Source organism: Ananas comosus, linkage group 7 (assembly GCF_001540865.1).
Source record: "Ananas comosus cultivar F153 linkage group 7, ASM154086v1, whole genome shotgun sequence".
Classification (NCBI taxonomy): domain Eukaryota; kingdom Viridiplantae; phylum Streptophyta; class Magnoliopsida; order Poales; family Bromeliaceae; genus Ananas; species Ananas comosus.
This window is the reverse complement of record NC_033627.1, coordinates 2,572,418-2,800,379: the sequence shown is the minus strand read 5'-3', so window position 1 is coordinate 2,800,379 and position 227,962 is coordinate 2,572,418. Positions and strand designations below refer to the sequence as shown.

At 36.5% G+C, this 227,962-nt stretch overlaps 32 protein-coding genes and 1 non-coding gene across 47 annotated transcripts; 14 read left to right on the top strand and 19 right to left on the bottom strand.

Moving 5' to 3' along the window:
* Positions 1,096 to 9,108, top strand: LOC109713093 (E3 ubiquitin ligase PQT3-like). The gene is made up of 14 exons (XM_020237053.1): positions 1,096 to 1,794; positions 2,001 to 2,100; positions 2,355 to 2,436; positions 2,559 to 2,725; positions 2,904 to 2,983; positions 3,862 to 3,927; positions 4,031 to 4,187; positions 4,281 to 4,429; positions 5,303 to 5,479; positions 5,557 to 5,844; positions 6,026 to 6,064; positions 6,222 to 6,483; positions 6,938 to 6,989; positions 8,529 to 9,108. The coding sequence occupies exons 1-14, from the start codon at positions 1,629 to 1,631 to the stop codon at positions 8,865 to 8,867; spliced, it is 2,124 nt and encodes a 707-aa protein (XP_020092642.1). The 5' UTR covers positions 1,096 to 1,628; the 3' UTR covers positions 8,868 to 9,108.
* Positions 10,171 to 11,531, top strand: LOC109713094 (lactoylglutathione lyase). Of its 2 annotated transcripts, none has more exons than XM_020237054.1 (3): positions 10,171 to 10,649; positions 10,744 to 10,926; positions 10,961 to 11,016. In XM_020237054.1, exons 1-2 carry the CDS (start codon positions 10,302 to 10,304, stop codon positions 10,888 to 10,890), a joined length of 495 nt encoding a protein of 164 aa, XP_020092643.1. In that variant the 5' UTR covers positions 10,171 to 10,301; the 3' UTR covers positions 10,891 to 10,926; positions 10,961 to 11,016. The 2 variants fall into 2 exon arrangements, with proteins under 2 accessions (XP_020092643.1, XP_020092644.1); XM_020237055.1 differs by lacking the exon at positions 10,961 to 11,016 and adding an exon at positions 11,255 to 11,531 and having other exon boundaries at positions 10,178 to 10,649; positions 10,744 to 10,819.
* On the bottom strand, positions 11,684 to 22,895 carry LOC109713092 (5'-3' exoribonuclease 4). Its single transcript, XM_020237052.1, has 22 exons — positions 22,582 to 22,895; positions 21,088 to 21,190; positions 20,942 to 21,018; positions 20,662 to 20,853; positions 20,393 to 20,512; positions 20,248 to 20,310; positions 19,971 to 20,123; positions 19,655 to 19,819; positions 19,457 to 19,534; positions 18,296 to 18,382; positions 17,240 to 17,314; positions 16,900 to 16,995; positions 16,197 to 16,267; positions 15,080 to 15,208; positions 14,897 to 14,973; positions 14,768 to 14,808; positions 14,598 to 14,672; positions 14,317 to 14,471; positions 14,112 to 14,216; positions 13,941 to 14,016; positions 13,453 to 13,535; positions 11,684 to 12,658 (listed from the first exon to the last, which is right to left on the bottom strand). Exons 1-22 carry the CDS (start codon positions 22,786 to 22,788, stop codon positions 11,938 to 11,940), a joined length of 2,949 nt encoding a protein of 982 aa, XP_020092641.1. The 5' UTR covers positions 22,789 to 22,895; the 3' UTR covers positions 11,684 to 11,937.
* On the top strand, positions 27,038 to 29,966 carry LOC109713454 (40S ribosomal protein S18-like). The gene is made up of 4 exons (XM_020237545.1): positions 27,038 to 27,187; positions 27,306 to 27,466; positions 27,956 to 28,144; positions 29,594 to 29,966. Exons 1-4 carry the CDS (start codon positions 27,185 to 27,187, stop codon positions 29,697 to 29,699), a joined length of 459 nt encoding a protein of 152 aa, XP_020093134.1. The 5' UTR covers positions 27,038 to 27,184; the 3' UTR covers positions 29,700 to 29,966.
* LOC109712692 lies at positions 33,310 to 35,193 on the top strand. Of its 2 annotated transcripts, none has more exons than XM_020236424.1 (2): positions 33,310 to 34,257; positions 34,784 to 35,193. In XM_020236424.1, exons 1-2 carry the CDS (start codon positions 33,923 to 33,925, stop codon positions 34,803 to 34,805), a joined length of 357 nt encoding a protein of 118 aa, XP_020092013.1. In that variant the 5' UTR covers positions 33,310 to 33,922; the 3' UTR covers positions 34,806 to 35,193. The 2 variants fall into 2 exon arrangements, with proteins under 2 accessions (XP_020092013.1, XP_020092012.1); XM_020236423.1 differs by having other exon boundaries at positions 33,315 to 34,257; positions 34,776 to 35,193.
* On the bottom strand, positions 35,542 to 40,572 carry LOC109712745 (LRR receptor-like serine/threonine-protein kinase GSO1). Its single transcript, XM_020236489.1, has 5 exons — positions 38,341 to 40,572; positions 37,814 to 37,824; positions 36,736 to 37,115; positions 36,407 to 36,580; positions 35,542 to 36,200 (listed from the first exon to the last, which is right to left on the bottom strand). The coding sequence occupies exons 1-5, from the start codon at positions 40,570 to 40,572 to the stop codon at positions 35,542 to 35,544; spliced, it is 3,456 nt and encodes a 1,151-aa protein (XP_020092078.1).
* Positions 46,809 to 48,251, top strand: LOC109713226 (WRKY transcription factor 44-like). The gene is made up of 3 exons (XM_020237224.1): positions 46,809 to 46,959; positions 47,456 to 47,587; positions 47,801 to 48,251. Exons 1-3 carry the CDS (start codon positions 46,931 to 46,933, stop codon positions 48,006 to 48,008), a joined length of 369 nt encoding a protein of 122 aa, XP_020092813.1. The 5' UTR covers positions 46,809 to 46,930; the 3' UTR covers positions 48,009 to 48,251.
* Positions 52,644 to 58,319, top strand: LOC109712411 (YTH domain-containing family protein 2-like). Its single transcript, XM_020235966.1, is given in 8 exon segments — positions 52,644 to 52,819; positions 53,366 to 53,439; positions 53,575 to 53,713; positions 53,886 to 54,915; positions 55,577 to 56,140; positions 56,262 to 56,474; positions 57,333 to 57,416; positions 58,049 to 58,319. Coding segments are annotated over 4 exon segments (693 nt in total). The 5' UTR covers positions 52,644 to 52,819; positions 53,366 to 53,439; positions 53,575 to 53,713; positions 53,886 to 54,915; positions 55,577 to 55,750; the 3' UTR covers positions 58,055 to 58,319.
* Positions 61,705 to 63,664, bottom strand: LOC109713408 (GATA transcription factor 12-like). The gene is made up of 2 exons (XM_020237471.1): positions 63,375 to 63,664; positions 61,705 to 62,869 (listed from the first exon to the last, which is right to left on the bottom strand). Exons 1-2 carry the CDS (start codon positions 63,657 to 63,659, stop codon positions 61,994 to 61,996), a joined length of 1,161 nt encoding a protein of 386 aa, XP_020093060.1. The 5' UTR covers positions 63,660 to 63,664; the 3' UTR covers positions 61,705 to 61,993.
* LOC109713070 (TATA-box-binding protein-like) lies at positions 66,042 to 69,895 on the bottom strand. Of its 2 annotated transcripts, none has more exons than XM_020237026.1 (9): positions 69,539 to 69,895; positions 68,833 to 68,920; positions 68,650 to 68,721; positions 68,344 to 68,394; positions 68,177 to 68,221; positions 67,980 to 68,072; positions 67,601 to 67,702; positions 67,445 to 67,518; positions 66,042 to 66,515 (listed from the first exon to the last, which is right to left on the bottom strand). In XM_020237026.1, exons 1-9 carry the CDS (start codon positions 69,679 to 69,681, stop codon positions 66,512 to 66,514), a joined length of 672 nt encoding a protein of 223 aa, XP_020092615.1. In that variant the 5' UTR covers positions 69,682 to 69,895; the 3' UTR covers positions 66,042 to 66,511. The 2 variants fall into 2 exon arrangements, with proteins under 2 accessions (XP_020092615.1, XP_020092614.1); XM_020237025.1 differs by lacking the exon at positions 66,042 to 66,515 and adding an exon at positions 66,596 to 66,716.
* Positions 71,648 to 77,481, bottom strand: LOC109713424 (pentatricopeptide repeat-containing protein At4g13650). Of its 3 annotated transcripts, none has more exons than XM_020237492.1 (6): positions 77,415 to 77,481; positions 73,655 to 76,967; positions 72,577 to 72,774; positions 72,311 to 72,443; positions 72,032 to 72,136; positions 71,648 to 71,947 (listed from the first exon to the last, which is right to left on the bottom strand). In XM_020237492.1, the coding sequence occupies exon 2, from the start codon at positions 76,905 to 76,907 to the stop codon at positions 73,677 to 73,679; it is 3,231 nt and encodes a 1,076-aa protein (XP_020093081.1). In that variant the 5' UTR covers positions 76,908 to 76,967; positions 77,415 to 77,481; the 3' UTR covers positions 71,648 to 71,947; positions 72,032 to 72,136; positions 72,311 to 72,443; positions 72,577 to 72,774; positions 73,655 to 73,676. The 3 variants fall into 3 exon arrangements, with proteins under 3 accessions (XP_020093081.1, XP_020093083.1, XP_020093082.1); XM_020237494.1 differs by having other exon boundaries at positions 72,032 to 72,108; XM_020237493.1 differs by lacking the exon at positions 72,032 to 72,136.
* LOC109713491 lies at positions 77,778 to 81,250 on the bottom strand. Its single transcript, XM_020237601.1, has 7 exons — positions 80,870 to 81,250; positions 80,698 to 80,774; positions 79,996 to 80,130; positions 79,134 to 79,188; positions 78,876 to 78,963; positions 78,260 to 78,358; positions 77,778 to 78,179 (listed from the first exon to the last, which is right to left on the bottom strand). Exons 1-7 carry the CDS (start codon positions 81,223 to 81,225, stop codon positions 78,054 to 78,056), a joined length of 936 nt encoding a protein of 311 aa, XP_020093190.1. The 5' UTR covers positions 81,226 to 81,250; the 3' UTR covers positions 77,778 to 78,053.
* On the bottom strand, positions 82,069 to 84,888 carry LOC109713220 (glucan endo-1,3-beta-glucosidase 8-like). Its single transcript, XM_020237218.1, has 2 exons — positions 84,183 to 84,888; positions 82,069 to 83,344 (listed from the first exon to the last, which is right to left on the bottom strand). The coding sequence occupies exons 1-2, from the start codon at positions 84,509 to 84,511 to the stop codon at positions 82,237 to 82,239; spliced, it is 1,437 nt and encodes a 478-aa protein (XP_020092807.1). The 5' UTR covers positions 84,512 to 84,888; the 3' UTR covers positions 82,069 to 82,236.
* Positions 94,416 to 94,486, bottom strand: TRNAG-GCC. Its single transcript has one exon. It is a non-coding gene; the product is annotated as a tRNA-Gly (tRNA).
* Positions 94,778 to 97,084, bottom strand: LOC109713520 (cation/calcium exchanger 1-like). The gene has a single exon (XM_020237647.1). The coding sequence runs from the start codon at positions 96,626 to 96,628 to the stop codon at positions 94,913 to 94,915; it is 1,716 nt and encodes a 571-aa protein (XP_020093236.1). The 5' UTR covers positions 96,629 to 97,084; the 3' UTR covers positions 94,778 to 94,912.
* On the bottom strand, positions 112,379 to 114,127 carry LOC109712743 (cation/calcium exchanger 1-like). The gene is made up of 2 exons (XM_020236488.1): positions 113,205 to 114,127; positions 112,379 to 113,168 (listed from the first exon to the last, which is right to left on the bottom strand). Exons 1-2 carry the CDS (start codon positions 114,125 to 114,127, stop codon positions 112,379 to 112,381), a joined length of 1,713 nt encoding a protein of 570 aa, XP_020092077.1.
* On the top strand, positions 116,929 to 119,899 carry LOC109713346. Its single transcript, XM_020237384.1, has 3 exons — positions 116,929 to 117,187; positions 118,790 to 119,051; positions 119,650 to 119,899. Exons 1-3 carry the CDS (start codon positions 117,026 to 117,028, stop codon positions 119,715 to 119,717), a joined length of 492 nt encoding a protein of 163 aa, XP_020092973.1. The 5' UTR covers positions 116,929 to 117,025; the 3' UTR covers positions 119,718 to 119,899.
* Positions 119,927 to 122,907, bottom strand: LOC109712742. The gene is made up of 4 exons (XM_020236487.1): positions 122,630 to 122,907; positions 121,157 to 121,804; positions 120,627 to 121,070; positions 119,927 to 120,441 (listed from the first exon to the last, which is right to left on the bottom strand). The coding sequence occupies exons 1-4, from the start codon at positions 122,795 to 122,797 to the stop codon at positions 120,307 to 120,309; spliced, it is 1,395 nt and encodes a 464-aa protein (XP_020092076.1). The 5' UTR covers positions 122,798 to 122,907; the 3' UTR covers positions 119,927 to 120,306.
* Positions 126,520 to 129,890, bottom strand: LOC109712501 (protein QUIRKY). Its single transcript, XM_020236090.1, has one exon. The coding sequence runs from the start codon at positions 129,722 to 129,724 to the stop codon at positions 126,629 to 126,631; it is 3,096 nt and encodes a 1,031-aa protein (XP_020091679.1). The 5' UTR covers positions 129,725 to 129,890; the 3' UTR covers positions 126,520 to 126,628.
* LOC109712832 (general negative regulator of transcription subunit 3-like) lies at positions 132,130 to 140,700 on the top strand. 3 transcript variants are annotated; one of them, XM_020236601.1, is made up of 16 exons: positions 132,130 to 132,385; positions 132,487 to 132,618; positions 133,272 to 133,388; positions 133,961 to 134,011; positions 134,216 to 134,305; positions 134,421 to 134,567; positions 134,721 to 134,831; positions 135,190 to 135,261; positions 135,482 to 136,198; positions 136,707 to 136,877; positions 137,955 to 138,117; positions 138,188 to 138,309; positions 139,101 to 139,379; positions 139,632 to 139,766; positions 139,869 to 140,044; positions 140,325 to 140,700. In XM_020236601.1, the coding sequence occupies exons 1-16, from the start codon at positions 132,293 to 132,295 to the stop codon at positions 140,389 to 140,391; spliced, it is 2,643 nt and encodes an 880-aa protein (XP_020092190.1). In that variant the 5' UTR covers positions 132,130 to 132,292; the 3' UTR covers positions 140,392 to 140,700. The 3 variants fall into 3 exon arrangements, with proteins under 3 accessions (XP_020092190.1, XP_020092189.1, XP_020092191.1); XM_020236600.1 differs by having other exon boundaries at positions 138,185 to 138,309; XM_020236602.1 differs by lacking the exon at positions 135,190 to 135,261 and having other exon boundaries at positions 138,185 to 138,309.
* Positions 142,222 to 147,031, bottom strand: LOC109712936 (BTB/POZ and MATH domain-containing protein 4-like). 3 transcript variants are annotated; one of them, XM_020236757.1, is made up of 4 exons: positions 146,353 to 147,030; positions 144,471 to 144,816; positions 143,819 to 144,092; positions 142,222 to 142,820 (listed from the first exon to the last, which is right to left on the bottom strand). In XM_020236757.1, the coding sequence occupies exons 1-4, from the start codon at positions 146,790 to 146,792 to the stop codon at positions 142,789 to 142,791; spliced, it is 1,092 nt and encodes a 363-aa protein (XP_020092346.1). In that variant the 5' UTR covers positions 146,793 to 147,030; the 3' UTR covers positions 142,222 to 142,788. The 3 variants fall into 3 exon arrangements, with proteins under 3 accessions (XP_020092346.1, XP_020092343.1, XP_020092345.1); XM_020236754.1 differs by having other exon boundaries at positions 142,467 to 142,876; XM_020236756.1 differs by lacking the exon at positions 142,222 to 142,820 and adding an exon at positions 142,979 to 143,217 and having other exon boundaries at positions 146,353 to 147,031.
* On the bottom strand, positions 147,468 to 152,626 carry LOC109713041 (probable zinc metalloprotease EGY1, chloroplastic). Its single transcript, XM_020236965.1, has 10 exons — positions 152,124 to 152,626; positions 151,179 to 151,643; positions 150,955 to 151,095; positions 150,530 to 150,631; positions 149,787 to 149,998; positions 149,400 to 149,450; positions 149,252 to 149,321; positions 148,842 to 148,910; positions 147,902 to 147,952; positions 147,468 to 147,804 (listed from the first exon to the last, which is right to left on the bottom strand). The coding sequence occupies exons 1-10, from the start codon at positions 152,442 to 152,444 to the stop codon at positions 147,646 to 147,648; spliced, it is 1,641 nt and encodes a 546-aa protein (XP_020092554.1). The 5' UTR covers positions 152,445 to 152,626; the 3' UTR covers positions 147,468 to 147,645.
* Positions 153,352 to 157,674, top strand: LOC109713486 (coenzyme Q-binding protein COQ10 homolog, mitochondrial). Its single transcript, XM_020237595.1, has 4 exons — positions 153,352 to 154,266; positions 154,709 to 154,904; positions 156,475 to 156,606; positions 157,137 to 157,674. Exons 1-4 carry the CDS (start codon positions 153,938 to 153,940, stop codon positions 157,257 to 157,259), a joined length of 780 nt encoding a protein of 259 aa, XP_020093184.1. The 5' UTR covers positions 153,352 to 153,937; the 3' UTR covers positions 157,260 to 157,674.
* On the top strand, positions 160,302 to 162,599 carry LOC109713407 (myb family transcription factor PHL11-like). Of its 2 annotated transcripts, XM_020237469.1 has the most exons (7): positions 160,302 to 160,331; positions 160,502 to 160,685; positions 161,104 to 161,189; positions 161,393 to 161,450; positions 161,563 to 161,617; positions 161,875 to 161,947; positions 162,093 to 162,599. In XM_020237469.1, the coding sequence occupies exons 2-7, from the start codon at positions 160,505 to 160,507 to the stop codon at positions 162,198 to 162,200; spliced, it is 561 nt and encodes a 186-aa protein (XP_020093058.1). In that variant the 5' UTR covers positions 160,302 to 160,331; positions 160,502 to 160,504; the 3' UTR covers positions 162,201 to 162,599. The 2 variants fall into 2 exon arrangements, with proteins under 2 accessions (XP_020093058.1, XP_020093057.1); XM_020237468.1 differs by lacking the exon at positions 160,302 to 160,331 and having other exon boundaries at positions 160,344 to 160,685.
* On the top strand, positions 164,751 to 168,175 carry LOC109713072 (ubiquitin-conjugating enzyme E2 2). The gene is made up of 5 exons (XM_020237029.1): positions 164,751 to 165,082; positions 165,201 to 165,226; positions 166,693 to 166,782; positions 166,941 to 167,029; positions 167,854 to 168,175. Exons 1-5 carry the CDS (start codon positions 164,958 to 164,960, stop codon positions 167,980 to 167,982), a joined length of 459 nt encoding a protein of 152 aa, XP_020092618.1. The 5' UTR covers positions 164,751 to 164,957; the 3' UTR covers positions 167,983 to 168,175.
* LOC109713071 (probable inactive leucine-rich repeat receptor-like protein kinase At3g03770) lies at positions 168,781 to 173,588 on the bottom strand. Of its 2 annotated transcripts, none has more exons than XM_020237028.1 (10): positions 173,370 to 173,581; positions 172,930 to 172,990; positions 172,747 to 172,804; positions 171,227 to 172,648; positions 170,728 to 170,861; positions 170,378 to 170,618; positions 169,854 to 170,062; positions 169,695 to 169,741; positions 169,455 to 169,566; positions 168,781 to 169,308 (listed from the first exon to the last, which is right to left on the bottom strand). In XM_020237028.1, the coding sequence occupies exons 4-10, from the start codon at positions 172,566 to 172,568 to the stop codon at positions 169,039 to 169,041; spliced, it is 2,355 nt and encodes a 784-aa protein (XP_020092617.1). In that variant the 5' UTR covers positions 172,569 to 172,648; positions 172,747 to 172,804; positions 172,930 to 172,990; positions 173,370 to 173,581; the 3' UTR covers positions 168,781 to 169,038. The 2 variants fall into 2 exon arrangements, 1 of the variants encoding a protein (XP_020092617.1); XR_002217038.1 differs by having other exon boundaries at positions 169,167 to 169,308; positions 169,695 to 169,737; positions 173,370 to 173,588.
* LOC109713309 (chlorophyll(ide) b reductase NOL, chloroplastic) lies at positions 181,723 to 185,715 on the bottom strand. 3 transcript variants are annotated; one of them, XM_020237311.1, is made up of 13 exons: positions 185,360 to 185,715; positions 185,124 to 185,192; positions 184,917 to 184,978; positions 184,534 to 184,620; positions 184,249 to 184,316; positions 184,102 to 184,150; positions 183,921 to 184,006; positions 183,590 to 183,647; positions 183,436 to 183,486; positions 183,201 to 183,251; positions 183,076 to 183,117; positions 182,272 to 182,382; positions 181,723 to 182,162 (listed from the first exon to the last, which is right to left on the bottom strand). In XM_020237311.1, the coding sequence occupies exons 1-13, from the start codon at positions 185,619 to 185,621 to the stop codon at positions 182,115 to 182,117; spliced, it is 1,044 nt and encodes a 347-aa protein (XP_020092900.1). In that variant the 5' UTR covers positions 185,622 to 185,715; the 3' UTR covers positions 181,723 to 182,114. The 3 variants fall into 3 exon arrangements, with proteins under 3 accessions (XP_020092900.1, XP_020092902.1, XP_020092901.1); XM_020237313.1 differs by lacking the exon at positions 184,534 to 184,620 and having other exon boundaries at positions 184,102 to 184,145; positions 184,921 to 184,978; XM_020237312.1 differs by lacking the exon at positions 184,534 to 184,620 and having other exon boundaries at positions 185,360 to 185,714.
* Positions 186,284 to 189,914, top strand: LOC109713525 (small nuclear ribonucleoprotein-associated protein B'-like). 2 transcript variants are annotated; one of them, XM_020237655.1, is made up of 2 exons: positions 186,284 to 187,273; positions 189,515 to 189,914. In XM_020237655.1, exon 1 carries the CDS (start codon positions 186,442 to 186,444, stop codon positions 187,231 to 187,233), a length of 792 nt encoding a protein of 263 aa, XP_020093244.1. In that variant the 5' UTR covers positions 186,284 to 186,441; the 3' UTR covers positions 187,234 to 187,273; positions 189,515 to 189,914. The 2 variants fall into 2 exon arrangements, with proteins under 2 accessions (XP_020093244.1, XP_020093243.1); XM_020237654.1 differs by having other exon boundaries at positions 186,288 to 187,240.
* On the top strand, positions 192,981 to 194,042 carry LOC109713212 (protein SRC1). Its single transcript, XM_020237210.1, has 2 exons — positions 192,981 to 193,382; positions 193,844 to 194,042. The coding sequence occupies exon 1, from the start codon at positions 193,081 to 193,083 to the stop codon at positions 193,354 to 193,356; it is 276 nt and encodes a 91-aa protein (XP_020092799.1). The 5' UTR covers positions 192,981 to 193,080; the 3' UTR covers positions 193,357 to 193,382; positions 193,844 to 194,042.
* Positions 201,289 to 207,993, top strand: LOC109712695 (5-methyltetrahydropteroyltriglutamate--homocysteine methyltransferase 2-like). Its single transcript, XM_020236429.1, has 13 exons — positions 201,289 to 201,367; positions 202,500 to 202,853; positions 202,954 to 203,041; positions 204,073 to 204,200; positions 204,286 to 204,477; positions 204,876 to 205,078; positions 205,156 to 205,319; positions 205,522 to 205,602; positions 205,708 to 205,874; positions 205,961 to 206,066; positions 206,247 to 206,497; positions 206,594 to 206,666; positions 207,232 to 207,993. The coding sequence occupies exons 2-13, from the start codon at positions 202,504 to 202,506 to the stop codon at positions 207,727 to 207,729; spliced, it is 2,301 nt and encodes a 766-aa protein (XP_020092018.1). The 5' UTR covers positions 201,289 to 201,367; positions 202,500 to 202,503; the 3' UTR covers positions 207,730 to 207,993.
* Positions 207,845 to 209,314, bottom strand: LOC109712696 (inactive protein RESTRICTED TEV MOVEMENT 2). The gene is made up of 2 exons (XM_020236430.1): positions 209,040 to 209,314; positions 207,845 to 208,756 (listed from the first exon to the last, which is right to left on the bottom strand). Exons 1-2 carry the CDS (start codon positions 209,140 to 209,142, stop codon positions 208,038 to 208,040), a joined length of 822 nt encoding a protein of 273 aa, XP_020092019.1. The 5' UTR covers positions 209,143 to 209,314; the 3' UTR covers positions 207,845 to 208,037.
* On the bottom strand, positions 210,925 to 213,388 carry LOC109712741 (formin-like protein 3). The gene is made up of 2 exons (XM_020236486.1): positions 213,295 to 213,388; positions 210,925 to 211,664 (listed from the first exon to the last, which is right to left on the bottom strand). The coding sequence occupies exons 1-2, from the start codon at positions 213,386 to 213,388 to the stop codon at positions 211,078 to 211,080; spliced, it is 681 nt and encodes a 226-aa protein (XP_020092075.1). The 3' UTR covers positions 210,925 to 211,077.
* On the bottom strand, positions 217,011 to 219,010 carry LOC109712503 (protein RESTRICTED TEV MOVEMENT 2-like). The gene is made up of 2 exons (XM_020236092.1): positions 218,798 to 219,010; positions 217,011 to 218,056 (listed from the first exon to the last, which is right to left on the bottom strand). The coding sequence occupies exons 1-2, from the start codon at positions 218,889 to 218,891 to the stop codon at positions 217,125 to 217,127; spliced, it is 1,026 nt and encodes a 341-aa protein (XP_020091681.1). The 5' UTR covers positions 218,892 to 219,010; the 3' UTR covers positions 217,011 to 217,124.

Genomic DNA, 227,962 nt, shown 5'->3' with positions numbered 1-227,962 from the left:
AAATTTATATTTGAATTTTTAAATTTCAATTTTTAAAATTTAAAATTTAAATTTGGAATTTTAAATTTTAAATTTTAAAATTCAAAATTTCAAATTCCAAATTTAAAATTTAAGATAAATTTAAATTTTCATATTTTATATTTTAAAATTTAAATTTAAAAATTTAAAATTTAAAATTACAAGTTTTAATCTTTTAATTACAAAATTTACACTTTTAAAATTCAAAATTCAAATTTTAATTTTAATTTTAATTTTAATTTTAAAATTTAAATTTTAGATTTTAAATTTATATTTTAAATTTGATAGTTCAAATTTTAAATTTAGATTTAAAAATTCAAATTTTTAATTTTAAAATTTTAAATTTCAAACTTATTTTTTAAATTAAAATATCAAATTATAAATATTGTACAAATTTGAAATTTAAAAATTTTAATTTTAATTCAAACTTAAAATTTAAATTTAAATTTAAATGTAAAATTATTTACCTAAATGAATTTTAGTAAAAATTATTCTATATATACAAACATTAAATTTTTTTGTCTTAATAGCTTTACAAAATTACTTCAAAAAAATTGCTTTCATCTAAACTCAACTAAACGCTCTACAGCTCTTAACCAACATCAATTCTCCAAACTAAAATTAATTTTGTAGAAATTACTTTTTCAGAATCTAGACTAAACTGGCCCACAATCTAATATGACAAATATAATTTATATAATATAAAGTTTTGAAGAAAACTTTTTATCTAAGAAATATCAAGTCACACAATTAAAACAAAAAAATATTATTCAAATAAATAAAAAAAAAATTAAATATCCAAAGTTTAATACTTTTTATATTGTCAATAGATCTATTAAATATCATATAATACATAGTACAAAATATATATATATAAAAATTTAATTCAGATTTTGAGATCCTGATGCGGTCCATGATGCACCAGGAGGATTAGGACTCAGAAAACCGAATCCGAGGAGAAGAGACAGACCCAATCAGACCGCGCCACGTGGCACCACGAATCCGTAACTCCCTCGGAGTCGGTTACTTGGAGCGGAAGGATTCATAGCTCCCTCCCTATAAATACCCCCCCAATCCCGACTCCCTTTCCCTTTCGTTAACGCGTCTCGCTCTTTTCCTTCAGAGCCTCTTTCGGAAACCTCTTCCCCGATTCGATCGCCGAGAGGGAGAGCAAAGCTTCTTCGTCTCGTCTAGGGTAAGGAGTTTTAGGGCATCGCTCCGAGGTTTGAAACCCTAGATCTCCCCCTCGTCTTCGTTCTCCGAGATCTCGACTTTTCCCCCATCTTCTTCGTTCGTCGGAGGCCTCGAGCGAAGCGGAGTGGTCCAAGAAGCCTGCGTAGGGTGCATTTTCTCGCCGGATTCGTCCAGTCGTGGAGGCTTCGATCGGTGAAGCTTCTCCTCGTCGATCGGTGGAACTTCCGTTCTTCTTCGTCAAGAAACCCTAGAAGGATCAGTAGCGGTGCATCGATTGTATATATTTGTCTATTGTCGTGTGCTGTATTAGCAAGATCTGTGTCTTGTTGTGTTTTGATCTTTGATTTGGTTGCTGCTCGATTTTTGGAGCAGTTCTGTTTGTGCGTCCCTGAAATCTTTGCAAGACTCGGAAAACTATGGCTGTGTATTATAAATTCAAAAGTGCAAAAGATTATGAATCTATTCCTGTTGTTGGGCCTTTTATCTCTCTCGCTCATTTGAAAGAGGCGATTTTTAGAAGCAAACGGCTTGGGTGTGGTACCGATTTTGATCTTGTGGTGGCCAATGCCCAGACTAATGAAGGTTGGTTATTTGTTCGGATGTGAATTGCTTAATCAATGCAAGTAACGTGAAATCCTTGTTTTTGTGTTGTGAATGTTAAAAGTTGAGGTTTGGCTACATGTGTTGCTGAGGAAAATTGAGTTTCTTTAATTCTATTTGGTTGTCCCATTTGTTGGTGCGAAATCTATTACTAATTCTGTAATCTTTTTATATTTTGTTAAATCCAGAATATGTAGATGAAGAGACTATGATACCCAAAAATACGTCAGTATTGATTCGCCGGGTTCCCGGACCCCCTCGGAAGCCTATTTCAACCAAAAGCAACGAGTATTATTTCCCACTTTAATGTCAATTAATTAATAATTAATTGTTGAACCTCTTTTCCCTCTCTACCTGTTATTTGCTTGCCACTGCTGCAGTGCCGCCTCACACCCTTCCCCATCGCACATTATGATCATTCAAATTTTGCATTATAATTGATTTAGGGCTGAGCATTTTGTCATTGAGGCATTGGGCAGTGGCTAATGTCACGGTATAGTATGCAACACGGAAATACTGAGAATTTTTCACTCTATTTGCAGGTTACAAGTTGTAGAAAATAGCTTTCAAGATCTTTCACCGACCAGTAGTACATTAATACCTGACACTTCTGATGTGAATCTTGTAAGCATCTTTTAGTTTCCAATCTTGTTTAATGATAATCGGTATCAGTTTCTTTGGTTGATTTTATGTCTTTCCATTGTAATTGGATGAATGACATGTCGCATTTTCAATACATCTTGCAGTATGAGCAGCCTGATTTTGGTGACTTTGGGGATGATATATATACTACAATTGAGGCGGCATCTGAGATGCCTAAGGATCCACTGCCAAATATAGTGACAACAGATAAGACTGAAGAGGAGCGAAAGATTAAGGCATTAGTTGATACACCCGCTATCGATTGGAGCAGGTTCGACATTTTATCTTTGTTTTAATATTTAACCATTCTGGTGATTGTGTTTGGTTAGTTTGTTTGATGAGACACAGAAAGAAAGAAATATCAAAGTGTATTTTCTTACAGTTATCTTTTGCATATCAATTGCCATATGGACGTACATGTTTTTAATTTGGGTACGTTACTCGTGCAGTCAAAAACTGGATTCGTATGGGTCTCGAAGGGGCTCTCAGCACACTATGGTGAAAAGAATGACAACTGGACTTAATTCCGGTAACTTCTAAACACTTTCCCTTGTATTGACAATTGTGTATGAGTATGTTTGTCTTGTCACTTACATAAATTGCAATATTTTACTATGTCAATGTATTACTAATTTACTATGTTTCTTATTCCCTGAAAGCAGCGTGAGTATGCATGCCATGGAGAATTCTTGAATGTTTTGTTTCTATTATTCAGTTTTGTCTTGTTTTGAAGTCTGAAATATGTTAATTTGTTTCTAGTGAGTTAGTTGACAAACTTTCATTGCTTAGTTACTCCCGATAAGTTGTGAAGCATTGATTGTATGAATCTATGAGACAATTTGGCATGAGTTAGCTTCGCATATAATTTTCTCAATTACATGAGTCCCACTAGTATGGAATAAACTGTTATATTTGAAATATACACTTTATTAGAATTAGAAGGCTTTTTACAAGTTCGCTTATTAAAGGTCTAGAAGTGTGCAATTTGTACCTATATTTTCTTTTGAAGTATAAATATATGGAAAGTCTTATAGCATACTGGCTTGTTCCTTGTACTTTTCGCTTAAAATACTTTAATTCCTTTGTCTTTGAACTTTCACATATGTTGGACTATACTTCCTGAGTGTTTTAAAAAAAAGAAAAAAAAAAAACTAGCTGGCATCACCCTCTTGAGAAGTAAAAGTTGAAATGAGTGAGTATTTTATAGAAGAGGTTTATGGCCATTTTATCAAAAAAAAATTGATTTTTTTTTTTTTTTTGCTGGGAGTATAGTGCAATACATGAGAAAGTTTAGGGACTAAAGTTTAAGTTAAAAGTTCAAGGATCAAATCACGATATCAGTATAGGTATAGGGTCTGTACATACATTTTGCTAGGCGTTGTAACTCACAATCTGTTAAAATTGAAGGTCGAGTTGGACTGGAGCGCAAGACACCACCTTCAGGCTATGTCTGTCATAGATGTAATGTGCCTGGTATGCTGATTCCATCTTGAGCCTTCCTGTTATTTGCTGCTCTTTTGTGTTGGTTTATCAATCGTATGTTGACTCCATGATATTAATTATGTTTATTCTTTAGGCCATTTCATTCAGCATTGCCCAACTAATGGCGACCCTGCTTATGATATTAAAAGATTGAAACCTCCGACTGGCATTCCACAGTCAATGTTGGTGTCAAATTCAGATGGCTCTTATGCATTGCCGGGAGGTGCTGTTGCTGTTCTGAAGCCGAATGAGTAAGAAGATAAATACAGCATTCTATTTTAATTAAGTATATTGTACCTTATGATCTACATGATAACTGAGTGGACTGTTTGGAATTTATGCAGAGCTGCTTTTGAGAAGGAAATTGAGGGATTGCCAACCACATGTTTTGCTGCTGACCTGCCAGTGGAACTGCACTGTCCATTGTGTAAAAGAGTGATGACAGATGCGGTGTTAACCACCAAGTGCTGTTTTGGTAGTTTCTGCGACAAATGTAAGTGGGCCTTAATAGAGTGGATTTTCTACCCAGATATTATACATGGTCAAAAAGTCTATGTCTTAATGCTACACCACCAAATTGATGACCTATTTCCTTGGTTTTGATCTTGATAGCTGATACTGTAAAAAATAATAATAATAACAACAAAATAAAATAAAATAGATGAAATAGACGAATTTTCCAAAAGAGAAAACACTCACAGAGACAGATCTCAGCGGACGTCCGTACTTCTTGGGACCTCTCGGATAAATATGTGCAATGTACCCTCTGGTCCTCTGGTTCTTTGGTTTAAGACTAGTCTTTTTACTCTCTCTCATACGTGATGTTTTGTAGGTCTCTTCCTTCCCTTTTCTTCCTTTTGTTAGAGGCTTGGTTGCCTCACTATGTAGTCGAGTTCACTTTCTAAATGAATGAAGCAGTAGAATACTATCAAGTTCTCAACAAAAATAAAATAAAATAAAATAAAATAAGAAACATTGCATGATTGGAGGCCCTTCACCCATACTCTAATTCTCATAAAACAGATGGTGGATGAAGCGCTAATACTTTAAAATCCTGTTACCTCACATGCTTTTATGCAAAGTCACAACAACATTCATAAATCACAAAATTGTGATGTAGCTAAACAGCAGTTAGTAGTAGTGCAGTTTCTGCAATTAGAAATTGGTGATATTCATCTAATAGGAAAATAGTAGTTAATGATATAGCATTTCGTCATCATTTACCTGCATAATTTGCCTATATCGGCATACAGATCTAGATCATTCGATTTGAGTGAAACAAATTTGCACCGGATCCTAAATTGTTACTCTCCAGTTTTCATATTTGATATGTGCGGGCAAAACTAATGTTAGTTTATTTGAGCAGGCATCAGAGAATACATCCTTTTGAGATCAATGTGCATTTGCGGAGCTACAAATATCCTAGCAGATGATCTTGTTCCTAATAAAACACTTAGGGATACGATAATTAACATGGTAGCGTCAAAGAGCAGTAGCAAGTCCACAACCACAGAGAATTCCCAAAGCCAATTGCAAATTCAAGGTATGCAACATTCTTTGGTAAGTCTAGCTATTTTCCTTTTTTCGGTGGCATTGTGTAATTCATCCATTTCTTTCCAGATGTGGAATCAGCTTGTTGTGTTAAGCACAAAGCTCCTCCTTCCACTCTCGCTGCAGCTTCGGAATCTGAACTGAAGCAAAACTCTGTTGAGGATTCTCCGAGTACAAAGGAAGGCAATATGATTGCGCCAGATAGTAATTGTGCAAGAAAGTCTCGGGAGAAAGCTGCGGAAACTATTGATTTGCTTGAATCGACGTCACAACTGATGAGTGGAACTAAATCTAAGCCACAACAGAGTGCAGCAACTTCCGGAGTAGTAAAGGAAAAGGTGCTCAACAATGAGCAAGGTGGGTAGATGTACCAGTATTTGATTTCTTTTTAAGCTCTAATGAATGACATTTATCAGATTATTATTAGAAATGCAAAAAATGTTGGTGTGGGTTTTGTTCAATTGTTTTATACAATGACTACTATGTTACCGGTGATTCTGACACACATTTACGACTGTATTTTGTTCTGATTTGGCAGGAAAGAAGAAGAAGAAGAAAACAAACTCGACAGAGAGCGGTAAGTTCGTTGCTTCTGAGATTTTTCTATTTGTTGTGTATAGTAATAGCAGTACCAGATGACAATTTGATGGAATGTAGTTCTTGAGTTATGATGTTTTTCCCGGCCCCCCACAAAGTTGATGCCAATATGATTTTGCTTTTTTGATTCTCTGTAGACTTTGCGGCTGTCAACATGCAATGGTCTGGCTTTCCTGATATTGGTGCTGGAAATTGGGTTAATTTCCCAGTTCATCAGGCATCTTATAATCCCTATTGGGCTTCTGGTGGGTTTCCTGGGGGATTTGATGCTTACATGACTCCACATATGGCTAGCGTGCCTTATACGGGTTATTCGTCTGCCCCCCTCGATGTTCTTGTTGGCAATATCCTACCTCAAGGATCCTATGGAATGCAAGGTTATTCATCTGTCGGTCAAAGGTACGTGGGGCCGGTGAAAGTTTCTTACTGCTATTGATCTGAACCGTGCTCAATTTATGTTCTTGTCAGCAATATAAGCCATTTCACTTAACAAGGAGGAAATAACAATGAATTCGTTTATCGTAACATACATTTTAGAGATTGGATACTTAATCTGCTGTGATCTGAGTCTGGCTTAACAGTTCAATTTGTTTCGAACCAAGTTGTTTGAACTGATAGATGTAGCTCGGGATGAGCTTTTAACTGATGCATGTCAAGTAATCCCCTGTTTTTGAGCTGTTCTCAAAGTAGTGATCTTAGTTAGTTGATTGAAAGCAATCTATTCGTACACTGTGGGTCCCCTTTTTTGTGCAGCGATAACTAGCCTCTTTGGCCGTTCCTTTTGATCGTATATTTCCCTTTGCATTTGTGTTCATGGTTGATTGACTCTTGTTGCTTGTTTTTTTGTCCGCAGGGAGAGTTTCAGAAACGGGGAGATAAATGCTAATGCGACGCGGTTAAAACATGTATGTCCTACTTCTCACTGTATACTAATTTCTCTGTTATGTACTGTATGGTCTTTAACTGTAGACGAGCCTACGAAGATAGGTAGAAGACTTATCTTTATTGTTGCTGCTGGATATTTTATTTGTCTTTCTCCATGGCGGGCAGCTTGTCTCTGTGTGTGTGTGTGTGTGGTCGCGCGCAGTGTTTTTTTCCCCTCTTCTTTTTTGTTGTTTTTATTATTCTACTGTACCGCTGTGGGGTATATTCTCTCTCTCTTTCTCTCTCTCTCCTGTTTTACTTGGTCTACTTTTGCCGTGGTTGTGCGAGTTACATGATGTTTAATCAGGCACCGAAGCACCTAGAGAGGAGTATTCACACTTAACACCACTCACTATGTTAAAAAGCTTGATAGTTGGTACTCAGATTTTAAATTCGAATTTTAGTTGACTTATATTTTCAACTAAATTTATCTTTAAATAAAATAAATGAAGCGGGTTATATGCTACGCCCTTGGTTGTTGCCAGGGAGGTTATCCCAGAGGTTGATTAAAACTTTCACTTCTGCTTTTTAAACACCGAGGATTTCAGCTCGCATCCCGCGGGGTCTTCGGGCAATTTCATAACAACATGAACGAATGTTAAAAAAGTAAAATAGCCTCGCTTCTTTTTGATATAAATCATTGTTACCTTAACTTTTACGCATCATCAATATTAGAGTTTGTACATTTTTGGATTTGCGGGTATAATACTTATTATTATTTTATTTCTTGTATAGTTAGTATTTTGTTTTCAACCTGCCTGTTTAGGCAGTGTATTTGGAGTTTTTGGCCGAAGGGTACCTCTACTTCTATTTTGCATGCCTTTTATTATTATTGTTTGTTACTTTCTAATTTGCAAAGGCAATTTTATTTAAGTGCGCGAAATTGTTAAGGTTCTTCAATTAAGGGGCACTCCTCCAAACAGCTCTCTTTTTTTTAAGAAAAAACAAGAAAACAATTTTAAATATCTCTATTTAACAGCTCTGCTGGAGAAAGGTGAGTTGAATAAAGCAAAGTCCTAAAAGCCAAACAATTAAAATTGCGTCTAGATCCTTGGTTGTTCATTAACCAAATGATGTACCCGAGACCAGATCTCCTTTCTGGGGATCAGAGCAGATTCAATCAAAGAGGCGCTCGAGATCATGGGTTCAGTCTCCTCTAAATATGTTTATGCAATAGAGGCGCTTGTACTCTTGGCTTTTATACGTAATAAAATATTTGTGAGTATTTGGTATCAAGGATTTAGGAGGGGAGTCCGCCGTCTTGTTTCCAAATAAAATAAAATAAAATAAAATAAAAACCGACAACAAATAGGCCGCTCTTTGATTAAATCCGTTTGCGAATCGGCCCATCCTCGGCCCATGCTGTACATTACTCGTCTGATGCTGCATGAGCAAGTGACTGTTTTTTTTTTTTTTTTTTTTTTTTTTTTTTTTTTTTTTTTTTTTTTTTTTTTTTTCTCGTAACCTCCTCCCATAGGCATTTTACTAAACTCCCTACAATAATTGTTTTTCAATTGCAGGGTTTACCACCACCTGGAGCTGCACCTGCTGAACGGCCCAGGCAGCCCGAGAGGTCGGCTCCAAACTCCACCAATATGCGGACCAATGGCCGGAGAAGTTCGCCCCGCAGAGATCTCGAAGTGCCCACAAGCTCAGGGAGTGAACGTTACCTCCAGAAAAAGAGGGGGAGAGAGCCATCTGAGGAGTCGAAGCAGCTGAACAGATTCAAAGAATACGAGCGCACGCCAAAGTATACAAGTGATGGTCGGAGACGCAGTAAGGCCACGCACGACGACCTGCATTTCAAGAGGCGGCGGCGGCAAGGCGGGGAGGCGGTCGGCATTGCGACAAGGGCTTGATGAACCACAATCTTTTCCAACATATACGTTAGCCATTTCCGCAAATAAGTGTTTAAAGCCTTCAGCCTCGTACGTAGGATGGAAATGTAATTGTGTAAATTGTTCAGTCTGTAGTCGAGAGAGGAGAATAAAAGAAAAGAGAGTGATTTTTTTTCGTACTTTCTGCATTGGCAACTGCAATGTAAATGAAGAAATTATGATCAATGATAAGATGCCACCACAGCTTTCTACAAAGCTGCATTGCAATTTTTATTATCCTTTGATATGATTACGTTTCCTTTTTTTTCCATTGTCATTATGATATAAAATTATTTCAAATTGTTTAATAAAAATACATGTCCGCAATTTTATGAGGATTATAATATGGTTTAATAAAATTATCGGCTTTAAAATAAGGACGATAATAATACTAACGGTTCTGAAATTACGACAGACAGATTTATTAAAGTTAGTTATTATTTATCAGCCAATTTAACCAAATTCACCAAATTAATTTAGTAAATCGGGTCTGCGACATATCACTTCTAATGTAAATAACTAGTTTTGTCTCGTTGTAGATTGTCTGCATGATTTTTTATACGCAGTCAATTTTTTTTACTGTTCAAACTAATACCTCAAATAAATATTACTAAACAAAAAGTAGGTGACAACGTAGAAATCGTTAAACCAAAGAATCTAAGTTTTTATCAGCATAAAACATATCCATCGTATTAGAATTGTGCTAATAAGACAAATGGCTCGATGGTTGGTACTCGAGACCCAAATTCGAATTCTAATTGATTCACATTTCTAGCTAAATTTATTTCTAAATAAAATAAACGAAGCGGATAGCGTGCTATCTATTTTTTTAAAAAAATAAAAAAAAATAGTATAACTTTCTTATCATTGACACATCTAAAGCTAAAATAATAAATATTTACTAAAAATATAGAGAATTTATCTTTCTTATTTGATTTACGTCTAACAATGGTACTTTAATTTTGAAAATTTTAATACCTCTTTTATCTTTTTAGCTTAATTAGTATATTTTATTTAATTCTTATAATAATATTTAAAATTTAAAATTAAAATATTGTTGGCTTATTCAATATGATTCAAATTGAAATGACGCGTAGTTTAGGTATGCATGCATCGCCGTAACATTTTATGCTAAAAAAATATATAGCACAACCTCCTTGGCTTAAATAAATCTTTAACACAGGTTAATCACACGTGTGGTGACCGAGGCCACTCCAAGTGTCCCTCTATCGAGCGCCTTCGCTATACACTAATAATAATAATAATAATAATAATAATAATAATAATAATCCCCTCTCTAATCTCTTCCTTTTATTACCCTCGCCGCTCCAGTTCTCCACTCCAACAGCACGCTACGAATCCATCGCCCAATCTCCATCATCCTCCTCCCTCCTCCACCCTCCTCCTCCTCCATCGATGGCGGGGTCGGCGATCGCCGAAGGGGTGCGGCTCCACCACATCGCGCGGGAGACGAGCGACGTGGAGCGCCTCGCCGCGTTCTACGCGGAGGTGCTAGGGTTCGAGCGCGTCGGAGCCCCCAAATTCGGGGACTTCGCGGTGGCGTGGCTCCGCATCCCGCGATCCCCCCTCTCCCTCCACATCATCGAGCGGAACCCCGAATCCAAGCTCCCCGTGAGCCCCTACTCCGCCGCCGCCGCCGCCGCCGCCGCCCACGCCGTAGTAGCGGATCCCAAGGAGCTCCCCAGGGGCCACCACGTGTCCTTCGCCGTCTCCAACTACGACGCCTTCGTGCGAACCCTAAAGGTGCCTCCTTTCCCCCTCCTTAGGCTCCGCTATTGGGGTCTGGCGCTCAAAAAGTTGCAATTTTTTGTTTTACTTATCCATTTGTTTTGGTTAGGAGAGGGGGATTGAGACGTTCGAGAAGACGCAGCCCGATGGGAGGACGAAGCAAGTGTTCTTCTTCGATCCCGACGGTGAGTTTAGGGTTTCTTTCTTGTCATTATTTTATGCCTATTTATTTATTTTTTTAAAAAATTATTTTTAGGGGTTTTCCATAGAGGTACTAATGAACCCACCCAAATTTTTTTAAAAAAAAAAAAAAAAAACAACAACACTTGTAATAAGTAACAAGGGGTTAATTGGGATAGAGTTCAAACCATTTAAAGTCCAATTTTAGGGCGCACTTTGATCGTCGTCTCTGGAGCTCTTTTTCTAGCCATTTCACTATCTATCTAGCAAGATTTTTTTTTTTTTTTTTTGCATTTATTTATTTTTTTGCAAGGACTTTTGTTTTTTTGCAAGGAATGAATGCTTCATGTAATTCGTCACAAATAAGCTTTGGCGAGGATAATTTGCCTCTGTCATCTCATTTATATACCTCCTATTAATTCTACCGTATTTGTTTTCAGGTAATGGCATAGAGGTAGGAAACTGGGGAGATTCCTAAATCTTAATTGATGCAGGAAACGTTTGGGACGGGGAAACTAGCAGTAGGCCTGCCTCTATTGTATCTAAATAACACACGGATGGAACTTATTTTGGTCTTCAGTTTCCAAACGTTTGATAATGCTCAAAAGACGCGCTTGTTAGTTCGAATCCTTGTATCGTATAAAGCTGAGATTGGTATTAAAAAACAAAAAAACTTGCTTGCTAGTAATGATATAGATTGGCAATTCAAATGCTTTATATGATTGAAAACAAAGTGACATATAGTTCAGTTTGAATTCCAACATGCAGTCATGAAACGGTCAAATTTTACATAGGCGATGGATGAGACCCTCTCGCTCTTTGAGCATTGGTGAAGATGCGTGCCTTTCTCGAGTAAATGGATGGAAATATTTCAGATTTGCTTGCACAACAATGATCTTGTTAATTCATCTCATTCGATTGGTGCTGATATACAATCTAACAAGAAACAACCCCCCCAACAGCAGAACGCTTTCCCACAGCAGTTTTTGCTTCTATAAATAAGTAAATGATCTCTCATCCCCGTCACCAAATATGTCACATATGCATAAAAAGCAGGGGCTTCTATCCATTTTGTTTTGTTTTTTAACATTAAGGGAGAAACCATAGTGGAAGGCGCTATGACTTACTTGTGAGCACCGGAGTCCGATAGGTCCTGTGGAGCACGCGACTTGATTCTGTATACCTTGGAGGCGGCCTGCTGCGTCCTTTCAAAGCCTCTCGCCGGCTCTTGCCTGCCATGTCCACTCGAATGACCCCTCGCACCTTGTCCATCGTTGAGGTCCGTAAGCTCTTGTTTTGCGAATCCACCCCCGAAACTCCCGCTGTTTTGCCTATCGATCCAGTTCAAAGGAGGCAACGGTGGTGGAAGCCCGGCGATCTGGATCAGCTGCTGTGGTTGAAGCCGGGAGTTCTGAAACGGCGGTTGCTGATTTGGCGAGTAGCTATAGTTTGGTATCCTTTGATGCGGTTGGGATCGGCCCCCTTCTTCCATTGTCAGCTTCGACATTCCCAATTTAATGCAAACATCTCGATCTTGAGGGTTTGGTCGTTCATGTAGCTTGATATTCTGTTTACTGACGTGGGCATCATAAAAGAACGGAGGTGGACGATGATTTGAGAAGCCTCTCGAGTAATATCTAGGGTTTGCGTCCTCCACAAAACCGCTTTCATAGCCCCATGGTCCCGCAGGCCGCCGTTTGCCGTTGTTAGCATGCGGGAGATTCCTGAATGGCATGTCAAGAAGTCCGGCGGTATTGGAGGATTTAATCTGCAGAGAGTTTTTAACAAGCCGATGTGCTGCCTCTCCTAGGAGGGAACCTGAGAGAGCTCCAGAAACCTGAGGCCTGAGAGAGAAAAGAAGTATATGTTGTAAGACGATAAGGCATTCTAACAAAGGTTCCGAATGATTTGTGTGTTTTCCGTCAATGATGTGAATTGAGGCTTCCAAAGTTTTTACAGGGCTGCTAATAGGCCCAGGCAAGCTTGGAAACCATCGTCCGGCTTGTTGCAACTGGGGGGCCGCTTATAAAATGGGCTTGATATCAAATTATGATGACTAGAAGTCTAACTTGTAAGACCACTATAGACCCGCTAACTTATCTTCCACAAAACCGTCCATTGGCTAGGCTTTTATCAGACAAATGAATGTATAGTGTCGGTCAGGAATTTAAGTGCCGTGGCACGGAGTCGTACCGGAAACTTGCCGGCACGGTACGGCACAGTGCGTGCCGAGCCATGCCGAAGCGTGCCGATCAAAAAAATTCTTGTGTGCCGACACATAATAGCATGAAATATTTATTTTCTTTAGCAACAAAATATTCTAACTATTTATTATATCTCTTTATCACATCTTTTGAACTTCATTGAGGAAATTACTTACTAATTTAAAGAATAGAGAGTTTTGAACTGTGCCATCGACACGGGATCTGTATCGTGCCGGTATCTTGTTGGTACGGTACGGCACAGTGGATATGGCCCGTGCCGACGGACACTTAAAACCTTGGTGTCAGTACACGTACGGCATCATGCGATAAATGATTACTAAATGTTTATACAAGCCTAGACTGTGTGGCGAACTTATAAACGCAAATACAAAAAGTTTACCCAACAATCCAGAGCCAGTAGTATAAAGCAGTACCTTTCTCTCGCTTGTTGTCGCCGATTACCAGTGTCTTCGTGCCATAACGCAGGGAAAGGTTTGAAGTCATGAGGTTTCAATACCTGAAACATAGATACTTTTGTTGTTATTGCAATTATATCTCATAGCAGAAAATATGCTAGTGTATAAACAAATCATATGGTCCACAAAAACATAAATAATTCGATGAATAAAACATCATATGGTCCACAAAAACATAAATAATTCGATGAATAAAACGGAGCGAGCAAAACTATATTGTGTTTAAGTAGGGTCATCTTCTCTGAAAGTTTATTTAGCTGCATACCTACGTTAAGCAAATAGGAGGTTGATTACATGCTAACTTTTTAATCTCATGTAATTAGTGTAAGATTTAACACAGAAAATAATGTAAGCAAGAGGCATCTCAACTATTAGCCTACTATTGATTCATCCATACTGAAGTTATGCCAAAATTTTGAAATACTAGGGTAGCACTCGAAAAATACCTTTGGAGGAATGATGACCCCTTCAGGAGGTTCTGGGATGTGTTTGTGGTACTGAGGGTTAAGATATGTAGCATTCCTAAAAATAGCAATATTCAGAATATACCTATACCAACTGGAAGCTTAGATGAACACAAAAAGGAGCAAGTGCAAGAATAAACAGCTGTATCTTACCAAACTTTGTTATTTGCAACACCACTGAACCCTTTAATGGGAGAATTTACTAGCAAATTGTACTGATTCCTCTGAGATAAACAAAGGAATCCATTCATACCACCACTGCAGATTGAAAAGATAACGATGAGAATAAATGAAAACAATATCCACTTAACAAGTAGAAGTCATTGAAGCACTACATGCATAAAGCTTATGAACTTACCTAGCATGGGGGTCAATTGGGATATAATAAGATGGCTCCGCATTAGGTAACTGCGAACACATTTGATATAGGAAAACCACTTGTGGAGCCAATGGATGAGTTTCACGCACATACAGTATGTCAAACATTATTCTGTTCCGAGACTTCTCTTCTTCCTGCAGAAACTCTATGATTGTATTAGCAACTTAACATTTTAAACATTGACAAACAAGCATTTTAAACAATGATAAACGTTTTGGTACAAAGGTTAAAAGTAAAGAAGCATTCTGCAATCCCCATACTGTTAAAGTGTCTTCAAGCTTCTTCGTTTCAGCAAGCAGGCGTCTCTCATCGATAAATGGCAGTTTCGCAACACCCTAAGTTCCATAACAGTTCAGAGGGCACACAATCCTTCAAATAATCGAATTTATGGGTCAAAGGTAAGGTAACTATATTCACATGCATGACTTACCTGCCATGCAAAGCGTTTTCCATTCATGTCTATCTCAAAATCTGAATGCAGAACGAGGAAAGAAGTACTTTAGATTTATATAGGAATAAAGTATGATATAAATGATAATGAGAAAGTTTGCTATAACACCTTTAGGATAGAAAGAATTTAATGGGGATTCTGGATCAATCATTAAGGCCCTGTAATGCTTTGGAAGTGCATCTGAGCTACAAAAATAAGGGAAATCATGTGATTTTATTTATTACATAACATGTAGTAATTACTGCACTGGTGGCAAACTTGGATAAAAAAGTAGTGACAGCTTAATCCAACCTTGCAGCTGGTAGAGTTCCCATCAGTTGATCGAAGGGCTTAAATGGCTGACCCAAGAAAAACGTGATCTCCAAATCTACCAGACCTTTCAGGTCAGATGCAAAAGGGGCATAATGATATGGGTAGAACCTGAGGAAAATCAGTTCAGATGTTAAACTGATTGTACATATCAAATATTGAAACTCAGAAATAATGCATCTTGACAGTCTGCTATAATATTAGGTAAGAACAGTGTCAATGCACTTAGGGCCTGTTAGCATGTCAGGACAAGTTATCCAGTGATAACTCGCGGATCTTTTGTGATTGCAAACTAGGAGTTTCATTTCAGCCCCTTGTAAGGTTTTGGCACCCATGATTTGTTAGGATAGTGTATTTCACATGCAAGGTGATTTTTCTCATTCCAAGAAAGTGACTAAGACCAAATATGGTTTGCCTTTCTAGGCATTGACCATACTTCTCATATACCAAATAATACAAACTACTTCTTGAGTAAACAAAAAGATGTGCTGAAGATCTGAATACAACTATCACAAAGCTTAATACCATAATTTCACTAAAACTACCAGATTGCCAAGACTCAAACTATCGGATTGACAAGTATGAAGTGCTTCTGATTCCATAGCTCCACTTGATTTCAAATGGTTTAGGACATTATTATGCTTTACAAAATTAGCTCTAAACTTGTTTGTGTTGCATTATTCAAGTCATAGGCATTTGAAAATGAAGAAATTAACAGCATAACATGATGAATAGCACAAGAAAATTTTGGCGATACATTAATGCGCAAAAGCATGAGGAAAAAAGATTTATGTGCTGATTTGATCTGAAAATTCTGATTTACAGCATATAAGATGACATGAGCATGTTTAGCAAAGAGCCGAAGACTTGAGAAGCCCATAAGTTATCGTGTCAAAAGCAAAGTGAAAGCACAAGTTTGCATGTATTTGCTTTGTAATATTTGAAAAAATTGAAGAAACAATTTAAGAAGGGCAAGACCTTGCTAGAAAAAACTAGAGGCCTAAGTCAAAAATCCTATGAAAAATAGTTAGCCGCCAATTTGTACCTGCTTTCAGGCATTTCATAAATATTAAAATACACATGGAATCAGATTACATACCACTGCCATGAACAAACACCTTGATAGTAATACCGCATGACCCAGCAAAGGCCTTCCACATATTTCTGAACCTGAAAAGTAGACCACTACAATTAACATGAAAAGGTATCTACAATATTCCATGTTTCCAGAAATTGCTCATCGACCTACATCGCAAAGAAAATATCTCTTACACCACAATATGTGATACGGAAACTCTCTTTGCTGTGTAAGAAGAGCATGTATTTTCTCTTTCTCAGTTTTTGAGACAGGAGAAAAAGAAATAATCAACCTAAAGAGAATTCTTATAGAACTTCTGCTCAACTGCTTTAGAAAAATGTTAATAAGCTCCAAAGGACCTATGAAGCACTTCCTATCATCCATGTGAAATTAGATAGTGCTACACAGTACATACACTTTCATGGTTTTGCATTATCTATAAACCGAGCAAGATTATCTATAAACCGAGCAAGCTAAGCATAAAAATACAATGAGTTGAAATTTAAAGAATGTAGGAAGTATATAATTCTAAATATGGATAGACAATCTGTGGCAATATGGGAACCAATTTAAAAACAAATTAATTGTAAAGTTTAGACAGCATGGGCTGCCCTGAAGCATACCGATGAAATTCAGTAATAAAATGATTGTATTATACTTCAGTTAGTGTCTTCAATATGCAAAATTGTAATAAAGATCGTCTTGGTTATAACAGACAACTTACGACATCTCTCCGAATATCATCAATCAATTTTGACTCTTCTTCACCAAACTTCTCAGCATAGTACCTTTCCTTGTACCCGGGCTCCCCCAATTTTACCTGAAAAGAATAAGCACCATCAAAACCAATTTGAGTTGAGAAATTGCCAATTGCCAAGTATTGATACGGTGCATGTGAACATCTATGCAGATAAATTGCACAAGAAATAACTGAATATTGGAACTGACAAATGCTCACATGAAGTTGTCCTTTTCATTCCTATCGGTTTCTCTTTTTCAGTGTATCTATTTCTCTATCAATTTCTGATTTACCATATATAATTAATTTGAAAGAAACAACAAACCTTATCTATACATGGTGTATTCTCAGAATTCTCTCTCTGCGTTTTAAGCTTCAGTTCTTCATTATTTTCCATTGCCTGCCCAAAAGTAATAAATGTTACCAAGTGTATCAACATAGCTAACTGAAAACTAGTTACAAATTTCCATAGCAGAAAAAAGAAATAATAAAGGAATTAAAATTTTGACTTGCTATATTCTAGTAATTAAAATTAAAAAATAATCAAGGTGCAAATCAATGACGCAGTAAAATTAAAAATAAAGCAAATTAATTCTCTCAAGAAAAGAAAACAAAGCAATTCACACAACCTATATAATTATTATATACATATGTTGGCTTCTACCCTGTTCTTTATAATGATCAACCAAACTAAAGAGCGGGAAAAGCATGACAAAAAGATTAACAGGTAACGAGAGAGAATAAATTCAGAGAAGTCAAATTAAATGCTTAATGCAAAAAAGATGTATGAAAAGTAGATGGCAACAAAATGAAAGAAAAAGTTGCAAATGCTACGACATTAGTGTATTATCAATTTCTTATGCACTTTCCAATAAACTTACATTCAGTCCCCTGTTAAATTTGCCAATACCTATGGTTTTGGTGCCATTTCCAACTATGGTTTTAAGGGAAATTTTCATTTAGTTCAGGTTGTATTCAAACATATTTTCGTCTTCAGTAGCTATAGGTATATATTATGCCTTCTTTCATGATTCTCTCCCCCGCAGAATTTATGTTACAACAACCATATACTGAAAATTTACTGTGACATCTAAAAAGAAAAAAGTCCTAGAAAACAAGAAACATGGAGTAACCAAAAACTCAGACCTTCGTTTATATACTAATAATTAAAACAACAGCTAAAGAAAAAAAGAAAAAGAAGAAACATAGACTAACAACAAATTCACTAGTGGTCATGCATTATAAACCCTCCTCAAACATATGACATAACGATAAGAAATAGGAATATGACTACAACAGAATTATAGATCATGAAAGTTATTTAGCATCTGTAAACTGATTAAGCAAAACCAGACAGCAGACAACGTAAGAGAGCAAGTACCTGTTGAATACGTGCACGCTTCTGAAAAATTTGGTCTTCATAGACTGCAACTGACTGAATGAAATGCTCTACTCTATCTAATGAAACCTAAAATAGACAATAACTCCTAAAGTTAGACAGAAAATGCTATACACACCTCATATATTGATATAATTAACTCATCAACTACATAGACAGATTGCACCAAAGTTTCCAGAGTAGTAATAAAACCTTTTGAGTAAAATAGTGCCAAAGATGATATATTAAAGAGAGTTAAGATTCATTTTCCTCAACTGCAAACATACACTTTCAGCACAACATTTCACCATCTCCTCTTTTCAGTCAATAGGAACAAAAGCATATCCCTTCTCTTTTGGCAATCATATGGCTAATGCATCTCCATACTACACCTAACTAGGCCCCACTTGGTGCGTAGGGTACTATTGAGTTTTGTTTACTCCAGCCAAGCCTAAATCATGTTATATATATTTGATGACACAAACAACATATTTTAGGAAAAAATGATGCCCGTCCTTTGACAAGATCAACAACTGTAAGTTGGTCAATCCAGAGTGAAATTAAGAACTTACTGTACCGTTTTGCTTCTACCGACTAATTATTTCCAAATTAAGAGTGTTTTTTCTTTGCTAGTTTATGAGGCAAAGAGGAGATTAACGAAGAGAAAATAGTGCCAAGTCAACAGACAATATGTTCAATCAGTGAGTTAAGCAGAACACACTCGATTTAGAAGAGACAAACGAATAGTGGCACAACAAAGAACATGAGAGAGCAAAAAGAAACAAGACATTTTTACCAGGAATTTGCTTCTTCACTAACAAGCTAGCCCAAACCACAGAATTCTGCTCTTTTATTTTGTATTTAATGCCAAACTGTAGCTGGAAGATGGAATCCACTAAGATTTGTAGAACTCTAAGCTGAACCAGATATAAACCAGATCTAAGGACATAAGCTAGGTAAGATAGACAAAGAAGTAATTTCAGAGGCGACTAACAAATACCATAAAGTCATGGTTGCAATGAATATAGAAAAATGAAAAATAAAGGCCCAAACATATCTTTACAATTTAAATCTTATGACATTTAAAATGATAAACAATTTCCAAACAGAACTGACTTCTGTTGTATGCCATAGAAGGATAATGATAAGTTGGAGAAATATTACCTCACCCGCATCAGTGAGGTATCCACCCATTGATGCAAATTCCCTTCTATATACAAACATAAGCAGCTGTATTGCACCCTACAACATCAGACATCTTTCAGAGTAAGAACCTCAGTAGAGCCTCAGACTGCTAATCAATGCATGCCAAGGAAAGATTTTGGGCTTTTTATATGCAGGAATAAACTGTAAACAACCAACCTCGCGAATCTCTAAAGTTGGCATGTGTGGGAGAAAGTCATTTCCAACAAAGAAGCACAAAAATACAAAATCATCCACAAGCCGTTCAAATTTTATCTTGAATGGAGGATCGATGATTTGCAAATCGTTCTCCAAGTACTCTCGCAACACCCAGATATTTATGAACTGCTAACAGATTTAGCAGTTAAATATACATGAATAAATAAAAAACTATGCTACATTCGAAAATACTGCAAAATATTTCTTCAAGAATGTAATGTTGATAAAACTAAAATTATGACAAATAACATAAAAAGATTATTTGCTTGCCCAGCACCTGATATTTCTTTTTGTAAATTGGAGTGTCATCCAGAGCCTTCTCACCCTCCCCAGTGGTGTGACTGCCAGACTTTTCTCTACACTCAGCAGCAAAATGCCCAATTTTACCACAAAGAAAGCACTTCTCTTGTTGCCCTGGCATGGAGATCACCTGGGAAATCAGTGCAAAGCTTTCTAGTCAAAGTCAATATAGAAGGAGTTAACAAATAGATGTGCAATTATTTCTTTTTTGCGCGCAGGTGTTGCTGTTGTAATTCAGGCTATAGTTTGCAAACCTCTCGTAAAATGGAGAAGTGAACCTCATGGGTAGCCAAAGAGAGCATAATAAGATCTGCATCCTATAGAAATGGAAAACAATTTTTGTATGTTAAAAACTTGAAATTGGAATAGTGTACTGCATGAAAAAGCAATACTACTCACCAAACCGTACAGACAATGACGTGTGTTTGGATCGAAACCAGGAAGATTACGTTGTAATCGTATGTATGCCATGATTTTGTGCTCACCTTCCCCAGGAACATTTGCGTCAGACAGTATTACCTTAAGATAATCAAAAGAAATACGACAACAATAAAAGTTATCCTACAAAATCAATGTGAAAGATGAAATAGAACCAACAACAATATCATTGTTTGTTAAGAAACGATGGGTCTAGCACAGGTGATGTTGTTGAGTAACAATATTAACACCTTAAGAGATTGCCATCCGGGAGTATGATTCAGTCTCAAATGTATGTAGTATTGGAGTGCGACTGAGAGAGCAGACATAAATTGAGTCCCGGGGGTTATGACATTTGAATCGGATGTTTCCAGTCTCTCCTTTGGAGACAAATTCCTTCCTTCAACTTCAAACTCCTTTCTCAATCTCTCCTCTTCAGCAGCCTGAGATATGCTACACCGTCAGCCATTAACTCTAAAATGTTCATAAGTGCTGCTAGGATTGTCAGCAATGAAGCAAACACATGCTTACTGCCTCAGCTGCATCTTTAGCAGCTCTAAAACGTCGAGAGCGTTGTTGATTCATCTTAGCCCTAGGAGCAACACCATCTGTAGAAGTGTAAAGACATGTGATGGGCCACTATTGATCTTTTAAACACCAAAAATCGTGCAGCTCACCTATTGCCATAAACAACAACTTTCTTGGCCGAACCAGCCCAAAGAGATGATCAATGTAACCAAAGATAGACTTAAAAACATCCTCATAAGTGGCAGGTGCAGGCTGCAAACGAAAAAAAGGGATAATCAATTACACAATTTTATACCAGTGAAATTCTCTAAATTGCTTCAAAGATGACCCAAAAAAAAAACTCAAGTGTAGTAACTTAAAAGTAACTTTAATTCAGAGAGCATCATAGCATTTCAGACCTACATCTTTAATAGTTCTATGTAAGGCAGCAACTTGGATTGGGTTCAACTCATTATACCTGCCAAAACAACCAGATCACTGGGTCTAGTTGGAATGCCCCATTCAAAACTTGGGTCGGTAATGGTTGGGAGATTCCAACTGGGTCCCAGTTCATGCTGGTTTAACATAATCAAATCCAATCAAGATCTAATTCAAAATGGCATACGAAAATTTTCTTATTGTAACAACTAACAAAGCTTCCAAGTCATATGGACAGATGGATGAACATAACACTTCATAATGGTGTTACTTGGTAAGTGAATCATCAATATTTTCTGTCCTTCCAAGTCTGAGAAATGTACTATGTGTTAGTTAAGTTCAACTTCCATATGCATCGCTGAAAAAGGGCATTTAGTTCATAACTTTGTTTGGCTCTTTCACTTATGCCTCAGAAAAGAAGACAAACAACTCCCAAAACAGGAAGTCAATCTACAGAAAAAGTGGGTTTCTCAAGGTAACCTAATGCAAAGTGTGTGCCATGCTTAGAGGGCTAAAAACTCTGGTCATCCTTGGTCAGTAATATTTGATGTTCTTAACCAAGCTATCCCATGCATCTCAACTTCTCTTTGGTAATGAGCAGAAACTAGGTCGAATATTGAGAGGCTGGATTCTAATTAACAGCAAGTAAGAAAATGACATATCACTTAGAGGAACTTTTTCAACTTTTTGTTGTACTTTAGTCAATCCCACATTGTTAAGTAAGACTCGTGTCATATGCTAATAATGTGTATACGCTAAACAGTAACCAAAGCTTTAAATTTTACTTATATGCTACTTACCAAAAATTCTAAGCGTATAACTGGTCACTATTTCAAAGTCCCATGTCCATCATCACCTAAAGGTTTATGTCAAATCTACTTAGCCAAAATTAATTCTAACTTGATATAGTTCCGAGGACGAAATTCTAGTAACAGAACAAACGCGTCATCCTCTAAAGAAGATGTTATTACACTGTTTTCCAGCTACCGTTGCAATTCTCATCAACCTGCTCCGTATATAAGCTCAAGAACACAAATGAAACCAAAGTTCGCTGTTAGCGCCTAAACATCACCAATCCAAAACCCTAGTCTTACACAGTTGCGTCAAAACGGGAACTTCTCCAAAGGAAAATCCTACACATTAACTCCCAAATAAATTCACCCTTCCATTTCCAAATTACTCCACCGTATATATAGCATGATCATAAAAAAAGATGAGGAGCTCACCCTGCCCTCGGGGTGGAAACATGGGTGGATGATCCCGTTCATGTCGAGGTAGAGGTTGTCGAATTCGAGCCCGTTAGGGTTCGGCCTCCTCAGATCGACGGGGACGAAGACCCCAGTGTCGATCTCCACGGGCTCCTCCTCGACCACGTCCGAGATCGAGAGCGGGTACCGATCCGCGAGCCATCGGTAGAACGCTGGAACTCCCATGGCGGATCCTTCGTCTTCTTCTTCCTCTCTCTCTCTTTTACTCTCCCTCTCTCTCTCTCTCGATCTCTCTCTACTTCTTCTTCTTCGATGCCGATTTCGCCCCGATGGGGGAGAGGAGGAAGAGCGTCGAAAGGTATAGAAGGGGCGGCGAGGCGAACGAGTCACGAATCGCCGAGTCACGAGTTATTGCTTGACTCGGCTACTGAGTTTTGGGTCGCCTCGGTTCGTTTGAACCAGTTAAGATGTACGACTCTAGCGGTATGAAGTACTTACGTACGTTTTGTAAAAAGGTCAAAAAAAAAGAAAAAAAAAAAGGAGATCTGTTTACACTTTACACGGGTGAATGGGAAGTGATACTACCCAAGTCAAATTTAATTTATAATAAAAATAAAAATAGTAGATTATTTAATTTATTTTATTCTGAATTTTATTTGCTATTTGTTTATGTTTTAGTCCTTTTTATTTTACACCGTTGGACCACATATATATATATTATATATATATATATAGAACTAGCGTACTATATATTAATAGGCACCAAGCCATTGATGCTATCAAGTTTGTTGACCATTAGATTAAGAAATGTGCGGATAGGATTATATCTCTCCCCTAGGGTTGATGGGTGGTTGGGTTGAATAGTATGATCTAACGGGTGAAAATGATCAAAAGGTAGATCTAATGCGGAAAATTGTAGCACAATGCTTCGTGTGTTAATAGCATAGTAGCCAGATTATATATATTATATATATTATATATATATAGTATAGAGAGAGATGAGGAGAGAGAGATGAGAGAGAGAGAGAAGAGGGAGGTGGCGAATCTCTAGAGAGATGGAGAGAGAGAAGAGTTAGTTGAGCTAGAATGCTATCGGTAGCAAACTGGCTCCGTTTGACCATTTGTTTCGACGATGAATCTTTAAATTGACGATCGCCACGGCACCATTGAACAGGATCTATACACTTGAAGTATCTAGAAACCAAATTTCAAATCATTTCATACATCATCTAACCTAATGATCAAAAGGGTTTCAAAAATTTGTAATTTTATGGCAGATATGAGGCGTTTTCTAGTTTAACGGTGTAAAGCTATCCAAATCAATTGTTTTGGTTAGAAATTCTTTAAATTATTTAGAACAAGATCTATTACTCTCGATCTTGATACAAAAATTCCTATCATCTATTTTTTTAGAGATATTCCATTTCAGCCGTTTATTTTTACGCCCAATTGAATGAACAAGGAGAACAATATCGGAAAATATGAAATTTGATTTCTAGAATATTAAGTGGTGTAGATCATGTTCAACGGTGCCGATCGTCATTTTCGAGGCTATCATCGAAAACAAATAGGTGGCAACGGAGCCGTTTGCTCGATAGTATTCCGCTCAACTCTATATTATATATGTGAGTCCGCTATGGGCTTGTAAAAGCACCAAGCATGGTGCTTGTAAATTTTTTACTGTTAGATCTACTCCTTAATCATTTTTAACCGTTAGATTATACTATTCAACAACCACCCACTCAAACCCTAGGGGGCTATATCATCATACGCACATCCTGAAATCCAAACGGCTAAAAATTACAAGCACCAATAACTTAGTACTTTAAAAGCATAGGAGCTCATTTATAATATATATATTATATATATATATATATATATATATATATATATATATATAAAGAGAGAGTAGGGCTCTTATACTTTTATCAGTAAAATCACATAAGTAAATTTTTATGATGGAACAATACTTAAAGTATTTAGGAATTAAATTTTATAATTTTTTTAAATTTATAATAAAGTCGATCCAGTATTTATAAAATGAATTGAAACACTCTCCTAAAAATAAAGTAGAAACCGAACCAAGGCTCACAGTTAGGGGTGTAAACGAGCCGAACACGAGCGAGCTGGAGCCAGCTCGTGTTTGGCTAGTTTAATAAACGAGCCGAACACGAGCGAGCTGGAGCCAGCTCGTGTTTGGCTAGTTTAATAAACGAGCCGAACACGAGCTAGCTCGTTAAAGTATCGAGCCGAAAAATTTAGCTTGTGTTCGGCTCATTAATAAACGAGTCGAACACGGGTTGGCTCACGAGCTGGCCAACGAACAATAAGTTAAAAAAATTAGATTGAATATATATAAAAAATAAATTTATAAAATTTTATCTATTAGACTTTGATCTAATAGTTGAAACTTTACGTATAAATAAGTTTTTTTATAATTGAGCTCGCCTTTATATTTTTATTTTGCTAAAAATTAAATAATAAAAATATATATTATATATAATTATTTATTTATATATAAATATAAATTATATGTATTCGAGCTATTATCGAGCCGAACAAGAGCGAACTGACCCCAGCTCGTGTTCGGCTCGTTTATTAAACGAAACGAAATATTCAGCTTGTATTCGACTCGTTCACTAAACGAGCTGGCTCGCGAACAGCGAGCTGGATTGCCACCCCTACTCACAGTGGCCATACTCCCTCTCAAGTTTTAAAAATTGCATAGAAATTCTTTATAGTAAAAATTAAAAAAAAGGGCCAAAATATTTTTTTAATAAAACTTGCGCCCTAATCTTTTTTTGAACCTTTCGATCATTTTCCTTCAGCTCTTATAGTCTTACTTCTTCTTGAGCACATTGGCCGTTGTTGTCACCGGCAATAAATGGCTAATTACTATGACAAACTCTTTTTTTTACTATTTGAGGTCGATTTTTTTTTTTCTGCCTAACCTAAATTTTGCCCGCCCCCCTCCTTCCGAATCTTAATTTCTGACTTCATCCCTGATAAAGAATAGGATTTTTAAATTCAATATTAGAATTATTAATCTTGATCTATATAATCAATATTTTTTTTAATAAAAAATTCAATAGATTCAAATTTTTTCACACTATTAATTTGAAAATTGCTTTTATACCGACCGTTAAAACATCAAGTTTGAGACTCTTTGATCGTAAAGCATATGACGTGAAAAAATTATAAAATTCAATTTCTAAAATATATTTAAATATTTTAAATTATATTTAACGGTATAAATCGTCAATCGGAAAAGCTTCAACATCAGAAACAATTAATAAGTACGAAGACAATCAAACTCATAATATAGTAACAAGACTATATATATACACATTTTGTGAATAAAAATGCATGTGGCAAAAGGCTTGGTGGTTGGTATCCGAGACTCAAGTTCGATTCCTAGTTGATTCACATTTGCAGCTAAGTTTCTTTCTAAATGAAATAAACAAAACAGGTAACTCAAAAAAAAAAAAAAAATGCATGTACTATGTTAATAGTTTCTGTCTCTCATATTATTCTTTTTTTCTCCGTCCCGCTTTCTCCTTTTCTTTTATTTTCCTTTCTTTTTTCCCCCCTCTTCTTCATCATGTTTCTCGTAAGGGCCATTTGGTTTCTAGAAAAAGTCTGAAAAAAAATTTTTAAAAAAATTTATAAAAAAAAATCCTTTTTAAGTTTATAACCAGTTACAAACTAGGAGGGAACAATCTTAGTACAGCTTCCTTTCTGAAGATTCTGGCTCTTGCAGTCAGACAAAGTGTTAAATTCCTTTCTTTCCTTCCGTTAGTTAAGGAGGGAGAGAATGTGCAACAGGAGGGCACAAGTAGTCCATTTCCTTCTCTATCTCTATCTCTTTATCTTTTTCTTTTTCTTTTTTTTTTTATTCAACAAGAAGCGACAACAACATGTGAGTAATGCCTATTAAGGAAGAATCCATGAATGCATGACCCTCTTTTGGCTTTTGCTTCTTTCCTTCTCCAATTAAAGATAAGAACAAACGCAACAAAAATACAGTAATGGGCGGTTCTTATCTCTTCCTCTTCTTCTTCTTTTTGTGATAATTGAATAACGGCGAAAGTGTGAGATACGACCACCATGAGTTTTAAAATAAATCCATTAATAAATACGAATTTATAAAAGTCTAAATTAGAAGCTCTGATAGAAAGAGAGGTTATTAACGAAATTTCATTACAATATATCTCTTTTAAAAATTCGCTATTTAAATAATATTTCACTACATGCCTTTAATTAGCTTTTGTTTCAAATGCCAATTTCACGGACAAAAAAGGGTTGGGGTTTTGGTGATTGTGGGCTCATACCTAAATATTGGGCCACATGGATTAGGCCAAATAAGTGGGCCAAAAGTTATTGGGCTTTTTGGTACACACGGCCACTAGGGCCACGATCTATTTCACTGATGTGTTCTCAGCCGTTGGATCAGTAACCCTAGGGTTTTTCTCCTCCTCCCCCATTCCCTTATAATCCCCCCTACCCTCCTCTGCTCGTACACCTCGGCTGCGACATTGAGAGTGTGAGAGAGAGAGAGAGAGAGAGAGAAGGGGAGCAGCGAAAGGGCGAGAACCCTAACCCTAGCTTCGTCCCTTCCACCATGGTGAGTGATCTTCTTCTCCTGCTCTGGTCTCTCGACCTCTTCGATCGATTCGTTTTCGTTTCGTTCCTCGGATCGTTTGTGGTTCGTGATTTGATTTGGTAACCGTTTGTGTTGCTAGTCTCTGATCGCGAACGAGGATTTCCAACACATCCTTCGTGTTCTTAACACGAACGTCGATGGGAAGCAGAAGATCATGTTCGCACTCACCTCCATCAAGGGTGTCGGCCGGCGCTTCGCCAACATCGTCTGCAAGAAGGCCGACGTCGACATGAACAAGAGGTTAGATTCCGCTTCTTCGATTTATGCGAGATTTTGCGATCTTAGTTAGGGTTTTGATGTTCCGGATAGAGATATTTGCATTAGCCTGATGTCTAAGTTAGGGTTTTCTTTTTATGGTTGAGCTATTTAGTTTTAAATTCTGCTGATGTGAAATTAAGGTATCCTTTGGCAATGCTACATTTTTCCCCCAAGAAACCTCAACTTTTTCTTATTGAATTTGCTAGTAGATCAACTTCTCTGTTTTGTTATCGTCAGTTTGCGTGCGAACTCAAAAAATAAAAAAGAAGCAAAAAAGGTAACTTTCTTTTTTGCCACACAGAAAAAAAATGCTAGTGTAACCAAATGAGGACTAAATCTTCTATTTACATAGTTGTTCCTGTTTTCATTTAAAAAAAAAAAACTCACTCATTCGTTATTTAGGCTATAGCTTTATTGCTTAGATTATATAATGTACTTATGCTGTTTCTGGACGGCGATGTATGATTGTAGAGCCGGTGAGATTTCAGCTATGGAGCTTGAGAACCTTATGACTATTGTTGCGAATCCCCGCCAGTTCAAGATTCCGGATTGGTTCCTTAATAGGAAGAAGGATTATAAGGATGGCCGGTATTCTCAAGTTGTTTCCAATGCTTTGGACATGAAGCTGAGGGATGATCTGGAGAGGCTGAAGAAAATTAGGTTAGCATCTTTTAACTCTTGAAGTATCTAGGATTTATATTTTTCTTACATATGCTTAAACTCTTTATATCTGCTATCTATTTTCCATGCATTTTGAAGTATGAAAGCAATTTCTCTGTGGAAAAGCATGTATTTCTTAAATCATTGACTTTTAAAATAGAAGTCACGATCATCCTTCATTACAGGGTTGGTTGAATATAAATTTCTATTTCTTTGTTTTAAGTGTGTGTCATGAACGCGAGAAGTATACAGTTGGGGATGGCATCAAAGTGGTTTTGCGGGAAGGTCATTTGAGAATTCTGCCCTGCAATGGAAATTGAGTCCTGTATTGGTCGCATGGCCCATTGGGTTTAAACCTCACTGCTGTACCATCATTGTTTAAAAATCCTGCCCAGCCTATGCCTTGCATACCTGCCTAATGGCTGATTTGTTCCCCTTGAATTGTTAGATTTATCCGATGGTTATAAGGTACAAATTTAACTTGATTACAACACATATCTATTCTTAACTCCAAAATATCTGAAGTGATTTGGGTTCACAGCCGGTCATCAAATTCAGGTGGGTTTTAGCAAGTAACCTGATAACCCTTCTCCATTGCCATTAGAATATACAGTTTATTTATATACCTCTATACATTGGAAGTGCCAGGCCTCCTGTGATGGAATGAAGATATTGAACTGTGAGATGATTGAAATAAAACATGGACAGAATTTGCAGGGCTTCGGGACTCTTCAATCCGTACAGACCGATTAAATTGTTCCATTAAATGTGTAAATTACTTAGTTAAACATTGCTTATTCGCCTTGATGTCCTCTAAATATGCTATTTTCGATTCACCGTCGCGACCTTTTCTAGTTCATGCTGATGAGACCTCTTGTGAGGTGTGCATTATGAAGTGGCAACGTGAATTAACTTTGGTGTCAATGCGATTCGTCTTAGGAGTTCTTTTGGTGTGAAATTAGTAGCTTATTTTAGATACTTGTCAATATCATTATGTCTTGCAAAGAACATTTTGGGAAGTGGTTCAGTATCTTTGTTGATGGCTTTATATTGGTATTGTAAGTTTTTTTAGACAAACCTTATGTGGAAGTGATTAGTCTTATTGCATTTTTTGTGGCCCTTTTGCTTTGTTGAACTCATCTGGGTGCATTAGTGTTTTCGGGTTGAACTATGTGCTTGAGAGTTTTGTGAGCTCTAACAAGGACTACCTTATTCAACTAGACGTTAATAAGTTACCTTATATTTATGGCTTTGAAAGTTTATACTTGTTATCTCGATGTTACTGTTAATATGACATGTATTACATATTAGCAAATAATAATTTGCAGCTTGGCACAACTCCCCATTTGTTTTTGGACCTTAGGTAGACGGTGTTTTTTTTTTGGTGGGGGACTAAATTTTATTGGGTTTTCAAATTCAACTTGTTAATTCAATTTCATTTGGCTGCAGAAATCACCGTGGCTTGCGTCATTACTGGGGTCTCCGTGTCCGTGGACAGCACACAAAGACTACCGGTAGGAGGGGAAAGACTGTTGGTGTCTCCAAGAAGCGATGAGCCTATCCTCCTTTCTCTACATTACGCTGTGTTCTGATCATATTGCTTTCGAACTTTGAGGTTTCATTGAGATCCTGTGTTTGGTTATTTTATGAATTTTGTGATGGATTAGCTTTTTGATTTGAGGCAACGGTTTAAATAGTTCATGGAACCAACAATGTTCTTATTCTGTGTTTCCAGCGTCTTTGATCAGAAAGAGTTTCATTACTTCCTAGGTTTTTGAATGATATTATTTATGGTCGAGAAAGGATGCTGTTTTGAGTTTAATGTTTTCAATAATCTTGTGTGTATCTGGGGGTAGCATTTTGATATTAGAATGCTACAGTTGGAGTTCCTGTGAGAGTTAAACTGGTTTCCTTGGTTGCGGCGGTTTCGTTGTTTAGTGTGGCTGCAAGGTTTGGTTGAGCCCCTTCAAGTTGGGGCATTGTGGAACCAGTGCTTTTTCAGATTTGGAGGGGNTTGTTCGCACACATACCATAGGCAGGAACATATTTGTGTCATTTTGGTTTGTTTGTACATAGATCGGATTTCGTCCTCCTCGCTGGAGAATTGTGTTGCAGGAATTGTTACAGCCGCCGCGTCTCTGCAGTGGAATGTTTGTTGTTTGATAAGCGTCGGTATTTTCTGTGCTGTCCCATTAGCTTGGAAAATCTTTGTGCGTGGGGTAAATCCTGCTATTTACTTATGCTCTCTGCTATTTACTTATGCTCTCCATTTTTATGCTAAAGTTTATGACGTGTTGAATTTAAAATTTGGGTAAAGATGTGGAGACCCCAGCTATGGTACATTGTAAAATCGCTCTGAACTTATATTTTTTTGCTTTTTGTGGATTGATATATATATTTAACTTTTGATGTGGCGGAAGCGGTTTAGGCAAATATTTTTAAAAAATGTATTAAATTTATTCTCAAATTTGATAGTTTTAATTATTTTACAGTAATAAAAATGCTGTTAATAGCTAGTAAAGTTATAAATTAAATTTAAATTGCTGAGGAGCCAATATCAGAAAAAAAAAAAAAGAAGCCTATAGTTTGGTTCCTTCACAGATGTTTATTGTTTTTCGTGCAGTAAATTTGCTTTGTGTGATGAATGCTATCTAAGAAGTGTAATTAGGAGAAGCATTATACTATATTTGCAAAATTAGAAGCTCGGAAGATGAGGACTTATTTATCTATTTTCTTATGCTCTTTTCTGATGATTGGTGTTTAGTTTCATTCTTTGGAAGATGCATTGGTCAAACAGTAACTACTGGCGTGATCAACCCGTAGCCATCTTCACATATCTGCATGGCGAGGAATTCTACACTATCACACTGGCACCACGTCATCAATAATAAGTCAATTATTTTTTTTTTCAATAAAAATACAATAAAAATACTTTTTTATAATCATAATGTGACATATATTTTGGAAAAAAAAATTTTAATTAATTTATTACGCTACGTCACCAAATATACCCGTTACGTTTTAAAATTTTTCCCGCATGGCACACATTCCTCATCATGGGTTTCGGCTGCAGGTCCTGCTGGCACCTAACACGTGCTACATGTAGATGTGTCATAGCTTATGCGGGCCCCACCCATAAGTACTTGTCCCTGTATTATGCCAGCAACTGATCAACAGCAACTTCTTTTTTTTCACTCTTTTCCAGCGGAAGTTTCTTCTTGTCCAATCCTTGTTCTCCATATTTTGACGGTGAAGGATGGTGGAGTGGTGGAAGTGCTGGATTCTGTTGGAGAGTAGGCATGCCTGTGTTGTTTCTGTATCTGGTTGAAAAAGCGACTGTTTTTATTTTTATTTTTAATTGACTAAAAATTTGATGATTGATAGCTGAAATTTTAATTTCAAATAAATAAGTGTCTCAAAAAAAAAAATTTATAAAATTTATTTTTACAAAATAAAATTTCTCAATTAAAAATTCTCAGCATATGCCCTTGTGGCATGTACAGCACAAAAAAATAAAAAAAAAAAGAAAAAAACACACATCCTCCAAGCGGATGACGTGGGCCCCAACAGGATTCGAGAATGGGCGTTTCATTGTTCTCCTTTAAAAAAAAGCGTGGGTGTGTGTTTGTTTTGTTGTATTATTTATTTATTAATTTTTTTCACAGTCACTTGTTGTGTCATGTGTGGTGTGGTTATAAAAGCGGGAGAATCTTCAGGATCGCGGGCGTATGCGGACGCATAATATCCACCGTCCAACGTATTCCGTACGACCCGATCTCCGCCGTTCCGAAGCGCGCGCACACGTGGCCGCTCCGTGCCGGTGGATAAAGTGCCTGTTACATCAGGTTATTCTTAGCTGCACCGAGTGCACCACGTCATCCCCTGCACTAGCCACAAATTCCCTCTCTTTGCAGGAGAATGTTTTGTGTGTAATACTTATTTATTTATTATAAAATTTATATTTTATTTGAAGTAATGACAAATAATACTTTTATTTTTATACATAAAATATTTTCTAGAGAGTAAACTTTACTTATTGTTTTACTGCTGTATATAATATTGTTCGGTAAAGTATAATTCGAAGACGTTAAATACAACAGTATATTAGTATACTCTATAAAATTTTTACTATAGCAAAAAAAAAACCTTAAAATTTTAGTTTTTTTTATTATTGCTCCACTCTAAAATTATCATATTGAATTGTTAATACGAGTACGACTTGTGTTCTTTCGAGAGTATGGAGATCTTTATATTTTCAAATTATTTTCAATGGTAAAATTTTTTATTACACGTTCGTTTTATTAGATATGATATAGATTATTTGGAGTATTAAAAAATAAATTTTTTAATTTTTCGATATTATTTATCTAGTGATCGAAAAGGATTAAAAATCAACGGTGAAATTTTTTTTTTATAAAAAAAGATCCTATAATATTAAAATTTTGGATCAAAAATATTGATCTTGTTTTATATAGTATTAAAAAAAATTATTAATTTTTATGTGATTTGAATAATTTTATACCATTAAACTTGCAAACGGCTAATACTGACCGTTAAAATTATTGATTTTTGAACCCCTCTGATCACTGAGTAAACAATATCAAAAAATTACGAAATCTATGTTTCGAGAAGTTCAAATGCTCTAAATCAAATTTAATGGAGATAATAATCGTCAATTCGATATTTAAGAACGGAAAGAACTTCCACATTATACGATTTCAGTACAAGCAAGTTCTAAGACCTTGTTTTTTTTTTTTTTTTTTTTAGAGAGATAGGTAGCACGCTACCCGCTTCGTTTATTTTATTTAGAAATAAACTTAGCTGGAAATGTGAATCAACTAGGATTCGAACTTGGGTCTCGGATTTCAACTACTAAATCCTTTACCTCTTGCTTTAGGAACAGTCGGTGTTCTAAGACCTTGTTAGTTGCATGAGATAGATTATAAAATATGCTCCTAGATACTGCACCCGGATTAAAAAACATATATATTAGCCAACTAAAAGGTAGGTGCACGTGATGAGGTGGTGCACTAAGTCCAACAATAATTTCCTTTTTTTAACATAAACTTGACACAATAATAAGAATAAATATAGGATAATATTCCAACAGTAGAAACTCCACACATGCTTTTATCCTTACCCTCTCTCTCTCTCTCTCTCTCTCTCTCTCTCCATATCCGAGGAGAGAATGGGTTAGAGAGAGAGAGATAAAAATATCAGTGGCCATTGCATATCAACCAAAGTTTCCTCACTGCATATTCTCTCTCTCTCTCTCTCTCTCTCTCCTTCATCTTTTTAGCCCAAAGATATAATCTTTGTCGGTGGATTCCTTTTTGAATCAGTTATTATTATTCACCCCTTTCTATATTGTCTTGGTCCCTCCCTCCCCTGCTAACCTTTTTCTTTTCCTCTTCTCCTTGTATTTTCCTTTTCCTTGGTGACACAAAGCTCAATCATTGAGCCCCCACCCCAAATTTTTTTTTTTTTCTTTCAAAAAGTGATCTTTTTCTACAAAAATTTGATGCCCAGGGAACAACTATTCCCTACAATCTTTTTCTCCTCTTGGGTTCATTTGGGTGTCTTCTTGAGGATCTTGATGTGGGTTTTCACCCAGGGTTGGAAAGGTTTCAACTTGCCACTTGGGTTTTGTAGTTCTTTCTCTTTTCTTTCCTCTTAGGAAGAANAAAAAAAAAAAAAAAAAAAAAAAAAAAAAAAATCCTCCCTTTTGTTTTAAAAAATTTATTAAATGAGGTTTTGGTTGTGATTTTTGTTTTTTTGATGAGGGTTTCATTGTACAAGTGCCATTGCCCGATCATTTGCTGCTCCAAGTGTTACTCACCTTGTTGGGAGAGTTCCAGAGATGCTCATCCTGTTTCTTCGAGTCCGAATCCAGTTACTGTTGCTGTGAATGAGGGAGCTTCTGATGATCAGAGGATTGGTGATGAGGGTGATGAGGAAAGGGGAGTTGTTGATGAGGGGAAAGAAGAAGTGCTTCTCAAAAGCAGTCTAAAGAAGCAATCCGGTCCCGATTCGATCGAGATCGAAAAAGGGGGTGTGAAGTGGAGGGACTTCCTGGGGAAAGATCTTGCCGAGGTTCGGGAGTTCGAACCAATGTAGGCCTTTCTTTTTTTCTTTTTTCCCCCTCTTGCATTACTACTTGCAATTAGCCATTTGCCCATTTCAGATTATGACAAGCTTTATTTACTGAGCTTTATTTATTTTTTCCTTATTTGGTGAATCTACTTCAGTGTTGCAATTTATATGTTAAGGACAAACTTGTGAACATATGCAATATAGCTAGGGGTGAAAACGGATCGAGCACGGTCACGTCTTTGCAAAACCATATTCGTATCCATAATCGGCCTATGGATTCATATCTGGTTACGTATATTATACGGGCGATAAATTTCGCAACTATATTTGATAATAATGTATAAACTAGTCAGAGCAAAGTATATAGATCGCTGGCGATTCTCGGTGGATTCTGGCACGATTCTAAACTTCATCGAAAATTGATTGTCTCGACATGTTGTAATGTTTGATAGCATGCTTCTGTTTTCAACTGCCGAGTTAATTAAATTTATACAACGATATCATCTTTTGTCGATCGTAATGTACTCATACTAAACAGTGAATCAGGAGAATCAGAGGATGGTTCTGATGACAATTCGAGCTGTGTGTGCGTCATTCAATAAGCCAAAGGCGCCTTTACATTGCTATGGAGTGGGAGCAAGTGGCAAATTTATCATTAGCGCGTGAGAATAAGAGGCTCGAGTATTCTGGTGATAGTTTTCTTTGTAAATAACTCCCCTTTTGAGTTGTATCAATTGATTGTGCATCTTACATAATATGTTCTTTGAATTATCTGCCGACTTTTAGTGGATGCTGTAGTTATGGCCAGAAAAGTGAGTCAGAACTTCGAAATGATGCAGAAACACATCAGATTTAGCTGGAAACATTTTTGTCGGTCTCCTGCAGAATCATGTTGTTTTCGACTTCCCATTTTGAATGACTGAGTTTTGAATTTTCATTTTGAGTAGTTGTGTTTTTGAGTAGTTGTGTTTTCAGATTTTGAGTAGTTGCGTTTTTGAATTTTCATTTTGGGTTGGCCAAAAATTGTCGGGTGACTAATTTTTGCCAGCATGTAACTACAAATGAACTTCAAGTTAGCAATGCAAGGATCTAGATTACTTTCTGTATAAATTGGATTATTAGGGCACTTTTCTTGTTCGTCGTTCTGAATATTCCGTAAAATGTTATAATGTTCGAATTAATTGATCATGTTATGACATATAGGACTTCCAGGCTAAAGATAGATGCTATGGAAGTGATTTCACTATCGAAATAATCAAGCGCCGCATATTATTTTCTTGCCTATAGAATTAGCCACACGACACTCATGCACCTCTTCGAAGGTTGCGTTGGTTGTGCTGACGATGTCGTGCTGGAGCTCGATGGAAAAATCCACCAATGTATGATAGAATGACGGCTAGAAGGAGACCAAATGGATACCCACTCTGCATCCCTCCCCATATCAACTGTCGCATATCTTTCTCTTCCTTACTGGGCTCAGAAACCTGTCCTGTCGCTGGTGAGAAGCCGCACGGAACCCCGATCTCGAAGCCGCACAAGCCACTGTTATTAGCATAAGAGCTTGAGTTTGCCATCGTGGACATCTGGCGGCCTATGGGAATCTGACCCGTGAGCTCGTTGTTACTCACATCAAGTGTAGCCAATTCGTTGAGATTGACAAATGCTTCAGGTATGCTACCATTGAGCCTGTTATGTGACAAATCCAAACTCTCCTGCTTTATTAACCTTCCAAAGCTTGCAGGGATCTCTCCTTCGAGCTTATTATACGAAAGATTGAACAATTTCAGATATTGGAGATCATCTAAAGCTGCGGGTATTTTTCCGGACAATTGGTTGTTGGATGAATCTAAGTAGGCATAGATATCGAGGTTCTTTTGTTCTAATCTTCGAAGGGAGCCCTTCCACTTCACAATAGTATCAGTTAGATCCATCCAACGCGCAATCATATTACGCAGATTGAGACCTTCCCACATCAAAGAATAGTTATTAACAGGTAGATAGAATGTGTGAAGAGGCAGGTGTTAGGATAATTCCGTTAAGCCTTCCTAGCTCTACAGGAATGTTACGGGCGAAGTAATTTCCAGAGAGATCAAGTATGTAGAGCATACTAAGGTTGCATAGAGCACGAGGGATCGACCCTTCAAGCTGATCGTTTCTCAAATTTAAAACTTGGAGGTGGGAAATTGTTGCGAGGGACTCTATCAAGGTTTTCAAGGGAAGACTGCATGGAAGTCAAATTCTCAGGCAGTCGGCCCGTGAACTTGTTTCCCTTAAGAGATAGGGTTCTGATCTGCGGACCGAAGTTTACCGGGATCTGACAACTGAAATTTTTATCAGAGAAATCTACATAAGTTAGATAAGTACATAGGTTGAATTCTGGAAACAAATTACTGGAAAAATCTGTTCTTTGATAAATCCATTGCATCTAGTTCAGTCATGTTGGCTATTGATTGAGGCAATGGACCAGAAAGATTGTTATCGCAGAGCAGAAGGATTACAACTCCATCTGCATTGCCTATGTTGAGCAGAAAGATTGTTGGATAAGTTGCCGATCTCATTTGAGATGGTTGAAGAAAGGTTGTTGCTATCCAAGATCGGGACCTGAAGCTCCTTGAGTCGGAAGATGGATTCTGGGATCTTCCTGCTGAATTGGTTGTGTCTTGGTGACAGGTACTGCAATTTAGATAGGTTACCAATCTCTATTGGGATGATTCTGGTGAAAGAGTTTTCCTCCAAGTTGAGCTTCTGCAAATTAACAAGATCAGTGATCTTGCAATTGAGATTCCCCGCGAAGAAGTTGCTGTTCAAGTTGAGGACCTGAAGGTTTCTCAGGCTGAAAATCTGGGAAGGTACGCAGCCAGTGAGATGATCATTCATGCTGAGATCAAGAAAAGTTAAATTGGCTAGATTAGCAAAGCAGCTTTTAGGTATCTCCCCTCGGAAAGAATTCGAGGAGAGATCAAGAGAACTAAGGGTATTTATAGTGAAAAGCGGAGGAAGATCCAGCGGAGGCGGCAGGACTTGGCGATGTGAAGAGGCTGGGGAGTCTGAGCGCTGTTACGGGCTGCAAAGGTTTGCGTTCCGCAGGCGGAAACCGAAAAAATACATTTCTAATGAGGAATTTTTCGAAGGCTTTTCCATGACTAAGGATTTGAACTGGAGGAGTGCATCTCTGTGATCCGCGGGACAAGACAAAGGAGAGGTGGATAGAGAGAAGGATCATGCAGATCATGAAGCAGTACCTCGGTGCTGTTGCACCTGCACTCTCCGTTTGTTCTCGCACCTCCTCTCTTCTAGTGCTGAAGAGAGCTGAAACACTGTTTTTTATTTTATTTTATTTTATTTTTTTAAATGTAATCTAAAAGGATCAAAATCATAGACATTGTAGAGAAACTGTTCCTGGGTTGCATATTCGAAAGATGCACAACTTTGAAACCTTCTAAGATGACTAGTCATGTGTTGGTGAGAGTGAAATTTTCTGCAGTTTTTTCAGTGGTTGATGGCTGCATACTTAAATGCCTTGTCCTACTTAACGAAAATTGTGTGGTGCGGTTGGTGGGTCGGATCTGCCCGTACCTGATTCGACACTGACACATTGTTTGTATCGTAAATTTCAGTGTTTTAAAGTTTGAATGATTAGTTACAGCTCTAGCAAAGTTCAAATGATTCTGGACTCTTTTTCCCGCTTCATTTTATGAACTAAATTGCTATTCTCCAAAGTGTACATATATGTTCTTTAGCATGTGAAACTATGCACATAAACTTCAACTGTAAAAGGTAATAATAACTAGAAAACTAAAGCAATTTCTTGTTCATGACACCAATCAAAATCATTTAGTTGAGAAATTGCTAATCACAGGACAAATAAGCTTTACTTTTCTGGTGCTCCTGCAGCAATTTTATTTCTATCAAAGTAATCAACTGAGTAAAATATTTATGCTCAGTTTTATTTTTTTTTTGAAATTATGAAACACTCAAGCTCTTCTCTGAAGTATGTGATGTTCTCTCGTTGAAAATAGGCATCTACCAATGTATGATATAAGAACAGCTGCAAGGAAACCAAATAAGTACCCACACAACACCCCTTCAAGTATAAACTTTACCTCATTTTCCTCTTCACTGCCGAGCTCGGAGACTTGCTCTTTTGGTGGTGAGAAGCCACATTGAATCCCAATTTGAAACCCACACAATCCACTGTTATTAGCGTACGAGTTCGGATCGATCATCGTCGACATTTGCCCACCAACGGGTATCCGACCGGTGAGCTTGTTGTTGCTCACATCGAATGTGCTCAGCTCGCTAAGATTAGCCAATGACTGCGGTATGCTACCGTCGAGCTTGTTATGTGACAAATCCAAGCTCTCTATTTTTGCCAACATTCCAAAACTTGTCGGTATCTCGCCTTCGAGTTTGTTGTAAGAAAGGTTGAGCAATTTTAGGCCTTGGAGATCACCTAAAGTTGTTGGTATTTCACCGACCAATTGATTGTTCGATAGATCTAAGTAGGCGTTGGTATGGAGGTGGTTTCTTGCGAAGCTTCGCAAAGAGCCCTTCCATGTCAAAATGATATCGTTTGGATCAATCGAGAAGGTGAACAAATCGGTGATCGCAAAATATGTCGTTGGCACGTGAATCATGCCATTGAGCATTCCTAGCTCAATTGGAATATTGCTAAGGAGGTTATTTCCGGAGAGATCGAGTATATGGAGCATGCTTAGATTGGATAAGTCGCGAGGGATTGGCCCCTCGAGCCTATTATTCCTCAAATTCAACACTTGGAGTGACGAAACTCTCGCTAGGGAGTCCGGAAGCTCACCAGTTATGTAATTGTCGTGGAGATCAAGTTGTTCGAGGAAAGTCATGGAGGTCAAGTTCTCCGGAATTCGGCCCATGAACTTGTTTCCCCCTAGGGCTAGTGTTCTAATCTGCGGGCCGAAGCACACCGGGATCTCGCCACTGAAATTGTTATCGGAGAGATCGACATAAGCTAAGTAAGTGTATGAGCTGAATTCCGGGAACTTGTTACCGGAGAAATTGTTGTTCGACAAGTCCATCATTAGTAATCGTCTTATATTTGCGATTGAATCGGGCAACGGTCCGGAAAAGTAGTTACCACTAAGGAGGAGGATCATAATGGCGGATGCATCACCGATGTTCTCGGGCAATTCTCCACTTAAATAGTTTCTCGAGAGATCGACAACCGAAAGGTTTTGTGAATCGAACAAGCTCGGAGGGATCGGACCCGTAAGCTTGTTATCCGAGACAATTACGCTTCCAATCACGGAATTCGCGAGCCATTGTGGGATGCCTCCGGTGAGTTGGTTCTCGCTTAAATCCAAGAAATCGAGCTCCTTTTGGCTCGAAAGCCATCGGGGTATCTCTCCAGTAATGCCACAAGCTCTTAGCGAAAGCCGCGAGAGCGAGCATTCGGGAGTTACCTCAACACTGTTGTTCCAGAAGAGCATGTTTCCTCCGAGGAACAGCTTCTTTAGCCCTTTGAGATGAAACAGTGTTGCAGGGATGGTTCCAACTAGGGAATTACCATCTAGTAGAAGGGTTTTGAGGTTTTTTATCTTGTTAATCAATGTCGGTATCTCTCCGGAGAGCTCATTTTGCCTCAGAGATAGTATGGACAGGTTGAACAAGTTTCCGATTTCGTATGGGATGATCGAAGAGAGAGAATTGTTACCCAAATCAAGTGTTTGAAGCTTCGACAGCGTACCGATCTCCGTCGGGATGATTCCAGTGAAATAATTGCCCGCAAGATTGAGCACCTCTATGTTTACGAGATTGGCGATCGCGCCGCTGAAATTGCCAGTCAGTGAGTTGCTGCTCAAATCAAGATGCTGAAGTTTTCTGAGACTGAACATTGGAGCAGGAATGGTGCCATTGAGCTCATTGAAGCTCATATCCAGATAAGTTAAGTTGTCCCAATTTGCGAGGCCGTCTGACGGGACCTCCCCCTGCAGAGAATTCTCCGAGATGTCGAGAAAAGTTAGAGTCTTTATTGCGATAAGCGGGGAAAGAGCTGCAGCCGGTGCAGAATATTGCAGCGGAACTATCGCAGAGAGTCTGAGCTCGGTTACGGGCCGCGAAGGTGATTCAGAATCACATACGACCCCCTCCCAGCTGCAGCAGTCGCTCGCATTCCACGAATCGAAACAGAAGTAGGGCGTTTCGGAGGAACTTCTCTTCGCGGGTTTTCCGATGACTAAGGACTTGAATTGTAGGAGTGCATTTTTGTGATCTACAGGACAACATGAAGAGAGGTGGTGTGATTGAAGAGTGATGAGGATTATGAAGGAATACATAAATTTTGCGCTTGAGATGTTCATTTGCTCTCTTTGTTTTAGCATGCGAGGGAAGTTAGTAAGAACATATTATAAGAAAGAATCAGGGAAACATGAAGCTTTTCTTTGGTCAACAATTCAATTCAATTGGCACCAATTTGCCACTTAAGTTGACTGTTATGATGATTTTGTTTGACTTGGGGAGTGATAAGTGGAACCTATTTACAAGCAGAAGCTCGGTAATGGGTAAAGTCGTCGCACTGCTATCACTACTGAGAGCAGTTGATTGATATTTCAAATCTCTCTTTATGCGGAACTGATATTTCAAATCTCTCTTTATGTGGGACGAATGTGCATGTTGTGACCTACAAGCATCTAGAAAAAAGCAAAGAAGAAGAAAGAAATTGTCGTGGTCGTCATAAAGAATATATTAAATTTAGGTAACCTTGGACTTTTTGGCTTAGCTTTTGGACTTACTTCGGTTATTTTATTCAAAGTTAAACTAACTACAAATAACACTAACCTAGTTGTTAAGCTAAGAAGTGGTAGTGGAGCACTACATTACGTTGACTTTATATGGTGATGTTAATGTTCTCACGCGTACCAAAACTAAAGTCTAAGAACGATGTTTCCGTGATTTCCGCTTAAAATAATGATAAACTAGTGTAGTAACCTGCGTATTACAGCCGGTAGATACTGTTAAAGTAAAAATTTATAAAAATAAAATATCAGATTAGTATAAAAAATAATAAATATAGTATATATTATAGACAAACATTTTTTTTAACAAAAAAACTATAATGAAAAAGAATCAATCGTTCCAACAAAATTATTCAATCTTGTTCAAAAGAGATCACATATCATACAAATGGATGATTAAAACTATTTTTATAACACAATAAAAAAAAATCATATTGCAGTTAATATGACTAAAAAAATATTCACAATAATACGTAAAATAATTTATAAGTATTATATATATATATATATATCACTTTTAATTAATTAATTGACTCCGAATATGAAACACAACAAAAAAAAAAAAAGCCCGACTTCTTCTCAAATTAAGGGGGTGGGTACATGTAGGATTTAGTCATGGAGATTAATGTATAGATATAGAGGTATAGATAACCTGACAAGAAAAAAAACATGTGTAGTGTTTATCGGAATTATAACTTATTTTAATCTAACTAAGTAAATATTTTTTAAAATTTTAATTTTGGTATCTAATTTTCAGTTTATTATATTTTAGCCCGTTGATAACTCTTTAACTAAAAATTTGGATGCAACATTTATCTGTTTTATATAATAGACTTTCTAAGTACGGGCCAAACAATTGGAGGCCCAATTACGGCCCAAGTTTTGAACTCCATAGTGTACTTGGACCGTTTCAAGATTCGTGCAGCACTATTAACAGTGTGCCATGTTAAGCCTTCTTCTTTACTAGTATTGTACGGATCTTGAGGCGGTCCAACGATCAAAAAATCAAAGCAAAGATGCTCTTGTAATTTTAAAAGCACAAGAGCTCAACACACACACACACACACTCTCTCTCTATATATAGAATTAGGCTACTATATTATTAATAGCACCTAGTCATTGGTACTATTAGGTTTTTCAGTTCTTGGATGAAAAATGTACATTTAGGATGATAGTGGTCCCCTAGGGTTGAGTGCAAGGATTCAAGTGCCAGCCGTGCCGCACGGTGCCGGTGCAGCACGTACCGTGCCACCGAGAAAGGGGCACGGTACAGGGGAGGTCTCGGACCCCCCCTCCGTGCCGCGGCACGCATGGCCGTGTCGCACGAGACAGAATGACATGACGATGTGCGCTACTGCACAATGCCGTGCCGGCACTGTGCAAATTTTTTTTTTGTTTTTTTTTCTTTTTGTTTTATTTTTTTTGGTACCCGAAGCATTTTGGGTACTCTACAACTCCCAAAAAATATTGCAAATCGAAAATCTATTTATTAGGCAAGTCAAAAAAATTATAATTTAATTTTTTTTATTTATCAATATAGGGTAAATTTTTAATTTATATATCCAATTCCTCCGCTTCCACCGTAGACATCGATTTTTTCTTTAAAAAGTATTTTAACAAAATTTGTCGTACCGCGAAACTTTTGCCAAATTAGGAAAACAAAATCGAACTCAATAAACAAATTTTAAGCCACATCAAATATAAAATTTTATTTTTGCGTTAGAAGATTAAAAATACTGATAAAATTAAAAGTTAAATTAAATTAATTGATACTTAAATTTATTTAATTTATTAGTCATATAATTTATCGCTTAATTTTTTGATAGATCTACTAATTTTTTTAAAAAATTAATTAAAAAATAATTTTTTAAAATAATTTTAAAAATTATTTTTTTGTATTTTATAAAAGAAAGATTGTAATATGGTCAAAAGTAAAAAGAAAAAAATATATTTTTGTATTTTAAAAATTCTAATATGTAAAAATTTTTATTCTGCATTAGATATAGTTATACTTTATATAGAAAAAAGCAACAAGTATATTAATTGATGAGTATAGTAAGCTACACATAGCAAATATTCATAATTATTTTATTAAATCTTTTAAAATAATATTATAAGAGTTTATTGAAATCAAAAAAATTAAAATAAGTCCGTACCAACGCATGCCAATAGAAAGTCATGCGTATCCATCGGCACGCAAGCGTACCATATGTCGGCACGAAAGCGTGCCGGTGCAGTACCGTACCGAGCAGATAGCGGCACGCCCCTGTACCACGGCACTTTAAACCTTGGTTGAGTAGGTGGTTGGTTGAATTGTATGATTGGTCAAATGGGTAGATCAACAGTGGATATATATATAGAACTAGGCTGGAATACTATCAATATATAGCACCAAACTATTGGTGCTATTGATTTTTTAGCCCTTAGATTGAGAATTTGGTGGTTAGGATGATATGGGCCCCACAGGGTTGAGTGAGTGGTTGATTGAATAGTATAATCTAACGGGTAAAAACAATCAGAGGGTTAAATCTAACAGTGAAAAACTCAATAGCACCAAATCCTTGGTGCTATCGATAGTACCCCAGCCGGACTATATATATATATATATAGGTTAGGGCTACTATACTCATATAAGTATAGAGTCTTTTGTACTCATAAGTTTTCGGCCGTTCGAATGAAAAAATGTGCGGTTGGGATAAGAGTGGTTACGGTTAGGTTGATAGTGGGCCCCCTAGGGTTGAGTGGATGGTTGGTTGAATAGTATAATCTAACGGGTGAAAATGATTAAAAGGTATATCAAATGGCCAAAAACTTATGAGTACAAGAGGCTCTATACTCATAAGAGTATAGTAACCGGACTATGGGATGAGAGTGGTTACGGTTAGGTTAATCTAGCTACTATACTCTTATAAGTATAGAGCCTCTTGTACTCATAAGTTTTTGGCCGTTTGATCTACCCTTTAATCATTTTCATCCGTTAGATGTAGTACTATTCAACCAACCACCACTCAACCCTAGTTTGGCCTACTATCAACCTAACCGTAACCACTCTCATCCAACGCACATTTTTTCATCCGAAACGGCCGAAATGTTATGAGTACAAAGGACTCTATGCTCATATGATATAGTAGCCCCAACCATATATATATATTAATATATATAATATATATATATATATATATATATATATATATATATATATATATATATATATATTGCTGAATATATTAATAGCACTAATGATTTGGTGCTATTAAGTTTTCTGCCCTTAGATTAAAAGATGTGCGTGTAGGATGATGTGGGCCCCTAGGGTTGAGTGGGTGTGTTGGTTGGATAGTATAATCTAACGGGTAAAATAATCAAAAGGTTAATCTAACGGCAGAAAACTTGATAGCACAAATGTTTGGTGCTATCGATATCATAGCGCGGACTCTCTCTCTCTCTCTTCTCTCTCTCTCTTATATATATATATATATATATATATATATATATATATATAAATTTTTTTTGAGAGAAAAATAGCATGCACACTTTGTTCATTTTTAAAAAAATAAATTTAACTAAAAATATGAAATAACTAGATTTCGAACTTGAAATGTCGAGCATCAATCACTATTTTTTTTTCGTCATATGCACTAAGGACGGCCAGTTATATATAAAATAGGGATAATTGCCTATATACCCCTCATACGTTTGAAAATATCCGATTTATTCCTTTTTTTTCTTTCTAAAATACCCCTCATATGTTCCACCGTTATTGCAAAATACTCCCGCAGTTATCTCATGTTAAGTTAACTTGGGTTAAACGTGAGTTAAATATCTACCACAGTTAAAAAAAATTAAAATGCCAATTTTGCCCTTAACTTAAGGGCAAATAAGAAATGTTGGTGACGGTAGAGGGGTATATTGAAAAAAATCAAAAGTCAAAATGCTTTTTGTGCCCCTGACTTTAAGGGCAAATAAGAAAGTCAGTGATAGTGGAAGGGTATATTCGAAAGGGCAAAATAGTAATTTTACAGAAATAACAGAATTAATTAACAGATTTTAACTCTAGAGGTATATTAAAAATAAGTTGAAATTAACGTAAAAAAAGTATTTTCAATATTAATCTTCTAAAAGGGATAAATTAAAAAATCAAAAACTTTTCAGGAATATGTAACAATTGCTTCTATAAAATATCTTTGAACTTTGAAAAGAATACCCTGTAACATAACAATTGTCGTGACCTGTCGTCAGCGTCAGGGAAAGGATGGGGATGAGGATGAGGATGACGTTTGACGGGTGACATCAGCAGAGTACGCGTGTCGTCACGACGGCCACAAGGCCCCGGCCGACCGCCGTCCGTACAGTCAAGCGAATTCACTGCCACGTCGGCAGAGATTCCCCGCTCCACCCGCGAACCATTACCATCCCGACCGCCTCCATCTCCAGTCGCACCAAATTCCTGCGGTTTGGATTCTTTTTCTTTTTTTTTTTTCTTTTTTTTTTTTTTTTTTCCAATTTTGAGAACTCAGTTATCGCTTTCTATTTAGTTATGTCACACACAAGTTTATCCAACTTAGAACTTGACAGCACGGCTCTCCGTACCCACTACAGATGCTTTCGCATTACGATTCTGCGACACTTTTGGTGTTTATGACAGTCCAATATATAATATAATTAAATCTTTTAATCCAATTATAATATTTTGGACAATAATTAAGCTCAAAAAGTTAAGAATATTGAGCGAGTTTAGAGCTAGAATAATTCTAACATGAGTGATTTTTTGGAAAGAGAGGCGTTACATGTATTAATAATTTGACTATTCTTGCCTGCACTTGCCGTCGGATATATACGCACATCTAATGTAGCGTACTTAATATTTGATGATTAATGTATTATTAATATATTAATATTAAAATTTAATTACATAATTCTATATTTTTTATTTTTAAAAAAATTGAAAGTTTTGTTTCCTAAAATCCTATATTGGTATTCAAACTCCTAAGCTTCTCATATCTCACGCAGATGTCTTCGCTTCTTAATAATAAAATGCTAATAGCTTAACAATTTTAATAATAAATGATCGCCTGAACCCAGTTAATGATTTATATTTTAAAAGCAAAATCTACTCCGATATATAGTGTATATATAAGTTGATGATTATTAAAACTATTATACTTTTTGGAATTATTAATGAATGTAATAATATTTTCAAATTGATTGACTAGAAACATTCAATTCAAATAAATTATCAATAGAAATTATATATGAAATTAGTGAAGCTATTTCAACATGGCGGCTCGTTGAGGGGACCTCCAGAGTCCATTCATTTTTTATCTTCTTCTCAGAAGCAAATTCACTATAATTTTATGCTGATACATCTGTTCTGCGAAACTCATTTTCATCGTAAACGCTAATCCCACAAAAGAACAAAGTAAGTTAAATTTCTTTCGACTTTTGGGGGTAGGATTGGATCACTTTGTCCGTGCTTTGTGCGGAAGAAAATTCTATAAACCTACCAATTACACCCAATCACAGCTAACCGTGTGGTCCGGGTCGTAGCAAAATGCTACAACCTATGGTGTAAACAATCCATTCCTAAAATTTTTCCAACTTGTGGAGGAACCAATCAATCACCGTTTGGATTTTTTTTTTTTTAATCATCAAAATACTCCTCTTCGTTAAAATTAGGACAAGTACCACCCAACATTAATTTATTGTTTCCTCGTTAAAAATATAATAGTAATAATAATAATAATAATAAAAGATTAACCTTATACATAGTTTAGTCATAAATGTTTGTGTTGGGAAACATCCTACTCATCAATTAATTTGTTTCCTGGAAACTTCGATGTATTCCTCTCCTCTTCGCATATATAATGAACTTCTTAAACTCACCTCTCTCCTATCTCAAGCAACAAATTAAAGGATTAATCCATCAATGGCTACACCCTCAAATCCCTCCTCTGTGTATGTTTCCTCTCTCTCCCCCTCTCTCTCAAAAAAGAAAAAAAAAAAAGAGTTCTTTGTCGAGACGCATCTTTCCTTTATTATTGAAATTTATGCTGAGTGTAATATATCATGGTAGGAAAAGATGCATCAAAAAACATCCATCTGATAGCAAAATTGTTCATATATATATATATGGATGCATACATGTAGTGGTATATTGATGAAGAAGAGGCCAAGTTTTCTTTATCCTTTTTTCTTTTGATTTGATTTGATTTGATTTTTTTTTCTTCTTTTTTTTTTTTTGCATTTCTAGAGAACTGAAGAGAGTAAGTTGGGTAACTTTAGTAAGTATAATGAATCGTAATTAGTGGGCAAAGAATGTTTTAAGTTTTAAATATGAGCTTGATCAATTCATATATATATTGCATGGATCTTATGTATCATTTATGCACGTGAAATCAAACTTAGTAGTACTCTTACATGTTACAAGTAATTGTGTTATTAATGTATGTAGAGATCAAGGAGCGGAGGGACGACGCGAAGAACAGCCACCGGAAGTGGGGGGCGGCCGCTTAGTTATGCCCGAGGATGGGTACGAGTGGAAAAAATACGGCCAGAAATTTATACGAAACATCCAAATGATAAGGTAATTAATTCTGATATTCTCTAAGAACCAAAGTGCATATTTAGCCTAACAACAAAGATATATTTTCTAATCTAAACTTTTGGTTTTGCTGCAATGATTTGTTGAACTGTTTTACTCAAATAGTACTTCTCATACGTGCCAGTGAGATCGATGCACCTAACTTTTAGCTTCTTAGATGAGTTTAATGTATAGTCGTCTTAAATTCCAATATAGGAGCTACTTCAAGTGCCGGAATAATCGATGCAACGCGAAGAAGCGGGTCGAATGGATCCCATCAAATCCAACCAACAATATAAGGATTGTGTATGACGGACAACATAGTCACGGTGCGCCATCTGGTTCCGATCAGGCAAGTTCCTCGGCGAACCAGTATGATCTGGGTAACCAAGTTTTCGGGCGATCTAATAATGAGCCTTCTTAAGTGATTATGATATGTATTAATGGTCTAGAGAAGGAGTCACTGAAGCGCCAGCAATTAATACACTTCATTTTGGTGTCCTTGAGTCTCTCTTATATGCTTTAGCATAGCCTGTATTTGAATTCATTTATATTCTAATTTTTAGGGATGTAGCACATGTAAACTAATGCCCTTCACTTTGGCCTTACATGTAACTTTTCTTCTTTCTTTTTTTTTTTTTCCCTTCTTGGTGTGTTTTTTTTTGATTAATTCAGGAACTTTTATGCCCGTTAATTTTGTCTCACTTGTTCATTAATTCTGCCGATAAGAAAAGAAAAAAAATCATTTAAATTTGTTTGAAACCATTTATTGGCCACCTTGAAGTTTGTGGAATTTCTTAAGAACAAATTAAAATTTGAAAGACATTAATAATTGGCTTGTTCTAAGTATATATAGGTGTATTCATTTTCAAACTAATAACTTTATAATTAGTTAATGGTGATGCTAACAAGTGTTCTAGTACATAAGTTTTAATTAGCTTAATTATTATTAGTATGAAACCACGTGTAAAAGTTGTTGAATTGATTCATCTCGAACACGGAGGTAACAAATATGAACTCATTTCTCACACTGTCCAATATGAATTAATTATTTAATTTATAATAGATTTTGACTAGAATGTGTTTGGAAAATGTGACCTAAAAGGAAACTACGAGAAACTGATTGATAGAACATTAATATATATATATATATATAGCAATGTCTTCTATTCAACCTTTGTTTCAGAGAATGATATTTTTAATTCATAATTCGAACTCAGAATCTTTGACTCTAATATCATATCATATTAAATAATATGAAATTAGTAATTATTATTTTTCAGAAGTTAAAGTTTAGAGAGAGTGATATTTAAACTTATAATTGTTGATAAGTAACCCAATATTTTTGATAAATTTAAATTTATCTTTGCCAGGTTTATCTCTTAATATTTTGTTAGTTAGATATAAGAAATAAGTTTAAATATCACTCTCTCTAAACTTTAACTTCTGAAAAATAATAATTACTATTTTTCAGAAGTTAAAGTTTAGAGAGAGTGATATTTAAACTTATTAAACTAAAAATTTTATTAAATATTTTTGATAAATTTAAATTTATCTTTGCCAGGTTTATCTCTTAATATTTTGTTAGTTAGATATAAGAAATAAGTTTAAATCTTATTCAATTATTACTATTAGAATTTTGATTTATACCTACATATAGACTGCTGTAAATGTGTAGAAAATAATCCACCATCAAAATTTAGTCAAAGAATATTTAATAAAATTTTTAGTTTAATTAGCTGCAATAATTCTCTCCTTTCAACAAGTGATCAATGACATCAGAGCAAATCACAATAATAAGTAAGCTTCCGATATTAGAGCAAATTGCGCTTCGAGCTAGCAATAATCAAAAACTACAAACACTAACAAAATCTTAATTAAGGTTCTAATTAATTCATCTCTCTTTCAAAAGGTATGCACGTAACATCAAAGTGATGAAACAAGTGACGCAGTCGATATGCATGCACAAGTCCAAGATTGGTCAAATTTTGGATTGTAGTAACCTTTTCAATTATCAAAAGTGTCCTTCAGAAATTAATTAGAAGCGACTTTGACGTGACTATAGGATCAAGCACACCTGCATTTTTCTCTACGATATATTATATATAATAAGTTATGACTTGTTTAATGGAAAAACTGCTTTTTTTTTTTTTACTTTCTAATTTAAAAAAATTATCTCAACTATTATATAATTTTTATTTCATCTAGTTATATATTAATTATTGAAATTTGCACCGAGTTGGATAAGATAGCAAAATTCTATGTTTTAAGAATTACATAACAATACAGTATTGTATTTTATTATTTTATAATCTGTATGTTTTCACTTTGTGGTTTTTAAACAAGAAGCTCTTATTGTAAAATAGAAACAAAACTATCTGAAATATAGTTGAATGTAATTTTTGGAATCTAGTATAACAAAAAAAANTTTTTTTGAGAGAAAGCAAATTAAAGTTCACAGTAGTTTTGTTTGACCACATCAAACATGAAACTGTACATCATGAAAATTCAAATCAAACCATGCGCAGTCAAAACAAGCAAATTAAGAAGTTCTAATATTTGACTTCTACTTGTATCTAATATTTGTACAATTAATTATATGCGAATCACAATCATATATATGGTTAGAGCACTCTAATTAACATTCTATAATTTACTATTAACCCGGTTGTCCATTCGTCGTGCCCACAAGTTTGGCAATGAACGTGATCAGATTAGCGCAAATAATAATGATTTGAATCGTGATTTAGGTCTATAAGCTTTGAAGAATAATAATAATAAAATAATCTTTTTTCTTGAAAAAAAAAAACACTAAGGTCAAATATATGGTAGGTGAGAAAAAGGACTAGTGAATCAAAATTTAACAACGAACTTAATTAGATCGACAAGTGTTACATTCCAAATCATTATTTTATTCCTTTTCAAATGTACTAATTAACTTGCTATAAGACTAGCGCGAAAGGTTGTCATATCCAACATGTGATAGTCAAAATACAGTTTTTACTATGAATTGTCGTATCGAAACAAAAGTCTTAGGCCTTGTTTAGTGCCGTTACTGTTTTGTTTTCATTTTTTTAAAATAAATTTTTTATTTTAAAATTTTAAAATTTTATGAATAAATAATTGGTTCTTTATAATTGTTATTCGATACTTGTGATCTAGAACTGCTGGGACCACGCGTGCAAGTGTTTGATCTTGTGTTGCAATTAAAGCGCGGTTAGGTATGAAAACAATCGAATATGGTTAGATTTTTGACAAAATTATATACACATCCATACTTTTCCTCATATGCGAATTGTGATACGGATATGTGTCGCATGTTAAATTTTTATTACTATTTCTATTTAAAACGTATTTGTATTTAAATATTATTCGAATAATAATATATATTAATATGTATATATAATTAAAGGTTCATATTTGTGTCCAAATTTTTTATACCTATATTTCATTCAATAAATTTTAATATTTTTAATAAATATAAATACAATTTTAATATTAAACTTCTAGTAAAATAAACAAAAAATATAATAAAAAATTATTTATTATTTTACAATATATATTAACATCCTTCTTATCTTTTATGAATGAAAACAGTTGAATATGGTCGGATTCTGTAAGAAATCATATTCGTATCCATTCTTTTATTTATTTTAATGCGAATTCGGAGACGAATTTATGTCAAATTAATGTTAAATTTTGACATTCATATTTGTATAAAATTGAATCTAGTATAGAATTTTATCAGAATTTATACGGTGTAATGTGTTAATTGGGCCACCGCACCGCTAGACGTACCAAACAAGTCCTATATATAAATAATTTCTCATACTAAACACTGCATTCAAACACCGGAAAAAGAAAAAAAGAAAAAAAGAAGAAAGAGACACAAGATTTTCCATCACAAATGTGAGGCTTCAACCCAAAAGTTCTTCTTAATTAGAGAAAATAAAACATATTAAATCTGATCATATTTAGTAACTAAACTATGAGCAAATTTAATTAATTTTTCCATCAATTTTAAAACCAACTCTGTCCATAGAAGATGTTTTGTTTCTACCAGTTGTTTTATGTATGAATAGTAACACTTAATGGGAAAAGTTTACTTCGTATAAAGTTCTTAGAAAATGCTATCTATATATCTATATATTAGTGTATGAAACCCTTTCAATTTTAAAGTTTATTAAAATTTATATGAGTTTTAGTTTAAAAAATTTTTGATAAGACTATAGAGAGGGGAAGGGTATTTTGATAGATGAGGTGTACATCTTATATTTAATTTAGGAATGTACAAATAGTACTTTTTTTTTTTTCTTTAGCACTCTTGGCTAGATCTTGTTAAGTTATAATAGCTTTTCATTGAAATTTAAATTGATATACAATATGAAAAATATATCCACTTAACTATATTTTTAGAGCTTGGTTCGTATTCCTTAGTTGTGGCTATCCCAGCAATCGTATGCTAGTCGCATCTAACATGTAAAGCTATTTGTTCGGTATAATAGTCGAGCCTAATACGGGATATAATAAAATCTTAGTGGGAGATAAATATATCTAAATTGAGTGTGCATCTCATATTTTAAATAAAAAAATAAAGTACAGGAAAAGCTTCCTATAAATACCTAGATATTTTTTATTTTTTTGGCTTTCAAAAATTTAATCTTTGACCTCTTAAATTTTTAAAAATCACGGCATTAATGGAGATAGTGAAATAATCAAATTATCCTTACTTGTTCTATAAAAATTTTTTTTTTTTAAATATATATCTGTCATTTTTAAGAATACTTTGGGTATAAATTATAAGAAATAAAAGAAACAGTGATGAAACTTGAGAAAGGGGGTTAAATATATTAATTTGAAATTTGGAGAGAGTAAAATATAGATTTAAAAAAAAATAAAAATGAATATGTATAAAAAATTTTTCAGTATTTTGGCCATAGAAAATAGTAATATTTTAAATGTCTAGGCTCGGAATGACGTGGTAGACACTGTTCAGACACTAATTCCCACATTTTGAATCACCGCTTTTTTCCGTGAGCCCTCCTCTTTTACCCACGCTGCTCTTCGCTTTCCCCGCTTTCTCTTTCCCCTGTGGCGCCTCCCCTACCGTCCTTTCTCTCTCCTAGGGTTTTCTCTCTCCTCCACCTCCACCTCCACCTCCACCTCTATATTGCTGAGAGTTCGTGCCCCAATCACCTGGAGATCCGACAATGGCGGCCGAAGCTCCACCTGATCGTATCCTTCTCTATTCGTGCTAAGTTTTAACTATTCGGGGTTTCCTTAGATTCGCTTTTGCTTAGCTCGATTTAGGTCGCATTCTGCGTTAATTTGATTGATTTTCCTTTTATTTTGGGAATTTAGTTCGGTTGTTTTAGCAATGGTGTGCTGAGTGTGGGAGATTTCAGTGTAATTATCAAGTTTTTTGGTGCCTCTCCTCCGTTTGTAGGGCTATTGGACTAGGATGATCGTAAATTGAGCTGATCTTAATCGTTGTTAAAGATATTATTTCTATATTGTGTTTGTTTATCACTTCTATTTACTTTGAATTGGATATGCTCAGCAAAATCACATTTTTCTCTTTTTGTTTATTATATTCCTTAATATAGTGCCTTCGCTGCAGTCTCATGTTTTTATCTGATTTTGGTTAGCTATACCAAGAAATCAGAATCCAAGCTTGATTATTTCATACTCGAGGGTTTTGTTTGATATTCTTTTGCATGAGTTTGAGGGCTCTACTAAGCTTGTTCTTCGGTTTTTTCTTTAATCTTTCTACCGACGAAGCTACCGATTTACTGCAAGACCTGTCATTGGATTCCAAGGTTAAAGCTCAGGATGCTCCTCAGTTTACTAAGAAGGTGACTATTCCTAATATCTGACTAGTAAATTCTGTACCGTGAGTAGGAGGAATCTTATATGCTGCTAAGGCCGTGTTTCATGAATCAAGTAGTAATATATAAGTAACTAGTGCTGATACTATGAAATTTGAACAGCATTCTAAGGGTGGTGCGCTGCCAGGAGCACCGATCTGACCATATGAGCAGTCTGTAACTCTGGTACTCTAGGAATATATGGACCCAAACATGTGTTATCTATCAAGTTGATACCCATCTTCTACTTACTACTTTGGAGGTAAGCTTTTCCCTTTTTGTGTTTAAAGGTTCAAACTTCTGTTCCATGATCTCTTCTACCGAGTCCATAGTATTTGCGTCTTGGATTATGTTTGCTACTATGTTTATCTCTCTAGGCTAGTATTGCTATTATCTTTTTGCAAATATATTTTATTCTTTAGTATGTTTTTCAGGTTACGATGGTCTGTTAAATGATGGAGCAGAGACGCTTCTCCTGCAAGTTGTCTTTTGGATACTTGGATGTATTTTCAAGTTTTTGATTGGGCATTGAATCAAAGAATAAGAACTTCAACCATTGCATAAATTGAACCGGCTCTTGAGTCTTCGGAAGAATCAAAGATACACCATGAACATGCGATTGAAATATCAAGCCCAGCAACTTTTATCTGTGAATTGTCGAGTGCCTGTTGAGCATGGTTTATGTTTCTTGGTTTTTTTGTTTTTCCTGAAAATTCTAACCTAGGGATGAACTTCTCGAATTTTGCTATTGTGGATCATATGCAAAATATATCCTGAAAAGAAAACGAAATTACAGACAAACCAACTATGACAAGAATGAAGAAGTCCATCCCTAAGTTCCTTCAATCACATAGACATTGAGGAAAATCTAGTATAGAGAACATAAACAAATACCAAATACACCCTAAATAAAATGTTCATTTACTTTTAAGTGCTTCCCTAAGGGCACTACCTTGATCCTTATCTGATCTTGCAGGGGATATACGAATATGGTTATGCACATTGTGGTCCATATTTCCCCGCTATATATTATCAGCCACCAACATTCACTAGCGCATCATATATTCCAAACCAAACTGCTGCTTTGCATGGAGAACTTTCTACTTCTGCTGCTTCTGATCAGCCACTGGTCCCTATAGGGACAAACATCTCAAACGGAGTTGATAGTGGAAATACAAGTGGGAAGAACGAATCGACACTTAAGAATAACCGACAGAATTTATCACCATCAAGTGGCTTTTATCCTAAGAGTGTCTTAGCTGGTGGGCCACCACCTTCTTCTTGTAGGACCCTAAATTTGGTTTTGGTGGTAACGAATCACCTGTTCCATGGTCCAATGGCCCTGTGTTTGCTGACAGGCAGCAGAGACTAACTACAACTAAGTCTGTTTCTTCAACGATTTCACATTCTAAAAATGATACGCTTTTGAGAAATCAGAATCTTCGACCTCTACCTAATTTTGAGGTATGTTAATACATCTCCCTGCATTGTTTCTTGTTGGTCACTATGATTTCCTTCCTCAACTGCATGCTATTATAGGTTGTGAAAGTGCCTTGCTAATAGTAGTGCTTATCTACTGATTTTTGTTGTCTTCGTTACTTGTATTATGGATTTGCATATGCATTTGGAAACTAATTTTGAGTTTCAAGGGCCTATCACCCAGCATGGAGATTCCATAGCAATGTTGTTTGAGTAGAGCTGTTTGAAGAAGAACAATACCACTCTCATTAAATCTTCCTTATAGCTTCTAGCTATTGCAAATGAAGAGGCTTTAAATTGGAATTTTTTGCTTATCTACACCAAAAGCTTATTTCAGCTTCTTGCCACAACAAAAGCTCCAAAATTTTATGCCTAAGTTTTGTAAGCTTTTGCTTCTAGAGTTGAGAAAGTTGTTTCAATAGCTAGATCAATTAGGCATGATTCAACATTGTTTGCCATGATTCTTTTCTTATTGAGTGATTACATTGTGTTATCTTCATTATGTATCTGGTCAATATGCATTTCAGAATTCAGTCTGAGTCAAAGCAAGGATAGTTTATACTAATTCTGTTTCTGTGATTTCTTTTCCATTCTTGATGAGTATAAAATTTGCTCGGTGTGGATAATGTGTTCCTTTTATCTTCAGAATTTTCACACACCAAGGCCGGCATCTTGGGATGGACCAAAAGTACAAGGACATCTTGACAGACTGTACCCAAACAATCGAACATATGGCCAAGGTGGAAATTGTCTCAGGTCTGGTCTGGCGTTGAGATCATATATTTATGATTCTAGACTAAATTGTCAATGGGTTAAACTTATGGACGGCAACTGTAAATCTAGGGGCCGAAATAATGGTTTTTATGATTGTGGCAATAAGAACCTCAATGGTCGGAATGAACTAAACAGAGGGCCAAGATCTACTCACTCCAGAAGGAAAATGAGTTTCAGGTCTGATGCTACTATTGGTGTAAAGGGTCAGGACCTTTCATTAAATGGCAGCAATGTTGAGGATTCGAGTTTATTGACGGACAAGGATAAGTACAACCGAGCAGACTTTGTGGAGAACTGTACAGATGCTAAGTTTTTCATCATCAAATCATACTGTGAGGATAACGTTTGGTCTAGCACCTCCAGTGGAAATAAAAAGCTTAATGCTGCTTATCAGGAAGCTCAAGAGTAGTATTGCCCAGTATTTCTGTTTTTCTCTGTAAGTACTGGGCTCATGTATTTTGCTGAACAATTTCTTTTCTTTGTTATTTTCCCTCCTTTCTTTTGTTGAATCAGCTTAGTCCCTAATTATTCCGAGTTCTCCCCTTCTACTTTTGCAGGCAAACATGAGTGGACAGTTTGTGGGTTTAGCCAAAATGGTGGGGCCAGTTGATTTTAACAAGAACCTGGAATACTGGCAACAGGAAAAGTGGAATGGTTGCTTCCCTGTGAAGTGGCATATGGTGAAAGATGTTCCTAACAGCGTGCTAAAGCATATCATTCTTGAGAACAATGATAACAAACCTGTCACAAATAGTCGAGACACACAGGAGGTGAGGAAATACAGTCATCTCGGCAACAATCTGGAGAACAGTATGCCTTATATCATGCTTAGCTTCGTATTTTATAAAAAAACGCCTCAATTGTCGTATTATGAGAAAACAAACAAAAGAAGCACCTCAATTGCCTGCCCGACATAGCCCATATTTTAGATATAATTAATTTTCTCATCTAAAATATTGTAGCTCACATACGAGTCCGACTGGACCCATATTTTGGTTATGATTACTTTTGGATAAGTTTTTTTATATTCACTGATAATATTTTTATAACAATTCATAGCTGTTGATGTGTATTTATAGGAGATGATGTTTAAGGAAAATTTCCTGTTGTACAAAGAGCAAGCTTGATCTTATGATTTTTTTTTTTTTTTTTTTTTTTGAGAGATAGGTAGCATGCTACCCGCTTCGTTTATTTCATTTAGAAATAAACTTAGCTAGAGATCTTATGAATAATTCTTTGGCTTTCTATGTTACTTTGGTCTTCTTGACCCAGCCGGAACTTATTGAGAAGTGTTGTTTGCTTTTGAGCTGCTCTAAACAACACTAATGATGTTTTAAAAGTCTTTTAAACTTTCTCCCTGTGGCAGAGGCAAAAATTTCAAATTTGAGCTTCCATTACTGAGGCCCTAGGTTTTTTGTTAGTCAAACACCTGGTTTCAAGAAGCTTCTTCTTTGGGAGCAAAGAAATTGTTCTAGAGCTTGGATAAACTCTCACTAAATCCTTCGAGTCGACACAAAAATAGAAAAATAAACTAGCATTTAGTTACTAAATCAAAAGATGTAACTGAAATTAATGTTATATTCACTGTTTTTTTTTTTTTTTTAACTCTCTTTTTGTGAATGCTATAGGTGAAGCTCAAGCAAGGTCTGCAAATGCTTAAACTTTTCAACGATCATATAGGTGTAGCTCAAGCAAGGCAGCTACAGAAAAAGGCATGTCTCTGATTTTCTTTTTTTCAATTACAGCACAATCATGCATCTTGTTCTGATAACCGTAATGAGTTGTTTTTTTTTCTCTTGTTTAATTACAACAGTATTGTTCATTAGTAAATCCATTAGAATTAGTTTACACTCATGAACAAAGAGCGTTCTCGGGGTGGATTTGGAGAAACAAAATCCACTAGAGGAAAATGATATAGCTGCAGAAGTCGGTGCTAACTGCTAAGGGCTGTGAGTTTCAGTTGTACCCATTGTTTCTACCCAATAATGGGTTTCCGTCAAAGCTCACTGCTTTTATTTTCAGCTCATCAGCTGTTAGCAGTGCATGCACAGCCCAATCATCTGCAGAAGCGAAAGCTGCAATACGATCTTATATATATATATATATTCGAGAGAAAGGTAGAATGCTATCCATTTTGTTTATTTTTTTAGAAATAAACTTAGCTAAAAATGTAAATCAACTAGGATTCGAACTTGGGATCTCAGATACCAACCACCAAGCCTTTTGCCGCTTGCGCTAGGGACAGTCAATAAGATCATATTATATTAAGAACTTTTTTTTTGCTCCTTTCTTGATGGTATAGGCTATTTAACTGTTGTAACATGTAGGCTAACCTAACATTCAGGTCTGAGCGATGTTCTTGAGCAATTCAATTGTCCTCGGTAGTGGCTTGTGAGAGCGATTTCAGTTCCTTTTCTGCTGCGCCGGGCACTCCATTTTATCAGTACTTTTTCGAGCCCTTTTTTTTTCATTCTTTTTGTGTTATCTTATTGATATCCAGGAGAAGCTTTGAATCTGCAAGAACCTAAACTTAACTAAAAGATCATGCAAGATGTAGTGCTCAGGTATCTGTGAGCTCTGAGATGGCAAATATTCGACTGATTTTGGTTTTTTTACGTTAACATGAAATATACATAAATAGTATGCTACTAACAGAGTTTACTAGAAGAATCTCTCTCTCTTTAAAATTTCATCTCAAATTAACTTCCATTTTTAGAGTTTTTGTTCATTGGAATCAAAAGTTGCTTGAAAAGGACAGATACCAAGCTCAAAATTTAAGTGGATTGAAACCTACTCCCATTCATTGGAAGGATGTGCAGGTATATCCTTTAACAACAATGGTGGGGTTTTTTTTTTTTTTTTTTTTTTTTTTTTTTTTTTTAAAAAGCAAGTTGAGTCAGCATTGTAGTTATAAGAACTGAACTAAGGTCTTGTTCAGCTAAATTGGAGCTTACGAAAAAGTGCTGTTTAAGCGAAGTTATCTGAAAAAATTTTAACAATTTTTTTATTGAAATTTTCTTTGAGCCGAATTAGAAGTAGAAGTTTTAAATTAGTATTTTTGCTCGGGATTTTTGAGTTTCATTTTGTTTCCTATTTCTACTACAACTTTGAAAATTTTTTTTTCTTGTTTTAAAGTTTGATTAAAAGGCCATCTAAAGTTAATTTTGTTAAATGAAAGTAAATAGTACCATTTTCTATGTTTTTGGAAGTGTTCTGGAAAAGAACAATAGCTGATCCAAAGTATTTTGGAAAAGAAGATGACAAATAAATAAGGAGGTTAAAAAACAAAATAAAACTGATTTCTACTTAACATCTCTTCATTTTTAAGAATCATAACAAATTTAAATGAAACAAAAAAAAAGAGTAAAAAACCGAAATTCTCCCTAGATCTCAATGTGTTTTGTTAACAGGACTTGGAAAGCAATCATTTTATTGGAACTGGCAACTTTCGACAGGAAAAGTGATCATTAATTTGACCCTATTTAGCTTTTAAATAGGGACACAAGCTTGTGGGTGGTGACTAAAGCTAATTGAAGCTTGGGAAAAGATGTTAATGACTCTTTTTTCCTTTCAAAGCCGCAAATATAGTGCCTTTATAGAAATCGACTTTTGTCTGGCACTTCAAATCCTATTTTCGCTTATTGGTAGACTGTAGTGCTATTTCTTGATACTCTATGTAATAAAACTATAGTAAATGTTTCAACATATTTTTGTTCTGCAGCAGAATCAGAAGCACTAGATTAAAACTTTTGCGTTTTGAGGTTGTTTCAAATATTACTTTTATTTTTTGATATCGCAGAAGCTAGGCCCGACAATCATGTTGCAAAGTGGTAGCAAGACTATCATGTAGCCCCCATATCTCAAACTTGGTTTGAAAATTTGAGATTACTGTTAAATTCAAACAAAACCTGAAGAAATGGACTGGACAAATGAGATAGCTTTTGCACAAGAGAAGCAGATGACATTCTTTAGAACATGATGCTCTTGTTACTTGTTAGTTTCTCTCTACATTAACTAACAGTGTAGTACTAGTAGAAGTATGTAATATTTAAAAAATGGATAAAGCGGAGGGGTTTTTGCTGTGTAGTAATTACAAATACAAGGACATGACTGAGATGGACAAAGTGCAGTGGGAGTCATTATAGTTAACAAAGAACAAAATCAAGAAGCACTGGTAATCAGAGTTGGTTTTTATGAGTATGATTTGAAGTAACTTTAAGTTTACTGTGGGAAATGTATTTGGCTGGTCCCAATAGCAACAAAGTTGCACAAAAAGGTTGGCATCTTTTTGTATTTTTACTCATGAATGAGTCTGAGAAATGCCAGCTAAATTTTGTGGAGGTACTCTTTGGGGCCTCACCTCACTTAGAGCTGTAAAGATGATGAGATTTATCATATTTCTCAAAAAAAAAAAAAGAAGAAGAAGAAAAGAATAAGAGATTGATCATGTTGAGGTTATGTTGAGATTGCATGCATAATAAGTAGGGATGCAAATGGATCCGGGGTGGTGGAGCTCCCGCCCCGATCCGCCCCGAATGGGACAGTAAACGAAAGGAAATAAACGGATTCGGGGCAGGAAACGGGGCAATTTTTATGATCCGTGGCGGATTCGGGGCAGGAAACGGAAATATTTTTGATCCACCTCGATTCCGCCCCGAATCTATCCCGCCATGATCCGTCCCGAATCCATCCCGAATTCGCCCCGAATGTATGTGTTTAAAATTTTTCCATATGTATGTATTTAAAATTTTTGAATTTTGTTGCGAGTTGTGATTAATATTTTTTATTTTTATAGTTGAATTATTATATATAACTTGATAATATTATCAATTAAAATTAAAAATTTTGTTGATTTAGATTTATAAAATATTAATAATATTATAATTTATAAAACAAATACTATTTGGCGGGGCGAATTCGGAACGCCGGGAGGAGGCGGGTTATAAGGCGGGGCGGATTATGGGATAACTATTTTCAACCCGTCACGGATTCGGGGCGGGAGGCGGGATAGACTTTTTGTAGTCGGGGCGGGAGGCGGGGCGGGGCTCCCACCCCGTGATCCGCCCCGTTTGCATCCCTAATAATAAGATTATATGAGGCTAGGTTGGGTTCTACGGCAAGGAGGCTGGACCAGAATTCGACCTGTTTAAGTTAATCGATTAATTCAATCCAACTTTCTAGCCAAATTGGCCATGATACTGTTAGGTATTCAGAGATGAACAATCCTATATCTGATAATTAATAAGTCAATAAATAATTGATACATGCTAATGAGCTCAGAAGATAATAATTCTTTGGACCTGCTGTTATATTTGAATTATTAGAATCAAAATCATCATGAGAATACCGCAAGGAGAAGCAAAGAATCACAAAATCATGAACAAAAGGGTGAAATTGAAAAAAAGAAAAAAAAAAAAAAGTAACCAAAGAAGGTCCAAACTACAAAGCAAAAGAAAATTGCTTTCAACTAATAACGCCAAAAGCTCTAACTCACCACAATATTATAATAATAACATAAAAATTCACCTTTCATGTGGCCTCTCTACTCTTTTTTTGACTTTTAACGTATGATGAGAACTACAGACTGTTCCTAAAGCAAGTGGCAAAAGACTTGGTGATTGATATCCGAGACCCAAGTTCAAATCCTAGTTGATTCACATTTCTGGCTAAGTTTATTTTTAAATGAAATAAACGAAGCGGGTAGCGTGCTACCAATCTCTCAAAAAAAAGAAAAAAAAAAAAACATATGATGAAAACCTAAAACCTACTCTCATTAATTGGATTGGGAAGAGGGTACTATAGCATCATCCTCATCTCCATGTGAACTGGAATGTTTGTAGCCCACAAAGATGGGGCTCTTCACATGTCAATCACATTAACCAAAAGATTCGAAAGAGACAATGGAATAATAAATAAAAGTATATTAAAGGAGGAGGTGCAGAACAACGAAAGATCGATCTAATAGGAAACGATCCAGAACTAGTTTTAACACAGCAATCATGATCGAAAGCCACAATAAATCGCAGTTGCTCGAACGCTTGCTACTAATTGTTAATAGCAAATTGCAATATAGCTAATTACCATATGAACAACATTTTTAACTGATAATGCTCATCAGTCTAACTCACTACAAATGTAACAACTCTGGCATTTACTCTCTTCATGCAAACCTCTCTACTTGTTTACTTACACATTGAACCACCCTAATGGAAACTAAACAAGGCTAAACAAACCCAACTCTTTGTGATCCCTCCCCTTCTCTTTCTCTCTCTCTCTATCTCTCATTGATTCAATTGGATTGGGAGGAGAGGATGGCCATCATCCTCATCTCCATGACCTTCTTGTGAGAATTGGAGTGCTTGTAGCTCACAAAAGTGGGGCTCTTTGCAGGCCTATACTCAGGGAGCAACCTACCTGACTTGAACCTCACCCCACATGCATTGCAGAGTGTTTTGGGGCCCAGGGGCCCTGCTCTCCACTGGGGTGTCTTGTGTGAGAGGCAGTGGGTGCACCTCCTCAGTTGCTGCCCTTGGCCTTGGCCTTGGCCCCCCAGTTGCTGCTGCCCCCCCTCCTCCTCCTCCTCCTCCTTACCCTTCTTCTCCTCCTCATTGTCATCGTCATCGTCATCATCACCCTCAGCTCCTTTCGGTGTCGGGTTCTTGCTTTCGCTGCCGCTGCGATCTTCTTCTTTCAGGGGGTTGGTTTTGGGGAAGGAGAGGAGCTCGCTGTCGGCGAGCCATTGGGTCTGGTGGAGGAGGGGAGGGTCAGGGGGGGCCAAGAGGAGGGGGCCGTAGTCGTAGTCGTAGTCATAGTCATATTCATAGCGCGCTTCGCCGAGGGGGCCCAAGAGGCTTCTTGGCGTGGTGGTGATTCTTCTTCTCTTGGTCCTGGACTTCGCAGGGACCGGGATTGGATTCTGGGGAAGCTGAGGGGTTTCTTGGCAAAATTGTGGGGTTTGAGAATTTGGGTTCTTGTTGTTCTTATTGTTGTTGTTGTTCTTGATGTTGTTGTTGTTGTTGTTGTTCTTGATGTTGTTGTTGTTGTTATTGGTGGTGGAGGAGGGGGGAGTGGTGAGGGAATGGGGATTGGAGAAAGTGGTGGAGCTGGAGAGGCACTGCTCTACATATATGGAGAGCCATTCAAGGCTCACATCTTCTCCTGTCTCCTGCATGCATAGATTAAAGAAAGGAAAAAAGAAATAGCTGTTGCAATCCAAAAATTGCACCAACCTAAATTGGTAATTAAGAGATATGTTTTTGTAAATGTACAAAAATTTAAAATATCTGAGCTGCCAATTTAAGTTGGTGCAATTTTTGGTTTGCCGAACAAAAACTAAAATTGATGATATCGGAGAATAATTTCTCTATTATAGCCTCAAATGTTAATGAGAGCAATTTTACAGAGAAATAGTTTCTCCCGGAAAAACTATTAATAATAATAAATTCTCTATGAACCCGCAAATGTTGCTACGAACAAATTAATCTGCAACAGTTCTAAACCTGAGCTTTACAAAACTAAAATTCTAGCAGGGAATTTAACAATTAACACGAACAATTAACCAAAAAAAATTCCTTAATTATTTAGTCAAATAAAAAAAAAAAACGAGACTCTTTAGTACGCAGAAGAAAAAAATGAATTAAAATTAAACAGATAACAACAGCAACACCGACCACTGTAGGCCCTGGCATGAAATCCCCCAAAACAGAGCTCGCCGGAGACGGCGCCGGCGACTCCGACTCCGGCGGAGACCTCGCCGGAGCCTCGCCGGATAATGGCGCATTGCGCTCGCCCTTCATTTCCATGTGAACGAGCGAGAGAAAGAGAGAGAGAGAGAGAGAGAGAGAGAGAGAGAGATGTGTTTGGGGGTTTTTGTTTTCGTGCGGGTTTAAAGGGAAGAGAGAAAGAGAGAGAGAGAGAGAGAGAGAGGAGTGAGAGAAGGGAAGCAACAGCTGCATCCCTCTAACCACGCCTTTTATGGCCGCGTTGTTTTGTGTCGGTAAGAGAGAGAAAGAGAGATGGAGATAGAGAGAGAGAGAGACGAGAAATTATTGGCCGCATCGGGTGTATCGGAAACGTCTCATGCACCACAACTGTTTGTTTCATCGAAGGTAAAGTTCAGATTTAAATAGATTTTTACTTTACAGTTATTGAATATAAAATTTTTCCAACGCTGATTGCTTAATACTTGGTTATATTTTTTTCTCACTTTTTTTTTTCCGTAATTGACTCCGATGAGTTGATCTGGAATGAGATAAAATAAGTTATAGTATTTTGAAAAAAATTAAATTTCAACATAAAATAAAATTAAGATGAACAAAATAATAAAAATAAGCATTTATGATGGAAGATTATTTCATCCTTGCTCATTTTCGAGAAAACAAATATTCGTATTGTCCATAAGCAGCAGTTTTTATACGTGTGACTGTCTAAATACTTTGAAAGCGCTTTTAAATTTTTAAATTTTTAAAAATATAAAAATCGATGCTAACATGCGTTATAATTCCAAACTGAGACTTAAAAGCTGTGATAGAGATATTAAAATTACAATCTAACTCAAAAAAACAATTTTTTTTTTCAACATTCCAAAGTCTTAAATGCAGAAGGATTGAAAATTTTAATTCTACTAATTTCTTATAACTCAAATAATTGAATACAGCATATGCATGTGAGGTGCACTCTTACTAATGCACCTGGTTTACGTAATTAATTTTTAGAACCCGGAGAGAGCGCAACCCCTTTCACACTCATGCCACGCATCTCTCCCTCCAAATTTATTTTTTGTATAATAATAACAAACATACAAAGCTCTCTCTCTCTCTCTCTCTCTCTCTCTCTCTCTCTCTCTCTCTCTTGCTTTTTCAAAATTTGAAACTACGGGGAGGGGTGGGGGGGTCCAAAACATGAAATATCCACCCTCCATTGGGCCCATATAGAAAATGGGAGGTGGATACAACAACCATGATTTTAATCATGTCCATTGTGCTACTATGTGCCCCATGAAAATTTACCTAAGTTTTAGTTTCCACCACCACCACCCTTTACTCTTTTATTTTTTGTGACTACTTTTGGAAAGAACTATGGTTATAATTATAAGGCCCACTGCATGAAAAATTACGTCCAGTTTAATGTCCGCATCATTAGTTGTGGACCGCCCAGTAATCTGCCCTATGTATCATTGATAATTCAATATTTACCATTCAGTAAATTTATAAATAGTAACCTTATTTATATTTAGTTTTTTTTTTCGGTTTTTCACATATAGTTGGATTAAAAAGTATAGGATGATAATTTCCCACATAATACAAAACAAAAGTTAGGAATAACTATAGCGAAGAGTAAGTATTCTTATCAACTGTGCTAGTAATTATAAGAGATAACTGCAGCGAAGAAGAACAGGAAAGATCGTAGAGTGAGCAGAGGGAAAATTGTAGACCCCACACAAGACTAATGCAATTACTGTAGTTTCAAAAGTTCTTTTCATTCAGATTGGGCCCTCATCACATACCCAAGAGCCCATACCATCACCATCATCCACAGCTGTATGTGCTCCCACACAATTCAAACCCCCCCCCTAACCATTGTCTAGCAATTTACTAGTGGAGCAAGAACCAACTTATCCCATCCCTTCAAGCCCTGCTATTATTGACTATAGAAACAATCTCCACAAAAAAAGGCTATTAAGTTCACAGCTATGTTGTTGATGATAAGTCTCAGGCACAGAGAGTCAAAGAGGATGAGAAGATACATGGAAAGGATTATTAACACAAGGAGAAGAGTAGTAACATACTGCATGGGGAAAGGGAGAGTTTTTAACTCTTCATTGTATCCTACAAATGTTGGAGATTCCCTCAAAAATGGAGATCATTGATTGCTTGGTGGAAGAGTCACTATAGTTAAAACTCGCAGAAAATATTGCAATAATTTTCTGGGACCACTGAATGAGTACATGAAACCACTAGCATTCATATTTTTTATGGCACATTAGAAAAATTGGACAAGATGAAGGTACAACAACAGAGAAGAAAAGAAAAATTGTTTAGCAGTGCACGTAATCCGCTTATCCAGCATTCATTTAGCAATGTTAAATAAAATTTGGGCAGTGGCTTTTTTTTTCGTTCCTGTTGTCTTTGACTATAAAATTCGAATAGCACACCCCCTTTATTATTTCTAACATCCAAACATACACAATTAGTAAAAGGAGAAATGCTGCTTATATTAAAAGTAAAGTGTAAATTTTACACCTTCTATTCACGAATTTAAACACTCCTTTTAGATTTTTAATATTTAAAAAAAGGGTAAAACTAGAGTGAAAATATTAGTCTTAAATGAATAGGACATATTACAATTTGGAATATATATATATGTGTGAACCCATGATGACGAATGAAGTTACAAGATCAACAATGCAATGATGCGTAACACATGAGCAACACGATAGGGCTTGTTCACTAGTACAGTAATTCACATATTTACTAGGAATCACAGAAGATTAGTCCGAGTGCTTCTCCTCCTATATTATCTGACCAACTAAAGGAAAAAAGTTTCGTAGTTCCATTGGTTTCTAAACAAACGTTCGGATTAAAACCCCATCGAGGCTATTCAAATAAAAACTCGAAAGAGAAACAAAACCTGATTTTCTAGGGCTAAGACATTAAGCCATTGAGACAACATACATAATTAGGAACATAAGGATAACTCCTGTGGCATCAAGAAGGGATTTCCTCGCATATGTACAGTTGAAATCAATAACGGTTAGCAGCGACCAGTGCATGTGCACAAACTCTTCATCTGCGACCTCCTCCAGCCATTATCTGCAAGGGAGAACAAATAAAGTAAATCGGTTTCATGGCGTCTGTAGTGAGGAAGGAAAGATAGAAAGAAGTCAAAGGGAGAGGGGGGGATAGAAAGAAGTCGAAGGGGGAATGATGACGACAGTGAGATAAGTCCTGAGATGACTAAGTTGTCCAATGCTTCATCATCGAAGTCCAAATCCATCCTAGCAATGTTTCCACCTTAATTTATTCACAATTTTGAATTGTTCAATTGTCTTTGTTTTAATAAATCAATTCCGATTACAAATGTTACTTCTAGTTTCAGTGGGTTCAGGGAGTGCACGTTTCAGCTTTTACAATTGTTTGGAAAAGCTTAAACTAAAAACAAGATCAATAGTTGGTCAAATAAGCAAAACAATTACATGTAATTCTAAAACAATTTATATACTGACGTGATGCTTCGAACTATGTTTATGAATGGGTTGGCCATTTTTTCAGATCACTATTGTCAGACACTAGTTCATTATAAATGAAGGCCATACTGAGGTTTTTCCCTTTCCCTTTCGAAAGCTGTTTCAATTTTCAACTCCAGTTCAAAATCAACATTCACCGAAGATTTAAGCATCATGGTTTTGTTTGGTACTGCTACCCTTTTTTGTATTTTTCTTAAAACTCAAATCCTATTTAATTGAACGGCCCGACAGCCGGTAAAATGTCTGCAATCTATACACTTGGGAGTTTTATTAGGGAACAAAAACCAAAAACTAAGTAGCAATTTTTCGGTGCTTTGTTTTTGTAAAAAAACACGGCCATTCTGCATCTGTCCATACTATGTGGCAAGCTAACCAACGATATACCAGAATGGAGATTACAACAGCTATTAGTTTCCTAAAGCATTTTGTAATTTGTTCCATCAGTTTCTTTTCAAGAATATGGATAAGCAAATATCTATTCGAGAGACTGCATACCCTTGCTGAGTTTTCCTGAATTCTGTGAGGACAGGGTATATATTTTCAAACGCGGCGTATGTTTCATCTCTCACCTGAATATGTAACAAAGATAGAAATTAGTAAGATGAGAATTAGCACAATGAATAGAGCAAGTATCTCGTCCAGAAAACTCACCTTAGCACCAGTCAGAACAATCTTGCCAGAAACAAAGATGAGTAACACAATCTTTGGCTGCTTCATTCGGTATATCAAACCAGGAAATAATTCTGGTTCGTACTATAGAAATCAACCAACAAGCAACTGCATTCAGAACAGGAATCCACTCGGAAAGCGCAGAAAGAAAGAAAACACTTACAGACTTTAAAAAAACTCAAAAGGATCGGAAATAAATATATACCGACCCATGTCTTACTACTATTCAGAGTATATTTATAGCACACAAGATTTGAAATTGAAGTTCTGTACTGCTAAATAATAGATTAATCATAGCAAAAAAAAAAATGAAAAGCCACAATGACACAGCAAATACCGGAGAAGAAAAGGCATAGCTTACACTGGAGAAAGCACCATGAGAATATGCAAGGCCTTCAAGTCTTATCGGAAATTTGACATCACAAGAACCGACAATGTTCTGAATCTTGAAATCCTGCAATCCATAAAAAAAGGCAAACGATCATCGTAGGATAAAATAGTTATATCTGACCACAAGAAGAAGAAGGAAAAAAAGAAAACCTCAAGATAAATAGATACCTTGAATTTAGCTGGAAAACCAAGCTTCTGAATAATGCGAGCATACTGGCAACCAAAAAAAACTTGTCAGTTTCTTCATAAATAGCCTCAAGATAGCCTCAAGACTGATGTTCTAAGCTTCAGTTAGTCAACATTCTCAAAATTAATAATAAACTGACATAAGGTACCTTTCGCGCAGCAAGTTTTGACTGCTGTTCACTCTTTGCTCCAGTACAAACCTGAACAGACAGATTTACAGTAACAACATCACAACTGTCGAGTATCCCATCTGTGCATTCAGTATCAGAATACAGAAACTGCTAAGAAATGTTTCAGATTCTTCAGCTGACAGACATAGATTGTGGGCTTCTAGCTGCCAATTTGTTCAATTAACGCTCCAATGAATTAACTTTTTTGGTTTGCGTCTACAAGGACTTGATGAGCAAAAATGTAAAACTTCAGGTAGTAGACTGGCCATATAGAGGTCTACTTACCATTTTTCCTGATGCAAATATCAATGCTGTAGTTTTCGGCTCCCTTATCCTCATGATAACTGCAGCAAAACGCTTTAGAAATAAAAAGTCAGTAAGCAGAAAACAATTTTCAAGAACCACATATTTTTCTAGTAATATTATGAGATTTTGACTAAAGAAGCATCCTAGAGGATCTTGACATACCTTGGGATTGTACTCTGCATTACGAGCTTGCAAAGCTATAGCTTTAAGATCCAACTTGCAGTCCAAGTTGACAGTTGAAACAATATTTCTGGAGATCAAACCAGAAATTTGACAAAACATTGAGTTCTCATATATCACGATATTAGGCAATTAAAGTTGAAAAACTACTATGAATTGAACAAAAAAAAAAAAACATAAAAAATGCATCTAGAACTACATCAGTTATAAAATATCAACTATTAACGTCAATCCAACTTCTAAATATGTGGAGCCCAGAACCACAATATGCATCAACCGAAATAGTAGGTGCCATTTTCAATTTGCAGTTTTGCACGTAGATAAAATTGCGAAATCAGCATGCATTTCTATGGCCATGACAATAGTTACCATTAGGCTCCTATGCCATTTGCCATTGAAAAGGTCAATGAATTACTATACCGAATTATATGCACGGAGGGCCATTTCACGACTATCCCTTTGTTAGGCTGTACTTTACTAGTTTGCCATTGCAAGTGAAAAAGTAAAACAATACACAAAGGTAATTCAACGGCTAAAACTGCTTATTACTCGATCAAAACACCTCCAAGATTGAACTCAGAATGGTAAATTACCTCTTTAAGATACCAACAGCATAAAAAATTGATCTAGCAAGTGGGACAAAATTGAGCATCAGAAATGACAAAATTCAACAAAGTATTTAGCTCACCCAGGTACAACATAATGAAGCCAATCTGCAGGAAAATAATACATATAAAACATGCACAGCCGACATTGGAAGATGAATCTCTCTTTGATGATCATTTGGCAAAAAAGATTAAATGTCAATAATTCACAAAGCAAAATTTCCATCGAAGAGTGTATTTCAGAATACTGTTCCCAAACTATTGGAGCTAATGAGAAGGGGGAGGGAGACGAAGAACTACTGTAGCGTGGGAACAATTCCTGAAGGATGCTTAGATAGATCCACTGGTTGGCTCCCCTCCAAACCCTGATTCGCCATCTGTTTACCCTCCCAGATCCCTCCGCAAGCAATTTCTCCAAATTCCTCAAATATAAAGATCAAATCTTTCTTTTCCTCTCTTCTAACCTGATCCGATCAAAAATTTCTCACAAGTTTAGATAATTTCTTAGATCCAAAACACAGAACAATCAATTAACTAATCAAAGGTCTCTGTAATTTCCGAGATTAGGGGTGATGGATCTACCGATCTCACGCACCTCGGCGCCAAATTCGACGAATCTTTGGAGCGATCTAAGGTTCGCGATCCGATCCGCAGCTCGAAAGCGAGAGATCCGGGCGGGAAACAGTCCAAAGGATCGATTAAAAGGGGAAGGGTTTCAAAAAAGTGCTCTTTTATAGGGAAGAAGACGAGATCCGGGGAAAAATGGGGAGAGGGGATGGGCTTTTTAGGGTTTCAACGGGTGGATCGTCACGGGTAAATATTGGAGAAGAGAGAGAGAGAGATGGACACGCGAAAAGGGTCGACTTTTGTACCCCGAGGTGGGTATTTATACGCGGTGACCGGTTGGGCGCGGCTATAGCCGGTTGGAGCTGCGATCCACCGGGTATGGCCGGTTTGAACCGGTGCTGCTATTTATTACTGGGTGTAGGTTCTAGAACATTTTAGAAGCGGAGACCTTTTTTGTTTTTTTTTTTTTTATTTAACGGGAGGATTAAAATTAGATGGATCAGACTTGGTATTAAAAGAGATTTAAATTTACATCAGAAGAAAGAAAATTTGAAAAGTATTTGATATATCGAAAAAAAAAAAATACTAGGAATGGAATATAAATATTGTTACTTGGTGTGCTGCTCATGTAGTACTGGTGATTTTTTTTTTTTAACTTTTGTATTTTTTTTCAAACTATACATGATTACAAGTGCCTAAGATTAGACTTATTTTGCAATTAACTAATTGTGTTCTCAAGATGCAAAATAATAATAATAATGGAGATACTGCTTTGGTTTTTTTTTTTTATACAGCTCATATCATTCAACACTTGATGTCCAGGGCTTGATCCAAGCTCTACATGGCCTTAAGAAGAGCCGCATCATCGTTCCATCCCAGAAATAATCAGATTTTCTCATTATTCATCAGAGTATTGTGAAACAATATCCTCGAACTAAATCATGCATATAAATTTTATAAAATACGAGGGCAACAAATGAAATGGAAAACTACATGCTGAGGTAGGAGCAGTTAATGAGTTGTAGTTGGTGCTAATTAGTCAAACATAATGTGATACCCCAAAACTTAGAATAGTACTTTATATGAAATATAATTAAATCAAATCTCTATTCATCTTATTACTAAGAATGTGGCATTCCTGTGTTTGGTTCACACGGTCATATTATTTGGTCATATTATTTAAAATTACAAACAATATACAATCAATTTATTTATTTTTTTAATTAATTTTAGATAATGGTACCAAAAATTTCAATAATTTTTTTTAAAAAAAGGGAAAGAAAACATAAATTAGAGAGAGATAGCATAATTAAATAAATAAAAAGAGAAATAGAGTCAAGATTAGAGGAAGTGAGAGAGTTGAGATTTTAGAAAAAAAGGGGGAGTGAGAGCTTGGTTTAGAGAGAGAGATAAAAGTTTAGAGAGAGATATGAGGTTAGAGTATAAAGAAAGATAATACCAATTAGCCGGCAGGTAGGGAGAAAGAAAAAGATTAGACATATTATGATTATCCCAATCCATTAATATGAGGATACCTACCCTTCTTTAAAAAAAAGGGATTAATACTTTGAGATGAATCTCATTCCCAAATAAATCAAATATTACCAACTAAACTACTTAGTACGTTTAGCCAAATACCGTCATATTTTTTTATTCTTATTGAATTATTAGGAATCTTAAAAAGATAGCGTGAACCAAACGCATTAGAGTAGTCCTAAGATGACTGACCCTATGGGAAACGGGGCGTCACACTTGATCGTCATTCAAGCTCTATTTAGAAGGTCATGAGGGATTACTAATTAGCCGGTGAGAATATTGAACAATAGATTCCTGTGTGCAGGATTTTCCTCAGCGTATAGATTGATACGGATGCTTCATCATGTAGTGGAGATGCTGATTCAATCATCTGCTTAGTTTGATGAAACCTGCATTGATGAGGGGAAAGAATGATTAAAACAACAAAATGCAGTGGTTCAGAAAAGCATTAGTGGCTTCACAATTTCAATAACCTGGAGTCAGGAGAATGGCGTAGGACAATGACCAACTAAGCAAGCACTGAAACCCTCTTTCAAATTTTCTTTTTTTTCTGTTAAGCAAATGAAGGCACATGACATCTGATGACAATATCAGCGACGCACATTTGGCATAAAACGACAGGTATGCGGAATAAAAGGTATGCGTAGGTATAATGTGTAGGTATAATGTGTGTATGCAAATAAAAACATAATAGTATTTTACATTAAACGGTGAAAATGCGGAAAAAGTTATTACTACTAGTATATGCCAACCTGCTCATGTCGTAAGATTGTGTGTATCAGAGGGCATGCAATAGTATGCGACCGTGCCTTTAGGTTTATTCTGTCCGTGAGGTTGATATGTCATCGCTGTTCAGCGGAGCACTGATGGCACGGCTCTCTTGACCTTGATGCAGGAGATAGAAGAGATATTCAGAACAAGAAATAATGCCTGGACTATCTTGACTGAAGTACATATATACTCGTAAATAAAGATCTCAACGGAAACATTTATCTTGAATAGATCCTCTACACCTAACCTGCAGAGTTAGCAACGATTATCGCCGTTCCAACAACCAATTTTGATTTAATTAGGCCAGCAAAGTCCTCAGGTTCTGCACTATCTTTTCATCCGGACCCAACAGTTAATAGCCTTACGATGCGTAATCACCTCGTGTGATCACCATGGTCCACCAAATTCATGAACTCCCTGTAGGATCTGTTGACATCAAATATGCCTGAAAGAGCAAGAAGCAGAAAAGATACAAAGTTTAAAAGCTTCTGTAAACAAAGGAAACACAAAAAAAAAAAAAAAGAAAAAAGAAAAAAGAAGAAGAAATCTTTTTCAATAGTGAACGAATATCCTAGCCATCCACCCCCTTCAGCTCAATGAAAATATGATGATAAGTTTAACCGACGACGAGCATTCGCCTACCACTGCTCAAATGAACTTAAAAGGACACTTGAGGCCGACACTACAAAGTATTTCTCGATATGCTATGGTTAATCTTTACATGTTGTAATGTTTGTGGTTATTGATTAATGCAATCCTCTCAAGAGGTTTCTGCTTTGAGAAAACTCTATGCCCGATGAAGCACATTTTAATACCTAATGACCTGAGCTTGATCCTTCAATTCATGCTAAGAATTAACTTCAAGCCAGGTCATGAAAATTTTCAGCTTGATCAACCACAGCTTAGAAATATCAAAATGAATACAATCTAATTTTTAGGAACTAGATACATTTTTCAAGCAAATTTGACTTGTACTATTTCATAACCTACTGGCTTAAGCAAATTTGACTTGTACTATCTCACACGAGGTCTTCTGTCTTTTTTAAACTTAAATCAAGCTTGATACCAGAAAATGTTAGTTCAAGTTGACTTATTCAATATTTTCAAGCTGATTGATGCAGGATCAAGCACGGTTAGCTCAAAACTAGGCTTGACACAAGCTCAGATTTGTAGAAGAGATGTCCTTGAATTTAGATCTAGATTCATCTCATATTAAGCCGAACCTGATCACCGAAAGGCTTGATTAAGATTAGCACTACTAAAATGTAGTATATGTTCACATACGATTCACATAAGCTTAAAATTGATACGGTTATGTGCATTACCTGTTCAATCAAATTTCCTGCTTCACCAATAATCTCCACACGAACACCTGCCTAATTCAAAATGGTGAAAACGGTATGCATCTCGCAGAACAATCACTCGTCCAGCAACTCTAGAGACAAATTTCATCCAAGTATGGCAATCATGGCAGACACGAATGTTTTTCATCACTCGAAGAGGCACTTGAGGAGACAAGCTCATCAACCCAAAAGCAACAGCAAGCTTCTCACTGTGAATGCAAGCTGTGGGATCCTTCTGCTCTTGCTCAGCATCGTTCAAAAGGTAATATTTATCTCGCTTATATCCAATTTCAACTACTCTGTTGTTCAGATTCTCCAGATGATCATAAATTTTATCCGCTAAAGGGTGTAAGCGGTCACCGACAAAGAACGCGTGAACCTCATTCTTCACCTCTATCCAGCTTCGCCCTGGCTCTTTTTTAACTCCTCTATCTTTCATCATCTTCCTCACCTGATCCCTACTGTCCCATTTCTTTGTCACTGCATACACATTTGAAAGAAGAACATACGAGGCTGAATCATGTGGCTCCAATTCAAGAAGATACTTAGCCGCAAGCTCTCCAATTTCCGTGTTTTTGTGTACTGTACAAGCACTAAGAAGTGTTCGCCAGACCATAGCATCAGGGTCAATAGGCATTTCCTCTATAAATTTTCTCGCACAATCCAATTGCCCAGCACGGCCAAGAATGTCCACAACGCAAGCATAATGCTCGGGTCTTTGAAGAACTCCATAAACTTCTCTCATGGAGTTGTAGTAGTTTAGACCGTCATCAACTAAACCCACATGGCTACAAGCAGCTAAAACGCCTATGAATGTAACATGATTTGGATTCAACCCCTCATTTGTCATCTGATCAAATAGCTTGAGAGCTTCTAGACCAAACCCATGTTGTGAATAAGCTGTGATCATAGCATTAAATGACACCTCATTCCTCTCAAACATTCCCGAAAACACCACACTAGCATCTTCAATGCTACCACACTTAGCATATAGCGAAACTAAAGCATTTCCGGCTTCGATTTCGGAGCCGTAGCCAGTTTTTATTATTCTGGCGTGTATCTGCTTACCCTGCTTTATGTCCGCGATGTTAGCTGAAGCACTAACAGCGGACCCAAACGTGAATAAATTAGATTTAACGCCTGCTCGATCCATTTTAACAAACACTCTTAAAGCTTCCTCACATAACCCGCTTTGTGCAAACCCTGATATCAACCCGTTCCATGAAATCTCATCTTTAAGAGTGAGAATTTCAAATGCTGAAAGAGCCTCTTCGATCATTCCACATTTGGCATAGAGGTTGATTAGTGAATTGCCAATTGAGATATCAGCTGAGTAACCAGATACACAAGCTTGAGCATGAACTTGAAGTCCCTGTTTGATTGCCTTAATTCCAGCACAAGCACTAATAGCGCTTGCCAATCCAATGTTATCCGGCCTTATACCATGAGCTTGCATATCTCCAAAAGTACGAAGGGCTTCTACGCAAAGCTCCTTTTGTGCATACCCAGCAATCATGGCAGTCCACGAGACCACGTCTTTTTCAGTTTGCCTTTCAAGAATCTCCCTTGCTTTCTCCAATTTTCCACATTTGGAGTACATGTCGATTAATACACTACTAACATAGACATTAAGCTCAAATCCCGTCTTTATTGTCAAGCCATGAACCTGTTCACCGAGAGCAAGCTCTCCAAAATACGTGCACGTTCTTAATACACTTGGGTATGTGTATTGGTTTGCCCGCATACCTTCTACTTGCATTTGGTGGAACAAACCAAAAGATTTTATTAAATCACCCATTTGCCCATAAGCCACTAGCATCACATTCCACAATACGACATTCTCCCTATTGCTCATACCAAACAACTCATCAGCAGCGTCCATGTCAGCACATTTCACGTAAAGATCGAGCAGAGAACCTTCGATTATGTAATCCGAGGAGAGCCCTGTTTTAAACACAAAAGAATGGAGCTGCTTACCCTTTTGCACACCTCCAATAGAGGCGCAAGCTGTGAGAAGGCTTGCTATAGTTACAGAATCAGGTTTCAAGCCCGATAGTCGCATCTCTTCGAAGATCTTAAGGGCACATCCGTTATCTCCATATTGAACATGTCCTGAGATAAGTGAGTTAAAGGTTACTTTATCATGGCATGGCATATCTTTAAATATTTGCTCCGCTAGTCTCAAACTTCCGCACCTTGAATACAAAGTGACGAGAGCATTGCCCACAAAGGTTTCGGCGGAGAACCCCCTCTTGAAAACTTGGGCATGTATCAGCTTTCCTTGATCAAAAAGCTCGGCTTTTGTACAACCACTTAACACACTAGATAGAACATAAGGCGTCGGAACAATACCTGTTCGATGCATCTCACTATAAAGACCAAGAGCTTCTTCTCCGAGCCCATTTTGCGAATAAGCTGATATCATGGCAACCCATGTAACATTATCTTTCAAATATAACTGTCGAAATACCCACCTAGCCGAATCTATGAACCCTTTCTTAGCGTATAAATCGATTAACGGATTACCAACAAGATAGTAACCTCCCAAATTACATCTAATTAGTTTTGCATGAATCTCCAGAACAAGATTCCAATACCTATTGTTTCCGCCGCATGCACGAAGGGCGTTGGCGAAGGCAATGGGCCCGGGGTTTGCATAATCCTTTATCATTCTTGAAAAAAGAGATATAACTTGGCAATACTCCTTCCTCTCGAGAAAACTTGTGATCAAACAATTCCACGACACTACACTCCTACGAGGCATTTCATCGAACACCCTATGTGCGTAACAAGTTTGCCCCAAAACCATACATACACCGACAAGCCGATCGTGAAAGATCGTTTCTTTGCCAAAGCCAAGCTTCAAGATTCTCTCATGGATTCGCTTAGCGTCTATTACCGAACCAGAATCAAAGCAAGCGTCGAGAAACGAAGCGTAGGCGCTGCGCCGATCGAGAAGTGCAGTTCCTCCTTGCTTCGTTCCAAGATTAAAAAAGGCAACTTTTCGGGGCAGTTCCTCGAACGGGTCATCTTCGAATTCTCCATTGGAAGGCTCGGCGAGCGCGCGAGAAGCTGCGGCGTGGCTGCACCGAGCCGCAGGAAACTGGAGTTTGGAGGAGGAAAAGAGAAGCGCGAAGTGAGTTCCGAGAAGTGGGAAACGGGCGGAGAGGCGACGAAGGTGTGCGAGAGCGGTGCCGGAGACGCGAGGCCCGAAAAGAGGAGCTCGCATGGGCATCGATCGATGGGGGTTTAACTCGACCCCCCCAACGGTGATGGGGATGGGAATTTGTATTGTGGGCTTTTTTTTTTTTGCAAATAGCCCCCTTATAATTTTTTTTTTTAAATTGGCCCTGTCAAAAATTTATTTACAAAAATGCCCCTGCACCCGCCACGCAAGCGCCACGTCAGCGCCACGCGGGCCGGGCTGGGCCAGATGGTTAAGTTGAACACGGTGAACCATGACACGGTGAATCATTCACCGTGTCCAATTATTTGTATTGGACACGGTGAATGATACAAATACCTCCAACTTACTCATTGTTAGGGTATTTGTATTGGACACGGTGAACCATTCACCGTGTCCAATACAAAAATTTTGTATTGAACACGGTGAATGATTCACCGTGTTCAACTTAAACACCTGGGCCCGCCCTGCCCGCGTGGCGCTGGCGTGGCAAGGACAGGGCCATTTTTGCAAATAAAATTTGTCAGGGGCTATTTGCAAAAAAAGCCCTTGTATTGTTGATGCATGACTAGAATGGAAAATCCCGCCGCTACTCTGTTTTGCCACATTTATTATTATTATTATTATTATTTCAAAGTAAAAAATTAATGACCTTTTAGATGATTGAGTGGATATAAGATATACCAATAGTATTGCTCATAAAAATAAAGTAAAAGTTTGATTCAAAATAAATAAGTTGGGTTGACCACTCAATGTCCTATAGGTGGGGGACCCCCTAACATTTTTACCATTTCCTTTCCCTTTCTGAAAAAAATTTACTAGGGGGGTTGCTTCACTAGTCACTCTTGAATGAATTGTGGGGATGGCGAGTCGAGCACTACAAGTACATCAAAAGATTCGAATCGAATAGCATTTTTCATATGAAAGAACCTGCAATTACATAAAATTGCATATAAATACCAAAATTGTTTTCTGATATTAAGCTATTAAGATATACAACACTGAAGAATAAGCTGACTAAGCACGTCTTACATGTTACATTCTAATAAAGAATGTAATTTCCATCTCAGGGTCATCATCACAGTTAAATACAAGTAATAAACTGTTGGCGATTGCCGAAGGGGATGAGATTCTTAATAATTCTCTTTGTTGTCTTCATATTCTTTGTTTTCGGCCGTATAAAGCTATTCCGAAGCCTTAAGGTGTTGGTTCTGAAGGCCGAAAAGTAGGTGTGTTGCTGTAATCTTTCACAAATGTTCGAAGGCACCCGTTGATAATCCGAGGGGCTCCGCCATCGCAGAAACGCTTTGCAAGATCAACTGCCTGTAATGAAGTAATGAATATGCACGAATGAGATGACGACGAGAAACTAAAATGGAAGCGCAGTAATTAGGATAATCTACCTCATTAATGACAATTTGGTGCCGCGTTCCTTTGGCTGTTATCTCTGCCATAGCAAGATGAAGAATGCAGAATTCCAATATCCTTGCCGCAGGCTCATCCTGCCAGTGGAATTCACCATGATGTTAAAAAAAGATAAAAAAAAAAGATTAAAAAAAAACCTTAAATTGATATAACTAATAGTACTGTACGCCAACAACAAACTAGGAAGCATAAATCTCAGAAAACAAAAAAGAACTAATAGTGATGCTAGAATAATATCTCTAAAACTAACCGTGGCTAAGCGCGTGATACAGACAAAACAACTGAGAGATGTTAAAAAAAATAACAAAATAAATTAAAATAAATGACACTAATCTTAAGATGTAGAACCTCACAGGGCAGTAAAGGAACACAGGACAAAACAACTGCTTGCATTTTACCGCACTTTAATCATAAGAGGCCGACATGGTGACCATAGACGTGACCACTGAAGTTCACATATCACAACCTTAGCATCAAAAACAACACACAAGTGATAGAATTCTAGGTGGGGGTGGGGGTGGGGGTGGTGGGACTGGGGGAGGAGCAAANGTGGGACTGTGGGAGGGGCAAAGAAAAGGAAAAGAAAAACCAAACCTTCCAATTTTGGGGAGTTATTTTGTTGATAACAAGAACATGCTGATCCCACCCATTAGCAACAGCTTCCAAAATTTCCCTCGCGAAACTGCGAATGGTAAATTATCAAACTTGAATGAGGTCTTATGTTTGACAACAAAGCATGTAGAATACCATATTTACCATAATAATTTTCCTTTTCCTAAAGCAAAATAGATGATGAAAGATTCTTGTTAACCAATTCAAACACAAAATAGGACTACAAGCTAAGAGAAATACCGTAGAACAAATCGATTGTACACCAGCTTTGGCGGAGCTGAAAGAACTTCTGCTTCTGGAAAGCACAAGCAAAAGATAGGTGAATTCCTAATAGTAAATCCGGATAAAATAGCTACAAGCATATATATACTTTATATGTGTGCCCACTACCAACAGAGTAATTCAAGCAGTAAGGCCCTTCACTATAATGTAAAAACGAGTGCTTTACTTGATGCTACTTGCATACAAATGCAGATCAAGATGCCTTTTATTTGTCCTGACATATATAGGTACCAATGCTTTCTTTTGCGATCTGGACTGATTTAAAACAAGTCAACACCATTAGCTCGCCTCTTCAGCATCATTACTTAAAGCTAGAAATGGAAGAAATGCCAACAGAGACAACATACAGAATTTATTGCAACGAGTTTTTCTATTTGGCTAGCTTTTCCCTATCTTCTAGAGAGTAACATGTCTTCTTGTATCGATTCTGTACTTTGTTCAAGTTAGTCTTGACAAAGTGCTTTACGACATGATCCACCAATCAGCTCTAGTAAACACAATTGTGAGAAGACAAAGAGACAAGCTTGCGAACCTTTCTTTTTAACTGAAGAATCCTCAATAATGAGTGCACAAGTCTAACAGAAGGGGAAAACAAGGTTTTAAAAAAAAGGCCGAGGAATTCTCAAAAGATAGAAGGAATGGTTGAAAACAAAGAAAAGAGATCCTGAAATTGTGAATAAGATGCATGCTTTCAAAACTGGCATAACCTATAATCTACAAATGCCACCTAATTGAAAAAGGGAAAGCAGAGGCTTCCAAAAAAGACAGTTAACTTAGTTGTTCCCAAAAAGAACTGCAAAGTCTTAACTAGCTGATATACCATTAGCTGAATCCCTTTCGTTCTGGAGCATCAACTCCTCTGCCTCTTCTTCTGTTCCCACCTCAACTGGTGCCCCTCCAAAACTCATGTGATCGTACTTTAAGAGTGAGGCCTTATCAAAAACAAATCCAGGCTCTGATGACAAAGTACCATGGTATTAATTATACAAACAAACAAATAAAAGACAATGATAAGCAACAAGCCCTTGATCAAATTAAATAGGGAAACCTTCGGACACTCCCTAGTATTATAACCCAATTTACTTTCATACCGATGGTTCAAATTGTAACAGACGCTCCAAGGTCACTCTTCATGCCATCAGCTAAGACTCGCTATTAAAATGCCATAAAATTAAGCATGTAATAACCGCATAAGACCCTAAATCATTGCAAATAAGAAAGATAATTTCAATCATTCATTTACAGCGCTTTTACAGAGACACTTGATCACCCCATGCTCAATTTAGCGGCATTTAATGGCAAGCCCAAAAGGCAACTTGATCAGAAACCTCACGACATTAAAGAATTTCACTTCCGAACCACGCGATGGCAAAAGTAGAATTCAGCTATAAAACATGGGGTTTCTCAATTTTCTTTCAAAGAAAAGCAAATCCTTGATCCAAGATTATCCAAATTAGATAAGAACATATCCATGTAACTAGTCAAAAGCACTAATCAGATAGATAGCTAGAAGTAAACAAACCTCTTCTAGCATTCACTCTCTTGTCGAAAAGCCGAACAGGATCAGTCCCTTCCAAGCACGCCGCATAAGCAATCAACCTACAGTCACAATTATCACAATTATCGCAATCAAAAACCCTAAGAAACCACCCCAACCACAAAACCCCTAGCCCTCTCAAGAGCACACAACTCACAGAGCAAGCTCCCGCGCGGCTCTGGGGCTAGAAAACCTCCCGCTCTTATCGATCCTCTGCTGAACCCCACGCGGCGGCGGCGGCTGCTGCGAGGGTGAAGCTTCCGCCGCGGCTTGTTCTAGGGTTTCCGCGACGGCGAGGGGCGAGGAGAGGCGGAGCGAGCTCCGTGCGGAGGCGACGAGGGTCGTCAATGGCCGAGGTGGGAATCTGAGGCGGAGAGAGGAGGTGGAGGAGGGAGAAGAGGAGGAGGAGGAGGAGGAGGAGGAGGAGGAAGGGGAGGAGAGAATGAAGGGGAAATGGGGTTTCGGGGAGGCGAAGGAGATGGGGGAGGTCACTTCCATAGTTCCCAGAAGCATCGGGGGTTACGATAAGGTTCTACGCCATTGTTGGAGTAGAAATGGGTATTTATAGCTTTACTTCGCGATCTCTTAAGTAGTTGAAGTGGCACAAATAGCCCGGCCCGGTCTGGTCCGGTCCATCCCGGCCCGGCTCGGCCTGCCCAAAATTAATGGGCTTAATAGGCTTAATGGGCTTACTAAGAAAATCTCGGGCTTGCTTCTAGTTTACCGTGAGTAACGAAAAATCCAACGCCGGAAAAATTATGAGCTACGTGACATTTTGATTTTCAAAATTCTTATTTATAATTTTATATTTATTTTTCAAAATTATTGTCAGTCACGTAACATAATTTAATTGACAAAATGTTGCTGTGTTAATAATGCGAAAATGATATAACAACATTATGATTGATAATATAACAATAATTAAGAAAGCACATCATTTTCACATCAGCGATACATTAATATATAGTTAACTAAATAAGATTGTGGTATTTTATTACAATAGTTTACTAAATTCGAGCTAGAAATTATAATAATTTAAAGTTTGAATACCAAAATGGATCACTAATTATAATTTAGCCTAAAATTAATTGTCCAACAATAAATGCTTCATATATAGTTAAAGAGGCCAACTTGTTCCAAATATATTTTAAAAAAAAATCTTAGCAACTGAGTACCCTGCTTCTCACTAATTACTACTAGAACTACTTGTAATTACAAAACATGCGATTCAATTACATCACAATTTTATCTTAAAAATAAATTAACAAGAAAGGAAGAAATGATCGATGGATTAAATTCGGAGTATGATGTAATGACTTAGTCAGCACTGAGAACACAGAGATCTTTTACTCTTACTTCGTCATAAAATGTATCCATCTGAAACTTTATTCACTATAATTCTAAACAATAACAATACAACACAATCTCTCATACAAGTATCTGCCCAAAAAACAAAAACAAAAACAAAAACAAAATCAAATCACCAACCACTAATGCTTGATTTCTACAACTGCTCTAAACTAACTACTGCAACAACAACGCAATCACTAATGATACAAATACTGCGAATAATGGCGCGAGAAATTGAGATGAAGCAGGTGAAACTATCTGTATGGTAAAATTGCAATTGGCCGTCGAGGGGTTCTGCGTCGTCTCCATCGCGAGCCCTTGAAAATAACAGCTCTGATCCTTTTGGTTCTGAACTTGGAAATACATGTTGAAGGCATAAGATGCATTCCCATTTGTATCCAATCCATTACAGGTAGATCCGTAGCCGAGCGAAGTGCAATCCGAAAATGTGCAAGCATAGTTTATGTTATCCCCTAACTTACTTACGTCCTGCGCATTCGCGTTGAATACGCACCAAGTTCGAGGCAAGTATTGCACACCCTTCGCGGGCACGAGCATTTTGTTTTGCCCTTGACCGGAAAGATCCATCGTAAACTTGGGCTGTCCGTCGTACCTTAGAATCCCCCAGTGGCGCTCGAAGTTTCCCGGTTGAATGCTCTTCGCGTCTTCGTCGATTAGGCTAAATAGATAGACTTCTATGTACTGGTTGGGGCGAAGAGGCGTCCCCGTGTTCGAAGCTAGACGCTTTAAAAGACCGTTGTAGAACCTTTGTGCATAGGACGCCTTCGCATTTATGTCACCGTCGGTTGGCCAACCAACCTCACCGACAATTATCGGTAAATTGCCGAGCCCCACCGCTTTTAGAGCGGAGACCAAAGTGTCAAAGTTGGCGTCGAACACGTTGGTGTACGCTATCCCATTATCCATTACGGGGTTGCTCGTCCCGTCGAAGAAGGCGTAGTCGAAAGGAAAGTTCGGGTTGTCGTAAAGGCTTAGGAAAGGGTATATGTTGACGGTGAAGGGCGCGTTGCTTTGGTTGAGAAACACGACGATTTGGGTCATGAGATCATTGATGTTGGAACGGAACCGGCCAGCTGACGGAACGGGGTTGCTAGAAGGGGAGTTGTACACGTCGGCGTTGAGCGGGACGGTGGCCTTTATGGTGTCGCCAACGCCAGCCTCGTTAAGCGCATTCTGGATGTTCTGCAGGGCGGGGAAGGTCACATTCAAGAACGAACCATTGTATGAGGTGAGGAACGGCTCATTTCCAACGGCGACATATCTGCGAAAACAAAGCAAAAAGAACTAATCATTTCATTCACATCTTGGAGAGAATAATTGTAAGCATTTGGCACATTATTCCTAATATCCAGTAAAATCATAGGAACTGATTCACAGTTCTTAGACGTAGTCGATTGCTATTTTGATCTTTTCTTAGGCAGTAACTGCAAATATTTATCTTAGACAACGAATACACAACAAAGAACAAACATGAACCTCTCGACTGCATATTTCCAACTAAATCACCGAAAATGAATTCCGACGTTTGTTCCGAGTAACTTTGCAACAGTACCTTCCACAAGATGAAAACAATATTTGTCGAAAAATGCAAAAGAGTTTCTTACCTTAATGATCTTCGTTTTTTTTTCTCTACTACTTCCCACATTAACAGTGCAACCGACCTATTCAAAAGTTCCTACTTTTTCCCCTTATTCGATTTTACACGAAAAGCACAATCAGATGAAGCTTAGTTACTCAGTAGGATATAATTCTTAATGAGCACTCTGAATTGCAATTTCGCGTAATGTTTACGACCCCCCTCCGACGCTGGAAAAGCTCAAATCTCGTGATTGTCCCTTAAACCCTGTATCATGAGTTGCACATACCACATACAAATCTATTTTCAGAACTGCTAATTGTGTAATTCTTAGTAGAATTCTTTGTACTGATAATTGTAAATGGAATAACCTGCACATAACAAGAAATATTCACAAAGCAACATTCGCAAGCGAATTCTATGAAAGCAAGCATACTTGTTAACATTGACGAAACTTAGAGAGTGTTAAAACTAGAATCGAACCAAATCGAACCGAATTGAATCCTCATGGGTCGGAACTCACTTGATGGTTACTCCCCCATCGAAATTGTACCGAGTGACATTCCGGTCGACCCACTGCCTCGCGGTATCGTAATCGGTCATCATGCCGAGCATATTGTTCGGAATCGCAACCATCACCTCGATACCACTCCCAGCCAGGGCACTCATAGTGGAGGCATCAGCATCAAACAGCTTAACATTCTTAATCCCATTGTCCTTCAACAGCTGAACCACAATCTTCGGCGGCAGCGGGTGCGTCGCCATCGTCCCCCAGTTCATTCCGAGGCCTTCGGCCGTCGGCCGCGAAAGCCCGATTGCGAAGAGACATACCAACAATCGGAAAACAGACATTTTTGGCCAAATGAAAGGCTTGTTGGGCTAAAAATGGGAACTTTACAAGGATTGAGGGGAGAATATGTAGGAGAAGAAGCTAATAAGTGTATCAAGAGCCAAGTTTCAAAGAAGCAGCAAAGTATGAAATGAATAGAATATATAGATTGGAGAATAATACTCCTTTGAATTCAACTGGGAAGGAGCAAATTGGATTGAGATTGGCAATTAAAGTGGGCACAATAAAATAAAGGGATTAGTCTAGTGGGGATATATCTTTATCAAGAAGATAAGGACAGAGACAAAGGATAACCCAGATGAGAAAACAATGAGAAAAACCAAGAACCACAAAAAGAACCAACTTTTCCTATAAGAATATAGCCTCAGGATTCACAAACTACTTAGGGTGCGTTTGGTTCGCATTATGAAAGATTACTAGGAATAAAAGATATCCGAGAATCTTATTCCTATTCATCCTATTACTAAGAACGTGGAATTCCTGTGTTTGGTTCGCACGGTAATATTAATTAGCCATGTTATTTAATATTACAAAAAATATACAATTAATTAATTTATTTATTTAATTAATTTTAGATAATATTACCAAAAGTTTCAACATCTTTTTAGAAAAAAGGGAGAGAGAGTATAAGTTAGAGAGAGAGAGCATAATTAAAAAAATAGAAAGAAAAATATAGTCGAAATTAGAGGGAGTGAGAGAGTTGAAATTTTAGAGAGAGAGAGAGAGAGAAAGCTTAGTTTAGAGAGAGAAAAAAAAGTTGAATTTTAGAGAGAAAAATAAGTTTAGAGAGAGATATAAGGTTAGACTGTAAAGAAAAATAATATCAATTAGTCGGCGGGTAGGACGAAAGAAAGAGATTAGACATATTATGATTACCCCAATCCATTAATATGAAGATACCCACCCTCTCTCAAGGGAATGAGATTAGTACTTTGGGGTGAATCTTATTCCCAAGTTAATCCAATATTACCAACTAGATTACTTAGTGCGTTTAGCCAAACACCGTCATATTTTTTTATTCCCATTGGATTACTAGGAATCTTTAAAAGATAGCGTGAATCAAACGCACCCTTAAAGTAATCTTAATATGAGGTGATTCTCAAATTGTGACTGAAAATAATGAGGAATATACCAAATTCAACAGAAGAGCTCAAATATCTTTGTACCATTGCTTTATAAACAAAACACAGTTCAAAAAATCGGATTTTTTTGCCTCTTTTTCGCAGGGGAATGGTACAAAGAAGAAGCAAAGAAGTAAACTCCCCAAAAGCCAACTATGTTGCTGTAAAGGGTATAATCTGAGGTTTTAGCGAACTCATAGCTGAATAAAAAGGAGGAGCTTTTGAGTTTACTTAACCCTTTTCCTCTACAGAGAGAAAATAAAAGAGATCAAAAGGAAAATAAAAAAAAAAAAAAGGAGGTGGAGAGAAAAAGTTTCCACTGGGAGAGGAACAGCACTGGTGGAGCACTCTCCTTAAATAGGTGTACGATAGAAATTTTGGAATTTGCCAGGGTGTTGTTGTAATTTGCAAATGACCTGAGTGGGGCGACGTGGCACGCGTTGCGGGGATCTCAAACCACCTCCATGCCCATGTGCGAGGTGATCGGGTCAAATTACGCTCACTTGTTTTCCCTGGACCTCGTCCATCATATCACCGAAAAACTACCTCATTGGCTCCACGGGGGTGTTTGCAACTCTACTGCAGCAGCTGTAAATACATATCATTTCAAATTCCGCATTTGGTTTGATACGTTGAAATTTAACTGCCGCAATTAAAACTGTATAAGGAGATTCAACTATAATAGTTGAAAAGAATAATTTTAAACAAAAACTAAGCTTACATGATTAAAAAATTTTTAAATAAATAAATAAATAAATAAATATATATATATATATATATATATATATATATATATATATATATATATATATATTAGAGATAATCTTACGAATTGAGCTGGAATACAATCGGTAGCAAACGAACTCCATTGCCATCCATTTGTTTTCAACAATCAGCACCGTTAAAAATGATCTACACCACTTGAAGCATCTAGAAATCAAATTTCATAATTTTTTGATATTGTTCTCTTATCCATCAAGTGAGCGTAAAAATAAACGGATGAAAATGAATATCCTTTAAAAAATAATGATAGAATTTTTATAATCAAGATCGAGAGTATAGATATATAAATAGTTTTAAAAAATTTTTAACAAAAATTTAATTAATTTGAATAGTTTTACACTATTAAATAAGAAAATATCTCATATCTACCGTCGAAATTAAATTTTAAGGACTAATCTATTAAGTAGCGCATAGTTTGAGGACCAAAAATTTAATTTACCCTTTCAAGATCTTCTTAAGAGGATCACGTCCACCCAATAATTTCTCCCAGAGGACGGAGCTGGGCAGATGGAGGGCATTTCCGTAATTTCAAGTAAACCGGATGGCATTGTCGTAAATAATGTAGAGGTTTGGGGGCATTTTGGTAACTTTACCCGTAAAGGCGTGTTTGTCCGCGACTCCGCCATCTGAGATGGTCGGCGCCTCGGCCGCGACAAATCCCCGTCATCCGATGCCCTCGAGCTCGAAAATGATGGGCAAGCCGTTGGGCCGCGAATTTACGAAAATGCCCCTGAGTGGATTCCGATTCGATTTGGGAAAAGAGCTGTAACGACGATTCGCGTGGGGCCCAGCTGAGCCCGCGCCACGTGTTAGGTGTATTTATACGGATAATGCCAAGAATATATATATATATATAAAAGAAATGGTCTCAATCAATATAACGTGGTGATTTTGAAAAATACAAAATTGAACAATTTTAGAATTCGTATTGATTCGTTTGAACTCACGATTTAACCGATAAATTAGTGGACCAGCCTGCTTATCACTAATCATAAATTATTGATCAAATAGTTCAATCGGTCTGTTTTAGACTTTTAATTTTCTTAAAAAAATACAATTATTTATCCTCTTTATTTTTATACTTAAAAATTATAAATTTATTATTTATACTCTCATTTTGACGTCATTGATTCCACTGGTCAAATCATCGGTAGTTGAATTGTGACCCAAAAGTTTTCCGGGTTCGTATTCAGTTCTGAATTTTAGAACATTGAGTTTTGCGCTTTAACAGTTTTGAAATTCGTACATCAATCAATTTTTTTTTTTATAATGTATAACGATAACATTTTGAGAGACCTGTAGCAGTACTTTGTTAATTATAACTATTTAAATACGAATTCCTACTATGTATAATAAATAAGTCCTTTCATAAATAGATTGTTGCAAAAATAATCAAACTTTACTTAGTTCAAATAACGTAAAACTCTGATCATGAATTCATACTACATCAAATTTAGAGATTTGTTTAAAAAAAAAAGAAAATGAAGCACATTACCCGCTTCTTTATTTTTTTAAAAAATAAACTCAACTAAAAAAGTATAAAAAAATAGCCTTCAAATTTGAAATCTCAAATATCAACCACTAAATTCATATCCAAGTGTGCTAGGTACATTAATTCAGTCAAAATTTAGAAATTTAATTGCTACAACTGAAAGTTTATGAATAATTTTAAAATTACAATCAAACCTGGGCAAATAAATTCTCCCAAATTTTGCCCGAGTATTTTCACAATAATCAGAACTCTCAGTTTCTTACAAATTACATAAACAAAAACTTAATTTTGTAGATGTGGGACATTTTAGACTATATCATCAATAGTCAAAACTTTGTTATTTTATGTATTAGTTGGCAAAATTATTTGAACTTAAAAAAAACTATGTTTTAGGTGTAAATCAAAAAACATTGTGGTCTATGTTGATATGGACAGCAAACTATTTATAGATTTTGAAATCAAGCATTATTCATACCTTTCTTTATATGTGTTTGTTCAACAGTCACTTTAATATACACAGTACAAAATTTTATATTTGTAGTCAAATGTGTCTTGTTCTCTTTTGAAATATGTTGCAGAGTTTGAAATGATGAGACCTATATTAAAATAGAGTTTAGGTTGCTCTCACAAAGAACACATAATAATGTTTCAATTATTAATTTTTTTTAAAAAAAGAAAGAAATTGGACACATGTTGAAGCAGTGTTTAAATGCTATCCACGCAATGCCTCCCCCTTTAATTAGTTGTTTAGAAGGGTTTATTTGATTTGTGTTTCTCATTTCATGTCATGCGTAGTAATCCGCATGATACAATGGATAAATAATTTAAAAAAAATAAAAAATGTCGATAAAAAAAAAAAAGAAAACGACGATGAAATGATAAAAAATGAGATTCATCTTGCTGATGAACGAAGATAACAGCCGACGAAATGAGAAAAGGAAAGACTTGAGCTGGTTCGGAATGGAATCCACACTCAACCATGGAGAAAAAATTATCACGTGGCAACTTTAGAAGAAATAATGTATATGTATAGATATTGGGGTGATGTTTAAAAATCATTTCGAAATTGTATTCCTATCAAATTAAGCTCATGCCTCTTAAAAAAAACAAAAAACATCTCATCTATCCAATAAGTTGAATTGAAATAATTCAAAATTAATTCTACTATAATTATATATACTGATACTGCTAAAAAAAATAACTAACGAGATCATAACAAGTTTAGTACTGCACAATTATAACAGCATTTTGGTCGAATGATTTGCTATGATATTGGATGTGACAAATAACGGATCAGAATATCGTTAAACTTTGCTTTAAAAAAAAAAAAAGAAAAAAGAACATGTTATAAACTCATGCAACAGTGCAATTGGATTCTTGTTCACACTAAAATCAATTTGTACATTTGCAAATTGAGAAATTTCTTAATAAATGTGAAAGGGAGAGCCGTGTTGAGTTCACAAATCAACAGATTTTGGCCACACTAACGTTATTAATTAGGTTAGGTGGGGATAGAAAAGAAGAAGAGTCGCTTTCCAAGCGTGTCCTGCGACTTAAAATTAATCGCATTCATGTACGCGTCAATGTCATCTTCCGCTCCTTTCCATTTTTTGGTTTGCTAAAATGTTTGGTTTCTAGAAAATTATTACAAGTTTATTCTTTTTTTCAAAAATAAATTTTTTTTTATATTTTTTAATTTTAAAATTTAAAATTTTTTATTCTTTAAATTAAAAAAATCTATAAGATGATAATCAAATCTCAGTGGAAACTATATTTCTAGCTAGAAAATTATTTTCTGAAATATTTTTCGATTTCGAGAAACCGAATCTATATCTTGCTTATTGGACAACTCAGGTCTATAATCGCCTGTTCAAACATATTTTAAGACTTCGAACATGGGGTAGATCGGAAAGCTTATCAAATTGTTTATTTATCAGAAAACCGCTCCTAAACGAAGCCTCACTTTTATAATTAACTCTTCCCTTGTTATTAGAGAATGGTTTTGAGTTTGCTGAACAAGGTTCGTCCATTTTGCCAATTTTGCACTATAATGATAATGGCTCTTTTTAAGTTCTTAGTTCATTGCCCCAGTTTTAAGCTCTACCATGTCAAAACATGTTTCCATAAGTAATAACACATCTTTTAGAACCGACCGTCCATAGAGCAAGTGGCAAAAGTTTTGATGGTTGGTATCCAAGACCCAAGTTCGAATCCTAATTTATTCACATTTCCAGCTAAGTTAAACGAATCGGGTAGCGTGCTACCTATCTCTCTCAAAAAAAAGAAACAAAAAAAAAAACATCTTTTAGATCACAATAATTCCACTCAAATATAATTTGTTTGCAAACTTAGTAAAACTCGGAGAAACATATATCCATTGTTTTGGGCTCTTCATAATGAGCCAAATCCGTGTTGCGGATATTGTTGCTGTTGTTGCTGCTGCTGCTTTTTTTTTGGTTTTTTGTTTTTTTTTTTTAAAAAAAAAAAACAACATTGCATATAACAGCTCGACGGCGGACCCAAGGCCCAAAAATTTGGGCCGGGCCAAGGCCCAAGCTAAAATTTTTGCATCCATCTAAGAGGATTCTTTTTTTTTTTTTTCTTTTTATTTATCAATGCGAACCCCCTATGTTTTTTTTGCTCCCTCCGAATCGATCTCTAGAACAAGAGGTACCCTCCAAAGTCTAGCGTAATAGGTCGAGGTTTAGTAAAACCTTCAGCGGAGAGCTCCACAACGACGCCTCGCTAAGGAGCCTCTGATCCGCTGTCATATACCAGCTTTGTCTCTATTTTCAAAGATTTGATTTTTTTTTTTTTTGGATTTTAATATTAAAAGTAGCAATGAAGTTTCGGCTGAAGTAGATAATTTTGATAAGATAATAAGTAAAAACAAAATCAAGATCGCTCAAAGATTTAAGAGGCTCTTTGGTAGGTTACCTTACAATTTGACACGCATTAAAAGTCTCGAAATTTTATACTTTTTTTAACCCAAAAAAAAGTCTTTAAAGTTGAATTTTTTAAAGGTTCTTTAAAATTAGAAATGCCATGTATCGAAGAATTTGGAACTCACATCAATTGTGGCTATATTTAGTTACTTAAATAATATGGAATAGCATCCTAATAACACAAACTTTAATTTTTTTAATCTGATAAACTTACCAACAAATTTAATAAAATTTATAATTTTAATCAACTAATATCATCCAATTCTCAATAAAAAAAAAGGTAACATCATTCCCTTTCGATCAGATCGTGACATATTAGCTGCTAGCTTTTAAGGCCAGTTGATAGCTTGTCACATCTTTGCAAATTATCATGCATCAAATAAAACCTTAATGATCTATATTTCTATTGTGACATCACGTTTTTTTTTTTTTTTCTTTGTTACCTCCAATTATTTTGTACTTTTGGTTTACCTAATGATTTGTGTACGAATCAATAATTAAGCTAAGAAATTAAATCAATCGAACCCACATTCCAAGTTGGTTAATTTATGAATTAATTTCTAATCTGAATCACCAAACTGGGTCCCTTTCTCACAAGTTAGGTTATAGGTGGTAATCGATCAAAAAACTGAATTTTCCGGTGAAGGAAATAAAATGAATAAAATGAGAACTGGTTTTCGGTCTTTTTAAATTTATAAGTAACTGATGTTTAAGTAGTACTACTTTAAATCATGAAGATGTTAAAAGCATTTTTTTTTTTCCAAACCTCTTGCCGAATAATAAAACTATTTTCAAAGCTAGGTCAAGCGGAGGGAAAAAAAAAAAAAAAAAGATTTGCTCCCACGTGTTTGTGTTGGATTTTAATAACAATATATATATATAGAAAAAGAGAGAGAGCTAGGCTGGTATACTATCGGTAGCACGAAGGCCTTCGTGCTATCAAGTTTTTTCAATGGTCTAGCTTTCAAATCGACGATCGGTTTCGTTAAACTTGCTCTACACTATTGAAAGTATTTGAAAACTAAATTTCATAATCTTTCAGTATCATTTACCTATCAAACGAATAGTCTAAAAATGAACGACTGAAAATAAAAATCTCATAAAAAATAATGATAAAAGACTTGAATTTAAGATCAGATGTACTGATCTTACTCTAAATAGTAAATAGAATTTTCTATAAAAATTTCATCAGATTTGGATTATTTTATACCGTTAAATTCACAAATGTATCACATCTACCATTAAAATTGTCAATTTTGAAACCTTTTGATCACTAGGCAAATAATATCAAAAAATCATGAAATTTAGCTTTCAAATACTTTCAATAATGTAAATCAAGTCTAATGGAGCCGATCGTCGATTAGGAAGCCGCAATATTAAAAACAACTTGATAGCACGGTGGTCTCCATACTACCGATAGTATACCAGCCTAGCTATATNAAATTTTTAACTCGATCAGAACATTTTAACCGATGGTTAGGCCCAACAAATTAAGAGAGTTAAACATGTTAGAGTTAAAATAGTTCTAGAATGAATGACCTTCTGGAATCATTATAAATTTTATGCATGTATGTAATCCGGTGACTTACGAGCGCACAACAAACACGCGACTTGGGGCCACACAACTGCATCATACAAACAAACGAGCGTTTGATGGTCGACGGCATTCTAAGATCGTTGAAAACCGTCATCTAACCAACAGAAACGAACAAGTCGTGAATGTGGCAGATGTGAGGGCGTAAGGCCACAAGAACAACGTCTAGTCCAACTCTTGCTGAGACATAAATAGCAAGGAGCCAAACAAAGGGGCGGTCCCTTTTGTTGTTGTTTTGTATATTGGTAGGGTTTATCTACTGGGGGATAGGAGAATTAATGGACAATCTTTTTGCTCTATCAACAGATGCTGATGATGTTCTGGGAAATGCCTTCCCTAGGTGGTTCCTTCTTTCGATGGTGATGGTTGTTATCACAGCCACTACCCAAATTAATGGATGTTGTATTGTATTCTTCCATCAACAGAATTTATCTAAATAATTTTAAAAAATTGGAATATAATTGTACGCCCTTAATGTTAAAAAATTCACATTTTTGCAAACGCTGATGTCCTGAAAGGGTGATTCTTTTAGTAGTGGCTGTCTGTTTTTCTCGCAACTACTACCCAAATTAATGATTGTTATAATTCTTCAATTAGAAGATTTAAAAAAAGAAAAAGAAAAAAAGATAGTATGCTACCCGCTTCATTCGCTAAAATTATGAATTTAGCAACATCAGTGAGACAGTACAAACCTCAACAGAACTGAAGGGAGAGGAAAAAAAAATGTTAAGGAAAATGATTTTTAGACGAGAACGTCTTCCTGGGGTCTATGAAAACGTTTCTAAAAATAGCACTATTTCTTAAATCCCAGATGACCCATGGGAAGGCTGTCAGACTAGTCATTCTAGTTCGAATAGGTTGTGATCTGTTCCTAATTACTCCGACATACATCTCACATCGTCTCCCAAAATTTTAAGTTGAACCCTCTCTAGTGTCATCACAGTTAGAAATTTACTAACAACACTTTGTATGAATAAATGATCCACCGTTTCCTTTTCGACGATACAAAGCACACGATTTGTACTTCCTGTCCATCCTCTCTTCAAAAGGTTGTCCATTGTTGGTGTTCTCTTCAATTAGAAGAATTAATCTAAGCAGTATGGCTATTATACTTTTATAAGTACGATTGGTTTCATACTCATGTGTCATTTTTGTTGATAGAACTTCTGAATCAACGTTTCGTACGTTAATATTATCTAGAGCATTTGAAACTTTTAGAAATCAAATTTTATAATTTTTCGGCATAATTTATCTTACGGTAAAAGATTTCAAAATTAATAAGTTTTAACGACCGGTGTGGAATAGTTGCTAGTTTAACGGTATAAAAGAATCGAAATCGGTTGAATTTTTTATAGAATTTTCTATTCACTATCGACATAAAAATCAATAAGTCCGATCTTAGTTGGTGGTTGATAACCGAGGTCCAAATTCGAATCCTAGTTGATTCATATTTCTAACTAAGTTTATTCTAAATGAAATAAACGAAGCAGATAGTATGCTACCTATCTCTCAAAAATAATAAAAAAAAAAATTCTGATCTTAAATTGAAGTATACGATCCCCTATTTTCAGGAAGTTGTCCGATTTTGACTGTTCATTTTATGACGGCTTGATGGTCATTTTTATAATTTCAAAAAATTACTAAATTTACTTTTTAAAAGTTACTAATGTTATTGATTATATTCAATGGTATGAATTGTTAATTCGAAAGCTCCATCATCGAAAAAATTTATAAATATAAAAAGCTCTATATTCATAAGAATATAGTAGACGGACTCTAATCTAAGGTTTTTTTTTAAAAAAAACACATAATTGTATACTTGTAAAGTTCAAAAAATTTCTCCTTCCAGTAGAAGAATTAATCTAATAAAATTTTAAATAATATAATTGCACACTGATTTAAAAGATGCTTAAAAGAAATTTTTGAAAAATATAATTGAACACTGAGTTTAAAAACTCCAAAAGATTTGCATGCACCAGCCGGGAATCGAACCCGGGTCTGTACCGTGGCAGGGTACTATTCTACCACTAGACCACTGGTGCTGTTCTTTCTGTTTTCTTTCACCGAAAATATAAATATTATTTGTATATTTATTTGCCTAAAAATATGAACATTACATATAGTATGTAGGTCAACATTACATGAGAAAACACTAGGAGGACCTGTTTAGCACCAAAGACTATTTAATGCCATTAGACCGAAAGGAGTCACGACAAAAATATATCAATTTATGAAACGTAACATTTCTGTCGGTATAAAAAAAAAAAATTTTTTTATCGCATTTTTGTACCATACCTTTAGCTCTCTTTTTGCATTTTTAAGCAAAACTTAAATGATAACTATCATGACATGAATCGAATACCTTTGAATAAAAGATTCACAATAATACAATAAACAAAAGAGAAATAGCATTTACCCCTATGTGCACAATTTTAACAACAGTAGCTCCTAATAAGCAACACAATTAGCTACAAACTAAAATGGGTCCCCATATCCACCCCTAAACCCATACTCTCGCATATCCTAAAACCAAGAAAACACAAGTAGATCCCCAAAAGCCCAATCCCCAACACCCTATTCAGCTTCATTCCCGTGCAATAGAGCACCAAAGAAGCCCACAATAACGCACCAAAAAGAAACCCCAGCGTCACACACAAGGAGGTGTCGCTAGGGACCGCGAACGGGTCAGGATATGCGTACCAAGAAGCTACCACAAACGACAGGCCCAAGCCTATCAATGTGTTAAATATGGGCCCCGCGTAGCATCCGGAGATCGCTATTTGCACACCGTCGCGTCCCCCGTTAATCGCCATTGCCACGTCAGCGATGAGATCTCCGAGAGAGTTCCCCCAAGCCAACACAGTTATTCCGAGTATGGAAGCGCTTATCCCAATTATGTGTCCTATGGAAACCAAAAGTGCCACTAATTCCCTCGCTAACATGTAAGTCCATATGACGCTCATCGAGAATCCACCCAAAAGCCACGGGAATAAGCACTTTTTAGGGGGAGCGGCGCTTTCGGTGGTCTCCGTCGCTATGATCGCCAAAAGTGTCCCCATTAGGGCACCAAACATGTACGCCGTGAGCTTCTCTTGGAAGCCCATGTCGTTGCTTTGCGAGTTCCATAGCGCGGTGAGAAGAAGCGGGGCGAGAGCAGCAGAGGCCACCGCAAATGGCTTCGACCATCGCTCCTCGGAGACGTCGGGTATGGTCAATCTCCTTGGTAAATATAGCGGCACTTGTAGTAAGTAGAGGAGCCAATTTGAGTAGCTACGTATATAGTGGTGGTGGTCGTCGTCGTTGTCGTAGTGTTTTTCGACGGGTTCTTCTTTTTGTACGCACGCGAGGTGTTCGACCTCGGTCCCATTCAGTAGCGGCGCTTCGACGTCGCCGCCGCCGCGTTTCCTCTCGCAGCAACAATGCGAGGCCCAAACGATGAGCACGTAAGCAATGTAGAGGGAGAGGAAGGCGACCGAGCCCCGAATTCCGATTCTCCCGGAGAGCAAGACGGCAAGGAGGGAGCCGAGGACGAGGGCGAGGAACGCGGCGTCGCGCGCGAAGCCGCGGCGGTCGACGGCGATCCCGCGGGGGCCGACGGCGAGGGAGATGGCACCGACGACGACGGTGGCGACGAAGAGCGCTCCCCCGAGCACGCTGCTGAGGCCGAGGTCCCCCCCCGCGCCGCCCCCCGCGAAGGACACCACGCTGGAGAACACGTCCGGGGCGCCGTTGCCGAGCGAGAGCAGCGTCACCCCGGCCACGGTCGGCGGAAGCTTCAGAAGCTTGGAGAGGCTCTCCAAAGAGGAGCAAAAGTACCGCGACGCCGTGTTAGCTAACAAATAGAAAAGAATCAATAGCCAAAGGCCGTAAATTGCGTAGCCCAGCACGGGGTACTTAGCCAAATCGCAGTAGAAGATCTCCAGGTAGTTGATGTAGCCTTGTGGACCGCATGATGAGTTGTGCGTTTTGATGTAGGAGCACTTCGAGTTGGGATCTTTTAGACCCTCTAATATTCCACAATCATCGTCCTGCTTCGTAGATTCATAATTCGAGAGATGGGTAGTGTTGGTGGGGGAAGAAGAGGAATCGAGATTGGTGATCAGGAAAAATGAGAGGAGAATTACCAAGAATATTGAGATGGCTATGACGATAACATTGCGTTTGTTAAACACAAAAAGAGCCATTCACAGGAAACGAAGGATCAGAGAGTTAGGAGGGGGAGAGAGATTGGGAGGCTATTAATTAACATGCTTTTGAGGCATGGGTTGTGATCAAATCAAACTGGGAGGGGAAAGAGATACCTTGATGCGAGAGAGAGACAGAGAGAGAGAGAGAGAGAGAGAGAGAGAAAGAGATTTGTGGGAGGCATATAGCCTAATTTTCGGGTAGGATAGGATATATATCTTTTTCTTACATGTGTGTGAGAGAGAGGGAATGAGAAGAGACAGAATCAGAGAGAGAGAGAGAGAGAAACCGAAAGGAGTGACAGAAAGGGAGTCCTGCACTATTTAATAATTCAAAAGCTGGGTGGAAGGATTAAGTAAAAATTCGATGAACCCGGCGTACCGTGCGCCGCACATTTAGGCCTTAAGATATTGTAGTTTGAACCGACCACGCAGCTAGTACAGTTGGCCAGTGTCAAATGCCGTAAATTCGAAATCTAACTGCTTCATATTTCTAACTAGGTGTTATAGATCATATTCACATATCGGATTCAGACACAGTAATATAATGCCACAGCTACATAGACGACCACCTCGTAGCGATGCAGAGAGTACATGCACTAATTTCACGCGAAAAAAAGTGGTGTGAAACCGCCGAGGAGTCAAGAGCCATTTGGCATTTTGTTGGGGGTTTCACGAAGAAATAACAATACCTGGCAGTTCGTAAGGGAGTATGGGTGTGCGAAAATGAGGTGAACTCGCTCGGTCGGAATTTCGATATTTTTTACGTAAGTGAACCGACGCGGTGATGTGTTGAATTTCAGGTGAAAATTTGCACAAGAATCTCTCAACTATCGCACGTATTAAAGTAAATCCCTTTTTTGTTCTCTTCTTGACCGATTCAAATTAGATCATGCCCAGTGTATGAAATGGGTGCGTGTCACTGGTGCTTAGGTTCCTAGTTCGTGTTTTGCTTAGTGTTCATAATGGGTGTATGTGGACAATTGAGCACCTTCCAAAAAAAGAAACTCTTTTTAACTAACATTTTTAGAAAACTATAAGTCATACTATTTTCTTTAAATTTAACTAGTCTAAACACTTTTCTCCGAATGAAAAATCGACTTCTTTTAACAGCGATTGCTAGTGGATAAGGAAATCGTTAATTGCAACAAATTTCTGACTTAATGTGAGAAAGTTATATAAATCAAAGCACTAACTAAAGAGTATGTTATAATTAGATTTTAGTTATTATTAGGTTTTTTATTCGGATTATACTTTGTTTTAAAGACTTATAAATAACAAGCCAAGTTATCATTGTCGGATCGTTGGCGATAACTATTAATCCCAAAAGCTCGAGCTGTTAGAAATACGAAATCAATTCACTTAAAGCGTACAGATGCAGCGTCCACGGGTCTCAATTGTGATTCGATCTAACCAGCCTCACGTCATTTCGAATATGATTCGGTCCAATCCAGTCTCACGCAATTTCGAATATAACTTGACCCACATGGCATTCCGTCATAGGGTAGGATGCTGGCCCATTTAAGTCAATAATTATTGCAATTATTATTTTAGTCAATTAACGAGCAAGTTTTACTGGGGTAGGATTTTCGAATTTTAGAATCCTACGGTCAAAGATTTAAGCCAAAAAATCAGGAAAAAATCTTTAATAATAAATGAGGAAAAGGAGATTTTTTTTTCTTTTTCCCTTTCCTGTTTATGCAATCGAAAGAATGAGTACATATCCGAAGGTTAGGAAGGAAACACCAATCAAGTCGTTTATTTACATTTTTTTATGTGTAAGAGAATCACAAGAGATACACGGAACCTAATAATTTGTTGAGCTGCTTTGGAAATCGTGTTAGGTTGTGATATTCCAGCTAAGGTTTGCCCACATTGTTGTGTAGTTAATTAACATGCCACGTTACGAGCGTACGGTATTTGCTGAAATACTGATAACAATTGAACGAGGAATCTCAATCATGGGTTTAAAATAATATTTCGAGATCATACGGAAAAGGCTACTAATTAATGAGTGTTGCTGCGGAACCTCGATCCGTCCATAATATTATAAAGTTGAAGTGTTAAACATTGTAACGTGAAAATTTTGATTAGTTCGTCTATGCAGGTCATGTTTGAATATATCTTTTTTTTATTCAGTACTTTTTTTTATTATTTATTCAAAATATTTATAGTATTTGGAAATGGAAACTGTACTCTAATTTTTTTTTTAAAATAAGAATAAAATAAATCATCTCTAGCTTGGATAAAATATATTATTCTATAAAATTGTTAATCGTAAGACTTTTTTACACACAAAATTTATACTTTCAATTGGGATGTTACAAATATCATAAATAAATTAAAAAGATATATTGAATAAAATATTTATACCTTCGAATCGAATCATAATATAAATAAAATGTTATATAAATTTCTCACCCGATCAACATCACACAATAAACCTTTTGTTAATCGAGAATCGCTTCTACTAGAATAATAACATTCCACAGTTCATTTTCTTTGGGTAAAAAAACATACCAAACAGTAATTTTATACATATTTTTAATTCAAATTTTTTAAATTTTTCTTAATAAGATTTCCACTATCACATATATAATTGGCTAGAATTCACTAGATGCAAGCATTATCATTTTCCCCCCAAATTGAAGAGTATAAGCACGCAATTTTTCTTTTTTTTTTTAACCCTGATCTTCGCTAGTTTATATGGCCCTGAATTCGGAAAAACTCATCCTACTAAAGGCCAAGCCTCTAAAAGAGATATCTCTTTGTCTTTTTTTTGGGAAATGCCGAGCGAACACTCCAGAAGAGAATGTAGAATTTATATTTATCATTCCAGGATTCATACGATTCTTTATATTTTTATCATTGATAAGATACAAATTAATTTTTGATCTCTGAATAAAAGGGTGTGATATTTGCACCATGTCTTATAGTATACGGATAGCATTATTTTTTTATTTTTATGGCATTATTGTTTTGAGCGAAAAGTTCCATTCATTTTGATTTGGTGTGATATTCAACAAGCCAGCTAACTTTGTGCATTTTGTACCCTGTTTGGGGCCACACGAGACCCCTTCGTAGTACACACCTATTATTTTTGAGATTATTTATGCACGTGCAAAGAGAGGAATAATAGCTCAAGCTTGGGACGGGGCTATTGGGAAAAGTACAAGTAAAATCCTTTTGATAGCTCTTTGGTGCCGTGCAGTAAGAATAAGAATAAAGTCTCCGAAATGATCATTTATTATTTATATATTATGATTAAATTCCATCGTCAGAAAATTTATTAAGTTTAACAAAAATTGTCATGTTAGCATCAAATAGTGTTTGTAACATCAGTGATAAATTAATTAATTTTGTCGTGGTTGAATTTTCGTCAAATTTAACAAGCAGGGATGTGGATGTGGATTTAAGTCGGACACAGAACCCAGATTTGAAGGAAAAATCAAATGAATGTTATCTGGTGTGCTTTCACCCCTGCGACATGTAGTTTATATTATGTGATATTACCCTCTTTTCTGCTTTTATCATGTACAAAATGTAGATATGATTGCAAGGTTGTAAGTGCTCGTCGGCACGGGCCATATCCACCATGCCATACCGTGCCAACAAAATACCGGTACGATACAGACCCCATACCGATGGCATAACTCAAAGCCCTCTATTCTTTAAATTAGTAAATAATTTTATTAATAAAATTCAAAAAATGTGATAAAAAAATATAATAAATAGTTAAATATTTTGATGCTAAAAAAAATAAATATTTCATGCTATTATGTGTCGGCACATAAGAATTTTTTTGACCGACACGTATCGGCACAGCTTGTCACACACCGTGCCGGCAAGTTTCCGACACGATTCCGTGCCACGGTACTTAAATTCTTGTACGATTGTATACAAAAACGCCCATTGAGATTTTCAATGGTAATGCTTAAGTTAGAAAAGGAATGAGATCATAAGTTTGAGTCTTCTACTGTAGAAATTCAGAGTTAGGATGTAGAGAGCCAAGCGTGAGGTTAAGGGTTCCACAGGTGCGGAAACAAATTTGGAAAAGAAGAAGAAGAAGAAGAAGAAAACATTAATGCCAAATTGTTTCTTCATAAATTAGCCTTGGGTTGGGCCAAACAGACCCACCAATGGCCTATGGTGCATGTTTGGACCGTAGACTTCTTATATTTCTCGTTTACGCATTGCATTACATTAAGATTTCAGTATACTATTTTATACTTCAAACAATGTTTTTTTTTGAGAGATAGGTAGCGTGCTAATTATTTTGTTTATTTTATTTAGAAATAAACTTAGCTGAAAATATGAATCAACTAGAATTCGAACTTGGGACCACGGATACCAACCACCAACTCCTTTGCCACTTACGCTAGGAACAGTCGGTTACTTCAAACAATATTAGTTGACTTCTATTTGCATTCATTCAGGCTCTTTCCTTCAAAAAGAAGCCCTATCTAAAATACTGAGATATCAAGTTTCCGAAGATAGAGTTACGACTCGATCCTATGCTTAATTGACAGGAAATCGACTAACTTACATATGAAAATAGAGATTGCTTGGAATTTATATATAATAATATATTTATATTTATATAAAATAACATGAACGTAGGATGGGTACGTATATGCTAATGATACTGGGCTATTGGGCTCAATTCTAGATGCATGAATATCATCCTATGTGTTCTCGGGCTTCAATGGAGTTGGGCTTTCCCTACAAATTTTTTGTGAATTTAATGACCAAACTTTGAAATCCTATGCTTGATATTGCATGGCTTTGAAAGCTTATATCCTTTCCAAGTTTACTAACTTTTATCATCAACTAAAGTTTAATAAGCAATGTTTTACTTATACTCCTAAGTAAGCAACCATTGAGGTGAATGGTTCTCAAATGATTCAAGCCTTTCACAAGCAACTCATGTTTAATGAGTTTTAGGAACATGTTGGGGTCGATAAAAAAAAGAAAAAAAAAGAAAAAAAAAAAAGAAGTGATTCATACTTATCGAGCTAAGCCTCTTTTGAGAAAAACTTGTTATTGCAGGTACGTTTTTACCTAAATCTTGTTTATTCGCACATCTATAAAAACAATAATGTAATTTGCACTATTCCATTTCATACTCCGTAATAAAAGATCGAAATTTTACATGATAAAAGTTCGTTATAATAAGGTTAGGGTTAAATATATATTGAAGTAAGAGTTGAAATAGAAGGTATTGTGGAGTGTACGTCGCGTGTGGACATAAGGATGCACTAAGAGGAGACAATAATTTTTGGAGCTTTTGGTGATTGGTTAAGATAGTAAAATAAAGTTTTCAAAAGTATGAAGTACTAGAATGTAGGGTTAGACTAGAATATTATCGGTAGCAAACGACCTCCGTTGCTATCGACTTGTTTTCGATGATAAAGCTTCTGAATCGACAATCGATATCGTTAAATATGACCTTGACCACTTAAAATATCTAGAAATTAAGTTTTATATTCTCTCGATATTTTTCTCTTGTACATCGAGTGGACATAAAAATGAACAGGTGAAAATAAATATCCTTCAAAAAGTGATAATAAAATTTTTGCAATCAAGATTAAGATTGTAAATCTTGTTTTAAATAGTTTTTAAAAATTTCTAACAAAAATTCAACTGATTTGAATTTTTTATAAGGTTAAACAAGAAAATGTCTTGCATTGACTATTAAAATAATAAATTTGTGATACTTTGATCATTAGGTCATTAATATTGAAAAAATTTAAAATTTAATTTAAGATACTTCAATTAGTTTAGATCATGTTCAACAGTGTCGATTGTTGATTCGGAAAGCTCCATCATTGAAAACAAAATCGGTAGTGATGGACTCATTTGCTACCGATATTATTCTAACTCTACTCCTTGAATATGTATATATATACTTTTTAGGAAAAACTTCAAATAGCACTCATGTGGATCGGCACTTTCTCACTTTGGTACCTTATGGTTTAAAGTGTATTCATTTAGTACGCCGTAATTTTATTTTTCTCTTTTTATTATTCCTCACTCTAATTTTTTTCGTTAAATCAATGATAAAGTTAAAAGTAAAATATACTAAGTAAATATTCAATAAATCTAAGTGAGGTATCTGAAGTTTTTTTGTATATAATTTAACGAAATGTTAAGGGGACAGCTGACAAAAAGAGAAAAATGAAACCACAAGCTACTAAATTGATACATTTTAAACCACAGAATATTAAAATAAAAAAGTACGAAAATATAGAGGTGATTTTTGAAATTTGCCCTACTTTTTGATATAAAACCTATGAAAGAAATGCTACCTCTGCCACCAAAAGATTACAACCCCTAATCCAGTGGTTGTTAGGGTTTAAATAATAATTTTAGGTATTTACTTTAAAAAAGAGAAAATAAGTTAAATGATTAGATTTCCTTTGATACATCAACAGAAGTAAGCTCCTCTTTTATACATATATATATGTTTTTTTTTTTTTTTACGCCCATGAGTACTCTATTTAATAATAACCCTATTGAAAGAACTGGTTTCCGCGGAACTGTATTTATTGCACTGAAGCTATATATTTTAGGAAAAACTTCAAAAACCCTGATGTATTTTTGCACTTTTTTATTTTAGTATCTTGTGGTTTAAAGTGTATTAAGTTAGTACCCTATGTTTTATCACTTTATCATTTTAGTACCCTGTGGTTTAAAGTATATCAAGTTAGTACTCTGTGGTTTTATTTTTGTATCAAGTCAGTATCTTGTGGATTTATTTTTGTATCAAGTTAGAACCCTGCGGTTTTTAAACCACGGGGTACTAAAGTGATAAAGTGTGAAACAACAGGGTACTCACTGATACACTTTAAATTACAGGGTACTAAAGTGAAAAAGTGCAAAACCACAGAATACTAATTTGATACATTTTAAACCACAGATTACTAAAGTGAAAAAAATGTGAAATCATAAGAGTGGTATCTGAAGTTCCCTCTATATTTTATGAACTACAAACAAAAGTTGGAAGATCCCTAGTAGGTGTGTATGTATCTACTTGAAATTCAGTCTTCAGAGATGCTGCTGCTGCTGCTGCTAGCTGTAGCAATTAATGCTGGATGCATCCAAATGAATGAAGCTTCTGCGTTAGTTCCCAGCACAGGAAACAGTTTCATAAAAGCATATATCGGACATTTACGAAGAGAAACCAAACATGTGCACCGCCCTTTTGTTTCCTGTCTTTCCCTTTACCGCTCCCATGGCACTTCCAGGAATGTGTGCAGCCCATTTTCCTGTTTCCTTTTACTCCTCAAATTTTATTATTTTGTTAAAAGGTTAATTTTATATGGATCCCTACAAATATAGTAAATTATAAATATATCACTATAAAGTTTAATCATCATATCTTGTTCTTACAAAAATTCTGATGTTCGTAAGCATGTCACACTGATTTGTTATCGTTAAAGTATCGTTTATATTATGAGTGAAATTATTTTTTTGTCATTATAAATATATCCCTCCAAAAGTCCCAACATTAATTGAAGAGAGGTAAAAAAGTCAATTCATCTCATTAATTAATTAGGATTAAGTATTTTACCTATGGTAAACTAATTTTTTTTTAATGGATCCTAACGCCAGGGATATATATGAAAATATTAGAACTTTTGGAGAGACGACAACATATAAAAATTGAACTTTATAGGATATACTTATAATTTACTATGTTTGTAGGAACCTATATAAAATTAACCCTATTTTAAAAAGTTAATTTCATACATGTCCCTATTACCATAGTAAATTACAAAAATATTTCTACAAAGTTCAACTTTTATATGTTGTGCTTCAAAATTCCTGATGTTCTTAAATATATCCATGCAGTTAGAATCTGTTAGAAAAAATTAGTTAACCACAGATAAAATACTTAATCCCAGTTAGGTAATGAGATGAATTGATATTTTTATTTCTTTTTAATTAATAGCCGAGACTTTTGAAGAAACATATATATTTGTGATGACAAAAATATCATTTTACGTATAAAATAAAAAATATTTTAACGGTAACAAACTAGAAAAATATATTTGAAAATATTAAAATTTTTATAGAAATAATATATAAAAGTTGAACTTTATAAGGATATATTTATAATTACTATATTTATATAGACGTGTATGAAATTAATCTTATTTTTAAATTTGTGGACCTTGTGGAGTGAAAACATGCAAGGGGGTACCTTTTCTGAGTGTTGCATAGAATTGCAGAAATATCAAAGTTATTTTTGGATTATTATTTTCTACCACATGAGAACAAAACAACTATCCCTTCTAACGGAGAAAGAATGCACGATAAATCATTAATATTAAGAGTATATCAAAGTCTTAATCATTGTTACATAATGAATCGATTTTTGATAAGTTCTATGAGACTGATTCTATATATGACTATTGAGCTACGTTACTGTACTATCAATAGTATGAAAGCCTCGGTACTATTAAGTTATTTTTAATAATGTGATTTTTAAATAGACGATCGGTTCTGTCAGATATGATTTACACTATTAAAAGCATTTAAAAACTAAATTTTATAATTTTCGACATTATTTTGCTAGTAATCAAAATGTGTCAAAATTGATAATTTTAATAATCGATATGATGCATTTTTTTATTTAACGGTGTAAAACAATTCAAATCTGTTGAAATTTTTATAGAAATTCTTTTTCACTATTAAGAGTAAAATCGATATTTCTGATCTTGAATTCAAGTCTTTTATCATCATATTTTATGAAATTTTTATTTTCAGTTGTTCATTTTTAGACTACTTGTTTACTAGATAAATAATATCGAAAAATTATTAAATCTAGTTTTCAAATATTTTTTATAATGTAGATCACGTCTAGTGGAATTGATCGTCGATTTGAAGCCGAATCATTCAAAATAATTTGGTAGCACGGAGATTTTCGTGCTATCGATAGTAAAACATCCGGACTCCATTGAAATTATTTATTTGTTTCGAATTCTTTTTCTCTTCAAAAAATTTTCATTCTTTCTTGTCCTTATATATTATACTGTTTTATCTTTCTCGCATAGTCCCGTGGTTACTCAATAATCATCCAATGAGTTTTATTAGATAAGTAATTTGAGTAACTTGTTAGATGACAATTTGGGCACGTTTGGTTCGCACTATAAAAAATTACTAGGAATACAAAGATGTCTGAGAATCTTATTTCTATTCATCTTATTACTAAGAATGTAATATTCCTATCTTTGATTTGCACGATCATATTATTTAATCATATTATTTAACATTATAAAAAAATATACAATTTATTTATTTATTTATTTATTTAATCAATTTTAGATAATGCTATAAAAAAATTTTAACATATTTTTTAGAAAAAAAGGAGGATGTTGACATTGGCCCTCCAAACACGCTGCGGAGAATGTTTTTTTTTTTTTTTTGAGAGATAGATAGCACGCTACCCGCTTCGTTTATTTCATTTAGAAATAAACTTAGCTAGAAATATGAATCAACTAGGATTCGAATTCGGGTCTCGGGTACTAGCTATCAAGCCCTTTGCCACTTGCACCAGGGACGGTCGGGACGCTGCGGAGAATGTTGACATGATTATGATTTGGGGGGCCCGGTCGGTGAGATACCCTTCACGGACGAAAATGCAACACAAAAAAACAAAAAGCCGCGACGCAAGATTCTTACCTCAGTTCGCAGGCCAAAATATACACGGGCGATTGCTTAGGTACTCTTAAAAAATTTTCAACTTTTAATTTATTTTTTAAAATACTAATATTAAAAATATTTTTTTTACGTTCCAATATATTTTAAATATACTCCTAATAAATTAAAATTGTTAATGAAGTTTGTTATTTTTATGAAATTACTGTTTTACTCTTTTAAATATATTCTTTTATCAGCACTGACTTTTTTATTTGTTCTTAAGTTAGGGACACAAAAAATATTTTACTTTTTCATCTTTTCAAATATATCTTTCTACATCAACAATATTTTTTATTTGCCCTGAAGTTAAGAATAAAAATGACATTTTAATTTTTTTTAACTATGATAGATATTTAATATTTAACTCGTGTTTAACTCAAAGAATATTTTGAAATAACGAATGAACATATATAATAAGTATATTGAAAAGAAAAGAAAGTAAAAATTAATAAGATATTTTTAAAATTTTAAAAGGCATATAAATAATTATTCCAAATATATATATTATATATATATATATTCGCCGAGGGAGCGCCCGCTTGGTAATAAGTTTGAGTTACAAGAGCCTATTTACTTTAGGGCTCTTGGGAAGCGTAAAAAATTGTGAGTTTCTCAGGCTTTTGGGAAGCGTGAAAATTAATTATTAGTTTCGCAGGCTCTTGGGAAGAGTGAAACTTATGAGTTGCTCCGAACTCACTGGTATGGATAATTTAAATTAATCTTATATAGCTTCCTCCAAATATAACAAATTATAAATATATTTTTATAAATTTTAATTTTTATATATTGTTCCTTTGAACTCCTGATATTTTTAAATATATATTTCTGATTTGTTATCGTTAAATTACTGTCTATTTTACAAGTGAAATGATATTTTTGTCATTATAAATATGTCCTTTAAAAAATTAGAGAATGAAAGAGGGATAAAAAGGACAATTCACTTCATTAACTAATTAGGGTTAACTATTTTACCTATAGTTAATTAATTTTTTCTAATGAATCTGAATAGTAGAAATATATTTGAAAAAATTAGGACTTTTACATAAACAACATATGAAAGTTAAACTTTGTAGGAATATATTTGCAATTAAATATATTTATAGGGACCTGTATAAAATTAACCGAAATAAATGCCAATCTATATGACTTTTTTAAAGTCACAAATTTAATTTTTGAGATCTGTAAAAAATAAAAAAACATGTTACATTGTTGTGGGGTAAAGCTCTTCTTATCCCCAATGAGAAGCAAAGATACTGTCAAATGCTAAAAGTCTATTTTACAAAAAAGTCTAAAATACATCAGTTATATTATTGACATGGCGTTCTCAACCAATCATATTGTCTTCTTGAGTTCACACGTCCCATCATAGTTAATTGAAAATTATTTTTATTATATTTTTTAAAAATAAAGAGATATAATTGGTTGGTTATTGATGATATAGTGTAAGTATTACATAAACTATCTCTTATTTTAGTGCATTTTGATTTGACACTGTTTTTGTTTATACATTTAATAGCACACATTTTTAGTGTAAAATTTTAGCACTTCTGTTCAAGCAGAAATCGAGAGCAAATGGTTTGATTAATTTACTTCTTAAAAAGTTTTACTATTCATGATTAAGATAGTATATTTATACCTAAGAAATAATTTATCTTTTAAATACATGAATAATATATATATATATATATATATATATATATGGCTAGGGCTACTATACTCTTATGAGTATAGAGCTATTTGTACTCATAAATTATTTTCGATGATGGGACCTTTGAATCGACGATCCACTCCGTTAAATATGATCTAAAGTATATAAAACTTTTAAAATTGTAATTTTTCGAAATCATAATAAAGTCCATCAAGCGGGCATAAAATGAACGGTCAAAATCAAACGACGTCCTAAAAATGGATGATCGGATCCTTCAATTTAAGATCAGAGTTATTGATTTTTATCTAAGTAGTGAATATAATTTTCTATCAAAAATTCAACATATTGCAATTCTTTTACACCATTAAATTAGCAAATATCCTATGCCGGCCGTTAAAAATTATCAATTTTGTGAGCATTTGAGCGTAAGGTAAATGATATCGAAAAATTATGAAATTTGATTTCTATACGTTTTAAATATTCTAGATAATGTTTAACGGTGTGGATCGTCGATTTGCAAGCTCTATCATCGAAAATGACTTATGAGCGATCGTACTCATAGAGTACAGTGAGAGAGAGAGAGAGAGAGAGAGAGAGAGAGAGAGAGANCTGTTAAATAATGTTACACAGAACACGTATATTACATCTTGCCAAAATTAATTTATACTTTTTTAATCTCCTAAGTAGTAAGTATTACACAAAAGAGCAATTAATAAGTAAGAAATGATTTACTATATATTCGTTTAAACGCTCCTGGTCGCGTACATGGTGAAGAGAGTTTAGAACTAGTTTTGAGACAATACTATTCAAAAGATCAATTTTATAATAAAAAATGGCCCAGAATTTATCTTAACAAATAGCAAAAATACTTTGTTGATATTATATTCACCACACAATAATACGAAATAGGAGTCCGGCTACTATACTCTTATGAGTACGATCACCCTCGTACTCATAAGTTGTTTTCGATGATAGAGCTTTCGAGTCGACGATCCACACCGTTAAACGTTATCTAGAGTACTTAAAACGTTTAGAAATCAAATTTTATAATTTTTCGACATCATTTACCTTATGATCAAAGTAGCCGGACTCTCTGGCTGTTATACTCTTATGAGTACGATCGTTCTCGTACTCATAAATCATTTTCGATGATAGAACTTCCGAATCGACGATCCAAACCGTTAAACGTTATCTAGAGTACTTAAAACGTATAGAAATCAAATTTTATAATTTTTCGATATCATTTACCTTACGATCAAAAAGTTACAAAATTAACAATTTTTAACGGNGACCGGTATAAGATATTTGCTAGTTTAATGATGCAAAAAAATTAAAATCGGTTGAATTTTTGGTGTAAAATTCTATTCACTACATAGATAAAGATTAATAACTCCGATCTTAAATTGAAGGATCCGATCATCCATTTTTATGACGCCGTTTGATTTTGACCGTTCAATTTATATCCGCTCGATGAACTTTATTATTATTGCGAAAAATTACGAAATTTATTTTCTAAAAGTTTCAAATATAATAGATCATATTTAACGGAGTGGATCGTTGATTCGGAAGCTCAACCATTGAAACCAACTTATGAGTATTAAGAGCTCTATACTCATAAGAGTATAGTAGCCCTAGCCTATATATATATATATATATATATATATAGAGAGAGAGAGAGAGAGAGAGAGAGAGAGAGAGAGAGAGAGAGAGAGAGAGAGAGNGATCATATTTAACGGTGTGGATCGTCAATTCGAAAATTCCAACATCGAAACCAACTTATGAGCACAAAGGGCTCTATATTCATAGGAGTATAATAGCCCTACTCTCTCTCTCTCTCTCTCTCTCTCTATATATATATATATATATAGAGAGAGAGAGAGAGAGAGAGAGAGTAGGGCTATTATACTCCTATGAATATAGAGCCCTTTGTGCTCATAAGTTGGTTTCGATGTTGGAATTTTCGAATTGACGATCCACACCGTTAAATATGATCTAGAGTATTTGAAACTTCTAGAAAATAAATTTCGTAATTTTTCAAAATCATTATAAAGTTCATCAAGTGGGTATAAAATGAACGGTTAAAATCGAACGACATCCTAAAAATGGATGATCGGATACTTTAATTTAAGATCAAAGTTATTGATCTTTATTTAGGTAGTGAATAAAATTTTCTATCAAAATTTCAACCTATTCCAATTCTTTTACACCGTTTAACTAGCAAATATCCCATACTAGATGTGAAAAATGTCAATTTTGTGAGCTTTTGATCGTAAGGTAAATGATATCGAAAAATTATAAAATTTAATGTTTAGAAGTTTTAAATGCTCTAGATAATATTTAACGGTATAGATCGTTGATTGAAGCTCTATAATCAAAAACAATTTATGAGTACGAAGGCGATCGTACTCATAAGAGTATAGTAACCGGACTCTATTTTGTCGGATCGTTGGCGCTAACCATTAATCCCAAAAGCTTGAGCTATTAGAAATACGCAACCAATTCACTTAAAGCGTACAGAAACAGCGCCCACGGGTCTCGATTGTGACTCGGCCCACCTGGCTGGCCTCACGCCACTTCGAATATGACTCGGCCCAACCCAGCCTCACGTCATTTCGAACATGACTCGGCCCACATAGCCTCCCGCCACATGGCAGGATGCTGGCCCATTTAAGCCAACATATATATATGGCAACAACATAGTTTTAGTTTTTAATATGGGACTAATCCTTATAACAAGACCCATGAAATATTGGACTACCCAGAAAGTCCGTAAAGTTTTAAATCATTAAAAATCCAACTAAAATTTTACAGCTGAGTTACACTATCTATATAAATAAGTGTGATTTTGTTGAGAAGCTCCTTATTGATTTTTTATTGAGATAGTTTGGTAAACCTAATGATTCATACTGATTCTTGAANATATATATATATATATATATATATATCGTGTAGAGCTACTATGTTGTCGGGAGCATAGAGGATCTGATGCTTACAACTTTTTGACCATTGGATTAAAAATTATACGGTTGAGATAATTGCGGTCCCCCCAGAGTTGAGTAGGATTCTTAGGGTTGAGTGATCCCCACATAGTAATAGTATTAATCCAAAGATTAGAAATGATCTAAGGGCCAAAAAATCAAAAGCACCGGATCCTCTGTGCTTTCGATAGCATCGTAGCTTTATTCTTTCTCTCTCTATATATATATATCAAATAAAATACTCAATATTCAAAAATAACCTATATTTTGTATAATATTCCGTGTCATTGGAAATAGTATGATATCACTCTGTTATGCTCTCTAAAAGGAATTTATATCACGTAATAAAGATGCGACCTATTGTGTTTATTATTATTATTATTATTGCGAATTATGTCACTAGTGCATAAGTTTTCTAAGTAGGTACTGTGCATGTTTTTTATGCCATTTACGATAACTGCATGGAAAATGTTTCATACAAGTTTGTAGCTTCTGCAATTAGATTTTCTAAATTTCTTGAAAATAAATTAAAGATTCATTGAAGTTTTTAGATATAATATTCAACACTCTACAGAGAAAGGACAATATATCTGATCTAAAACTCCAAGTCCTTTATTATTATTGCTATAAATTTTTAAATATTTATATAGAGACTATTCATTTTAAACGTAAACGATAGCAAAAAATTATAAAAATAACTTTTTAAAACACGGATGTTTTATCATAAAAAATAATTTGGTAGCGTGGAGACTTTAAAATTATAAAAATAACTTTCTAAAACACAGATGTTTCGTCATCAAAAATAATTTGGTAGCACAGAGGCTTTTGCGCTACCGATACTATTCTGGCCAAATAGCCACCGCAAGTATGAAAAATTAGTTTATATATATTTTGAAACTTTAAATTAGTTTATACATATTTGGAAACTTTTTTATTATAATCTCATAGCAATTTCATCATCATTCTCAAAGAAAAAAATAGTTATTTAATGTCAAACCACTTCAATTATAAGAATATCTAATTAACCAAGTGCAATTAATTCTGTGGTAACATAAACACAAAATTAATGAAGAGCAAATATCTAGTACTTATTCATAGCTACTTTATACATCAACAAGAGGCTCGCATACAAAACCCCTCCACCCCACTCCTCTCAACTAATTAATAATAACCCATAAAACCTCTTACCACCAACACAATATTTGCTCCATAAAAGGGGGGGAAAAAAAGGAAAAAAAAAAAAGAAGAAGAATTAAAACCCAAAAAAAAAAAGAAGCAAATAATACAACCAACATAATAACCCAAAAAAGAAAAAAAAGGGGGGGAAAAAGAAGGGGAACAAAAAAAACTAATAATTAATTAATGGTACTACCCATTAATTAATTGATTAGTTAATTAATTTAATTTAATTTAACTAATTCAAACTTGCACCAACCCTAGGCTCTGCGAGAGCCTGAGGGAGAGGAAGCACAAGTAAATGGCGAGCAACCCTATCCCTAACACCCGGTCCAGCCTCATGTCCTTCCTCGGGAGTATCACCAGGGCCCACAAAAGGCCGCCTATCATGAAGCCCAGTATCTCGAACAGGGCCGGGCCCACCGGGACCACGAACGGCTCCGGGTGCACGGCCCAAGACGACACCACGAGCGAGAGCCCGAGCCCCGCCAGGGTGTTGAATATGGGCCCCGCGTAGCACCCGGATATGGCGATCTGGGCCCCATCCTGGCCCCCGTTCATCGCCATCGCCACATTCGCAATCAGGTCCCCGATCGAGTTCCCCCACGCCAATACGGTCAACCCCAAAATCGAGGGGCTTATCCCGAAGATGTACCCGAGCGAGACCAGCAGCCCCACCAACTCCTCCGCGATGATGTACGTCCACAGCACGCTCATCAGGAACCCCCCTGCGAGCCACGGGAACAGCACCTTTTTGGGCGGGCTATTTTTCATCGTGGTGTGGAGCGCGAACAGGCCCAGTATGAGCCCAATAAGGCCCGCGTAGAGGTATATCGTCAGGCCCTCCTTCGAGCCCAGCACCCCTCTCTTCGAGTTCCAGAACGTCGCGATCAAGATCGGCGCCAGCGTCGCCGACGCCACGGCGTACGGCCTCGACCACCGCTCCTCGGAGACGTCCGGGATCGTCAGCCTCCGCGGCAGGTAGAGCGGCATGTCGATGGCGTAGAGCACCCATCTCAGCGACCGCGACGCTCTCCTCCTGAGCCTTGCGTACCTGCTCGACGATGACGACGACGACGACGACGACGACGATGGCGGTGACGATGACGACGATCCCTCCTGATCGTAATCTTCGTGATCTGCTTTGGCTTCGGAACCTTCCGCTGCTTCTTTTTCTGCCGCCGCTGCCGACGTAGGCTCGTCGAGCTCTTTGATGATGGGCACGACGAGGTCCTCGTACTTCTCGCGGCAGAAGTGCGTGGCGGAGACGATGGAGACGTAGACGAAGTAGAGCGAGGTGAAGGCCATGGCGCCCCAGATGGTGATCCGGCGGACGACGAGGATGGCGAGGAGGGAGGAGAGCACGACGACGAAGAAGCAGACGTCGCGGACGAAGCTCGAGCGGTCGATGCGCACGGCGTGCGGCAGCGAGCTGCCGCAGATGTTGATGATCCCCACCACCACGCACGACACGAAGAACGCGCCCCCCAGCACGCTGCTCAGCCCCACCTCCCCGGACCCCGACCGGAACGACACGATGCTGGCGAACACGTCGGGCGAGCCGTTCCCCAGCGACAGCAGCGTGACCCCCGCGATCGTGGGCGACAGGTTGAGCACCCGCGACAGGCTCTCCACCGACGAGCAGAAGTACTGCGAGGCCGTGTTGCCCAGCAGGTAGAAGAGCACCAGGAGCCACGAGGCCAGGAGGGTGTAACCGAGCGGCGGGTACCTGCCGCACAAGCAGTAGAATATGCGGAGGTAGTTCACGTAGCCCTGCGACACGCACGGGGTCTGGGTCTTTAGGAAGAGGCACTTCGCGTGCTGGTCCCTGAGCTTGTGGAAGCCGACGCAGTTGATCCCCTTGGGAGTACTTTGGAGGCCGTTGATGAAGGTGGTGGGAGAGCGAATGTGCGACGTGAGGAAGAAGCATAGGAGGAGGAGAAAGCAAGTGTTTATGAAGGCCTTGAAGTTCTCCGAGAGCACAAAAGCCATTAATGATGTTTATTAGATATATATTACTAGCTCGCTACGAGTGTAAACTCGATCTATAAGAGATTTTTATCAATATATAGAGACGCGCCACCACCCTAGCTTGAAACCAACTTTGTAGGATGGAGAATGAGAGCAAAGAGTATGTATGTGGCTAGCTAGCTAGATAGGTAGAGAGGTTAATTTATCGATCGATATTCGTTTGTGTTTGTGGTGCTAATCAAGCCCCGTCTCCTTTGGATCCACAAGGATGAGAAAAAATAGATCGAAAATATAATGTGGGCTTTAGAAGTAGTAGAACAAGAAGAAGAAGAAGAAGAAGAAGAAGAAGAAAGAAAGAAAATAAATAAGATTCAGGTGATCTTTGTAGTGGGAGAATGCATGAGAATGGGAGGAATAATGAATGGGGTGAAAAAGAAGGGGTAGGGGGATTATAACTCCAAAGTTGTTGGGTTTTTTTAGGGCCAGTGACTTTGGATTCTAAAGATATATATATATATATATATATATATATATATATATATATCAGAAGAATAGAAAAATATGTATGGAGCTTAATTACTTGAACAATTAATTAAACTGGTTTGATTATATATTCAACTATTGTTTTAAAAAATTTTGATTTTAGGCTTAATTTTTTAGTTTATTTGATTTTAAACGATCTGATAGTTTAAGTTCATTATTTATTCTAACGAAATTATAGTCGTATGAATTATATAAAGCATACCAATCAAATTGTAAAAATAAAGGCCAGATTCATGCAAATTTTAAGGTGTAAGGGTAATTATTTTGCTTAAATTAAATGGATTGAAAAAAAATAAATAATTTATGCTTTAGATCAAAATGAATCATAATTTAGATAAATTTCATATACTTTTACATAAACTTTTATGCAGAAAAGAACACAAAAATTAAGAAGATTTACTCAAAATGTGAAAATATAAAACAGTAAAAAGGCACGGTAAATCATTATATAGAAAGGCAAGTAAGAGCAAGGAGGTTATGTAAGCTGATCATTCACGTGCCTTATAGGGAGAACACTCTTGAAATAATTTTTGATCAAGCAAAGAAATTATTCCCTGCACCTCATGCATTCATACTTCTCATGCACCGCACTTAATTATTAATTTATAATTTTATTTTACAATCAAAATCTAGTATGAATCCAATGAATATACATAGCTAACTTTGAAGCAATGATACTTGCTCAGGATTTATAACTAACTTTTGATTCCTAGCTCTTTTTTACTCTTATAAACAATATATAATAAATTAGATTTTGATTCTGAAATTTTTGTAATAAATTTTTTTTTTAGAAAATAAAAATATAGCGAAAAATGCACTGGATGCATGCATGCATGCACAAAAGGGGGGGAATCAATGTAGGAGATTAAATTTGTTGGATTCTTATAAGAGGAAACTGGTGTTGCGAGGTTTGTGATGGAACAACAAATCCTAACACAATTCCTGTGTAAATGGAGCAAGTACTGGGAATAGTAGATGATAATGTTCCACACGTGATGTTACATACGCTTCTTATTTTTTAAACGTTAAATCCACCGTTCAGTAGAACGAGATTTCCACGAAATTTCCCAAATTTACGAAGGATTCTTTGTTTTCTAGTAGAGCCAAGATGAGGAATATTAAATACAAGGAGAAAAAAAAAAGAGTAGTTAAATTATTATTTTTAAGAATACTTTTTATACAAGTGATTATACATCATGAAAAAGAATTTTGAATAAAGTTGAAGCCAATATATGTTTTCACAATCACTCACTCACTCACTAATCAATTTAATTCAGCAGGATACATAAATATATATATGAATACCGTGCAAATAAGTTTATAGTGTATGCTAAATTACGAAAATTAAATTCACAAACAGTGTTTATGTGTAGAAATTATTATGTTTGAGACATGGTTTTTTGTAACTTAAGTCGATGCATGCGTCCAACAACGAGAAACATTTATATTTGTTTCGTAACTTTTGTCCGTTGTCCGTGCGCATGAAAACTCTAGAAATGGTATTGATTTGCATTAGTCAAATTTGAAATTAATTTCATCATATTTTACCTTAAGAAATATATAAATATATATACTTTCTATCATTTCAATTTATTTTATTGCAAAATTTTTCTATTATTGTGTCATGTTTAATTTAATATATTCAACAAAAAGAAAAATACTACTCATATACTCAAAAAGCAGCATGTAAATCTCGCACTCTCTTATCAAAAAATTTAGACACTATGTTTAAATTTTAGGAAAACTTCGAATACCATTCATGTGTTTCGTATTTTTTTATTTTAGTACTATGTGATTTAAAGTGTATCAACTTAGTATCACGTAATTTTATTTATCTTTTTTTTATTAACCCCTCCACTAATTTTTTTTTGTTAAATCAGTGACAAAGTTAAAACTAAAAAATATTAAAATGAATATTCGATAAGTCTAGGTGGGGTATTTGAAGTTTTTTTTATATATAATTTAATAAAATATTAACGGAAAAGCTGATGGAAAAAAAAAGAAAGTATAAGGTTATTAAATTGATGCACTTTATAGGGTATTAAAGTGAGAAAATACCAAAACAGGAGGAGTATTTTAAATTTTTAATATTAAAAACAAAGGAATAAACTTATTCACGTTTTAATTACTTTTATTTTATTTAATAATTATATATTAGGATTTGGGGAATTTGGAGCTCGAGGTTATTTTAGTCCAATTAGATTAAAAAGCGTTGGTACGAATGGACGTTAATTAATAGTCGTTTTTTAATTATTAAGGGCGATACGCCCAAAGGCGACAAAGAATCGTTTTTAGTGGGGCGACACATTCCCAAACTCATTAGCGATAAAAATCGGAGCTTTAGAAAGGGGGGCGAAGGAGCTTCTTCTCGCATAAATGGAGATTGCGATCAAACCCTCGTCTTTTCCCGCATCGAATCCCTCGATCCCGTGTTGCAATCCGTGCCCAATTAGGGTTACGATCGAAGGACGCGAATCCCCTTCGAATGTCCGTGCTTTATCCGCTGCTTCGTCGGCTTTTCGCTGCAGTGCTTCTAGGGTTCTATCCTTTCCTTAATCGCCTTTTCTTTCCTTTTTTTTTCGATTTTTCTGGTAATTAGTTGCGATTCGGTGGTAATTGGTATTTTGAAATTTGGGCTCTTTTACGATTAGAAGAGTCTCCGATGAATCAAAATTTCTGCTTTTTGCGTGAGAATATGTTGCGAGATGATACTAATTTTGGAAATAGTCCCTCCTATTTGATTTATATTAGGGAATGAGAAGTTGGAAATGTTGGGTAAGGGGATTAAACTATTTGTACACAACACCACGAATCCACCTAAATCATTGAGTTGATAATCACTAAATCAAAACCACTAAAATAACTCAAACTTCAGATCACATCCGTGAGTTATGTGTGATTATCATGGGAGACAATTTATATTTGTTAACCCTACAGCTAGGGCCGATTTGATCTGGATGAACCTTTTTTAGATTTTTTTGTTTAAGTAGAGGTATCTAAAGAAGCACTAATAGTGTTTAGAATTGAGATTCGCTCAATAACTTTGCGCCACAACAACAGAAGAATAAGCTTCAAATTTGAGCTTTCATCTTTGGTGCTCAGAAAATCATTTTAGCTTCCGATAACGAAAACATTTTGTTCGCCAAACAGGTGATAATTCTCGTAGTACAAAATGTGTTGCGGAAGCCAAACCAAACAGACACTCGAATTCGACAAGTGCAGCTTGTGTTTAAAAAATATGCGCGTGGGTAACTTTGGTGTTGTGTGACACCCGCATGTTGCGAAATCTAAGGCAGGGATGCGGTTTTCATTAATCCCAGATTGAGGATTTGTTAACAAATCCCGTGCGGTTCCCTTTTAGGATTCATATAGTCAATCCCACTTAGTGTGAGAGCTAAACCTTAGTTATTTTATGAATGATGCCTGCTCTTGAACAAATCACAGTTATCCTGTAAAGATTGCTAGTCTCAGCAAGACTCTTAATCACTTTATCTGTGAGTTCCTTTATGAGGAATACCATCACTTCTCTCAGTAGATCCAAGATAGTGAATTGATTGTTTGATATCTCTAGTTCTAAGTTTCTACTCTATATGATTGGTCAGTACTCTTTCTTTATAAATTCTTTCGGTTTTCACTTCCAGTCTGCTTTTGCGGTATTCATACTCCATGGCTTCATGATATGTTATCTTAGATCTTAGACTTTACATGCTTTTTTTCTCTATACTTCCCAAAATTTTTATCCTTAAAGCAGTGAAACTATTCTATAAGATTGACTACAATGGCATCTTTGCGTATCTTTAAATGCATTGCTATTTGTGTCCTGCTAATAATTCCATTTTCTTTAATTTTAGGATGCCTTTTTCGGAACCTTTTTGCCAGGAATGGTAAAACCAACCCAAATTATACCTAAAGCTGTTGAAACAACCACGCTCTAAACTTGTGGACCTTAGTTGGAAGTTGGAACCAGAACTTTTATGCTTAATCTTTTGTTCCGTGTTCTTTTCTATTCGAACACAGGGTTTGAGAGTGTCCTGGTTGATGTAAAGCTAGAAAAAAAAAAAAAAAAGTACAGTACAGATTTTGTGCAGTCTTGCATGCTTTCCATTCTGTGCATCTCAATATAATTCTCCTGTGTTACAGATTACTTCGAGATCCACACGTGACTTGCACAAGAGCAAAAGCAATCTTGAATCGTTATTCTGCTATGATAAAGCTGTTCCAGAGGAGAATATCGAGAAACCAGTTGGCTTATCTTTGGATAAAGTAAACATCGGGAACAAGCCGCCTTGCAGTATTTGTGAAGCCAAAGGTGCAGTGCTGTGCGCAACTTGTTCTGGTTCAGGCTTGTATATCGACTCTATACTGGAGAGCCAAGGAATTATCGTGAAAGTTAGGTGCCTAGGTAACATGCTTCATCTTTTTTCCTTTTGTTTCGTATGATTTGTATTCAAGCTAGATTATCCGCGAAACCTAGCGTGGTGATTGACTTCCCTTACTTTTATAAGCCGCATGTTTTCTCTGCTTTCTGTCTTAATTCTAATTAATTTGGCTTTGTATTTTATGCCCTTAAAAACATTTCTTAGAAGCATGTAATTACAAGTTAAAGGAAAGAAGCTTCCAGCAGTGATTCGTATGTCGGTCAACCATTGTTCCTAAATGTTAGGATAGCTTCATCCAAATTACTTTTGGCATCAAATTGAAATGTCTTTCTTTATGCACACATGTAAATTTCGTATTGTATCTTTTCACCAATAACTTTATATTTCCAAAGAAATAAAATGTAGAAATTTGTCCTTATGATTTCTCTCCATTTTCTGAGGTTAAATTTTGTTTATGAGCATAGGCTAGACATGTTTTGCCAGTCCTAGAATATTTGTCACCTCGTTTTTCCTCTTTTAGGTCTTAGTTTCTCCTCTTGGTCTTTGAGGTTCCGTCACGTCTCCCTATCGACATAAATCTTACAGCTCCCATTAACATTTCATTACTTCTTAATCACGTAGGTTGCGGAGGAACTGGAAATATAATGTGCTCACGATGCGGAGGGCGTGGTCATTCCAGGGCCGACTGAGACTAATTCTTTTGCTTCTATTTTGTTTGGGTATGTTCCTTACATACAAGTGATGTCACTTTCAATTACTAGTAACATTCTGTAGAGTTTGAGTTTGTGATAAATGAACTGAGTTTATCAAGCTAAATGTACTTCAATTCAGCACGACTATGTGATTCTGGAGAGTGATGGACAAGCTTAAATTCCAAATATGTGTAATTGCTCAAGCACGCCATTCATGCCAACTTATATCTTATTGTTTCGAGTAACCTCAGGTAACACTGATGTTTCCACCAAAAGAAAAGAGAATTAGTACCAAGCACTCTACATTTAGATGTCGCAAGAGTCAAGAAGTAACAAAATCTTTCAATTGTTTTGTAGTATTATGACCATTTACAGTCGAAAAGTATAATATCTGTGCATGTATCAATGTTTTTAGAATGTCTGAGTAGCAATCCAATCCTTGGGAAAGGATTGGAGAAAAGGAGAGTAATCTGCAGTATTTACAGGTTAGGCTTTGCTTGTTGGGAAAAAATTTGCAATTAGAGACTGTTGTGTAGAATTTTGAACTCTATGCAATGAAAATTAGTATTCGTTTGGACTTGGGAGATCAATCGGGAGAGAGTTCCAGCTCCCTGATGCGGTCCGTCAGCGATGAGCCGAGGCGGCGGTTGTGTGGGTTCTCTGCATAGACGACGTGGTATGCCGCGACGCAAGCCTGAGGCCACGCCATAGCAATCCGGCTCTGTGATACATTGTTAGATCATGGTTAACAAGCACAAGCAATTCCAACCTCTACTTGCAAGCAATGTATAATGTAGGATAATCAAAAGAGCAATACGATTAGTTTGATTCATTCGTATCTTGAAAGCTAGAATAAGTTCCAAAGTAGTTTCAGTTTTTTCTCTGAGAGAGATAGGGAGAGAGAGAGGGGTAGACGGCGGCCGCCCCTGCGAGCTGCTTGTCCAGCGCGAGCACCCAGGAGCCGGCCACCAGCGCAGCTGTTGAACCCCCGGCAGTTCCGCACATAAAGCAGAACGACCCGGTGATGTCGCGGTCGACGAGGCGGCCCATCCCCTTCCTGGCAAACATGTCCCACACGTCCCACGATGCCTGGGCGAAGCCCTTCCTGTAGGCACCGATGTGCACAAACCCCCACCGGTTCCCCCGTGTCACCATCCCCTCCGCCACCCCTGCGCAGCATGCCGTGCATGAGAACAGGAACTCGTCCGTGCCCCCCAAGCACACGTCGCCCAGCGCCTGTGTCGTCACCTCCCAAAACGCCTGCCCAGGCCCCTCTTCAATCTCTCCCCATGGCGCGAGGCGTGCGTGGGCAAGGCGTGCCACAGCCGCGTGTGCGAGGTATTTGATCACCTGCATATGCGTTGAATGTAAAATATAAAAACAGACAGAATTCCCTGACGGCTTAAATTTTTAAACACAACCGGTTGTCTTATGACCTGCATCGTCCACGCCAGGTTCAGCAGCAGTACCACCACGTAGAGCGGGCCAAAGCGGGAGTCATCGTCAGCGGCAACCCCGCCCACGCCGAGGGTCCAGAACGCGGCGTAGGAGGCGCCTGCGAGGACAGTGAGGGAGGCATAGGCAGCAGTCGAGGGAGGGACCTGCGCGGCGGATATCGATGCGGAGAGGACCTCATAGGCATGGTGGAGGCGCGGGACGATCCAGCAGGCGTAGAGGGCCTCAGCGAGTGCCAGTATGAGAGCAAGCACGGCAAAGGCAAGGCCCTGGCTCGTGCCAATGCCAAGGAGGAGGAAGGCCAAGCCGAAGATGAGAAGCGGGGAGAGCCAGAGGGAATTCTTGAGAGCGAGGCGGGGGAAGCGGAGGGTGAGGAGGAGGACGAGGAGTGAGGCAACCGAGGAGGCGGCGATGGAGGTGAGAAGGGGGACGAACCAATGGTTTGCATGGAAGGTGCTGCTCCTGTGGCGGAAGCCGTGGACTAAGAGGAAGACGACGAGGATGACGAATGCGAGGAGGTGGACAAAGAAGAGGAGCTTGGCGATCTGCGCGGCCAGGATGCCACACCAGGAGGCTGAGGCTGCCGCGGCGGCTGCAGGTGGGGTCGGGTTCGGAGGGGCTGAGCTCATCTGGAAAAAAAAATATATATATATATATAAGGCCATGGACGCATCCTAATATATTTCTTGCTCTACCAACCTGACTAACGGAAAATATAAATATATAAATTAGAAGGTGATAATCATAAAACGTAATATATATTTTTTAATTTTTACTGGAAAATTAGGCAATAGAAGAGAACCAAACACAGGTGGCTCCATGCCTCCATCATCTCTAAGGCCAACAAAAACATAACATCAAGAGGCTCACATCTCATCCACTGTTGTGGCTTTTAATTTACCATTGGTCTAAAACCTAAACACTCACTTTTGGATCCAGCTGTCGAATAGATTGATCCTTGTTAATGTCCAATGAGAATGTGAGTCAACCCAACCTCAATTAGAACAGTAATATGCTCTACGATAATTTAATTGACCACCAACTTAATTAAATCTATGGAATCAGAAAAAAAAATCTTGTAAAAATAATCAACTGCGAAAAAATTGTGAGCGAGCACGCAGCAGAGAATTATTAAATGCGAGGGTGACATGTGGGGCCCATCAAAACTCTCGCAGAGGATAAACACCGCTGCATTATTAGAATTTCGAAGGGGAATTAATATTAGCTAATTCAACAACAACTCCGTCCACGGATCCCTCAAAATGTAGACAAATTAAACGATCTCTAGGCAAATCACCTCTAATCGCTCGAAAGAGAGACTCAAATCCGACAATCAAACAAGATCAGAGCCACGAAGAAAAACCTAATCGACGGCGATCGGAAGAAGAAGAGGAAGAAGAAGACGACGACGATTCAGAGATCGATCTTGGCGAAATCAGAGATACAATTCTCACCTGGATCGGCGCATTCGGGAGATTCATCCTCTCCGCAGCCCTACCGCCACTCGACGGCGCCGCCGCCGCCGCCGCAGTGGACGTGAGGTTGAACCTACGCCCCTCTTGGTTCTCCCATTCCTCGATCGGGATGCTCGTGTCGCCTCTGTAATGCTTTCGCATTCCCATTCTCCTCCTTCGTCTTCGTCCTCGTCTCTCTCTCTCTCTCTCTCTCTCTCTCTCTCTCTCTCTCTTTCTCTTTCTCTCTCTTTACATAATATGATGATGAATTAGTTACGACTCGGTTAGTTTAGGCTCTAACTGCTTTTTATTCCTCGGATGTGTATAATAAAGTGCGACTTACGTTCAACGTGGTGAGAATAAGGTAAAGTTACCGGGGACGTGACGCGACCACACGTTGACGGCGCGTTCGGTGACGTGGCATGTGGGGACAGGCTCGCACAAGTGTCAGGAGCGACTTCACTGCGGCTAGAAATTAAAAGTAATACGAAAATAATTCCTGGACCTGGTCCACCACGTCACCCTTAGACCCATAACAGTTGAAATGATTTGGGATTATTACAATTTTTTTTGGTTTTAATCTTAATAAGATTCCAAATTGGTATTTTACTAGAAAAGTATATAAAGTTAAACCGACAAGGTAATTAATTTACCCATTTTAAAATAGATTAACATTTGATAGCTTGATTAAAATTTTATCAAAATTTTGATGATTAATTTACTCATTTTAAAAAAGTTCAAAAAAAAAATGAAACCGATGATAATTTGAAAAAAAGATATATATAGAATAACGGACATAATAACATGCTTGTATATAGCCAAGATGGTCTACACCTACTTAGTGTACCTGGTCCAGACAACTCCCTGTCCAAAATACTGACACTGCCCTTTTGGTGTATAAAATACTCTTTCGTTTAAATTTTTAGTTTAAAAATTTTAAGTTACTATAATTTATTTTTAAGTTTAATTCAGTTGCTTAAATAATGATACACTAATATGATAGCAATATAGCAACAATATTGTAATCCATGATGAGGTGATTATTAAAATATTACATCACTGAATATCAACGAATTATCAGTATTTAATCAACTAAATTATACGATAAACTTAATTATAATAATTAAAATTTTTAAATTAAAAATTACATTATAATAAATTATAGTTGGAAAATTAAACGTCGAAAGCACGTAAAAACTTGAGGACCAAGTTTGGGGACCAACATTGCAATTTATCCATTTTTTTATTCCATTGCATCCAATCCTAGCTCAAAATTTTGCCGGGAATGACGGGGATTGGATCTAAATTAAACCGAGTGTCGTACGAAATATTTTGATGCGGTCGTGTGCCCAATGGCCAATACTAATTAGGTGGAGTCCGCAGGTGGGTCTCCGTGGGGACAAATGAGGAAGCTTTATTTCTGCAACGGGTGGCTAACAAGGCTTTACGTGCAAGTTTCCGCTCTGCTACGCAAATTCTTTTTGGTGGAATATCTCCATTTAATGATTGAAGTTGATAGGGGTTTTCTTCATTAGGGAAAAGCAATAATAATAGTCTTTTTGTTAATAATTGTAAGTTAACATCGATATAGATGTGGAAGTGGAAATCGAAATCGACACATGATAAGCTCCCGAAAGGAGAAAAGAAGAGAGAATGAAGAGAAAGATAAACCTACATCCGTACTTATACATAAAAGACCCACCATTTGATGGAAAAATTCGTGATGATATTGTATTAGAAGTTGATGCTGTAGGACCCGTTTGATATGACTTTTGTAGAGTTAGGACACACATTTACTCCTAGTTAATGATTCAATTCAAATCAGAAAGAATTTTACTATATAAAAATCACGTCATATCATCTATAATCAGTCAATTATAATTTTTTATTTGAGAAAAAATACAACAAAAATTATTTTCTAATAACCATGATGGGACAGGTGAGTCTAAAAAGAATAATTTGATTTGTCGGTGACGCGACATCAGAAATATAACTGATACATTCTAATTTTTTATTTTTTTCAAATTCGTGCTTCTATACTTTTGATTATAGCATTACAAATTGTTCGGTTAAAACAGTGCACCGCTAGAGCAAATAGGCTCTTATATCTAATGAGAAAGAGCCACCAACGTGGAAGAATGAAAACAAAATTACCATGCATTTGGATGCATTTGGCCCAGTTTTCATGGGAATTCAGCCGGTAGTCAAGTAAATAGGTGATTGGAGTCAGCGTCCACAGTTCAATTCCAGTAAATTTAGGCCCATATTTACAAAAAGGCCCAAAGTATTAGCACTGCAAACCAACTGAGCAGGACAAGGACCATGGATTCTTTTTTGTTGTCCGTTCCTGCAAATGCATGGGGGCCCATCTCTGCGTATCTATAAGATCATAAGAGCACTTAAAAAACGCTTACCTGGCAACTTACTCAAACGAGGCTGGTCCGGAAATCAACCGTGCATGATGTGCGGCAACGATGTTGAGACTGCTGATCATCTGCTTGTCGGATGCGTAATCAGCAGATTTTTAATATTCAACATCCTAAAAGGTAAGCACATCCCAGGGCCTGGGATGGAGGTAAGGGGTGTCTAGGAGATTATGTATAGAGACTGCCCCGAGGGGCAACAATGAGGGATCTAACGAGGGACGCAATCTGTTGATGGATGATCTGGTGGGAAAGAAATGACATAATTTTTAGGAACCAATCATTTGATTTTTTTTTTTAACAATTAGAGGAATCCGAGAAGTGAGCCAGAAATGGGTTGAGTTTTGCAATTCTTAGTGACTTGGTCTTGAGAGAGGATTAGAGTTAGTAATTTTTCTACGAATTTTCCTCTTTACTTTTATTTGTATTTTCTGTTTTGTTTACCTTTAATGATTTTTGAGGCCACGTTGTCTCAACTCTTATGACCAAATTTATTTCTAAATGAATGAAGTGGATAGCGTACTATTTTTTTAAAAAAAAATTTCAAAAAAGTAAAAACTCTTAAGTTATAGCTTTAGTTTTTTACAATTTTGAAAAGTTATTTTTTTAAACAATTTGCCAAACGCATGGTTGTTGCTTTCTTAATAAAAAAAAAGCACTTTCCGAATCTTCATTCCTCATTGCTTGAGTTTATTAGAGGTGATTCTCTGTTCTGAGAGAAGTGTCACCACACCGCACAGACATTGTTCTGGATATAAACAACCAATGGTATAAATAAAATGGAAAAGCCCCAGATTTGTATCTGTGAATTTCAGAAAACACATGCAAATGGATCTGCTTATTGATTCTGCACAAGTGTTGGAATCCACATGCTTGTGTGGTGTAGCAGAGCACCATGTACATAAAGCCCAGAGTATTCTGTTTGTCTTTTTGATTTGCTGACCCATAAAAGTAGTCATTACATTTTGTAATTTTCTCTGCAAAGTTCAGTATATGTCTACTTGTATTATTTTTATCAATTTCACAAATTATATATGGCTATTAGGTAATATCAGTGATAAAGTAGTCCTTGTCCTGAATCATCACCATGTATGCTTGCTATGAGTAAAAGCAAATTGGCCTTTTGGAATTGGTCATCTGATGCATCATTATAAAATAATGGAGGCTTGATTTGCTGTAGGATTTACTTTCCCTATTTATCTTCTATTAAGAATGTTTTAACAATTTAAATCATTCAAATCTCTTATTCTCATCACTTAAAAAATCATCTCCACAAAGATTAATAATTATTCAAGCAAAAGCTCAGAGCTGGTCACGCTCAACGGTCGCCTCATTTAAACCTCCCACCTACGTAGACATTTACTCCTTTCCTAAAAAGATATCCCGAGGACCCAAAGCACCTCCCCAACGGTCACCAAATTAACATAACACTATTAATGTTAAGCCCGATTTAATAAACAAATTCCATTAAATATTATGCACTACTAAGCACATCAAAAAGATAGATACAAAATACAATTACCCCACCAAAATAATAAATAATTATTCAGAGCCACACACAACAATTAAATAATGCCTACAAAATCCGGTCGGACAGCGACGGCAGCCGCCGGAAAAAGTTGAACGACGCCGACGGCATGTCGTCCCGAAACCGCGGGTGCCGCAGATAATAGAATCCCATCACTAGCACCAGCAGTTTGAAGGGCACGACGTAGAACACGAGCGAGGCCAGCAAGCAGAGCACGGCGAAGATCCCGGTGGCGCGCGGGTCCCGCCAGCTCATAAGCGCCGCCACCCTCTCCCCCTGAGCCGCCACGTCCCCCAGCAGCGTCTGCGCGCGCCCCGCCAGCGCCCGCAGCCGGTCGTACCGCATCCGCACCACGTCGGCCGCCCGGCTCGACGGGAACCCGTCGAACTCCTCGTCGAGCTCGTCGGGCGCGACGCCGTCCGTGTGGGACAGCTTCGGGTCCATCCCCGCGGGCTCCCGGGGCCGCGCCCGGTACCTCCAGACGACGACCAAGAACAGGTAAAGGGACAGCGTGGGGAGGATCATGTGGGGACAGAGGATCACCGCGACGAGCAGCGCGTGCACGAGCACCGTCGTGGGCGGGTGCGCCCACGTGCGGACGCCGTGCGCCCACCGGGCCACATTCGCCAATCCGGAGAGGCTCCCGACGACGCGGAACCAGTTGGCCTTGCTCCGCCGCATGCTCCAGACGTGCGCGTCGGTGTCGAGCAGGTACTGGACCACCTCCGGGCCCAGCGGCGGCTCGGAGCGGGCGAGCCGGGCCGAGACGGCGCGCATGGCGGTGTGCCGCAGCACGTCCTGCTGCGCCGGCCCCAGCGGGCGCACGTAGTGCATTCTCGGCAGCAGAGGGGTCGTGTAGGCCTGCAGCAGGTTCAGCCACGACGGGCAGCTGAACCGGATCGCCAGCTCGATCTCCCCCATCTTCTTCACCCCCGACGGGTGCACCGCCGTGAGCGGGTACGTGTTCGCGTACACCCGGTTGGTGTCCAGCGTCGACAGCCGAATCCGGACCTTTCCGATCCTCGCGTCCTTGGTTCCCGGCTCCGCCTGCTTGAACCGGACGTTGTCGAAGACGCCGATGGTGAGCACGGTGCAGGGGTCGAACACGTCCCAGGCGTACTGCTCGTTCCACCGGGGATTGAACTGGTCCAGGATTGTTCGGGTTCGCGCCCACTTGGGCCCGTACTTGAGCACGACGTACGCGTCCGTGGACCCGCCGGAGCCGTCCTTGGCGAGCTTCATGGGCACGAGGTTGGCGGCGCCCCGGACGCCGACCTCCAGCAGCCCCACGGGCGGCTTCGACAGCTGCTTCGACGCCGCGCGCACGTCGCTGGCCACGTGCGCCGCCTCGTCCAGCACGTGGTACCCGCCCTCCAGGCACACCCGCACGTGCACCCGCCCCGCGTAGGGCCGCGCCTCGTCCCCGCCGGCCAGGTTGAGCCAGCGCGAGGGCGGCTCGGCCCGGTCGTCTAGCCGGCGGTGCACCGTCGAGAGCGGCACCCTCGCCTGCCCCACCACCGCCGGAGCTCCCGCTGCCGACGACGACGATGACGCGTCCTCGACGGAGATCGTCAGATACGGATCGAACGGCTCCGCGGCCACGAAGAGCAGGTCCTCGTTCCAGCTCGGGTTGGTGCTGGCGCCGGGCGCCACCCGGTTGGTCTTGAACACCTGCCCGCCGAGCTGGGCCTTGATGTGCAGCTCCGGGCCGACCGAGCCGGCCGGGCGGGCCTTCGAATCCGGAAGCGGCGGCAGCCTCAAGTCCTGCGTCTGGATCACGGTGAGCCGCAGATACCACAGCTTCGGCGAGAGATAAGCCTTCGAGCGCGTGTGGACGACGAGGCCGCCGGAGTCCGATTGCCACGCCTCCTGGAACGCCTCGTCGGCCTGCGTCCCTATCCACACGGCGAGCATCACGTCGCAGGCGGCGGCCTCGTCGGGGCCGTCGAGAGTGTACCACTGCGGAGCGAGGGGGCTGTCGGGCGCGACGCGCTTGGGGATCTCCTGGAGGTCGAAGGAGACGGATCCGAGGCTCGTGTCGGCGGCGGCGGCGGCGGCGGCGGCCGGCTTGTCGCCCTCCGACGACGGCGGCGGCTGCGGCGTCTCCTCGTAGACGGACACCTCCAGTGCCGTCGAATTGAGGCTCGCCTTGTGGAAGGCGAACACCTGGTGCCAGTCCCCGCCTTTGGCCGGCCGCGTGCGGACGCTGTGGCTGCCGATCGCGATCTTCGCGTGGGCCGGCCGCTTCTCGGCGTCCGCGCCGGAGCGCTTCGCCTTGAGGAGGCGGACGAAGAGGTAGGGGACGCGATCCACGAGGTCGTAGGAGCCGCCGCCGCCGCCGGTGGTGGTCCGGTCGGCGACGGCGGCGCTCGGCCGGATCTCGAGGTCGCCGGAGAATCCGGCTGGCTGTGTTTCCTTAGCAGGGGAAGCCGCCGCGTTAGTCGCCTTTTGCTTCTCCTCCTCCTCCTTCGGCTTCGATTTCTCCGCGGCGGCAGCATCGGAGGCCGGAGACTCCTCCGCTTTCGGCTTCTCCGGGGACTTATTCTTCTTCTCCTCTTTAGCAGGAGAGCTCTTCTTCTCCTCTGTTTTCGCCTCTTCTGTTTTCTTTTCCCCCTTCTCCTTCTTCTCCCCCTCCGCCGCCGTCGTCGCCTTCTCGCTCCCCTCCGCCGCTGCTTTCTCCGGCTTCGCCTCCGAACCCGAACCCCCTTCCGAACTAGCCGTTGTTGCAGGGGGATCATCCACATACCACACCTTAAGCGCGACCTCGCCTTTGATCTGAGAAAAGACGCTCCTTTTCTCCAAGGGGTAGTAAATTAGGACTTCGGACCCGGCCTTGGCGAAGCTCGACCCCGAGATCTTCACCTTGCCGAGGAAGGTGTTCCGCTTCCCCGTCCTCTTGTCGTTGTACACGTTGAGCTCCAGGGTTTCCCCGGTCATGGACTCGGGGTCGTGGACCAGGAACTCGAACTTCTCGTCCCACTGGGGATTGAGGTCCCGGAGCTTCGTCTTCGTCCTCCTCCTCTGCCCGTCGAAGTCGACAATGGCGTAGGCGCTCGCCGTCCCCTGCCCATCCTTGGGCATCAGATTCCTCGCGTTGCACACCTCCACCACCAACCTCCGACTCCCCCCCTCCGCCACCGCCATTGTTGCCGATCTCAAAGCGTACAAAAACCTCAGCTTTATGCAGAGATTCAAACGTAGCGAGCTTAAAATAGCTTTTGCGAAGAAGAAGAAGGAGGATGAGGAGGAGGAGGAGAGTTCGCGAGTTCGTAAAAATCGACCGTTAGTGGTGAGAGCGTAATTTTGGGAAGTAAAGTGGAAGAGGAGGACAGAGCGTTGAGGGGACATGGGCGCACGGGTGCGGTTGGACGCTGAGGCTGAGGCTGAGCCCGATCAGGCAAGTTGGACTCAACGGGTCATGACCAGCTGAAAAATTTTACCTAAAACAGGTCCACCACGTCAGCCGTGGNTCTTTATATTACCGAAGCTGCCACTAACTATTCCTCACGCACGCTTCCCGCGGATGGTGACCGTTAACAATTAACCTATCACGCCGCCGCGCAATCAAGCAACGCGCTCGTGAGTGGCATGGGAGTAATTTACGCGAATAACGTGGCGGGTTTTGTACGTTAACTGGACATGGGCGCACGGGTGCGGTTGGACGCTGAGGCTGAGGCTGAGCCCGATCAGGCAAGTTGGACTCAACGGGTCATGACCAGCTGAAAAATTTTACCTAAAACAGGTCCACCACGTCAGCCGTGGACCGTCAAAGAATTAACCGTACTTTTCAATGTCCAATGGTGGTCCACAGCTGACCTGGTGAAGAAGGTCCAAGGATCTTAGGTCCAAGGAAAAGATCCTATAGTTAAATGCTCTCTGAGCATTAGAACGTTGGATTTGTTTTGGTGATCATGTTATGGGATGTGAGAGGCAACATATAAAGGAAAAAAAATAAATAAAAGAAAAGCATTAAATTGGCCGGTGTCTCATGTGATGGGTTTTATCATCTTGTGCGTGGTGTTTTTGCTGTGGCATGGAAAAGTGATTTTATAGAAAACTACCGGAGGGATAAGCCAAATGAATACATGCAGTGCAGTAGATGGAAATGGTAAGTGATGTGTAGGTGTTTTGTACTGTAGCTTGGTGGGACACATCTCAATGGAGCTGCTATGTATAATCGTATATATTTCTTCATCATGGGGGAAATTTGATTGTGACCAGGTGTGGAACAAAAAAAGGGGCAAACAAGCAGAGGTTCGTGCTTAAGTTGTGTAAATTAAAAATTTAGTGTACTGAAGTTAGAATTTATCGAACTTGCATAAGAGAATTTGTCAACTTGAGCTCAATCTAGTGCACTAGTTAGAATTTAAGCACGTCCGACAAAGCCCAATGGGCCAAAGCAAAGGCTGGTTGGGCCAAAAGGTTCAAATGTAACTCGCTCCTGATGTAGGATTTTTCGGGCACGGAAGTTTTTGCTTATGACTGACTGTATCTTCTACAGTATCCGAGATTTCAAGTTCGAAATTTAATTGCTTTATTTTTTAGCTAAATTTATTTCTATATAATAAACAAAACGAATAGCACATTGTCTTTCTCTCTCGCTCTCTCTCGGTTTATGGAGTTATCGAGAACTTGCACTCTACACTCACCTTAAATTTGAGACTTAGACATAAGTTAGAGCTAGTCGTCAGTCTCACTGAGCTCAAGTTAAGTTATTGAGCAAATACCGGCCGTCTCTAGCACAAGCGACAAAAGACTTAAGAGTTAATATCAAATATTCTAAATTCGAAGGGTAGTTACTTTATATTTTTACCTAACTTTATTTATACTAAAAAGAGCAACACAAATGGCATGTTACCTTATTTTCGAAAAAAAGTGATTGCGCAAATAAAAAATGCTTGAAGTTCTTATTTTTGTTTTGTTTTTTGAGCAAGAAGCTAACTTTGTGTCTTATTCAGCTGCATTTCTATGTCTCTGTTTTACAATGTTACCATTTGTAGCAAATTTTTAGAAAAGTAAGATTGAAATTCTACCATAATTAAAAGCCAAAAAAAACAGCACCCTCATCTAGTAATATTTTTTGATCGAGACCTGCTGATATTTTAGTTTTGAATTTAGTGATTTTACTAAAAGAAATTTAAGAAGTTCATTAAATTTAAGGGTGGTTTCACCAAATTAGTGACTTTAATAGCTTTTTAGTAAATAAAACTAGATCAATTAATGAATATTAACTAATATAGTCATTAAATTTGACAAATTTAGCTTAACTAAATATAAAAATTTATATTAAAAAATTAGAAGGGAAGAGAATCTGAATCGCAAAGTAAAAAAAAGTTGAGGGGTTTCCATACATTTTTACCAATTTATAGCCACCCTTTGGTCTACCACGTCAGCTGTGCAATGCAGAGAACCCGCGTGATCGCCGTCCATCATATCCTTACTTTGAATCTCAACCGTCGATATGAAGCCGCGGTCCACACGTGGTGGACCGTTTTCGCGCAACAGTTTCTCCCTATATAAGCCGTTCCAACTCCGACACGCTTGACCCTTCCCTGTCCGTTCTCCTCCCTCCTCACCTCAACACTGTCCCTGTATACTCCCCCAATTCGAAACCCTAGAACGGAGAGGTTCCAAAACCCTAGATTCGAAACGAAAACCCTAATCCTTGGATGTTCCACCCATTGATTACTTCTACTCTCGCGCAATCGCACGATGGGGGCGAGTCGTAAGCTCCAGGGCGAGATCGATCGCGTCCTCAAGAAGGTCCAAGAGGGCGTCGAGGTTTTCGATAGCATCTGGAATAAGGTACGAATCCATGAAATCGCCGTAATCTGGGGGTTTTGTGATCTGTGGATTTTCTTGATGATTTCGGCGGTTTATTATTATTATTATTATTTTGTGGCTAGGTTTACGACACTGAGAATGCGAATCAGAAGGAGAAATTTGAGGCGGATTTGAAGAAAGAGATCAAGAAGCTGCAGCGGTATCGAGATCAGATTAAGACATGGATTCAATCGAGCGAGATAAAGGATAAAAAGGTGAGAAATTTTATTTATGTTCTAAATGATTCTAGAAGAAAACATGTGTAATTAGATTCCGGGGCCAGGCGATGCATGAATAGTGTTTTCTTGAATTGTGGACTTGTGTTGATGTTCCAGGCACAGGCATTGTTGTTATTCTATAGATCAAGAACAATTTGATGTTGAGGTTAATTTCTTAGCAACTTGAATAGGAAATTGAGGGATGTTTTGTGTGCTGATAATATGAATTTGCATGGGCAAAAACTTAGAAATAATCAGCTAAGGCTTATTCGTACTTGAGCAGGACTATGATAGATTTAATTCCTGAGCTGAATTGGGGTTGGGAGTTAATCGAGTCATGGCAGCTATTGAATTTTACTTTTTGATGATACCACCGGCTTACATTTTGCTACACATCTACTGATAAGCATATTGTACTATATTTGTTTTTCTTTATCTTTTCTTTGCAATGCTTTTGCTTATATGATCATATTCCTTAGTGTCTGGTTACTTTAATCAATCATATTGGTGGTAACATGGAATTCACTAAATTCTTCCATGTGAACTAGTTAAAGCGGACAAAATTTGTATAACTGTGGGGCTAGTTGTTCTGGAGTTGACAAACTATTTTGTGATTTTTGTTGACATAAGTTTGTAACTCCAATGAGCAGGCTCTCATGGATGCTCGCAAGCTTATTGAGCGCGAGATGGAAAGATTTAAAGTCTGCGAAAAAGAAACAAAAACAAAAGCCTTCTCCAAAGAAGGCTTAGGTCAACAGCCAAAGACTGTAAGTGAGACTTCATCTTTTACGAGAATTTTTTTGATTTATGTTACATGAATTAATATATTTCTTTAAGTTTCATAATGTTCATTTATCTACTGCATTATTTTTCCTCGTCCCTAATCGTAAAGTATCATTGAAATGCTTTTTTTTTTCCTCCATTGTTTTGGATTATTTTTTAAACAGCCCACTGTATATAATGCCTTTTTTTATGACAGTTCTAGCTTTGAGATGTTTTTGCCTTAATTGCCTGTTAAAGAATACTCATATGTTGCTTGTTCTAATTTCTTTCTTTCTTTGATATGAGGAAAGTGATAAGATGAAGTGGGGAAAAAAGACGTGGTAAAATCACTGCTGTCTAAATTAATTGTTTAAAATCTGTACAACTATTCACTGAAGATACAACCAGTTGATTAATTGCTATATAAAAGTAAAAAAGAACTATAAGTTGGAGATGACTAGCTTACCTATTAATGTGGTGTGAATCATGAAAGCAGATGGCCTATAAGGAGCTGCTTATCATATCCTCAGGCATGCATATTCAACTTCTTTTGATTGTGTATTTCCTATGTTTGTAGGATCCAAAAGAAAAGGCAAAATCCGAAACGAGGGATTGGTTGAATAATGTGGTAAGTAATTAGTTGCTTGTGTTATGTTCAGTATATTTTTTAATTGGTTATGATACTTTTGACGTCATTTAAATAAATATATTTCTACACTTACCCTTGTCATTGTTATTAGAAATCTATTGGACTTCATACTTACATATAACATTTGGTGTTTTATTTTATCTTGGATGTGGCATTTTACTTCTGTTAATAAGTTTTCTGTAGGTTGGGGATTTAGAAAGCCAGATTGACAACTTTGAAGCTGAGGTCGAAGGGCTTTCTTTTAAAAAGGGAAAGACAAGGCCTCCTCGATTGGTGAGATCAGCGGGAATTGTCTTCCAACTGACTTTGCCATGCAACTTTTATTGCTATTTCTTTTTATCTTTTGTTTATTTATGTATAATTTAGTAGAATAATCTTTTCCTTACAGGTACATTTGGAGACTTCTATTACAAGGCATAAGGCGCATATCAAGAAACTGGAGCTGATTTTGAGGCTGTTAGAAAATGATGAATTAAGTCCTGACCAAGTCAATGATATAAAAGATTTTCTAGAAGATTATGTTGAACGTAATCAGGTACCTTGACTTCTTAAATATTTTCTGCAATGTGTAATACAAATTTTTCTAAATTTTCTTCTGTTCTCATATGTAAAAGTTTTTTAACATTTTATACCACATTGCCTCCTTAATGCCGATATTGACTTTTATCAAAGTTTGAAATCTATGCAGGAGGATTTTGAGGAATTCAGTGATGTTGATGAGCTCTATAGCTCATTACCTTTGGAAAAGGTTGAAGCACTAGAAGACCTGGTTTCCCTTGGTCCTTCCGGTCTTATTAAAGTAATGCTGATTTATTGTTCATTCTACTCATTCTTTAATTAAATTCTCGGTGAAATGCACAGAATGAAATGCACAGAACTAATCTGAATTTGGGCCATTTGGAAACAACTACCTAACCTTTCATTCAATTAATTAATTATAAACATTAGCTTTTTTTCGTAAGTAGTACTATCTTGAATCAGTCACCAAAGAAGTTCATTTTTTATGTTAAGCCTCTTCATTTCTAAGTTTCTGCTATTTATCTAGATTTTTTTTTCTTTTTTAAAATTTTTGGTTGCTCTCCTTCATGGATGATGATGGTTTCTTATACCTGAAAAACTAGTCACATATCGTTCTATCATATTTCCTTGCTTTGTAGGGTATTGGTTCTGTTTCTACTGCTAGTTCAGTTTTAGGTTTGAAGAATTCAGCAGCCAGTTCGCCTAATCAGGTTTCTTTCATTACCTTAAGAATTCCAAACACAATTGTAAGAAACTAATATAGTACCCAGGACATTTACCTTTTCGTTGTTTTGGCAAAAATCTCAAACTGCCAGATCACTCTTCTGTTTCTGGCAATAGCATTTTAAGCTTTATCCGTTTTGCTCCTCTATACATTCTGCACCTGAAAATTAATTACTTATTTAATCCAACACACATTCTTTCCGGTAGGCTGCTCTTTCGTCAACTGCGTCACAAAGTACCAGTAACGACCAAGGCGAGGAAACAGCTTCTCTGGACAGCAGTTCTGATGCAGTACCAAGAACACCACCACCTCTGAAAAGTGCTGCTATGGGAGCAGCTTCCCCAGGTATCAGCACTGGGACACCTATTCCCACTGTCGCTTCTACCACCGCACGCCCACTGGTCGGAACGCCGACGGTAGCAGCTATACTCTCTGGTCCTGCAAGTGTTCGGGGTGTTTCAGAGAGCACATCTGCTGTTGCTACTTCATCTCTTGTTAACCCATCCGCTACTGCAAAAGAAGATGATAACGTGACTTTCCCTGGCCGTAGATCATCTCCTGGTATCCCTGAAATAGGAATAGGGAGGGGTATGGCTCGAGGAATATCCAATCAGACTAATATTAGTGCTCCGATGAACTTAAGTACAGCTAGTGGAATTTCTGGAACCGGAGCGATTGGTTCAGTCCCTGCAGTGTCTGACTTAATGAAGAGAAATATGCTGAATGTTGATCAACCATTGGTTTCACCTCTAGGAAATAGAATATTATTGCAACAGGTTTCAAGAACCAATGATGGTACTGTGTCAAATGACACGAATAATGTTGGCGAGGGTTCTGTCATTGGAGGAAGAGTCTTTTCACCTGGAGTTGCTTCTGGTGTTCAATGGAGACCACAGAGTGCATCTGGTTTCCAAAATGAAACAGTAAGCATTCTTATTGTGACGCAGAAATTTGAAGCCCATTTGCTTCATACATCTTTTCTCTTTAATGCATTATAATTTCTCTCTGTGCTGATATTTAGAATAGTCTAGACCATGTGTTATCAGTTGAGTCTAGTGTTTTTTTTGTTCTTTTCAGTAAAGTTCCTGTTTCATGTTAATAATAATTGTTTAACATGTGATTCCAGGTTAATTGGATATAAAACTGATTTTTGGTGGCTATAATATCGAGGACAATGAACTTTGAATATTCAGCATGCTCTGATAGTGGACTTATATTTGGCATTTATATTTGAACAGAAACTGAACCTCTTCTGTTTGTGTGTGACCTTTTCTCCTTGCCTGAAAATCCTAGCTAAAACAGATTGGGAGACTTTTCTCCCCTTTTTTTTGGTGTGGAAGTAAGAGAGGTTTTAAAGTGGCAACTTATAGATGCCTTACTAGCCCTCGACATTATATCATTTGAGGCATGTTGATGATGATCTTGTGCCAGGGCCAGTTTCGTGGAAGACCTGAGATTGCTCCAGACCAGAGGGAAAAGTTTTTGCAGCGCTTGCAACAAGTGCAGCAGCAAAATCACAGTAACCTTCTTAACGTTCCTCAAATCCCTGGTATGAATCAGAAGCAGTTTTCTACACAGCAGCAAAGCTCACTCTTGCAACAGGTTCTTTTCTTGTTTGATCTTTTTCCATACTAAAAGGTCTTGTAGTTTTGAAGAAAATCTTGCATTTGTTTTACTTGTGGTAGAGCTGTTACAATAGTTCTTTTCCCTTTTCCTGACAAACGTAATTTGAAATATTTTTGGTCCAAAGCTATGCAATGATGTGATTAAAGTAATGATTCAGAAGAGAAAAAAAGGTCCAGAGGGCTTTTTTTGTAATTAGCCCCTTGAAAAAAAAATTATTTTAAAAATAGCCCCAGCAAATTTAAATTTGCAAAAATGGTCATGACCTTGCCATATAGGCGCCACATCAGCGCCACACGGACGGGTTGGGTTCTTAAGTTGAACACGGTGAACCATTCACCGTGTTCCATACTTATCTTTTTCATAATACGTATATTTTTTCTTTCCCTTTTCTTTCCCTTTTCTTTCCTTAGACACGGTGAACCATTCACCGTGTTTAGACACGGTAAATGGTTCACCGTGTTTAATTTAACTATCTGGCCCAGCCCCGCCCGCATGGCGTTGACGTGGCGCCTGCGTGGCAGGGTCACTGCCATTTTTGCAAATTTAAATTTGTTGGGGCTATTTTTAAAATAAATTTTTTTCAGGGGGCTAATTGCAAAAAAAGCCCAGGTACCGACCATGACATTGTAATGGCCAGCATAATGGTTTTGGCTTACCCCTTTAGCTACTTAACAAGCAAAAGGGTTTTGAGCAGTAACTTTTACTAGTTTATCCTCAAGTTAAGCAAGTGATCAACTATATACCAGAGTCATAGTCACTTAACCATTACATCCCGAATGTGATATTCCTCGAGTCTCTGGTATCGGACTGCAATGTTTTGACTTTCACATAGTTCTCGCTTTTCTCTTTTAGATTCTATAATTACTTTACCCAATACTATTAAATTACCTTAAGAAGTTACTTTTTGCAGAAAGACTTGGATTTTGTTTTTTTTTTTTTGGGTGTGTGTGCAGGGGTTGTTGCAAGTTATTATTTATTTATTTTCCTATCTTGATCTAAGCTCTCTCTCTCTCTCTCAAGTTGCTGACTGCTGACTTCTAATTCTTTGTCCAGTTTAATTCTCAGAGCCCATCCATGTCACCTCAAATGAGCCTCGGACTTGGTGTGCAGGGGCCAGGTCTTGCTTCCATTCCATCAGTCTCACAACAGCAGCCAAGCCCAATTCTTCAACAATCCAGTCAGCACACCTTGATTTCAACTGGGGCAAAAGATGGAGGTATATATAGATTTTATTTCTGCGATCTCTACCTGTTTTGTATTCCAATCTTTGTGCAATTTTCCAGCAGATGCTGGGCATACGAAAACAGAAGAGCAGCAGGGACCGACTGATGATTTGAATGCCGAAACTGGTGCGAGTTCTGGACTTAGCAAAGTCATTAGTGAGGATGATTCGAAGACACAATATGCGGTATATATCAAATAATCTGCCTTCTGATTGTGGTCTTAGAGTGATTTGTTCCTATTTAAATTTAGAGTAGGTTGCAACGTATATTTCTAGATCTGATGCCGATGAAAAATACTTCTTTTGGAATGCTCTTTTACTAATGCCCATATCTTTCTGCAAATACAGAAATAAATTTTGCATTTTAATTCTTTTTTGATCTCTTTAGTAAGAATCTCTTTAGAAGCTGCTAAAACAAAATCTGAGATGTAAAAGATGTTAGTATAGTTATAAATTTATTCCCTCAGTTATATCCTGGTTTTAATTTCTTCCTCTGATTTTCAAATTCAACAATTTTGATTTCGAAGTTTGATTACAAAAACAATTTAGTCCATATTATTGTAATTTTAAACCTGAACTTTTGACCTTGATTTTACTTTGATCCACAAAGTTTGACATTAGTTTTACTCTCGCCATCAGAGTTTCAATCTTAACATTGCATAGTCTAATGATGGTGCTGATGTGGCACTTTTTAGACTGTATACTCATGGAAGGACTTATTGTGCAGAAACAGCTGTGGCCTTAAAGGGGTCTTCCTTAAAAAGGGTGAAAGAAAATTTAAAAACACTTTAAGACTTAAGGGACTAAAGTTTACAATTGAAATTAAAAGGACAAAATTCAAATACAGGCAACATTTATAATTTTTAAGAATGCATGCAAGTCAAAGAAGTTCAGTGCTTGTCCTTCATTAGGAATTATTTATAATTCTGTGTGATTGCTTTATAGCAAAATGTTTTTCGTATTCTACTTTTTTGCAGAATACAAGTTCTACCTCTGTGACAGAAGGCAATCAGTTAACCAGAGATACTGACATCTCACCTGGCCAGCCACTACAACCTAGTCAGCAATCAGGTAGCCTTGGGGTCATCGGCAGAAGAAGCGTCTCAGACCTTGGTACAATAGGAGATAACATCAGCGGCCAATCTGGTAGTTCTGGTGGAATGCATGATAACATCTATAACATGCAGATGCTTGAATCTGCCTACTATAAACTTCCGCAACCAAAAGACTCGGAACGTTTGAAAAGCTATGTGCCGGTACTGTTTGCTTTCCTTTCTAATTGCTAATTTGCATATTATTTGTAGGTTTATTATCCAATACCCTGCAAAATTGTCCTTTACACGTGTCCCTGCGAAATCTAGATTTTCATACACGCCTTTCAAAAATTATGTATTAAAGTGGACATACAAGAGGATTACAGCGGCGTATATGTAAGCAATGATTTTGCGGAGGTATATGTGTAACTCCTCTATTATTGTCTCTTATAAGTTGATTGGCTGCATCTGCAGAGGCATCCTGCAGTTACTCCGTCTAGCTTTCCTCAAACCCAGGCCCCAATTGTTTCCAATGGTGCTTTCTGGGAACGGTTAGGAATTGATCCGATAGGCACAGATACACTCTTCTTTGCATTTTACTATCAACAGGTTTCTTGAATCCATCTTAACTGAACTCCTTTGTAAAGATAGCGACCTTTTAAGCCAAGATCATTTGGGTCGCACTACTCATATTTAGTATTAATGCTGCAGAACACATATCAGCAGTACTTAGCGGCAAGAGAACTGAAGAGGCAATCGTGGAGGTACCACAAGAAATACAACACGTGGTTCCAAAGGCACGAGGAGCCGAAAGTTACAAACGATGAATATGAGAGGGGGTCATATGTGTACTTTGATTTCCATGTCAGTGATGAGGGTTCCGGATGGTATGTTAATCTCCTTAACAGTTGTATCTACAGGATTTTGCTACTTACAACCGAAAAAGTGGCTATTACAATCCACCAACTAGAGATAGTATATAAAATGAGAATGAATTTTGTTTCGGGGCAACTGATGTTCATCGATGTAGACGTAGATTTTCGATGACTAATTTTCGATCGAATTATCAGATTTTTTCCCTTTTTTTAAACGATATAATCTAATTGTCTGCCTTGTCAATTATCGGTGAATTTTCTCTTCCTCTGCTAACATGCTGGTTTTTTGCAGGTGCCAAAGGATCAAAACTGACTTCACGTTTGAATACAATTACCTTGAGGATGAGCTTGTGGTGTAAGACATCCCGAAAAAAGGTGGTGTTAAATTTAATCAACTTATTTGACCAGTGTCCATCTTTGTACCTCTTTTCAAAAATTACACAATAAAAATTCAACGAGGAGTTACATAAGCTGTTACGCAAGTTGTTAGCATCAGTAGCCATTCGTTGGGATGCGTCATTCCGAGCTGTTACTGTGCGGGTAATTATTGGCTGGACCTGGTTCACCACTTCACCTGTTGAGGCCTTGTGATTTGCCCTACATTCCATTCACTGTTAAATCTCTATCTATATTACTTATAGAAGCTTGAATTTTACCCCTTTTTTTTTTTCGAAATTGTCTTTAATTTTTCAGTAATATTTTTATGTCCAACTATTCATTTCAAATAATAATTTATTTTTAAATATAAATTTAATTTTTTTATTATTGAATTTTATCCAACAGTTGAAAATAAAAAGTATCTTTCATTTTTTGTGATAATAATATTCATGTTTTTTCTCACTTAGTAATATTCGTCACCTATATGTTTTTTTAATTTTTTTTTTGTATAATATTCGTCACCTATCATTTTATTATAATACTTATTTTTTTTTCACCTTTCTTATAGTAATACTCATCATCTATGTATTTCTCAAATATTTTATCATGATGTGCGGGGAGAGGATGGGGGAGGAGAAGATATAGAAAAGTTGTATTAATTATTATATGCAATTTTTAATCAGATTTCCAACTTTTATTAATTTTTTTAATTGATATCTTTCTAATTTTTTATTTGTTAGTTATCTAATATATTATTATTCAATGTTATAGAGTATTTTGTTAATCTATATTTGAAATTTTATATTTAAGATTTAAAATTTTTGATTTAATTTTTATTTATTTGGTAAAATTAATAGTTAACATGTCTCAAGCAAAAACAGTTTAGGGGGTTAGTTTATAAAGACTATTCTATTGATTATAGATATTGTTTGATTATAAATATTACTTGGATCAATTTTAGTATGTAAATTGATATATATTTCACTTGTCTTCAAATTAATGTATTAAATAAATAATATCCCTCCAATTTATTTATTCTTTTAAATTAAAGAATTAAATATACAGTCACATCCTTTTAGGAACATAGGAAAATCTTCTTCGATTTTTAAATAAAAAATATTATTATCTCCTTATATTTTTTCTTAAAACAATTAAAAATTCTCTTCACCCAGCTTAGAACAAGAATTTTTTAAACTATTTTTATATAACTATAATAAAGTTTTAAAAATTATGAAATTCATTAATGATCTATATAAAAATTATTGATTATATAAAAACATCACGATCTGAATTATTTTTTAAAAAATAAATTATTTATTTTAAACATCTTACATGCATTATAAGCACACTTTGCTAGTCTTTTCTTAAATTATGAGAATTAATATCGTCAAAGCTAGATTTTATACTACGCGAGTAAATATATTATATCTTGTTTTGATTTTATTTTATTGTACTTTGACTATGGATAGGCAATATTAATTCCCTTCTTAGAAAGTACAGCTCGTAAAAATGGAAGTGCCGTACCTCACTCTTAGGCGGCGATTGAGATTTGACGACTATTTGAGACGATGAATGGGATGAAAGACAGTTCAGACACGCGGCTCATGGCTAAGGCCAGACAATGACTTGTTAGCGCCTGACAGTTGAGAGAGGTGTGATACGGGATTTGCTTAAAACTATCAGGAGGCTACCTCTCTCGACGTAGGCGAGAACACCACACGATGAATTTGCTCTATATGACGAACACTAGTTAACACAACCGTGCGGAAGGCCGAGAGTGCCAAACTGTAGTAGCAAATGACCACAAAATGTTGAAAAACTTGCTCTTGTTGAATGTTGTATAGAAGAAACATGCAAACGACTACCTCGAGGGATCTAACAATATCAACAAGTCATTAACCCCCATCCAGTACTTACTACGCACAGCTTACAGCTTGCAGCAGCAGTGCCGCCCCCATGTCGCGCAGGCTATCACCTGCAACTGCAACCTCTCAGCGGCAGCAACGGTCACGCCGCGAGAAGGGTAGCCTCTTTAGAAGCCATCAACAGCGACAGATAATAAAGGAGTCATTTTGTATTAGGAAAGATCCAGCGGCCTAGCTACTTATACACTCACCTTCGGTGAATAAGTGCGGCATTTCATCAGAGTCCACAATGAGATTACAAACAACACAAGGCCAATGTTATTCCATTCTCACCCTCCCCCCACCCTGGACAACCATTAATAATCTGAGTCTATTTTCATACAAGAGAGGTTGTTGGTACCTATTTGTACAGATTATCAGATTCTCGCCCTCACCCTGCGGCCGCTGGTGTCCCCACCATCCGAGAGCTGGGCCCACACGCTCTGGCTCTTGCCGCCGCTGCTGCATTCCTCCTCACACCCGGCAACCGTCCTCAGAAGCTCCGACTGCAGTGAGGGACAATTCTCTTTGAGAAACTCAAAGCCATCAGACCGTATTACAGCTGCAGAGAAATAAGGGACATAACGGTATCTGAAACGTCACGAAGTCTAAGGAACTGACAGAGACGGCTTAAACAATATCCGGAAGTAAAAAAGAAAGGAAGTTATTAGAAAAGCAATTCATGGGTAATTAAATGTCAAATGGACAAATTGAAAGCAAACACATTAACAGATGATCCAACTGTTTAACCGCAAAGCCTATAGTCTGCGGTATTTCGACTAATTGAGACTGGATTTAAATAACAACCCATGTTCCAAGTTCCAAGACCATCCACAAGAACACCGACACCAACACGAACACCCACCCACCCACGTCCGCACGCGCACCACACGCAAAAAGCTCCTTCGGATCATGATCCAAGTAAGGCACGCATATCCAAGCACAATAAAAGAGCTTACTCATAATAATGTTAATTCAGAAAGAAGAGGCGAAAACATGAATTCGAATTGCCTCCAGAAAAACAAGTGCAGTCTAATTCTCCAACAATAAAGATAAAATTAAAACAACTCATGCAAAACGGAAAGGCAATGATAGTAATTCCTCAAAGAGTGGTTCTCAGAAAAAGCTAGAGTATTATATCAGCTTAAATAACAACAAATGAATAGTGAAAAAAAAAAGGAAAAAAAAAGGATATGGCAAACCTAGAAAATCCAACAAATTAGTAAAGGCATCTGGGGTCAAAGCCAACTAAAAAAAATCTCTATTCTCTAAAATAATCTACTGAAGCAAGCATTCTCAACTTGTTTTGACACTAACATAACACCATATTTCCTAATTTCTATTACATATACAGGACCTAGCACAAAAATGAGTTTCTATATTTAATTGACTTTGGTATACTACAAAATTTACTTGGAAAAATCAGTAATATTGTATGAATTTTGAGCTTATGATAGCTAGTCAAACTTCTAAAGTGCAGATATGAAAGATAAAAAGTTAGTACCTGAAAGGTTTTCGGCAGCAAATTTTAGGCAAACTGCCTTAAGTTCCATGGCATGATGACGATCCGCCAATGCAAGAGTGCTCGCAACAGAATTTACAGATATATCCTTGCACAAGTAAGATTCGCACAATAACCTAAGCCTTCCCAAGTCATATTTATCTGCAGCTGCCAATAATTTTGCAGCCAAAGTATCAGAAATAGACGAAACAGAACTTGATGCAGCCAAGACATAATCATCAACCAGAGTATCTCTGTAGATAAAGTGTAGCATCGCCTGCAAAATGCAATGAATTAGCAAAATAGGGCTTTTATATACATACACTAGCAAATCATCAAGTTAAATATATATGCCTGTAAAATCAGAATTTTTATGTAATACCAATCAAAAGTGTATTTTTCTTGCAAAAACGCCTACTTCTTCAAATGGAAGTATCCAATGCATGCAGGAGATTTGACTTTGTATCAGACCAAGTTTTAAAGAGGACACTTCTAGTAATATAAGAGAATATATGTAAGAAATTAATTCTCAAAGGGCATGTATAAATATTCAGATTTCACAGTGGAATATATGTAAAGAACTCAAGAAAAATTATTTCCAAGAAAAGGCAATCAGAGCAACACAACCAAAGCAGAAGGAAATGAAGTTCCTCACCTTGAAGACCTCTGGTTCCATATCAGGAATAGTAATCTCATCCTTCTCATCATTTAACCCCTCAAAAAACTCAGCTCTAAATATAGGAGATCGAGCAGCCAACACCAACTTATGGGCATGAAATTTCTCCCCGGCCACATTAAAAACAATGTCTGAACCTTCCTGATTCTCCAGAAGCATACCAAAATGCAATCCTATATCAGAATCAGGGACCTGTATTGAGTGTGGTCTGGAATAATCTGTAGCTGACACCACGACACCAACAGTACAGTTTATCTTCAAGCAGTCATCTTTAAGAAAATCTGATGTCTCAAGAGCGGTCCTCCTGAAGAAGCGTTTATAACCCCTAAAGAGACCCATCAGGAGCAACATAAATTTAATGTGAAAAGGTACAGTATAAATGAGAAAAGTGAATCTACTTAAAAACTCACAAGATTAAAGGAACATGAGAGACAAGCTTGGTTTTGAAGCACCCAAAGCATACTTTGGTGCCCAGTTTAATAAGGTATTTCTTCATACTGACGATTATTGAAACTCAGCAAGTATTTTCTACTTCAAAAGGTTGCGGGACAATGGAATCAAAAGAAAATATTGCAACCTTCTTTCAAGATTCTAAGAACAAAATTTTCCAGTTCCTTTAAAAAGGCAAGAGTTACAACAAGAGTAATAGTTCAAAAGCAATGGAAACTCTCAAATATGATTTAGAAGTTTAAATACAAGAAACAGTTGAGCGCGTTCCAACAACTACAACAACATTGCCCAATAAGAATGGCTGCATTGACAAGCTATTGGTTGCACTAACAAACTAGCTTAAAGAAATTTAATAAAGCACAACAAAAACTGAGTGCCCTAAAAGACTAAATCAGAACAATTGATTGACAGCTTTTAATACATAACCTAAAAAATTGAAGATGTCCTACTATGATGTACCATCCTTACATTTAAAAATCATTGTGGATAAAATAACATAAAAATTCTCAGAACCTGGTGTGGCAGAGACATGAAATATGATGGGATTCTATAAATCTACCATTATATAAAGCCTACCATCTAAGATATATTATTAGAGTCCAAAAATGAAATCAAGATTAACTATATAGCTAAAACCAGTTGAAAGTCGTCCGCACGCCTATATTAAAAGCACTGACAACCATATTAGTAATGCAAGATCCCATGTTTAACCCCTTATCTCAGTCCATAACATTCCTATATTTCCATCATTAAGAAACACTCAGACTCTCCGGTCAACCTGACTATATTTCATAATCCACAAGGAACATCCTTTTAGAATAAGAAATCAAAAAGAACTAGAGAAGAATATTTAAGTTTCTTTTTATAGTTCGTAAAGATTTTAGCACTGCGAACTAAACCTCATCATCCCATAAAATAATCAAGCTATGAAACATTAAATCAGGGCTCATCTACCGTTGCTCTATCAAATTTCAAGGTCTATCTCATACATATGTAAAAAAGGTATAGAAAAGAGCATTAACGTTCCTCATCGATCAATTAAAGAAATATAACAAGAAAATCACCTAATTCTTGCACAGGGGAGAGAAAACAACTAGCACTCTATCACGTTCCAAAGCAAAGGTCATAAATATGTGTGTGTGTGTGTGTGTGTGAGAGAGAGAGAGAGAGAGAGAGAAGAACATTGCTCATCTATCAAATTAACGAATCCAACAAGCGAATAGCACAACTCAGGGCTCATCATCAATCAATTCAAGAAAATCCAAGAGAGAGAGAAGAACATTGCTCATCTATCAAATTAACGAATCCAACAAGCGAATCGCACAACTCAGGGCTCATCATCAATCAATTCAAGAAAATCCAACAATCGAATCAACCGATTCTTCACAGGGAGGGATCTCGATCGCCTTACCACATGCTCCCGCGGTACTTGAGCGTGTAAGGCCCGCTCTCGAGCGAGCGATCGAAGTGGCTGTGCACCTTGTGCTTCCCCTTCCCGCTCTGGTCGAGGAGCGTAAGCTCGAAGAGCGCGCGCACGTCGGTCCCCTCGCTCGCGAGGGCGATGAACACGGAGACGTACGCGGAGTTGTCCTCGGGGTTCTTCCCGTCGGGGTAGAAGTAGATCGCCCACTGGTACCCTCCCACGGTGAAGTTGTCGCTGGCGATGTGCTTCCCCACGCCCATCCCCTTCGCCAAGGAGTACCCCTGGATCACGAAGCGGTGGGATCCGTTCACCGTCTCCGTCACCGAGCGGGAGCTCGTCGGGGAGGCCGAGAGGTCCCGCGCCGCCGCCGCCGCCGCCGCCGCCCCCACCCCGCCGGGAGGCGGCGGGGGGACGATCTCCGGGATCATCTCGTGAGTCAGCGCGGCGGCGATCGGCGGAGCGATCGGGGTAGGCGGTGGTGGCGGTGAGGACGATGGGGGTTCGGATTGAGAAATTAGGGTTTCGTCGGGAATTGGGGGGGATTTGGGGAACTAAGGTGAGATTAGGGATCGGAGGATGTCGGTTTCGCCGCTTGCGGGGAGAAAGAGAGAACTCGAACGCAGTAGGTCTATCGGGGGTTCGCTTCTTTCCCTCTTACTTTTTCTTCTTTTATTATTATATTATTATTATTATTTCCTTTTATCTTTTCGGTCCATGTTTGAATTAATCACAACCGTAGATCACTTGACCTTCAAAATATCCTCTTTTTTTTTTTTTATACATTGCTTTTTGGTTATTAGGATTTTTGCGCACAAGCATTTAATACTAGTCCTTGTTGTCATGTTACGTAATATATATTTTTAAAAATTGCTGATCCAAAAGTACTAATCTCAACATAATATACGATATAAAAATTTTCAATTGGTTCACATATGCAGGGTTCATCGAATGAAGCGGTGTTGAGTACGAACTTGGTACACTTTTTAGTCTCGATTATTAAGGTCCATACACCCGTATTCAACTATCTTGGTTAATTTTGCAAAAAATAATTTCGTTATTTCGTTTATAAGGTGCTAGGTGAACAATAAGATAGGTAACACAACTAATTCAAACACAGAACTATGTGATTATTTATTACCGTTATTAGACCCTTTTTTTTATGTAAAGGGGTAACATTTTTACGCAGTTACAAATTTGGTGTGACAAGTTTACAATTTGTAGCTAAAATTTGACCCAAAAAAAAGGACTTAGAATAAGTCCAATACAGCAAAAATATTCACCTCAGAATGTAGTTACAAGGCCTATACCTAGCTCTTCTGCTAGTTCATCCCATAATGGAAGGAGAGTTAATACAACAAGAAATATGGCAATAGCTAAGGCAGTTTTTCGCCATGTTCCGGCCTCGGACACGTCGTTTAAGCAGGGTTTCTCTGGTGATCTCTGAGAGAAAATAAGTTTTGATCAAAAATTGATAGTAAGAAATATGAAGGAAAAAGTTTGTTATAATACCAATTTACTCCATTTTACTCCATTTTACCTGGCATATTAGAACGTATAATCCCCAGGGAAGCGATAACGGCCCCCCAAGCTATAGAAGGAAATAAAAAGGAGCATTATTAGGTTGTTTATGTGAAGTTAAAATATTGGAATATAAGAAATAAAACCTGTCTATAGTTTTATTATTGAGACAACTCTGAGAAAGGAAATTTAGTGGCATACAACTACAGAAACTTTCAGAGCATGCTGAAAAGTTCTTCAAATGGCCACCTTGGCTGAGCATTTTTAATTGAACGTAAGTATGGAAAATGTCATTGATCATAGAAGAATTAATGTAAGAAGCCATGTATATATTAATGGGTTCCAAATGAACTGAAATATGTTTCCTAGTATTTTCCAAGGAATAAAACACCATTCGGAATTTCATTTCATATTTCATTGAACTGTGGTTATTTCAAAGGAAAATGACATGGTGAGATCAGAACCTAGTCAAAAAGAGCCTTTTGAGCATTCCATCCACAAGTTCACCACTCAGCTCAAAAAGTTGGTGTGATGCTCAAAATTGGAGAACAAAAGAGTTTGTAATTGCTGGCCTGTGTAACAGATCTATTGGAGTTGCCTTACCAACTGTCACCCACAGTTTCTTAAAGAATTTGCTGGAAACCAGCAAATTCTAATGGAACCAAAGACAGCACCATGTGGGATCCTCCACAGACCAGGATGTAGTAAATTCCTAATTAGACTTATCTGTCGAGTTGTTTTGGTTCTAAATTCTGAGATGAAATAATTAGTTCTACTTCAAACCAACCAACAGCTTTTGAGATCCACTGATGGATCAATGCTGTATACCAAAGTTGCAAAGGAAGAAGTTATAAAGAATTCGTGCTCCACAATTATACCAAGTTAAATAAAATAAGAAAATCACATTAGATGATGCAGCAGTTTCTAAAAAAGAAAAGATAGGTGTTAAATGTATATACCACTCCAAGTCCAAGCAAAGAGTATGTTGTCAAGCCAAACCCAATCAAGAAATTCTTCCCAAAGGCACCCTGTTACAGGTTAGAGGTTACAACATTATCAGAACAAAAATCAATCTTAAATGTTGAGGGAGAAGCACAGTATAGAGGCAGAAGCAACTAAAATCATGAATTTTTAAAAGTAGCAATCTGCCTAGTTGTACTCAGACCCACATTGTATAATGCACCTTTGGTGAATTTAAATGGACCCATATGATAGGGTTGATTGACTACACAAATAATTGTACAGTGATAGGGCAATCAATAAGCAAATAACTTGCCCTATCAAGGAGGTTACCTTTAATACTTTGGATTTGTGAATGAGAAATAAAAGTTGCCTATCTTCTAATATTGCACATATGCATGACTTGTACCTGTACAGCTCTTCCACCATCAAGGCATCCAACAGGAAGCATATTAAATGCAGAAGTCGTCAAACCGCACCTGAAATATGAAACTAGCAATAAGCATTATTACATATATTATATAAATTCACGGAAAAGAAAATGTGAGATACATCACCAGCCAGCAATCACGAGTGGATGGATTGAAACAGTAGCAGCATGCATAGCTCTGCAAGTCAACGCAAGTCAGACACCAGAAAAGGCATCAGCAATCAGATAGAAAACATAAAGTATTTGTGTTCTCAAAACAGAATAAGAGTAAGATTTTAGAAACATAATAGAATCTGAATATAGTCAACAAAGTCATGATTTATGAATGTAAATATCATCGGGAGAAATGGTGCTCTGCTAGCAATCAGAAATTGATTATGGTTATTCTAGCTAACTTCTACATCTTGCCGATGATTTAGATATAGTAATCAGTTTTCTTTTAATTTCGTAACAACTAAGTATGATCAATGAACAGATAATTTGGTTCACCAAGATACTAAGGGAAGAAACGCACGTGTAACCAAGTGCAGCCCTGCTAATGAGGCCAAGCAGCAACGAGCCTTGGAAGAGCAGACTAGGGACTTGCACTAAATCTCCAGCAGCAGCTGGGTTCAATGAAAGCAGCAAGCCAACACAAAACATCAAGAAGGAAAGTGCAGCACCAGCAAAAGGACCAGCCATTGAGATGTCGACCATTGCCCTTCGATCAGGAAGAATAGATTTGAACTACACGAGTTAATAACAATAATGAGAACATGTGCTTAAGAAAATACAAAGATTACATACTAGACATGCAATGCAATCATGTCACAGCATTGAGAATAAGCAACTACAGACATACAAACCATTAGCTTGGGTGCCAAAAGCAGGTTAAGAAATTTGACATTTGCAAACCAATTATTCCTAGCATTGAGAAAAGCATCTACAGAAAGATATAAATCATTAGCTTGGGTGCCAAAAGCAGGATCAAAATTGCATGTTCCAACTTCTAGCCTCACAGAACTACTTAAGTTATGATTAATACAGTGAAATATCCAAAGCAGTGTGACAATGATTACAGGTACAAAAAAAAACACATGTGAAAATTGTAGAGCTAGGGCTTGGAGGATCAAGAAGACTTGGATAAAAATAGAAATAAAGAACAGTAGCCTAGTGTGGTCAAAGTTTCTCCCTTGATGGGAACATACATAGAAATATCACTAATTAAACCAATAAATGTAAGCTTGAGTTAAGTACAACAACAATAAAGTAGCTTGCCTGAGTGATTGCACCAAAGCTGCCAAGGGTTATGTTAGGAATGAAGTACGGGATACTCAGCTTCACTTTACTGGGAAATGCTGCTAGAAAATGTCCAACCTCCTGTAAAAGGAAATGTTAGAAAAATGCATAAAAAAGAATGAACATGTCGTAAGAAATATAAATTTTAAATAATGTACATATCAATGAAAAGTGGTACCTAGATATGGCCGGATTACATATATGACATTTGTAGAAGTTTATAATAATTGAATATGAGATAACCTATTGCAAAAATTCACCCTTGTAATGTGTTGCCAAAGAAAATGAATCACCTAATGCGAAGTGAGTTGGAATATTATTTTCGGAGTGGTTCCAATTTCTGAATTCTGACCAGAAAAGTGTATAGATAACATATGCGGAATGCATTAAGTATTTTGTATTACATGGAATAGCTGGACGCCCAAAACACCATATGCTAGCGGTAAAGCAGATTCCACAAATGGGAATAAGAGCTGCATATCAGGAGGTTCTGTAGCATTTGGATCAGTGAAGTACTTCACTACTTCAGGAGGAAGACTGTTTATCTGTTCAAAATATCATGTTATTATTTTCCAACAGGTAAAATAAAGTAATTAGAATGGATCAAAACCAAATGAAAATAGCATACCTGAGATGCAATTCCTAGTTCTACACAAGACCCAATAGTTAGGAGGAATAGAAGCAATGAAATAACATATTGCCAAAGAGTAGTAGGCCCCGGCTCAGAGACCTCTTTTCGCAGCAAACCAAAACTGACACGTGGGCCACCACGTGGGTCAGGGCCCTCTGAGTTGGGCTCCTCTACCATGAACAGGTTGTATTTATCGCCTGTAACTTCATGAAGCTGCTGCTGAAGTTTGGCGAAAACATCCTCCCTCTTCCCACGCAAGTTACCAAGAAAGAGAATTCCTTCACCAAGGTCACCGAATGGCTCTTCTTTAGTGACCCAAAAAGTTGAGTAGCCAAAGAGCTTTTCTTTTATAAGCTTGACGTCAGAAGGATCTACCTTCTCAGGTCCTAGGAGTTCCATTAGCCTTATTGAATCAACTTGAAAGCTACTGTACAGTGGTCCATCCGAGGATATGCCTGGGGTCTGAAGAGGATAAATAAGGTTGGGAAATATGTTAATGAAGAAGTTTAGGGGAGTCATCTACATGACTATACAATGAATTTTCAGATGCTGCAAACTACCAAAAATTCTTTGGTTTCACTCTTTCCTTTGTACTGGTCACGGGCCATCCACATATGTTTTATATACAAAACTCATGCTATTTGTCGGAAAAGTCTACTTAAATTTTCTTTCTGTTGAGGGAAATTATGAAGTTACATGAATAGTGTGCTTAATTTTTTTTTTAAAAAAATTACATAGCATTGCAATAAATACAAACTGATAATCTTTAAGGGCATGATATATGATCAATCTAACACAAGTTGCTGCGTTAAACAATGAGGATCTTATATTGAATATAATGCTCACTACAGAGTACAAAGTACAAAAGCTCAAATGATAGGAAAAGTAATCAACAAAGGAGATATCTAAGAAAAGCTAAAATGAACAAGGATCGCGCAGTACCCTAGATGAAACAGACGCACGGGTTCGCTCCGAGCTCGAATCATCACCACCCACCCTCTTCTCCCCCTCTTCCGCTGGCTTTGTGGACGGCCCCGCCCCATTCTCCTCCCCCTCTTCGTTCCCATTGATCGAGAAGCACCGAAACCCCTCCCGGCGCCTCCCCAACCTCCAATTGCCCAATCTCTCCTTACAAACTACGCACAAATCCCTCGAACCCCTCCGCGAAACAACCGAATCCCTCAATCGGAAGCTCCCGAGGTGGGGTAGTTGGCGGAATCGGAAGCTCGGATTGAGGAGAGAGGAGCTGGGGAGAGTTCCCATGGATCGATAGTGAAAGCTTCAAAGGTTTAGAGTACGAAACCCTACGTTTCGATCGGATCGGAATTAGGGTTTTAGGAGTCGCTGTGGATAGGGAGTAGAGTGGCGGTAGAGGAGGAGGAGAGGTATCATCGCGGAGAATCGTATCCGCTGCTTCAGGGACTGCGTGTAGTGGTTTTGGGTTTTAAGACCGCGGGGGTTAGAAGATAGGGTCGCTGGACCACCGAAATTCCGGTGTACGTCCTGTTCTGTTGTGTTCTGCGTTTTTCTGACCGTCGGATTGGACCGTTGATGGTCGGACTCTGGAGCAAAAGCTATGGGCCGGCCCATCCGTATTTATTTTTTATTTATATTATTTTTATATATACTATTATGTATACCTCACCACCTCTGTATATATATTTATATATTATTCCTTTTAAATTTACCACAAGATAATATTTCTTTCTTATTGAGTATAGACTCTATTCTTGGCTCAAGCTTTTCTCATTCTTTGCTTGAGCCTAATTAATTGAGTTTTTTTTTTTTCTTGAATTGAATCCAATCATACTTCAGCATTAGACCAAATTGTTCCTCTTTCTTTTTCTTCGACTGTTACATTCATCGTCAAGATAAATCTCATCCTTTATCATCGGTTTTTTCATCGCAATTTATTTTTCTTTTGTCATTGATTTTTTTATTTTTTTTTAATTAATTATCCGTCGCATCACATCGAGTGAGCATGAGGGAAGATATGGAGTGACACGTGTCATCATATATTAGGTGCAGGCGGTGCACCATAAATTATACCAAAATATCATAACTTCAATTAATTAATAAACTAAAAATTTATAATTTGCAGTAATGATTACTCACTTTTCCCTTATTTTTTTGGTTTCGTGCTCAAACTTTTCTTTCTCTTTCAATTAAATATCTATCATTGCAAATGCAAAGTTTTCTTATAATTAATCATTCTTTTATCAAAAAAAAATAATGAAAATAAATATGATAAGCGGGGGATCTGAAATTCTGAGTGCAATATTTTATTATTTAATACTTTTTTAAATCCGGATCGAAAAGTAATCCAACAACTCGGAGATGGTCGAGTCGGATTAGGGCTAGTAAAATCGAATTCAACTCGAGACCACGCTTTCGCCCCGAAGTATGCGTTAGAAGCAACCCAGCGGCTTCCGCATCCTCCCCGTTCTCCGCGCTGCGTCTCTGGTTTGTTTTCAATTTCTTCGGCATCGTCGTCCCCAAATCCGAGCTACGTGGGCGAGAGCGGTGAAGGAGCGTCGTCTCCTACTACTCTACGATTCTCCCTCCTCCTCATAAGTGCGCGGAAGCTTCCGTGATCTCATCAAATTTTGGGCGTTCTCGGATCCTTTTTCCGGATTAGGGTTCTGATCCGGCGCATTGGGGCGAAAAGAAGTTGGAATTTTTGTTGGTTTTTTGACAGCTGATTGTTTTCGAAAGGCGCGATTTTTATGGTAAAAAGTTGATCTTTTTTGACGACAATGCCGCCGATAGTATCGTCGTCGAAGGCCCTAGCGAGGTTGTTATCCGGTAAACATCGCGCTTTGGATTTTGGGAAGGGATTGGGATTGTTGGGGAATTGTGGCGAAAACAAGCGGCAGCTTGGGCGATTGTCGCAAACTCGGATCTCGAGCACCATTGCTCGTGTCGGCAATTCGTCCGTGGGCGGATTGGTTGGTACCTTTAGGGATCCGGCGTCGTCGATTGGTTATTTGCAAAGGAACGCGCAAACGAGGCGATTCCTCGGCTGGGGTGATGGAGAGGAGGGAGGTGTTCTTTCGAAGGTTTACGAGGAGAGGCGGGTGATGGGGTATGTTAGATGTTAATTTAGGCCCATAAAAGTTTTTTTCCTTTTGCGCCTTTTAGAGATACTTGCGTTTGTGATTTTGCTTGTAAATTAGATTAACAATGCTAATACAGTAGTACCATGTCCAGTTTTAGGATCCTTAGGTATGTAACTAACTAATGCAGTTATTCTCTTTACTTGTGAATAACACTCATAGAACCTATCAATTTAAGCACATCTACCAGCTAGAATGCATCTTTTGTTCTAATAAGTTGGTTTGCATCTAATAGTTATTTTGCCTTTGTAGCATTTGAATTGAGATGTGGAACATTTTATACTTCTCTGCTGATATGGATATGCCTTACATATAAACTTCCACATTGTCTTACGTTATCAACTACTAAATAGGATGTAGGTTTTGTTTTTGGTGTGTAGAGTAAATTCTAATTAATAGTGCAACCACCAGGTACTCTCCAGAGCAACTTTTTGCAGTTGTTGCTGCTGTCGATCTATATGAGGATTTCGTGCCATGGTGCCAGCGCTCCAAGATAATTAGGCACCACGACGACGGCTCATTTGATGCTGAATTGGAAATTGGTTTCAAATTCCTTGTTGAGAGTTACATCTCGCATGTTGAATTGGAAAAACCGAGGTATATTAAGGTAATTAAACTCTTCTGAGCTCTTTGGGCTTAGTAGCGGCGATCTATGATCAGATCTTTTTCATGTTTTTTTAATTTCAATAATAAGCGGATGTTGTTCAATAATTTTGCAGCATGTACAACTCCTATTCTCCGACCTCACTGCTAGAACTCACTTTAACATATTTCTTCAATGCAACAGTAGACTTCCTTTAGTCTTCTGTTAGCATTGAGCGTTGATTGTATCTTGTTGATCTCATCACATCCTTACACCTAATGAACTATCCATCTTTCACCCTAAATTTTGCTTCAGTAATAATCTTTTCAGTGACCCATCTACTTCGACTTTTAGAATTATTTGTTCCTGTGTCTGTCTTCTGTCTGCTTAATGTAGTACATCATAATCTTATTTTTTGTGTCCATTCTCACATGATTGGATGGCTAAAGAGGTTCATATCCTGAACTGTATATGCATAATGTAACCTTGTTTTGGTTAATTTTGGCTGACAAGGAGTATGATAAAAATTGTTTATTTTGGCCCAGTAGCCATGCATCATTTATGTTATATTGCCTTTGACTTGGTTTAGTTGTTTTTATTAGATCTTATTGTTGTGAGAAAAATAATATTCTTTTGACATGGTGTTTAGTATACATTGTTCCATGCATTTATATATGCATGCTAATATTCTCTTCCTATCATCTGAGTAGTAGTCCTAAGTGGCATGCATTGACTTATACATGCATCATGGGGTTTGTGTGGGTGTATTGATCTTCTACACTTTATCATCATTATTAATTTTGAACCTTTGTGACATTTATTTCCCTTTTCAATCATTTTGAGTATGGTTTTATGCTTAGAAATACCTAGAGCAAGTTTCTCTAGAAAAAATGTGAATGCACTTAAAATGCCAGCTAAATGCAGAACTTATCAATTAATCAGGGTTGTTTGGACTAAGTCTACCTTATAACTCAGTAATTGATCAGACACATAGTTCTATTGTTTTAGATCGATAAGATTTTTGTACAATTCAAAATGTTTGCTTGGACCGTCTGAGCCTCTGGTTAGAAGTTTTTTACCGGCCATAGAGTAAAACATGCTAGCTTACGAACTTCTTTGATTTCGCGAAGTTTTTTCCTGTGACCTGCAAAATTTTTTCAAGTGAGTAGCGGCTTTGACATGAAAAAGTTAAGGATAACTATATTATCTCAAGAAACTTATTCCACTTATGACAAGTATTTCCCAATACACAATATATCAAAGGCCATGTGATCAAATTGGAGATCCCCAGGCTAAGCATGGCAGTTATATAGGCTTATATTAAACTGGAAATAGGTTCAGAAGTTGATAACATCATTATTGATGTTTGAGAATGTTTTTACTTGCATGACATGTACATGTACATGTTTGGCATCCAAATGAAGGTTTTCCCTTTTTCTCTGTTTTGAATACGCCAGCCTGGATTTTTTTTTTCCTATTATTGATGGTTAAGTTACATTTATCTTGTTCCACTATTTTTATGTCAACTGTTAGCGCCAAATTGTTGTTGAATATGCTGCGACTAATCAATACATATGAATTGTCTTGCATGCAGACGACTGCATCAGAAAGCAATATTTTTGACCATTTGATTAATATTTGGGAATTTAATCCTGGTCCTGTGCCTGGAACTTGCGACCTTTACTTCCTGGTGGATTTTAAGTTCCAGTCACCGCTATATCGCCAGGTACATAATTTTTTCTCCCCCTCTCTGCTGATATTTGAGTTCCTATATGAGAAAATCTTATTGTTTGTCTTTGGAGTGTAAACAATCACTTGTGACCAGTTTCTGCCCATGTGAACAGCCTCCAGCCTAAGCTTTTTTATTGGACTTGAAATACTTTCTTGAAGAGTATATCCCAAAGTTATGAAAAACGTAGCTTACTGTATAATTCATTTTCTCATCTAATTATTTAGTTTGTAAGTTTTTGCGGCAGCTACTTAACTAGTTGCTGCGTTTTCTTTTGTTTATCTGCTGGTTTATCGCTGCCCTAGTAAGTTGAGAAAGCCTTAGTTGGCCATCAGGCTCTAGACATCATTTGAAAGAAATTTTTTGTGGTTGTCAGCGTAAAGGGAGATTCTGCAAGGTTAAACTATATGTTTTGTTTGCTCTGTTAAACTTAAGAAGCATTAACGGACTCGTCCGTTTGCTCACTCACCCTTGTTGTGTGATTGTATTTTATCACCTCTGACTTTGATGGTGGCTTCTGTTGGCAGGTGGCATCAATGTTCTTCAAGGAAGTTGTGTCCCGACTAGTTAGTTCGTTCAGTGAACGATGCCATCGAATCTATGGTCCGCCGGTCACTGTTCTCGAGAGAACATACGGACAAAGCAGATAGTTCCTCTGGTCCAAGATTAAGTTAATAGAAGCCGATTGCTTCCAAAGTATGACTGATAGATAGGTGCTTTTTTCTTTTGGCATTGAACATTCTGGGGAAGGCTCAGACGAGCTTCATTGTCCCCAAATGAATATGATTCCTCACGAATCAAAATTTTTCGGAGGCCATGGATGTTCTTATATGAGTTACTTATATTTGGATATTCAAAGTACAAAGTACAAATATGGTGGCTATATTTATCTTATGCGAGCAGCTAGGGGTGTGTCTGTTACTCCCAAAGTCGGATCGAAATCTAACCCAAGTTCGTGTTTGGATCTTAGGATCTTGAATCCAATGGGACTGCTTTTAGATTACTAAACTTATTCTCACCCAAGTACCTTGTGCAGTAGAAATAAAAGCTTTAAATTGGAGTTTTTGTTCTGAGAGTTCAAATGTTGTTCCAATTTCAATTTCATTTATGCCAAACGTTGATTGTTATTTCTCTGATGGACACTTTATGTTAAGAAGGAAGCGAAGACTCTGAAAAATGACTAAGTTTAGGGTCCAAACCTAGGAAATAGGGTTTGGCATGGTTAAGAGAGGGTGGTTACCCAAATTCAGTGCAACCACAACTTCTTTTTCCATATTTTAGGCTACTAAAGCTTTTTAAGACTTTTGAGTAGAACTGGAGCGGGTGATGTGAGAAGTTACAAGAACTCGACTTCGCGATTACTGTGGACAATGTAGCCACTCTCAGTTGTATCTTGGTTCTGCGCCCGACGTCCGTTTCGAAATCGTAAAGCTCCGTGAGTTGAGTTTCGGGCCCGACTTTGCTTCAATCAAACATGTCCTAATCTAAGTGAGATGGCAAAAGTTATGAAAAAAAAGGAATTTTCGTATTTGGTATCGTGTTTTCTCGATGCTTTGTGAGCTAGTAGGTATCCGAATTGTTACTCTATATGAGTTTTTGATATGAAGGATCATTAATAAGGCATTGACTATATGCACATTAGGTAACCATGATCATATTTCTACATACCTATAGCTTGAAAATGACAACAGTTGAGAGAGTTATTAATTCAGTAGAAAACAGAAGGAAATAAACCTCCTGTATTTCTATGATTACATGTGGTAACGAGTGAACCAGAAAAAGCATAGATATTGGGCAAATCACATGCAAGGTTTTTACGAAATTAGACTACGCAATAATGTTAAGCAAATCATATGGGAGTACGAGAGAGATGCGTAGGAATGGAAGAGACCCTATAATGAGTATTTTATATAGAGTGGTCCTAATTATTCCTACATTCACTATATTCTGTTCAAGTAATTAAATCTAAACCACTTCTTCTTATGAAGTTTTTTAAAAAAAGGGGAAAAAAAAAAAAAGCTGGGCTAATTGCTTAGTTTTGAAGAAAAAAACTAAACAATAATTCATTATAATTCAATTTTAAGAGGAAAAATCCATGTATGCCTACATGGAGATTTTGGATTGTTTTTCTAGCGCATGGAATGACAGTTATAACACTGCTCCCTTAAAACATTAAGATTTTTTTTATAGCAATAATAAAGATATACATTTATTAAGCAATGTGATATATATATATAGAGTTGGACTGGGCTACTATTAGTAGTAAAATCTTATTGTTGCTACCAGTTTTTTAGCCTTTGGATCAACTCTTTTCATTATTTCTAACCATTGGATTAAATACTATAACCCAGTGGGGACCAATCAACCCTAGGGGGACCACTCAACTCTAACCGACTAATATCATCTTGATTCTACAATTTTTCATCCAGGGGTTAAAAACTTGATAGCAAAAAGAGCGTTTTACTATTAATAGTATTCCAGTCTAATTCTATATATATATATATATATATATATATATATAGAGTTTGACTGGGCTACTATCGGTATAAGTAAACTGCTCGGTTTACTTATTGATTTGTTTTTGATGATAGAGCTTCCAAATCGACGATCGGTATCGTTGAATATGATCTAGACCATTTAAATTATCTAGACATCAAATTTCATGATTTTTTGGCATCACTAATTGAACGATCAAAGGTCACAAAATCTATAATTTTAATGGCCGATATGGTGCATTTGCTCGTTTAATGATATAGAAGAGTTCAAATCAACTAAATTTTTGTTAAAAAATTCTTTAAACTATTTAAAATAAGATCTAGACTCTAAATCTCAAATATAAAAATTGTATCATCACTTTTTGAAGGATATTCATTTCCAGCCATTCATTTTTCTGTTCACTTGATGGACAAGAGAACAATATCGAAAATGTGTGAAATTTGATTTTCAGATAGTTTAAATAGTTTAGATCATGTTTAATGGCGCCGATCATTAATTTGGAAGCTCTATCATCGAAAACAAATCGGTAGTAAACCGANATATATATATATATATGCCTTTCTAAAGTTTCATGTTCTCCAAAGTTGCTAATAATTGCACAGATGGCAATTTAAATCAGTTAAAATGTTGAATTAAAGTTCATTGCAGGGGCATATTTGAGAGCAGATACACAATTGCTTAATTAGAAGGTAGTTGAGTACAAATGCACACTTTATGAAGATACACAGTTATAAATATGTGTATATTGTTCTTTAAGAGATATATAACTTACTTTTATTTAAAATGTACTTTAAAAAAAAATTTGTATATCAACAAATTGGAAAAAGAAATTGTGTGTACAAACACAGTTCTCTCCCTTCATTTTTTTTCTCTGATTTAATTTGAATTAGTAAGGTTTTTGCATGATGACAAAAGGCTACAAGTAAACCCCCAAAAGATTTGCTTATATGCATATCCATGCACCATACCTTTGGCTCCCTTTTAGATTTACTAAACCAATAAGAGATCTTCTTTTCAGATTTTTATTGTCAAATAAAGCTGCACTAGAAAGACCATTTTACCCACTCATTAGAATTGGCAATGAACAACATTGTAAGGGCAAAAGAGCCTTTCAATAATCTGGGGAAAATGTTTGCAAATTACCAATCCACTTCTATTTAAGGAGCCCATTGAGTAGGATTCTTCTTTGTGGTGTGGCTCCACAGTGTTGATTTGTGTTATTATAGGTTATTGTTCATAATATGTCATGTGTTCACTTTCCTTTCATTAAGCTCACATGAGAATTTCCCTCAGCAAAATTAACTACTTATTAAGCATTATAGCTATCAATAAAGTTTCTAACTTGTTCATCTTATTGTTCCAAAAATTTCTTGCATTTGACCACTTTTTGTTACAGAAAATGTCTTATAACCAAACTCAAAGTCGAGGAGCTCAGATAAGCGAAAGAGACATCCAATTCTCGAGAATCGCTGCGCAGCAATGCTGCTTCTTCGGTTTGTGCCCGAGGCCTCGCCTTCGCTGGACTCCTGAGCTCCACGATCGGTTCGTCGTTGCTGTTGCGCGGCTCGGAGGTCCAAATGGTTTGTAGTTTTCACTTATTTTTGCGGCATTTAGTTCTTTCCAGTTCAGTAGCTAATTGTATATAATATCTAGCTATTTTTTTCCCTTGCATTAATACAAAAAAATTGTTCACACCAATAGATACTTGACCTTTACGGATATATTATTTGTAGGTGATTGTTTTTCTTTTCGACAAACCGGTCCATGTAAAACTGTGAAAAAGATTGATTCATGCGTGCACCTCTTCCGAATAGTTTTCCTTTTTTAAAAAATTTTTTATGCAAAGTTTTTAAGGTCACCACAAATCCTACTCTTCTTAAAACCAGTTTCTTTATACACTAAAACTTCGAAGTTTCTAATGTAAAGGGTAAGTGAAATTTATATATCTCTTCACTTCCATAAATACAAGTTTATTTATCTCTTTAATTCGATGCGCAGAAGCAAAGCCTACAGCTATAAAGCAGTCGATGGAAGCAATGGGAGTTCATGGCCTTACTCTTCGCCATGTGAAGAGCCATCTCCAAGTATGTATAATTCATTATCTCAATACCTTAATCTCTCTCTCTCTCTCTCTCTTTCTAAATATTATGCAATTTATTTTGTTCACCTTGTTACTTGATGCATATACATGCACATGAGACTTAATAAATGTGCACATTATTACTCATCCTAACACAACTATTTGGAAACTAGAATTATATGTAATATTTTCTTTTTGGTCATTTAGAAGTACAGGGCTAACAATAAGTTGAGCAAAGAAAAGGAAGAAGAGCAATACAAGGAAGGTAAATTAGTCTTCTTCTTCTTTTTTTTTTGTTTTTAAAACTTATATCAAAGTTGCATCAATATCTGGGACATGCATCTTAAAAATTTTCCCTATATTATTGTACCTAATAGGACTTAACAATGAAGAACATTCTCATAGTCCGGCGCCGAATCCTCACTGCAGCAGGTAAAATGGCATAATTGTTTCAAAGTTTTTCTTATGATGAATGCTGTAACATGTATATATATCTACTTATTTACACATTATCACTCCAAGAAATTTGAATTCTTAATTAGTAAATGATTTTGCAGTGGTGTATGTATGTTATTAGATTGTTATTTTTATTAATCTTTTTTATTTGTCCCCGTCGTCGTCGGTCTAAATCTTTCTAAATCTTCCAAACTTGAATAAATGATAAAATGAAAGAAAGATGAAAAATGCAGGAGCCCTGAACTTTACTGTGAACCAGCAAGTCATCAGATAGAGAATTGCACAACATTCCAAAATGAAATTGAGGTATAATATTCGTAACAATTTATTTTTTTGAGAGAAAAAAATACAGTTACAACTGGTTAAAGATACTAAATCGATGAATTTACGCGGATAGAAGTATAAAAATCCTAACTTCTGGATGTTTGGGGTGTTTTTTGTTTTTTATCAGCAAGCTGAGAAGAATGTGGAAATGCTGAAGGATGCTCATGACAGATACATGGACTCGTTACTCGAGCGCGCGTACACCGCAGCTGCTTCAGAATTTTTCGACTCATAAGTTTCTAACTTAAACCTAAATGAATTTAATCCTTCCTGGGTTAAATATTGCATCAAACTTATCTTTCATTCAAATAACTCCAAGTATTAGACATTGTGTGATCTTATTTCAAACAGTGATGATTGCTCTTGATAATGATTTCTATATCCTCTTTTCATAATAGGCTTCTAAGTTTTGATATCGATTCGCCATTGGCAAATCAAAGATATCATTCTAAATAAGAAATTGAAAATATGTTGCAAGTAGTTTAAACATTCTTTTTTATGAAAATGATGTAGAGGTTATATTTGCTTATTCTATGGTCATTTTGTATCATTCTTATTGTCCATAGAGAAGCAATATGCTGTGAAACTACTGTTTTTCTAAGCCTATATGACACAAATACAATCATGTAATTTTTTTCATAACACATCCTTAGAAAAACCATAATGAACTCAAGCAACAACAAAAAAAAAAAAAGGAGATGAATCTACAAGGCAAATGTGAGCAGCTAAATTTGTCAATGTTGCAAGATATGTGGACTAAAGTTGTCTATTAACTTATACTGTATTACAGGTATGCCTAATTTGAAAGAGATATGATGAGATGCAGTAAATAAATTGCATATAAATGCATAGTATTTACTGCTTTTTGGTTGCAATAAATGTGCCAAACTTGTACTGCTCAAAAGTGTTTTATTTTTTAGCCATACACCATGTAAATTCTGTTTGTTTGTTTTTTTTTTTTTTTTTGAAAGGGTTAATTGTATACAGCTCCCTGCATACATATAAAATAGCAAATATATTCAAAGTTTAACTTTTTATATTTATTCATGCAAAAGTCCTGACGTTTTTATATATACACCCGCTGTTAGGATGCGTTAGAAAAATATAATTAACCATAGGTAAAATACTTAATCCTGATTAGTGAATGAGGTAAATTGATTTTTTTACCCTTTTATATTATTTATGATGATAGAAAAAGAAGAAGATGACCATTGGAGAATTTTGGAAGAATATTTCTGCATAATTCTAACTGTTCGGACTTTTGGAGGGACATATTTATGACAGTATAAACTTTAATGGTAACAAACCAGAGAGGTAAATATAAATATCACTGAACTTTTACAGTAATAAATATAAAAAATTAAACTTTGTAGAATTATATTTGCTATGATATGCTTATATGAGCAGTACGAAATTAACTTTTTTTGAAAATAATGGTTGAGATAGAATAGAATATGACTTTAGGAGTAAGTAGGTAACATACTATTGTGGCATGGAAAGTATTTAGGTATATATGTTTTGTTCCATAGGACCCATATATAGGTATTAGAGATTTTTCACATACCAACAACAATAATTGAAATTCAAATTACATCCAAACTGTGAATTTAATTTGAAAACAACATACGAAACTTAATTTTGAATCAAATTCAACTTTTCTTAAATATAAAATACAAACTCAAAATAAAACTTTCATCAACATTCAAAATTCCATTTGAAATAAAAAAAAATTAATATTTGATTTTAAGATCAAAAGTAACATTTAGATTCAATTTAAAAGTTGAATTGAAATTTTAAAATCGTCGATATTGAATTCAAAAATCAAATTTAAATTCAATTACTCAACAGATTGCTATTATCTAATAGAATTAAATTTAAAATTTAAAATTCATAGGGCAGTAATAAATTTGGTATATGCTACTAATTTCAAATTGATAATCTATCCAGCAAATTATTCTATGTAAAATTTAACGATAATTTTCATTAATTAACGGTTAGATTTTAATATCTACAGTGTAGATCAATATTATCCATATGCTAAAAGATAGGTGTAAATTATAGTGAAATTGTAAAATATGGCCGTGTTTAGGGGTAGCAATCCAGTTTGTTGTTCGCGAGCCAGTTCTTGTTTGATTCAAAATGAGCTCAAGATCGAATCGTTCGTTTAATAAATGAGCCAAGTACGAGTTGAAATTTTCAGCTTTTTTAATAAATGAGTCGAGCACGAGCTGGAATCAGCCAGCTCATGTTCGGCTCGATAATAAATATTTATATATAAAAATAAATAATAATATATGTATATAATATAAATTTTTATTATTTAATTTTTAGTCCAACCTAAATATAAAATTCAACTCAAATATAAAATAGTTCATTTATATATAAAATTTTAATCATTATATTAAAATATAACAAATAAGATTTTATATATTTATTATATATATATATATATATATATTTTTTAATTTTTATTCATAAGCTGGTTCGTGTTCTCGTGTTTGGCTTAGTAATAAATGAGCCCAACATAAATAAAATTTTTCGACTCGATATTAAAATAAGTTAGCTCGTGTTTGAACACGAGCTGAATCTGGCTCGCTCGTGTTCGGATCTGACACGGCTGGCTGCGTGATGTAATTTATTATTTTATGTTTATTATTATTATTTTATTATTATTATTATTTACAAAGAGAAATTACCACTGGCCACCACATAAAACGCGGTCCTCTGCGACCCACTGCGTCCCGTGGAGCTCCAGATTCTCATTCTCCCCCCCCCCCCCCCCCCCCCTCTCTCTCTCTCTCTCTCTCTCTCTCCCATTGGGAGGAAGAAGAAACGAAGAAGCAGAAGCAGTAGAAGCGGCCGCGGCTTCTTAGGGCGAGTAACGAGTCACGAAGAGGAGGAGGAGGAGGAGGACGACGACGACGACGTAGCCTTCTTCGAGATCGACGAGGAGGACCGCTTCCCAGTCTCCGGCGATCGAGAAGCGCCGGCGATGTCGACTCCGGCGAGGAAGAGGCTGATGCGCGACTTCAAGCGGCTGCAGCAGGATCCGCCCGCGGGGATCAGTGGCGCCCCCCATGACAACAACATCACTCTCTGGAACGCCGTCATCTTCGGGTACGTGACCGCGAGTCCCTCCGATCGATCCGGAGACTTCTGGAGGAATCGGTTGTTCGGTGCTTTTTCTCGTTTCGATTTGACCGAATTTGATGCGGTTTTGCGTCCGATTTTGCAGGCCTGATGATACTCCGTGGGATGGTGGTGAGTTTTTGGTGCTTTGAGCCCCGATCCTCCAAAGAATATGAGATTTGTTTCTATTTTTGGTGGTTTTATTGATTATTGAAGTAGATTCTGTAGAATTGGTGCTATAGACGAGGATTAGGGATGTTTGAAACCTCCTTATATGATATTAGGGAAGGTCTGATGCTGTAGATCAAGAGGCGACGTTTCATTTGGTTTTTAGCATATTTATGCGCCAAAAGATGAAAACTGCAGCCTATGTAAGGGCACGACTTAGCCAATCCTCAAGTTACCTAGCTCAGATGTGTTTTATTTTGCAACTTTTGTCCTGTTTATATTTTATCAATCATCAATTTGTGGCATGAATTGAATGGACGTCTAGTTGATGTCTCATATATTATCAATCATCAATTTTAGTTTTAGTGAGCTATTTACACAGATTTTTCTATTTCTTTGTACAAGTAGAGATACGGTAATATGGCGAAGACAAAATTGTTGAGGATTGGAGTACTTGCTTATTATAGTCTGTCTTTTCTGTTATATTGGAGGACTTTAACTTAGCAGTTGTTAACATGTGTGATTTGGTCGTCATTTTATGAGTTCTCCAGTAGACGTTCTAGATTCGTTTTGGGCATGCTAATTGTTGAATTAAGTGGTATCCCATGTTATATGGGATGAAAGGCACACGCCAAGCTTTTCTTCCAGTTAACTGGAGTGATACCGACTTTCTCCTCTGTACTACTATTTTCTGCTCAAAGTGTTCTTCATATTGCAGCAGGTTGTTTAGGAATCCTTTTACATAACTAAGAGTATGTTCTCTTTTTTTAAAATTTTTCTGCTAGCTTTCACCTACTTGAAGCTTTCGAAGAAATTGTTCATAGTTTGTTGGATATCCTCCATAATACATTATAATGCGGCCCAGAGCCAAGCATGACCTTAGTTATGTGGTTTGTCCATTGTATGATATTTTGCGATTTAATTCTTGTGCAATGTGATAACCCATTTCCCAGTATTAGAGTAACATATTGTTTATGCAAATTATCTGCTCAAAAAAGAGATAGTGCTCGAATCAAATACCATCTTCAATTCTGTCAAAAGCAAGCGAAAAAAAAAAAAATCACGTAAGTCACACAGACTTATAGCAGAAAGCCATTTAAATTATTTTTCGGTGTCATTAGATTCAAACATGGTTCCGTCCAATAACATGAATCCCAATCCATCTGAGATAGGAAGCCTTCCCCACATCATATTCGATACTCCAATATTCATCTGCCGTGGAATAAGAGATGTAGTTAGTTAATTAACGCCTATGTGTTCCATTGGTTATGCAACTCCACTAACCATGATAAGTTTCTTTACTGTTCATTTTATAATATATAGATATATGAACGTACCAGCATTCATGATGAAATATCTAACACCATAAGTTTTGTTTATATTGAATTTTTTGATCTTTGATGTCTTCTACTTTTTTGTTCTTCCTCTAGGCACGTTTAAACTGACCCTGCAGTTTACAGAAGATTATCCTAATAAACCACCTACAGTCAGGTTTGTCTCGCGGATGTTTCATCCAAACAGTAAGTTCTACCTTCTAACATAATATAGTTGGTGTTTGTTGTTAATCATACCTGGGAGCATATTAATGCCATCAAGCCATCTCTTCGTAGTCCTACGTCTATATTACTGTAGGCGCTATCAGATCACCCATAGGCTGACCACAGTCTATATTACTCAGTTTATGCAGATGGAAGCATTTGCTTGGATATCTTACAAAACCAGTGGAGCCCCATATATGACGTTGCTGCTATACTGACTTCTATTCAGGTAGGCTTATTAACCTTCTCTTATGTGAAAAGAATTAACACACGTATTATATATTTTGCATTTGCCCTTGATTTTGCACTTTCTATATGATTGTTTGAAAACAGCAGCCTTATTTAAGAAAAGTTGATATTATGCAGATACTTTAGTGTGGTACTGTTTTTCTATAAATCCTAAACACGAGCATATTTGGAGTGTTAAACATATAGAAAGTATTTTTCAAAGAATCAAAATTACTGCAGAACTATTAATCTTTTCATTAACATATTTGTTGCTTGTTTGTTGTATTGCTGTACATGGACATTGTAGTATCATGTATCGTCTACCTGACTAAAACGCCAAAGATCATGAGTTCAACTAAGAAGCGTAAGAGGTTCTTTCGTCATAAGGTAGAAAAATCTATTCTGGTCAAGTAGGAAGAAGGTAGAAAAATCTAATACTGGTCAAGTAGGAAGAAATTTGTCATTAGCTGCAATTTGAGGCTGCTGATTCTTGATAATCAAGTGTTTAGCTCGGCAAACCACTGGGATCCCCAGCAATAAGGCTTGGAGGGAAAGGTGTGGTTATGGGTTTGAGTCACAGTGGGGAGACTTGGTGGGAGACTGCGGAGCTCCTGATTCTCACAATGAGGAAAGAAATAAAACAACCTGACTGTTAATCTCACCCAGTTAACTCTATACTAAAGAATGCTTGCTTTGTCTGGTTTTCCAACTTTTTATTGCTGAACTGATGAGTGAAGCACAGACTTGCATTTAAAATACTCAGCTAGATTTTATATTTCAGCCACTAGCCCTAACTTCTCTTCCTCTTATTTTTTTAATCTGCAGTCTCTGCTGTGTGACCCAAACCCGAATTCCCCTGCGAATTCCGAGGCAGCTCGGCTCTTCAGTGAGAACAAGCGTGAGTACAACCGCAAAGTTCGCGAGATTGTGGAACAGAGCTGGACGGCCGACTAAGGGCGAGCAATGTCGGCATGCGCATATAATAGATGTATGGACTATTGTTCCTGGCATGTTAACAGCTTCCTATTAAGCATTTGACTAGTATTTGATATTGGGTTCATTAGTGTATCAGTGTATGGTGGACTCATTTGGTATTTCTGTTTCATTGTGGTTTTCTTAATGCAGTAAACTCCTGGTTTGCGTAGTACCGTTCTGCACGCATTTATTTGTGTATGAGTTTTAGCGGTGATGCATGTCTAGCGAAGATTGTTGTTGGTTTTTTCAAGTCCATGTCTTGGTCATTAGCACTCATCTGCTCCTTTTGGACCGTAAAACTGGGGCATGTTTTACATGGCTATACATAGACCTAGAAATTACTTTTATATATTTTAGGTAGTTAGGTTTGAATCTTCAACTTTTCCATTTAAAGGACCAAAATTTATACCGCTTTCGTTAGATCATATTATTCAATCAACCACCCATTCAACCCTAAGGGATTGCTATCATTTTTCATCCAAAAATCGAAAACTTAATAGCATCAATGATTTTGTGCTATTGATAGTATTCTAGTCTAGTTCTATATATATGTATATATATTATTTTGAGTAACTCTTATAATCATGGGGGAAAAAAATTTGAATTAAACTTTTCAGTTACCAAACAGCAGAGACCCATTATGCGTCACAGTTGTAATAGATTTAACAATTCAGTCTACAATTGACTGTATCTAGCACAAGTGGTTAAGGACTTCATGATTGATACCCGAAGTTTTAAGTTTAATACTTGGCTACTTTGTATTTTTAGCTGAATCCATTTCTAAAAAATAAATGAACTTGCCTGCACAAGTTACACATTTATCATATTGCACCAACACAATTTAGAACATGATACTCTTACCTCATTCCACAGTTCCCAGTTCGACCATAATTTGTAGCCTTCTAGCTTCTAAGCATAATATACAACCATAAAACTCGTTTACCAACCAAAATCAATCAAAATAACCACAAGCCATATTAACATAACAATCATTTTAGACTTTCATCATTGCGACCACAGTTGGCGGTGGGGCGATCACAATGACTTGGGTGGCACTGAAGGGGAGAGCGGGGATTCTTCGCTGCTCAGAGAATCTCCCCTCCACGCCTCCTGGACCTGCGCGGCAAACTGTAAGTTCCACAGCACATCCTCGACCGACGGCCTCTGCGATGGCTCCTTCGACAAGCATCTCATGCATATCTCCATTACGGTCTTCAAAGATTCATCACAACAGGCCCTGCTCACTGCTTGGTCGACAATGCTTCTCCTCCTCGCGGCCCCATCGACTGTTATGCTCAATTGCAGCTGTGATTTAATTGTTGGTTAGACAATTTTGTGATTTATTAGAGTATTGAAAGATCAGTCAACTGAAGTATTGCTTTGAGTAGCATTTTTTTGTCTGATCATAGGGAACTGAAAAGAGCAGTAAGCAGCAGATACTGAAGTATTACCTGATCCTTCATTATCTCGACTTCATAGTGTGCTGTAATTGGCCTTCCACATACAATCTCCAACAAAATTACACCGAAGTCATAGACGTCGATCTTATCCCTATGTTTAGCCCTGTCAAACTCCATCAATGAGGACTTTAGAGAATTATTCCATTTGTTAATAAAAAGAAGAGATCGTACTCATGTTCTTATGTAGTCTCTTTTTAAACTTTTGGAACACAATCAGGTTATATAAAGTACCTATCAATAGATTCCTTTGACCCATTTGAAGATCCTCCATAACCTAGCTGCATGGACATGCAATATCAATTCGAGTGCATCGACTTAGGAAGCTATATCAACATATCAGGATGAAAGTAAAAGTTTAAAATAAAAAATAACAATTATCACTCATCTCACCTCGATTTTCATATTCTCTGATATCACAGGTAAATTATAGCTGCTGATTTTGGCAACGAGGTTCTGATCAAGAAGAATATTTGTGATTTTGAGATTATTCGCAAACAAGCCGGGCATGATACCTCCATGCAAGAACTGAATACCCTTTGCCACACCAATGGCAGCTGATATTCTTTGTGTCCACGTAAGCTTCTGTCCTGCAGCCCCCTCTGAGGAATGGCATGTAACAGAACTTAAGAACATGTCACCTATATGACTCCAACACGCTTCAAATCTTAGTTTCTTACAAATATATACCCTTATATACTTAAAAAATGCATCTCTTTAACAAAACCAACTTTGCCTGTGAATCAGATATCAAGATAGGGTATAGTCTGTAAGGAACTGAATCTTTAAGAGGGTACATGCGAAAGGTTTAGTGAATAGATGATTTTGCAGGAAAATATATGTAAAATCCCGACATAAATAGAATAGCTAAGCGCAGCAAGAATGATGAAAGAGAAACAGAAGAATAGAAAACTTACGTGAAATGTTGCTCCTCAAAGTTCCATTGGATACGTACTCAAATATGAGAAAAAATCTACTGAGTGTGGAATCATCAAGGTGGTATTCAAAGCAGTGCCCGAGGGCGCTAGCTAAATGGCGGTGTCTAAGCTTTGATATAAGTTCGATGTGACGATTGAAGTTCTGGGAAGTCTGGTTCTTTTTAAGTTTCAAGCACCTTACTGCTACCAAGGAACCATCTTTAAGCCTCCCTCTGTACATCTGAAATTACAGAAGAGGCTTTCCTTAGTATCATGCCCTCCTGAGATCAGCTTTAACAAATTCAGTCTAATCAGGTACACAGAGGAGGAAAATACAGAGCAATGCATACCTGACCATGGGAACCTTCTCCCATGAAATTTGAGGTCTCAAAGTTATTTGTAGCTGCTACAATCTCCTCCAAGGAGAATGTTCGGTAAGACGGAACACCGAGTGCCCCAAGCTTCATTGTCTGTGTTATATACCCTTTGTTTCACAAAAGGAAAGGAAAGAGTCAGTAACATTCTAAGCGAACTTCAAACTCTAAACCGGCAAAAAAAAATAAGAAGAAACAACCATATGCGTGGACTTATTTCTTGTATAAGCACGTATCAGAAAAGGCGACAGTAAAAGTAACAGTTCCGTGAAAAAGTGAAGCAATTGTGCATCTCAATGTTCCATTGTAAAATGAATTTGAAACCAACCTAGGCACTTGCAATTCAGAAACTTCTCTGATTACATATAAACTTGTTCGCATTTGAGCCGTAAGTCAAGCTTATCGGTAAATAGATTCATATAAACATGAGAGAACATATGAGAGAGAGAGAGAGAGAGAGAGAGAGAGTCCGTACTTGCATCAGCCAACAACTTGGAAGGATACCCGCTCGACGCATGCTCTATTAACCTTCTTGGAGGCCTCTGAACTGCCCTCCTCATACTCGTTCTCCTCACTATGAAGAAGATTAAAAACCCAACAACCAAAGCGCACCCAACAACACCGCCCACAGCGCCAGCTACAACACCCGCCTTGCTCGCTGATTTCTTCTCCTCCTCCTCTGGCAATATCCCCACCGCCAATGCCTGGTTCTGGCAAAACACGTACGGGTGCTGCGTTGGATCCCCATTCCCCAAACAATTAGCCGAATACACAACCGCCTTATTACTCGACTTTGAACTACTCAGGCAAGTGGGCAAGTTCCCGGTAAGAAGATTCATAGACAAATCCACAAACGCAAGATCCGCACTACACGACATGTTCTCGAAAAGCATCCCTGTAAACCTATTTCCCTTGATGCTTAGATATCTAATAGAAGGTAAAGATAGCAACGAGGGCGCAAAAGGACCAACGAATCTATTTAAGGAGATATCGAGCCGCTGTAGCAAATAATAGGAGCCCACTTCAGCCGGGAGTCCGCCGCCGAACTTGTTCCTCCTCAGATTAATTGTCACCACCTTCCTACTCAATTTCGGAAACTGCGGCCCGAGCGAGTTGTTCTCCACATCGAGCACTTGGAGATGCTCCAACCCGCTTAAATCGGGCAAATCCCCTGATAACTTGTTGGAGGAGAGCACGAGGGTTCTTAGAGATCCCATACTTGATAAAGAATTGGGAAGTGGCCCGCTGAAGCTATTGTTCTTTAAGCTCAAAACTGCCATTTGCGGAAGCGCACCTAACCAACTCGGAACTTGGCCGCCGAACAAGTTACGATCGAGTATGAGCGTCTGTAGATTACTCAAATGGGAAATCTCCCTAGGAAGGGTTCCATACAGGAAATTGGAGCTCATGTTGACAATCTCCAGCGAGGTGAGGCGCGAGATCTTCGAAGGGAGCTGGCCCCACAAGCCGAGGGAGGTCAAGGTGAGGACTTTCAAGTCGGGGAGTCTCGTAAGGGTTGTGAAGAAGGAGTCAATTGAGAAGGCTCTCGGAAGCGCCGGGGGGGAGGCCCCGTCCCCGACTATATGTAGCTGGGTCACACTATCCTCATAGCACACTACAGTCACCGACGGGTTCGGGTCGCCGTAGCAGAAGTCGGTATAGTTGTGCCATGTACTTAGAATGGGTGGGTAGTTGAGGAGGCGCTGGATTTGGAGAAGAGACCATGTTTGTGAGGATTGGAGTTGGGTTGAAGAGGGGATTAAGAGGAGAAGTGTGGAGAAGAGGAGAAGATGAGTTGGGCCAATTCGAATAGCCATTGATGAGTTGTAGATGAGTTAATGTTCTTCTTCTTCTTCTTCTTCTTTCTTGGGACAAAATCAAGCAAGATGCTTCCTTTCTACGAAAACCGAACAGAACAAGTAAATTTAGGATCTGGGTATTGGTTTCTAAACATTGTTGTACTAAATAGGGATGGTAAAAAGGAATCTAAATAACCTTTCTCCGCAGATGAACAAAACTTCAGGAAATATCACTCAATATGCTTCCTTTCTGTCTGAAAACAGTAAAACAAGCAAATTTAGGAGCTGGGTATTCATTTCTACGCATTGTTGTAGTTAATAATGGTGATTTTCAAAGAAATCTTTATAGAAAAAGAAAAAGAAAAAAGAAAAAAAAAACCTGTTTTTTTCCTCCTCAGAGCAAGTAGATATTGCGAAACCACTCACAAGATGCTTCCTTTCTGCAAGAACAGAACATAAGAAGCAAAATTAGGAGTTGATGTAGCAAACAATGGTAAAAAGAAATCTAAATAAATCCGCAGAGAGTGAACCTGTCTCCACAAGTAGATACTAGATACTGAGAAANGGCAAGCCCTAGAGCGATGTACACCCCCACCCAAACAAAATGGAGAAGATGAGGGAACCAAAAAATAAATTCTTTTATAAAAAAAAAAAAAAAAAGAAAAAAAAAAGAAAAAAAAAAAGCTTCTTTTCTACGAGAAAAGAACAAAACAACCAAATTTAGGAGGTGGTTATTAATCTCTACACTTTGTGGTTAGTTATTAATGGGAAAAAAAAAAGGAAAAGAGAACTCAAAGGAAATCTTTTTAGAGAGCAAACCCAGCGCTCTGTTTCTTCATCTTCTTCACAGTGCAAAGGGAGACAAAAGAACACATAAAAAACCTCTCTCTGATGAGCAAACCAACACCTCAAATTCAAAAAAGGAGCTCAATGGGAATGTTATGTTGCTTCTTTTTTATTCTCTCTCTATATCACGGGTGGTGTTAAGAGAGGGAGAGGAGGGGGGAAACGGCCAAGTGATGTTCCCAGCAGTACAGCTGGAAACGGACGCGAGCTAAAGGCCGAGCGGACAAAACCCACAGTCACCCTTTTCCTGCTTTTCCCACCCCCTCGCAACAAAAAGCATGAAAATATTTTTGCACCTCGTGTATGAGTATTATCGGATCGCTGATGCTAATCATTAATTCTAAAATTTCAAACTGTTTAAAAGATATAACTAAGTCACTTAAAGCGTATGAATATAACGTCTACGGATCTCGATTGTAACTCAGCCCAAGTAACCTCCCGTCGCTTCGAATATCACTCGACCCAAACAAATCTCCCGCTATAAGACATGATGCTGATCTCTTTAAGCAAACAAATATATTGAATATATCGTACTATTTTAAGGCCTGGTTCGGCAATGTAGTGACTAAATATGCTTTTTTAGCGGTTGTCGCTTGTTACAACTCTATAGCATTTGAAGAAAAAAAAATATTAGAAGAGCTTAAAATTTTTTAAATTAATTAGGCCTAAATCACTATTATACAGTTCTCAAAATTAAAATATTAGATATAAAATATATTTTATTACATTCAAAAAAAAATAATATTTTAAAAATTATAAATTTTCAACATAGATTTAATCGAATAATATAATTTTTATATATTTTTAAAAGTTAATAATTTATATATATATATATATATATATATATATATATATATATATATATATATATATATATATATATACATTTTATATTTTTTTAATTCTAAAATATTGACAACAAAAATTAGGTGCAGGGCATGAGATGTGCTGATACACCAGGCTCAGGCAAATATAAAGAGGGTGATACGAGATTGCGAGGAGTTGCCATTTCTCTTTCCTTCTTTTTGCCTTTTGTTTTTTGTTTTTTTTTTTTTTNTAAATTAAATAAAGTAAGCCAAGGCAAAGCAAAACAAAGGGCATCTCTTTCCCTTCCTCTTTAGCCCAGCTTTTGTGTTGTTAGTCGTATCTCCTTATACTTGGTGGGAGACATGGCATCTCCCTTTTCACCTTGGGAATGAGACTCCTTTTGTTTTAGGTAAAAATCTATGAAACTTAATTATCACAATTATAAATTATTTAAATCTAACTATTTAATATATTTTAACTTATTATCTAATTTTTTATTTATTTGATTTCAATCAGTCAACGATACTTTAACTTTAAAATATGAATGCGTCGTTTATCTTTACTAGTTTAATTAGTTTATTTTATATAATTTTTATAACTGTTAGTTTATTAAAATAAATAATTAATTTAAATTTTAGAGTCGAAAGTTCAATTGACTAACTCAAATTAAACAACTTGAAAAGTAGGATAAGTAAAAATAGAATTTTAAAATGTTGGGTAGTCAAATTCAACTTATCTGTATTTTACCTTATTTTTACTGAAAAGAGAGTGGCAAAAAAAAAAAAAGGTATTGCCTTTATTTTTTTTATAAAAAAGTAAACAGAACGGATAGTTTGCTATATTCCTCTCAAAAATAGAAAAAATTTCACCATTTTCAAAATTAAAACTCATTTATCCAAAAGTCCTACAATTTAAGTATTAAGGCCCATGTATATATAGGCAATGTATAAACATTTTACTCGGCACATTTATTTAATTTAATTAACTTGTGATATTTTATATATTGGAAGCATGAAGAAATGTCTAAAATTAATATCATATAAAACCTTAATATTATTTTTTTCGCGTAAAATATATCACATCATAGAAAGAATTTTCTTTTATTTTGAATCATGTATGTTGGAAAATCTCAAAGACCAAAAATCTGATTCCTTATTTCTGATTAAAAAAAAATTTTAGACAAAATTAACAGCTAGTGTGAACTTCCACGTAGAGTCTTTTTGATATTGAGAGCTTAAGCTAAAATAAATACAGATCGTAATACAAAAAATTCTATATTTTTTAATTTTTTGATGAGATCCAAGTATGAATTACCAATAGACCCCCCAAAAAAAATCATTATATATTTTAGTTATGGTGTGCATCACAATAAACTACAACCTAAATCAGGGCCTTTTAATAGATTAAAGGAAAAACTTCAAAAACTCCTCATGTGGTTTTGTAGTTTCTCACTTTGTCCCCTGTGGTTTAAAATATATCAAATTGCCCCATTGTGGTTTCGTTTTTATCTTTTCGGTAGCTTTTTCGTTAATATTTCATTAAATTATATACAAAAAATTTCAAATACCCATCTAGATTTATTAAATATTCACTTTAGTATTCTTTAATTTTAACTTTATCACTCATTTAATAAAAAAAAATAATAAAATTGATAAGAAAAAGAGAAAAAAAAATCACAGAGGGGCAAATTGATACATTGTAAACCACAGAGGGGCAAAATGAAAAACTACGAAACCACTGGGGTTTTTTTAAAGTTTTCCCTAGATTAAATTCTCAAAAAGCTGTTTGGGTGCAAGAAGCAACGAAGCATACAGGCATATTAAATAAAAAAAAAAAGACAATTATAAGCTATTTTATTTTAAAATATGAGAATTTTTTTTTTTAAAAAAAGGATAACGAATAAATTATTGAAAGGTCTACGGATGATGTGGTGGACCCGGTCCATATATGGGAACAAGGAGCACAAGGTCATTTCGCACGGGGCTCTGCGCGACTCTGAACGTCGGCGTCAGGTTGGTGCCTCGTCCATTCATGGCCGTTGCTTCGCGCCATTTTTCGGCTACATTGACGGAATTACGCCTGTTAAATTGCGCATTTGTCAAATTTGCCCTTTTCCCCTATCACGTCACGTGTCGCATAGTGTTTTAACGAGAAGGGGTGGTATTGACCGTCGGATCGAAGTTGATTAGATCTGGACCGTTATTTCTTTTTGGCGGTGAAGAGTACCTTACGGGGTGTTAACGATCCAATTCATTTCTACACCATTTAAGACGCCATAAAAAAAATAATTAAATTAGATAAATTACAATTTTGGTCCTCAAATTTTAAGGCGCGTGACATTTTAATTTTAAAACTTTAATTTACAATAATCTTTAATTTGGATATTTTAAATTCTTATAATTTAAGTCATATAAAAAAATTAGTTGACTAAATGTAAATATATTGATAATGTTAAAATAATGCTATATTTTAATTAGTGCTTAATCATCCATTATAATATAGTACTGTCATATCAGTATATCACTTTTATGTTATCAACACATCTCATTTAGTCAATTAAATTATAATAATTTAGAAAGTTTGAAGTAAAAATTGATACAAATTAAGGTTTGAGACTAAAGTGTCACGTGCATTATAATTTGAGGACCAAAAATATAATTTATTTAATTAAAATTTCTTTGTTTTCTAATAATATTCATAGACTCAGACATTTAACTAAGTGAGGTTGCACTAGTGATCTTTTATTTGCTATACAATTCTTACGATCTGTATTAGCGGTGGTGATAAATTAAAATACTCATTTACCTCATTAGTTTAGAAATTATCTGTACCTAGCTTAGTTGTAGAATATTTAATAAAATATTATATAAATAGTGCTATTACGAGAATCACTATACTTGTTTATAGATGTGATAATTTTTTTCTCTCAGTGCTACAAAATTTTAAATATTTCATAAATTCAACTAAAACTTATTACTATTGCTGGAAATAGAGAACAAAAATGATATCAAATAGGCAGTAAGTAATTGTGCAATATAAATGGATTGGAGAGATGGAATGGATAGATAAAAAAAAAGTTTTTTCTGTCTTGTTATAATACATAAAATTTATAATATTTAGTTAAATATCTTTACATTTTTTTTTAAGTACAAAAGTAAAATTAAAACATCACTTCAATGGATAATTATCATATTATTTATGATTGGACTCTTTCATTTATTATGATTGCGATAGCAACATAATTCTCACCTTTCTATATTAGTTGTTGCAGTCCTCTAAAATGAATTAAAAAAAAAAAAAACAGTAGTTACATTCCTTAGCACAAAAGAAAAAATAATAGGCAACTATAAATCTATGATTTTACGCACTCGTCTGTGTGAGCGATTCTATACTATCATATTTACATCACGTCATTAATAATAAATTAATTATTATTTTTTTTCAAATAAAAGTACAATAAAAATATTTTTTTATAATTTTGATGAGATATTTTTTTTTAAAAAAAATTTGATTAGTTTGTTACTCCACGTCACCAATATATCTGTTGCATTCTAGAATTTTTCCTCGTGTGCACGTTGCAACCACCAACCTCAATTATTTTAGGAGCAATAGATGACAAAATTGTTGTGCACCATAAATTCTTTTTTATTATTTTAAATTCAAAAGTTTCCTTCTAGATTTTTCCAATATCTCAAAAAGCATAATTTAATAGAATAGTTTTTTTTTTTATTTATGAATAATTATCTATATATCTCTCAAAATTTTTTAAATGTTTTATATAATTCTTTTTTTTTTGTTTCAAATATACCTCTCGTCTATTTCTCTGTTATTCAAAAATAACTTCGCTATTAGTATTCGTTAAGTAATTTCGGATTAAACTCAGGTTAAATCTCTATCAAAGTTAAAAAAAAAAATAAAATACCTCTTTTGTTCTAAACTTAAGAACAAATAAGAAAAATTGGTGATGGTAGAAAAGTATATTTGAAATGGTAAAAAGTCAAAATACTTCTTTTGTCACCAATTAAAGGGCAAGTAAAAAAATTAGTGACGATAGGACAAAATAATAATTTTACAAAGATAACGGCTATTTCTAACAGTTCACTAACAAAATTTAACTCTAGAGATATATTTAAAAAAACTTAAAAGCGTTAAAAGAATATATTTTTTATTTTAGTCTTCTATGAAAAGTAAATAAGAAAGTTCGAAACTTTTCAAAGATAAATAAATAATTATCCCTTTTATCTACAAGGTGATTTATGTTTCTCCAAAAGGAATTTACATTTTACGGCAATATAAACTACTTAATTATCAAGTACCACAAGCTTCTTGAGTGATAATATATCCAAACAGGCCCAAAGGATTACATCTCGCAACCACGCAGAAACATTCATTCCAGTTTACACATGCAGATGAGTTAAAATTGATCATGTGCATCATTCTAATCAAACAAACCAACAAATAAAAAGAAAAGAAAAACGTTTTAGGGNTTGTAATTTATTGTAGCAATAATTGGAACACGTTGTACTACTATTCAGCACCCAAGATCATCCTAAGTTTCTAGTTTGTTTCACCTGTTGGGAATCCGGTACTCGCCCCGGTACCGGATCTCGTGAATCCGCAATCCGCTCCGATACCGACTGCTGTGGATCCGGTATCGATTATTGGGATTCCGCAACGGAAGCGCCAAATCGAATTTTTACCAATTTTTACCATAAATCCGTCTCCTCAGCAAAAGCTGATACAATCATAAAAGAGAGAAAAAAAAAACAAAACAGAAAATATGCGGGTAAAATAAGATTCATTAAATAAGAGAAGATTACACCTGACTCCTCTTCTGCAACAGAGTAGCTACAACTCTAGCCCTCTTTTTGAATCTCTCCTATCTTTCTCTCGCCTTCTATAAACCCACAAAGAAGACCTCTCCGCGTGCATCCGTGCACAAGGTGCACTAAAATAACTCTCTCTCTCTTTTTCTCTCTCTGGTACGACACCCCAATGGTTCTAGCCGTACTCACTCAAAAAAGAGAGCCACAATGCCTATTTATAATGCTCAATTTAAAACGTACTCCAATCCTAATATATTTAGGATTCATACTTTAATTAATATCCAAATCTATCTTAATCAATCTCTAATAGATTTAAATATTAATCCTAATCTAGTTAGGTTTATCCTCTAATTAATATTTAAATTTTAATTTATCTCAAACAGATTTAAATGGTAATTCTTATCCAAATAGGATTCAACTACAAATCTAACCAAATCCTAACTTATTGTAGCAATAATTGGAACACGTTGTACTACTATTCAGCACCCAAGATCATCCTAAGTTTCTAGTTTGTTTCACCGAAACTCAACTTTTTGTTAAAGTAGATTTTAGCTTGAAATAAAGTTCGGTGAAAACTACTTCTTTTCTATTATTTATTTCATAACTATGAAAGTAAAGTTTTTCAGTTATGCTGTTTATTTGGTAGAAAGTGAATGATGTAAAACTATTATCTATGTATAAATAATAAATAACTTAATAATTAATAAATTATAATATAATAAATAAAAATAATATAATTATATTCTTATATAATAAAAAAAAATAAATCTAAAACAACTAAATTATTTTTTTATACATAAATTATAATAATACAACAATAAAATTATAAAGTTAAAAAAAATAAATACTTAACTAATCAATTTTCATCGTATTTTAAATGTACAAGCTAAATGAAGAAAATACTAAACTTAACTGATCAAATTTTATAATATTTTAAATATGCAGACTAAACAAAAAAGTAATTAGTGCCATAGATATATACTAGTGTAGTAACCCGCACGTTGCGGCGGGTAGGGAGATATTGCAAATAGTCAAGATGTTTTTATTTTACTTAATTCATCTATCTTGTGATACTCTAATTTTTACTCAATATTTAAAAAAATAAATTTTCAATTAATGCCGCTTGAGTAGATAGGAATAATCCTATAATTAATATAGTTAATTCATCATTAATCAATTTATCATATAATGAGAATCTAAAGGGCCATGAAAACGTATGTAATAGTGGTTAAATTATATCTCCACTTTTAATGCCACTTGATAGTGGGTGTTACACGTTAAAACTATAATGGTTCTTATGGTTAAATTAGATATATAACTTTGATGATTAACATAGCTAATAAGAATCTAAAAGGTCATCGAAACATATGTAATTAGTGCTTAAGTTATAATTTAGATTTTAATTCTTCATAGTAGTGGGTGTTGCATGTTATTAGAACTATAATGGTTATTGAGAGTGCTTATTTAGACTTAATATTATCTTCTAATACAATATAAAATTAATTTAAATGGAATAGTAAAAATATAGGAAAAAACATGACATATATAAGTGTTTAATAAAGCTAAAACTATGCCCTCTGTTTTGTCAAAATTTCATGATTAAATTTGTATTTTATAATTTTTAATATTGAAGTATAATGTACAGATTATTTGAATATTAAAATATAATGTATAAATTATATTAACTTGTCCTAATGATATGCAACAGAATAATTTGTTTCAAATAGCTGAACAAACTCTAGAATACAAAAAGGCAAAAAGTTGATATTTGCTAATAAAAAGAATTATAATATTAATTGAAAAGAAAATAAGCAAATTAATTATTTAGTTCTAATATGTTTTAATAGCTTAGAGTAATGATTTTGTGTTAATACCAATATTTTATACTTGATCACAAATTCACAGGAAATGAGAAAAATGAAATTAAAATTATAATATTTTGTTGACAAATATAAAGTCATATGAATTAGCACGGATGATTTTTAAATTTTTTAAAAGTGTATTTGTATATTACTTAAGACCAATAAATAATTATAACTGTTGTCACTTAAATGTTTATCATAACTTTCACTCATTGACACTTATAAGAGCATCCTAAAAGAAAAAACGGTTACAAAAAATAAAGAAGTGCAAAGATTTTAATGAGGGTAAAAGAAAAATTACCACGTGACAAAATTATTACGAAATCATATATGTTAATAGATATTTAAAAAGTCCGGCCGCTATGCTATCGATAGCACCAAGCACTTGGTGCTATCAAATTTTCTGCCGTTAGATTAACCCATTTGATTATTTTTACACGTTAGATTATACTATTCAACCAACCACCCACTCAACCCTAGGAGGTCCACATCATCCTAACCGCACATCTTTTAATCCAAGGGCGGAAAACTTAATAGCACCAAGTCATTGGTGCTATTAATAGTATTCCAGCTTAGTTCTATATTTAAATATAACTAGAATTACTCATTATATTATTTTATTATTTTTTTCTTCACCTCTCTTCATTGTAACTGACTTCGGCTCATGGTGGATCAATGTCAATTACACAGTTCCGAGTAACTCGAGTTTCAACTGTATTTTTATTACGGCGAAACAAACAATGGCAGTAATCGTTTATGGCCGAAAACGACTTCACCTCTCTTCACTTTCACCCAAACAAACAGGCCCTAAAGCAGTTGTTTCAAAGCATATGACAAAAGAATCCCCACCCACAAATTAATTAAGTTGCATACAGTTTATCAGAAACAGTTTCAAGGCATTCTCCTCAATAATAAGATACTATAATGCCCACAAACAATAGCAATAAAAACATCTTATACTGTACACCAGTTTTGTATCGACAGTACGCAAGTTGTACGGCTTTTTCCTTAGTCTAACTAAAGAATCATCGAGATATGCTGTCGCATGCTTCATGCCCTAGGAAGGGAGTAAAGACCAAACTAAAGCCCATTAATGGAGAATCTATATACAAAAAACAATCGACGAGCCGTATATGAAAGTTAAGTGAATAATTTAGTCATGCATCAGAGAAGCGAAAATTGAAAACAAATAGTGCGCTGACTCAGTGAGTTATAGAAATCCTTCAATCTTCTACAAGATATCTGTTTCGTCGGGCGCCAAAAGCAAGTCTCTAGATGCCAAGAAGGAAAAGAAAAAGGCAATTATTAGATTTGCTCGCACATTTTACCGAAACATTATCATAAGTAGTAGAAGCTGAAGTATTATGTGGGTTTCTTAACTGAAAATATTTGGGAGTACGCTTTCAAGCCTGTGAGGAAGCGAATGTAGGTTGGCTTCATGGATCTGCTGCTGGGAACTGATCTGATGCATCGAACAAGGTACTCGGCAACCTACAGGAAGTAACAATAAGTGAAGTACATACATAGCTTGTCCACAATCTATAGATATACAATATAAGAAAAAAAAACATAACCATTTCATCCATCATACACACTGAATCTACTTTTTCCATAAAAATCAAATTAGCTGTATAGGGTCAAAGCTTATTTCAATTTGCGAATACAATCACAAGATGATGAACTTCCCACTAAATATCTTCTTCTGGCTGTTCTAAGCAGAAGTGCAGATCGTTCAGATGTTTAATAGGAAGAATTAATGTTCAAAATATTTTTCATAAGAAAACATTAATTAGAAGATATGAAAGTTCTCTAGAAGATGGAGAGCTTCCAAAATGACACTATACAATTTGAAATACCATGCTGTCTAAAAGTGCCAATTAGATTACCATTTGCGAGCATAACACAGGACAACAAGGAACTTAAATCTTCCATGCGAAATATAATTAATGTTGATCAATTGACAAGGAAAGAGGCACCAGCATGGAGAAATTGTTGGATATGCATAGGGCAATCAACTAGTATGAAGAAATTGTTGAACATACATATGATATTATTACCATTAATCAATTTCATCAGCATAAGTTTCCACAAGCTAGAAGTAACTTCTTAACATGGCTCCGAGAAATGGAAAGTACCCAATTCGGCATCATAAAATTTTTAAATAAAGGGTGTTGAAATTCTTACCACCTCAGGCGGTTCAGCTAAGATATTAATGAAAAACTTGGCCTGCAAATTCAGCATTACATTATCATTAAGAAGCACTGGTTCTTTCATAATACGGAATAGGAGATATCGAACTGATTGTATACTTGTTTTGTGGTGGCCCCAGACATAAGAAGATCCGTCGTTACCATCCCAGGCTGCAATGGACAAAAATATATATATATATATCAAAATCAAAATGCATGGGGACAAAGCATGTATTAAAGAATTGTAAAATATTAATCAGGCAAAAAAGAAATCTCATCATCGAAAAATGCATGTACGCGAGAATCTTTAAATAACAAATGAACTCCAAAAGAACAACAAAAATAGGTCAAATACCGATAAGTTATGCACCATAACATTCTTTACTTCATTCATCTGCAGTTCTGCCTGAAATTTGAACAGATCATATACGTCTGTCAAACTCCTAGTAAGCACCAAAATGATGATCAGATAACAATGTTACACAATGCTTATTCCTCTCCATGTCTACCTGTAGAGATTTAGTGAGGTGCACTACACTACGCTTTGTTGCACCATATGCAGCAAATCTGTGGAACGATCATGTCATGATTCCATTAGCAAAAAGAAAGATAAAAGAAAGAAAAAATAAAGTTAGAAACTGCACATCTAGCATTTGTACTCGATGAGGAACCAAGCGAGCAGCTCGTGCTTAACACTATTCTGAACAACAGATCTATACGTACTAAATTCAAGGGAAACATATTTGTTCTTTAAGCCTATCAGTACCAATATTAACCACATATTTCTAAGTTCTAACTCTGTCTTAATACCAGTAACAACTAAATGTCTGCGAAACACACCTAGGGGTCGGCCTTCCATCAGAACCAGCACCATCAATGTTAAATATATGACCACCTCGAGGCTGGTTTAGCATCATGTTTATTGCCTACAAAGTTACATAGAGAAATCAAAAGTAGAAGCAAGAACATACTTTTCGAGTTGCTTTCACTGTTCGAAGAACAAGTTACAAACAAACATTACCTCACGGCAACAAATCATCAACCCAAGAGTGTTTGTGGTAACAACTTCCCTTCATAAAATAGTAAATAAACAAGTTAAAGATCGGAAGCACGTAGCGACTAACTGGAGGATTGAGACAGCCAGGTGACTATGCAAGTGAAAGCTCACATGAGATCTTGATCAGAAGTCTCAACCAACGGTTTGTAACTGTACGCATTTGATCCAGCATTGTTGATCTGTTTCATTTGTTAAGGAAATACAGTAAGTGTTTCTAACTTCGCATCAAGCATGAATCTATCTGCTTACTGAATGGACAACGTTGTTGATTAAAGCATGGTGGTTAGCACCAGAGAACCAAGTCTCCATTCGACCTAGTGGTATTTTTCCGAGAAGTTACATGGAGAATTCCAATAAACATATAGAACGGCATTAACAGGGCGGTTTATATTATACCCATATATCTATGTATTTCAGCCGGTCACGTGCAAAATTAACTAGTTCCTTTACATCCTCTCCTTTCCTGACATCACACACAGTTCCCTGCAGTGAAAAATAACCATCCCTTAAGAACTGTTCAAAGCACCAAACGAAAAGATGTATAGACATCTACATCTAAGCCGCTGCAAAATCTGAATTTTCACATATATCCCCTCAAAATACTTAATTCAGGGATGAGGAAGCACAAAATTTAAGCATCCTCGCCCTGCGAATTAGATGACTCACAATCTTAAGGTACCTTTGTTCGATAAGTATATAGGCAACTCCAGATTCTACAAGCTTGGGAAAGAACCAAAAACGAAAAAAAAAAAGAAAAAAAGCAGCTATGCAGTAGATACCCACACATGCTGCTCTCCAAACTCGTTTCTTAAGTTCTGAACGGCTGATTCCACGCGCTCAGCTGCAAAAAAAATAAGCAGCATCTCAGAATACTTTTCTTCAAACTGCAGCTTTAAATTCTAAGTGACCACCGCCTCCATTAGCATGTCGTATAGCAACAAAATCGATGTTCGAAGTAACAACGACAAAAAGCAATAGTAATATGCCTGATCTTGAGCAGATTACAACGTTATCCCCCGCCTTCAGAAACTCTCTGGCAAGTGCAAACCCTAAACCTGCACGTAGAACGCAGAAACAGATCAGAGCTAAAGAGAAAATTTAGGGGAAAAAAAAATAGCATTAAGGTATGGAAAATGCATAGCAAAGCTAAATAAAAGTTGAAATAAGAGAAAAGTAAATAATAATAATAATAATAATAATAAAGTAAATTTGGGATTGGGACCTTTAGTGGAACCAGTGATGAGGACATTAAAAGGGGGAACCATGGGTTCCCTTTTGTCGAAAGATTCCTCTCCGATTCGACTCAGGATCGGGCTCGGACGCGCTAAATTCGCACCGGAGGAAAAAACCGAGCCGAGACGGCGTCGACCGGTACCCGGACCGGCCGATCTGGCGGTCGGGCCGGACCGGGCGGTTTGGGTTGGGGCGAGGCCGCGGCGAACGGAGGTGGGGACGGAGATGGCGGGAAAGGATAGGGAAGCCATGGGAGGAGCCGCGAAGCGTGCGGGGGATTTGGATAGCGGAGTAAAAGGGGGTGAAAAATGTACGGATAGCGCCTGGAATATCCCCACGTTACAACTGGACAAAAATTATATGGGCACTAGCCCCACATTACTTAGTTTGGGGCTACTCCCCGATGGGCGCCGGATGGCACAGGCGCCCCACTGCTCTCCCAATGGGGAAAGCAGTGGAATTTCTGGGTGCACCTGGTGCATCTATACCAGGTGCACCATAATTGTAATTTTTTTAATTTTTTAAAATTGTAATTTAATATGTTAATATATATGTTATGATTTAAGATTTATATGGTCTATAATTTATGATTATTGATTTAGAAAATTAAAATTTTAAAATAAATTTATTTTTGGTTTCGTGGAATATCGTGTATAATTTTTATTATTCCTAATTTTTTTTCGAAACCAAATGGAGTTTAAAATTTTAATTTCTACGTGATAACTCCTAAAAAAAAAAATAAATTATTACATAAAATTGTAATTTAAAATACTAAAAATTAAAAATTAAAAATAAATTATTACATAAATTTGTAATTTTTAAAATAAACTCATTGAACAAACCCCGGGCCGGGGCCGGGGCCGGGGCCAGGCTAGTCTCACCCGTAACCCGAACCCAATAAAAGGCTCAAACCCGCTCTCGGCTCGGGTTAGAAAAGAAAAACCCTTTCCCCCGCCTCTTCTTCTTCTTCTCTTCTACCTCCGCACTCCCAACAATACCTCCTAAACCCTAACCCTAACCCTAAGCCCTGGTGTCCGGGGAGGGAGGGAAATTGTAGCGAGCGCGGCGACCATGTCGATGTCGAAGGGGTCGAAGATGCTGCAGTTCATCAACTACCGCATGCGCGTGACGATCCAGGACGGGCGGCAGCTGGTGGGCAAGTTCATGGCCTTCGACCGGCACATGAACCTGGTGCTCGGCGACTGCGAGGAGTTCCGGAGGCTGCCCCCCGTGAAGGGCGCGAAGAAGGCCGGCGAGGAGCGCGAGGAGCGCCGCACCCTTGGCCTCGTCCTCCTCCGCGGCGAGGAGGTCGTCTCCATGACGGTCGAGGGCCCCCCTCCCCCCGACGACTCCCGCGCCAAGGNCGGCCGCGGCGTCCCCGCCGCCCCCCTCGTCCAGGCCCAGCCCGGCCTCGCCGGCCCCGTCCGCGGCGTCGGCGGCCCCGCCCCGGGCATGATGCAGCCCCAGATCTCCCGCCCCCCCGTGCCCCAGCTCTCCGCCCCGCCCGTCGCCTACCCGCAGGTCGTGCGGCCCCCGCCCCCCGGCTACCCCGGCCAGCCCCAGCCCCCCGTCGGCCGCGGCCCCCCGCCGCCCATGTCCATGCAGTTCGCCCCCAGGCCCGGCGGCCCGCCCCCGCAGTTCCCCGGCCCGCCGCCCCAGTTCGGCCAGCGGCCCATGGGCCCTCCCCCGCAGATGATGAGGGGCCCGCCGCCGCCCGCGCCCAGGCCCGGGATGCCGCCCCCGCCCAGGCCCGGGATGCCGCCCCCGCCCGGCGCAGGCGTGCCCATGTTCGCCCCGCCGAGGCCGGGGATGCCGCCGCCGCCGCCGAATCCCCAGCAGCCCGGCCAGAATCAGCAGCAGTAGATCTCCGGTATTTCGCCCATCCCTGTGTGTCTTCAGAGTGGTACATTTTCTTGATCATGCATGATGATTTGCTTGCTTGCGAATTTTTAGAAATGGGGTATATATATAGGATGTGAAAGACGAACCTAGTTTATTTTTAGCTCTCGGTGTTTAAATCGAAAATTTTAATGTTGTTGGACGGATTTGGATCACGAAACGGTAGTCGGAAGAAATCGATGCCTGTACTTGCAGTCCGGTGTGGAGAAGTCATCCTAAATGAGTCTCATTCCAGAGGAAAGCAGTTTAACAAATCTTTCAAAACTGAATTCAATCCTATAATAATTGGAAATTAACCTCAGTGCCGAGGTGAAATGGAATGACCCTCTGTTTTTTGTAATCGCTTGGCATCAACCTTCTTCTTCCTTATGGTTCCTCCACCTCTCAATAACATTAATGCCAAGATCCACCGCTTCTTGTGACTACTACCTTCCTATTGCTCTTTTAGATGCTAGTATGTAGTTGTTCTGTTAAAACATAGTAGAGGCATTTTACTGGCCTAAGTACGTGTTTTATTTTTTGTCAGTTGCTTGACGTTAAACCGATTGAAGCAGTTTCTATCGACTCGTTTAACCCTAACTTCATATCATAATCTCCGTCGTCCTTAACTACTATATGTTACATTTATCTTTCCTTGTGTTTGCTTCTTTTTAGCTTGCTGAAGTTCCTTTTATTTCCATCAGATCTGATGTAAAATCTTTAAGCAATCTAGTAGGTACGCTGTAGTTCTGGCCTATACATCTTTGGAGCTGTGGAGCAGCTTTTTAGGAATTTCTCTATATAAAAATTAGAAGTTAATTAGGGTGTCAAAATCCAAAAGTGGTGAAGTGGTCTAGGCATCTCAGTGCTCCAGATCATATAACTTTGACGCAAAGGGCCTGATTTTCGTCAACCTAGGTTCCATTCCGCTGCAAAAGAATTAAGTAGGAAGAATTTGAAGTTTTGCCTCGTTCGAACAATATTTTAGTAAGGCTATGTGGCTACATACTGACCTATTCCTTGATTTATAACCTAGGTGTGGGTTGAACTTGGGCAGAGGCAGTTGTGTTTGTGGCCAACCAAGAGGTTTAAACCTTGGGTTAAATTTGGTATAAGGTTCATCCTATCAATAAAGGAGAAAAATACTTTCAATGCAAATAATTTTCCTCAACTTGGGTACAATGAAATAACCAGTCAGATGAAGGCGATCCTACTTAGTTCAAATGCATACTTGCATTTTCAATAGCGATGGCTTCTCACCATGGTAGATGCTAGAAGAAGGATCATCTTTGTCATATTGTATATCTAAAGAATAGATTCAGCATGTGATAGTTATATGTTTGAATTTGTTTATTCCTTTATATTGACCTATAATTGCTCAGGTCGATAGTATGTAAGCTGTCATTTCATCTTAATTCTGAAGGGTTTATGTTGAGATATAGATTACAATATACACAATCATAGCCTTAATGATGTCTCTCAATATGATAAAGTCGAAATCATGAAGAAGTTTTTCTTGTTTAGGCGCAATGATTAGTGTATTTCTCTGAAATGGCTTTTGGACAATGAAATATTACAACAATCCTGTATGATAGTTCTTTTAGCAACCTCATTAAGCTGAAAACTGTAAACCTAAAGTGGGTTATTGTTCGATAATTGGGTGCACTTGCATATTTTGCTATTCAGTACTGTGTAGTCTTAAGATTTTTTTTTTTTATTTTTTTATTTTTTTTAAAGCATTCTGTTTAAGCTTTGAGGTGTTTGCATGTTGTGTCAAATTTCTTTTGATTTTATGGTATCTGTAACTTTTCACATGTTAACTGATATGGGATCTTGTGAAATGGGTTTAGAGGTCCTGTGGGGTTGTACCTACGTTCTAAAAACCATTTGAACTGGCTGATTAAACCATGCCTAGGACAGTTAGGGTTAATCCATAAAATGAAAAGTTCCAAAAAACACATCAATCCATTCAAACTGGTGAACCGGTAAGCTGCTTCAGTTTTGATTGGACCAGCTGGTTTTCTTCTTTATGCCTAGATCTTTTATCAAACTGTTGAAAAATAATAGACTCAAGTGATAATGCTTCAGGTCAAAAATGCACTCTCTTGTTTTGGCCTAACACTTAGTTCTCTTGCACTTCATTCTTTTATTACCAGTAAGATTAGTCATGGTGTAGTCTTTAAACCACTGGTTTAAACAGTGAGCCGTGAACTGATAACTATTAATATGACTTTTCATTGACTAAATCATTGATCTGTGTTTCCAGGCATCTGTCTCGTAGCAGCATTAGAGGATTCAGCTGTGGAGGATTTTGTTGCTCTTATGGTACTTTCGGTTTCGGTCTATTTCAGCTTCTTATGTAGGTCTTTTTTCAAACTTAAGTGACCTCAAGTATATCAGCATTCTGCGGTTACTAGAACTCTTGACATGTGAGTAGTTCTTTGTATGCATGTTGTCTGATTCTTTGATCATGGCAATGTTATGGATAGCGCTGAGATGTTTCAAAGTTCTTGAATTTGAATATTTTATGATATTCTGGATCAGTAGTTGTATTGGAGTCTATATTTCATCGTCTCATATTATACAATGTGAGATGTTGAAAAGGTCTAACCAGGATAATATGGTTACCTCGTATTGAAATGATGTTTTAACAAAAAGTTTCTCGCGCGTTTGTTTGTAATATGGAGACATTTGATTAGATGTTGTGGCTTGCATGGAATGTGACAAACTGATGAGCTCCAGTGCCTATTTCAAAATGGGCTATTGTTTGAGAATTACTAGAAAATTATTAAAAAAAAAAAGGCTAAATTGAGATGGTCTTTGCAAGACTAATTGATTGCGTCCAATAATTGTTGGGGACTTCCCTAAACTAAAAACAAGACTAAACATTTCTCTTCATTTAGAGAAATGAATCTGCTGCATGCTTGCCTATTTCTTGATGTGTTTTGTTGAGCTGCAATGGAAGAATCTGCATTGATCCTCAACATCTTCGATCAACTTGTATATGTGTGGCGCAGATAATTAGTAACTCCTAAATGGTGTGTTACAGGTCTAGGGTCCAACTTATACTCACAGAAGAAAAAGTAAAAAAAAAAGGGAAAGCAAAAGCTTTTAATCACATCCTCACAAATGAAAATAAATCATCGAATGCATTAGTGTGTAACCGTGCGCCATGGACCCCAGTGGGAGAAATTATTGCCTGGACCCAGTCCACCATGTCCGGGCCAAAACCGAACGGGCCTGGACCAGCCCGGCATGTATCCGCATCCGGCCCGTCCTAGACCGGGCTAGATTATGGGCTAACCCAATTCTTTGAACTTTTTATTTCTAATATAATTTTTTAGGATTTCAATATTAGTGTTATAACTTATGCTATCATTATTTATCAAGTAAATAAAACTTAATAATTTTTAACATAACATTTAATTTTCTTTATGATTCCTAAACCTTTTCCTATTAGATCGATCGACTTGTTTAGATAACACCGTCATTGTAAATAGAAAATATCTCAATTGTTAATCTAAAATATATTTGAGATTCACATTCAAAGCGTTATTTTTTCTCTACCATTCCTTTGCGTTGAAAAAATCATTTCAAATATTTGTTTCATTACAAATTTCCCAAAAGGTGTACATGATTTTGACATGTATGTTGAATTTAAAAAAAAAAAAGAACAGTATATTCAAACAGGATATGTGATATGATATTGTTATTTACAGAACAAATGCAATAATTTAAATTGTACAAAATGATTGCTAAGATTAATGTGAGACGTGCTATGCATCTCAAAATAAACAATGTCGACATAGTCAACCCTCTATCGTGGGTCTAGAACTTAACCCACTACATTTATTAAATCAAATCAAATAACTAAAAATATAACATCTAATTTTTTTTTAAATGAATAAAAAGCAACATTAAGAGAAGTGAAATTTCTTGTGGACAAATAAAATACATCAGGCTTAATCAGTACTTAAATTATACCATTTAACCAGTATCCTATCTCTTTTAACAATAAATATGTCCAAATTTTATAAGAGTCAATCAATCTATTTTCTTAGTTGAAACATAGTTACTGGTCGTCAAACCGTACATTGCACAAGAATAATTCTAAAATATTTTTAAAATTTTATTTTTTTAAAAAATAAACTATAATTTATTAAACTATTTGATAAAATTTAATAATTGTGAAACACCGAAAATTGGACGGTTTATAAAAAATAGTTGAAGTTGAGATTGAAGGAGGCCTATGTACTTTTTTTTTTTTTTCTTTTATACTATGGGTAAATAAAGCTTTTGGTCCTCACAACTTTTATTTATTATAATTTCTAATTCAAATATTGTAAATTATTGTAATCAGGTTCATAACTCAATTTAAGACTAAATATTAACGTATCGCTGATATAAAAATAATGCAATATTTTAATTAATATTATCACATCATCGGCCACAATATAGCTACATTACTTTCGTGTTGACGACAAATTAATAAAATTTAATTAAAATAATTTAAAATATTCAGAAATTAAAATTAATACAAATTAAAATTTAGCCATGCTTTCAAATACTCTATTATAATTTTTGAGTACCAAGGGTGTAATTTAGGCTTATATATTATTATTATTCAACCAAGTTGAGCCTTATCCATCGTTCACATGCGCACGACGTGGTCCGTACCTGCCGTATCAGAGTAGCATTATGATAAAATAAAAGGCCTCAAACAGACAATAGCAGGAACAGCCACTCAGATCCAGACACGTGGCCATCAGGTTTGCCGACACTAGTAAACATTTATTATTATTTATTTATTATTTATAAACATGGCATCTGATTCTCTTTTCTTTTTCTCTCACCACGCTACTTCTTTTTCCCTCGTAAAGATGAGCAGACCTCATTTTACACCACACACACACACACACACACACACGCACACAAATCCAAAAATCCAAAAAATCCCATCCGTCCAAAATGCATTAGTCCGTTATTTTTTTTTTCTTTTTTTTTTTTAAGAAATAGGTAGCACGCTACCCGTTTCGTTTATTTCATTTCGAAATAAATTTGGCAAAAAATATGAATCAACTAGGATTCGAATTTGGGTCTCGGGTACCAACCACCAAATCCTTTGCCACTTGCTCTAGGAACGGTCGGTATTAGTCCATTATTCTCACCGTTGATTCACGGCAGCAATTGAAAGTTTGATTTTGACGCAGTAGTTTCCATTTCACTTGTGTAGCAATTATCGACACTTCCTGATGTCACTAGATATAAAATTTTAATTAAAAAGAATAATTAGATTTTTAAACTTAAAATGTAATAAATTTAAAAACCCTATACACTTTATAGAATAAATATGATTAGATTTTAACTAAGGTGTGTGTGGTACACGGAAAAATTTTACGCACTCGGTGGAGGGAATAATGCAAAAAAAAAAAATCTCATCGCTCTTATCATGATCAGATCACATCGATATTCGATACACGGAACCAACGTCAATCACAACGCCCTCGCCGACCAAATCGTCGGATCCGCCTCCCCACCCACGTGGCGGATTCTCAACGGTTCTGGGCACTCCACGGCAACCCCAGCGGCTTCGACCCGCTTATCGAGGCGATCCCGATTACACGGCCGAACGATCGACGGAGCCAATGAAATGACGCCGCGTAGCCGTGCCAACGTGCACTGCTTAGTAAATGCTCTCGCTCGGTGGCTCCGCCTATAAATAGAGAGGGGGAAGGGAATGAATCAGGCCATCACAGTACACGTTCTATACCATACCACATTGGCATTGCATTAGAATAGAAGAGAGAGAGAGAGAGAGAGAGAGTTGGGAAAATGTCGGGTATAATTCACAAGATTGAGGAGAAGCTCCACATGGGGGGAGGGGGAGAGCACAAAAAAGAGGAGGAGAAGCACAAGCAAGAGCACGCCAAGGCGGAGGAGCACAAGAAGGAAGGGGAGAAGCACCATGCAGGAGGGCCTGTTGAGAAGGTCAAGGACAAGACCCACGGCGAAGAGCACGGGGAGAAGAAGGATAAGAAGAAGAAGAAGGATAAGAAGGAGAAGAAGCACGGCGACGGCCATAGCAGCAGCAGCAGCGACAGCGACTAGATCACTCGCTCCAAATGATCACAAAGGTGAGCCTTCTTTTTACCTTTTCTAAAGAACTTATCTGAACTATAGAACATTTTGATTCAGTTATTCATCTTTGCGAAATTATAATCTTATTATCAAATCTTCCGATTTGTTTGATTTGAATTGGTGGATGATATTTTGACTTTAAAATTTAAATTAATTATTTATTTTAATAAAATTATAATTGCAAGAATTATATATAGTAAATTAACAAAATTTGTGAGAAAAATGACGCTTTGAAATTTTAAAGTCAAATATCGTAGACCGGCTCAAATCAAATAAATTAAAAAATTGAATAGAAAAATTAAAATTATAAAAAATTAGGTAGCTAAATCACAATGATCTACAGTTCAAGTAATTTATATACATTTTTATCTTTTTTTTTTTCCAATCAATTATCTTAGAATCCATACGATGTTGCATTTATTCATCTTAATCTTCTTATATTTCCTGTCACTTGCAGGGCTAGATGGTGGAGACTGAAGCTATTAGTAGTGCTTGTGACTGCATGAGAGAGATACCAATGTTTACTTCTGCTATGCTATCCCCCTAATGTACTAAATAATAAAAATATTTTAGTGTCCTAATATATTCCTAGAGTTGGCTTTGTTGTTATGATATGTACTAAATAATAAAAATAATATTTTAGTGTCCTTCTAATATATTCCTTCTTTTATTGCTCCTCTCACGAGAGTTGGGAGATTTCCCGTGAATGAGCGCAGAAAATAACATTCTAGTTTTACCAAAAATAACAGATCACAAGATGACAGACACCAAAAACAACCAAAAATAACAGATCACGAGATGACACCGAAAACAACAAGCGCCCGTGACACTGACGGTATTTCAAAACTTTTGCAAAGAATTAAATTTTTTCAAATTATTTTTCTAAAATTTTTTCGAATGTTGTAGGAATATTTTTTATTTGATTCGTACCTTAAAATATCCGGTTCATTATGATAATAATAACTAAGGCATATTAGTATGTTTGCTACAGTAATCTTATTAATAAGTTCTATACCATACACTATTTTATTTTATTTTATACATTATAGGATGATAAATATCAAACTTTGAAAATCAAATTCACATTAAGGGGAGAAAAAAAAAACCGAGAGAAGAGGCGAATTATGAATTCTCACATTTTGTCGAATTAAGAAAAGCCATAAAAATCATAAATTTTTTGTCACGTTAGGTTTTCGCAGCAAACCAAATGAGAATCTTTAGCCCAATTATGAAAAATCTTAAAATATATCATGAACCAAATACGACATAAAAAACCTAGCTATACCTATTCTTGGGAATCACTAGTCCCAGCTTCCTATTTCATTGTGTTACCAAAAAAGCAGAAGAGAAGAACAGAAAAAAGTAAAAAAGTTTTTTTTTTTTTTAAAAAAAAGAAGAAAGTATCAGCTATACAGTTTATGCTGGTTCCTAAATTGCCAAAAATTATCGTCTACTGCAAGAACTATCCAATATTCAAAACCTCTGATGGTTACAATTGGCCCCATTCTGGACTTTGTACATGACGATTGCATGGATAATTTCTTCCAATTTTACCAGAGTTTTGATGAGAAAAGATAAGATCATGATGGGACACAAAATTGACCAAACCAATTGTAACAATTAAGAGATTGTGAGTAAATTGAAAACTCCTAAAAAGGATGAGAAATAGGAACCTTGGTACAATTAAACAAGTGAATAGAGCAAACAGCGAATAAAAGATGGGTCATCAAACAAATTCCGCGTACAAGCACTAAAACTAATAAACAATAATGGAAATTGAAGAAGAAAACCATTTCAATGGTCTCACCTGATGCGCTGCTGAAGAACGGAGTGTATTTTGAGAGGTGGACGACAGAAGACGCCGTTATGATGCAGATAGCTTTGTTCTGCAGGTAAACAACAATTACAAAGATACCGCCATAGGTTTTAGTGGATCAGATCCAAATAGGTATTCCACTACTAAGCAATGGAGTGATCCGTGTAGTGATATGCTAACCAGAATCATAAATAAGTTTCAATCCATCAAGGTAGAGAATAGGTGCCATGGCTTGATGGAGAGCCGTAATGAAAATAGAGAAAGAATGGTTTGCTCACATATGAAGTTTAACTCCACAAGAGATGATATACAGGGTTTGCTCTTCTTATAGCCTATGTCTAAGGCTCAAGCTTTTATTACCAGTCAGTTTCCAAAATGGATGTCAGAACCTGTTTTGACAGAGATTGAAGTCCCCATCTTCCAAATAATTATTTAAGTTTCTCACCAAGCAAAACTGTGGGTTTGGAAGTATTCAGTTAATCCTCATGTAAACTCCTAGTAGCAGACACAGCATAAAAGAGGTCCTTTGATGCTCATAATCAGCAAGACAAACTAAATACTTGTAACATACAGTTTAAAAGTCGCCAATATCTGAAGTTGACAATGATTGATGTTGCTGTTCTTGTTGACACTAGCTTACACATCAGGTTAACACAACAAAGAGAACAATAATAGCACGGCACAATGTTAAATCTCCAAATTACATATAAGAATTGTCCATAAGCCCCTTTTTAATTTCTTGAATAGACAAAGGACAATTCTCTCCAGGATTGAGGGCAACTACCTGGAAGAGAAGCTGGAGAAAGATGATTATGGAAGCGTGGCTGCAAGAGCTGCTTTAAAACTTTCTTCTTACCTTTTTATTAATGCAGCATTATTACTGGACTATATATGCCATCTCTTAGTTTAGATGAAATGAATCTATGCGCGCATTCTTTTCCTTTAGATCGAATGGTCTTTCAATCAACATAAGTACACAGCATGCTCTGCTAAATTCTTTTTTTATTTGACCGTATTTTCCACCTTTGAATCATTTGTCACATTATGCATTTCAATTTTCTATTTGACCCAAAACTTGCACTTTGCTAATTCAATCGGTGTGATTAATTTTTCTACCCATTCTCTAACATATCACATTTCACTATATCAGTTGTTTGAAAACCTACACAAATATGATGATTCGACATGATTTCTGATAGTTTAAAATGATTCAGCAAGTTTTAGCAAATAAGACAATCTGAGATCCAAGTTGCCGTGAATTGAAGTTCTCGAGAATAAATATATTCCTCTACACAAAAATAACCTACTGATTCTCATATGGGTTATACAGTACATTGCATTCCAAACAGAAGAATTCACCTTGAAATCCAATTAATTTGATTTCATTGTATTGAGAATCAACTCAATTAAATCTTCTATTGGATGCCAAATAGAGTTTCACATACACAACACGCAATCTACATGAATTTGATAAGTCTACAAAACCAAGCAATCTCATTACATTATATCACTCTAATCCAATTTGTCTACATGTCATCGCCTTTTCCACGCATAGCACGATAAATGAGTTCGTGGAAATCAATAACCAGATAAAAATGCTTAACAACATCCGGAGCAATGTGACTAGCTATAACCAAACACTAACATGAACATCTGTAACTGGAGATAGAGGTGGAACTGAGATGCGATTAGGGTTAGGGTTTTACGGCGCATTACCGGAGACCCTACGGAGTGGTGTCGCCGCCGACGCGGACGAGCTCTCGGAGGCGGCTCTTGAGGGCGCTCATCGTGGCCAGCACCTCTCTGAGGCGGTCCCTCTCGGCGTAGGACTCCGCGAGGCGACGGCGGAGCGCGGCGGCGCGGGCACGCTCCCGCTCGAGCGCCGCGATCGATTCGGCCAAACGCGCACGCGCCGCTGCCAGCGGCGCCGCCTCCGCCTCCCTCGCCGGCGGCTGCGCCCCGCCGGACTCCGGCGACGGCGACGGCGGCGGCCGCCGCATGGACGCGTGGAGGTGGTGGCCTTGGCACATGGCGAGGGTTTGGAGGTGCGAGAACAACCGAGGAGAGAGAGAGAGAGAGAGAGAGAGAGAGAGAGAAGAGGGAAAGGGGAGAAATGGGCGAATGACTTGTAGAGACGCGTAGGGCCGGGCTACTTTGTGCAGTTGATGGGCCGAGCCTAACCCAGAACCCAACCAACACTAACTTTTAGGATGTAGTATGTGTGAAAAAAAAAATATACAGTTATTTCAATTCACGCTCTATACAACATAAATAAAAATGTAAAAATTATTTTATATGTAAATTTTAATATCTTAACTAATTTTATTTATTCATAATCATGTAAATGACAAAAAAGAATGAAGTATTATTGTAGATTTAATTAATTCCGGCTTATGTATTTTAAATGCTTCTAAATTATGTTAGTTGATAAGTTAAAAATTATTTAAAATTTTAAAATGGATTTGTTGATGTAACGAGCACATCTAAGTAGGTATACTAGTCAAAGTTAAACATACTTTATTAACGAGCACATCTAACTTGGTACCTAAAACCGAATAGATACATCAAGGACACTGCGCCGGATCAATTCTTGCCTAGTTTTGGTCCACCATATCAGCCATGAGCCGCCGGGTATCCATTCTTTTTAAATTTCATTATGCAGCCAATTTCACTTTAAAATTTTGTGATAGAGAATAAGTCATTGAATAATCACCAAACTATTAGTATTTTCATGGTCCAAACAATCTAGATTTAAAGTGATAAACTTCCATATAATTTTATTACAAGAGCTTCTATTTTACTCTCAGTTATTAAAAATTAATTCATTGCTGACGTGGTGCGCTTGGCCCACACAGAAAATTTTCTAACAGCTTATTGGTTGGTAGCTAAAATTTAAAGTTCAAAAAATAGCTGCTTAATATTTTTTACTTGAGTTTATTTTTTAAACAAAATTAAAAAATCTGAGGCATAGAAAGAAATTCTGCTGATGTGGTGAGCTTGGTCCATGGAGAATTTCCGTGCAAAAACTACGCGGTCTATTTTATCACCATCCAATGAAAACGAAGGGCGAGTCGAGATTGAGGTGACTCGGTTGGGCTCGTGACCTAACCTTGAGTTTGATGTTAATAGTGGGGCCCACCGAAGCTCACCTACCGCGGGAAGTAGGAGTCACCTAACGTGCCCTCAATGGGCCCCACTCGTAGTTATTGGGTGACATCATTATGCGTAATATATTTTTTAGGAATTATTACAATGGACCCGTTTAATATATTTTTTAAAAAATTATATTATTTTTCAATTTTCTCTCTCATAAATGTAATAAATTCTCATTTTTACAACATATATATTACAAAAATAGCTAAGCATTTTAGAAAACAACTTTTTATTAGAACAATTTAGTATCTTAAAATTATATTTTTAAACCGATAAAATTTTTATATGTAACTTACTTAATTAGAGAGGCTTTATGTCACATTTAATAGTTTCAATTTATATTTTAAATGATTTCTGTTGATAGACCCGATTTACTGAATGTAAAGTCCATACAACAATATATTGAAGGACTATTTGGTTATCTGAAAATATCATAAAAAAAAGTTTACGGTGGAAAAAAATAATTTTTGTTAGCTTGGTAGTCTTTCTTAACAAAATTTAGATTTCTTACAAAATCTCATTTTTATTGTTCAAATTTTTTATTTGAGAAATAAAAATATTTTATATATAAACTTTATTTCTAAAAAATAAATTTCCTCTATTTTGGGAGGAACCAAACATTCCCTAGTATTATTTGGTTGAGCACGAGAGAAAGCAGCTGAATGTAGCAATCATGGTAGTTGCAATAGTATTTTATAATGCAATAATTAATAAATGTGAGCTAATACCAAGTCCACTAATTTCCGCATGTCTAGGAAACCATATGATTAGGGGCATAATTGCACATAAACAGATCCTAAATTTCAAAACTGAAAAGAAAAATAATATATTCACGCAACGTATTCAGTAGTTAGATCTTGACTTACACTTGTCACAAGAACATATGCGAAACTTTGGTCTTAAAGGTCGAAAAGTCAAAACTATATCTAAAATTAGTTCTAAAATTATACGCTGTGCTCTAATAGTCCGTTACATTTGAATCCTAAAATTGAAGAATTGGATAAATGGTAAATAAAAATAAAAACATAACATTTGTACATATCTCCTGAAACTTGCAACTTCAATCGAGAATTAGCTTTATAAAAGCGAAAGAATGACTTATATCTAATTTTTTTAAAAAATACACATTTTTTAAACTTTTAAGTATTCACAAATTCATGAGATACTAAAAATATANGTGGAAATGATCAAAGGGTAGATCTAACGGTAGAAAACTCAATAGTACCAAGGGCTTGGTACTATCGATAATATAGTAGCCGGACTCTATATATATATATATATATATATATATATATATAGGGTCCGGCTACTATACTATTATGAGTATGATCGCCCTCATACTCATAAATCGTTTTCGATGATAGAGCTTCCGAATCGATGATCCATACCGTTAAACGTTATTTACAGCATTTAAAACTTCTAGAAATCAAATTTTATAATCTTTCGACATCATTTACTTTATGATCAAGATGTCACAAATTTGACAATTTTTAATGGCCGGTATGGGATACTTGCTAGTTTAACGGCGTAAAAGAATTGGAATTTGTTGAATTTTTGAAAAAATTCTATTCACTATCTAGATAAAGATCAACAACTCCGATCTTGAATTGAAGGATCCGATCATCCTTTTTTAGGACGTCGTTCGATTTTGACCGTTCATTTTACGCCCGCTTGATGGACTTTATTATGATTTCGAAAATTTACGAAATTTATTTTCTACAAGTTTCAAATACTCTAGATCATATTTAGCGGAATGGATCATCGATTTGGAAGCTCTATCATCGAAAATAACTTATGAGTACGAGAACTCCAATACCCATAATAGTATAGAAGCTACAGCCTCTCTCTCTCTCTCTCTCTCTCTCTCTCTCTATATATATATATATATATTTATATATTTATATATTTACAAAAGGAGTGTTAATTTTTCTCACAAAAGATGGTAGCTCGCCACTATCTCACCAAACTCCTATTTTATAATTTTTATTTTCTCTTTTTTATTATATTTTTCGTATCTTTATTATTTTATTATTATTATTTTTCTCTGTGTCACACCTACTCCCCTAGTCGCTTTTCGTTTTTCTCTTCTCACATGCTTTAAATTCATTGGCTTTTTATTTTTTTATTTTTATTTTATTTTTTTGGTCTGGGATACGCCCAGTACCAATCGCATCTGATCTGCTGCTCCCTCTCTGTCTCGCAAGAAAAAAATATATTGCATGAACCAAGTCCACCACCTCACCCGTGGACCTCGTAAACCTCTACTACATTTATTTTAACATGTGAATTACACCCACAGCTAATTGAATTCTAATTAAATCACTAAGTTCTAATTCAAAAGTATCAAATTTATAACTCTATTTCAATTAAACCATTTTATTAAATTCTATCCAATTATTTTCAAATTAAAATATTAAATATATTAATTAATCGGTACTATATTTTCTTGAAGATGGTATAATTATTAATTTATTACGTGTAGATGATTTTATTACTTGATTTATAGTTGAATTATGACAGTTGGAGATAATAATTAAATTAGCCAACAATTATTGCCGTATTATCTTACGAGGGTTAAATGAATCATCTTATTATTAGTTTACTAAAAAATATAATAAAAGTGGGTGACATGATTAAAATAAAAATAGATTTAATAAAAATAAACTAAAATATTGTAATTAAATAATATTTATCTATAATCTTGATGAGTAGTGGTGTAATTTACTTATTTCTATTAATTAACAGTGGTTTTATTTATTTTTTTTAAATAACAATGATTTAATGGGCAAAGGAGTAATGGAACGATGGTAAGAAAGTAGTCCGCGAGTGACGTGGTGGGGACGGTCTACGAAGCAATTTCTCGTTCCACACAGCAATCCTGCACCGAACTCGACCCACTGTGTCTATAAATAACCCTTGAGCCCTTTTCTCACTCGCGCCCCATTCGCTCCTCTCTCTCTCTCTCTCTCTCTCTCTCTCTCCACTATCCTCCTCTTCCGCTTCGTTCTCCAGGTAATCCCGCGATCTCCTCCCCTCCATTCGCCATTTTCGCATACATAATTAACCTCTTCTTCTCTCTCGCTAAATCACTTTGTTTTCGCACTGAGATTAGATCCGATTTTGCGGTATTTCCCCCCTTTTTTCGTCGATTTAAGTAGTGTTTATGCTTCCTTTTCACTGTCGATATCAGATCCGTTGCGTATTCGTCGGATCTGAAGCCATTTCTTGTTTCATTTAGTTTGAATCTATCTTCTCATTGGAATCTGTTACGGTACCTGATCAGTAAGTGTTTTTAGTGGATTTTGCTTAGTACGATTAGTTCTGGATCTCTTTTTTGTTTTTGAGCTCGCTTTTCCTGGATTTGATTTGAAATTGTTAGGGAAAAAGTGTTAGATTATAGCTTATGATCGATTTTGGTGTTGATAGATCCCTATATACTTTTGGATCCTGTTCCTCCCTGTGGATCCATCGGACATAGTTTCTCACTCGCCTGTGTTGTTCTTAGGTGATCTGATGTTCTCTGTGATTTTTGAACTAAGTGCTATATATATATATATATATACACGATCCTTATTTGAGCATATTCATATAGTTGCAGCTGTAGCTGTGCCTTATTTTTATTACGATATGTAGCTCCGATATTTTAGATTTTTTATTTTTTATTTCTTTTATTGATTTATTGTTCTGCCATATGAATGCTTTATTAAGAAGAGGTTGAATATTTGTGTTCGTCTCATTCCTTTTTTTTTGTTGATTTTTTTTTACCATTTTTACCCCAACATGGCTGTTGCTCTTTGGAAGATAAAAATACTACGTAAGATGCCAGATTCCATGGGATCTTTGCAGCTAATTAATTGATTATATAAATGCTTAGATCTTTTTGGGTTGAAAGTTTGTTTAGTTTCGTAGTGCACCAACTTCTGATTCATTGTTATTGCTGGCACACGAACATGAAGATTCCTCCAATAGGTTGTTTTATATGGATGTTGATTTTTTTTGTTCTTCTTTGCAAGCAATAAAAGCGTTTTCTTTCATACCAGTTCTATCTTGTAAAAGAGAATATGCTTCATTATCATATATCGTAGTGACAGAGTTGCTTTTAATAATGCAAGTTTGATATACGTTTCTCTCTTAACCTGTATAGTAAGATGGCGTCGCACATTGTTGGATACCCCCGCATGGGGCCGAAGAGAGAGCTTAAGTTTGCATTGGAATCTTTCTGGGATGGGAAGAGCAGTGCTGATGATTTGCAGAAGGTCGCCACAGATCTCAGAGGTTCCATTTGGAAGCAAATGGCTGACGCTGGGATCAAATACATTCCTAGCAACACCTTTTCCTACTATGATCAGGTACTTGATACAACCGCCATGCTTGGTGCCGTCCCTGAACGATATTCATGGAATGGCGGGGAGATTGGTTTTGACACCTATTTCTCTATGGCCAGAGGAAATGCCTCTGTACCTGCTATGGAGATGACCAAGTGGTTTGACACTAACTAGTAAGTCACTCGCCCTATCTCGAGGCTTTGTTCAACTAATTTATATACATTTCATTTTGTATAATCGATTTCTTATTGACAATGCATTTGTTGCATTCAGCCATTTCATTGTTCCTGAATTGGGCCCAAACACCAAGTTCTCTTATTCTTCTCACAAGGCTGTCTCTGAGTACAAGGAAGCCAAGGCGGTACGAACCTGAAATTCAGTTTGCACTTGAATGCTCTTGATGAATTCATGTGCTTGTGTATAGGGTTTAGTTTCATTGGGTCCTTGATTCCTTCTATTCCCTTCCTGAATTAAACAATGATTCTAACTGGTTTTCATGAGAAAGTTTTTCCATTTTTTTTATAATCTGTGAGGTAAAAGCACAAACCAATATGCAAATTTGGCCCTTGTTGGATGCATGAATATCTTATTCCATATATATCTTTGATTTACTCAGGAAGTTGTACTATTTGGTAGATGAGAAACGTCTATAATGGGATTACATATTTTACTTTCTAGTCAATTTTTCAAAATAAGATAAATCACCTTAAGGTGAAATATGTTATCCTACCAAATCAAGGATGATAAGACCTTTTCAGGAGCAAAAATTAAACCTTTTGCCTCCGATCACAAAAGAAAAATTTTATGCTAAATAAGTTATTCAAGGATAACTTATTCCAACATCCAAACAGTAGCATGATGTGTTGTGGCTTGATATTTGAAGATATTATATGTGGGAAGGAACATCTCCCATGTTCGTTGGGCACTATAATCATTGCTTTTAAATTTTAAATTTTGATGGTTTCTAATTGAATGATTTGGTGACAAAGAATTATATGTAATTTTGTAAATACTAAATAGAGGATTTTCTTGGAGTAAGTTTTTTGTTTATAACCTGACATATTTAATTAATCAATTTGAAGTGCAATTAAATTGCAAAATACAACTCTTACCATGCTTTATTTCTCTTTGATAAGAATTTAGAATTCTAAATGATATTGTCATTCTCTAGTGAAATTACAACTAGTTTATTAATAATCTTGCATGAACTATACATATCTACAAGTGTGGGAATTTTTTCTAGGATGCTTGGGAATAAAATAGAAGTACATGTAATATTAACGCTTAATGAATATTTTGGTTTATTAATATTTGTCCTGTCATGGTAATTTTAATGAGTTGCTGTGTGATGTCTTTTCCTCTCATTGTTAATCTTTTCTCCCTCTCCTGCAGCTTGGAGTTGATACAGTTCCAGTTCTTATTGGACCTGTGACATACTTGTTGCTCTCAAAGCCTGCTAAAGGTGTGGAAAAATCATTCCCTCTCCTTTCACTCCTCGACAGCATTCTTCCCATCTACAAGTAAGAATCAAAATCACCTAGTAATCATTAACTTAACCTGCATTCCCTATACATTTTTGACAAATCATGGCACAATCACATTCAGGGAGGTTATTGCTGAGCTAAAGGCAGCAGGTGCTTCGTGGATCCAGTTTGACGAACCCACCCTTGTGATGGATCTCGATTCTCACCAGTTGTCTGCATTCTCGAAGGCATACGCAGAACTCGAATCATCGTTTTCTGGTTCGAATGTCCTCATCGAGACCTACTTTGCTGATGTCCCATTGGAGGCTTATAAGTAAGTTTGTTCCTGGCTAGTTACTCTATTATTACCTATGTATAATATGCTCCAAAATTTCTATTTATGCTTATATCCCTGAAATTTTTCATTTTCATATATGCCCTTCCAAAACTAAATTTCTTACATAAATACCCTACTACTTACAAAATGCTTCTCTTAAGAAGAGAATTTAGTTTTCCTACGCAAAAGGAAATTTCTCCCATGAATTGGATGGCTGACCTCCCAACTTAGTCAAAAGTTATTTTGTTTTTTTTTCTTTTCCTTTCTTTTCTGATTTTTTCGTTTTATTTAAGAAACTGCAGTTATGGGAGGTGCATATATGAACTCATTTCTTATTTACAAGTTCGTATAACATACCTTTTGTGAAGTTCACTCATAGGTTTTGCCAATCTCAGGACTATCACTGCACTGAATGGCATTTCTGGTTTTGGTTTCGATCTTGTTCGTGGAACCAAGACACTCGATGTCATCAAGAGCGTGGGATTTCCTGCTGGAAAGTATCTTTTTGCCGGTGTGGTAGATGGGAGAAACATTTGGGCCAATGATCTTGCTGCCTCTCTCAGTGCTCTTGGGGCTCTTGAATCTATAGTTGGCAAAGGTGATTTATTCTTAGTTACTCTCCTATTTTCGGTTAGATACATCTTGAGTGCGTGCTGATGAAATTTTGCTTTTCAGACAAGCTTGTGGTTTCAACATCCTGCTCACTTATGCACACTGCCGTGGACCTTATTAACGAGACTAAGTTGGACAACGAAATCAAATCGTGGCTGGCATTTGCTGCTCAAAAGCTGGTCGAAGTTAATGCACTTGCCAAGGCATTGGCTGGTCAGAAGGATGAGGTATATACTGTTAGATGGTTTTGGCTGCTAGTGATCTCATCTTTGGTAGATAAAACCTGGACTAGGTCTTTCAATCCATTACTCATAGTTAGGTTATGGAAATCATGAGACGGTTAATTTAGTTAAAGTATTTAGCTAAGCTCCTTTTGCATGTTGGGTTTGCAATAGATGCTATGGCCTCACAATCAATGGTTTTCTGCAGTCTTACTTCTCAGCAAATGCTGCAGCTCAGGCTTCGAGGAAGTCATCTCCTAGAGTGACCAATGAAGAAGTTCAAAAAGCCGTGAGTAGCTATAGCTATGGATTTCATTCTAGTTTAGGATAAAGGGGTTGCAAAATATCTATTCAGACGTGGGGTTGGTTTTTTATTTTTCTTCTTTTCTCTTAGGCTGCTGCATTGAAGGGCTCTGACCATCGCCGAGCCACAAATGTCAGTGCCAGATTAGATGTGCAGCAGAAAAAGCTTAATCTTCCAATTCTTCCTACCACTACTATTGGTTCATTCCCCCAGACGGTGGAGCTCAGGAGAGTGCGACGAGAGTACAAGGCGAACAAGTGGGTCATGATTATCTGTGATTTTATATGATTTATTAAATCCTTTATTGTTCCCGAATGTTTCTTAAGAGTTGTTTCTGCACCAGAATATCTGAAGAGGAGTATGTGAAGGCCATCAAGGAGGAAATCAACAAGGTTGTCAAGCTCCAGGAAGAACTTGATATTGATGTCCTTGTTCATGGAGAGCCAGAGGTGAGCTTTGTTATTTGCATGGTATCATCATTTTAATTAAATTTGAATTTGGAATCTATTATTACTCTATGGGAAAAAATAACTTTGCTTTTTGGAAACTGTTAAAACGCTAAAGGTGGTTTCAGTAATTGTGATTTGTTTATCACACATAGAAATTAATTAAATATACTTCAAACACAGAGGAATGACATGGTTGAGTACTTTGGGGAGCAACTATCGGGCTTTGCATTCACCGTTAATGGTTGGGTGCAATCTTATGGATCTCGATGCGTTAAGCCACCCATTATCTACGGCGATGTGAGCCGCCCCAAGGCTATGACTGTTTTCTGGTCCTCAGCAGCACAAAGCATGACTGCTCGCCCAATGAAGGGAATGTTGACTGGTCCTGTAACTATCCTCAACTGGTCCTTCGTCAGGAACGACCAACCAAGGTAACAGCAACTACTTAATTCCTCAACACTGTATTTATTTTTACTCTCATAGAAAGTAAATAAGACTCATAAGAGCGATATTTGCTTGTTTATTAGGTTTGAGACGTGCTATCAGATAGCTCTGGCAATTAAGAAAGAGGTTGAGGATCTAGAAGCTGCTGGTATTCAGGTTAGTATTTTCTTTTTTACACTGTTTGAAACCAAATCTGAATTGAAATTTTTATTTCAGTTCAGAAGAATTCAGTTGACCTGAAATAGGAGCATTTCTTTTTCTGCTTGTGATAGTTTGGAGTTGAATTGGATTTCCATTCGGCGTCTTTGTTTCAAAAGAATGAGAAATTATTTGGATATAATTAATTTTCCTTTTGTAACCTATTTCCATAGTAAGTTAACGTGACTATCCTAGGAAGCGGTAAATTTTTTGGGTCACTGATATACTATAATAATAAATAGGTTGCCCCCAAATCTGACTTCAATAATGTGATTTGGCTGGCTACATTATGATCGCACCAAATCCTTCCAAATTAATTTTAACCTCATAATTTTTATGTAATTTGAAAAACTATAATTTCAATTTCTTGGAACTGTGTGATCGGGGTTCCTCAAAAGGAGTTCTTAGCAAGAAAGTTGTGTAATTGAAACTCCATAATTGGCATTTAATTACTAGGTTTTTTTTGTTCAATTTTTATTTTATGTCTGAATCTTATCTTGTTGCTTTATGATTTTATTGACAGGTTATCCAAATCGACGAAGCAGCTCTTAGAGAAGGCTTGCCTCTTCGCAAGTCAGAGCAAGCTTTTTACCTGGACTGGGCCGTTCACTCCTTCCGTATCACCAACTGTGGTGTTAACGACACCACTCAGATCCACACCCACATGTGCTACTCCAACTTCAACGACATCATTCACTCCATCATTGACATGGACGCCGACGTCATCACCATCGAGAACTCCCGGTCCGACGAGAAGCTCCTTTCGGTCTTCCGCGAGGGGGTCAAGTATGGCGCCGGCATCGGCCCAGGCGTGTACGACATCCACTCACCCAGAATTCCAACGACCGAAGAGATCGCCGACCGCATCAACAAGATGCTGGCAGTTCTCGAGACGAACATCCTGTGGGTTAACCCCGACTGCGGGTTGAAGACCCGGAAGTATTCTGAGGTTAAGCCTGCTCTCACCAACATGGTCGCTGCGGCCAAGCTGCTCCGCACCCAACTGGCCAGCGCGAAATAAGCTGTTTCCTATCTCTTTAATACTTAAGATTTCGTGATTTCCTTTTCAAAAGGACGGAGAAATTTCTCCATTTGTTTCCCAATAAAATGGGTCTCTTGTATCCTGCTGATTGTTGTTAGTTAGAACGTTAGGTTTCTTTTGTTTATAAATCGTCGCGATAATCCGCCCCTTCTTGAGGTTATTGGGAGTTGTTATCTCTCGTGTATTCTGTGATATTTCAATTTGGTCCATAAATTAATAGAATATTTGGCAGGTTCCTCTGTTCCTAATGGTTTGCATCGTGAATTACGTGTTTGTCTACAATTTTGTTACATCAAATAAGTCACAACACCCACAATGATCAATATCGGAACAACAACATACAACATAAATGCTTTGATCTTGTTAAACCATCTAACGAGTCCAGCATACCATTTCCTCCGCTTCTTCGACGCATTCGCCTCCTGAGAAGTTTCAATCTCTTTGGTGAGTTCCTCATCTCTTTTCCTCGAATCCCTCTCATTCTCTGTAGGCTTCTCATTCTCTTTGGTGATTTCCTCAGCTCTTTTGCTCGAATCCCTTTCATTCACTGCAGGCTTATCATTCTCTTTGGTGAATTCCTCGTCTCTTTTCCCCGAGTCTCTCTCATTCTTCGTAGGCACTGTTTCTTGTTCTCCCTTAATACTCTCTTCCGCTCTTTGTACTGCACCTTTGCTGCTACCTTCTAAATTCTTTTCATCCGTAGCCTTTCTTGCTTGGCTATCGCTCGAATCCGTCTTTTCGCTTGTTTTGTGATCCACTGGAGGTTCACTCACTTGTGTTGGTTGTTCCTGTGATTTAACTTGGTGGGTCGATTTTGGTAGTATGACATTAAGCACTTGATCTTCTTTGTTGAACGTGGCCTTGATGCTTTTTATATGGCAGCTTTTCGGGATTCGGAACTCTTTAACGAATCGAGCCCACCGATTTCCGTCGAGATGGCGCTCGCCACTGATCTTCAGCTTCCGACGGGTGTTGGCTAAAACTCTCAGCTGTTCCTCCTTGAATCCTGCATTTGGATGTGAACAGAGGCAAATGAAAATGGACTCAGCTTGTTAATTTCTCTCTCAAAATTATCTTTTCTTACGACAGGAAAATAGTTTTTTTTCTCTATATTTTGGAAGGCGCATTTGTAGCTACCCCTAAAAGCATTCTACACTACTATAATGAAAAAAAGCATTCATCAACGACGAAAAGAAAGAGATGTTATATGCTAATCCTGTTGTTTTATGTCTATGTTAAATGATGCTTAAACACATTCATTTTTCGCAAAGAAATATATTAGTGCTTGCCTGATACATCAACTGTAAGAGTGTCGCAATCCTCGGCCCGCGACCAAGTGCATCGAGGCTCGATAATTGTGTACGAGCGACGGCGTGTTTCTTCCATGATCATGCAAACTTTTCTTCATCTCCCATAGTTTCTCTTTTCTTTTCTTTTTTTTCCTTATTAAAGGTGCAAACTCCATATTGGTTTTCCCCAGACAGGAGAGATACCTTATCAGCTTGCCAGGTTGCTTCTTGATATTTTGCCTTGATGGCAAGCATCCTTTACCAATTGCTTCTTCTTGTTGTTGAGTAACCTCACAGTTTGAAACTTGGGAAACAACTTCTTTATTATTTTTAAATAGCAAGTACTACAGTTTAACCTAAAAAGGCACGTGTCTACAGAAATATTCATGTAAAAATATAAATAATTTTAAAACTTTAACAATTTGCGGGTATATCTCTCTGACTCTCTCTTCCATTAAATTGGTTACGTAACATTATATGGGATATTCTTATGAAATATTGGGAAGGAGATTTACATTTAGATTGGCTTCTTTTTTTTTTTATGAGATAGGTAACATGCTATTCGTTTCGTTTATTTTATTTAGAATTTAGAAATAAAGTTAACTAGAAATGTGAATCAATTAGAATTCGAACTTGGGACTTCGGGTACCAACTACTAAGCTCTTTGCCACTTGCTCTAGGAACGGTCAGTCGGTTAGTTTGGTATTGAGATTTATCTAATGCTATTAGATAAAATGGAGTTGAGGTAAAAATATATAGCAATATATTTCTACGTTTTCAGGGAGGACTAGAAAATATATTGTAACCAACAAATCGTGATATGCGGAACGCAATATTACGTACGGAAATAAACATAATATTTTTTCATCATACTTTCTCACCGCACATAACATAATCTCTTATCCGAGTGGATTTTATGGTAAGACCTAAAAATTCTTAGAGGGATAACATTAATGGACCTGTCCATGATGACGTGGTGAGCCAGGTTCACGTAGTAGTTTCTCCGTTTTAGATATATTGAAGTGTTTGCAATTGGGTCGCCCTCTTTTTTTTTTCTTTTTTCTTTTAGGCACTTTTAATGGAACACAGGAATGCAAATTATGTAATCTCACCCACCGTTTCTTTTTTTTTTGTGTGTGGTTTATTGGGTATTTTTAATTATGAATTTTTTTGAAAAAAAAATTCAAAAAGCTGACCAACAAGAAAATACAAGTATATAAGAAACGGAACTTCTAATCTTAGACCAGCTGGGTTTTCGCCTACTTTTATTTAGTATTCAGCTTTGTAAATTCAACTAGCAAAAATCGTTTAGTGAAAACAGGCGAAAACATCTGGTTTCGAAAAACAAAAAAACCAACGAGGGGCTCCTCAGTCAAGTTTATTACGCCCTCTCTAGGTCCAGTATTTAATTTTGCGTTGAGATACCAACTCTAGATCCAGTATTTTAATTTTGGGTTGAGATACCAACCGTTCCTAGCGCAAGTGGCAAAAAAGCTTGATTATTTGTATTCGAGATCCAAGTTCGAATCTTAGTTGATTTACATTGCCAGCTAAGTTTATTTCTCTCTCTCTCAAAAAAAAAAAAAAGAGGGTTTAAATTAGAACAGATCTTTAAAATTCAAACGCAGAATGAATTTTATAGTTTATGTTTTTATGAAAACTTTTCCAACAAAGTTGCACCCTATTAATTGTTGAGGGCATCAATCTACATTTACTACTTTTCTTTTATTTTTTTTCCTCTGCGATCTTATGTCTCCAAGTGCGCACTTTCGAATATTCGATTTTTTCTTAGCACACAAATATTCTACGTCTTTTCTCTCTTAACAAGAATTAATAACGCAAAATTGTACGAAATAAAGCGTATGAAAAGCAAGAAACGAGAGGATTAAAATTAAAAACCAGAGCAGAGCATCACCTCCACATTTTATTTCGCACGTATCCGCAAATATACAATCGATCGATAAACCACACAATAATAATAATTCTGATTATATATACATCAAACCCTTTGTTAGTTCTTAATTATTTGCTCCGTTCATTAATCAGAACCGGGCTTTCTCAGTGCTTTAAAAATCACGTAGATCCCCATCCCAACCAACACGGCCACGGCCACGGCCACGTTCAACAACAGCGTCCTCCTCCTCGGCCTCTCCAACCCCTTCGTTACTCCCCCCTCCCCTCCCTTCTCTTCTTCCTTCTCTTGCTTCTCGCGCGGGGGCTCCGGCGTCGGCGGGGGTGCTGCAGATTTCTTACGTTCGAGCTGCGGCTGCTGCTGCGGAGGCGGCGGCGGCGGCGGCGGTGCTGCAGATTTCTTACGTTCGATCTGCGGCTGCGGCTGCTGCGGTGGCGGCGGGGGTGCTGCAGGTTTCTTACGTTCGAGTGGCGGCGGCTGCTGCTGCTGCAGGGGCGGCGGCGGCCGTGGCGGCAGCGGCAGTAGCGGAGCGCTGGGCTTTTGGGCTGCAGGAGGGATTCTTTTCGGGAGTATGACGTACAAGGTGTCGTTCTCGAACTCGGCCCGGATATTGTTCACGTCGCAGTCCGGCGGGAGGCGGAAGTCCGCCGTGAAGCGGCTCCATCCGCCTGCCGTTCTCAGTGGTCCGCTCGGCCGCGTTGCTCGCAGGTTGCCTGCGTGGCAGTCGTGCTTCGACTCTCAGGCTGCTCATTGCTAAACCCGAAAGTTGGAATTAGTCGGCATCGTAATATATTACGAGTGAGTCTAAAAATATTATTCGTGCATCATGCAATAAAAGTGTGCAAGTTGTAGTCACGAAATCGAATATAACTATTTGTACTCGTGAAATTAAATAATAAATGTTGTATTTATTATTTTTAAGGGACTATTTTTTATCACTAATTTTGTCGTTTTAATTATTTTAATAACTCAAAAAGTCTAAATCTAAAAAAAAATTGTCTAAATTCTTATAAATATTAGTGTACACGTTAGCATTTGCAGCACTCATCTAGTTGAATTACTCCCCGCGATGCTGCGGATTAAAATATTTTGTATAATAAATATATATTTTTGAATATTTTATTATAAGTTTTATAAATGTCTAATTATAATTAAGATAAATAAATTGATATATAGAAATAATTGTATGGCAAGTAAATTATTTACAATAATTTATTTTATGAGAATTTATATTAAAAAAAATTGATGATAATCTATCAATTAATGAATTTAAGAAACAAAAAATATTAAAAAAATTGTTAAAAAAATTATTTAATAAATTAATTATATATATATATCATATGCACTATATATTGTCTAAAATTTTAGTCCTTAAAATTAGAATTCTATATTTTTTATACATGCCTGATATTTTCATGTTAATTTTTAAATACATTTATTAGGTTATGATTGATTATGCTTATGTATTTAGAATGTAGAGATTTAAAATTTTAAATTTTGAAAAGTTTAAAATTTGGAAATAAATATTATAATTTAAAATATAAAATATTAAATTTAAAATTTAAAACTTTAAAATTTAAAAATATCAAAATTTTAAATTTTGTATTTTATATATATATATATATATATATATATATATATATATATATATGTGTGTGTGTGTGTGTGTGTGTCTGTGTGTGTAGAAAGAGAGAGAATTGGAGGGTTGGGGGGACACGTGTCACTCTAAGGTCCCCCAAATTCTCCTTTAATGTAGTTAAATAGAAGATAAGCGTCCAACAAGCTAGAAAAGCAGAAGGCCAGGAAAAAAGTGCTTTATTATTATTTTATTTTAATATTTTTTTGATTTTAATTTTTTAATTATTCTTTGTTTGCTGTTTTGCTTGTTCAGTTTCGTAGGAGCCTATGCTGTAGCAAGTTTTGTAATTTGTTCGATAATAAATTTTAGTGAAAACAGATGCGATAGAGTAAAAGCGATTGTTGGTAAAATAATTTATTTTGGTGGTGCTCGATCCCTACAGGAAACTTTTATTTTCTCCTTTGATAAAAGTCTTTGTAAACTCAATTGAAAAATCCGGTAAAAACCGACTGTCCCTAGAGCAAGTGGCAAAGGGATTGGTGGTTGGTACCCGAGACCCAAGTTCGAATCCTAGTTGATTCATATTTCCAGCTAAGTTTATTTCTAAATGAAATAAACGAAGCGGGTAGCGTGCTACCTATCTCTCTCAAAAAAGAAAAATCCGGTAAAAGATTGGGATTGAATTGTGCGATTAACCTTGATATTAATAATCATGATGATAATAAAGACAATATATAATAATAATGATGGTTTAATTATCTAACCTGGCAAATGTATAAGGACAGTGTCTTCTTCTTTTCCTTGAACAATTTCAGAAGTTGGTTCAAAATCTACATACAAACGCTTTGTGACATCCATGAGTGGCCTCTCTCTACAATATAATTTGTGTAGTAAAGCTTAATTTGAGGAGTGTTTTGATTAAGTTGGAGAATGTTAATGGGATTGGATGGGTATTGAGAGGGATTAGTGTTTGGAGATTTATATGGTCATGAATTGAGATAAGCACTCATAAAAAATTGAGTGAATAATAATTATATATATTCTTCTATGCTTGGAGCTTTGTATCTTCTATCTTATTCTTATTAATGGTGCAAGTACTCCGTATTGGTTTTCCCCAAGTAGGAGAGATACCTTATTAGTTTGTTAGGTTACTTCTTTGATATTTTGCGTTGATGGTAAGGATCCTTTGCCAATTGCTTCTTGTTGCTGTATGCTAAGTTTCTTGTTGGGGGTAGCCTTGTAGGTCTAGTTCTATTTTTTTTTTTTTTAACAAAATGGTTGCTACAATCAAAGCTACAAAAGCATATGCATGCGCATGTATATATGTGTGTATATATATATATATATAGGCTGGGTCTACTATACTCTTATGAGTATAGACTCCTTTATACTCATAAATTTTTAATCATTAATTGTTGGGATGTGCGGTTAGAATGATAGTGGTCCCCTAAAATTGAATAGGTAGTTGGTTGAATAGTATGATTTAACGAATGAAAATGAATCCTTTCGATTGCTAGGTAAATGATATTGAAAAGTATAGTAGACCCAGTCTATACTCATAGAGTCCGGTTAAAAATTATTGATTTTGAATCCTTTCGATTGCTAGGTAAATGATATTGAAAAATCGCAAAAATTATTTTCTAGAAACTTCAAATACGATAGATCAAGTTTAACGGAGCCGATCGTCGATTCGGAAACTCCATCATCGAAAACGGCTCAGAAGCACGGAGGCCTCCGTGCTCCTGAGAGCATAGCAGCTCTGCTATATATATATATATATATATATATATATATATATATATATATATATATATATATATATATATATATATATATATATATATATATAGAACTAGACTGCTATATTACAGGTAATGCGGAGGCTTCCGTGCTACCAAGTTTTTTTCAGTGATGCTGCTTTCAAACCGACGATCGGCTTCATTAGGCTTGATCTACACTATTGAAAGTATTTGGAAACTAAATCTCGTAATTTTTCGACATTATTTGGCTAGTGATCAAAAGGTATCAAATTGATAATTTTAATGGTCGATGTCATATGTTTGCGAATTTAACGGTGTAAAACAATCTAAATCTGATGAAATTTTTATAATTTTTTTTTCACTATTTAGAGAAAGATTAGTATCTCTAATCTTAAATTCAAGTATTTTATCATCATTTTTACGAAATTTTTATTTTCAATACTTTATTTTATAGACTACTCGTTTTATAAGTAAATAATGCCAAAAAATTATGAAATTTAGTTTTCAAATACTTTAAATAATTTGAAAACAATCTGGTAGCATGGAGGCCTCCGTGCTACCAAGTTGTTTTCAATGCTGCGGCTTCCAAATCGACGATCGACTCCCTTAGACTTGATCTATATTATTGAAAGTATTTAAAAATTAAATTTCATAATTTTTCGACAAACGCTCTGTTAGACTTGTTCCCGAACCAAACGCTACCCTATAGTTGATTGGAGTCAAGAACAGATAGGATAAATGGAATCCAAAGATAGCGAAAGTACAGTTGTAGAAGAGGGAGAAAGTCTTCTGCGTGGCAGTCATATCACGTCAGCAATATAGAGCCAATCAAATACCTTCTTTCAAAAGAAAAATATAATAAAAATATTATTTTTATAAATCATAATGGAATGAATTAATCCTAGAAGATAATTGTAATTGGTTCAGTCACGCCGTATAGGATATGTAACTATGTATTACGGACACTTCTGTAAGCCTCGCGTGTCCAACACGGACACGCACGTGTCCGTGTCGGACATGTGTCCGATGTGGACACTCTTTGGACGCCCATTTAATGCCCATCCATAGTGCATATAACTAAAAAATATATGTATCTATTTTTATTTTACTTTTTCTATACATATATAATATAAAATGATAAATATTTTAACTTTTTTATAAATACATACCATTTTTTTTGACAATATAAATAAATTATGCACAGTGGAGAATTTCTTTTCTTAAAATATATGAAGTACCAATAAAAATTTTATTAACTTTCATTCGTACGAAAAATATAATAATATTTTAACAAAATTAATATGTTATATATAATAAAAATATATTATTATATTAATAATATTATATTTTATTAGCAGTGTTCATGTCATGTCCGTGTCCTAATTTTTTAAAAGTTGTCGAGTTGCAGTGTCCGAGTCGTATTTTATCTCGTGTCCCGTGTCAATGTCCGTGACGTTTAGATACATAGCTGGCACATCTAGAATTTTTCTAGAAGATGGTGGCTTGACATCAACTTGCAAACGCAATAATTCCTCGGTTGTAGATTGGGGGGAGTTGGGAGTGGGACGGCCCATCTTATTTTAGTTGGGCAGGGCCCTGTACCTTTGGGCCTACCACGGCCCACTGCTCACCACATGAGATTTTTTACGTTGTTTTTAAAAAAAAAAACTTTTATGGAACACCCAAATGCAAATTATATAATCTCCCCATGCCCTTTTTTTTTCCCTTTTTTTTCTTAAATATCCAGCAGTGTAAATTCAATTAGTGAAAATCATCAAATTAAAAATAAGCAAAAAGTCGAGGAAAACATTTGTGCTCGATTTCAGGAAAAATCTTAAATGAAGAGTTCCTCCACCAAGTTTATTAATTGGTGCCTTTCTAAAACTGTGATTACCTAATTATTTCAACGAAAATAAAAATATTTTTCAATGGAACTGCCCTCTAATAATTACATAACGCGTCTGACCTTATAGCTTCCCCACTTTAATTTTCCTTTTTATATATATATAGAGTTGAGCTAGAATACTATCGATAACAAACGGGCTTCGTTGCCATCCATTTGTTTTCGATGATAGAGCCTCCAAATCGACGATCGGCACTGTTGAACATGATCTACACCACTTGAGGTGTTTAGAAATCAAATTTCAAATCTTTTTGACATCATTTACCTAATGATCAAAGGGTTTCAAATTTGTAATTTTAATGGTCGATATGAGGCGTTTTCTCGTTTAACGGCGTAAAGATATCCAAATCAATTGAATTTTTGTTAAAAAATTCTTTAAACTATTTAAAACGAGATCTATACTCTTGATCTTGATTATAAGACTCCTATCATCATTTTTTTAAGAATATTTATTTTTAGCCGTTCATTTTTGTGTCCACTCGATGGATAAAAGAACAATATCGAAAATATATGAAATTTGATTTCTAAACACTTCAAGTGGTATAAATCATATTCAACGGTGTCGATCGTCGATTTGGAGACTCCATCATCGAAAATAAATGGATTGCAACGGAGCCCGTTTGCTATCGATAGTATTCTAGCTCAACTATATATATATATATTCTATTCTTTACGTCTCCAGTAAATCCACTTATATATGGTCCCAACACAATATTCTATGCTTCATGTTCTTCACATTTTTTCTTTTTTTTATAAAAAAAATAAGTTCAATTATATGGAATAAAGCTGTGAAAAGCAAGAAATGAAAGGAATGAAATTAATTAAAAGCCCCAGCATCACCTCCGCATTTTATTTTTCATCTATCTGCAAATATACACAATCGACGAAGCACGCAATATAGTAATTCCAGTAGGCGCAAATCGTAACTAGTTTATTCGCTCTGTTCATCAGAACCGGGCTTTCTCAGTTTGAAAATCACGTAGATCCCCAACCCAACCAACACAACCACGGCCATGGCCACGTTCAACATCAGCATCCTCCTCCTCGGCCTCCCCAGCCCCATCATTAATCCCCCCTCCTCCCTTTTCTTCTTCGCCGCTGCCGCCTCCGCAGCCGCTGCAGCGGCTGCCGCTGCCGCTGCCGCCTCCGCAGCCGCTGCAGCCGCTGCCGCTGCCGCTGCTGCCTCCTCCTCTCCGCCGCCGCCACCCGATTTCTCCTCCGCCGCTTTTCCGCCTACGCTTTCCTTCTTCTCCGCTGCTGCTGCCGCCGCCACCGCTGCCGCCACTGCCGCCGCCAACGCCGCCGCCTCCTCCTCCCCTTCCACCGCTTTTCCGCCGACCTTTTCTGTGCCCTCCTTCTTCGCTGCCGCCACCGCTGCCACTGCTGCCGCCGCTCCGGCCGCCGCTGCCGCTGTCGCTGCCAATGCCTCCTCCTCCTCCTTCTCTTTCCCCCGCGCGGGGCCTCTCTCTTCTTGCATTCTCTCTTTAAGCGTCGGCATGCGCTGCGTCTCTTCTCCCTTCGCTTGCTTCTCACGTGGGGGCTCCGGCGTCGGGGGGGTCGGCTTCGGCTCCGTGGCCTCAGATTTCTTACGTTCGAGCTGCGGCGGTCGTGGCAGCGGCAGCGGCGGCGGCGGCGGCGGCGGAGCGTCGGCCGTTTTGGCTGCAGGAGGGATTCTTTTCGGGAGTGATATATACAATGTTCCGTTCTCGAACTTGGCCCGGACACGGTCGAGGTCGTAGTTTGGCGAGAGGCGGATGTCCTTCGAGAAGCGGCTCCACCGGTTGCCGTCCAGTGGCCGCTCACCGACGATCCGCAGGTTGCCCTCGCTATTGAGTTGGACTTTCAGCTGCTCCCTCCTAAAATCTGCGAGTTAAGGCGCAGTTTGTCAGCACTATCGTAGCCAGGCCATTGTAATAAAATTGTACATAGGGATCGAGTTGAGCCAGAATACTCTTTGCGAGCGACAGACCAAAATGTCTTGATATGTAATTATCGCACGAGTGTGCACCGTAAAGTGCACATGTTGAATCGCGGTGAACAATACTATTCGTACATTCAAAAGTAAAATATAAATATTATATTTTTATTATCTATGAATCGATTACTTTTTCATGCTAATTTCATCACTTTTTATTTTTTATATTAAAAATTTTAAAATTTTGTATAAATTTTGGACAAGTACGTAGCAATTTTCAGTTGCCATCAGCAACCTGACTAGTTAGAAAAGCGAGAGCAGCAGAAGGCGGCTGCTTTAAAATTTTTTTTTTTTTCAAATATTTTACCGGAGTTTCCAATTTTCTTTTTTTCTAATTCCCACAATCAAATTTCAAATTTTTATTATTTATTTCAATTAACACTCTTATTCTCAATAGTCAAATCAAACAAAAATTGTCATACGATGAAATATGGCGCTTAATTAGATAGCAAATATTATTTGATGCTGAAACAAATAACAAATATTGAAGAGCGCATTAAAAGAATTAAAAAGTTGGAAACTCAATTGAAAAATCAGGTAAAGATCGGGATTGACCTGTAAAATTAACCTTGATATTGATAATGATGATGACAACAAAGACAACAACAATTAATGGTTAAGTATCTAACCTGGCACAGTTACAAGAACTGTGTCTTCGTCTTTTCCTTGAACAATTTCAGAAGAGGGCTCAAAATTTACATAAATGCGCCTTGTGGGATCCATGATTGGTCTCTCTCTTCAATATATTTCTTGTAATAAAGCCTTGTTTGAGGGTTGTTTAATTAAGTCGGGGAATGATAATTAATGGAAATGGATGAGTGTTGAGAGGGATTGTTTGGAGATATATATAGTCATGCATGAATTGATATCAATAAGGAGAGAATAATTATATTCTTTTGTTGGATTATGAGAGTGAGGGGTTTTACTCTTTGGATCTCCTCCTAAGAAGTGCAAGGAAAGGGAAAGGTTCTTTGCATGGTTTGCACTCTTGAGTTTTTGTTTAAATTCCTTTCTTCATGATTGATGTATACTTGTTGTTAAACTCTTTGTGGGCTTAATTATTTACTTCTTTCCCCAACTTAAATATGATCTCACCATACCTGTATCTAACTTAGACTAGGACTAAGTTTTAGTTGTTTTTTTTTTTAAAAAAAGAAAGAATTACAGATTCGAATAAAAAATAATTTGATTCAATTTGGCTAATATCTTGGTTATGTATTGCAGTAATATTGTACAAGCCAGCTAACTTAATTTTTTGGTTTACTTAGTTCATCATTTACAAATCAAGTCAAACCACACCAAACAAATTATTTAAGTCTAGGACATGCATGGAAAGTACACCTTATATTTTTTAAAAGGAAATAGTAATATACTATCCACTTCGTTCATTTTTTTAGGTAATGACCCTACTTGAAAATATAAAGCTCTTAGGTTTCAAATTTGAAATCTCAAATATCAACCATCAAGTCATTTACCACTTGCGCTACGGACGGTCAATAAAGTATACCTTAGGTTGTGGTAGAAAAGTGTGAGAAAAAATATTCTATTTGTTTATGTAAAAATTACATGTTGCTTGAATAGCGCTGATGCTGTTAGATACGATTTCTGTGATCTCACTGAAAAATACAAGGAGTCCATTTTTTAACACAAACAATAGCATGTACACCAATTCTCTCAAGCAAGGAGTAGTAGTACGTAGTAGCTTTTGTACTCAGGTTGAATGCAGAGTAGTTTTGGCAATTTCAAGTAGTAGTAGTTTTAGCAGTTTTTAGTTACCAGTAATTAGCTTTGGTGGTAGCAGTTCAGAGAATTCCTTTTCTAGAGGTTTCTATCATTTGTAAGATCAAACTAAGATTTCGAGTTTTCATGGCGCTTCAATTGTTAGCTAAGAGATGAACGAGTTCGGATAATCCAAGTTCGATCTGTTTCAAGCGATTGAACGTAGCGTGCTTCAAAAAAGTCAAGTCCCAGAGAAAAATCTAAACCAAAAGGCTTGTAGTTTCCAACCATCAAAACTTTATTATTTGTGAATTAATAAAATTTTAGTTTTTTTTTTTTTTTTCATAAACAACATCCTTTCATCCGGACTTCTTATTTTTTTCGATCATATTACCAAACGGGACACTCACGGGCCATATTGTTGAGGTACACTGGCCTTAGGAGTACTCAACACAGACAGAGGGATAGAAGGTAGGTGGGGCTCCAAAAGCGAAAAAATCTAAAATGCATCAGTTATATTACTGGTGTAATGTCACCAATAACTAGATTATTTTTTTTGGTTCACCCGTCCCATCATAATTATTAGAAAAATATTTTTATTATATTTTTAACTCAAAAGGAGAGATATTGTTGACTGTTAATAGATGATGCGGTGTGACTGATATATAGTAGAATCTCTTTCCAAAAGCCCAAATGTTGCTTTTCTCAATTATTTGATTCATGGGGTCTGCAGAATAAATACACTTTAGATCTTCTAATATATAATTTCTATACAAATTATTAAAATGTTAGTAACTATATATACTATAATTAAATTGCATGTACAAACTGATAGAAAAACTTTTGCATTTTGAATGTCAGGATATTAATAATACATAAAACAATATGCTTAGACCTATATTACTAAACATATTTACAGTTTACCATCTTGTAGTTTAAGAATGCTGCATTTTTCTTTTTTTGGTAGGTCAAGCTTTCTTTATTTTTTTATCAAAGCAATTTTTGATCATGTACATCTCTTATGAGTAGTTGATTAAAAAAAAAAAAAAATCAAAATTACCAATAGAACACTACAACAAAAACGGTCTATAGCGACACTTTTAAATGTCGGTACATGTCAAAAAAAGTGCTGCTGGCTAAATTACCGACACTTTTAAAGAGTGTTGCTATATGTGGGGTCGCTAGGTATATAGTGACAGTTAAAGAATATCGTTATAACCTAAAAAGAATGCTGCTAATTTACTAATACTTATTTAAGCATTAAGCAACCTCTGAAACTCTACCTCGTTGGCTCCGGTGGCAGAGGAGGATGAGAGGGAATGATTCTTCGTCTAGAATTTCAGTGGATTGAGTTAGGGGAGAAGGGGACATGGTAATCGATTTTTTTCTTTTCTTTTCTGTTTGTAATCGGGCCGAATGGGCTGAGTGGGGTGGGTTGAGTAGAGTAACCTTTTATTTTGGTTATATTGGGCTTTATATTTAAGCATTAATAGATATTTTTTTAAAGTTTTGGTATAAATGGAACACTTACATAAAAGTGTCCCAAGCATGTGTCCCTATAACCTAATTTTGTTGTAGTGGAAGGGCCTAATTCAAATAGTTTGTAAGTTGAGGGGGTCAATATCAAAAAAGACTAAAGTTTAGTGGGTGTCTTTACATTTTAGCTATAAAATTTTTGTCCCCATGGGTTGTGTGTTGGTTTAGATTGGCCGAAACAAGGCTCGTAATCTTTTAGGCTTCGTTTGGTTCGGGTATAAGCAAGAACTAGTTATACCGGGGATAGATACAAGAATGAATTTTTGTAGGAACAAGGGTATTTTTTTATTTGGATGAAAATGTGGGTATAAGCTGGAACTAGAAAAATTGTGTTTGTATGAAAATGTGAGTATAAGGTGGAATAGTTGGTAGTTATAGATAAAAAATAATGATTTTACCTCTATAATTGAATTTAAAATTTTAAACTTATAATTTTAAATTAAAAATTTTAACTTTTAAATTTTAAAATTTAAAATTAAAATCAAAATTTTTAATTTTTAAAATTTAAATTTTAAATATCAAATTTTAAATTTAAAATCAAATTTAAATTTGAAAGATATAAAATATCAAATTTTAAATTTTTAATCTAAAAAAATTAAATTTAAAATTTAAAAATTAAAAATATCAAATTTATAATTTAAACATTAAAATTATAATTTAAAATTATAAATTTATATTTTAAAAAACTAAATTATAAATTTCAAAAATTTAAATTTAAATTAAAAATCTCTCTCTCTCTCTCTCTCTCTCTCTACCCGAGGGGTTGGGGTGGAACAACTTGTTCCAACCCAACCCGATACAAGAGGGCTTGTACCGGGTTGGGGTGGAACAATTGTTTCACCACCTCCAAATTTGTGTTTGGGTATAAAAGAGGGAATAACCCTCTTATTCCCTTTCTTGTATCCAATCCAAACACACACTTAGATGCTTGGCTATGTTTAAATAAGTTCACATGTGATCGCACCGAGTTTATTGGCTTTTCTTAAAAAAAAACAAAGAAAAAAAGTGAGGGGACCTATGAAGAGACAATTGGTGCAATGACTTTGTACTATAGATTCATAATCTTATAGTACTCAAAAATCCATAAATATATACATGGGTTACACACTTACACTTGAGTTACGCCTGAATTAGATGTAGCACTGCCGAAGTTTTAGAACTAATTAATTTGGTTTGGAAAAGAAATAATTATATATAGAGAGAACTTTGTACTGGAAGAAAAATAAAAGTTTTGGATTGAAATTTCCTTTTTAGCTTTGAAAAGAGTTACGATATTTCACAGGCATATTTTGCACCATTCATTGATTAAACACAACGAGTTTAATCAAATGGAGTACTCACTGAATAGTAATTAAGTTTACGCTTTTTGAATATTTACTCTCATAATAAAACATATTTTTCTTGTAAGTAGAATATATTAATCTAAATATCGATCGTAACTTGGAACTTCATAATAGCGAATAAAAAGCAAGCTTCTAAATTATAATCACTAAAGAAAGTTTTCGTATTCAGTAGTTAATTACCATTGATAGCTTATTGTAGTTAACACCAAATTGGCAATAAATCAATAATATCACCCCCTTTTTAAAAATCTCATTTCATTAGCTTTTCGTGTCATTAGAAATTCTTCTTTTTTTTTTTTCTTTTTTGAGAGAGAAAGATAGCACGCTACCTACTTCATTCATTAGGAAAATGAATTTAGCTACATGGAGTGAGGCAGCTAAGGCCTCGGGGAAAGCGAAAAGTCAAGAATAAGAACAGACAAGAGCAGAAAGACAACTAAAAATAAAAACTAATTAAGAAGAGACAAGTGGTAAGAAAAAGAATATAACATTGCCGAGGTCGTCCTGCTCAGCAAAACTCAATCCACTCCTTAGCCAAGATTCCAATACGCTGAGTTGTATTGATAACATCCGTAGATAGGTTTCTGAAAATGACGTTATTTCTTTCGCGCCAGATTGTCCACCATAAGGCTGCCACCAAAATTTGAGCTTTTAAAGAGTCGGGTTGCAATCCCCTTCCCAGTAGCCTATCCCACACGGCAATAATGTCATCGCAAGAAGCGAAGATATGAAGCTCGTCGAGGAGCGTAATAAAAAGAAATTTGCTGGCGACACAGCCCACCAACAAATGATCAACAGTCTCCAGGTCAGCACCACACATGACACAACCACTATCACCTGACCATCCCCTTTTTTTTTTTTTTTTTTGAGAGACAGGTAGCATGCTACCCGCTTCGTTTATTTCATTTAGAAATAAACTTAGCTAGAAATGTGAATTAACTAGGATTCGAACTGTCTCGGATACCAACCACCAAGCTCTTTGCCACTTACTCTAGGTACAGTCGGTCCCTTTTTTTTTTTTAATGTACTTCTTACTATAGTGAGGATGAGTTTGATATATGATGCATGCATGCATGCTGTGCTCTATATATGTATATATATATATTCATGGTCTTTTATGCATAACATGTTACTTGTCTTTACCTTGCGGAGATCATGCTTAGATTCCCTTTGCTTTTTCTCATATTCCACAAATAGCTTGTTCACCAAGTATCTTTTTTCTATATTAAAAATCCGCCAATGAAGGGCTCCTCTCCTTTCATTCCCAGCTTCTTCCCATGCCCTCACCATTTCCCATGTTATTAGTACTTCTTTGAGTAGTTTTGGGTGCTCTTTCCTAGGAGACATACATAGCCTGTAAAAGCTTAGCACTCTCACTCCCATAAAGAATCAAGTCCATGTAGAAGAGAACATAATATTTTTCATAAGACCCATTTCTTTTCCACTGTTTATGCCCCCCAAGTGACCTGTGTCCAACGTGTACTTTAGCCTTATTATAATATCCATGATGCTCTCACTCTTCTTAACTACCAACAACACATCCTTTGTTTACTCTCGAGGCTTGTGGCCCTAGGGCTTTGGTGGTGTTGATTGAAAAATCATTGNATTCACTAGATGATCAATGACTTACACCTGGTGCACAAGAGAGAGAGAGAGAGAGAGAGAGAGAGAGAGTGTGTGTTTGGAATGAGGTTTGATCCAAGATCCTGTTATGATAGTCTTTAATATGAAATATATATATATATATATATATATATATATATATATATATATATATGAAATAGGGATTCTCAATATATATATAGGTTTTGTACGAAATCTAGGAATGGATCTCGGACCAGGCTTCATTCCTCACACCTTGCTTCCTATACAATGATAAAGCAAGTGATATTTTCGCGGAAAAGAAAAAAGAAAAATAAGCAGGTGATAACTCTCACAGGTAAAATAATGTAAGCTATTTCTGCTCTCTGCGCATCATCCGTTTAACGATAATAGTTTCAATGGCTAAAGAGCAGTAGTTCCTCTTTTCCAATATGTTCTTCCTTAAATGATGTTTTAATGGTCTAAAAGTAGGCTTTGGTTTTATCTTTTTATTGGATAGAAAATCTTCAGAAGTTTCTTATAGCTTATTATGTGGATTTTAGCTGTTTATTATTAGTAGTACAGTTACTAATATATCTTGTATGTGCACATCTTTACATTGGCGAAAAAATTAGTAATATTTTCGGATTTCTAATTTACGTGAATGAAAGCAATATTGCCTAGTTAATATTGTAGTGTTGCACTGTTGCAGGTTTTCGACATTTCTTTTATTCTTTATTCTTGATATATAATATACTGCATATATTCCAACTATATGTACAAGATCTTAATTAGATATAATCTTCTTTTTATGGTTGGCGCAAAGTGGCAGCATATAAATATATTGGAGAACTTCCTCTTTCACTCACCCTTAATTTATATGTTAATTTTTCAGCGTTTTACAGAATCCATTTTCTGAGATTTTCTGCAGATTCTTTGGTTACTGGGAGTTTAATATTCTTACTTAGTAATGATTTGGGGTGTATATTTTAAATCAAAAGTTTATATCCTTGCGCATTGTCATTTGCCACTTCATATATATATATATGTTACAAGAAGTTAGGGGTGGCAACTCATATTTGTGGGTTATGTTCATATTCGACAGTGAAGTTAATCGCATTGTTGTATGTTTATAGCTTAACATTAGGTGCTCAAAGAATATTTACTCGATAATTGTCGCGACGTATCATGACATTTCACAGTTAGATGTATATATATATATATATATATATATATATATATATATATATAATCCAAAAAATTAAATAAAATTAAAACAAACACCTGNATTTTCTACCCATAATATGGTTTATCTCTGGACTCTAGCATCAACACCCTTATTGCAAGGGGTGATTTGTAGTTAATTAAACATGTACGATGTTGTTGTTGTATGATTATTGTCATTATTATTTTTTTTTTGAGAATAGATTATTGTCATTATTATTGTTAATCTTTTTTTGTTGGTGGGAGGGGCAAATAAGTTAAGTTTGTTAAAAAAATGGTGAACTGTATTTCTATGTTCGACATCTATGAACAGATCCACAATTTCACAATGCATCTTTATTAAATTCGTTATTGATAAAAAAAAAAAAAAAAGTCAAGCTTTTGCAAAACAAGAGTCTGTATAAGATCATGCCTTCTTATAAGGAATGGTACACATTTTGAATAGGATACCTAGAACTGAAATTAATCTAGAAATTCTCTTAAATCAAAAGTTCTCATTTTTAAAATATAAATTGAATTAAGAGCGAGGCGATATGCATATGTGCGTAATTGCTTGCATCTTGTTAATTTATCATGTTATTGGCTACATTAATTCTCGTCGGTGACTTGTAGTACCTGTGATCAGATATCGGTGACCATTTCTTTTTTTTCTTTTTTTTTCATTCTTTTTCTTCTATAAATAGAGATCAATTTTACGATCAAAGGATTATACATGTTCCCAGTTGTTCCAGGTTGCGCCAAAAAAAATTAATCATTTTCTGGACAATCCTTTCCGAATTTGACGAGAAATTTTCAAATAATTATATCACGGTCAAAGCGTAATTACCTGAATTACATTATTAGATAATTGGCAAATTTTGTTCTGTGATTGTAATTAAATATTCTAAACTATGATGCACATGTAACTCAAACATTATTCCAATCTGTATGCATCAGAAATCAGGAATAAGAATTGTACTAATAGCTAGAATTGAATAAACAGATTTGACCAAAACTCACCAAACTGATACAACCACTCTTATGGAGGTCCTAGGTACATAAAAGATTTTTTTTTCTTTTTCTTGGGAAAAATAATTTTGAAGAGGTATATATGTAGACAATTATGGCGCATGGTCCATAACTTTTTCAATTAAATACCAAATAAATTTTAGATTTAGCGAAGTCTACATCACAGATTTGGTGTAAAAGAGTAGATTATTTATAAAGTGATCATATATATATATATATTTATATATAGTAGTCAATTGTAACGCACCAATAGTCCCATATCGAATGAGATACTGATTCCGATCAATTTATATGAGGCCTATAGGGGGAGCTTGTAACGCCCCAATAGTCGCACATCATAAGATGAGATACTGGTTCCAATCAGTTTATATGAGCCCTACACACTAGTAAGTATTTAGGACCGGTTGTTTAGACCCGACGAGTTATTATTATTGGCTGGTCGGATCGTTACATCAAATTTAATTAATATTTTCTTTTTATATTTTTATAGCTAAATAACACTTATGATCCACAAACTATGAGCACATGATATTTTGGTTCTCTGGCTCAGAACTTTTTAGATAGTTGTAATTAAGTTCTACAGTTTAATTTAATCGACTAAATACTGATATATTCTTACATTGCGGTACTACATCAAGGGTATAATTAATGGCATAATAATAATTTAGATGGCGTATAACTATCACAATAGCCACACATCAGTAACTCATCAACTATATTAAATTATAAATTTAATTATAATATTATTTAAAATTATAATAAATTAAATTTGAAAAATAAATTGTGATGTAATCTATAGTTTGAGGACTACGAGTACAATTTCTAGCCTATTTTTATTATTATCTAGATTAATGGAAATGTTCACTTGTTTATGCACACACGAGGCGTTGAGAGGCGCCCATCGTGCGTCCCACCGAGCCGTGTACCAGCTTGGACCCGGTGGTCGTGGGTCCCATCCCCAGGAGAGATTAGTATCTGTTGCCTGCACCAGGTGTATCCGTACGTTCATGCACCATATATAATTTTTGATGATTAATAGATAACATTTATACACACGAAGGTTCTGCACAAAAATTTACAAGATTTATTTATCTATTATTAAGACATCAAGTAACTTAATAACGAATGATGGAGAAAGCACAATTATTTAATTTATGAGATGTAAATATTCTCATACATCAAAATTTATAATTTGTATATATAAAATTATTGAATGTTACATAATATATTTAATAAATTAGATTTTAATGTGGAAAACATTATCATAGAATTTTAATTACTAGGTGCATCTTCTGCAATCCAAAACTAACAGGCTCCAAAACAAACTAATTTATGTACTTGCTCATATTTTTTTTAACTGTCTGATGCAATTTATAATATCTA

Excerpts from the sequence above, each read along its gene's own strand:
- LOC109713070 (XM_020237025.1), bottom strand. The coding sequence starts at position 69,681 with ATGGAAATTTTGCTTTGTGAATTATTGACATTTAATCTTTTTTGCCAA. Across the intron at positions 68,921-69,538 it reads CTTCATTATGTTGTACCTGG|AAATATTGTTTCAACTGTCA; the intron begins GTGAGCTAAATA and ends TTTGATCTCCAG. Across the intron at positions 68,222-68,343 it reads CAAAACTTGCTGCGCGAAAG|TATGCTCGCATTATTCAGAA; the intron begins GTACCTTATGTC and ends TTTGGTTGCCAG.
- LOC109713407 (XM_020237468.1), top strand. The coding sequence starts at position 160,382 with ATGAGAATTTCCCTCAGCAAAATTAACTACTTATTAAGCATTATAGCT. Across the intron at positions 160,686-161,103 it reads GCGGCTCGGAGGTCCAAATG|AAGCAAAGCCTACAGCTATA; the intron begins GTTTGTAGTTTT and ends TTCGATGCGCAG. Across the intron at positions 161,190-161,392 it reads ATGTGAAGAGCCATCTCCAA|AAGTACAGGGCTAACAATAA; the intron begins GTATGTATAATT and ends TTGGTCATTTAG.
- LOC109712742 (XM_020236487.1), bottom strand. The coding sequence starts at position 122,797 with ATGGGAATGCGAAAGCATTACAGAGGCGACACGAGCATCCCGATCGAG. Across the intron at positions 121,071-121,156 it reads ACCTGGCGTGGACGATGCAG|GTGATCAAATACCTCGCACA; the intron begins GTCATAAGACAA and ends ACGCATATGCAG. Across the intron at positions 120,442-120,626 it reads GGGCGGCCGCCGTCTACCCC|AGCCGGATTGCTATGGCGTG; the intron begins TCTCTCTCTCCC and ends AATGTATCACAG.
- LOC109712695 (XM_020236429.1), top strand. The coding sequence starts at position 202,504 with ATGGCGTCGCACATTGTTGGATACCCCCGCATGGGGCCGAAGAGAGAG. Across the intron at positions 203,042-204,072 it reads AGTACAAGGAAGCCAAGGCG|CTTGGAGTTGATACAGTTCC; the intron begins GTACGAACCTGA and ends CCTCTCCTGCAG. Across the intron at positions 205,875-205,960 it reads CGAGAGTACAAGGCGAACAA|AATATCTGAAGAGGAGTATG; the intron begins GTGGGTCATGAT and ends TTTCTGCACCAG.
- LOC109712741 (XM_020236486.1), bottom strand. The coding sequence starts at position 213,388 with ATGGATGTCACAAAGCGTTTGTATGTAGATTTTGAACCAACTTCTGAA. Across the intron at positions 211,665-213,294 it reads TGTCCTTATACATTTGCCAG|GCAACCTGCGAGCAACGCGG; the intron begins GTTAGATAATTA and ends ACTGCCACGCAG.
- LOC109713071 (XM_020237028.1), bottom strand. The coding sequence starts at position 172,568 with ATGGCTATTCGAATTGGCCCAACTCATCTTCTCCTCTTCTCCACACTT. Across the intron at positions 170,619-170,727 it reads GAGAAGGTTCCCATGGTCAG|ATGTACAGAGGGAGGCTTAA; the intron begins GTATGCATTGCT and ends CTGTAATTTCAG. Across the intron at positions 169,309-169,454 it reads TCGAGATAATGAAGGATCAG|CTGCAATTGAGCATAACAGT; the intron begins GTAATACTTCAG and ends ATTAAATCACAG.
- LOC109713454 (XM_020237545.1), top strand. Across the intron at positions 27,467-27,955 it reads GACGTCGACATGAACAAGAG|AGCCGGTGAGATTTCAGCTA; the intron begins GTTAGATTCCGC and ends GTATGATTGTAG. Across the intron at positions 28,145-29,593 it reads GAGAGGCTGAAGAAAATTAG|AAATCACCGTGGCTTGCGTC; the intron begins GTTAGCATCTTT and ends ATTTGGCTGCAG.
- LOC109712745 (XM_020236489.1), bottom strand. The coding sequence starts at position 40,572 with ATGAACATCTCAAGCGCAAAATTTATGTATTCCTTCATAATCCTCATC. Across the intron at positions 36,581-36,735 it reads TAGGCAATGCAGATGGAGTT|ATTTCTCTGATAAAAATTTC; the intron begins GTAATCCTTCTG and ends TAACTTATGTAG. Across the intron at positions 36,201-36,406 it reads CAACAATTTCCCACCTCCAA|GTCTCAATCTGCGTAATATG; the intron begins GTTTTAAATTTG and ends TGATGTGGGAAG.
- LOC109713072 (XM_020237029.1), top strand. The coding sequence starts at position 164,958 with ATGTCGACTCCGGCGAGGAAGAGGCTGATGCGCGACTTCAAGCGGCTG. Across the intron at positions 166,783-166,940 it reads GCGGATGTTTCATCCAAACA|TTTATGCAGATGGAAGCATT; the intron begins GTAAGTTCTACC and ends TATATTACTCAG. Across the intron at positions 167,030-167,853 it reads CTATACTGACTTCTATTCAG|TCTCTGCTGTGTGACCCAAA; the intron begins GTAGGCTTATTA and ends TTTAATCTGCAG.
- LOC109712743 (XM_020236488.1), bottom strand. The coding sequence starts at position 114,127 with ATGGCTTTTGTGCTCTCGGAGAACTTCAAGGCCTTCATAAACACTTGC. Across the intron at positions 113,169-113,204 it reads TCGTCGTCGTCGTCGTCGTC|AGCGTCGCGGTCGCTGAGAT; the intron begins GTCATCGTCGAG and ends GCTCAGGAGGAG.
- LOC109713093 (XM_020237053.1), top strand. The coding sequence starts at position 1,629 with ATGGCTGTGTATTATAAATTCAAAAGTGCAAAAGATTATGAATCTATT. Across the intron at positions 5,480-5,556 it reads AAGCCAATTGCAAATTCAAG|ATGTGGAATCAGCTTGTTGT; the intron begins GTATGCAACATT and ends ATTTCTTTCCAG. Across the intron at positions 5,845-6,025 it reads GGTGCTCAACAATGAGCAAG|GAAAGAAGAAGAAGAAGAAA; the intron begins GTGGGTAGATGT and ends CTGATTTGGCAG.
- LOC109713424 (XM_020237492.1), bottom strand. The coding sequence starts at position 76,907 with ATGCCCATGCGAGCTCCTCTTTTCGGGCCTCGCGTCTCCGGCACCGCT.
- LOC109713226 (XM_020237224.1), top strand. The coding sequence starts at position 46,931 with ATGGCTACACCCTCAAATCCCTCCTCTGT. Across the intron at positions 46,960-47,455 it reads CCCTCAAATCCCTCCTCTGT|AGATCAAGGAGCGGAGGGAC; the intron begins GTATGTTTCCTC and ends TAATGTATGTAG. Across the intron at positions 47,588-47,800 it reads CGAAACATCCAAATGATAAG|GAGCTACTTCAAGTGCCGGA; the intron begins GTAATTAATTCT and ends ATTCCAATATAG.
- LOC109713212 (XM_020237210.1), top strand. The coding sequence starts at position 193,081 with ATGTCGGGTATAATTCACAAGATTGAGGAGAAGCTCCACATGGGGGGA.
- LOC109713520 (XM_020237647.1), bottom strand. The coding sequence starts at position 96,628 with ATGGCTCTTTTTGTGTTTAACAAACGCAATGTTATCGTCATAGCCATC.
- LOC109713491 (XM_020237601.1), bottom strand. The coding sequence starts at position 81,225 with ATGCTTCTGGGAACTATGGAAGTGACCTCCCCCATCTCCTTCGCCTCC. Across the intron at positions 79,189-79,995 it reads CGAAAGGGATTCAGCTAATG|AAGCAGAAGTTCTTTCAGCT; the intron begins GTATATCAGCTA and ends TGTGCTTTCCAG. Across the intron at positions 78,359-78,875 it reads TAACTCCCCAAAATTGGAAG|GATGAGCCTGCGGCAAGGAT; the intron begins GTTTGGTTTTTC and ends TTCCACTGGCAG.
- LOC109713346 (XM_020237384.1), top strand. The coding sequence starts at position 117,026 with ATGGAGATTGCGATCAAACCCTCGTCTTTTCCCGCATCGAATCCCTCG. Across the intron at positions 117,188-118,789 it reads TTCGCTGCAGTGCTTCTAGG|ATTACTTCGAGATCCACACG; the intron begins GTTCTATCCTTT and ends CCTGTGTTACAG. Across the intron at positions 119,052-119,649 it reads CGTGAAAGTTAGGTGCCTAG|GTTGCGGAGGAACTGGAAAT; the intron begins GTAACATGCTTC and ends TTAATCACGTAG.
- LOC109712936 (XM_020236754.1), bottom strand. The coding sequence starts at position 146,792 with ATGATCCCGGAGATCGTCCCCCCGCCGCCTCCCGGCGGGGTGGGGGCG. Across the intron at positions 144,093-144,470 it reads TGGAACCAGAGGTCTTCAAG|GCGATGCTACACTTTATCTA; the intron begins GTGAGGAACTTC and ends TGCATTTTGCAG. Across the intron at positions 142,877-143,818 it reads TGCTGCCGAAAACCTTTCAG|CTGTAATACGGTCTGATGGC; the intron begins GTACTAACTTTT and ends ATTTCTCTGCAG.
- LOC109713309 (XM_020237311.1), bottom strand. The coding sequence starts at position 185,621 with ATGGCTTCCCTATCCTTTCCCGCCATCTCCGTCCCCACCTCCGTTCGC. Across the intron at positions 184,979-185,123 it reads TGTAATCTGCTCAAGATCAG|CTGAGCGCGTGGAATCAGCC; the intron begins GCATATTACTAT and ends TTTTTTTTGCAG. Across the intron at positions 184,621-184,916 it reads TTGGAGAGCAGCATGTGTGG|GGAACTGTGTGTGATGTCAG; the intron begins GTATCTACTGCA and ends TTTTCACTGCAG.
- LOC109713041 (XM_020236965.1), bottom strand. The coding sequence starts at position 152,444 with ATGGGAACTCTCCCCAGCTCCTCTCTCCTCAATCCGAGCTTCCGATTC. Across the intron at positions 147,953-148,841 it reads CTTTGCTTGGACTTGGAGTG|CTTGGGGGGCCGTTATCGCT; the intron begins GTATATACATTT and ends TTCCTTCTATAG. Across the intron at positions 147,805-147,901 it reads TATACGTTCTAATATGCCAG|AGATCACCAGAGAAACCCTG; the intron begins GTAAAATGGAGT and ends ATTTTCTCTCAG.
- LOC109712696 (XM_020236430.1), bottom strand. The coding sequence starts at position 209,142 with ATGATCATGGAAGAAACACGCCGTCGCTCGTACACAATTATCGAGCCT. Across the intron at positions 208,757-209,039 it reads TCTTACAGTTGATGTATCAG|GATTCAAGGAGGAACAGCTG; the intron begins GCAAGCACTAAT and ends ATCCAAATGCAG.
- LOC109713486 (XM_020237595.1), top strand. The coding sequence starts at position 153,938 with ATGCCGCCGATAGTATCGTCGTCGAAGGCCCTAGCGAGGTTGTTATCC. Across the intron at positions 154,267-154,708 it reads GAGGAGAGGCGGGTGATGGG|GTACTCTCCAGAGCAACTTT; the intron begins GTATGTTAGATG and ends TGCAACCACCAG. Across the intron at positions 154,905-156,474 it reads AAAAACCGAGGTATATTAAG|ACGACTGCATCAGAAAGCAA; the intron begins GTAATTAAACTC and ends TCTTGCATGCAG.
- LOC109712503 (XM_020236092.1), bottom strand. The coding sequence starts at position 218,891 with ATGGATCCCACAAGGCGCATTTATGTAAATTTTGAGCCCTCTTCTGAA. Across the intron at positions 218,057-218,797 it reads AGTTCTTGTAACTGTGCCAG|ATTTTAGGAGGGAGCAGCTG; the intron begins GTTAGATACTTA and ends CTTAACTCGCAG.
- LOC109713094 (XM_020237054.1), top strand. The coding sequence starts at position 10,302 with ATGGCGGGGTCGGCGATCGCCGAAGGGGTGCGGCTCCACCACATCGCG. Across the intron at positions 10,650-10,743 it reads CCTTCGTGCGAACCCTAAAG|GAGAGGGGGATTGAGACGTT; the intron begins GTGCCTCCTTTC and ends TGTTTTGGTTAG.
- LOC109713092 (XM_020237052.1), bottom strand. The coding sequence starts at position 22,788 with ATGGGAGTTCCAGCGTTCTACCGATGGCTCGCGGATCGGTACCCGCTC. Across the intron at positions 21,019-21,087 it reads GTTGTTGTTTATGGCAATAG|ATGGTGTTGCTCCTAGGGCT; the intron begins GTGAGCTGCACG and ends ACACTTCTACAG. Across the intron at positions 20,513-20,661 it reads CCGGATGGCAATCTCTTAAG|GTAATACTGTCTGACGCAAA; the intron begins GTGTTAATATTG and ends GATTATCTTAAG.
- LOC109712692 (XM_020236423.1), top strand. The coding sequence starts at position 33,923 with ATGAGGGTTTCATTGTACAAGTGCCATTGCCCGATCATTTGCTGCTCC. Across the intron at positions 34,258-34,775 it reads GTTCGGGAGTTCGAACCAAT|TGAATCAGGAGAATCAGAGG; the intron begins GTAGGCCTTTCT and ends CATACTAAACAG.
- LOC109713408 (XM_020237471.1), bottom strand. The coding sequence starts at position 63,659 with ATGCAGCTGTTGCTTCCCTTCTCTCACTCCTCTCTCTCTCTCTCTCTC. Across the intron at positions 62,870-63,374 it reads TCATGCCAGGGCCTACAGTG|GAGACAGGAGAAGATGTGAG; the intron begins GTCGGTGTTGCT and ends CTATGCATGCAG.
- LOC109713220 (XM_020237218.1), bottom strand. The coding sequence starts at position 84,511 with ATGTCTGTTTTCCGATTGTTGGTATGTCTCTTCGCAATCGGGCTTTCG. Across the intron at positions 83,345-84,182 it reads GATGGGGGAGTAACCATCAA|ATATGTCGCCGTTGGAAATG; the intron begins GTGAGTTCCGAC and ends TTGTTTTCGCAG.
- LOC109712832 (XM_020236600.1), top strand. The coding sequence starts at position 132,293 with ATGGGGGCGAGTCGTAAGCTCCAGGGCGAGATCGATCGCGTCCTCAAG. Across the intron at positions 134,306-134,420 it reads AGACAAGGCCTCCTCGATTG|GTACATTTGGAGACTTCTAT; the intron begins GTGAGATCAGCG and ends TTTTCCTTACAG. Across the intron at positions 136,199-136,706 it reads CTGGTTTCCAAAATGAAACA|GGCCAGTTTCGTGGAAGACC; the intron begins GTAAGCATTCTT and ends ATCTTGTGCCAG.
- LOC109712501 (XM_020236090.1), bottom strand. The coding sequence starts at position 129,724 with ATGGCGGTGGCGGAGGGGGGGAGTCGGAGGTTGGTGGTGGAGGTGTGC.